At 39.2% G+C, this 284,391-nt stretch overlaps 2 protein-coding genes across 5 annotated transcripts in view; one reads left to right on the top strand and one right to left on the bottom strand.

Annotated features, from left to right (window-relative positions):
- Positions 1 to 1,073, top strand: part of SHISA3 (shisa family member 3) — a 5,163-nt gene extending 4,090 nt beyond the window's left edge. Inside the window, exon 2 of the mRNA XM_004764080.3 lies at positions 1 to 1,073. This exon is cut by the window's left edge and continues 415 nt beyond it. Within this exon, the coding sequence (XP_004764137.1) occupies positions 1 to 25 (25 nt within the window). The 3' untranslated portion in view covers positions 26 to 1,073.
- A 6,106-nt stretch (positions 1,074 to 7,179) lies between these two features.
- ATP8A1 (ATPase phospholipid transporting 8A1) lies at positions 7,180 to 243,497 on the bottom strand. 4 transcript variants are annotated; one of them, XM_004764082.3, is made up of 37 exons: positions 243,135 to 243,497; positions 206,482 to 206,596; positions 205,013 to 205,112; positions 203,963 to 204,061; positions 197,969 to 198,014; positions 181,022 to 181,062; positions 171,169 to 171,242; positions 168,543 to 168,612; positions 167,358 to 167,485; positions 163,122 to 163,233; positions 161,754 to 161,919; positions 160,250 to 160,377; positions 157,292 to 157,369; positions 156,244 to 156,332; positions 150,480 to 150,524; positions 141,945 to 142,017; positions 139,499 to 139,604; positions 137,916 to 137,998; positions 130,369 to 130,418; positions 125,967 to 126,036; positions 119,618 to 119,702; positions 116,630 to 116,769; positions 102,266 to 102,404; positions 98,722 to 98,786; positions 79,918 to 80,090; positions 61,320 to 61,503; positions 61,104 to 61,214; positions 54,355 to 54,429; positions 54,127 to 54,249; positions 50,779 to 50,857; positions 45,233 to 45,294; positions 42,976 to 43,032; positions 41,934 to 42,041; positions 22,144 to 22,232; positions 21,329 to 21,421; positions 13,135 to 13,226; positions 7,180 to 11,946 (listed from the first exon to the last, which is right to left on the bottom strand). In XM_004764082.3, exons 1-37 carry the CDS (start codon positions 243,181 to 243,183, stop codon positions 11,849 to 11,851), a joined length of 3,495 nt encoding a protein of 1,164 aa, XP_004764139.1. In that variant the 5' UTR covers positions 243,184 to 243,497; the 3' UTR covers positions 7,180 to 11,848. The 4 variants fall into 4 exon arrangements, with proteins under 4 accessions (XP_004764139.1, XP_004764138.1, XP_004764140.1 ...); XM_004764081.3 differs by lacking the exon at positions 171,169 to 171,242 and adding an exon at positions 174,614 to 174,687; XM_004764083.3 differs by lacking the exons at positions 150,480 to 150,524; positions 171,169 to 171,242 and adding an exon at positions 174,614 to 174,687 and having other exon boundaries at positions 243,135 to 243,496.
- Between the last annotated feature and the right edge of the window lie 40,894 nt (positions 243,498 to 284,391).

Below are 284,391 nucleotides of genomic sequence, written 5' to 3' on the forward strand. Positions count from 1 at the left end.
CTGTCCGGACTTCAGTTCCAGCTGACAGGCCACAGAGATAAATCCAGCCAGCAGGACAACCGGGAAGACAGGTGGAGGGTTGTCGCCATGGCCACAAGGACTTCTGGGGGATTTCCCTTGAACCCAGCAATGTCCCGGAGGAATGTGCTAGGAAAATACAGCGCCTTCCTAGTCCTACGCTTCCCGGCTCCATCACAGGATGGGTGTGTTACAGAATTGCTTTCTGGCTTGCAAATCATGGTGATTATTACGTTTCAGTTTGCGCTACTTTTATTCAAAATAGGGAGCTGCTCAACTTTAAAGTTGCAAATTGGCTGAAGATGTGTTACTGGACAGCTCAGCTATACTGTTTAGAAAAGGCCTATGTGTTCTTTTTTTCAACCTAAGTTGTTTAGTGAGTCATAATACACATCTATACATCAACAAGCAAAGAAAAACACCTGATGGTAATTATTGAAAGTTCTTTTTAAAAAAAATTAACAAATCAGCAACATGAGGGGACAGCTGAACAACCTATTTATGATTCGGGGAGCAACTTAACCATGAATAACATTAGCATTGTGAGAAAAGTTACTTTTTAAATTAATAACTAAATTTTGTTTAAAATATAAGTGTGGTTTTTTTTTTCCGGAATACAAGATTTCCATAATTGCACAAGGAGTTTAAAGTTTTAAATATTTACCAGGAAATTCATTGTAACACAGATCTTATGTAAAAGCATTTCCCCACCCACCTGAGGGAATATTTATTGCAGACTTTTTGTTCAGCAACATTTAGTGTTTAAATGAAAGTTGGACGGTTGAGTCTTAAAACCTTTATTTGTAAAATGAGTTATGTACAAATGTAAAGATTTGTAACTTAATGTATTTACCACATTGACGGTACTAATTATTTAGTAGTCACACTGAAATTTTTTATGTTAATAACTGTGGAGTTCAGAGCCCAGCTGTTGGTCACAATCACCTAAAGTTGTGTATCTTAAGTGCCGCTGAATTCCATGTCTGATGATGACCCGTTTGGGCATATATCCTGCTGGGTTAGACTAAATAAAATACTTTATGTTTTTTGTGAAAGCCATTTGAAATTTTAGATCAAAGCACTTCATTTTATCTTCTTAATGATACTCTCTGCTATTCAATAAAAGGAAATGTATTTACTTAGCACTTCATATTTTGAAATTAAAAAAAAAAATCCTACACTGGTTTTGAATTCCATTCAGAAGCTCTTTTCTGTATCAAGGTTTGTGAAAAGCAGGGAGGGAAGTGAAATTTTATAGATTTAAACATTGGAACATTTCTACTAAGAGACTGGATTTCTGGCTTCTTGGGACATTCAGAAGATGGGGCACAGAGGGTCCTGGGCTGCCCTGGGGTCAGGCTGGCCCTTTTTAGACCAGGAGCTTGCCATTCACCAGCCTCCTGCCTGGTCTCCCCAATCTGCCCCAGTTGCCTCAATTTTGTAATATACCTGGCCCCTGTGGGTGTTGTTTGGGAACCCAGGTTTAAAGTAATTTGTGCTACCACATGTCACCCTCAAAAGCTCTTTTCATTTTCATTTTTATTTTATTTTTTAAATACAAACCTACATTTATTTATTTATTTTGTATTTTAAGTAAGCTCCAAAGCCCAATGTGGGGCTTGAAATCAGGACCCCGATATTAAGAGTCACATGCTCTACCAACTGAGCCAGCCGGGCGTCCCTCAATAGTCTTTTTAAAATAAGGCTACTTAGAGGTAGAATTCTGATCGAAGAGACTGGTCATGTGTCCTTGCCACTTTGCATTCTAGATGAGGAACAAGTCTGAAGATAACTGCGCCTTTGCCAGTCTGATGGCAGAGGAGCTCTGACTTCAAGTCCTGTTTTTTCCCATGGCTAAGGGAAAAATAGGGAGCTGCTCGATTTTAAAGTTGCAAATTGGCTGAAGATGTGTTACTGGACGGCTCAGCTATCCACACTCACCAAGATAAGTAAGGGATGAAACCAAGAAAGGGAGGGAGAGAGGAGAGAAAGGCAAGAGGAAAGCTTCACAGGAGAAGGATACACATTTCTGAGCTTGCTCGAAGCACTCTCCCATGTCATTAGACTGGTTTTATTCGTGTTTGTTATGTACCTCTCCTTTGATATTTTTAAGGTTAATCTCTACTGGACTCTTGTGAGCCAAATACTATTCTAAATACATATTTTTAAAGATTTATTTATTTGTTTTAGAGAGTGAGAGAACATGGTGGGGAGGGACAGAGGGAGAGGGAGAGTCTTAAGCAGACTCTGTGGGGCTGAGTGCGGAGCTCGATCTCAAGACCCTGAGATCATGACCTGAGCTGAAAACAAGAATTGGATGCTTAACTGACTGCGTCACGCAGGCGTCCAAAACTACTGTAAATATTTACATGCACTGACTCATTTTCTCTCCCAAACAACTGCAAACAGGGAGGTATTTCAATTCCTATCTTACAGACTTGGAGGAATGAAGTAACTTGCCCAAGGTCCCATAGCTTGTCAGTACTGGAGCTGTGTGCAAAACTAGATGCCAACAGCGAGGGGACACCTGCCTTGAGGTTTTGACCTTTCTGTGCATGAAATCCAGTGCGTAGTAAAGCATGAAGCCTAGTTCCTCTCTATACAGGAGTGATTATCGACTCTGTTGGGCCCAATAAGGTCTCCTTAGAACAAATACTTTGTGCCATCCCTTTAGTCGTAAATGAAATTTATAGGTAATATTACCTCCTACAGATATGATTTAAAAAATCAATGCAATGGCTTAATGGTAAATAGAAAGGAGAGAAAAGGAAAATAACTTATTTCAAAATGTCACAGCTCCAATAGACCTAATAAAGGTCTCAGATTTGAACCTCTAAGCAGAATCACCGAGATGTGACAGCTCCAAATCCAGACCGATGTAGGTTTGCAAGACTGACAGCCCAACCATCCTAATTGCATGGCGGCCATTAATGTGATTTCCCCCCCAAACAAGGCAAGGTCTGATCTCCTTTTGATTTTGACAGTAGTTATAAATCTGGAAGATTCAGTGTATATTAAACATTGCAAAAGATACTTTATAGGTAAAATGGGATTAGGTGTTTTCCACCTAAAGGAAAGGTGGGAAATTTCAAAGTCATGGTGACGGCCACCAAGTCTTTGTTGGGTGGACCATCCTATGCATTGTTGGATTCCTTTTAAAACTGAGTCCCAACCACTGAATACCCAAGGCACATCAGCCCCCTAGCCCGGCCACTGTGGTGCCATAGATGGGTGCATACCATTTCACACTGTCCTCTAGAGGGCAGAGCTGTCTCCACTGAAAACCATCTAGTTGGTCAGATTTCTCTAGTGGCCGTACTTTTATTTGCCATCTCTTTGGGAAGCGGTTCCATTAGGCAAAATAATGCTAAGGAATTCAGAAAGTTCACATCTGCACCCCCCTCTTCCTTAGCCAGGTGCTCCAAGCAATCGAGTTAACGGGCAATAAGTTGTTCGAAATTAGGGAAATGTTGTGTCTTCCTTGTAACATGGCACTCAGTGACATGGAATCAAACCGTAGCCCCACCTACTTGTTGACGTAGAGAGCATGTCTTTGGACTTCTCTCTGAAGATATGTATTTCTTAATACTTACAAACCCGGGGTAATTCGGTCATCCTGCTGATTGCCAGAAATTGTCCTCTCGGCAAGCATTTATTAAACACCACCTAAGGAGGCAACGTGCTAGAAGTTGGGAGTACGAAGATGAACAAAATGCAGGTCTGTTTTAAGAAGCCTCTGTGTCCATGGTCTCTGACATGGCTACCAGTCCCAGTGATGAGGGGGTTACAGATGCTCTGTGAGAGAAGTGCGTTATCTTTCCTGCTTTCCAGGAGCTCAGTCCTGTGGAGGAAAATGAACCTGCGAACCAACTCTTAGAATTTCTTCTGGTAAGTGCAATGACAGGGGACATAAGGGCTTCCCTGTAACACATCACTCATCTGCAGGGTTGTGTTGGACCCCAAATTGGACCCGAGTCTCCGGATGAATGGGATGTGAGTGAGAAAGACGGTGTAGATGAGGAAGAGACCAGAGCTGGGAAGGAGGGGAAGACCGTATTAAGCAAAATAAAGAACGAGTGGAATGGCCCAGATGCCCCCACCAGCATAAATAAACAAGGAACAATCTGGAAACTAGACAAAGAATTCAAAAGAGTGAGGGTGGAGAGATGGGCAGGGTCCGTCTCCGAGATCTTGAAAACCATGGTGGTGGGAATACATCAAATGCAAGGAAGCACCTTGAAGGCTTCCATGAGGGAAAGCAAGTTGATCACATCTCCATTTTAGAAAGTTTAGAGAGCAAGGGTCATGTCAAATCATCTGAAATTTCCAAAGAGAGGCTTGCCGCAGCTTGCCAAGACACCAAAATATGGGCAGAAATTTGGCTGATTAATGCTTTATGACTTTTGCAAAGAATTCGAGTCCTAATATCCTAAAATCACAATTATTTTGAAGAACGGAAGTTCAACACTTTGAAAGGTACTTATGCAAAAGACAGCTGCCATTTACTGAGGACCCTGTGTGGCTTTATAAATCCTAACATTTAATCTCCACAAGCCTGAAGTAGGTTGTCATCCCGCCTGTTTTGCAGATGAAGTCAAAGCAGAAAGGTTAAATGCTGTGCCCAAGGCCAGACACTAATAGCAAGATTCGAACCCTGGCAGGCTGTTTTGAAATTCTACATTCTTTATGACATATAACTTACTATACGTTCGCTCCCCCCTACACCCCTTCCCCTGAATGTAATTTCTAGAATTTCTAGAAGGCCTAATTTCTCAGGAAAATACCAGCCAAGCTACTTTTCAGGAAATCTTCTGGGGAAAAAGTGACTAATATCGTACATATCCTATGGATAGAAGGGATTGTAACAGTCAGGAGAGTTTGTGCTACAGAATGAAATGCAGAATAATATAAAGTCTGAATAGAAATATTAGATGACTAATGTTTTCCCCTTTGCACATGAGAAACTCAGGAGCGCAAGTGACCTAGCAAGCAGGATTTCGGAATCATAGCCTCTGGTTTAGTTTTCTGGCTCTGTCGCTTATTGTAAGCTGAGTGACTCTGGGCCACTTTCTTACCTTCACTGTGTCTCAGTTTCCTCATTTGTAAAATGGAGATATTAATGGCACCTTATTGCTTAGGGTTGTCTTGAGAAATAAGTTAGAGTCACTGTCTCCAATCACTCAGATTCTCGTGGAGAGGGAGCTGTGTCGTAAGTTTACAATAAATAATAGAAAGCAGATCATCTACCCTAGAACAGAAACAAAAGGCTAAGTACCGGGGGAGGGCAGATGTAACTGTTGATATTGGAATGCAGGGAACAGGGGAAATGGCCCATGGTTTGACGGACTGAGTCCATGAAAATCCATGGCCCCCTTTGATACCCGGCCAACTTCCCCTTGCTGCCAGGAGTAGAGAGCTCTCCCACCCCAAGGGGTATTCATGACCTATACATTTATTATCTGCTTTAGAAAAACGCATTTAGGGGCGCCTGGGTGGCTCAGTGGGTTAAAACCTCTTCCTTCGGCTCAGGTCATGATCCCCGGCTCCTGGGATAGAGCCCCGCATCGGGCTCTCTGCTCAGCGGGGAACCTGCTTCCTCCTCTCTCTCTCTGCCTGCCTCTCTGCCTACTTATGATCTCTGTCTGTCAAATAAATAAATAAAATTAAAAAAAAAAGTATTCAATAAATTTGCCTTAGAATGATTATTCATTTCAAGCCAACACTTTTAATTGTCCAAATGGGTAGATTGTTCCCTTTTATTTTCTCCACCTATTTACTTATTCCTGTTATTATTATTAGTTACATCATGTAGTGGAGAATTTGCCGTATTGACTTAAATCCATAAGCAATTTTCTAAAATGAGATAAAAAGGTTCCTGAAAGTATATACAATCACAATTATAAATTTGATTCATTTCATTGGGTTGGGATCAATTGACCTCTGCATAACCTAAAGAAACTTCTTTAACGTATGTTCAGGGAAAACAAGAATTTAAAGATGTATTAAACTATTAAGGGAACAAACTGTTGACACATTTCGACATGTATATGGCTATTGCAAAGTTGCAATTAAACATTAGTTACCATTGCAATGAGGCTGACAGAAGATTCTTATTTGAAATGCTAGATACATGGTTCTCATTTGAAATAAAAACAATGGGAAAATGTAATCCAATAATTTTTACTAGCCCATTAGTGAAATTATCCAGGTTAGGAAGGTCTTTCCTCATTAAAATGCTTGGCTCTGTGTTGCCAAAATAGAAGCTGAGGTTAGAGACGCAATAGGCATAAAAAACCAAATGTGCAATGGGGTTGACATACTGAATTTGTGAGAATGCATTTCAAGTGTGCTGCTCCCTTCAGCATTTCAGTAAGATTAGAAACATCTGAAGCCCGGGCGTCAGTAATAAGGGGGAGTGGAGATGAATGTGCAAGTCCTTGGATGTAATCCCCCAGGTAACTCTTCTGTACACCTGGTTCACTGTGGTTTTGCCTGGGAGACCCACACCCAATCAGCATCCCTGGAAAAGACTGTGGGAAAGGATATGGGGCCCCAGACAGCGAGGCACATGCTGCCGCTCGCTCGCAAGGAAAGCCAGCAGCTTCTCAAACTGCTCGCCCAGTGCTGCCTCTCTCTCAACTAATCCCATTCTAGCAGCTTCAGTTGCTTCTCTTTTGCCAAACAATGCTTAGTTTTGACGAGGCCATTAGCCTCATTTCCAAGGTTTCTCGTGCTTTTGGCTCACACGACAATTTTAATATAAATTTTTTTGATTGCTTCCTTCAAATGTTACTGGCTACACTTGTCCACTTTCTCAAGAACTTAAAATTTGGTGGGTTTGGAAAACTTAGGAAAACCATCCGATGGGAAAGGAGGGAGCCAGGAATTAGCTGTTGATTTTCTGGCTGATTTAAATATGTCATGAGGCTTTTCTGATTGAAGAATCAAAATACAGGAATTTCATTTAAAAAAAAAAATGGGGGGGGGGAGGCAAATTAATTAACCAAACTAGACTCCAGGAAGGGCTATGTTCTACATCATGGGGGAGGTCAGCAAAATGTTAAAATGCTAGGATATAGCTTCTTAGACTATAATTATAGTGGCTTTGAAGGTTTCATAAAGCAACCTAGTTTCTAAAACCAGCAATTAAAACTGCAACAATTTCTTTATGTAATGGCACAGTTTATTTCATTTTTAACAACGAGAGGACAAAATGTTTAAAATTTGCAGTTGAAAACATGCACATTCACAAAAGGCCAATGACACATAACACTGCAGAGAACTGAATATTACTCAACCTTAATAACTATTTATAAAACACAGTGCATTGAACATCGAGATCAACAAACCTGAGAAAACTATAATCACAGATTCAACACTGTCCACTCATGCAGCTTCACGATTTCGACAGCAGTTTCAGCAGGAATGGAGTTTCATGGAGCTGAAAATACTATTTTATCTTTAACGCAAACTTCAATTTTTTCCATAGTAGCTGCCTTCTGAGGCTGCCTTTTTTTTTTTTGAACTTAATAAACTTGAAAATGTGAAAAATGAAGCTTGAAGTAGCTAAACAAATGACAGACAGTATTTACTGCATTTATGGCTTCTAGTCTAGAACCATGAAACACAAAAATATTTATTTTTTAATATTCTGCTCACGTTTTTGCAAGAGCAGATTTACGTATGGAAAGTTGCTGTTCATTCAAAGTAAGCATGTATGAAATCTAGCTCTTTTTCCTACTTACAGGAGATTTATTTGCTGAGAAGTTTTGCGAGCTTTATTAAGAAAAGTTCTTAGAGGCAAGCTAAACAAAAGTTGCAATTAAATTTGTTCAAATTTGTTTGTAAAATAATTTACTTATTTAAAAAAAAAAAGTGATGCAGAGAGCCAATTAATTTGTCCACCGAATATTAAATTCCAGGTAGGCCATGATAGAATTTTATAAGGCAGAAATAAACATCAAGATTTACAGCAGTAGCCATGCATTGGCCTAGGCCACTTTAAATATTAATTCATGCAAACCATAAACCTATCAGAAACACAGCTGCTTTCATACAGAAAATAAATCAAGGCGAAAAATGGAAAACATTTATTTCCTTTCCTTCAAAGTTTAAGTTACATTCCATTTTAACAGCCACTGAAGGTTAATTAAAATGCAGCAAAGTATAACAGAGTCTCACAAGTGACTTCAGTTATTTTAATGTGAGAAAAATCAGATTATGATCTCTTAGAGAAGGGTTATAGAAATGTTCATCATTAAAAAGCATTTATTAGGCACCGAGCTGCATGGTATTACATGAATTTACAAAAAGAATTCCACAGATCCGGTCCATGTGATGTGAATGGGGTGGGTGTTTTCTCGATAAATTTTATAAATGGTTATTTATAAGATTATATATAGACTTATTTGATAAAATAAGTTTTAGAACCAAGAACTGTCATAGGGAAACTGCACAAAAATATACATTGATGATCATTTAGCATGGTAATAATTAGGACACTGTTACAAATAATTTAAAAACTACAAATGTACAATCTATTACTTTTAGACTAGCATTCATTTCCTGAAAGAACGTTTCAAATGACAAGTTATCAGTGATGTACAGTGCACACAATGCAGAACAGGTTATCATGTGAGGTTCATATTTGTTATTTAGAATGCTAAACTGCAAAATTAAAATGTAAAACGTAATAATCAGAATAAGTGATGATTTCTGGAATTCACTTTCCCCCTGAACATTAAGAGGAATTACTGACTCCGTTCAATGACTATATAATTCATGTAAATGAATAATATTATTGAATAAGAGTACACGTTCACCTGACTTGATTAGAAAAAGGTTTTCCATTAACTTTGCAACACTGCTGAATCAGGCTCACGTCAGACACCGAATGGGGTGTAGGAGAGTAGGCAGCACATAGATCATTTTAAATTTGCTACATTCCTGAGAAACACCCTTCTCCTGCTAACAATTTCTGCCAAATAGCATCTTTCTGGGTGTGAGCCACCAGTATATTTTTATATGTATATAGAAAACATTTAGAAAGTTCATGCTCAATATCACTGTGTACAATTCAACATTAAAGAAGCAACTCCCAGCTTTTCAATGTTAAATGAATGAGGATTTTTCTGCTGTAAGTAGTATTTTCTGAATTGTAAACATTGTAAAGCAAGACGGTGTTAGCATTTGCCAAAGTCCCTATAAGGGGCTTTTGAATTGAAGAGTATGTGTCCTTTATTTCAGAAAATACAATTTAAAAGTCACTTCAGCTGTTTTAATCTTGGTAAAACTGTTACATTCCTCCCCCTCTTTGGAAGGTTAAAAATTCAGAGGTTTTCTCTAACACTATAAAATCACTGCGACTGCAAGGGTGTGTTTTAAGTTTTACCAAGGAGGTCACTCCCTGCTGCCCAGCATCCTCTCTCACCCAAGAAGCAAAGGAATTGACTTAATAATTAAAAAATAGGACTACGGGACAATAAAGACTTAACTTAGTCATATTTCAGACCACGGTCTCATACATGAATTAACCATGGGTATTCTACTCACGTTGAAGAGCTCCATAGAAACAATCCATGTTTTAAGATAAATATAAAACTTTTTATTATTATTATTATTTTTAAGCCATAAGATTCTGTTCTATTATAGTCATCATATTTTGGTATTGAAATTTGGGAGAAGGATGCCGCTGATGAGGTAGAGGCCAAGGGAAGCATCTCTTGTCTGTAGCTTCGATAAAGTGTTTCTCCAGAGGGATGGACCTCATTCTTGTGATCTGTGTGGTTTGACCCTGACTATCACCACAGGGAGGCCCAGGAAAGTCGCTCCGAACATCCCTTCAGTAGAAAAGAATCTGTGACTTCTGAGTTTTGAAGATGGTCTTAGACCCTTACACCTGTGGTCTTTCTAGGTGTTTCGATTCGCAATTTTCTTAACCTGAACCCCAGATGGGAACAGTCTAGGAAGTGAACTGTGTCAACTCCTTGCCCCCTTTAGAATTATGTATGTTATAACCTCTCTCCTTTCTAGAAAATGGGGGAGGCACACTTGTAACTAAATAACTAAAAATACAGAGAAGGAAATGACATATCACCTAATTTTAAATCTAGATGAAGAAAAATGGTAAAAAAAAATGTGAAAATTTTCAACTTAAGCAGGGACTTGGAAAATCACCTCTCCTTGCAATTCTAGTTGACTTTTTTTAAAAAAAAAGAGTAAGTTCTACCTATTTTGCTGGTAAGTCCACATAAAGGCAAACAGGCTTCTGAATAAAAGGCAAAAAGTTTGCTTCAATCTCTGAAGTGTATCTGAAAACTAGAATTCCTTTTTTTTTTTTTTTTAAATGAAAGCATCATTTTAAAAAGAGCATAGAAAATTGGTTGTGGTTTTTAAACAGCCCCTTCACCATTGATTGTTGGTAGCAAAACAGGCATTTTTCAGGAGATGACTTGGAAATGCTAAAAAAAATTAAACTGAACATACATTTAAAAACATAGTAACAAAATCTACTTGTAATGAAGAGTGTCTCTGACCATAAAGTTATAGGCTTGAGTAAAATAGCTGTTTTTAAAGGGGGGAATATGTACTCCTTATTTGTCCCAATTAGCAGTGTGTGACTAATTTGGGGGAGCTCTTGACAAGCAAGCTGTGAAGTAATTCTCAGGTTTAAGTACAGGGCGGTTACCAGAACACAGGGTGTGCTATGTACGGCAGTGGGCATCTCTAGCAGGAACTGGTAGAAAGAACCCAAACACAGGACAAAAGCTGAGCCTATGTACATTACAAAAGCCCATGCATTTATCCGACAGTGGTATTCCAAACATCTCCACAGAAGCACTGGGGAGCTCACATAAATATCTCAGCATAGTTTTCTTGAGAGAGAAAACATTAAGATAAAATGACAGCACTCAATCTTCTGCAGAAGCCAGATTTTTAGAAAAATCTAAATGATGAGGACGAGGACCCCTCATCAGAAATGACAGAGACATACACATGGTTTAAAAATCAGTATCATAATGACAGAGTCCCATAGCCACATGTGCCTTCCAACGTAAACAAGTAAACAAGACAAACAACAAAGAAGCATTTGTAAGGCCAAAGGTGCAACACCACGGGTTTTAGTAGCAAATGCCTTGAAATACTCATTTTTGCAAATCACTCTTATATTTGAAAAGTCAAGCATGCAGATCTTACAGCATAACTGGAGGTAAACTTTCTCTTAAATTTCTGGGCAAATGGCTACTGAATGATAAATACACTTACTGAACGTCTTTGGCAAACATTTCTCGAGACAATTTTTGACACAAACACTTGTTAATGTCTTGTTTAGAAATTTTGCTCAGGAAGGTGAGTCAGTTTCTTAGAGAAGAGTGCTGGTTTTTTTTTTTTTTTTCCCCAGCATATTTGAAATCTAAGTCTGGATATCAAGAGTCCCTATAAATTATTACCACTTTAGAGTTTTCTCGTGGTTGGTCACCTTATGGTATAGCCAATAAATCCCATTAGTTAGTTATAGCCCCAGAGTAGCGGCCTAAGAGTACTGACCGAGTCTCAGTTTAAGAAAGCATTCTGGCAAGATACAAGGTCATTTTCAATTTCTGCTTACAAAGACTTAGCAAATACTTTAAAAAATCTGAAAGAGATGGTGTTCCAGTAGAGTTGCACAGTGCTTATGTCTAATATACACGAATCTGACGGTCGATCAACGAGATGAGCTCAGATCCACTTTCGCCTTCCGGGACCAGACTGGAATTGGTCAGCAGGTCCGGTAAGACCGGGAACTCCCCTTTCGAGTCCCAGTAGCCCCCGCCTCGCTGCGCCTGTCCCATCACCACTCCTCAGGTCTCTGCTTTGTGGTATCGTATGCTCGAATCACCTCAGACTGTGACACGATTCCGTTCTCATCTTGTGAGAAAGCATACCCATCTGTAAGTTACAGATAAAACAGAAAGGATCATGGTCAGGTCACTGGAAATCTGTTATTCTGAGTGCAAAGGACTCATTTTCTAGCTTAGGGCCCCTCTATGGCCCTCCTGCCTTCAAAAGCAGGCGTGAAGACACTTGGTTTTATGTCTGGAAATGATGCCGATTCAACGGCACCACGAAGAGTGCGCTGACCGCAGGCTGTCAGCTGACATTCTCTGAACTCTGCCCCCCATGAATGAGCAGGTGTTCTCAACACCCCCCCCCCACCCCCGTCGCATCTCAAATCTAAGCCATCCACTTTTTGCTTCCTGGCATTTGTGGGGGGGAGAGGGGTGTCTAGTCTAGCAGGCACATATACTTCCATCCAGACCAGAGGCATGAGATGGAATAATAAAAGTGAGAAGGAGGCAGAGATAAACATCCTCACTGCCAGTACTGGAAAAGTCTTTATCCTTGGGACAACACTGTCCTTGGCTCTCTGCATCTACAGATAAATTCCTTCATGCCCCAGCATGGCTGGGGACAAGCAATGACCCCCACAGGGGTCACATCTTTAGAAAAGCCCTCTTGAAGCATAAAAGGCAAAAGCATTAAACACGAGTATATATAAATGAAAATAAATTACATGTGGAAACAACATGAAACAAAAGATATATTACTAACACAAATACATTTACTACAGGGCTTTATATATTATATTCTTTTTTAGATCCTTGAAATGTTAAGAGGGCCTGATACCTAATAATTTCTTACAACTCGAAATATTCATAAATATTTTTGAAGGGGGGGAATATATGTTTCACAGTGCTGTCCGAAAACTGAAAAAAACCCTTGCAAAGTTATTCAAGTCAAAAAAATAACAATACAGAGGGAGCTTTTAAGAGTTAAGATTTATTTCACTAGCTCTTTTTAAGATTTAAGGAAGCAAGGGGCATGTGGAAATATTATTTCTTCGAGTGAAAGCAGCAAGATTTGAAAATGCTTTGTCTTGTCTGCTGTAAGTGAGATGGCTGTGGTCAAAGGTTTCTCTGAACACCAGTTATTTATGTAATGGGTCAAAAAGAAGCAAAACGGGTAAAAGGTATTAAGTTTAAATAGTTAAATATTCCTGCAGTCAAAATGCAGCTCTCGTAAATGCTAGGCAGAACGGCAGAGAATTTATTTATGAATCCGAACTCAGATACTTACGGAGCAGGTTTTGTTGTAATGATTCTGACCGGTACAAGTTCACATGGTTCTTCTTAAAGACGTTCTTGAGTAGTTGTGCCCTTTCCGTGAGGCTGCCGAGCAGGTGCAAATGTGTGAAATGAATTATCAACTCGGCAGAGACCCCACCGTGCCCACAGGACCACCAGAGTGAGTTCGACTTAAACAAAAGATTGCTTGAGAAGTCTGGAGTCTAGGGTTTCTTTTTACCCCACTTTCTCAGAGGGCAAATGAGATTTAAAGTAGTTAGATGCTCTCAAGGCCAGTTTTTCCCATAGCTAAGGAGAGTTTTGTTCCCAATAATCCAGCCCAAAGATTTCCCCACCCACCCCCAGTTATCTTGAAGTCAAATGGGGATACAGACCCTGTACAATATGGTTAACAGGAAATACAAAGTCGGCCGTCAGGGTTATTAACTTCTAAAATCCTGGTTGACTTACTGAGTGCAGTCTAAGCATAGTATTTTTGGAATCACAGAAATTATTACCATAGATCTTCGTCCTACTTTGCACATATTTTTGTGTAAAATAATAACTTTTTAGCTATGTAAAGAAATCCTCAAAATTACACAAAAAAGAAATTTCATAGACTTTTTCACTAGAAAAGTTCCATTACCATTCCAATATGGTATGAAATGTGTTCCTTAATGTTATTAAAAAAAAAAAAAAAAAGAAAGAAACCAAAACCCTATTTCCAGAAAATACTAGGTAAAATGATATGGAAAAATATTTATTTTTCAATAGACATTTAGAATACTCTCCACAGAAACAAATCCATGTAATTAATTATGTAACTTCTAAAAGCACACTGCAAGAGATAATGCATCTGTTTTTTTCCACTGCACGTAGAATGATGTCTCCCACAGTAGGAAGCCAATTATTTGTCAAATAAATGAATTCAAGCAGTAATTGTGAAATGCACTTTAAACATCACCAGTCCTCCCAATCATGCCATTTCTCTAGTGGTTGATTTCTAGAACTTTGCTTTGATATCAAAGAACATAATAAGCATAAAGAGCTACTAAGTAACCCACATGTGTTACAGCAAATGTTTATGCAATTTTGTTTTAATCACTGGAATGGACTCAGTTGAAAAATTTCCTTCTTGTGTTTTTCCCACTATAAAAGTTTTAGTTAAATTGTTCTAAGTTATGTCAGTTCTGTATTTTGCCAAATTTTTTGAAATCCTGAAATGGAACCATTTTTATCATATACAAGTAATAAAAATAAAAGGATCCTCTGCAGAAGGAACTCGGAATTACACAAACATTCAGGCTTTTGCTGAAGTAAAATATTTAGAAATGTTGACATTTCTACTTATCTTCGACACATATTTTTTAAAGTCTAGGGATGTTAACGGGTGTTTAGTAGACATAGTTCATTGTCACTGAGAATTAGCTATGTTAAGGCAACAAAGCTAATTAATCTAAAACTCCAGTGGTTTTGCAAATAGTCGTAAACCTTGTTTTTGCCAGTGAAATAAACAGATACGGGGAGTGAGAAGGGACCATTTTTAGAGACGCTTTTCTTGCTCTATTCCTAAAATGATCTAACATTGCAGACCTGGGGACCCCAAGGAACTCTAAAATCTGTAACTGCTTTGAGGAAATCGGCAGCTTTAGCAGCAGGTGGTCTGATTTTGTTAGCAGAGCATTGGGATGGGGTGCTGGGAAGTCTCTGGTGTGTACGATGGAAATGACCACAGACATCTAGAGGATGGCAATGTATCATTATGTAGCTTCTTCTTCCCCAGATACATTTTCCAGGTTTCAGGCTGGCCTTGCTACATGCATAATACTTTAATATTGTAGCATTCAATGTTAAGAAGGCGGACGTGAGACTTTTATCTTTCATATTATGAAACTTACATGTATAAGATAATGCAGGTCTGTTTTGTAATGGTTCATATGAGGCTATCCTTTTATTCAGCTGTAACATCTAGGTCATGTCTAGTGTTCAAAAAAAAAAAGCAATAAGAAAGCTTCTTTCTTGGAAAAGGAGCGCAGTACTGGGGACAGAGAAAGGGCTTTGGAGTCTTAACTCTAATTCTGAGTCTGTTACTTATTAGCTGGGTTGCCTCAGGCAAACCTTTCTTGGTCCTCTCACATCCACAGGAGAAGGAAAACCCCTAACCACCCCCACCCTTCCCCTGCCAATGGTGGGATTCAGGGAATTGTATGGCTTCTACCATAGTGACTGACACTTAGGAAGGAAGCACTCAATGAATGCTAGTCCTTCCTGTCTTTACCCCTCCCCCAGCTCGCAAGGAATTGATCATATAAAAAAATCAACGAGATCAGAGATCATCCCCAAACAGGAGATAACTTTGTGAGGATTCTTTCTGATACCTTGGCTTAGAGTCAACATCAGCTCCACACAAGATGTCTTTTGCTGCGTATGAGTTTTAATTTCCAATGCCCCCACTCCATTCCCTGGTATGAAAACTACTAGGTTTCTGTTGTTTTTTCCCTTGAGCTATGCTGAACCTCTTGCTTTAGTGTTCATAGGGCAGAGTCCCTCCTATGAAATAGAAATGCCATTCACAGGAGGGTGCTTAATAAATAATAAGTGATGGTGATTGTATTTCTCTAGCCTTATCCTACCTTTTGGGAACTGCTCATCATTTCAGAATTACATAGTTCTAGGTCCTTGATATTTATAGGTACTGCTGTTACTCTCAAGTCACATTACATAGTATATTGGGAACATGTTAACCTTAATAGACATGTTAGAAGTTCAGTTTTTCTTGAATAGCTTAACACTGGGACAAGAAGGAAAAGACTTTAAAGAACCTTCTCATTAAAACCCCACCATAATCACGACTCTTAGTCAGTAGTGTTGATTTTGTGTGGACTTTCATTTACATACCAAGCTGTGCAAGGTCTAAATTTGTTCAATGCAGTAAAGAAAGTACCACCTAAATACTGTTACCTTATTTCCAAGCCCACTAAAATGTTTCAACTTAGATATTTTGGTAACAGTAAGGTATTGTAATGTTTTAAAATAATAATTTTTTATTATCTAATAATTAAATTAATAATTTAAAATAATTAATTTTAATGTTTTAAAATAATAATTCTATTTAGAAATAATAAGTATAGGTAAAAACCCATTTACTGTCCTAGAACATAGTGTCTAAAGGCATTTTCAGTTATTTTTGAAGAGTGGTAAATTTGCAATTGTTTTGGTGTTGGGTTGGCAAGCTATTCTGGTGGAGTCATTAAAATAGATCTCCAGAAAGTAAGGGTAAAGTTCTATTTAGTAATAGCTGCTGAAGTTTTGCTGGCATATGTCTACAGTGATATATAAAAAATCATGACTCTCTTCCTATTTGCCTATCTGTAAAATGCAGTGTTTCCCAAACGCATGAAAGACATCCAGAGGTAACTGTCTTGTCTCCCATGAGCCCAGTGTCTACAGTTCCTTATTTTAAAGCATTAGGTTTTTGAATTCACTTTTGTTTTTGCTATTGTTTTGTTTTAGAAAAGGTAAGATATTATAATTTATAGATGTAATGCCCTCCCAATGAGATCCAAGAGGACTATATTCCAAAAAATGTGTATTTCTGCTATGAAGTATATGTTTACATTATAGAAAATATAAACACTATGAATGCCTTTATATTTATAGAACAAATGGTTTAGGTTTTTTCCCCAGCAAATGTTTGCTATAAACCTATGGGAAAAAAAATTGAATTTCATAAGTTTTTTTTTTTTTTTTTCATTTTGAAATTGTAAATGCTATGCTCCCTAGTATTGGAGCCTATCCACAAAAACAGGGTTTCATACCATATGAGGTGTTTTCTTTTCTTTTTTTTTTAATTTAAATTCAATTAGCCAACATACAGTACCTCATTAGTTTTAGATGTGGTTTTCAACAATTCATCAGTTGCCTATATACCCAGTGCTGTGATGTGATGAGCACTGGGTGTTATATAAGTTGTTTTCTTAGCCAAAAATAGTAAGCCATCGCTACACAAAGATCAGAAGTAAGGCTTGCATTTATTATCCCAATATTTAGACTTAAACTGATTTCTATCATAACCCAAGGTTCAAAAAGAAAATATACTGTACTTAGGTGACGAAATACATTCTCCCCTCCCCCAATTTCAGTGTAAAATTGGAATAAATGTATCGAATTCACTGGATAATATGGTGAGTGATATACTATTTCTAAGACTTTTAACCAAAATGTTGCAGTTTTGCACATCACTAAACATGAGAAATAAATGGTTGTAAATGCTAGTCTGGACACAGTGCTTACAAGTCCGAATTTCTCTGACACAGTGCTCAGAGGAGATTGAAAAAAATGGGGGACGATCAATTTACAAGACTGCATTGTTCTATGATGAAGTAAACCAGGGTTACTCTGGACATGGCTCATTTGGGAAGTGTAACCTATATAATTCTATGCTCTTGTGTATTGTATTTTTATTTAACTATCCATGGGTCAGTCACCTCTTTACCACCCACTATTCAGCCATCCTTTCAGCCACTCATTCATTCATTCATTCATTCATTCCTCAGTTCATTCTCTGGACCCTTCAATCACTCATTTGACAAATATTTATCAAGTGCTACTGTGTTCCTGGGTCTGTGCTAGGTGTTGGGTTGCAGGTAAGACTAAAAAGGAGGCCTCTCCTTCAAGGTGCTCACATCTAGTATGATGTGTTTGTTTATAAACACACCATAATACAATGCAGTAAGTATAATTATATAAACATAAAGAGCTCAGATAGCAGAATGGGAATTAATGTTATCTCAGAAAAGGTAAGGTGATGCACCTGAGTTGAGGTGGAATTGGACTGCCCCATCTATGGGGGGGGGGATATCAGCTTCTTGACAAGGGAACAGCATGTGCAAAGACTGGGAGGCAGAAAATAACATGATATTTTGGAACTAAAATAAGTCTGATATCACTTGACTACACAGAAATCACAATTACTTCCTCTTTGAAAATATAGATAAGATTAGCTACCTTTTTTGAAATTTTACATCAATCTCATTCTCCAAGTCTCCTAAAATAATCCTGGAAGTGGGGTGCCTGGCTGGCTCAACTGGTAGAGCATGCGACTCTTGATCTTCTTGGGGTTGTGAGTTCGAGCCCCATGCTGGGTATAGAGATTACTTAAAAATAAAGTCTTGAAGGAAAACAATCCTGGCAGTAAAACCAATCTGACAATAAAACCAATCTGACAATTCCCAACTGTTCTAGGATGTCACTGTTTCGCATGAAGGCTTTTCCAATGAGTTGCTGTTTTTCTTCCTTTACAGATCCCTTCTCTTCCCTCCCCCTCCGGCCATCATCCAGCAGGAAGGCACTGTGGTCACCATCCTTCTGGTTGTGGATGGGCAGCAACAGCAACACGGGGTAAGTGTTATACCGTGGGTTTCCATCTGTGGCCTTAAGCTAAGAGCTAACACATTTCTGAGTTCTCGAGAAAAGCTGTACAGCTATTTTAGGCAAATAAGGCAACAGCAGGAAATTTGTCTGATGCACTTGCTATGGAAAAGCTGGTCATTTATGGTGGAATCCACTATATTCCTTTCAGGCTCTCTCTCTCTATCTTTTTAAGTAATCTCTATACCCAAAATGGAATTCGAACTCACAACCTGGAGATCAAGAGCTGCATGTTCTACCTACTGAGACAACCAGGGGCCACTCTCATTCAATCATTCATTTATTGTTATTTTTTAAAATATTACTGTATCTATTTTTTTTTAATTAACATCTACTGTATTATTTGTTTCAAGGGTACAGGTCTATGATTCATCAGTCTTACACAATTCACAGCACTCCCCATAGCACATACCCTCCCCAATGTCCATCACCCAGTCACCCCACACTTCCCACCCCACTCCGCTCCAGCAACCCTCAGCTTGTTTCCTGCAATTAAGGGTCTCTTATGATTAGTCCCCCTCTCTGGTTTCGTCTTGTTTCGTTTATCTCTCCATTCCCCTATGATTCTCTGTCTCATTTCTCAAATTCCTCAGATAAGTGAGATCATATGATACCTGTCTTTCTCTGATTGACTTATTTCGTTTAGCATCATACCCTCTAGTTCCATCCAAGTCATTGCAAATGGCAAGATTTCATTTTTTGATGGCTGCATAATATTCCATTGTGTGTGTGTGTGTGTGTGTGTGTGTCCCACATCTTCTTTATCCAACCATCTGTTGATGGACATCTAGGCTCTTTCCATAGTTTGGCTATTGTGGACATTGCTGCTATAAACATTGGGGTGCACGTGCCCTTTCAGATCACTACGTTTCTATCTTTAGGGTAAATACCCAGTAGTGCGATTGCTGGTCATAGGGTAGCTCTATTTTCAACTTTTTGAGGACCCTCCATACTGTTTTCCAGAGTGTTTATTCATTTACTTTTTAAAGACTTATTTATTTTAGGAACTAGGAGTGAGCGTAGGAGGAGGGGACTCCCCCCTAAGCAGGGAGCCCTGATGCTGGGCTTGATTCCATGACCTTGAGATCATGACCTGAGCCAAAATCAAGAGTGAGATGCTTAATTAACTGAGCCACCCAGGTGCCTGACTTTTTTTTTTTTTTTTTTTTAATTGGTGGGGAATACCTTCATCACAGAATTATTGAATCTTTAGGACCAAGAGGTCACTACACCACAACCTCAGTGTGGGTTTAGGAATCACTGAAGTCACCTATAATATACGAAAAACCAGGAGAACCAAACATCACATGTGGGGCGTAAGTAAGGTTTATGAACATACTTACAAATATAAGGAATTGACTTCTAAGGGTATTAATAGTAATAGTAATAGTTCTTTCCCTAATAGTTGTCAGTAAATAGTTTTATTCACAAGTTTGTAAGCTAGAAACCTAGCACATCCTTTTTATAGCTAGAGTGAAAGAGAGAACAATTGACTGAGGGACACTTGGGCCAGACAATGGACCTGGCGTAGACGTTTCGGTGAAGGGACAGAGATGAGGGGAAGGTAGAGGGAGAAGAATTCTCATAACTTTGAAAGCAGGTGTTATCATTTCCATCCTACACACAGGGGCACCGACAGACAGTGGTTAAGAACTCTGTCAGGCTGGTCGAGGCTGTTTTTGCTGCTGTCTCCAAGGGGCTCCGGAAGGTGCTCTGTGACTTCTGACTGAGAACTTACTCTAAGTCCCAGTTTATTCAACTGGAATGAATGGGGTGACTAACTCGCACAGGACTGTTTCTGGGAGTCCCATACAACAGCGTAGATGGCGGGATACGTGCATCACCTACATGTAGTGAGCGCTCGATGCACAATGGGCTCTGCCCTTTACGGGAGGGGCGCGGACTGGTGTGTGAGTGACCGGTGCCCCCTGGCCTCAGGCAACTGAGGAAGGCTGGAAGCCAAGGTCTCAGCTTGAGTTCCTGGTCTGAGACTCACTGAACTGTGTCAGACCGAGTAACAATAGCAAATTGTGATGACAGTGACAGATACGGGAGCAAAGCATTTCCTCTGGTGTAGACAAAACCTGAGCTCATGGTAGTGTGACTGAAACTGGTATTATCTTCCCAACTGTGTTCTGTCATAGACTGTGTTCAAACACTTTTAATTTCTTTCCCACAATGCTTTGTGAATGTGGTCAATTTGATTAGGTTTCTGACCCTGCTTTTATTGGGGGGAGGGTGGTAGTGAGCTAGGGACTTGGAAGACGTAATTCACCTCATAGGTGACACATGCCCAGGTCAGCTCCGAATACGTGCTAAGTGTTACTGTTGTGCACGGGGCTCTAGATCAAGCTCTGATTTTCACTGTTATTTTATTACGGCTACTGTTTCAAGCTGAAAGACTTTTTTCCTCTTTCATTTGAATAATACAATAATATTTGTGACAACCATTTATTTAAAGCTCATTAAGAACAAGACACCAAGATACCAGCTTTATGGATTATATCTTATTTAATTCTAAAAACTAGCCACAGGAGGTATTATTATCCCCATTTTATAGATAAGAACACCGAGCCTCAAGAGCACTGAGCGACTGGGCTAAGGTCAGTAGCTTCGTGAATGACAGATTGGATTTGAATCCACAACTCTCTGATTCTAGAATAGGTCATCGACCCTGCCAGCTCCATGTTAAGTGATAAACATTTAAGTTTTAGCCCTTATTTCTAACCCTAGTAAAACACAGAGTTCACTTGGGAAAGAACAAAAAAGTATTTTACCTTTTTCCCAGCACAACTGCCCCTGGGTCTTGGGACTTCGCTTCCAGCTCCTGAACTTCGTCTACTAACGTTTTAAAAGCAGTCCTCCTGATCCTGGGGGGAGGGGTGGGGGGATTCGCACGTAAATCTTTGTGTGAAGACATGACACTTTACAAAATCGGGTTGTTATCGTGCTGCTAGGTACAATAGTAACCAGAGAATGGGCAATAATTTTTCAATAGAATTCACAAAATTACAGTAATTTTGAGCATTACATAATTATAGAAACAAGTCTTAAAAGGCATGCTTTAGTTTTACAATATTAAAACTCTCATAGTTGTTAAATAAGCATCATGTAATTAACTTTAATGATATCTTTTTATTTTGTGGGAAGAGGTAACATTTCAAAACTGATAATCTTTGAGAAGAATTTGTAAAGTTTTAGTTTCTTTCATGCTATAGTGCATATAGGCTCTGAAACAGGCAGGCAAAAACCTTTACCCCCCGCCCCCTCAACTCTTGTTCATCAATAAAACAAATACTTGTTTTGAGATAACAAAATTTTCTTCTATCTTGAATGGAATTTTGAAGCTGATTTCTAAGAATGTACTCTCTAATATTAATTGAAACTACTTGCTTTCCTTCTCATTGTCTTCAGACTAATTTCCTAAATCCTCAATCACTCATTTCTTCTTTATTTACATATGCAGAATTAATTAACATTAGTAATTCCTACTTGGTAAACTGTACATTCTCGACCTGATGTTACAACTGGAGAAGTCTGAGGAGTAACATGCATCTGTATTTTGATGTATATAACTGAGTACTATACTTACACCTTGTACACCACATCAAGAAGCAAAGATGCCACCGGGATAAACAACAGGCCCATCCAGAAGACGCCAGAACTAAACAACATGGCAGCCTGAGTAAATGATCAGAAACAACACTGCTTTAATAACCAAGACATACATCATTCATGTTCAGTTTTTATATGATTTTAAGTAAAATAATTAAAACTCACTCTGCAAGAGGATATACAATGACTTTAAATCCAACCTTGTGCACAATTTGGAATTAAAAGCCAAATGTGTTAAAACGTGTCTTTACTACATTTATTTCCCATACCCCCCCCCCCCTTAAGCAGCTAATACAGCAAGGTTTTATCATGTGCCAAATCTTTTCATACTTTCATGTGAGATTTTTATTACTGTGGTCAGTTCACGGAGTAATAAACGTTGACCTTCTCTTACAATTTAGAATATCAAAATCAAGATTTTGGAGCAAGTTTCAAATATACTCTGGCTTCCATTCTCTTATAAAATGTAAAATAAATCCTAACTGTAGACTAAATTTACTATTCCTGGTAAAAAAAATTAACTTAACTTTTGTTAAATATAACATTATATTAAAAAATCATCCACATAAAACATGATACAGTATAATCAAATTAAGATATCTATGATATTAGGCAGAATGATCTTAATTTTTGTTCAAGAATTTACATAACTTGTATCGGTATGTCCTGTTACTGCAAAAGTCAAACCAAGTATGCAGTGCGTAAAACCCAAATAACAGTATATTAAAAATAATTCTATTCATTCATTTGTATTAAATACTAAATCACTATATCAGAATCTTTTAGGTTGTAAAGAAAATGATTCTATGGTTAAAAAATTAATAAATCTATTAGCTGTTTGCAATTAGAACAAAAATCCCTCTGTATGTAATTAGATCCACAGAGTTTAAAAGGAATATGTCATACAATAAAACCAAAAGAAATATCTTGTTTCTCTTTGAGGCTATTTGTTTATCAGAATAAATTTGCAGTGCCTGTTTAAGTGTATAAATGTATTGGTATAACTCCATTAGAAAGCAGCCAACTAATGCAAACACCATTTACACTCTGCTTAAATTCATAAGTATTTTTTTTTAAATGAGGTATGGTTCAGGAATTAAAGATGGCCTAGAGTTTAATTCTTACAGGCAAATACACAGTTACATGTTACAGTCCTAATCAATCAATCCTTATCTAATACAAAGATTATTAATCTTGAGATTACCTATTCATTTTGACTTTCAACTGAGGACCAGAAACTCGCTTAATTTTTTTTTTTTTTCATTAACATGGGCTCATCGACATAGGCGGCTAGCTCAAGGATGCTATGGTCTTATTTCCCCCCATATAGGATTAAAGAACTCTGAAGTATGTTTAAAGTAAAAACATACTACTACAAAAGAATTTCAGAAAATAAATGTGGCCACGTGGATTCAGTGAAATAGCACCTATATTCTAGACACCACCAAGGTGAAAAATATTCACATAAAAGTCACTTTATTTTATAAGCAAAACATGATCTTCAACATGTTTGCTGACATCTTCAATAGTGAAAACCAACAATTACAATGTAATAGGAAATGTCTATCAAATCACTGGGTTTTGTTTAGATTGAAGGAAGCTTTTTAGTGAGGTAACAACTGCAAACACACACACACACACACACACACACCCCATCAAAAAAAAAAAAAACCAAAAAACCCATACCAAAAAAACCCCACAAAAAAACCAGACCACATTTCTTTTTCCTTCTCGGGGGTGGGGGGCAGATAAGATTTTAAGTCCCATAACTGAAAATGCCTCCTTTGCTTGGCGTAATTTTAATCTATTTTAATTTAGGGGCAAAAGAAGAAAGATTTACGCTTGCCTTTGCCACCTTGTATTAGATGTCGCTGGTGGAAAAGGCAAACGTGGTGTGGAGACTCTGGGCTGCTAATTCTGACCATTGTAATGTTAACTATGAATGGGGAACAACGGGCGCCCACTATTCAGTCCACCAGCCTTTGGCTTTACAAATGAACAACATGAATTGAGGGGAAAAAAGTTTTTCTGCATCATATCTGAAAGCCTGTCAGATTTTTTTTTCTTTTGCAGAGTTAATCCAAACCTAAAAGATTTAAAGCCGACATTCGCATTAAAGACAGAGTCTCTTTGTATTTTTTGGAAGAAGAGGGGGGAGAAAAAAAATAAAATCCCACAGAGGTATTTCCTTCCTTTCTGTACAAGAAAGCTCCCCCTCCGTCTGGAGAGACCATTTTTGTCTCTAACTTTTCACATCTCGCCACTCGCAGGCAGGTCAGCTGGGGGGAAAAGCGCCTGATCCCTGCAGACAATGCGGGTAACAGGAGCAGCCTGTTCGGGGCCGGGCTCGGGCTCCCTCCGAGAGCGGTTTGTAAATTGCTCCGAACGTGGGAGACTGGTGGGCCCTGCCAAGTGGCCCCCACGGCCCCCTCCTCGAGGCCCTGTGAAACCAAATGGAATCTGCCACAAAAGTGGCTCCCAGGGGACTTGAGTCGCCGCAGAGCCGGAAGGTGGAGGGCACAGGCCTGCGTGGGGAACAAGAAGCGCTTGTCTCCGCGCAGCAGCGCCGGCTTGCCATCCTGCCGTCGGGCCCGTCTGACCACGCGGGCTTCCAAAGTGAACTCACGCGGGTTGCGGAGGAAAGAGGAGGCACGGTTGGGAAACTTCCGTGTGAACTCGAAGAGCAGGCACATTGGAGAAAACACCAGCGTCTCTGCATTTGAGGCAGGCCAAGCGGCTTGACTGGCTAAGAGGGGCTTCCCTTCTGAACCACGGGAGGCGGTCCCCTCGCACCTAGTTCCCACCCTGGGGAGAAACACTTCCTCCCCATCAGGGCCCCCAAGTTCAGTCTTGTAGGAGGGGGACTTTAAATGTGCTACCTGTCTACCCAGCTTAGGATCCAGGTTCTTTCCTCTACCCTGCCTTTTCAACATTAAATGTCAGACTGGTGGACTATGACTCTTACTCCTCAGACTACCTCCTTGGACCCTGGTTGGAGCAGGACTGATCATAAACAGACCTGAGTAGTCCTGGCACTGCTCTCTCTTCCCAGCTCTCACACTCCTCTGGGGACAGGACGTAACTCTGCTTCCTCAGCTGGAAAGTAGACGAGGACTTAAACCTCATGCTGTTTGTAGAGGAGCTCCTTTTACTACGGACAGTGATTGATAACCTTTCCCTTCTTCACTTAGTTTTCAAATTTCTTCAAATACCTAGATATTTCTTTCTAGTGGTCTTCTCTATTAGCTTCAAGGAAGGACATGTTTGTCACAGTATCAAAATTCAGTGTAAGTCAGCTTGTAAATGTCACAATGTATGTTCATCTCAAGACTGAAACTGACCAAGGTAAGGGACCACTAGTAAGTTGCCATTCATCTCTATTTGTTAATTTAGGAACTGGAGACAAATTATCTTTTTCATAAAAATTATTAGACTGTCGGGGCATAATAATTTAGGAAGGGAAAATTATTCAGAAAACAGTGCTGTAAATCTTGCTTAGTTGTTTTGCAGAGGGGAGGGAGGACAGCAAGATAAATTAATATAAATTCCAGGGAGGTGAAGAGTTCATGTCAATAATAACAAAAAAACCAAGGAGTGATTATTAAGTGTCTAGATAAGGCTTTATAAAAGAGCCTTTTAAGCTTAAGAACAGTAAAACAAAAACAAAAGTTGTAAGAAGAAATGTTTTAAAGAACGGATTCATAAAAATGTCTAAGTTCCCCATGTTCTAAAAGAACATAACTAGAAAGTAAATGATAAACAAGAAACTGGAGAATGAATGACTGCCACAAATATATGAAATTCTGCATTCATACTGGATTATAAAAATAGACCATTTATCTTCATAAGAACAGCTAAGATCCCAATAAATAGGCAGAAGACTAGAGAAGGTATTCACAAAAGCAGCAGCAAGTAATCAATACATGGGAAAGTGTTGCGCCTCTGTGTAGTCATAGAAACACTACAGATTAGATCAGATTGAAACAATTCACTATCACAGCTGGTGTGGGAGAAACAGCTCTTTGTGATAATTTATATTCCTACTGGCGAGATACTCGCCTTTGGGGAAAGTATTTGGCAATGTGCTTCAAAGATATAAACATTCATTCCTGTTAATTTGATAATTTAATTTCTGGAACTATGTGTTGAAATTTGGGACAGCTTTTGCATATAGGTTAGTATCCCATGAAACAGTTCTGTGGTTACTAGTCCTAAGAGCACAAGCCCCCAAAAGCATGTTATGGCCCAAGGCTTAGTAAAGGTATAAAGAAACCACAGCAGCACCCCCTTAAGAGTCACATGGCAAACTAGCATATTTGAGGCTTTGAGAAATTGCTGTAAAGAACCCTACTGAACAGTTATTTACTTATTTACAAATTGTTTTATTTAAGTAATCTCTACATCAAACCATCGAACAGACGACCCTGAGATCAAGAATCATAAGCTCTTCCAACTGAGCCAACCAGGCACCCCTGAAACGTTTTTTATTTTACTTACTTACTTAATAAATTTATTTATTTATTTGAGAGAGAGAGTCAGAGAGAGCTCGAGAGGGGAGCAGGTCAGAGCAAGAAGCTGACTCGCCACAGAGCCGGAAGCCTGATGTGGGACTTGATCCTGGGACTCTGGGACCATGGCCTGAGCTGAAGGCAGTTGCTTAACCAACTGAGCCACTCAGGTACCCTTGAACAGTTTTTTAAATCAAGGTTTCCAAGTGTGTTTATCCACATGAAATGCTTTTGTCACATTCTGCTTACTAACACATCCCCTGGAACTAATTCTGGGGAATGCAAATATTAAATGTGGGTTCTTTTAAATAGGAAAACATCAGTGAAAATGAACAGGACACCATGCAGCTGGTTACAGAGATGTACATCCATATTAGGGTTTATTATCCAAGCTGTTCAAGATGCTGTTCACAGACTATAATTATTAGAAAACGGATTGTCTTAAAGAGCCCTAAATAAAGGGAAAGGTAAAATATCCCAGCGGTCTGTCAGGAGGCTTCTGTTAGCATGTGAACACACTTCCTGGGAAGGTTGGTGGTTTCTATTATCTCTACGGGGATCAATCACAATCTTTTAGCAGTTCTGGGATGCACAACCTATTCCACGGCTTCCTACTATCCTGAGGGTGCAGTACAAAATCCTTAATAGGATTTTAAGACCTTACCTACTTGACTTCTGTTTGCTTCCCAGGAGCCATCTCTTAAGCCAGCCCTCATCTCTAGCTACACATGTGTGTTTCAGTTCTTGGAAAGTGCCCATGCACACTCTTGTCCTTGGGCCCTTCCATCTCTGACCCCCTGTTTAATTCTCCCATTGGATGGAACCTTCTTCCTTAGACTTGGGTGAGCTGACCTTACTCTGGGCTTCCATTTTGATGGCACCTAGCCCCCATTTTCTAGTTGCTTGTCTGTCTTCCTGTTAGACCATACTCTCTAGAAGACGAAGAAATGTATCCTGAGTTCTCACAACCAAAGTGCTTAACCACCAAGCAGGTGCTCAGAAAAAGGGCTGTTTACTAAATAATTCTTACAACCCAGTGTTGGGAGAGATCGAAAGTCAGACACACCAGAGCCTTGGGACTCTGCTCCTGAAATGCGGTGGTGACACTTGGCTTGGTTTTCTTGTGTTCTGGCATGGAGTTATCCCGGGAGCAGTTATAACTACGTGTTTATGTGATCTGGGGAGGTGGGAGACAAGGTTGATCCAGCTCCTTAATCATCCTTTTTCAACATAGGTTGTCTTTTCTGTTAAAAAGGTAGAGGAACAGAGGCACTTGGCTGTCTCAGTCAGTAGAACGTATGACTCTTGACCTTGGGGTTGTGGGTTTTGAGCTCCATGTTGGGTATAGAGATTACTTAAAAATAAAATCTTAAAGCAAACAAAGCTAAGCATGATGCATTAAAAATGAGGTATGTTAAACTATCTCCTCCCCCATCTGAACCAACAGAAATATTTCAGTGAATCAGGGAAAGTATGATACCTGGAAATGACATATTTTGGTGGGGGATGTTGGGAAAGGATACAGAATGGGCAGGAAGAGAAGGAAGGTCTCCCACCAACATTGAAGGCTTTTATTAGATACATGAATACTTTGCAATGCCACTAAAAAAGAAGACTATATCATCTCAGTCTTCCCCATCTCAACAAATACAAACTTCATCCTTCCAGCTGCTCTGGCCAAAAGGCTGACGAGGCTTCCCCCCTTTCCTCCCAAACATCCAATCTTTCACAAACCCAATCTGCTCTACTTAATAACACAATCCACGTCGATGTTCAGAGTAGCATCATTCACAACAGCTAAAAGGTGGAAATATCAATAAACAAATGGAGACATTTAATAGATAAATCTATAGACTACATGCAATGGGGTATCAGCCTAAAAAAATCTGGACGCATGCTACAACAGATGAATCCTGCTAAATGAAACAAGCTAAACGAAGTAAGTAAGACACAAAAGGACATACCGTCTTTGATTCCATGTATCTGCAGTGCCTAGGATAGGCAAATTCAGAGACCAAAGGTAGAACAGTGATTGCGGGGCCGGAGTTGGGGGGCAGTGTTGGGGGAGGAAGGAACAGGGAGTAACGAATGCATATGGAGTTTCGGTTTGGGATGATGGAAAAGTTCTGGACATGGGTGGTGGTCAAGGTTGCAGCACACTGAGTGTACTTAGAATGTCACCAAACTGTAGACTTAAAAGTGTTTAAAAGGATCTGGCAAATTATGTACATACGTGTTTATCAGATAAAACATGTTTAAAAAATTACAAGTATTCCAAGAACAAAAATCCTCTTCCCCCGCAAACCCAGACTCTACCCACTGCACAGCCCTTCCACCCTGGTCTAACTTCCCACCATGTCTTCTCATCTCTGCTCAAGGTCACCTTTCTTTCTTTTTTTTTTTAAATTAAAGATTTTATTTATTTATTTGACAGACAGAGATCACAAGTAGGCAGAGAGGCAGGCAGAGAGAGAGGAGGAAGCAGGCTCCCTGCTGAGCAGAGAGCCCAATGCAGGGCTCGATCCCAGGACCCTGGGACCATGACCTGAGCTGAAGGCAGAGGCTTTCATCCACTAACCCACCTGAGCAACCCACTGAGCCACAGGCGCTCCTCAAGGTCACCTTTCCAGGGATGCCTTCCATGACCACGCCACTTAAAAGTAACACCCACTCCCATATTAGATCTTTCTATGCTCTTCCCTATGCGACAGCTCTTACTACCATGGCCCTTACTACCATCTGGTGGGCCACAGAACAGATTTAGATTTTTGCCCCCCTCCATATATTATATGGAAAAATATAAGCACCTGTGGCCAGCAGTTTTCTCTTTTGTTCACTGCCATATCCCCAGCAACTAGAATAGTCCTTTGACACATAATTGTTGAAAGAATAAATAATTTAATCCAAGTTAAGGGTACAAATGGAGGGTTAAGAAAAAAAACTGGACTAGTGTGTTAACAGTGATTACCTTTGGAAAAGGGGGTAGTGCTACTTCTCTCCTTTTCCCTCTATTTTCCAAAGTGAACTTAATGACTCTAAGCTACTCCCACAAATCAGAATTATGAATTTCACTTTATAAAGCAGGAATATCATCAATTTTCACTGATATGAGAAACATTCAAGAGAGTTATAATAAAGCCACTATTTTCAACCAGACCCTCACCTCTCTTTCCACATTTAGGATTATCTTCCTAGGCTCAGTTACAGTCAAGCAGAGAAGATGTATTTTCTTTTTCTTTTTCCCCAAATGGTTCTTTAATTGGGAAGAAGGGACAATTCAATAGTGATTGTCCCCTTCAGGAACATGGTATGTTTATTTATTCAATTTTTTTTTTTTAATTTCTCTCATTTGTCTCATTTTCTAGCTTTCTTCTCACTACCTCTATATGTAACTGGCTAAAGTCTCTCTTGTTGCTGTGAATGGGACCTTACATTTTCTTTGTGTTGAAGGGCTTATTTTTGAAGATTGAGGGCTTTCCCAAGGGAGTTAACAAGTTTTGGGGAAAAGAAAAAGTCCAAACATGTATTATATATAGCTTATATATCCCATTATGAGCTTTTTTTTGGATTTGGTCAGTAGGGTGTCAGACCCAAGAGTGTAATTGTGCTTTCTGGCCACAGTACCTTTGAAATATCTTGGTAGAGCAACCCTCCCTGCCTATGCGAGTATCCTTATATCACATGACCTCCCACTTCTTTTTTTTAAAACCATTCACCAAGTTATGAGCTCACATAACACCTCGTGCTGCCTCCTCTGTCTCTGTCTATAAGCCTTCTGGTGTCCCCTGGAAGCATCTTCTTCATGAAATCATTTTCATTAAAAAAAAAAAAAAATCGGTGCTCAACTTCAGGTTTTTAGGTACTGTTTCTTTTCATACAAATTTTCTGGGTCTTTCCTTCAGTGACTACCCAAGATGGAAGTAAAAACTTCCCTCCGATAAAACCCAACGACAGAGGAATGCACATGCCAAGTTCTACATTCTGAGATGTTTATCCCTGAGAAAGGTCTCGGATGTCTTACTTTCACTGAAAAAAATTCTCGCAATTTTTCGACTTTCATATATTCATGTCAAAATTGAAAATGTTTTTCATCTCTGACTAACTTATTATTAGCATTGATTTATCATGTCCTCTGACCCAAATGTTTATTCTATGGTCTCAGGTACTTTCTAGAATACTATGTATTCCTTAATGAAAAGTGATCCACCATGGCTTAAAGTAATGATGTTAATGACGTTAGAGTAGATTTCTTTGCTTAACTTTTCAGTTCTAGCTCAAACCTTTCCCTTCCATGGCCACCCCAAACTCCTTCTTTGCTTGAGCTGTTTTCTACTTGGAGAATCCTTCCTGCACTTGCCTTCTTGGACAGCATGAGGAACGGCAGTACCAAGGAACTATCTAAACTCTAGCCCGGGGTTTGAGGGTCCTGTCCTCTACTAGCCCCTGGGCATCCTGATCACAATCATTAGCATCCTTCATTATAATTACCTTTGATCTGTTTTTTTTATCCATACAACACAACCTCCTCAGGACGACTCTCTATTTTTCACCTTATGAACCACAAACATTCAGGATAGGTCTTGATACCTAGGCACTCTGTAAATCTCGGTTGTAGTGAGCTGCCTGGGCTGTTCTACAGGATTAATTATTAGTTTCCCCATAAAAACAGACAGGGCAGAACACCCAGAAAATAACTAAGAAAAAGAGTGTTTCGAATAAACTCCAGCTATGTTTGCAATTATTCCCAGAAGCTCTTGATTACTCAGAGACAAAGAAAAACCTTGGCTTGGCCTACTCCAAATAAACAAACAAAAATTGTAGAAAAGATGCAAACTGTTCCAAAGCCTAGAAAAAAAATAGGCAAATGGGGTAGCAGCTCCTAGCCTTTATGTGCTTTTTGCCTCCCCATGGACGTTTCTGGATGGTGGGGATGCGCAGAAGCAGAAGTGATCACTTTGAGGGACTCGGAACCGATGTTCAATCTAGCTGTCCCTGCCAGGAGAAGTCTTTGTACCTCCACCCTCTGGCAAAGGGAGGAATGAGACAAGATTAAGAAAAATATTCAGAGGAAAGGGACAGAGAGTGAGTGAGCTGGGACCGGAAGCGGTGAGTTAACTTTTTTTTAAAAAGAAAGTTGAATTTTACTACATACCAATATATACTGAGAACTGAACATGCAAAATCATCTTTTCTAAAAGGGAGCCCAGAGTACCAGGATATGTGTGGCTCTGAAATTCTATTTTCGAGGGATCTAGTTCCCAGAATAGTGAAACTAATTAAGAACAGAACTTGTTTTATTTTAATCTTCCTTATTGTGCTTTTTAAAAAAAGTTAAAAGTAGAAAAATGGGGGCAGAAGTAGTAAGCAGATACTCTTTTTATTATAAGAAATGTAATTTTAAAATGTTACGATGTTCTTGGATAAGTTGTATAAGTTGGGGAACACCATCTTAAACTGTTTACTTCTTCTATCATTCCTGCAGGACTTTTTTTTTTAGAATTTTGTGAATGCTCTTTACATCAAAAACCATCTCAGAAAGCAACAATTGTTGGATTACTAGTAATTCAATCTCTGAGATATGCTGACCTATATCTCAGAGTGTAGAAAGTTACTTTTAAAATTTTGAAATTTATTTTCCGGCTTTACTGAGATACAATTGACACATAACATTATGTAGTGTAAGGTATACATGTTGATTTGATATGTTTACAAACTGTAAAATGAGTACCACCAGAGCATCAGTTAATGCCTCCATCCTGTCACATAATAAACATCTCTTTTCGGAAGTCATTTTTAAAACACTCAAAAAATCAAAAAGCACTTTGCTATAAGAAAGACCTATAAAGGCTGTTAAATGGCTTATGTTGAAAAATGACTTTCATGGCAAAAACTTCTAGTTGTTCCCTACTATATTCCTCCTCCCCTTCTTAGATGCAAACACTTGATTTTTGGCTGGACACTTGGTCTGCTAGCTCAGACTATATTCCTCCATCTGTCTTGTTGCAGCTGTATGTGGCCATATTACTAGCTCTTGGCCAATGAGATCTAAGTGGAAATGTGGTGGGCCATGTCTAGGAGAAAGCATCAAAGAGAAAGGGTTAACCTTTCTTCCTCCTTTTCTTATTGGCTGGAATGTTGGTAAAATGGCTAGCGTGGAAGCAGCCACTTTGGATTATGAGGTCAGCAGAGCAGTAAAGAGCAAGAACCTGGTTCTTGAGGACTGTGCAGGTGCCACACCAGCCTTTGACTGTCTGCCATCACCAATGTCTTTTACTTGAGAGAGAAACAAATTGCTATCATTTCGTCTACAACTATTTGATGTTTTTTTTTTAAGCATCAGAAAATATGCCAAAAAATTACTTGGTTCAGATGATATGTGCTGGGGAGCCTGAGTGATAACATGAAACAAAGCAGCTTTGGACCACTCATTGACAATATCTTTATCTTAGTCTAACAGGGAATGCAAGAATTGTGTTCAATTATGAGCTTTACTGAAGCAGATCACACCGTGACATCTGAGGTTTCCTTTATGAGCCTTTCTGAGGGAATCCCTGGCACGTAACTCAGAAACAAGCTGCGCTGGTCTTCTGAGCAAGAATGCTGAGCTTGTGGAGATGATCTGCCCTCTGCCCATCTCATTGACTCCCCATAGCACTTTCTCCCACCCTCTTTGCTCCAGGATTCCTGCCTTGGAGCACAGGCACCTGCTGGTCTCTCAGTCCTGAAATGTTCTTCTTCAAACATGCATCACTTTGAGTCTTAGCTTAATCGTTCCTTCTTCAAAAAGACCTTCCCGGAGTAGCATTCTTGTCCTGCCACATAGCAGAGCACCCTGTTTTCTTCCTATCACTTTGTGAGATGATTATTAGTCTTTCATCCTTTAGTTATCTGTTACCTGATTTAGTGATTGTTTCTCCATCCCGTTCCCTGGTCCCCTCACCCCACCTGCTGATGCGGATCTGGCCTCATGAACCCATTACTTAGACACGGTGTCTGGCACCATTAAGCAGTCAACACATGTTTATGGAATGAATGAATACAAGAATGAATGGTCTCCAGAGAACAGGCAAAGCTCTGTTCTACTAACAGCAGGCTCTGTTCAATTTCCTAGGGCTTGCCCACGGTCGTGGCATTTTGGGTCCACCATATCATCTCTTGTGTTGATGTCACCAACATCCCATCATTAGCAATGAGATCCTTAGGGGCAAGAACAGATTCCATTCCTCTCCATCCTCCATTGCCCAACACAGAGCCTGGCCTACACTGGACACTCAGTATGTTTGCTCTTGTATTGTCATTAAAGATACCTCATCGACAGAAAGTCAGCTGTTACGACGATTCTAAAGATAGCTCTAATTTTAAAATGTCCTGATATGGGGTACCTGGGTGGCTCAGTGGGTTAAAGCCTCTGCCTTCGGCTCAGGTCATGATCTCAGGGTCCTGGGATCGAGCCCCACATCGGGCTCTCTGATCGGCAGGGAGCCTGCCTCCTCTCTCTCTGCCTGTGTCTCTACCTAATTGTCAAATAAATAAATAAAATCTTTTTTTTTTTAAAGATTTTATTTATTTATTTGACAGAGAGAAATCACAAGTAGATGGAGAGGCAGGCAGAGAGAGAGAGAGGGAAGCAGGCTCCCCGCTGAGCAGAGAGCCCGATGCGGGACTCGATCCCAGGACCCTGAGATCATGACCTGAGCCGAAGGCAGCGGCTTAACCCACTGAGCCACCCAGGCGCCCCAAATAAATAAACTCTTAAAAAAAAAAAAGTCCTGATTTGCTATTATAGTTGTTTCTCCACACCTTTCTCTGCTTCATAGTTTTTTTTTTTTTTTTTAAAGATTTTATCTATTTGAGAGAGAGAGAGAAAGAGCAGGAGCAGTGGGGAGTAGCAGGCAGGGGGGAGAGGGAGAAGTAGGGCCCCCAACCCCCAAGTAGGGAGCCCGGCGTGGGGCTTGATCCCAGGACCCTGGAATCATGACCTTAGCTCAAAGCAGAGGCTTAACTGACTGAGCCACCCAGGGGCCCCTGTTTCTTAGTGTTTCCTCACAGCTTCTCCTTACTTGGGCTTGGAAGCGGCTATGCCGCCAGCTGCCTTCAGCACTGTGGAAATCTGGCCTGTCTCATTTACTGCAGGGGCACAAGGCCTGGTGACCAATAGCGTGTTTTGCTGGATGGGTTCCCAACTGCTGGCTACTGAAGAACATGTGACAGACTTCAGGGTCCTTGTTCCCTCCAGGCTACTCGGCTAAGCACAGTCATCTTGGATGAGACTCTACTGTATCATAATACTGCCCCACCCCATCTGCAAGGGCTGGTCTTGTGACCCACAAATGAGCACATGCCATCTAGGTAATTAAAAGCTGATAGATGAATAAAGACTATTTTAACCAGGAAACTCCTCATGTGTAAAGTAATTCATCGTCTTGGCCCAGTGGCCAAGTGGTCAATGGCACAATTTAGGAAAATCGTATCACTAATGTAGTTTATTAATACCTTTCCTACAGGGGTGACACCAAAGAGTTCAACAAAGATTTTTATTGTTTTTCAGAGGGACTTTACAAACCTCAATCAAGAGATCTGAAATTCTGTAAAACACATGCTTGTTCCTTAACTTCAATTTCCTCCGGTAGTTTTATAGATCCCTTAGGCCAGAGAGAGCAGGACCAGATGGTGTTGGGGAGTGCTTTACGCTGCATGTCTGCAAAGCCACGATAAATTTAAAAGTTTTGCCGATACTAAGCTTCTGGTATTCATCGTGATATGAAATGATCCCTGATGTATGTACTTTGCTTTTTAGTTTTTAATCTGGCACACTCATCATAGTGACTACACTATTTTCTTCTGGAAATTAAAACCAAACCAAACCAAACCATACCAAGCCCAGTAACATCATCTAGACAAGTCGGAAAAGCAGGCTAGCATATGTTTATGTAACATAGCACTTCTCCCCAGGGTCTACCTTACCCTATAAATTGTTGCACTGGTGTGAAAAAATACAAGTCAGGTCTGAAGAAAAAAAAAATCCTCCTCTTAAATCACAACCATATTTGTGAGAGGAAGACAGCGACATATTTAAAGTTGCAGCCAAGCCTTTGCACTATTTTCTTTTGCTTTTTCCTCTCCTCTGTAATTTCTTACTGTTGCATGCTCTACCTTTATATAATCCACCGTTCCCCTGCCCTGATGTCAGCATTCCCTCGTAACAGATAATCATGTCCATAATCCCAGTTCCTGGGATACTTGTTAATCATTAGCATCAAATCACTATTCTGGACCGAGATGGAGAATTACTCTAATGGAAACAAAGTGCAAAAGCTATAGGAAGGAATGTTCCCAAACGGCGACACCCTGCCCACCAACTGAGAGCCACCCAGCCTGGCTGTAGCTGGAGTCATCCAAGACGGCATTCAACTCTGAGATATTTGGGGAACCATTTTTGGAACTTTGTGCATGTAGAATGTGCTGAAGGCAGGGGAAAAGAATCGATCTGATGGTGTGAAAAGAACCCACGATCTGTGGGAAGAGCTAGTATAGCTCTTGAGGACGGCTGATGATAGAAATAATACATACAGACAACGGGCTTAGTCTACCAACTGGATGCACCTACTTTGATGGTTGTCACTCATATGAAAAAGGCATCTCACGTCCTTAAGGCTGATGAGGCTGGGAGGAAACGCCTCCGTGGAGAGGGATGAGACAAGGGAGAGAAACATAGAGGGCACAGAGAACAGAGGACAGAGGACAGTGTGTAAGGAGATTGAACGCAGACGCTGCATTCCCGTCTCAGCGCACTCACAAGCCACGAGAACTTGCGAACCGTGTGTAACAACTCTGTGTCCGTGAAATGTACAATTCCCCATGTTGCCGTGAATGCCCATAGTGAAGGCAAGGAATGTGCTATGCTGGCGACTGACGAGGCCCTATTACTATCGGAGTGGAAACTGGGAATTCTCCGATGATAATGGGATGATTGGGTTTTCGATTTCATAAGCATCTTTTTTAATATGATGGGTATTGGTTATCTTAATACTGTGGTCAAGAAGAGGCCAGGATGTGAAGTGAGATGGCATTTCTAATTATGGGTTAGGGGATTAGGTACATGTGGAAAAGGGAGAATTAAAAATCTGCGTGCTTTTGAAAAGAGATGGGAACATGTCCGCACCTGGCTAACTTAGGGAAACTGATCAGGGCTGTGGGTGTCCGGGGGAATAGCAGCTAAATCAGGGACATCAGTGGAGTGCAGAGAAGATGGCTGCCGGAGAGAAAGAAAAAAAAAAAAAAAAAGAAGAAGAAGAATTTCCCACCTGGGGGTATAAAAGAGCCAGGGCCCAAAGAGAAGGTATTTAGATCCTTAGGATGTTAGAGGAAACCAGGAAGCCAGTGGATTTGAGAAGACCTGGGATGAATTCTCTGGGCTACCTGCTATCACTTTGCCTACCACAAAGGTTTATTATTACATGGATTTAAATAAGTCAAGCGGAGAAAGACAATTATCATATGATCTCCCTGATATGAGGAAGTGGTGATGCAACATGGGGGCTTAAGTGGGTAGAAGAAGAATCAATGAAACACGATGGAATTGGGAGGGAGACAAACCATAAGTGACTCTTAATCTCACAAAACAAACTGAGGGTTGCTGGGGGGAGGGAGGTTGGGAGAAGGGGGTGGGATTATGGACATTGGGGAGGGTATGTGTTTTGGTGAGTGCTGTGAAGTGTGTAAACCTGGTGATTCACAGACCTGTACCCCTGGGGATAAAAATATATGTTTATAAAAAATAAAAAATTAAAAAAAAAATAAATAAAACAAGGAATGCCGGAAATCACACACAGCGCCTGCTGCACATGCTGTGTGCACAGTAAATGTCGGTTCCCTTCCTGTCCCCTCTCAGCGTTGCAAGGATTCTCTTCGAACGTGTTGAGAGAAACGGCTCTGTCTTCAGACGGGGCTGCAAAGATGAACTAAGAATGTAAATTGGACAGGACTAGACAATCCTGATCTATGTGTGAACACGAGTCCATCTGAATATAGAAGCATGAGACCTGTACCCGTAAGTTGCCTAATTTGCGTACGGCACCCTGACAGCCCGTGAACTAGAACAAAACAGCCTGTGCCCTCGCGACAATTCAGATGTTCCTCTGGAGGGAGCAGGGTGAAGAGGAGGGCACAGAGATCTGAATCTTAGGTGCTGGAAGGCAGCCTTGGAGGTGCGGATGACAGATTCTGCCAAAGTGTCCCCGCCGGCCACCGGGCACAGAAAGAGGTGGTTAAATGAGCTCAGCCTCCTGTTCTGCTGCTAGACATCATGACCCATTGGCTCTCCAGATGTTTGAAAGATGCACTTTTTGAGCCAAAATCAGCCCCTGTGTCTTCTCTGTGTCTCTGTTTTCTCATCTTTCAACTGGTTATAACAGGTTTTCCATGAAGAGCCAGTGACCTGAGGACAAGCACATCCTGATGAAGTTCATGGACGACATGATGGGGTCTGCCTTGCTTTTTATTCCTCTCACTCCTCCCATCCAGGTGGCCGGCAAATCCCATCTGCTCGACCTTTAAAGTTCGCCTGGCCTACACCAACATCTTCTCTCACCTGGGTACTGGGATAAACTTCCTAAATGGTTTACAACACAGCAGCCCTGGTCCTGCCCCGAAAACCCAAGTCAGATCCCAATACCTCCCTCTACAGTCCCTCCAGTGGCTCCTGATCTGACCAGAAATAAAAGCCACAAGGCTCTGTGGGGAGCATGACTGAAAGTGTTGGCTCTTGGTCCCCAGTGCTTGCTATATTTTTTTCTTTATATACTTCTTTCCGCCTATAGATTTCATGTCATTGTTTTGTCTTCTTCCACTAAAAAAAGGAGGCTGAGAAGTACATGACTTTTTGTCTATTTTATTCACTAATGAATCCACAGTGTCTAGAACAGTGCCTGACACTTTGAAGAACGTCAACAAATTACTGGTAAAGTGTTGACTGAAGGAATGTGTATGAAGTACTTAGAGAAGTTTTGGGGATATGGTGTTTAAGACACACAAGGTATTAATGGTGGCATTATTTCTCCCAGATCTTGGCTGCCTTTTTGAAGAACTTCTCTGTCCTGTTGATGCCACACAGTGTAGCGCCCTCCAAAATACCACTTGAACCAGGATGGGGGAGCTGGGCTGCTCTTTTCAGTCTGACTCCATCTCTCATAATTCTGTACTATCCTGCAGGGCTTTTAGGCAACCAAGACACACATACATATTTAATTAATTGTTTTGATTTAGGAAGAATTACTGTCACATTAGTACAGGATAGAACTGGAGTCCTAGGGTACAGTGTGGGGAATCAGACACCGAGGCCGTGTGGTGGTTGTGACAGAAAGTTACCACACACTACCTCACAAATCCTGTGGAGGAACCTTAAGTCCTGGGGGCTGCTCCGGGCCATGTTTCATTATGTGGATTACATTAAACACATCAGATTGAGGAAGGCTAAGATTTATACTGAGCCCGATATTATTTGTAGTAATATATTACTATAGGTAACTCTCAGTAATATATGTAATATATAATAGTATTTTGCTATGAAAGTTAACAGATGCATAAGTAAATTTTATCCAGGATGGCTGGCCAATTTTATACACACACACACACACACACACACAGATATTGGTAAATAAATGAATTTTTCATATATTTGCATGTTTGTATATATGCATGTATGTATGTACCTGGCTATACTCTTTTTTTTTTTTTTTAAGATTTTATTTATTTGACAGACAGAGATCACAAGTAGGCAGAGAGGCAGGCAGAGAGAGAGGAGGAAGCAGGCTCCCTGCTGAGCAGAGAGCCCGATGCGGGGCTCGATCCCAGGACTCTGGGATCATGACCTGAGCCGAAGGCAGAGGCTTTAACCCACTGAGCCACCCAGGTGCCCCCTGGCTATATACTCTTTTTTAAAATAAAGATTTTACTTATTTCAGAGAAGAAGAGAGGGAGAGAGAGAACGAGCAGGAAGCGGGGCCAACGGGGAGGGACAAGCAGACTTAAACTGTGTGTGGAGCACAATGCGGGGCTTGATCCCAGGACCCTGAGATGGTGATCTAAACTGACATCAAGAGGCAGCTGCTTGACCCACTGAGCCGCTCAGGCACCCCTGTTTCTGGCTATACTCTTGATTGCAAGATAGAATTTTAAGCTTAGAAAAAATGTAAACCTAAGGGTAGTTCCTTCTTTCTGAAAATAGCTGGATTATAGTAGAACTAGTGACTCTCTACATGTAGTAAGAAGGTCCAACATTGAGTATTGCTACAAATATTTCTTGGGATCCATTGCTCCAGGCCCAGGAAACAGCAAATGTGGACTCTCTATCCCGGAGAATCTGAGTGGCATACTTGTTAAGCCCTGTCTTGGGAGTTGTTGAGAGGCTCATTTGCCCATATACACATATATCAAAATGCTTTGTAAGCACTAAGTACTACATAAATTTAAAGTATTTTCTTTGAATAAATTCAACTGACTTACATTTTGGACAAACCAGTCAAGCCTATGGGTAAATTAATCCATTCTTCATATTTTCAATGGAGCCCCAGCTATTTAAACATTATATTCAAAGCATCAGGAGTAATAAAATAACAAGAAAAAGAACCCCTGTTAGCACTTCCCACTGTATATGAAGTGAACAGAAACGTGATCGAGTACTGACATTCATTTCACTTCGAATTAAACACAGCATCACCGCAAGTCCCAAGAGATGATATTAAGTTTTGTGTTTGGGTAATACCAGGAATTCTACAGGCAAGGCTAGAATTATATTTGGTTGGCAAGAAGCCAATCAAACTTCACACTTGTTCTAGAAGTAGGTGGTCAAAAACTCTGTTCTTGTCATCAAAAGCTGTTGGCTTCAGTTGCTTAAACTATCTGAATCTCAATATCTCTCGGGTCCTTCATCTCGAAGACAAAGCATTAAGAAACAAGATAAAATGAGGTCTTGTGAAAATGACATTATGTTGAAATTAACCTGAGGGAAAAGCAGGTTCAATCAGACAGAGCCCGTCAAATGGACACAAAGAATAGAACCAATTTTTCCAAGTGGCATCTTCAGACATATACGGTCTTGGATTTTATTTCTTCAGGGAAAAAGGGCTCAAACCAAGGTAGAGAGGAGGTGCGTTCATAGCTTTCTCTCTGTTTTCCTCAAAATACATGCTGTAAATCTGCTAGAGTTCACAGTACATGTTTCAAAAGCGGCCTTCACTTTTGGTGGAAGGAAATACTTGTTCCTTGATATGTCTGGTTTTGCTGTAATAGTATATAATGCCTCTCTCTAATAAATTTAACCACAAAATTTTTTTCTTAAAGTGTGTCTGCATTCTGCTAATTTATAAAAAGCAGGATGCTGTCAGATAAAATTTCATGAAAATGATCTATAAACCAGACTGTCAAAAGTGAAAGGTACTCAGGCGGTACTTAGGGGCAACAAATCCATGGAAACCACTGGAAAGCTTTCCTGAGGCTGCAGGACAACAGTGTAGGAATGGAGCTCACATTTCCTTGGTTTGCAAGTTACTGTGAGGTCACAGGAAATCCTGAAATGTTTTCCACATTTTCTTTTATACATTTTATGTCAAATTTCCTACAATTGAAATCATAAACCTTCCTACTGCTGGAATCTCTTCTGAAGGAAAGGAGATCTTGTGACACTCCCCCATGAACACCTAATAACTCAATTCCTACCCGTGTAATAAGAAACTGACAGACAGGATTGAAAATGGACTGTGATAAGGCCGCACCGTCAGATGCCCTAACTCGTTCAAAATGAAAACCAAACTGGTATCATTTAAGAAGACTCTCAGAAAGTACATTTAATCCAGTGACAGTAGACTTTTCTTTAGAATAAGAGATAACGGAAGAAATGATAGACTGTCCCAAAGACGTAAGCTTGCCATTTCCCCAGATTGCTTCTCCAAAATGTATCTGTGGATTTACGGTCTAATTTTAAAATGGCATCTTCTGGGTAGAGATTCTTAACATGACTCAAGCCCCCGACGACCATAGTTTATGGTTCTAGCTATGCTTATGAAAGGATAAGTCAGATTTAAGTAAAATGTCCAAGTGTAAAATAGTCCCTCAAGATTTATCACTTGCAACCGTGGAGTTTAAGAATAGCTTTTAAATGGTCAAATACTATTTTGACATAAATCCAAGCTGAACAATTAGGGCTCACTAATGAATACCAATTTTCCAGATTTGTCTGTCATGAGTGATGGGGACACCTTACCTCTCCTGACATATCGGGGGCCATCGGAACGGCAGGCCACAGAGACGAGTAGATGCCAAAAAACACCACCCAGAGTGCGATGCTGCCCCAAATCGCTATGTGGCTGAACTGCGAAGGAAGGGAAAGTGAGACACGAGACTTCCAGGGAGACTGAGTGTACACACACACACACACAGCTTTTGCAAATGCCCTTATTACTTTTTTACTACACCATAAAGTATTCTTTCTAGGAATTTCTGAATAATGATGTGTGTGTGTTTTAACAGGATGTTTCATCGGTGCTAATGCTAGTGTCTTCCCCAACAGCTAAGATGTTTGCGGGGCTGGCATTTCCAACTCTTCCCTCTCAACCTTCTTTGGGGGCCTCTCTCCTCTGATTCTCCTCTTTTTTTTTTTTCAATCTGCTACCATCTTTAACCTCCTTTATTTTTGCTTTGCACACTCTCACCTAAAGTGGCTAGACACCACCTGTGAGAACGCTACCTGGATGTCAGGACTGTCTGATCCACGTCTCGTGGGCCCGTCTTTCCCCTGCGCATCAAACCTTCATTTCCTTTTGTTTCCTGGATCTCTCTACCTGGATGTGAATCTACTTCAGAACTAATGTTCTAAAATGGAACTTGTTTTTATCCTGACTGGATATTTAGAAATGTCCGAGGACAAATCTTTCGCTCATGTTCCCAGTTTTCGAAATCATTTTCCAATGGGTTTTCTATGGAATGTGTCTTGTGACATGCTCTACTAAGTAAGGTTCTTAGTCAAGTTTTGGAAGCCTCTCTCCTTCCTGGGATAGTCACAATAATATAGTAAAGGTTCTGAAAATCTTGTGGTCCATAAACTCATGTGAGGTTTTTTTTCACTTGCTGTTTCCAAACTAGACACACTAGAATTCCTGGTTCCTCTCCCTCCACCCAAGACCCCTCCCAATGAACAATCCACGGAAGAAGGGTACAGGGACACATAAAGGAAGAATGAAGAACGACAATGTCCGTGATAACACGTAAGTGAGACACGCCTCGGTTGTGGTTGGAGATGCTCTTACCCATGTCCAATATGATGTCTCCAATCCAGCTTTCAGACACACAGTTATCACCACAAACTAAAACAGAACGGAAAATGTTATGTTATTTCATAAATGTGTTAATTCAAATGGCTAAAAGGGAGGTTTATAAAGACCAGGCGTCATACAGTGAATGAGACTATGGGACTGGCCGATGACTCAGCTTGCTTTGTATGTCTATCTTGCAATGACACAGGTGCAGGGTGCCTGCCCACGATGGCCGTGACCGGTCAGAAGGGCCCAGAACAGCATCCTACCACCGTCCTCTTCCCCTGCACACTTTCCCAGTCCATCCACGAGGCTTCTGTAGATTCATTTCTGAATGAGGAGTATATGTCTGCAGTAACTTGGATTTTCAAGCTTGCTTCAATTGTATATCATCTGTAATACTTAAAGCCCCTACTTTCCAAATTTTAAGGATAAATCCTAAAAGTAGTATAATAGCTGGATATTTAGAAACCTAAACACTTACTCTGTAACTTGACTTACTTACAACCCTACAGATCAGGACATAAAAGCCTGTTAATACCCTCCAGGATGTATACACCCATTACCATCGCTAATCCTGCTGCTAATTCTGAAGTAAGGGCACTAGGTTTAATGAATGGCCCTGGGTTTTCCAGAGGGTAGGGCCACGGTTAACTGGACTTGCCCTGGAGTCAGACTGTTCGCGGTCAAGGCTCCACCATTTATCAGGTGTTTTGGTTAAGGTACAGGGTGATTGACATCTGTGTCTCAGCTTCTTCATCTGTAATATGGGACTGGTAATGATCTCCTGCCTCAGAGGGCAGGGAGTATAAAACACAAGAGCAGTGCATAGCACTGTAATCTGTTAGTAGCTATTTACAATTAAAAATAAAATTTCAAATACTGTTAGTAGTCAACGGAATTCTGGCCACTTCCGATAGTTGGCAGTGGTGGGAGTGAGAAGCGGGCCTAGCACGGCTGGGCGAGAGGCGCTTGCAGGTCTTGTTGTAGTTCAGGTTTGCAAAGAGCGTTACGGCCTTCCCCATGGGGTCAGAGAGTGAGGCTCAGGGGAGGCTTTCTCAGCAAGATCTCTAAAGGCAATTTAGGATTAATTCTGTAGAAGTTAAACTTTTGTGAGAATGCAAGTACGCATTAACACTCTAAAAAGAAGTTCAAAACTAAGAGATACAGTGCGACATACAATTAATAAACTTAATTTGACATAAAATTAATACTCCTGAGACCAGAGTATTTTAACGTGTCCTAAGAGACGTCGTTGCTCTATACTTGGATTAATTTCTAAACTGACTCTATTGAATACTTATTTCTGTTTTACACTCACGTTGCAGGAGACCCAGTCACCAGCCCTCCAAACATACTTTTCTTTTCTGTTACTACTTCCGTGGGTGGAGTCAACGGAAAGGAGAAGCCCTAGAAAATAACTTGATCCCTCTGTTATTTAATGGCCTCAATGTCCCATCATTCTGTTATTTAAACGCCATATTATGGTTTTTCTCCCAACTAAGTCAGCCATGCTGACAGCCGCTTATTATCTGGAGCAGCTCCCCACCTTCACTCGGGGGGCACGGAGAGGGACACGGAATCAGAGGAAGGAACCCTGGCCTGAGGATTCAGTGTTGAAGGTTGTAGTAAACTTATCAGACACCAACTACGTGACCTCGGGCCTTAGCATCCAAGTAGTGCCTTTTTTCTAAGGGAAAAGTGGTCTTAAGACATTTTTTGGCCCTTTATGGCAGGAACGGGCTTGCACTCATGTGTGTGTCCTCTGTAAGTGTTTGGATAATGACATAACACAGTGGGTGCCATGCCTTGTGTGGATGGAATGTCCCCAAAGAGTAATTCCTCTCCCATTTTAGTTATTGTGAGACTCTAGAATCATTACTGGTTAAACACCCAAGAACAGTATGATAATATTTGCCATAAATTCAGGAAAGCAAAAAAAAAAAAAAAGTATTAACAAGGGCAGTAAAATAAAAATGAAGAAAAAGAGACAAGGAAGAGGAAAAGGGGAAATGGGGGTGTGCTAAGAGGAAGGAGGGAATGGCAACAAGTCCTGTCAAGTCAGTGAGCCTAAGTGACATATTAATAACCTCATATAATCTCTTAATAGTCAAAACATTTTATTTCATTTTTAAAGGGAAGTGCAAACAACGCTATGTTCAGAAATGCACATGGTTAAATTTGACAATAAAATGAGCACATATGAAAGGATTGATTTTATATACAAGCTAGGCAAATGCTCTGTACTCACCGTGTAAACAAAGTTTCCCAACAGCAGATAATCAGAGGTCTTCCCATTTCCAAATACATTACCTGCATGACAAGAAGAGAGGCTCATTAGAAATGGAAACCAAAGAGATCCTTTCAGAATTCTTTCAAAGATAAATCAATTTATAATCGTTGAACAAAAGAAGGAGAACCAAAAAAAAAAAAAGGAAGGAGAACCAAGTGTCACACCATGGAATCAAACGAGGCTAATTAAAGAAAAAATTATAAGAAGTCTCACAAAGTTGCTATAAATGTGGGTCACAAATTAAAAACAATTTCCAATGACCAACATGAAGGAGGAAACCTGACTTGTTAACCAATTCTTAGGATCCATGAGGTGGAAAAAAAAATAAACAAAACTTATTGTTCAAGGAAAGCCAAATTCTACGGGTATTTGAGAAAAGGAAACATCCTGAACCTTAATAAAGAACTTTGCTAACAATATAGATGAGGGTCTCTGGGAGACTTCTTACTTTCTCTCAATGAAGTTGTTGGCATCAGACCAAAAGGGATTCATAAATGCAAATCACGGAAGACTGAAGAGAACTGATATGGTTCCAGGCATATGGCTCATAGAAGGTTTGGCTGAATTAAGGCACATATTTTGAAGTATTTTGTTATCCAGCAATGACTAAGAACTGTGGGTTTACATGAAGGGTGTGGTAGTCAACAAAGAATCATGATGACTGATAAAAAGATAAAAAATTAAAAATAACTGAATAATGAAATCTTTGGTACCACGGAAACATTTAAAACCCATGGCGTATGCAGTACAATATCTTACGCAAATATTCAACAATTCAACAATGTTTATTCAAAATCTCATATGTAAGGACAAACTATGTTAGAATAAAGTATGGGACGAGACAGGCAGAGGGGTACCGGTATGAAGAGAAGGAATAGTCCATTGAGTTTGGGAGACACAGACCAGGCTTAGTTCTGTGACTAGTTGTATCATGTTGGTTTATAACTAACCTCCAAGGGAACTCAGTTTCTTCACTTAAAAGATGGAGTGAAACTACCTACGCCTGGAGGGGTTTTGATATTAAAATGAGATTTCCTATGGAAGACGCCAAGCACAGTGTTCCAGTGCTGGGTGCACATGTGGCAGACACTCCAGGATGTGTCCCTACCCTACTCTAGAGTTTTTGGGTTGAAGTAGGGCTGGTAAGCAGTAATCTAGGAGACTCCTCTGTAGTGGTGGTATTCCCTGATTAAGGATACAGGATTTGATGTGCTATGTCTTTTTTTTTTTTTTTAAGATTTTATTTATTTGAGAGACTGAGTGAGAAGGGGGCGAGGGGCAGAGGGGGAAGGAGAGGAAGAAGGAAAGAATCCCAAGCAGAGTCAGTACAGAGCCCGACATGGGATTTGATCCCATGACCCTGAGATCATGACCTGAGCTGAAACCAAGAGTCAGATACTCAACGGACTGAGTCTCAGGTGCGCCTTGAGGTACTGTGTCTTCTGAACACACTGTTTACAAACTCGTATCTGCCATGAATCTGCAAACTTCTATACAACCAAACTAACATACTCAGAAATCTACATACTCAGAAATCTAACATACTCAGAAATCAAGATGTCTCATGATCACGTCCTGACTTCCATGCTTTTATGCTGGTCCTTTAATCAGTATATATAGGTTATCAAAAATAATCACATTCAGGTCCAGGGAAGCCTTCTGGTCATGACTGGTTTACCATGAAGAAGTCGAAGATTCATTTCAAGGTCACGTAGAGAAAGAAATGAAAGAGCCTACTGTAGGGATTGTCCGAGTCAGCATTTGGATGACTGAGGTAAACCATTCATTCTCATACTTTCTGGTCTCTAGACTCCTTTACACTTAGGAAATTACTGATGATCTCCAAAAACTTTTGTTTATGTTATATCTATCGATATTTACCAAGTTATAAATTAAGGCAGAATATTAAAAAAATATATACTGACTTATCTAAAGATAATAGTAAAAAAACTCCATCCATAGAATATAAAAACGGATTTTATAAGTAGTATTTGCCCCAACAAAAAAGGTTAGTGAGGAAATTGGCCTTGTTTTCTATTTTTATAATCTCTTTAATGTCTTGCTCAAGAGAAGGAAGCTGGATTCTCATATGCTGGTTGAAATATATAAGGGAAATTCAACTTCACAGAGAGACGGAGTTATAACAGAGGAGTGTTTTAATGATCTTTTCTCCTGAGTGTGGCTACTCTTTGAAATTACATCAAAAGTCGACAAGTAGTTTCTTAGAGGTCCGTTTCAGTGTGGAGCCTGAAACTGTACCGTGAAGTTACAGTATTCTATTACACTGAAACCAATGGCTCCCCTTGATGCTTTGGGTGGGCCTTCAACTCATGCAGGATTCTTTCTTTTTTTCTTTCCTTTTTTTTTTTTTTTTAAGATTTTATTTAGTTATTTCTTTGTCAGAGAGAGGGAAAGAGCACAAGCAGGCAGAGTGATAGGCAGAGGCAGAGATAGAAGCAGGCTCCTCACCGAGGAGTGGAACTCGATGCCAGGATCCCGGGATCATGACCTAAGCCTAAGGTAGTGAGTGGCTTAACCAACTGAGCCAACCTGGCAACCCTTAGGCAGGATTCTGTAACCACATGAGAGCAGCTGGTGCAGGTCACAGCTCAAATGGTCCACAGGGCATCCTGCCTGGTGGACCTCACCGGTGTTCAGAAGGGCTTTCTGCTCACTTCCCCTTGTGTCACATAGAATATTCATGAGATACGCATCAGGTTTCAAGATGGAACAGAAGTCTTAGTTTGACAGCTTCTTCGAGGGCATTCTTATGTGACACTGACTTTTGTTGTTGCTTCTTTAATTTGGTGCATGGCAGGGAGGACTATCATGTCCATGAAGGACTGGAACCACTATTTATGCCAAGGCACCAGCAATTTTACCCACTCTTGTTTTTGTATCAGCCGCAAGACAAAAAAGTAATGTCTGGATAGTACTATGCAAATTTTGAAATTTTGACCTCAGGTACTCCAAGAAGGTCATCATGGATATTTCTGAAGGTGTCTACAGGCCATACTTTGGGAACCACTGAAGCGAGTGAATTAATGCATGTTTAGCTCCACCTTATAGACTCAAACATTTCTTGTGTACCCCATCCTTTCAAAAGCCAAAAAAAAAAAAAAAGCAAAACCTCTACTTATTTGAAAATTAAAAACAAGGCAAAGAAAACCCAACAAACCCCTCAACAGTAGAATGTTAAAATGTAATTTACCCACATATCATTCATGTCTTAAGAAGAGAGACCATGTGTGCTCTGGACTGGGCTGGATTTGGGTTCTACAGGCGGCACATTTCATGAACTGCCCCCGCTGAAGGTAGTGAGCTTGGGCAGTTTCCCAGACAAAAGCAAAGAGAGCCCCAGGATCTGCTCTCCAGGAGCTGGAGTCACTTGGGATTTCCTTTCAAACCGTGTCACTGTGAAGGCGTTTTACGCGCTATTTGGCTGGAGAGACTTTTGATATTGAATTTCCTTTTTCCAGTTTAGAATGTTGAAACAGCAAGCAATGGACAGGCCTCATCTTTCATACCTATATTGATTTTTGCAACCTGAAAAGAAGCCTTACCTAGAGAAATTGTCTAAGGTCCCATATGATACCCTAGAGTTTAATATCCCATGGCTTCGAAGAGCGGAAACCATCTAAATGTCCCTCAACAGAGGAATGGATAATGAAAATGTGGAAAATCCACACGAGGGAATATCACTCATCCGTAAGGAGTGAGATACTGATTCATGCTGCAGCAACATGGATGAAGCAAGGCCCCATATGACATGATTCCATTCTTAAGAAATGTCCAGAATAGGCAAATTCACAGACAACAATTACTGGTTTCCAGGGACTTGGGGTGAGAAGCGATGGGGAGTAACTGCTAATGGGCGTGGGGCTTCTTTATGGAGTGATAGAAATGCTCTGGCATTGGATCGCGGTGAATTGGTACAATTCTCTGAATATACTAAAAAACCACTGAATTATATAATTTTAAAAGGGTGAATTTAATGGCATGTGAATTATAGTTAAAAAAAAAAAAAATCCATTGTGGTTCTCCTGGCCTATTGAAGTCAACAGGCTGTGTTTTAATTGGATTTTTCTTACTATTCATTTCCATGGCTTAGAACATGAGAAGTATTTAGTGTACCAGGAGAGAAATTATTAAAGAAATGAGATGAAAATCTCTGATTTGGACACGAAGGGCCCTCCCTCCCTGTAACTCTCACCCCACGCAGGCCCCATGCCCCCATTAACTCAGGGGCGGGTTCCCAAGCGCTGATGACTAGCTAGGCTCTGTTCTAAGTCCTGCAAATACAACACTGAACTACACAGTTCTCTGCTCTTCAGGAGCTTTGATACTGACGGGGAGAGAATAAAAACTGAACAAATGCCTCACACCCTGACAGGTAAAGATAGCCTCAAGAAGATGAAGGGTAATGAGGGGAAGACATGGGAGTAGAGAAGGTGGCTCTCTGGGAGCACAGGCCTCAGGGGGTGAGGGGGAGATCCGGTGGGACTCCCTGGAGGAGGAGGAGGAAGGAAGAAGTGTAGGCAAGTGGCAGGCTGGAGGACGGAGGGGACAGGGGCTGGGGGCTGGAGTGGATGGGACATGGCAACACAGGTGGCGGGATCAACCACGGTGAGGGCTGTGCATTTCATTCTAAACTTGACAGGGAGAGGCACCCGGTCTGATTTACATTTTGCAAAGACCACCTTGTGGAATAGACTATAGGTCGGCAAGAAGGGACAGACAGCACACTCCTCTGGGGGCCATCGTTAACTCACAGCCAGGGGAGGTAAGGGCCAGGACTTCTAAAGGACACATAGATCCTCCGGCAGGGCATGTGCCCTGTGTTTAATTCCTGTAGTTTGGGAGCAGAGGCACAGAGCAGCCGGCTGCCTTCCTCAGGATTTCAGGGGAAGGTCGGCTCAGGGGACCCAGCATCCCAGCAAATCTCTTTTGTCGAGTGGCTACTAGATCATTTTTATGGGCATAGGAAATTCACCGTGCTCCCCTCTCTCAAGACTAACAGAGTAAAATCCACTCCCTCAAAACAAGCTTGCACTCCAAGATGAACCTAAAAACATATTAAAAAACCTCCTTTCAAAATACCGGCTCACGCGTACTTGAAAACATGAGCATTTCTGATCAGGTTCAGTATAAAGAGTTTGGTGCAAGACTTATACGTGTGTTAAATGGACCACATAAAATATTAGCACTATTGTCTTCAAACTATACATCAGCGGAGGGGGGAAAAGGAGTCCTAAAATTTAACTCTCTGCAAGTTTGGAAAACATGAGAAGTGGGAAGAAAGGCTTTGCATATATTAAATCACTTTGCTCCCAAAGGAATAATAAAAATCTTTAGAGTGTGTACAGCTTTTGGATGCATGTATTTTAGGTTAAGGAAAACAGCACAAAATGAAACTGCTATAATTTTTAACCTATATTGACAATGAGTTATTTTTCTAAAAATGTAAAAAGTCATCTCTTAGCATTCATATCCTTTCTACTTACCATACTGAAGGGCTTTTAGTGGAAACCAAAACAGAATAACTGAGTGGAAGAGGCCATTTAAACAATGAACCCAGAAAACCTGAGGGAAAACAAAAATCCATGAGAACCATTTGCGATAAACTAGCTCCGTGAACTCTGACCTTTCTTTTTATCTGTGAGCTAGATTCACAAAACGTGTTTCTGTCGGGCCACCACTGTGAATTAATAGAACTGACAGACACTTTCTGCCTCTTAGACCTTCATGGGTCATTTATTTATTTTTATGTTTCTCAAAATGTTTTTTCAGCTTCACTGAATTTTTTTTTTTTTTTTTTTTTTTTTGCTTTTTAAAGACCAAGTATTAAAAGTTTAAATTTCTGCCTGAAAAAGAAAGTAACAGTTAAAAGAAATGTAGGTAGGTCCTGCAATTCTTTAGGTGGGACTATTTTCATAATTCTCAAAGAACAGACTTTTGAAAAGACTAATTTAGTGAAACCCCTACTTTTTGTTTCCCATGTGCAGTAAAAGTGTACACTTTTCAATGGTAAGAATCTAATACATTCTTTCTCTCTCTCTCTCTCCCCACCTCTCTCCACACACACGTACTACATACCAAAAATAACAGGTATACCATAAGGCATATAATTTCTTAAAGCAACGTTGCTATCACTGAATGAATTTACAAAAGGCTTCCACAATTTTTAACATCCGTCAACATGGAACTTCCTACAATTATAACATCACTGAATAGTTATTCCGTTTCTGTATCTATTGTATTTTAAGAGCAAGGGCGCCTGTATTGCTGGTCTTTTCTTTGTAGCAGGGATGTGAAAGATTAAGTTATCGAAAACCTGTTTAGGATTTGAAGAGCTGCGCCTTTGTCATTTAAAAGTGCTTCTCGCAAGCAAAACTTCCGCTAAATAAAATTGGCATGTATTAATAGTTTGAAGCTGTTCCAACAACAGAAATTAAGTTGCCTGCCTCCCAAAATTTTCCACCGTGATCTCAATCTCCTTTGTTAGTTGGCCGCGCCACACTGGATTGTATGATCTAATTTACGCTCCAATACGTTACACATTTGAACTTGTGTTACTCATTAACCTTTGTCTCTTCTCCTCACTATGTCATTACCACAAGTTTTTATTTGACAGAAAGCACAGGTGGGTGCAAGAAAAATTAGTTCTACTTTTCCATTTTCTTGACCGATACTTATTGTCACATGCTAATCCTTTAACCCCTGTCATGACCTCAGAACCTCCGACCCTTTTTACCATAACAAACGTAATCATCATCATTCAAGGCAACAATACTTCTACACTGGGGACCCACGGCAACTGCTGTGTAGACAACTATGCATTTTGTCACCATTTGTCCCTGAATTTTAAAACACTTAGAAGGGATTTAATCGAAGATTTCTCACTGAAATCATTAGAAAATCCACATGCGCTATGAAAAAATGGTTGGCAACTTATGTATAAATATTCAAAGGATAGAGAAGTTGCATAATCCTTTTGGGCTGATCTGATGACTTTTCAAAACACATGGGCTCCGCAGATAATGAAATACTTTGTAAACAATAAAAGAACAGCAAAGGACGCGAGGAATGCTGCTTACACATCAAAACAACAGGCTGCCTTTTCCTTGGCCCCAAGACTGTCCAAGCTGCCATGTGCAAAGGGTATGAAAAGACGTGACTTTCCAGGAATGGCTCTGGATGATCCTGCGGCGATCACTTTATGTTTCTAAGCAAGACTTCCACGGCCAAGTCTGTGGCTGGGAAGTTAATTCTTGAGAGAGCATTGTGGAGCCTGAGCTATGGTAGACTGGATACTTGTGGCTTTGAGACAACTGTCCAGGTCAGTGAGAATTACTGTGAGGATGCCAGTAGGCCTGGAACTTTCTCAGCTCTCAAATCACCTTTTCAGGAAAACAAGAGCTCACAGTCCATTGTATCTGTCTGGACTGTGTTTCATGATCCCTTGAAAATACCAACCACAGATAACAAAAAACATTACAGCAAAGTGGTGCAATTTAATACAAACTAGACATCATAAATAAGTGTCAGAACATCCCCAAATAAAACCTTAAAAAATAAAAGACAAGAAGCACAGATATTGCATATTGTAACTACTAATTGTTTTAAGAGACCATTAAAAATAGTTTTCAGAATGAATGGTCTGAGATATTTCTCAGTTTTTTTTTTTTTTTAATTTTTTGTTTTTAATTAACCAAGTTCAGTTATTTAAAACAATGCCAACAAGTTGCGGCTGCACCCCTGGGCATGCATGCCTGGTGAGGTCAGGAAGACACCATCTCAGAAGACGAATAACATGGAGGCTATCAACCAGGTGCTGTCATTTACAGCTTTGAGGAGCTGAAGCACCTGTCTGCTTTATTATCTTGGTACACTGAGAAAAAACATCAGCTGAGAGCTTTGAAAATTAATACACATTAAAAATATCCTACATTAACTGTCCTAAATTTGAAGCACTGATTACATCTGATGATTAGAAACACGTTAATAAACATGTGCTCTATTAGATGGGAAAAGTTCGGGGAAGGTGTACTCTGTTGCTTTTATTATAGTTTCAAAATGTCATTTGTTTTGACTGTGATAAAATTAACCATTTTTCTCCGTCTGAACAGAAACCTGAATTACTAAAAAGTGCCCGTGGAAAGACTTCAGAATCTAAACTTGGACGAAAATGAGATGTTTTTGTTGTTGGTGAATAAATACCAGGAGCCCCAAGGCATGACAAACAGTCCACAGTGTGTTACGTAGGATACAAACTCAGAATGTGCTTTTAGATAAAATGTTAGATATTTTATCTTGTATTTAAAATCTGATGGGTTGGAAATACTGAGTGTTATGACTAAATGAGTTACGGACCAGAGAGTATAATGCAATCTAATATTCTAATGAGGTCAAAATGATTTCACAAAACAGAAAATTAATAAAGGAGACGCCCTCCCACCCCACTCCACACCCACTGCTTTATACATGTAAAGACGGGGCTTGTCAGTCCCGCAAGACTGACTCCCGCGAGGAGTGAGCCTTTCCCCACAACACTGCAAAGATAGAAAGTCTGAGGGCCAAAAGGACACTCATGTCTGTCTTTCGGCCTCAATTTACTGCTGACTCGCAAACCCTAGTGAACTGTGATTATGCATTAATTTTATAAGAAAACAAACAAATAAAAACCCGTCTGAGTCCCCCTTGGACGGAACCTTCGACCAGTATGATTTGCCACGGTCAGAGAGCCCTGGAGTATGTTTCCTTGGCTTTGGAAGACCAGATGCCCCATGGAATTAAAACAGTGAAGCGAGTCCCACTGCCCGCCACAGACGTGCTGGGCCAGCGTATCTTACCTTGGTGTTGAAGTCCAGGGCATTCTGAGACGTTTTGTATAATTCAGGATACTTCAACATATTCTCTTTTCTGCATGATCTCTCAAATATTCCGAGAGTTAAGGGAGGCATTGCTGTAAACATCTGAAGGGCACACAATGGTCATTATTCCAAAACAGCCTAATGCAGGCAGAACCTTTATCTCCAAGTGTTTAATAAAGCAGGAAGAATCAAATGCCTGAAACTCACCACATTATAAAGACCGATACACCATCTCTCGAAGAGGATCTGTCCAGAAAAGCCATTAACAAAGGCAAACCAGATCTAGGAAGAAAACAACCCCAAGGTTGTTAGGACACCAAAAAAAAAAAAAACAAAAAAACAAAACAAAACCAAAAAAAACAAACAAACCCATAAATGCATTGCTTAGAATCCCAAAACTCAACCTCTGCATAATGGCAGTATTAGCATAGGATTTTCACAACTTTCTTGGAAATGGCATGTCTCTGTTCTGCTTTCTAATTTGAAGGGATCCTTTCAGAAGGTATTTGTTATTTCAGGCAGAATTAGTTTCAGTCAAAAAAGAATCATATTAATAGGCAATCAATCATACATTTAAAAAAAATGAAATATAACCTCACTTTCTGGAAGGCAGTTTAGGGAATATATTTTGGCATTATAGTTTTAGAGCTTTAATTCCTTTTTAAAAGATTTATCTCTTGATAATTAAAGAGATAAGTATCTCTTGGTAATTAAAGAGATAAACTGTTGTTTTGATTATATGAAATAACACATTTGTTTAGAAAATGAAATTATTTCCTCCAATAATATAGTCATAGTTTTCTTCTGTGTTGGCTGCGTTCATATAGGTCATTTATATACACTCACAAATTTACCTTACTGGAAACCTACTGTATATAGTGTCATGTCCTGACCCTTTCCCTCTTAACATTACATAATATACATTTTATTAAGTGTTTTATATCCCTTAGAACGAAATTATAGATGTATATCCTCTACAGTGTGACTATAACTGGTTTGGGATACTTAGCTTGCTTCCAGTTTTTGGCTTTATACATAATTCAGAACTAAATATTTTTGTACAGAAATCCTATGCATCTCTATTTTCTAAGAATGGATTATTATTATTTTTTCTTGGTAAATAAAAGATTTATTAAGGTATAATCGATATACAAGAGACTGCACACAGTTAACATACAATTTGGTAAGTTTGGACATATGTGTACACTTGTGAAACTGTCACTGTACTGAAGGTAATATACATATCCATCACCTCCAAAAACTTTCTTGTGCCCCCCCCAAAGATAATTATTCGAAGTAGAATTAATGGATTAAAGTTTATAAACCTTTAAAGTGTTTCTTGATAATTACAGTCATCTGGAAGTGAAATTTGAATTTATGTATTAAAAATACTTGGTCACTTGAATTTATGCTTTGATTAGGCATAAATCTTCAAGTAATAAAGCATCATGTTCTTCTGTATTTTGAAATTCTCTTCAAAACAGCAGTCTTAACTTTGGATACAAAATGAAAGGCAATTAAAAAAAATGAAAACAACTTTCTCTAACATGCTTAAGACAAATGCAAAATTAAAGTAAGTATTAGTAAGTCAGGAATACGTAGATTATTTTTAGGAAAGCCGATCTAAATGTAATTAAAAATCAAGTAGATATGGAAGAATAAAAAGTCTAGCCCTGCAATGAGATTACTACGTGAACACATATACAAAACCAAAGCATAACAACAACAAAACCTGTTGGAGGACAGCAGTCTTGATGTGCCAGTCAAGTGAATTTTTGAATCAGAGTTGCAGGGACTTTGCTACACTTCACGTTTCATTTAACCTCATTATGGAAGCATGAATTGCTACAAATTCACCATTTATCAATATGTACCCAGGCTGGCCTCCCTATGAACAGCTTCTGTATCCACATTGATCTTTTTCCTTTTTATCATGGAAAGGAATGATTGAGCATATATAAAAACGAATGTCTGCTTCATGAGATGGAAAAGAAAACAAAGCAGCAATAGCACATGAAAAATAAGTCTGAATTGTGTTCAGGTTGTAACACACATTACCAGCAACAATCACAGAAGCACAGGAATCGGAATCAGATCTGAAATTCTTGCTTGCTTTCCTCCATCTATTTACAGAAAAAAATTGAACATTTGCCCTAGACAAGGAACTAGGCCATTCATTTCTGCATGCTTTAAAAAAACTTGGCATGTTTATAGGAAGTTAAGCTAAGTTTATTCCTTAAGGTGGTGCTGCCGACTTAATTAATTTATTTATTTATTTTAAGCAGAAGAAGATACAAGGTGACAAGAGGGGCTTTAATGCTCTCTGTTGTGTTTTTACTTCATCAAATGTGGATTATGTAAACACGTATTTGTGATACTCCCGGTTGATGGTAATGTTCTCCCTGAAGGGAATTGTGACTTATTGCAGCAACACATGCAAAGAACCTCTTTGAGCTATCTTAGTGTGTGATGGAAATATGTGGAATTTTTCAACACAAAGGTTCAAATTATGGCCTCGCTCATCTATGAAGATGTGGTCTAATCATAGTTGATCTGAAAAAGAGATGCATATCAGATTATCTAATGGATAGGACTTGGTTCAAAGGTTATAGCCATAAATGTATCTGCAGTCACCAATGGTATATACAATGAGAAAGTTATGTTAAATTCGTGTGTGAGTGAACATTTGTAAATGTGAATGGTGTCCTAGCTGTGTCTGTAACATTTGGTGCGGATTCAAATGTCAATATGAGCTTGAAATTTAAGAACCTCCCTCAAATCAAGTAATATTTATAGAAAGCTTAACATTTAAAATAGTTTGCAAATAAATGAATACATTTTCATTCAAAGTTCATTTAAAAATGCCTAATTGAATTGCCTTATGAAAGAAATGCAGGAATTTTTAAGTGGAAATCTATCAACACATTTTTAACTTTTTACTTCTCCTATTGAAAGGTATGTGAACATGTTTTTACAAATTATCTTCCTACATTAAACAATTCTTACTCTAATTTCATTTTTTAAAAGAGGAGACATGACTAGAATATGAACAGAATCCTTCAATACAGTACCCTACAACTTTATACAAATATTTTGACATTCAAGTTTATATATTTTAGAGGAGAAAAAGTTCTTTGACAGTGAAAAAGTCTACAGAAAGGCTGATTTCAAACTAGTCTGATTTGTACTTAAAAGATATATTAGAAACACAACCTGAACTAAATAAAACAACACCTAAATGACTATAAACATATAAAAGCCCCTCCTTTGACTCAACAAGAACTATGGATGCAGAAAGAAAATTCCAGTCTTTCTCGGGAAGTATGGAGATTATTTAAATTCACAAGAAATCCATGTCCCAGGACAATGTGCTCAGAAAGTATCACCTCTTTAACTTTAATCAAAGCTTCTGGAACTTTGAAACACTCCACTGTTTTGGGATCTTACCAGGAAACCTGGATGTGACCAATCATTTGAAAGAAAAGGTCCTATTTTGCTAGGAAAGAGTCAGATATCTCAGAGGGGGAAAAATTCCTTTAGAACAAGCCGGTGATTTCATTGAACACCTTGGGCTACTGCTGGGCGGCCACCACAAGGAAGCATTTTATATGGAACCTGTGAAGTTTGTGTTTGTTTGTTCGGCTGTAATTTATGGCAACAGAGGAGCTAGATAGTGATGTTCCTAGCGCTACAGCAATGGGAAAAGCACTTGTTGCTGATAATCTATGAAACCCAAAGCATTCCAGGCCATTCCTTTATTAGCAAAGAAACTTCAGACCTGCCTCTCTTGGTATTATATTCTGAGTTCCACGTCCCAGCAGAGGCGTGGCAGTCAAAGCTTTGCAGACTTTTCCCTCATGGAGCATTTCTGCATATTAAACAGCAGCTTATGAACAGTCAATGAGTCCTCTGCTCCCACGCCTGATCAGCACAAAAAACTGAAAGGGGAGATTGGAGACTGGCAGTTGTCCACACCAGAGACACCCAGCAAAGTGTTGTCTATTCACTCACGGGAGTGACACGAACCATTAACATCGGCAGAACTTGTTTTAGCAGGCAAATGCTGGGTATCTGGGAATTGATTTAAAAGGTCAATTCCTTTCCAAGACAGTTGAATTATATTCAAAATACATTTCTATAAAGTGCTAAAAGAAAAGTACCTTAAAAAGGAGATTTCCCGTAGAGTTTAGGACTTACTTCCTTTTCCATGTGTAAAGAATTTGATTAGTGCTAAATATCTCATGAAGAGGCTTTAAATTCAAAGCCAAGTGAAATTTAGGGCTAATCTACCACAAATCGCATAACTCTGCATCTGAAACAGGGCGTGCAGTTTTAGTCTTTTCATGTGAGTTTAATATATTTTATTTCTCCCATTAGTACGTAAGTTTCGCCTGCTTCACAGTTGATCGTCAAATAATCTAGGCTTTTAAAAAGCAATGAGTTGTGCACTCATTTCATTTTATAAAATTAAATTTTTGTAAGCAGATTTATTGGTGCCAGTGGCTTTGAACTCCCTGTATCTTCAAAGGTATTTGTAAATAACTGTATAAACTGATATTCTTTTGAATATCAATGTTTGGGGAGAGAAGAAAATATAATTAGGAAAACTAGGACTATAGAGGGGATCGGGAATCAAAAATTATCCTTTTAGAAAAGAATGACAAATTTACACAGACAACAAAGAATGTATCTGTTTTTGGACCTTCTGAGCTATTTTAGAAGTGCATTTTGCTTCAAAACACAGACTATTCCAGACAAAATTCAGCAGTAATGAACAATAAGTTCATAGATTGTTTATGTGTCCAAGTACTTGATTATTTTACCTAATGGGCTGTAGCCTAATTATAGCATTTTTGTGACCAATAAATGAAACTGCCTGCATGCTTTGAAACTAACTTTCAATTTTCCTAGCTTGTCTCTTCAGAACTATGATCAGTCAACATTTTAATAAGGAGATAAGCATTCTGACAGAGGCATAAAGAACGGGAGCTGATCGAAACAGACAGCAACTCCCAACTAACAATTAGCAGCGTAAATGTGAAATTCACCCATATTTTCTTTGTCTATAGTGTTACTTCTCTAGTGTAAAGTATGAGATATTATTTCCATACAGCAAATGGTTAGGTTGTACCCCTCCTGACAGACTTGTAGACACAGCAGATTGGAGGGCAAGGTGGCAGAAACAGACTTGTGTGAGGGAGCCCTGGGCAGGTTTATGAGGGTGTGGGCAGGTCCTCAGGTGGGAGTACAACACGGAGGATTTTCTTAGCAAACTAAGGGGCCCTTATCACTATGCTGTGTACAGCAGCAAAGGAAGCCAGAAACTGGTAACACCTACTAGAGTTTAAGTATTACAATTACAGCTTATGAAGATAAGATGGCTATAGGTTAAAAAAAAAACAAAACAAAAAACGGTAAATAACTTTTCTATCACGTCCTGGTTAAATCATTTAGTTCAGCATATCTGCGAGTTGTTGTGTGCTGTTCAGTGTGGTAACCATGGGTCACAGAGGGCTTTTGGACACTTGAAATGTGATTAGTCCACAGTGAGATGTGCTGTTAGTGTAAAATACACACAGGATTTTAAACAGCATGAAGAATGTAAAATAGTGTATTAATTTTTTATAGTGATTACATATTGAAGTGATAATTTTGAACACACTAAGATAAAGAAAATGTCATTTTAAAATGAACCTGGGCTTTAATTTTTAGTTGTTTTTATACGGTTCTCAGAAAATTTAAAATTACACATAATGGCTTACGTTGTGTTCTATTGGCAAGCTCCTGAAGGAGAGGAACCTCCTGTCATTGCTAAACTAAGCCTGGTGCCTGGCAGGTGTTGTAAAAAGAATGCCTCCTTTTAGAGGGGACATTCCTGACCTGGGTTAAGTTTTAATTTCAATAATAATGTTATAGATGGTAGCAGAAAAGGAATATAGAAATTTGTTGCCATCCAGACATAGGAACTGAATGTTCTGATAATTTTTAGACAAATCCCTCATTATCGGAACTCTTGCTACCTATCAACCAACTCAGAAGCCAAACAGGTACGGATAGCAAGGGATACTTGTATATAACTAAGTTTGAAACAATAAGAACTATGAGATGACCTGTACAAGCAAAACTATGTGTGTACCCTTCCTGATTCTACCCCTTAGAATTACAATCCTCAATTTAATGTCTGTCATTCCCTTACTTTTTTTTTTAAATAGTTTTCCATGTGTGTATCCCTAAATAGTGTAACGCTTTCTCTAGTATGATCTTGAGCTTTATAAAAAATGCTACATAGTTTGTGGTTTTTTTTTTTTCCTTTTAAAGTTTTTTATTTATTGGGTGCCTGGGTGGCTCAGCCGGTTAGGCATCTGTCTTTGGCTCAGGTCATGATCCTGGGGTCCTGGGATCGAGGCCCATGTTGTGGGGGGAGGGGGCGGTCCCTGCTCAGTGAGAGCCTGCTTCTTCCTCTCCTCTCTGTTCATGCTCTTGCTCTCTCTCTCTCAAATAAATAAAATCTTTCATTTACTTATTTGACAGAGAGAGAAAGAGAAAGAGTGTGTGTGCAAGCTGGGGGAGGGACAGAAGCAGACAGAGAAGCAGACAGCCCGCTGAGCAGGGAGCCAGATGTAGAGCTCAATCCCAGGACCCCAGGATCATGACCTGAGCCAAAGGCAGACAGACGCTCAACCGCTCCACTGACTGAACCACCCAGATGCCCCAGTTTGTAGTCTCTTAAAAACTGAAAACATGACTTCATCAATTCTAATTCAACATATCTTACCAAAACAATGCAACATTTTTAGCCAGAAATTGAAACAGTCATTATTCTCTGTGGCCAACAGACTTGAACATGTTTGGAAGTTATAAAAAGTAGGCAAACAAAGGAGTCACTAAACCAATGAAGAAATTTTCTTTAAACATATATGTACCTGACAAGGATTTTAAACTTAACCTGTGATTACCTCAATAATATAGAGGACTATATTCTTGTAGAAGCAGTACAAAATGCACTTGGAGACTCTGTTATAGTTCCAGGCACCATGCACCATCAATAAATTCTTCAAGTACTTGAACTAAAATAAAAGTAGAAAAGAATCCGTCAGGAAAAGAATTAAGTATTTTTCTCTTCATACTGTCAATTGAGACTCATGCTGTGTTCGGCGGAAAGGCTGCTTTACCTGAGCTATGGAGTAATCAGAAGAATTAGCTGCCTGAAGGCCTTCGTTGCCACTGATCCCGACCCCGACGTGCGCCGTCTGAATCATGCTGACGTCGTTGGCTCCATCGCCAATTGCAAGCGTTATGACTTTGACTTGTTTCTTAACCATCTCAACAACTTCAGATTTTTGAAGAGGAGAAACCCTTAAATTAGAACAGATTGTCAGTTACCGCCACGCTGGGGGTAAAAAAAAAAGAATTTTGAAATGTCTTTGTCTTGAAGGACAAAAGAAGCAGAAGATCCAAAAGAAGAGTTTGCAAATGTTCAGTTCTCTGTTAACCTGGTTGCCACTTTAAGGAAAAAGTCTAAGAACCAAACCTCTAGGTTATAGGTAGGAGCCACAAGGACCTGTTAACTGTATTTTCCCAGAATGGTTGTATTAATTTGTTAAAAAATTAACATTGGAGTTTAGAAATTCTAAATCCTATACTGTACCTGGAAGATAAAAGTTTTGAGCCTCTATAAGCAGATCTTAAAGGATGTACTAGATCTACATTTATTTATTTATTTATTTATTTGTTTGTTTATTTTAAAGATTTTATTTATTTATTTGACAGATAGAGATTATAAGTAGGCAGAGAGGCAGGCAGACAGAGAGGAGGAAGCAGGCTCCCTGCGGAGCAGAGAGCCCGATGTGGGGCTCGATTCCAGGACCCTGGGATCATGACCTGAGCCGAAGGCAGGGGCTTTAACCCACTGAGCCACCCAGGTGCCCCTAGATCTACATTTAAAACAACTTTGTGGGGTGCCTGGATGGCTCAGTGGGTTAAAGCCTCTGCCTTTGGCTCAGGTCATGATCCCGGGGTCCTGGAATCGAGCCCCACATCGGGCTCTCTGCTCAGCCTGCTTCCTCCTCTCTCTCTCTGCCTGCCTCTCTGCCAACTTGTGATCTCTGTCTGTCTAATAAATAAATCTTTTTAAAAAAATAAAACAACTTAGAACTCATTAAGAGTATGGAATTGGCTAACCTCTTGACCTGTTCTCAAACACTGTGACGAATTGACCCAAATAAATGCCAAATGCCCGATTGCATAGTCCATGTGCCTCAATTTTCTTCCAAAGGTACTAAGGGCCAAGTGGAATCAAGCAATCTTTTATACAGACATGGAGCAGGAACAGAGGACACCAGCATCTGTACTAAAATCATAGTTGGTATTAATGCTGGATCAGTGTATCACAGACCTTTAAAAGCCACTTCGGAAGTAAACCTCATGACAATGAGGGAAGGAAGGGTTCAAAGACAGCATGCTTCAGCACCATCACTGTATCATCCACAACTACGGGCAAGTAAAAGAGGAAAACTAAAGAGTGAACTGAGTCAGTGAACTATGAAGACAGTAATTAGATATGAAGAAACAACTATCACACACCATGTCAGCGGTCAAGAAAAATAACTCATTAAGTTCTTTATCAAGGTGGAGCAGAACAGGTGTTTAACACATATCTATTGGAACATCTGGTAGGTCATTTATTACTCTGCATCAGAATGGAGAACATTACTCTGAAAGACGCCATCTTGCAGTTTTCCTGAGTATTTCCTTAGGAATAATTCCTAGCACGGACATGCACACAAAGATGCCCTCTTGCCCTTCTGAAAGCCTTCTGTCAGGGCAGCCCAGGTTTCACCGCAGGTCTGAGAATCATTACAGGAAACCATGAGTTTCTTGCAGAGTGAACCAATCTCCTCATCTTTGTATTGCCGATGTTGATCCAGAATAAGTACTCAATAAATGGTTGCTATATGCAAGAATTATGTTTAATTCTTTCTTTGAATTTCCTTCCAGAGTCTGGCAACAGCACAACATGACCCAACTGTGAGCACAGCGAGTGAATGGGTGTGAGTAGCAGCCATTATGGTCTTCTTCATGGTTGGCCTCCATCTTTCTTTGACGCAATTTTCCTTTCATTTTCACATTTTATTTAATTTCTCTTAACAGGCTAATATATTGGTAAGCCCACTGGCTCTAGGCCAATGCGTTAAACATGGACTACAGCTAACATTTAGTAAATGTAAAAAAAGAAAGCTCATCAAGAAATGATCTAAACAGCAAATGGGCAATGGACGTGAAAAGAGAGAAGGATTTGAAAACAATCATCAAATTCCCTTCACAATTTAACAGGCTCACAATGTAAAAAACTGTGAGATCACACCATGGGATCGATGGAGCTAGAAAACAGTGGTATTCCCACCCACCCCACCACCACCACTTTGGCTGAATGTATAATAAAGGAGAAATCTCTGCATGGTGAGCTAATAGTAGTGATTTAAAGAAACATCAGAAAAGAGCTCTGTTTTCTTTCTTCATGGCTATTACAACCAAACTCTATTTTCTCTGCCTGACACTACAATTTTCAATGCCCCCAAATTAAAACTGGCTGAGGACCTTCACCAACCTCGTGAGTGTGGTTAACTCAGGTATTAAAAGTGGAGTATTAATCCCCTTGGCAAGAGCAATGTGTGTGTGTGTGTGTGTGTGTTGCGTGCCATCCTTTAAAGATGATGATACAGTGGGAGACCTCCCCAGAGTCACTGCAACTGTTACTAGCAGGAGCATCTATAAGCTAACAGCAGACAATGGGCTTAGGAGAAGATTCGAGAAATAGCGGAAGCCTTCATACCTGATGTGTTTGATATAGCAGTTGGTTGCTTAAAAAAAGATGTCTGACTTAGGTGGGGATTCATAAAAAGTAAAATATACATACAGAAAACATTTAACTCATAAACATACAAACTTGTGATGTAGAGCTAAGAACCTGCTTTGCACAGGGGTCTGATGTTTGAGATTCTGATTATTTTCTGGCGGCAGAAACCTCAGTCATGAGCCACAGTCCATGGCTGGATCCAGTCAAGAGGAAATCAGAATAGAATGATGCCTCACGGGGGGCGCCTGGGTGGCTCAGTGGGTTAAAGCCTCTGCTTTCGGCTCAGGTCATGATCCCAGGGTCCTGGGATTGAGCCCTACATTGGGTTCTCTGCTCAGTGGGGAGCCTGCTTCCCCCTCTCTCTCTGCCTGCTTCTCTGCCTACTTGTGATCTCTGTCTGTCAAATAAAAATCAAATAAAATCTTAGAAAAAAAAAAAAAAAAGAATGATGCCTCATCTGAGTTTACTGTTCTCCTACCCATTCTAGATGATACAGCTTTTTTTTTTTTTTTTTTTTTTTAACAACTCAAAAGTCTCCCTAGAGCATCATATCTGGTTTTCCTAAAAACAATTTTGACTGATGCTTAGTAAGCACCAAGTCAACTCATGAAAAGTGTCCTTCCAGCTCTGGGCATGATGTACTGTGGGCCCCAATAGCTTGTCTTAGGGCAAGAAGGTATTTGAAGGGAACTCAGGTTAATCAAACTGAAATCAGTGAAAAAGATGTACTGTTGGGGTGCCTGGGTGCCTCAGTGGGTTAAAGCCTCTGCCTTCGGCTCAGGTCATGATCCCAGGGTCCTGGGATGAAGACCCACATCGGGCTCTCTGCTCAGCAGGGAGCCTGCTTCCCTTCCTCTCTCTCTGCCTGCCTCTCTGCCTACTTGTGATCTCTGTCAAATAAATAAATAAAATCTTTAAAAAAAAAACTACTGTTTTTATAGTATCCATTTAAAAACATTTTCCCTTGCTATAAGGAGGTTACAAGATCACAAAAACAAACTCGTAAGACATTAGGAATCAGTGTAGCATAAAGCTACTTGACTTAATTGCCAGTACTTAATAATTTCAGAGGATGTGGAAATCAGAATGGGCCAAAAGAGGGTTCCTTGACAGTTAGAATTTGACTTGACCTTGACAATATGAGGAGAGCTCATGTCAGGCAAAGGGAATAGCATATACTAAATTTCTTCACATTCAAAATGATCTAGAATGTATTCTTTCTACCGTTGTCCTTCTATCTAATAAAAGGTCACTATCTGTATTCACACATTAGAGTTTATTTACTTTCTTGACTTTTGTACACATGCATCTATATTTGTACAATTTCCAGAATGGTCTAGAATGACTTTACTATATGCTAATTCTTCCAAATGTCTATCAAAAAAAGCACATGTCCGTGGCTGTGAATACCTAAAACTTAAGTTTTACAAATGCCAATAGGGACCTAAGGCATAATTCAGAAACATCATAAAAGCACTGCTTCCTGGTCTAGATTTTTTTTTTTTTTTTAACCATGGATCTACATCAGGACTTAAATTATACATAGTTCTCTTCTCCTCTACCGTGGCTCTTTCATCTCTAAGAGAAGTCTGAGGCTCTGTGGAAAAAGCCTACATAACCAGCACACACTGTGAAGGCCAGTTTTCTTCCTGTGACTCCACAAACAGAAGGTGGGACTTTGCAATGAAAACTAGCAATGCACAGAGTGCAGAAATGCTTCTCAGATAGTCAATTGGCTGTAGTTTCTGCACCTGCTTTTCATTAGTTTTCTTATTTGCTCTGTAGTAACTCTCATTGCCCTATGAACGTTAGATCAGAGTACTGGCAATTTTTACCACTTAAGCTATAAGTGGTAAATAAATCAGAATCTCAAACATCAGACCCCTGTGCAAAGCAGGTTCTTAGCTCTACATCACAAGTTTGTATGTTTATGAGTTAAATGTTTTCTGTATGTATATTTTACTTTTTATGAATCCCCACCTAAGTCAGACATCTTTTTTTAAGCAACCAACTGCTATATATTCTATAGGGGAGCCCATCTCAGCTGAGCCTCATTTTGTACTCTTTTCATGGGATCAGCTAAATGAATCACTTTAAAAAAAAAATTATTTACTTATTTGACAGAGAGAGAGAGAGAGAGCACAAGTAGGCAGAGAGGCAGGCAGAGAGAGAGGGGGAAGCAGGTTTTCCGCTGAGCAGAGAGCCCAATGAGGGCTCGATCCCAGGTCCCCGAGATCATGACCTGAGCCGAAGGCAGTCGCTTAAACAACTGAGCCACCAGGCGCCCCCATGAATCACCTTTTTTAATGGAATAAGGATAAAGATGATACATGCAGACACACAATAAAGGATATTTTAGGGGACTTTCTATAGGTATCCAAAAGGAGTACAATAATTTATCTTACTGTATTGTGTTTCTAGATTGGCAACCTAAAAAATATCTCATCCTATACACTAGAAATCATGTTGATAGTATATCCTCTCAAAAACATACTGTAGACTTAAGAGTTACTATAAAGTTGTCATTAGAAGGTGAATCTAGGAAAAAATGTAAAAACATGGAGGATTAGAGTGTTTCTTAACCATCCTGAAGTGTTTTTTATAGTGCGCCTATGTGTCTAGAACCCCCCCACCCCCGTATTTACTAAGTTGAGGGCGTTCCTAGTGACTATTTAGAGGTCAGGATCGTTAGTCGGGGGCTCTGCTGTTTTCCCCTTTGTAACACACTTCCTAAGATTTCTCCTTGCAAATATCAGTTTATTTGTTCCCACCTGAGTCACATTCTGCTAATAAAAGAAAAATCATAAAAAGAGAGAGAGAAAAAAAAAACCCAAGACAAAAACTTTTGAGATCCTGATTCTTCTTCGAGCCAAAATTTGTTAGGCACCTTTGTGAAGTTTTTAATTGAGGAGCATTAAAATTTGGCAAAGAAATCGCTTACATGTACCAAAGTTACATAAATGTGCTAATACTTCTAGAAACTCAGCATCAATTTATTACTAGAATGAAAAGAGCCACTTACATAGCATCCCCAAAACTATTCTTAGCCCATGGTACATAATGAAACATTCAACTACTTCTAGGTAAGAGAACTGTGCTATTCAAATGACTGGTGCGTGAGTTCCTGCCTCATCTCCAAGAGCAGCATCTGTTGATATACTGCGCAGTCAGAGGCATCAAGCGGACCTCATAATCCAGGGACTGAGTTGACAGAAATAAAATACAGATAGCCTTCCACAGGATAAAAAGGGAAAGAAACTTTAAAAAAGATGTCTTTTTGCAATGCATTTTTTAAAAAATATTATCTATTTTAGTTGGTTAGTTAGTTAGTTAACTAGCAAGCTCCATGCCTAGCATGGAGCCTCAGGGGGGCCCTGAACTCACAGACTCTGAAATCAAGACCTGAGCTGAGATTAAGAGTTGGATGCTTGACCAAATGAGCCAACCAAGTGCCCCCCCTGCAATGCATTTTAGAGGCAATTCTTCTGCCCCTGCTTTCTTTCTTTCTTTTTGTCCTCCCTCAGAATTCAGATTGTTACAGGTACACTATTACTGTCTCCAGTGACAAGGGTTCTGATACTAGTTTAAATAAGGACTGATTGTATTGATAGCGTTTATCTGAACATGCGTGCACGTGTGTGTGTGTTCCCAGGCATTCTAAACTTCTAGCTGGAAACTGTACCTTCTCAAAACCCCAAAGAGAAAATTCCTGATAATAGAAACCTTTATTACAGTGTTCACACCAGAGAACAGTTTGTCTACGGTGCTACTCTTCCTTCCTTCCCTTCCCAAATGCCTGAATGCACACCACCAGCTCTGCATTTTTTTTTCTAGCTTAGTTCTGACTCTTCAGTCAGTATAACTCACGATGCTGCTAGGATACCCCACTGCTCCTGAACTTCTTCCCTCCCCTCCCCTTCTCTCCTTCCTTCCCTTTTCCCTCCTTTTTCCTTTCTGTACTTCCTTTCTTTGTGTCTCTGTGTCTTTCTCTCTTACTACATCTAGTTACCAAGAAACTAGCACTAGATTCAGCCCAGGGCAGATGTAAAAAATATAGTGGAATGGAATAAATGGTAATTTTGCAAAAACAAGAAATTCACCTCATGATGTCATTATCCCAACCCTACAACTCTTGCTCATTTTTCCCTGTTTGTTGCTGGAAGTCAGAGTCTGTTTAATCTGCTTTGTATCTAGATTGCAGAGGAAGTACATAAGGGCTATTGGATTCTCTAGGCTTTCTCACAGCGATAGGAAAAACAGATTGAATATTATTAGGTAGGGAAGAAACATACCACTTCTTCAAGGGAAAGTGGGTATACTAAGAATGGGTCAAAGCTAGATGACAAGGGGGCTCTATATGTCAGGATAAGAAAGTCTGAATATCACAGCTAGCCCTAAGCAACAGGGGGTGTTAACGAAAAAGCTTTTGAGCAAAAAATGAGTATGGTAGAAATTGTGCATCAAAAATACTAATTTGGGTTGCCCATCAAAATGTATCTTTTTTATATAGGTAGATAACTATACCTATCTCTACATATGTATCTGAATTGAAAAGAAAATGAAAAGAAAGGCTATATGGGGTCTGTAAGGGGTTTTGAATGACAGTGGGATCAGAGATGACCCTGAGGTTTCCAGTGTGAGTGATGGATAAAATGGCGGTCTAAACATTAATCAAAAAGGTAGGATGATTTATTTTTTTTTTTTTTTTTTTTTTTAAAGATTTTATTTATTTGACAGAGAGAAATCACAAGTAGATGGAGAAGCAGGCAGAGAGAGAGAGAGAGAGAGAGGGAAGCAGGCTCCCTGCTGAGCAGAAAGCCCGATGCGGGACTCGATCCCAGGACCCTGAGATCATGACCTGAGCCGAAGGCAGCGGCTTAACCCACTGAGCCACCCAGGCGCCCAAGGTAGGATGATTTAAAGAGGAAAATTCTCAGGGAAGTTCTAGACCCTCAGAAGTTCAGAAAGCAGTGAGATATCCTAGCAGCATCATTAGTTATGAAGAGTCAGAACTAAGACTGAAGAGTCAGAACTAAGCTTAGAAAAAAAAATGAAGAGCTGGTGATGTGCATTCAGGCATTTACTCACTCATCAAGGGTTTAAATGATCCTTTAGTATGTGATGAAATTTCTATGGAAGAATACAAAGAACAAAAAGGAGAAGAAAGTACAAGATCTTAGGACCTTCCTTCTGCCCCTAAAAGTTATTAATTTAGGGGCGCCTGGGTGGCTCCCCTAGCGGGTTGGGCCTCTGCATTCAGCTCAGGTCATGATCTAGGAGTCACGTGATTGAGTCCCGGCATCGGGCTCTCTGCTCAGTGGGGAGACTGTTTCCCCCCCCCCCTCTGCTTGCCTCTCTGCCTGCTTGTGATTTTTTCTCTGTCAAATAAATAAATAAAATCTTTAAAAAAATTATTAATTTAAGAACATTTATTGAACTACTGTCCCAAGAGTTAATATTATGAACCTATATATAGGATAGTGGTCTCTCTATGGACTCTTGCTCCAAGGAGACATAAGTGGTAGAGAGAGACAGAAATCTCTCCTTCATGGCACAAGGTCCAGCCACCTTTCTCTGTCTAGCGAACCTTGCCTACAGAAATGGTGTGCTCCCACTTGGGAAGCATGACTGCTCAAGGAGGCCTAGAGTGCTTCCCCTATCTAGTTCTGCTATTTTGTGACCTTGCTCTTCGAGTGGCTTCCATCTCTTTCCATTCTTGATATCTGGTTGGAGGGCCCATGGGCACTGGTTCTCTTCCCTTTTCCTGTGACTCTGGGTGAGGAAGGGCTGGAACTTCCTTAGGCTGTAAGGAGACTAGCTTGCCTTTCCTTTTTTCCTTCCTTTCCTCCTTTTTGGGAATTCTCTCCTACTTGGATGGATTTCACCAAAGGCTTTCCTCTCCTCTTAGAAATACCTAGTGCTGGTTACTGACAGAAATGGAAATAAAATCCTGAAGACGCCAGGAGCTAAAGAAGTATGGTCAATTTGAGGGTCACACTTAGTAAAGATCTATGAGAAACCTTTAGGGGAACCATGATGTTGGGAGGGAAATGGCACAGAAGGAAAGAGTGGTGTGTCAGGGGTCATAGATAAACACACAGGCAGGGAGAGCTTTTCAGCTGTACTGTTCACTCCCTGTGTGAGCGCAGGCTGACCAGTGTCAGGGAGGTAAGAGTGGGCTGGATGGAGCAAAGAGACTCCTCTCTCACTGTAACTGAAAACTTTGGTGTAGGCTTCAAGCTTGTGGCAACTCAGACTCCTCCAAACAACAGGCTTGAAAGACTCCCCAATGCCAGGAGTATTCCGCAGTGTCCTAAAACTAAGACCCCAGAAAAATTTCTTCCTCATACCTAGGAACAGAAAAGTTAGAGCTTTCTAGTCAACCTCAGGGCATGAAGCCAGGCTGGGACAGGTGCTGATGACATGGATGTGTTAACAAAACTTTTAATGTTACTTTACTTAAGTAATTCCATCAAAACGTGGCTGCCTCTAACAAGAGCAACACTTGGGCAAAGGAAGAAGGGCTTAGACTGAGCCTTGTCTCCAACTCTATCTCAAGTTAGGATGTAGCTGTCATTAGGGAAGGATTTTACTGTCATTAGGGAAAATGAGGGAAAATATCTCACAGGAAAAACAAGAGAAGATCATGAGTACAAAAGAAATTACAATGACTTATAAGAAAGTAGAACTAGTAAAAACAGATATAACAAGAGTTTTTAAAAGGTCTGATAAAAAATCAAACAAAACAAAACCTTGGCAAGATTTGAGAAGATACCAAAAACATGAAACCAGAACAAGCAGTTATAATGAAGAACAAACTGAAAATAAGTAACATAAAAATATAACTGTTAAAATAAAAAAGCTAATAGAAAACTGAATGGTAATAATAGTGCCTGGAAGTTCAAATATAAAAAAAAACTGTCTCAAAAGATATTAGGAAATTAAATGAAAATGAAATTTATGAGAAAAATGAAAAGAAATGGAGCAATATAGGTGACTATTCATAATAGGAGTTCAATAAGAGAATAAAGAGGGGCAGAATGAAATAGAATAATTTTCTAGAATTAAAGAAAAACATGCTCTTCTATTAAAAAGGATTGCACAGGGCCAAGAATAAATATAATAAAAATATACTTACCTATAGATGCATTATGGTTAAATTAAGAATAAGAAAAATTTCTAAAGGTTTCTAAAGAGAAAAAGCAAAACATTTACAAAAGAAATTCAGATATGACTAACACTGGATGCAGACACAGAATTACTTTAAAATCTTCAGTTCCTGCCTCCTTATGGAGGTGGCCAGGGAAAAAAGACATACTAATACATATAGACATTAAGCAAAAATATGGTTATCAAAGCCCTAGAAATAACCAGACAGAAGATAGACTGTAAAGCTTGCAAACTGAAAGAATATAATTTAGACATAATTCTAAATAAATCTCTATAATTTAGAGATTTAGACAGTGGAAGACAGGAGGAGAAGAAAGAAAAAAAGTATAAATAAATGAAAAACTCAAAATAAGATCAAAGAAATGAGGGCAACATCGTACTAATTATAATAAATATTAATGGTTTAAATTCACTAACTGGAAGAGATTCTCAGGTTAGATTGAAACAAAAAGATTCACCAATATATGGTGTCTAAGAGACATTCTTAATAATAATAGGTAATAACAATAGCCTAACTATGGAAAGGACCTAGATGTTCATCAACAGATGAATGGATAAAGAAGATGTGGTATACACACACACACACACACACACACACACACACACAATGGAATACTATGCAGTCATCAAAAGAAATGAAATCTTGCCATTTGCAACAACATGGATGGAACTAGAGGGTATTACGCTAAGCAAAATAAGTCAATCAAAGAAAAATAATTATATGATCTCCCTGATATGAAGAATTTGAGAGGCAACACAGGGAGCATGGTGGGTAGGGAAGGAAAAAATGACACAAGATGGGATCAGGAGGGAGACAAACCATAAGAGACTCTTAATCTCACAAAGCAAACTGAGGGTTGCCGGGGGGATGGGCGTAGGGGGAGGGTGGTTGGGTTATGGACATTGGGGAGGGTATGTGCTATGGTGAGTGCTGTGAAGTGTGTAAACCTGGTGATTCACAGACCTGCACCCCTGCGGCTAATAATATATGTTAATAAAAAATTAAAAAAATAATAATGGGTAATAGAAACTGTTTTTGCTCATTATGTTTTAAGCTCTCTACTTGTTTTATTTCATTCAGTTCTCAGAAGAACCCTTGAAGAGATAGGTTATTATTATTGTCATTTTGCAAATGAAGAAGACACTGAGGCACAGAAAGGTTATATAACTTACGGCAAAAGAACAAATAAGTGGTGAAGCCAGGATTCAGCCCTAAGCAGTGTGGATTTAGAGACAGTATTCTTTTTTTTTTTTTTTTTTAGAGACAGTATTCTTAACCATTATATTATACAGAAGGATTGAACGTAAGGGTTTAGGAAAAAGAAAAAGACAAGGCACATACGAAACAAAGGAAAGCCAGGTTAGCATTATAAGACAAAATAGAATTCAAGCCATAGGAAAAGCCATGATAGAGAGAATCTTTATGTATGATTTCTCACCAGAAATATTCAATTAGGCCATATAAAAGGAAATTTGATTTCTAAGAGTAACATAGTTTTTAATATACATAATAACCCACTTATTCCTCACAGCTGTATAAGAGCAATGACTGTCAACTCTGTTTCAAGAATGAATAAACTAAAGCTGAAGAAGTTAGACAAAAAATTGCTCAGCTAAGAAGAAGAGGTAAGGCTCAGACTTAGATTCCAGAAAGTCTGGTCCCAGAACCTGAGTACTGAAGTACACAGCATGGCAACCAGACAGAAAATGGTAGATTGCTTAGTAAATGGTATTGGGAGAATCTACTATGTAGAAATGAATTACATCAGATCTCTTCTTCCTAAGATATACAAAAATAATTGTCACATGGATTAAAGACCTATATGGAAAACAGAAAGCTGTGATGTTAACAAAAGAGATGCCTGAGAATATCTTTTTGAGCGGGACACACTTACTAATTAAAAAAGCACCAATCATAAAGGGGACAATGGATGGAATTTGACTGTCTTAAGGTCTATGATGGATCACAGACACCCCCACCATTTACATTTTGTCTAGAGCTGCTTTCATGCTACAATGGCAGAGCTAAGTAGTTAGGACAGAGACTGGATAGCCCAGAAAGCTTAAAATATTTACTATCTGGCCCCTTACAGAGGAAGTTTGCCCACGTTTGCTCCATGGAATACTCCCTTCCCCTTGGAAAATGCTATCTGGGACCACCTCCTCTTTCATGCCTTAATGTAAAGCTTGTTTTATATGCTTTACTTGTCTCTGTTTCTGTTCCTTTGGTAACATCCCTTCTGTTTTCCAAGATCATTTTGCCCTAGGATGCAGTCTCTCCCTTGTCCTACAGCCATTAAACAATCATGGCTTACATCCTACCTGGTATTGACTCTTGGAACTCTAGCCTGGCCCCAAACACCAAGCCTTAAATTTTCCCTAAATGGGGATGGCTCAAATGGGTTTATTAAAAAGAAGGTAATCACTAGAAACCTTATGGGTTCAAGAAGACCCAATTACACTAAAGTAACTCTTTTCCTTTCCCACACAAAATCAGACCAGTAGACAGACAGATTGAAGAAGTGTTGTAGGTTATATATATCATGTCCTTAACAAACCAGAAAATGAACTCCTTTATTCCATCACCATAGAACTACAGAAGAACTATACGTAATCTATTAGGTGGATTTTTTTTTTTTTTGATTGAAAACACATTAGAGTGCTGACTTACTGATTTATGTAAAGCTTCAGGGAGGCCTTGCTGGGAAGCTGCAGAGTCTGTACTTAAAATTGCTGAACAGAAAAGCATCATCACGAATTTGAATGTAGTTATGGAAGATACGTATGCTTATTCCAAGTTAGCAAGAGAGAAAACAGAAAAAGACTGAAATGAATAAGACACCATTTAAGAGAGGCATGATCACGGAAATCAAGGTAACAATTAGTCTTGGGCGGATAGTAATGCTAAAGGGAGCATTTACTTCCCAAACCCCCCTTGTGAGGGGGTTTCTGAGGTGCCGGTCATGTCTGGGTACTTGATACAGGAGTATATTCGCTTTATGAAAATTCACTAAGTGGCACGCTTATACTTTATGTACTTCCCAATAGAGGTTAACTCTGTTATTAGAATTCTATCATCTGCAATTCTAACCGGGGTGTGTGTGTGTGTGGATGGTGGTTTATCTAAAACGATCACATCTAAAACTATAAAATGTTGAAATTACAGAGGAATTCGCAAGTGTTTAGATTTACCAATCTAAATTTTGCTATCAAATATGGACTTCCCTGGTGGGGACGGGTCCCTCTTAAGTAGCTAACAGGCTATACCATGGCCTTGCTGCTCCTTTAACATCATTCAGCAGAGAGAAGGCAGCAAATGAAACAGACAGGGCTGAACAGCTTATTATATTATATGAAAGCAAAATACGGCCATTTTATGGGGTTATAAAATTTATTCAGGATGTCTTCTTTTAGCCACACACGTATGAAAGAAATAGTCTCCCAACATTTCCAAGATTTATTCATGTTTTCTTGGAAGCAAATATGGGATTGACATTCATTAACAGTTTGTAAGTCTTCTCAAAGCCAAACATCTGCTTGGCATCCGACGGTGTTCACAAACTTTTTCTTTAAAGGAATGTCTGTTGAGCATTTATTAGCTTCATTTGTGCTCTATAACTACCCTCTGAGTAGAACGTTTATTTAGAGAAATCCTTAAGGTTTAAGACAATCCCCAAAGATTCGAGAAGTAGATCTGTCTTGACCCTTTACTTAATGCACTTATGCTATGACAGAAAGTATTCGAAGTGTCCCTCTAGACCTCTTCGAGGAGGACTCGTGGATCAGACTGAGGTGAAAAGGTTTTGCCTGGAATGTCACTCCCGAGTGACGACACTCACTGAAGTCAAGTGTTTTTTTATGCACTGTGGGGAAAATGGCCTGAAAGGGGGTTAAACTTTGATTAGAGATGTTGCAAGTAGGGAAAAATGCTTAGTTCAATTTAACTTCTGCTTTTCAGAAGACATGAGTACATAAATTATGTAGGAGAATGGTGATTACTAGACAGTCTAAAAGCTGGAGGCTCTAGGCCAATTTTCAACCAACTGTCACAGAACATAAGTTTCAAGATATGTTTAAACGAAACTGACAACTACAGAAAAAAATGTAAAATTCTTTGAAAGGCTGCGTTATGTGAACTGATGAGGATCTCAGAAACCACATGCGATTGAACACACAGCAATACTTGACTGCAACACTCCCACTCTCTTCTGGAGGAAATATTAAAAGAGGTAGAACAGATGCTTCCCCAAATTAAGCCGATCCAAGCAGTAGATAGATTCCTCCCAGCAGAGAGTGGCCCACAGAAATAGGGTGGGTCCAGAAAGTGAAAGGTCTGGGAGGGGGTCTTCTGGCCCAGAAGCTTTCAAGCTGGAAGGAAATTACCAAGGAAGGGTGCATGTGTGCATGGCCCTTCCACCTTTCTATGCCAGAGAAGCTCTACTCTTAGCTGCTTAGACATCCAGGCTCCAAGGAGGATTTGAATCCCTGCTGTATGCCAAGCTCTTCATTTTATAGGCCACAAAAACCCAAGCCAGAGAAATTCCATTAGGTATCCAAAGTGCCAGAGAGGTAAAAATTTGAACAAGTATTTCATGAATCCTCAGATAAAATACCACTTTGCAGAACAGTTCTTGATTTTAGCTGTGCCCATAAATCTCCACACGTCTTAGAGCAAACTTTTCCCTCTCCTACCTGTCCGAGAGTTTTTTTTTGGGGGGGGGGTTCTGTGAAGCCCCTAAAATGGTGCATTTAATTTTACCGATTTGTGTGTATGTTTTCTTTTCCTTGGGGGGTGGGGCGGGAGGGATGAGCAGCAGTTTTCATGTTCTTCAAAAGCATCTGATCCCGGACGCCTGGGTGACTCAATTGGTTAAGCAGCTGCCTTCGGCTCAGGTCATGATCCCAGCGTCCTGGGATCGAGTCCCACATCAGGTTCCTTGCTCAGCGGGGAGCCTGCTTCTCCCTCTGCCTCTGCTGCCACTCTGCCTGCCTGTGTGCGCGCTCTCTCTCTCTCTCTCTGGCATATAAATAAATAAAATCTTAAAAAAATAAAAAAGCATCTGATCCCACCAAGGATAAGAACTGGTGTACTTGCACAGGGGAAAAGAAGGACCACAAGGAGATTATGTTTATAACCTGGAAAACTTATCAGAAACTCCTCTGACATTAGATGTATTATTTCCTATGAAACTTCTCAGCTGGTCCAGTAAATGGGCACAGAAGTAAAAGAGTGCCTGGGTGGCTCAGTGGGTTAAAGCCTCAGCCTTCGGCTCGGGTCATGATCTCAGGGTCCTGGGATCAAGCCCCACATCGGGCTCTCTGCTCAGCGGGGAGCCTGCATCCTCCACACTCTCTCTGCCTGCCTCTCTGCTTCCTTGTGATCTCTGTCAAGTAAATAAATAAAAAAATAAAAATAAAAATAGAGTACTTGCTGGGCTGATAAAGACAGATGTCATTTTCCTTGTTGGGTTTTCCATCCTTAAAAAAATTAGAAAAAGTTACTTGAGGTATGACATGAAACCTCCCCTTTGTAAACCAAAACCAGGACTCCAAAGCACTGAATAATGTTGGAATGGTGGGGGGGGGGGAATTATTTCTGTCTCTGAATAATCTCTTCAGAAAGTGGTGGGAAGAAAAGTAATGACTATCGACTGAGAACAGCTGTTTTTTTCAATTCAGCCCTAGGCTCTGGAGGGAAAACGTTCATCCCCATAACTATTAGGCAAACACCGAAAACTGCCTTCTGTCCTTTACGCCGATCATGTCAGGGAGGAAAGTGGCTGATGTCATCCTGAAGATGGAACTAATTTCGAGATCCTCATTATCCATTACGGGAAGGCTTTCCCCTCCACTCCCATTCTAGCTGTGGCAAAAGAGAAGCCTGCAGCAGACAGCAGACTTGGAATTATCTTCACGTGAGGACTGACCAAAGGTGGGAAAGCAGTGGCAGGGGAAAACCCCGAAAGTCAGGATGAACACAAAGTTGTGAGACATCACCGTATTTTGAAATAATATTCACTATTTATCTGGAGTGTCTGTTCTACTGGAGGAAAATAGAGAATTTCCTGCGGCTGGGAAGTCTGTAATCCTCTGAGAAGCCTGGAGTGACACTTGCATTTAAAGGTAAAGAAAGATACATGGAGTTGTCCACCTATTCCTCACAAGCGACAGAAGCATTATCATGGAAATTGTACATCAAGGTCAGTAGGGTTAAACGACAAGAAAATGGTCTGTGCCAGCAGTTTAAATGCCAAGAGGCACCGGGCCAAGACGGCGCACAGACATAATTCCAGCACTGGCACTGATGTAATTACGGGCTTAGATGAATTCTCAACCTCAGACCGGAAGATGAACCACAGTCCTTATGGGAAAAGAGAAAGGAGGAAGGTAATTAGAAGAAAAAAGCTGAGGAAGGGTATTTTCCTTAAAACAAAACACCAAACAAAAAACCAAACAATGACAAACCCTAAAACTCTAAAGAAAATCCAGTGTCTACCTAGGGACCTTCAGGTCCTCAAACATGCATAAAACAGGATGGAGGGAGGAAGGGGCCACACACGTCTTTATAGGGCTCAGTTTTCGAGCTGCTCTGCATGTGCGTGGTAGAGTGTGACTCCCTCCCAGGGGCCCGGGCCTGGAGGAGCCCCGGGGTCCATGTGACTTGTGAGCATCCAGAACAAGGACCTCGGGAGGGAATTTCACAAGCGCGCAAACATATTTTTTCTCCCTTGACACTGCTTTCTACTTCTTCTCTCCCTCTGCTATTGTTTAATTTTGTGGTTCCACTTTTGAAGAATGGTGGGAGGTGCCGTGTTAAGCAATGCTCTAAGAATGAGACTCAGCTGCAGTGACTGTGTTAGGAAAACTGGCCTCCCACATCCATCAAAGCAACTGTGAGTCTACTTAAAACAGAAAAAAAAAAAAAAAAGGAGACTTGGAGGAGAGCAGGCAGGAAGCCTTGTGCAGCCTTGTATGTGCAGGGTCTCTGCCCAGCACACAGTAGGTCCAGCTCCGGCGCGGACTCAGGGAATGGATCACTGTATCAAAAGAGCTTTGGATTACAGTTGGTTTACAAACAGGAGCCAGCCCGCATAGCACGACTGTGCTTTGGAGCAAGCTTTTGTTGATCTTCGTGATCCCATTAGTGAAAGTGATTAAACAACCAGATCTGGCACAGTTATCCTGATGGAATTGTGTCAGAGTTGAACATTCCTAAAACTTGGTCAACAGATTAGTAAGGAATCAAGAAAGGTCCCTGGAAAAGCAGATTTTAAAAAGCATGACAATATCAGAGTGTAAATGAGATCGTCAAGGTAATTTCCAATTCTTTCTTCACGAAGGTAATTTCCAATTCTTTCTTCACCATTAAGCAGACAGCCTAATTATTACTGATACTAAATATGTGTGTACAGGGGACCCTGGGTGGCTTAGTCGGTTAAGGGTCTGCCTTCGGCTCAGGTCATGGGATCAAGTCCCGTGTTAGGCTCCCTGCTCAGTAGGGGAGTCTGCTTCCCCTCTGCCCCTCCCGCAATTCGTACTCCCTCCTTCCCGACCCCCATCAAATAAAGCCTTTTAAAAAAAAATGTGTACAACAGGCTCTCCAAGAGCTCTATGGTAACATTTATTAACACATGCTACAGTGAAGAAAAATAAATGACTGAAATAATATGGGTTCCTATAATAAGTAGATTTTAACTCTCTGTGATATAATTTTATAGGTTGAAATGATGCTTTATAAAAGGTACTTATTAAGTTTGGTTGAAATTATATTTCACAAAGTGTGTTCCAATGGAAATTCAGGAAATATCTACAAGGCATGGCTTATAAATGTGGAGACAAATCATATACAGGATATTTCAGTGAATAAGCCCAGACCAAGAAGGTTTAAAAAGCATAACATTCTTTCATCAGTAAATGTATTTTTTAAGATAATAATAAAAGCAAATAGAAAAGTTTTAACAATAATGTTAAAAGAATAAATTCTGGGAAATTCTTCAGAAGCCCTGCTAAGATTTTGTCTCCTGGGCCGGGAGTAAGGGGTGTGGGGGGACGGTGGAAGCAGCTGGAGACACTGCCACCCCAGACCTGGTGGGACCAGCCAGTAAGGCTCTCAGTAAGTGGATGGCAAAGAGGAAAAGCCTTAGGTTTCACAGTCAAGCTGAGTTATGAACACACTTTAAATTTTAGGAAGACAAAGTGGGAACAATTTCCACAAAGATATGGGGAAGATTCTTTGATGAGAAATTCAGGAAGGACTAGAGCTAAATGCATTATGAAAATGTAGTTCTATGGATTAAGCCTTTATAACTCAAAACAGATTCAGATTAGGAAATAGGCAGTATTATCAATTAGAGGAAAGAGGAATGCACGGTCAAGAAATAGTCTTCAGGAAAATGACTCAGCATTTAAGTTACGTCAAGTCCTCCAAGCAGGCTCCAAGACTGATGTGTAGAAAACAGAATTCTTATATGGAAATGAGGAGAATAACGCAACTGGAACATGGGATGGCAAGAAATCTATCGATTCGAATTATGAACAGTAATTCCTAAGCATCAGTAGGACTCATCTAAAAAAACCTGCTACTAAATTCTATTTGAGGTTGTGAATCTTGAGTCTTAAGTGAGTGAGATAATAACCTGAGAGTGACGAATTCTGGATAGAAAAACTTTAAGGAAGTTCACAAATCAAGAATTTAGGATTGAGGTGCTGTTTCCTGAAATCTCACAATATTCAGGAGAACTTACCTGCAGCAAATAACAGCTTTGCACGACAAAGCCAAGTCCAGGAAATACTGTCTTACTCCGAAAGTTAAGGCATACTTGAGGGTTTTCCCATCAATAATAAGAGCAAAATCATTCTCTTTTCGAAGAGCATCACCCAGCGTAGTGCAGTGGCGACTGAGCGTTTCCCTCGTTGCCTGCAAAATCAAACAAAAACACCCGCAGCGTTTACTTCCGTTTGTTCTACTGAGATGCCCTGAGTATGTTCAGCAACTACACTTAGATATTCTTAGTGCTTTTATGTTGTAAACTGCTTTCACATAACTCCACTCATTTCATTCTCCCAAAAGCTCCTGAAAGGCGATTGGACAAATGTTATCGGTGAAAGTAAATTACTCTATTAAAGTCACACATCTGTGTCTACCAGGGTTGGTATTACAAATCACTGATTCCTCTGCGAGTTTGCCCATCATTCTAACCACACAATCACAATCGTGCAAAAATATTTTCAGTAAATTATCTTATTACAAAACAGTAACATTGTCCCAATTTATGAACTAGTCAAAATTGTTTAGCCATGAAACCAGGGGAAATGTTGAAGAATATCATTTAAATAACTTATGGGTGTTTTTTCCAGAATTCCTCAATGCTATTAAAACTTAATTTCCAATCACCAAGAGGGGGGAAACGCAGTGTCTGTAATCTCTCGCCACTTCACTAAATTGGTTTTTATAAACTTTAATCATGACTTCATGATCCTGTATTTTATGTGGGGAGGGGGATGCCTGGCTTGGTAATCTTGATGGATCAAATAGAAGAACCCCTTCCATCAATGCAGAGTTCACTTTCAGGTACAATAAAAACATTCAGCATCAAGGTAAGCTTTGTTCACCTCAACCATACAGAGGGTTTATACTTATCTTTATCTAGAACTGCTTTCCCAGCTCTTCAGAGGCAAAAAGTTGCAAGACATTTAGGTTTTCTCCCCAAGTCCTGTAGACCCTTCCTATAACCTAATGGGGCCAGCTTTCTGTCTTGTAAGAGCCCAAGCACTGTGGATAAATGAACACTGGCTCTGCACAAGGAGACATAAGGAATGATTCCTCTCTTACTAGAGTTTTGTTCTCAATGCTAATATCTGAGTCTGTAGTTATTATGTAATATAGAGATATATATATATATCATATATAATAAAATGTACCTATAGTAAAAATACTTATGTAATATTTTTATTATATTCACGGGAGATATAATTATTGTTTCAACTTAAGAGTGTTACTTCAGTTGCATTCACAAAGAGGGAAGCAAAGGCAGAGGTAATTAAAATTTTTATTGGAGATTTTTGAAGGTGTTTCTACATTCGTATTCAAATGTGGTTCACACTGGGTTTCTGGAATTTCAGGATCTGTTTACCAGAATAATAGAACCATGTTGTACCATAAAGTAAGTCTGCCCAAATTTCCTAATACTGGAACTTCACTTAATGCCTCCCCAGGCCCCCATTACCCACAGTGACACTAAGGACCACCATATAGCAGCTTTCTTTGCAAAATTTTCTGTTTACACTTTACATGGTCGGGGGGAGGAGCGTAGCTTTTTGAATTTATAGGCCTCACCCTCCTATTTCCTGCTAAAGATTTTTGGCCCAAGAGCACTTAAGTAAAGGAGGTGAAAATGTCAGAAAAGTTTTGCACATGAAATCTACGCATGACAATTTACAGTAGGTTTCTCTAGATTGTCTTAAAAACAAATTTGCAAAGGCTAAATGAACAAACAAGTAAATGAATGAACTGGTAAAAAAAGAAACGTAAAATACTTAGCGCCTACCACGTCCCGGGCATGGCTCTAAGGGCTACGCATACACTGAATTTCAGTTAACACTCGCTCGAACCCCACGCGGGAGGCGTCACTGTGAGCCCCATTCTGCAGATGAGAAACAGGAGACACGACGGGAGTTCCTTGCCCACGAACACTTGGCCACTAAGTGGTGAAATGAAACTCAGAATTAAATTTCTGTGCTCACTTGTCTTTCTCCACGTAATCCAGGGAAAGCAAACCCCACTGGAGACAGTACCGGGCATAGCAAAGTATAAACGGAATGCCCACACCAGTCTCTCTGCTGTTTCCCTAGAGTCCTCATCATCATCCTCGGTCTCTGATTTTGTCTTTGCCGCCAACAGAGATTTCTCTTTATAAAACAAATCTAAAACACAAATCACGGCTCTTCTTGTTCTAAAATTTGCCTATGGCTAATCATACGAGAAAGCCCCAGCTCTTTAAAATGACAGTTAGAGCTCTCCACAGTCGAGGCCCAACCGATCTTCATTCATACTTCCCTTCGCAGTCTTGACCCCTTTTTGCTCTCTCTGGCGTCCTCTTCCGTGCGGGGTTAGTCTACCACCTTCTAACACAGCTTACCCACCAAGCCCTCCCAGACACACTCCATGGGCCAGGCATAACTCACTCCAGGCCAGCAAGGCCTTCAGCTCCTCCAAGGAAGAGACCCCATTTCTCCCATTCCTCAGCAACAAACACAGTGCCCAAGATGACAAACGCCCGGGAATTACCAATGTATCCAATGAGAGCACTGATCAATTCTGAGTTCATCCTACTGCTGGCTCTCCAGTTCCCTGTCTGTTCTCACTCCTGATTTGAGAGTGAGAGAATGACTCTGTGCGTGTGCATGTGTGTGTGTGTGTGTGTGTGTGTGTGTGAAACAGACAGAGAGGGAACGAGAAGGAGGAAAGGAGGAGATCTTTCTCTTGCTCCTTAATTTTTGCAAAGAATAATCCGTCCCTCAAAGCAAGGCACTACGCACTGAATTGTCCCTGTGTTTTGTATGCTTTTGTGCACACGACTCCTGAGCTGAAAACCTGAAGGAAAACTGAGATGAAATTCAGGAGAACTTCACTGCTCTTTCAAGATCAGCGGCAGAACAAGACTGAAAGTCAAAGGACCCTTGAACTGGCAAGTTCCAGCATTAAGCTCACCCATGGGATGCGGTCCTGTGAACCCCACTCTCTCTCCTTTTGAAGGTGTTCTCTGACACCTTGAAGTCGGTTGAGAACTCTCTTATTTGTGGCATCAGTACCCCTAGGTTTCCTTGGTGATTATCACAGGTCTTCAGCAAATCAGAAGGTGTCAGGAAATGTAACAGAGGTAAGATTTCAGAAGGGGAGTCGAAAACACTCCCCCTAGAATTCTCTAGCCCGCCCACCCAGAGTGCAAGGTAACAACAAAGCTGCAAACGTTTTCTTATTTTAGTTTATAGCTTTCTTTTGTAAGCAGCTCTGTTGTTGGCTGTGTGTTGCCAGTTACAAGTTACATTTTACTCTTATTCATACCACCAGGAGTATTTTAAAATTATTTTATTTACGAAGGTTTATTGCTTCTCCCCTAAGCCTAGGAGCCATACTTTATGGCCATATTGCATTGAAGCTTATCTCCTGTAGCTAGAAATAAATTTATTACTATATTAGCTGTTACTGTGTTTTCTTTTTGGCTACCGAAGGGGGAAATGTTTAAACATTTAAACTTAGTGACATGTGAAAGTGAAAATATATAAAGGAGAAGCTAAATCAAAAAAAGGATAAAAGACCATAGAGTAGAACAAAATAAAAGCTCTGTATCTCCTTATTCTATAGTCTTATTTGTGGGCTGAAAGAAGGTACGTGTGTGGCTCTAATCAGAGATGGTCTGAACTAAAGGCAATTTGGGGACCCATACAGGCAAGGGGCAAGGCTGGCGTCCAGGTAACTTACCAGGCAGCCATCCAGGTAAGGGAGGGAATGTGGGTGTGTTTGTGCCTTCCCTAACCTGCATCCCATGAGCACATTCCAGTCAATCATTCAACTCAACTCACCCTACCCACAGCCCTGCACCTAGCAAAACGCTCATCAGAAGCTCTCAGCCCCTGGACACCCTGCCACGCCTCCCACCTTGCCAATTCACAACGATGACCAACATTTTCCTCTGTTCTTAAGAAGGGAAGAACCCTTCTTAAGGGTTCTTAAGGGAAAAACCACCCCACCCTGAGGACAGGTTCTGCTCCAGCTCTCAGCTCTTGTACATCCCATGACATCCACACTCTCAGCCATGCCCGGTGGATTCCATTTTCCTACAGGCTATTCCAGACCTTTTCTTCTCTCCCAGATCCCAAATTCTGCCCTTGTCACTTCAGCAAACATGTACTTACTTTACTGAGAAAGTTTATACGGGAAGAATTCCCTCAACGTTCCTCCCTCAATCTCAAAACTTTGCTTCTTTCTTGCTAATCCTTAAGGCAGAGGAGGAATGCTTTTTTTTTTTTACCTCGGTCTCCCCCACTTTTCTCTTGCATCTTCACTCTTCCCATGTCATGCTTTGTTTTTCCCTTTTAAGACAACACACTGACAACAGTGAACAAATACACAAACATGGCTCTTTTTCTCCTGAGTCTTCCAGGTCCAGGGGTCCTACTAGCTTTTGGATTCTCCATATGCTTGTTTATCCTTCTGCAGTGGCATATGATGTATAGTTGTTTATCTGTTTTTATTCTTTTTCCCTTTGGGATTGAGGCCTCTGATGAAGGGATGAAATAAAAGCTTTGTAATGTAACAGCAAGCAAATCATTAATGATCGCAGAGTACCTGTTGGGAAGTTACAGTAGTTCTTGTGTGGCTATTTGAGGACTGTTTTTGCTGATGATAAAACTGTTGCATATCTTGGATGTACTTTCTAAATGTCTTTTTTTTTTTTAAAGATTTTATTTTTAAGTAATCTCTATACCCAATGTAGGGCTTGAGTTTATAACCTCAAGATCAAGAGTTGCATGCTTTGGGGCACCTGGGTGGCTCAGTCAGTTAAGCCTCTGCCTTTGGCTCTGGTCATGGTCTCAGGGTCTTGGGATCAAGCCCTGTATTGGGCTTCCTGGTTGGTGGGAAGTCTGCTTCTCCCTGACCCCCACCAAAATAAATAAATAAAATCTTAAAAAAAAAAAAAAGTTGCATGCTCTGCTGACTGTGCCAGTTAGATACCCCTTGGATGTTCTTAATTAGAACAAAACCCAAAAGGTTAATGTGCTTATCTTCATTTTCTTTTTAAAAGATTTACTTACTTGAGGGAGAGAATTCCAACAGGGGGAGGGGCAGATGGAGAGAGTTTCAAGCAGACTCCCTGCTGAGCGTGGAGCCCGACATGGAGCTCGACCACATGACCCTGAGATCATGACCTGAGCTGAAATCAAGAGTTGGACACCCAGGCACCCCTAATGTGCTTATTATACAGGAAATGGAGAAGTGGTGGTGATGATCTCACACCTCCTTTTGTCTCAACAAATATAAATTGCCCAGTAAAAACAGAAAGCACGGACTATTTAGGGAGAAAGCCAGTGGGCCCAATAAATAAGATTTATTTGGTTTATAAGAAATATGCCTAGAAAAGAAAAAGAAAGATGCTTGGCAGAAAATTAGACCAGCAGAATTCCTCATAAAGATACTTCTGACCAGAAGCCCTTAATGGAGTTCTATTTCAATCTTTAGGAGGTAGCCTGGCAAAACAGGTAACATGTTCATCTAATACCCTGCAGTAAAATAAAATAAACCAACGATCTTTAAGAAATCAGAGGTCTGCAGCTTTATGGCAATCTTTTCCATTGCTTTTACGTGACTTTTACCAAGGAAACCCTTTATAAAAACCACACAGGGCATCCTAGACAATGCAATCTGACACAATTTTATAGTGAAATCAATTGAAAGCCCTGATTTGTTTGGAAAGTATCATAGCAGGCAACATGTCACTTTCGTTTTGGCAAAAACCATGCTTGGTACAGTCTGAAAAACCCAGAGGCCAGATGTGCAAAGAACACGTTAGGTCACAGAAGAACCATGTTTTTGATGGTTGCAAATGTAATGTTGTAGAAAGCACCTGCGTAAAAATGGCCCTTGGCTATTTCTAGCCTTTGGGTTTTTTTTTCCCTGATTCCTCTCAGAGATTTATAGGACAGGTAGTCTTACTTGAGAACATAACTAAAGAACACCCTCATAGAAAATGTGGAAGTATCCCTAAGGAAAGGAAAGTAAAAGCCTTTAGCCTTTGACTAGAAGACTAGCTAGCCAAGTTAACTAGTTAGCCAAGTTAACCAGCAGAGACAAAGTAAAGATTACAGATAAGTAATCCAACATGTAACATCTAACTGTGGTGGTCCCCACCTTGCTCTGCGCTCCGGTGACTTCGGTGAACTGATCTCTTATTTCTCTCTCTCTCCCCCAATGGTACCGACAGCGAGGCTAAGCCCCAATGGAAAAAATTAAAGGAAGGAAGGATACTCATCTATTCCACAGTAGATGTTGGTGTTTGGGCCTGAATACAAACAAGCACTGGGCATTTATATATCTTCCCAGAAACCTGTTAAAATAGGTGCGGGTCAAATGATAAACCTCTGTTTTAAGGAGAATTCTAGTCCCAGGAAGGAAAAAAAAAAAATATATATATATATATCAAGATTCTGAGTCACACCATGACTTTCAGGCGTAGTTATTTAACAATGTATTTCATTGCTCTTGGATTTTTTTTTTTTTTTCCTTCATGAATTCATCACCGGTTAAGTGCAATAAGCAGACACAATCGGGACTAATGATGAATCACTTTGGGGAGACGCACGACTCTCAGCCTGGTCAGATGAACTGAAGTGTATGAAGCCTCTACTTCTGACTTTAGCGTAAGCCCCGCAGGTGTCTGTTTTCACTTACTTTCCATAAAAAGGACAAAATGCAAGGCCACGGATGCCTGCAGGAATCCTGCAGAACAAAGCGGGGGGCTCTGCTAGAACAAGCTGACTCCTTAGAGGCTGAGCCACTGGAAAATCACTCTCCAAAACTTGTCAGCTGATGTGCAAAGTCACCCGCCGATGCAGAGAAAGCCAGCATTGATGTACAACATGCAAACGCACTGCTATGAAAAAGCGGGACTGATTGGGTTAGAAGTCAAGGGTGGCCATGAGGGTTCACAGGACGCTTCTGGGCACTGATCACATTTGAAGCCAGATGAAGAAGCCACATCATAAAGAACTAATGTCCCAGAGGCAAGGAGGCAATAATACGGTATCGGAATGGCCCTGTTCTGCCATTTATGGATATCTTTATTCAGGCAGGTTACTTAACTTCTTGGCATCAAAATTTTTCTCATTTGTAAAACTGGGTTACTATCTCTTGTAGGGTTAGAGTGGGCAAAATAACTCCTTTACTTGTGAGTCAAGTGCCCTGCCCAGCATGTGGCTCAGAACCGACATCTGAGAAAGACTAGTCCTTTACCTTCTTTTGACCTTAGGTTTAACAGAAGTACCAACATCTGATAAAGAAAGATCTCTCAGTGTCAAATACCGTACAACAGTAGTATCATTCAAGGGGTCCCATGGAGAGAATTTTAAATTTCCTTTTGAAATCTCTCATTGGTGGAGTGCCTGGGTGGCTCAGTAGGTTAAGCCTCTGCCTTTGGCTCAGGTCGTGATCTCAGGGTCCTGGGATCAAGCCCCACATGGGCTCTCTGCTCAGTGGGGAGCCTGCTACCCCCCTCCCTCTGCCTGCCTCTCTGCCTACTTGTGATCTCTGCCAAAAAAGAAAAAAAGAAATCTCTCACGGGCAATTTTTTTCAACCCACCTTCTGATTGTTGACACTCAACTCTTCCAGCTACTTCTACTACATACAAAGTATCTGGAAATCTGCCTTTCCCCTCAACTCTAGAAAACTTAGCATTATCTCTTCTCATACAGCATATAGTTGTTGGTACGTGGTGGGAAGACATACATTTATATAACTAGACTAGATTGCTTTTCTTGATCTCTTATTTTCCGTCTCCAAACTGATACAACTCTTGAGTGGAAAAGAACATGAAAGTTACAGACTGGTTTTGTGTTTTTCTCTCTCTCTCTCTTTTTATATAGATGACCACATCAATGTATACGTTAGATTTAAAGCTTCCATAAAGAACATAAAATTATATACATGTAAAGTTACATGGGAAAGCTCTGCCTGATACTAGGTTTAAAATCAGTAATGATACAGAAAACACAGAGGCCATGTTTTGTTGGCATGTTCTTCAAATAATAAACCATAACTTAACTTCACGGATACTGATTTTAATAGCAGAAAAATATTTTTTAATAGCAGAAAAATAAATATTCACTGGGTGTGTGCCTGTGTGTGTGTGAGAGAGAAACAAATCTAATGTGCCAAAGGTCTACCTTTTAAAATCCATAAGTTGGGGCACCTGGGTGGCTCAGTGGGTTAAAGCCTCTGCCTTCGGCTCAGGTCGTGATCCCAGGGTCCTAGGATCGAGTCCCGCATCGGGCTCTCTGCTCAGCAGGGAGCCTGCTTCCTCCTCTCTCTCTCTCTGCCTGCCTCTCTGCCTACTTGTGATCTCTGTCTGTCAAATAAATAAATAAAATCTTAAAAAAAAGATAAAAATAAAACCCATAAGTTAATTAAAAATGTCAAAAAAGAGGATATATATAAGAATTTTAAGCTAACTCATACTTTATTAGCTGTTTTTGAGGTTTGGGGCCACACCTCATCCTCATTTAAGCCAGGAGGTATTTACAAATTTATGGTCCAATAACACTTCATTCCTTCTCTACTTTTACACTCTCCAAATGTTCACACCCGCCAATTACAAATTAACAGAAAATTCCAAGGACATTCTCAATAATACATTATGACCATATCAAGTGCAGACAATGTTAGCAAGTTCTTAAAGAGTGAGTTATGACTCCCGTAATAGCCAAGTGGCTAAGCCACTGGGTATTGTTTTTTGACAATGTGTTACTGACTCAGTAGAACACTGGACATTTCATATACGCCAGCGTAACGTGCATCTCCCCTCTTTCATCGGCTAGAGGAAGCGGCAGTAAGTTGTAAAAAATGCACGTCTGAGAGGAGAGAGACTACATTTATACATAATTGGTCCACTTAGTGTTCATCCCAGCAGGATCCCCAGTCTTCTTGGACACAGTTTTTGACCAATAATTTTTGGAGTTTTTAAACTCCCAGACTATACAAGAACAGAACCTTAAAAAAACATATTCGTATCGAACCAAACTAACAGACGGTAATTTCTCCGAAGTGGATAAGGGCAGACAGAAGGTGAAATCATTAAAAACATATGGTCAAAGAGGTCCTCCAAAACAGCTTAGTGGAAGGCAGCCAAGGGAAAGCATTTAATCAATACATATTGCTAAATATAAGGAAGGGGGGGAAGCCAAAAAGAAATTCCCATGCTTTGGGGATACATAGATCCGGGCTTTCCAGGGTGAGAGTACATATAAAGCACTGTGACTGAGGAAACAGTCCAATCTCCCAGTAGGGTCATGCCATCGGAAAGGTCAAGGGTTATAAAATGGAGGAAGGTAAGAAGAGGAAGTTGTAGGGCAGAATAAATTGCTCTTGGCCCCTGGGCAGAGGTTTGGGATGTGGGATTATGATAGGTTCCATCAGGCAAATAACTCCTCATGAGACCTCTGGTCTCACTTGAGCTACGCTAGAGAGAGAGGCAGCCTTGGGATCTCGGTCCAAGGCTGTGTTTCTGTGTCGGGGTAGGGGCACGTAGCAAAAGAGAAACAAATCCCGAGAAAGGAAGGAAGAGTGAAGTAGGGGATATAATTATATAATTTAAGTAGTTTTGTGGATAAAGTCTTTTACCAAAGCTCTCATGGTAATTATTTTAAACCACCACTGAAAGCCTCCTAAACACTTATTTTGAGCTTGGTATTAAATATTCTCTGGTGGCAGCAGGGACTCCAACGCAGAGAAGGAGGAATTCGAGAGGATCGAGGTCGGCAGACATCCAGTCTGTCAGGCTGCCTTCGATTCTGCCAGGAAGAGGCTGCCCAGAATATACAGCCGATTTTTTTTTTTTTGAAAATAAGCAAATTACCAAATCAACGGTTTGGAGAAAGTAACAACCCTGGGCCTGTGAGAAATTGTTACCTCACAAAGACAGCTGATGTGGGGCCCATTTTTCCTAATAATTTGAATTAATCGGTGTAGGAATGCAGAAGACCCATTATCTGCAGTATTTTCTCAGTGCAAATCCCAAACGCACACCGATTCTATCATTTCATAGGTAACATTCAATAAAATCTTACGTACAATGGTTGTAGCAGTAGAATGAAATGTCGAGTCTTTCCCCAATCCCATAAAGGCAAGACCCCCAAACACCGCCACTTTCCAGGAGGGCATCTCTCTCTCAGCTGCATTTGTAGTCCTGGTCGTGAATGGGACAGGAGGGAGGGACAAAGCTTCCGCCTGTGACTGAGTCTCGGTTGCCCCCGGGAAAGGTACGGTTATTTAAAAAATAAAAAGAAAAATAGATGGTTTTTGGACTTTGAGCGACCTAGGCTGAAGCTCAGGGCTCTGCACTTGCCAGGTGCGTGAACTCGGAGTCTCCATCTGTAAGCGAGACAGTCCCAGCCCCACAGGAGCAGAGACTAATGGACGCGGAAACCCCCCTGGCCCACAGGTTTCCTCCAAATTGTCAAGCTGATGGTTGCCATGACTCATCAGAAGCAATAGGTGGCAGAGATGCCAAAAAGTCACAAGGTATGGCCAGCTCCCCTCAAAAATGTTAACAAGCTCTGGGGAGATGGCACAGAGACTGGTGAGGAATCCTTGCCTGTAATTCTAGGACCCAGGGAGCTCTTGAAGGAGGTTCAGATGTTCAGCCAAGGGGGGAAAAGAAAAGAAAGGAAAAAAAAATAAAGAGAGAGAAGAGACAGATAAAGAATATTCAGGCTTGTGAGTAGGAAAAATTTCTCAAAACAGAATTACTATGAATTTGTGAACTACTTCTCTTAGGGTTTTGCTCCCCCTGCCAAGATGACTGTATTTTGTGTAAGGAAAGGGGCTTATTTCGTTTTTACAAGACCAAACAATTGTGTTTGATGGAACTTTTTCAAACACATACTTCGGCTTTGTGGCAGGCGGTGTCTTAAATCAGAGGAAAAGAGAACAGATTATTTGTTCATATACTATTTTCATTTTTTTGTAACATTTTTTTTTTTTTTAACTAACTTGTTTCTTTCAAATGGAATAAAGTTTGCTTTCTTTGCTGAGAGCTACTTGAAGTAAGCAGTATGCTGGACACTATTAGAACAATCATCCTGCCATGGGACGTTAGAAAAACCTAAATTTGCTTCTGATAGGGATATAGGAACATCTGAAAAGTTACACTGAGATCTTAACATTTTCAGGCTAAAAAGCTCAAACAGCTTTGCTAGTGGTAAAAGAAAATTCACAGTCCTACAGCTCCCATGCTGGCAGTGCAGGCAAATTCAGTGAGGTTGAAAACCTGCCTGAACTATTTTTCAAAGCAATACAAAATGTATTGTATTGGGCTCGTGGGACACATCAAGACAAAACCTGAAGTAGCCCCAAGTCTCCTTTCTCCCCCTCCTTTTCTGGAGTCAAGTCACTAACTTGCTTATTCTGGATTTCTTTCAGAGGCCATTCAACAGCGGCTGGTTCCCCAAACAGTGAAGTTTGTCTGCATAATGCATAGAAGTTGAACTTAAAAGGATACAGATGACAACCTCTCCATTTACATCCTGAATGCCCTGTGAGTTATATTTGAAGCTTACATGGTGTTAGAAAATCAAATTCAGCTAGAAGAAAAAAAAAAGAAAAAAGAAAATGAACAAAACCATAAAGGGCTTCATTTTAACCAGGGTGTTGAAAAATATATACTCTTAGGCTTGTTAGTCTCAAATGCGGTTAACAATTCATTTTCTATAAAATATATCAGTGAAGAAAAACACCGGTATCTATAATCAAACCTGGGCTGGCGTGGGGTCATATTCTCAAATTTAGCAGAGACGTTTAAGTGGTGAGAAGGACAGCTGTTCAAAATCACCTCTTTAAAAAAAAAAAAAAATCACCTCTTACATCAGCTGGCAATGAGGACCACCCTCCTTGGGAATAATAATGCTAAAAGAAATAATGATGATGATTATAATAATGGTCTGTATTTTTAAAAAGCTAACTACAGGCTGGTTATTGTCACTAAGTAGTTAGCAGGTACTGTTTTGTTTAATCCTCACAATGTACCCCAGAGATGGGTGTGATTATTACTTTTGTTTTACAGGAGTAGCGGGCAACTGAGGCCCAGAACAATCTATTCACTTACACCCCAGAATCCAAGGACTTCAATCCGTCCTCCAATGCCTGTTGGCATCAGAGGTCAAGTTAAAGTTTCAAAATGGGCATAACACTATCTGCCGACTAATGTTTTCAGGTGGAAGTGTGATTGTTCCTGTGAAGTCCTCAGTCATAAACATAAGATGGTGTTTTTCTATTGATGATAACAGCAACTCACAGAACGCTGCAGGGATGGTAGTATAAGGACCTATTTTATATTTTTATTTTTTAGCCAGAGGCTTTCATTGAGGTTAAACAAAAACCTTGTTGTTTAACGCTTCAACTGTCCCTGCTCCCCTTCCCCCAGGGGACTTACTTCAAAACAAGTCCTGGAAACCATCTCCAGGTAACAAAGCCCAGATACAAAGGTGGGTCAGGCCAAGTGATCAGTGGGGGTTATGCATATTGTCTCCCTAGCTACCAAGGAGTACGGCCCCCGCCCTTTGGGAGCCTTTTTGGTGCCAATCTTAATCAAGGTGTAATAGGCTGGTTCAAATGTCTACTAGGGTAAATTATAACTCAACGGTCACCTAGCATTGTGTGTGTTACAATCTTATTGGTCACCTGTGTGTGGCCAGGCCCGACCGCATGGCCTTTGCCCTTAAAAGCTAGTCTGTGAAACAGAGAAGGGTCGCCCTCTCTTGGAAGAGGTGCGGCCCCGAACGTTCGGTTAGATTCTTGATGCTTGGAGCGAAATAAAGCTTTGCTTGACCTTCGTTTTATATCAGTCTTGCTCCTTTAATCATGGACCCATTATTGGGGGCGTAACAGTAGGGCTCTCTTTTCACGGGAAGTCAGAAAGCCATATTGTCTTCTGGGATCCATTCCCTACTTCCCATGTATCAGGTGCTGACCTCTAGTAATTAGACTGGATGTCAATGTCTGTTGCAGCAGAGACCACCTAGAAAAACTGCCCGGATGGTCTGAAGGAGAGGTAGGAAGGCTTCTCAGGAGTTAAGCTTGTAAACACTGGAAGCCTTTTGACATTGAGTTTGGGAAATTTATTTCTCCAAGCTCTCTGCATACACATTCATTTAACCATCATTCCTGTTGATTCCATAAATATATAGTAAATATTTTTCTTCTCTGCCCTTTATTTGTGTGTGTGTGTGTGTGTGTGTGTGTGTGTCCTAGGAAAACCAGACAGTAGAAAGGAGGAGGAAAAACAGTAAGAATGGATTTAAGATCTAGCCCTGCCTTCCAGGACAGATTCAACAACTCTCCACATAAGAGACCAAGGTTAAGGACATAGTACGCTATAATATAGAGACTCAGAAAGATTTGTTCTGCTATCCACAGAGTTAATGGCTTAAGAAATTATGGTCTCTTCTACCCACCCTTGACTTGACAGATCAGGATAGTGGAATCAGGATGAAGAGAGATTTCCGTACATTTTGAAAGGCCTTCATTAGACAATGGTTGCTAAAGACAGACTGAGCTTCCCTAGTTCTTAGCCCACATTTTTAGACTTTTCCAGTTTCAGCAGACAGACTTTGAACAGATCATGACAGACTGAAGATATGAAAGAGATGTTAGAAGAATCCCTTGGATCTAGGTCATTTAGTGGAAGGGGTTTCTGAGAAGTTGGTGAGACACTTCCTAGGCATTGCTGAGGAATTCCGGAAGAAGTACACTCTACCCTTCGAGCCAGTAATTTGAAATTCCTGCCTTTGCAGACCCTTCAGGAAATGTCTCCTACCAAGAACATAATCAGAACTAATAAAAGTGGTTCAAGGTAGCACAATAAAAAATAAAACAAAGTATCTGAATGATCAGTTTATTACAAATATCTAATAGATTTTGACCAACTTTAGATGATTTTTTTTTCTTTTTAATTTTAGATGATTCTTAAATCTATGAAATTCTTATTTTCTCAACTCAGAAAAATGTGGTCAAGCTTTCTAAGAAATTCTTTGGCTGACACTGTTGGTAGGTGACTGGGTATCAACACCAATGAGTACTGGGTAGCATGTTAGCAGTGGATGCTGTAGGAAGAAAGCCAGGAATGGGCAGAGGCAGAAATGCTGGTTAGACTTCCATATCAGATCTGTGCCCCAAGACTTTCAAATCCATCTTTTCAACAGTGGTTTGGTTTTATATGTTTATTTAAAGGTTTTTAAAAATGCTGAACAGCCCTTAATTTTTCAAGAAGGATAATTGTATTGAAGCTCAAAATGAGTTAATTTAGAAAGCCAAATAACTTTTTTTTTTTTTTTTGACATGAGCTAGATTATGGGAAGACAAATATTTCTAATGCTGTGATTGCCAGGAGAAAGGTTTTTTCCATTTGGAAATTGAAGAGCCTCAAATATAATATTTTACTTGGACAAGTTCAACATAAAAAAGACAGATTCAGCTTTAAAATGTTAACACTGTTAAGAATATCTTGGTAGAAAATTTGCACAGTTCATAGCAACATGCATCACTTATGTAAAAGATCTACATGTATCTCTTGCTTAGGAAAAAATTAGAAGATGGGGAAATAATATATCTTTTGTAATGAAAATGATCAGTATGCAAAACAACTTGCAAGCTGTTGAAATACTATTTTTCTACAAAATTTTATACCATCCTTTTATGTGCCATGCCCTAGTGTAGCAATACTAGTCCTCTGCCAAGGGTAACATTATCCTCCCTTACAGGCAGCAAAACTGGCTCAGAGAAGTTACCTAATTTTAATTTGCCCAGGGTCCCACATTCAGAATGAGGCAGATCTGCACCGTTTCGTGGGATAATTTGACTACGATCATTAACACTGTCACTTGATGAAACGCAAACCCACAGTCTCTTTTCTATTACATTATTTCCTGAGATACTGCATTCCTACTAAGTTTATCACCTAAACGTTCATTATTTGTTGGTGCCGATGGAATAGTCATCCCATATTTTATCCTAATCAGGACAAGTAGAACACAGAGGATGCTTTTCTTTCCCATGACAATGAAAAATAATGATTTCTCTACAGGCATTCTCGCCCATCGAATGATTTGCTTACAATCTCAGCTGTGGATTTTATGACACGGGATCTGAGGGAGCTATGCAAAGTGATGGTTCCTTTCCTGCTGGGAAGCAAATGAGTGCACCACGGCGGGGCTGACCCCAAACAGCCAGATTTGTAAAGTCACCACTTAACTCCCCGGGAGAAAAACCTTCCCCAGACGGCAGTGAGAGAACCGTGGCTGTCTAGAGTGGGATAAATTAGCGTTAATCCATTCAGTGAGGGTTCACCTATGATCTCCCACACCACATAGTCACTTGAATCGCTAAGGATCTTTCTGACTACTTTACTCTGAAAATACCAGAAAAGATCAACTACTGCTGATTTTTTTTTCTTTTTTAAGAGAGACCCTTAAATTTATCATTACTCAGTGACTTAATTCTCCAATATTTCTGGAGTACTTATCCTGTGGTGGGTAATGTGCTAGGCATTGACAGAATGGTAAACCAAAATATAGACATGCATCCCCACCCCCCCAGCTTTTGCTGAAGCAGACTACTCCCTTGGGAGTCCTACCTGTGTTCGGTCCAGGAGAAACAGGGAATGTTAGGGACCCTTTGGGTGTTTATCACTTATGAGTTACCGTCCCGAAAACTCCAAAGTGAAAATAAATGCTGTGTCTTAATCGTCATGATGTATTACACCGAGTTTTTTGGCATTTCTTTTTTTTCTTTTTCTTGAGATTACTATTTATCTCACTCGATACTTAGAACACATAAAGAACATGTGTATCTAAGTTGGAGAAAAATTATCAAACAGAGGAAAACAGAAGCAGCACTGCTCGCCCACCCTCCACGAGGTGAACACTTACAGACAGACAGAAAGGCTCACGTGTCAGATCAGGCATGTCTTGTCATGTGTTTGCATCAACGTCATAGGTCTTAGCTTTGACTTCTTCCAAGCGTCAGAAGCCCATGTTGCTGACACGGGCCTAAATGTCTATAGGGACTAAGGGAAGGGAATGTTTCCATGGAGGTTTCTGCAATGTTGTGAACAACGACAACCCACTTCTGGATCACTCTAGGGATCACGTGGGATCCGTCTCCCTGACTCCCTCTGACACCGCTTCGCTGGCACTGGTGCTCCCATTCTGTTACCTAACTCTTATGCTCGTCCGCAGCCTGCACCTCAGGCCTCCTGCCCTTCCACATGTGTCTGCGGACAGTTCCTCCTACACATCATACCTCTTTGAACAGGCTGATGAAGTTGCTTCCCTTGCCTGTGGAAGCGAATTCTCAAGCCTGGCCCGGTATTCCACAGTGGAGCTGAGACCTCCTTGCCAGGTTTAACCCCTCTGTCATTTCTTTACCGTTTCCTCGTAAATATTGTTCCATGATTAAAGAGGAATTAGGTAGCTTCGTCTATACGGTCACAGAGCAATTGTTACAGTAAGACTGAGAACAACAAAGTGTAAAAGCATTATGGATAGTATGCTGTAGTTTATGTTCAATAATGAAGTATGTGCACACAGATACACACACGTATCGCTTAGATACAGCAGAGAAATCTCTGGAGGAACACTTGGAAACTGGAACCGGAGACTCTTCCTGGGGAGATAAACAGGGCAGCCTGGCTGTAAGGATGTAGGAATTCACTTTTTAACACTTGTATTTGTCCCTTTCTGTAACTTGAATTTTACCTTCTGTGCCCACATTTATTCAAAGAACACTTAAAAAAATCATAACCTTGTATTCAAGTTCAATGTTTCTCTTTTATGCCCCCAATATACCTTGACCTTGCATAAACTTTCTGCTTCAAGTACTCCTCCCTTACTCAACTACTCACCTCTAACTAAATGCCACTTCCTTTATAAACACTTCCTTAAGCTTCACAGTATTTTCAGAGCAAGATACATAACTAATTTACAGACTTGCTTCATACTATTACTTGTATGCATTTTACTTCCCTTATTATCTGTAAGCTTTTGAAGGGAAGGACTATCCCACTTACCATTTTTCACAGCGTTGTAACTTGAATAAGCCAAAAATGAACAATAGGAAGGGAAGGGTAAGGGACAGAGACAGCAGTGAGCTCAAAGGGGCAGAATCTGCTGAGTGTTTCCTTAGTGGTCCAGTTCTCTGGCCAGCAGAGAACCACTGAATGCATTAACAAAAAGGAAAGTCTTCCAACCACAGGCTGGGATATGTGTGTGTGTGTGTGTTTAGGATTAACTCATGGTTCAAAAAATGTACTTATCAAAGGTGTGAACAACTTTCGATATCAAAATCGTGTGTCATACTTTAGGCTACGCGTTTCTCAAGGGTTTCACAAGAAAGGGAAAAGGATCACAAGGTTTGCTTTGAGGACAAATAATGAAGAGACCGTCATTCCAATTCAAAGGTCAGAAGCGGAATCACTTCTTACATGTAATTTCTGTTCTCCACCCAACTTCTGAACATTTGCCTCTTTACCCTCCCTTCTACGAACTTGGCTCTTCCACTTCACCCACATATCCTTATTTACTTATTTATTAAGATTTTATTTATTTATTTGACAGACGGAGATCACAAGTAGGCAGAGAGGCAGGCAGAGAGAAGGGGGGGAGCAGGCTCCCTGCTGAGCAGCGAGCCCGATGCGGGGCTCCATCCCAGAACCCCGGGGCCAAGACCCAGGCAGAAGGCAGAGGCTTTAACCCTCTGAGCCACCCAGGCGCCCCCGCCCCCCCGCATCCTTAATAACAGGTTCTTCTCTGCTCTGCTCTTTGCATCACCGGGACTATTTTAAACTGTTGTATGGTCACCTCCCCTGTTCTGTCTTCCACCTTAAGTTACAAACAGTCACCTTTATTTTAAAATTCTTACAGGTCATTTGACCTGCATTTTTTTTTTTTTTTGGCTTAACTTCTGTTTTACACTGCACACGTGGAAAATCTTTCCCTCTTCCCCAAATATAATTTCATGTGATCACAGCCATGAAAAAAGGACATCCTAGGAGTTTACATCAAAAAAAAAAAAAAAAAGACTTTCCTGTAAGAAATGGTGAATTCATGCTGTTTGTTTGATAGGTTTCACAGATTTTTTTTTTAAAGAAACAAAATACATATTAAGCCTGGAAGCAAAAGCAGATATTAAATATTTAATATACAAAAATTCCCAGGTAGGGAGTGCCTGGGTGGCTCTGTCAGTTAAGCATCTGCCTTCTGCTCTGGTCATGATCTTGGAGTCCAGGAATGGAGCCCCGCATCAGGTTCCCTGCTCAGCAGGGGTCTGTTTCTCCCTCTCCCTCTGTTCTTCCCCAACCCCTCCACCCCCTGTGCTCTGTCTTAAATGAATAAATAAAATCTAAAAAAAAAAAAAAAAAAAAAAATTCCCAGGTAGATAAGAGCAAATTGCAGTCACTCAGTAACCTCCTGACATAAAGCTTTTGTAAAGCAGTTTTGTCTCACACTGTCAAGCAAATCATTTAGCAACTTGTTTTAGCTGTCACGGACACAAAGCTAGAATCTATTTACTTCAACGTGGCTCAGAAGAGCATACAGTATATACAGTACACAGTATACAGGTTCAGAACAGAACAGTATATGTTATGTTATAGAACAAGAGTGAGAAGTATATTTTAACCTAAGGAAGATCAACTATATCCATAGTTATTTGGATATAGAATAAAATTCTACAAGTTGACTAAGACATTAAACTTTTTTTTTTTTTAAAGATCGTTTTACTTACATCAAGAGAGCCTTCATTGATAACAATCATTCCCATGTTCTTCCTCAGAAGTTTGCAGGAGTGTCCTATATCCAAACAAAGAGTAGATTAATTGATGGCATTCATTTCTCTAGAGAGAAGTAGTGAAGATGTTAAAGTGATAATACTATAAAATCATCTAAATTTTATTTTTAATCTATTTTATTAGATAGAATTAAGGTTTGATCTATTTTATTAGGACTTGATGACAGTCTCCTGTCTCTAGGTTTGCAGGCAGTTAAAGAAATGGTCTTGCTTATTATAGGAGGGGCACAAGGGTAACATTCAGTGTGTTAAGGCTGTCTTGACAAACAAGTAGGGAAAGAGAATGTGCCGATGATTCTCAATATCCTGAAAACTAATAAATTTATAAGGAATGTCCTTCACGATGACCAACATGAGGAGCAAGACATGGGCTGATGGTTGTTTCTGGAGAAGGCACAGGAGGGTTGTCAGGCTATCTTTTGGACCAGCGATCCCACCACCATCTTCCTGCCCTCGGACTGTGGTCATGTCCTCTATGGTTCTGTCCTCTCTTGCTTTGCTGTACTTGCCACAGGGCAAAATCACCTGCTGGTTTAACCAAGTCAGCCTCCTCTGGGACCATCTGCATATAACTGAACATGGCTGGAGAGAAATGCAACTCCGCTGACTGGAGTTTAAAATAGGACCATCGCCTTTGAACTAATATCATCAATACTTAATCCTTTTGCAAGCTCATTTGAGACAGTGGTTTTCAATACCATCTACACACTGACCATTCTGGAACTCAGATCTCCCACTGGGAGCTCTTTCCTAAACTCCAGCCTCTCCCATTCCAGCACCTATGTAACCGCAGACACAGAGGTGCAAAACAGGCGTCTCAGACTCAACAGATCCAAAAACGAGACTCTTGGTCTCCTCCCAGAAAACCTGCTTCTCCTCATTCTGGTTAATGGCAATTCCATCCTTCAGGTGCCATGGCTAGAAATCCCAGGAGTCATGCTGGAATCCTTTCTCTCAAGCCCTACCTCTAACCCATTCGTCTAGCCTGTGGGCTCCATCTTTAAGACAGATACAAATGCCAACCATTTCTCACCACCTTCACTGTGGTCACCCAGGTCCAAGTCACCACTGTGCCTCACCTGGATTAAATACGAGAGCCTCTTTACTGGTCTCCCCGCTTTCACACCTGCTTCCCTTCCAGTCCATTCGCAGCCAGCCGAGTGGCCAGACGGATCATTTTCCCAGGAAAGTCAGTCCAGGTGTCTTTCCTCAGCTCAGAACCATCCATCTCACCCACAGTAAATGCAAAGCCCTTACAAGCTCCTAGGAGGCCTCGTCCAACCTGGGCTCTGGTATGCTGCTGGCCTTTTCTCCTACTCTCTCTCTTAGTCTGGAAAGAAGACAGCTTTCCCTTATCATCCAGACGAGAATCTCCCTCCTTCTCCTCTCAAATGAGGTTTTCTCTCAAATGTCACCATCTCAATGAGTTCTTCCTGACCTCCTGATTTAAAACTGAATACTTCGGGGACGCCTGGATGGCTCAGTGGGTTAAAGCCTCTGCCTTCAGCTCCGGTCATGATCTTGGAGGTCCTGGGATGGAGCCCCGCATCGGGCTCTCTGCTCAGCAGGGAGCCTGTTTCCCCCTCTCTCTCTCTGCCTGCCTTTCTGCCTACTTGTGATCTCCGTCTGTCAAATAAATAAAATCTTAAAAAAACAAAAACAAAAAACTGAATACTTCTGTGAGATGAACCATAACCATTTCGTATATGAATCTCACCTATTTTATTCTAAAAGAAAAGCCCCAAAGATCATGACCCAAGACTCTAAAAGTTAAATGTTCCCAGAAACCACCATCATGTTCTCCGTAGTCATAATGGCCACATGTCCTGAACTATTTTCAGGATGGCTTAATGTTCCTTGGCTATCACTCTTTGCTACCATATAGTCTCCCTCTACCTGCAGTCACATTTTTTTGTTCAGCGTGTTTGTCTTTTTCGGGTCTCCCAAACGCTAAAGCATTCTGTATTCTCATGCATCTTCTTTCCATTTGTCTCTAACACCAGTGATAATTTTTATAATCAAATTAACTATTTGTGTGGCTTTTAGATTTATACTTCTGCTAACTAGTGTCTTTTAAAAATTCTCCTCTCCTACTGGCAATTTACCATAGGTCTGTATTTTATATTTACAGAATGCTGTGATTGCTAAAAATTCTAAAAGGAGCATTAACTACATGTTTCTTTCTTTCTTTTTTTTTTTTTTTTAAAGATTTTATTTATTTATTTGACAGAGAGAGACACAATGATAGAGGGAACACAAGTAGGGGACGTAGGAGAGGGAGAAGCAGGCTTCCCGCAGAGCAGGGAACCCAACGCGGGGCTTGATTCCAGGACCCTGGGATCATGACCTGAGTGGCAGACGCTTAAAGACTGAGCCACCCAGACACCCCAGCTAAATGTTTCTTAATGATTATTTGACAATGACTTTCTAAAAATGTGGTTTCATGCTATAAACACCTCTGAATGGTTTCAACTTTGGGTGAGTTTTGGATGTAACTCGTATCATGAATATCCAGAGGCTGAATCTACATCAGGGTTGCATTGTTCAGGCAACCTACTATTACTGAATGTGGGAGAAAATGAAAAGAGTGACGTTTTCTTACATATTACTGGTACTACAGGTCTCACACCAAATACTACTGTTCTTCTCAATGAGACATCTGTTATGGACTGAATTGTACCCTCCCTGTTTTTACATGTTGGATCCTTAACCCATGATATTTGGAGACTGGGCCTTTAAGATTGTTAGAGTTAAATGAGGTCAGAAGACGGGTTCCTGATCCAATAGCTCTGGTGCCTCGTAAGAAAAGAGAGGGACACCAGGAGCACACATCTACAGAGGGGAGGCTAGCTGAAGACACAGCAGGAAGGTGGCCACTGCAAGCCAGGAAGAGAAACTTCGGGAGAAACCAAACTGACTGACACTTGATCTTGAACCTCCAGCTTCCAGAAGTGTAAGAAAATAAAGTTCTGTTGTTTAATCCACACCAGCTGTGGTATTTTGTTACGGCAGTGTGAGTCACTTAGTAAAACCTCTTTGAGAAAAATGAATTAACGGCAGGATGAATGAAACCTGGCAACCTTCTTATTTCCCATTCCTAGAAATAACCTGTGGTCACATAAACAAGTGCCAGTACACAGGTCTGCCGTAATCTCCATCTCCTCACGTTCACAGGCAACTGCAGAGATGTTATCTACATGTGTCAATTATGGGTGGAAGGGGGGTGCACGGGCAGTGAGACAATGGTGAGGGACGGTTATTTAGTGGTTGCAAGACCCAAGGTCTGGCTGGATACACAACCACAGCAAATGTAAAGGAGCACTGAGGCCATAAGTATCTAGAGAAGCCCAGTAATATTATAAATATGGAAATCTTACAAAACCAAATCTTTCAGATTTTGAAATAGCTCAAACTTATCTTCTAAAATATGTCCAAGTGTGAAAAAAGCACCCCAGTGCCAAGCTTGGATGAGGGGACTTACCAATGTTAATGGCAGTTTCTTGCTTGTCCCCTGTAAGGATCCAGATTTTGATGTCTGCTTTCATGAGAGTTTCTATAGTTTCAGGCACTTGATCTTGTAATTTATCCTCAATGGCTGTAGCTCCAAGTAGTTGAAGATTCTAGGGAAAACGAGTAGAAAAAACTTTAAGAAAAAAAAACGGTTTGGATTAAGAATTGGAGTGTGCATATGTCTTTCAATCAGAGACTAAATGGTAATGCATAGACTTTGATGTAAATTTCAACTATCCCATTGAGTTTTCTCCTAAGGATCCCTGACTTTAATCCAGTACTTCGGCATGAAGCTAAAGAGACCTACGCTACCTTACTCCTCTCTAAGGTAGAGAACGAATTCTTACAAAAACACAACAAATCCAAAGGGACTTAAAGAGGAGCAGACAGCTACTGAAAGATAGCAACAACAAAAACCACGAAGATGACCCCAGCAAAGAAGCAATCCTGCTGACCTGTTTGAAAAAGAGTAAGAATAAATGCTTATTAAAAAAGAAAGAATGCTCAGATCGTTCAATTGTAGCTTGATGGTGTGTCAGAAAAGGTACACTTATCGTACAATTATAAACGCTGAGGGAGAGAGAAATAAATCAGGTGATCGCATCGGTGCCTGTAGGAAAGAACAGGCTGGTATTTTTCATGTTGCTCCCTATCTGTGTAGTGGATGGTCAGAGTCTTGCTAAAGATCGCTTGCGCACTACACGGTTTCTTTCATATAAGACTAGACACCACCGACACATTCTGCAGGAGGCTCTCATCGCTCCCCAAGAAGAAAATTTTTCTGCTCTCATCTTCCTAAATGGAGGAAGAAAGAGAATAACTTTTTGGCTATTAGGGAAACCTGGCTCCCTACACAGATGCAGATGATCGTTCTTGGTCCTTGATACACAGGAATACACCGTGACAAGCTAAGCCACAATCAACGGATTCTTGGATTTTTCCCTGTAACCTAACCACCAACATGACCCACGCCAACATCTATCTTTCTTATCATGTTTTTCTCCCTTCTTGCCTTCACTTTTTATTTAAAACATCAGACAAGGACATGCAAGGGAAATCAAGTGTTAAGGAGTGTCCAGATTGGTAATAACAAAGAAGGCATTCCATTTCCTCTCTTCCTTCGAACACTGAGTTCTCCTTACTATTTACTGAAATGTACGTCTAAAATAAGCCGTAATTTTAGGCATGGAAAATAAATTAAAATAGATGCAAACACACATGAATAAGTGCGAGAGAGTTTATGAATGTATCAGTTAGGAATGCTTTCGACTATGACAGAAAATATCTAACTAACAATAGCTTAAATAAAGATTTGGTTTTCCTTTTGTAAGTAGCATTGGGACAGGCAGTCCCTAGCACTAGATTCACTCTGCACATCTCTCTCAACCTCTCAAGGGGGTGCCACAGCTGTAATTACCACTGCCACGCTCCAAGACAAGAGGAAGGGGATAACGTCAACTGTACCCACCTCCTATTTGAAAACAAAAGTGTTCCTAAAAGTCCTTAGCAGATTTCCAATTATGGTCATATTTGGTTATTTAGATTGACATGGCCATCCTTAACTATTAGTCCTCAGCTTTTCCAGCCTCGATAGTGGGATGGCAAGACAGAAGAGGGATGGGAATGGTGTTAAATCGGCCAGTCAACAGCCTTTACCACAGTGCTTGCATGTGGGCATGCATATGCATGGGTGTTTATGCACACGTGTGTTTATATGTGCACGTATGTTTATGGATACACACGACATGTCCTCTGTTACTTTGCTGGAGATACTTGGCTCATCCTGCAAGGCCAAACTTAAAAGTTACTGGTTCTTTGAAGCTTTACTAAAAGAAATTTTCCCTCTCCAATGCTCTGACAGAACTTTGCTCATCTTTACACATCTTAATGTATCATATTCAGATGAACTGTTTAACCTGACAGTTTTGCTCAAGAGTAGGGACCATGTCTTGTTCATCTTCATGTAACGACTCCACCACACTGACAGTCAGTATTCATTGTTTAAATTAGTGAAAGGGAGGGAATGACCAAAAAAAAAAAAAAAAAATCAACAGAACTCCTAAAGCCAAATGTTATAAAGCATTGCTGCAATCGAGACCATATTCTTTTCAATGTATTCCCAGATAAGTTATATAGCAATTAGGTTCACTTGATGCATAACTTCTTAGTTTATAATACATAAGACAGGAAGGCAAATTGCCTTCTTGAAGGAGATAGTATTTTATTATCTTTAATGGGAAGCAGATTTGAAATCTATCGTAACCTGATGAATAATTATCATCAAGAAGTTCAAGAATGAAAAGGAAGAGCAGTTCAGCAACAACTATGCCAACATCACAATTGCTGTACTTTAATGTTGAGACAAGGATTCTACCCCCATTCTTTAAGCAACTTTTGGGGCTTCTGTAGCTAAATCATCCTGGCCGCCATCCCAGGGAAGATCAGAATATAGCTGTGTTCAAATATCAAATATTCCATAGAAAACATGATAAGATGTTTTAATGGTCACGGGCATAGTTCAGTAACATAAGCTCTCAAAATTTTCAAACCTAAAAATCTTTTTCGCGATGTCTCACAAAACCCTGAGGTAAGTCGACAACGGGAGAGTCAAGAGGGGAACACCTTCATCAGAAATACTTATTTGTGGGGGCGCCTGGGTGGCTCAGTAGGATAAGCCTCTGCCTTCGGCTCAGGTCATGATCTCAGGGTCCTGGGACTGAGCCCCGCATCAGGCACTCTGCTCAGCAGGGAGCCTGCTTCCTCCTCTCTCTCTGCCTGCCTCTCTGCCTACTTGTGATCTCTCTCTCTCTCTCTCTCTGTCAAATAAATAAATAAAATAAAATAAAATAAAATAAAGAAAAAAGAAATACATATTTGTGTATCTTGTAGCTCTGAGGGGAGAAATGAGCTCAGGAAGAATACAGATATACATGCTCATGCACAAATCTAATAAAAATAAACTGACTGCATGGGGGACATCACACTGAAGCCATATTTGAAGGAAGGGTTTCATTTTGCCCAGGTAAAAAGGAAACGTTTTTCAAACCAGGTAAAAATAATATAAAGGATTAAAGAGCTGTTGGGCCAACGATGTGTATGTGGAGAAAAGTCAACAAGCAGGCTAACTTGGGGCGTGTTGGGTCACTACGACAAGAGGAGTTTCTAAAAAGGGTGATGAAACAGTTCTGACTACCTAGCAAAATTGCAGTGGGTCTGTTTTGAAGACTACAAAGGAAAAACTGTTCTCAAGCCTGTTTATCTTCCTTTTATCTTAAGAACTCCTCTGTACAGCACTTACTAATTTTAGTGGAAGGCTCTGCAGCCTCCTTTTCTTTGGCCCTGGTGTCATTTATTGTGAGATTAAGATCTCTAGTGATAGGCTGTTCTGCCCCTGGAAATTAATATCTTTAGCTACGTAATGACCACTAGAAAAAAAATGTGAACTTTGCGTGCTTTTCCTGATCATAACACAGGAGTGTTTAAGCCGTAATCAATTTCATCCCAAACATGTATTACCTTACACAGATGGCCAGTAATGGGCACTATGGGAATTACATATTCAGCAAGTGTTGAAACGTGATAAAATTCCCATGGCATTTATGGAATTTAAAAAAAAAAAAAACAACAAAACCTCAAACACTAATTTTACTTTCAAAATGTTCATTTTGAAATGTTTCAAAAAGTTTCAAAGTTTCAAAAAGTTATAAAGGTTTCAGGTTGCTGACTCTTCGATATAATGTAGATTTAATTATCACTAAAAAATCATGAAATAATATTTATTCGCCTAGGTAAAGCCTTCAAGAATCTTATGTTCTCTCTCAGATGTTCATAATGTATTCAGAATTTTAAAAAAGTCATATAAATGTAAAATTTATACCCTAGCAAAGATAAAAGGCTTCGTGCAGCATATTTAAAAAACTGTATGATAAAATGTATTACGATAGACTTAGAAATTATGTTTTTCCAAGCACATGTATATTTTGCTAAATAAGAGAACCTCAAAATGACTTATTTCCATACTAGCAAGTGTTTGGTTGTACTTAGATTGTTTTGTTATTTTTAAAAAGCCTGCGACAATGTTCCTAAACGATCAGAAGCATAATAATCAAACTCATATCAATTTGGGTTTCAGATTACAACACGGGCTATTTGGCAGATGTTTTTTTAAAGACAAATAAAGAAAGAACATTGGTAAGCCAAGTTTTCCTACTGGAGTAAATATGAGCAACATTTGGTAACCTCTATTTCAATATGAAATAAGACTGTGACCAGGAAGACGAACAAATAGTTCCCTACTAAAGAAAATGTATCAGACTCTGCCAAGTGTTTTACATTTATTAATTCAGCTAATAACTTTGAGGAGGTTGGGTAAATTATCCAAAGCCAAAGAAAGGTACAGCTGAGCTATGGTGTTAAGAACAAAATCTCAGGAATCCACAAATACCCAAAGGCAGCAAATGAGAAGTAAAACATTAAATGTAAGTTAGAATTTTATTCAAATCATTATAAGTTTTTAAATATTTGTTTCTGTTCTTTAGTTTCTCTGAATCGGTTTCAGACTTGGTCCTGAGCCACTCCTGCCGATTGTACCTACTTCCTCATTTCTTTCTTTTTTCTTACTTTCTTTCTTTCTTTTTTTTTTTAAAAAAGATTTTTATTTACTTATTATTATTTTTTTATTTACTTATTTGACAGACAGAAATCACAAGTAGGCAGAGAGGCAGACAAAGAGAGAGGGGGGGAAGCAGGCTCCCTGCTTAGCAGAGAGCCCAATGCAGGGCTTGATCCCAGGACCCTGGGATCATGGCCTGAGCCGAAGGCAGAGGCTTTAACTCACTGAGCCACCCAGGCACCCCTCCTACTTCCCCATTTCTACCTGTGGGCTCCAGAATCACATTTTGGGACTGGTTCCTCTCCGCACATGCAGGCCTGCACTTACTCAACTCACAGAGCCATTCCAAGCAGGTAGTTCTGGGCAAGGTGGTGGGATCCAACCCTGAGTTCCTTCCTCTGGACCATTTATATTTTAGAACCTACCAGGAGACATTCTTCTTTGGATTCCCCCTAGCTTTCTGATCGTACCTCCGTTCCTTTCACTGGTGTCTGTTTCTCCTAGACCCCGGCTGCCTGGCTGGCATCAAGCCCCAAGGAAGTAGCCATGGGACCAGGACCTTAGAGTGGTGGTTGTCAGAGTCACCAGAAGGGCTGATGACACACAGATCAGTAGGCCCCAAACCCAGAATTTCTCCTTAAGTAGGTCTGAGGTGAGACCCAGAGACATGCAATGGTAAGAGTGCAACGGGCCTGAGCCCTGAGCTCTAACAACTGCTTCGGCAGAGCAAGGCTCACAAAATGTTCCTGTAAAGGGACAGATAGTAAATACTTTAGGGTCTGAGGACTAAGCATTCTCTGTTGCAACGACTCGATCTGACGTGGCATGAAAACAGCCAAAGGCTAAGTGTAAACAAGTGGTTGTAGCTGTGTGCCAATAAAACTTTATTTACAGAACCAAGCAATGGGTGGATTTGCCCATTGTGCCTGAGTGTGCAGCCCCCCCCTCTGCAGAATACACAACCGACTGCTCTGGATATTTCCTTGTGCAATTCCTACCCTTCTTCCTTAAGCATGGCCTCAGAATCCTCTGGACCCAGTACTCTCTCCTCGCAATCCCAAACTACAGACAAAATTTCTTAACTGTCTGACAGGGCTACCATCAGAGAAAAACAGTGTTCTCCCCAGATAATAATAATACCCTATGCTACACATGATCTTGAAAGCAAACAAAACATTTTTTTGTGGGTACAAGAGAGACTCACAGGGGAGAGATCTCACTCTCTCTTTTTCAAGAGAACTCTTCTTTACTCTGGGTGGCTCAAAGATCCAGTCCAACACGAGTTAACACTCAACTTTAAATCTTAAATGAAGAATTAAGACTTGGCCAAGGTGGGGAAGGATGGGCCAAGGAATTCCGAACCGAAGAAATCCCATGTGTGGAGACATAAGTATGCAGAAGCATATTGTGCCTGAGAAGTTGCTATTTGGACAATATGGAAATAATACATGAAACGAGGTGTGGCCGTGATTTAAATGATGCTAATCTGGCAGGACTGTTCTGAGGATGAAAGTGGACTCGTCGTCTCAAACTCTTGAGTAGTAAGTTAGGAAAAAGATGAGGCTGGAAAAGCCAGCAGGGAATGGGAATGGAAGGGTCTCTGTGTTTTGTGCAGGATTCCAAAGGTCAAGGTAGGATAAGGCGGAGTTTTAGAAGAGGGACAGGAAAAGATTACTGGTGGCCGAATGGGGATGGATTAGGAAGAGGCCTGAAGACCAGTTATGAGGCTATGGTAGTTACCGTCCTGCTTAGCTTGAAAACGTGGTAACCCTGCACTCAGATGTGCTGGTGGGTATGTGATCCTTAGTCATTTTGTAATGCTGCCTTGCCAAGGTTGCCGGGCTCCTCTCTGTTCTGCATTCCACTGGTCAGCATTCATGCTTGTGGTTTTTCTTCTCAGCGACTTGGAGCACACAACAACGGGGTTTTATTGAAAAAAAAGGAGAACCTCGTACTTCTCTCCTTTCGGTGTAAGTGGGGTACAGGACGCTAGAACTGAGAGCATTAAACCACTGGGATGGCTCATTTGTCTGCTTCTGGAGAAATCAGGCAACCGGTTCATTTTTCCAAGGCCAAGAAGGAGATTTTTAACTTGGTGTTTTCTGAACCACGGAAAATCATACTTGAACTCTCATGCAGCCAAAGGCCTACCAAATAAGGTCAGAATTCACACACCCAGCTGAAAGGAATCAGGATTTGAGAGGCGATTGGGTGTAGCCGGCAAAAACAACGTCCATCTTCCCTGAGAGAGAAGACAGCACTTCCCAGTGTGGAAAGTCTACCCCGAAATGCGCCTAGTAAGAGATCTGTTAGGCCAGAAAGGAGAAGCGTGTGATCAGAGATCAAAGGGAACCTTAAAAACTTTAAATATGCTTCTAAAGACGAGTTAAGGGAAAATCATGAAAAACAAACTTCTGCACCCATTTTTAAAGCAAAATAGAGTGCATAGAACCTTTCTCATTGACTCCGTGGACATGTCCTAACCACACCAGTACCTTTAAGGGCTGATCTGGTGGTTATGTAACCTATGTGCTCGGTTGCACTTTATTTCTCAAGTTTACAACATTTTACATACATTCTTGCTTTCTTCTACGCCAAACCCACAGAATAATGTATTGAATATAATAACTATTGAATATAATTAACATGGGATTTGGAATTAAGGAAGAACTGGGATTTGAATCCCTGTTCTGCCAATTACTCAGTATGTACCCTTCAGCAAGTAGCTTTCCTAAGAATTTCTACATCCACAAGATAAGGCTAATAATACGGACTAAATAGGGTCATTCTGAGAATGAAATTTTATCAGTCATCTCAATTTTTTTTTTTTTTTAGTAGTATTGTAGGAAAAAAGGTTGAGTACTCAACCTAGGACATTGCTGTGTTTTTATAAAACATGTTTGTTCTGTTAATATTAGTAAAGTCTCAGCTTTGCAGAACGCACAAACAGAAATTATAAAAAAGCTAAGGTAAAATATAGATAGAAACAGCAGCTATAACATTTTCCTGCCCACCCCAAAGGATCATCTTGTGTACCCCACTTTATAGACCCTCGAACTAAGCAATCAGGGTAAAGAGCTGTAGAGTTGGAGCTTAGTCAATGCTCAAAAAGTGGCGGATCTTAGTAGATGAGCTGACAGACTGCAAAGATTCTTAAGCAAACAGTAAAACAGGAGACTACTGGAATTTTAAACCACGAAATCACTAGTACATCATGTAAATTTTCATCTAGTGCATTTCATTTTTTAGTACAAATGAAAGTGATATTTGCAGCTACTAAGAATAGAAGTGGTCCCTTTATCTGAAAAAAAGCATTATATTCTGATACAGAAGTTACTGTGAACTTGGCAGTCATAAATGTTCAAGAAAAGTCCTGTTTTCCATTAAGTTTTGTATTTTTCTAGGAATCCTCCAAACCACTCGCTGCCACATGTCGCGAAGGGTGTGAAACTGTTGTGTTTAGTCACACTGAGTGTCATTGTTGATCTATATTATGCCACATCAAAGCAGTCTTAAAAAAAAAACCCAGAAAAGTCAACCACATTTGAGGGAGGAGTAAAGGAAATAATGTAAAAAAAAATCATTACACCTCATTGTCCTATCTTAGGGACTCATTTTGATGCCCGGGCACTAAGTCCTGTCTGGAATAAACATTTTTTAGTTTACAAGTGCCCTGCCTATCTCCACCCACTAAAATTGAAGACAGAGATGTCTCGGTCCCTGTCCCCTGATGCGCCTGAGAGCCCAGAAGAGGGCCTGCCATGTGTCCAGGCATGTGCTATTGGAATCTTTCAAACCACGTGCTTTTCACATTCATGTATTAACTCAGAGCACAAGTCCCTAAAATGGCAGGGTCTACATTTCTACAGAATGCATTCTTGAAAATTATTAGCTCTTTTCCCCAACACATCCCTAAATTAATCCCTAGTGACAACACATGTAATATGAATACCCTCACTGTGTAGAAAGCATGGACTGTATTAGTAATAGGGGCCAGGCTTCCATTAAGCGAGCAGCTACTAAAGAAACTTAGCTTCTGGATAGATTATATCCAGTTGAATATATTATATACATATATATATTTACACACATATGTATATAATATATACAATATATATAATACATATCATATCCAATTGAATCATGTATTTATTCATCAAATATTTATTCAGTAATTAACACAGGGCAGACAGGCAGGCACTGGAAATACAATGATGAATACCATCAAAGCAATCTTTGCTCTCATGAAGCTTCAATCTACTGGAGGCTCTACATTAATCAAAAATTACAAAATGTGTGTGAAACATTGTTCTCTGATTCAAAGGAGAGCTAGATGGTCCATGATACAGTTTTCTGATTACTCTTAAGCACAGAAATGATTTTCCCTGACTCATAATCTATTAAAAATAGTACATCAGATAAGTTGTCATTTTTAAAAAACATATCTTGTAACCTATGTTTCATAACAAGACAAGAGAAAAAAGCTGACTTGATCACCACGGAAATCCTGCTTCAATCACTGCCCCATCTAGAGATGTGTTAGATCACACTCCATTTTCTGTTATTGTTCAAGGTAAGTAATTTGCTTTCATAAACAGTAGATGTGATTAGTTGGTAATTTGTGCAATCCTAAAGATAGAACTGCATTTTTCTATTGATGCAAATAAATACAAAACATTTAAAAAAACCTGTATGGATCATGAAGGCACACCTTCCTATTTCAACTGATGGTTTAATTATAAAATCTTCCCTGATAAGATCAGAGCTGTCTCTACTATTAATTTTCAAAGGAAGCCAGCAGCAGAGTATGACTATGAGGAAAAAAAAAATTGTTTTAGAAACATGTTAGAATAAATGTAAAGTGACAGATCAAAGAACAAGGTGAGAAATTTCAGAGAAACCACTGCTAATGAAGCATAAAGCTTCATAATTATTCTGTTAACTCACCTGTGATTTTTCCTGGTCCAACACATAAATTTATTCTAAATTTTATTTTAAAAATCAGATTTTTAAAAATGCAGACCAACACTATTAAGTGGTTTCATAATCAAAAGTTATGAGTCCAAACACATTGTCTTTCAAATGAATAGGGTAATAGTAGGTAAAGCAGGTCAAGAATATTCTCTGAAAGACTGAGACAGCTAAGTTCTCTGAAGTGGTGAGGAAGCGAAGAGGTGCTACCTTCCATAAAACGCAAAGCGATACCACAGTTCCCCTTCCTAACCTGGGTCAAGACACCTCAAGTACCTGATAGGATTCTAATTAATCCCGTTCGCACTGAACTAGGGAAACCTTCTTGTTCCTGTATGATTTTGTCTTCCAAGGAATAAATGCTGCCTCTTGGCCTACATGTAGTAACAGAAAAAAAGATGTTTCAGGAACATCTTGAAACAACTCATAGTATTAGAATTTTTTTTTAAGTTTTTTGAAAAGTTTACCATCTGAATGCAAGTGTTAGAGCTCAAATCATCCCACCTGATAGCAAAGATGATGCTGTGATTTTATTATTATTAAAGATTTTATTTACTTATTTGTCAGAGAGAGAGCGAGCACGAGCACAAGTAGGCAGAGTGTCAGGAAGAGGCAGAGAGAGGAGCAGGCTCCCCGCTGAGCAAGGAGCCCAATGTGGGACTCGATCCTAGGACCCTGGGGTCATGACCTGAGCCGCAGGCAGCGGCATATCCGACTGAGCCACCCAGGTGCCCCAATGCTGTTATCTTATAGATGGATGGATGAAGTCCTAAATCTTCTCCTCTAACAATGACTGTCAATAGGGAAAACAGTATCCAGAGGACTTCTTCAGACCTCTCTCATTTCCTTCTTTCCTTTTAGTGTCCTGGAGCATGAAGGGAGTAGTTTCTAGTGCTCAGATTGCTGGGAAACAAAAGTGACAAAGCAGTGGGCCAGGGGGCCGATGTCATTATCTTCTTGGATGTTCTTGGTCTGTTTGGATAGTTTTGCAGCTTATGCTAGGAGTTTATAGCACCCAAAGGAATAAGGCTTTAACCAAATTTCAAAAACTGAATTACTTGTTTGAGCAAACACTGGAGAGATAAGATCGAGAGTAAGGTTAGAAAGTATAAACTTCATCATTTGTAATGTTTTCACTTATTTTATAACATATTAAAAATATTCTTTTCAGGAAAAGCCCTACAAATCTTTCAAGTTTTGAATGACTTTAACGTAACACTACCACTAACGTGCCGATGGCATTTTGCATCATTAATTCAAATACATTCAGAAACATCTTGTATAGGGCCACAACGATGATTTGGTCTTTCACTGAAAAGTAAAAAGTATTGAAAATCGATAGTATTCTGAGGGGCGCATTTCCCCCAAATTTCACACACAGATAGAATATTATGTGGTTTTCAAATAGTGCTCAGTGGAACCCCAGAATCGTGAAAAAGCTCCTCACAGACCATGATGAGGGCAAGGTGCTGAGGCTAAGGGAGAGCCAACGTGGGGCTCCTCCCTGCCCCTCCACGCTTTAAACAGGGCAGCTTTGCTTTTATCTATTATATTATACGATGGTTCAGGCAACATTTTGTTTGAGAAATGGGTTTTGTTCTTAAAGAAAAAAAAAAGATCTAAAAATGACTCTCAGGGTTTAAAATTCACTGTCTCCTATGGGAACAAAGTTCAATCTTACAGTCTGCATAAAAAACAGATTCCAATCACATGCAAAATGATTACATAATCAACACATCTCATTTAAAGTAGCCAAAGAAGAAGCCAAAATGGTTGACTCCTAATGCTAAGGCACTGAGTTTAAAACTGGGCAATGCACCAGCAGGATCTGGGCTCTGATGTGTTGAAACTTGCCTCAGTTGGGTAGTTTTAAAGGCAGTCACCCCCAATTCCTATGGAACACTACCGCCCCATCCCCTTGATTTTCACAAAGGAAAATCAGACCAGGGAAGGAGCGATAGCGCCCTGGCTCTCCACTAAAAACCCCAGAGACTTCCAGTGATAGGGGATGGGAAAAGCAGGTTTGTCGGAAAAACCACTCTCGGTGGTAGACTTGTCAGTATCATGTGCCTGTACTTTTCCCTAAAAAGACCTGTGATCTTTTGCATAGTAAAACAAAAACAACCCCTCCTCCCCCCCAAAAAACCCCTCCCTGATCTCCTTTAACTAGTAAACTAAACTTCTGGGTTTCATTTTAAAAGTTACCACCTCTCTGAGGGCTTCCGCTGGACAAGTTTGTGGGTCAGCACTGTGGGTTCCTTTAGATTTCCTTACTTAAGGAATTTGTTCAGAACATGATGCTCAGGGTCTCAGCTGAGTGTTCCTTGTTTGCCTGTGTTTCCTCAATACCTAACATCTATTAGAAGTCTAATTAAAGTTAATGAAATTAATACTTGAATGAAATTATGGTTTTGAAATTAAGGGATGGACACTGAAAACCAGTTCTTTGGAAGCTGGCTGAGCAAGGGAACCAGTCCTTTCACTTTCCAGCTTTCAGTAAAACTTAGAGACCATGGATTATCAGAAAGTAAGACGGAAATAGGTATAAATTACTCTTTTCATTCATTTTAGGAAAGAGGCAGTCAGAGGGAGGCATCTGTATTTGTAAACTAAAAATATACATGCAATACCATGTCCCCAGGCAACTTAAATTTCCATGTGACTCACGATCGCCATCTGCTGGAGAGAGCCTGAACATCTATTTCATTTGAAAGATGGAAGTCACAAGGTTTTAAGTATCAGATATTGTGTGCACACACATACACACATATATCCCAACAACAATAAAAACTGTTAAACCTATAAAATCTAATCTACAAACCTCAGGGCACTTAGAGTAAAAATGTTATTAGGCATATTAAATATTCAGCTCCAGAATTTGACAGTGTGCTTCTTATAGAAACGAAATTTAATGTTTAGAATCCAGTTTCAAGTATTTGGTTGTAACTTACTGTATATTAATTTTACCATATTGCCATTGAAGGTAAAAGCTACATTACCTTCAGGCTGTGTACTTAAGGAGACAGGAGAAAAGTTATTTCCAAATGGTAGCTTTTTTGTTTTTAGTTCTCAAAAGAATTAAGAAAAGTAACAGATTAAAAATCAATATTGTTATTACTGTAGGACACCATGTACCTCTCTGGTGGGAGAGCTTGGAAGAGACTAGAGCCATGGCCTTATAAATCATAAAATATTTTCTTTTGCCACATAATGCCCCAAAGACATACTCATGTATAAATATGTCAGGGAAAAAAGAGAGAGTGAGAGAGAGAGAGTGATTCAGCAAGTTAACTGAGAGCAAGCTGTGTGTGTAATTCTACAATTGGGGGATGAATATCAAGCTGGAGTTTCCATACATGCTATCACACGTCTTCTGAGAAATAAGCAGGATACAAAAATAAGTTCAAATATAACGAAGGTCTGAGAAACCAGCTTCTAAAGTGATCACGGTCTATTGAAGAGACAGGAGAAAAGGTATCTAGAGTCACAGATGGCCACTGTACACAACAGAGAAAACCACCGGCAGCTGGGTGGAGCATTCCCCAGTATCACACAGAGGGGAGGGCATACAGGGAGCAGAGCAAGGAAGGGAGGCATTGGTGGTTGCCAACCATCTTTCAAGAAAGGAAGCACCAGGGAGCATATTGTTTGAAAGAGAGAAAGGAGTAAAAAAAATAAAGTTAGCTTTTACTTACCTGTAGGCAAGATCCAATCAGCTGAAACTAACAGACAAACCCGATTTGGGGCAGTACAAACATGAATATAGTTAAGGAATTCAGCAATTAGGAAGTTGTTTGATGGAAAGGGAAAGGTAAGAAGGAAGATAAGTGGCTAGGAGCATGAACTCTGGAGCCAGGAGGAGGATTCTGGCTCGCCCTCTTTGTACTGTGTCATCTCCACCAAATCACTTAACCTCTCTGTTTCCTTGACGTCTTCGTCTGTGAAACTGGAATGAACAGTACCTAGCTCAAAGCGACGCCATGAGGATCAAAGTAGTTAATAGATCCAAGGGCTCCGAACAGCACCTTGCCACAGTAAGTACAACTATTTATGCTATTTTTAATAAAGGAAACAAGATTTCTTGCTATTTCTTGCAATTTTTAATGAATGTTATTTTTAATTAAGGAAGCAAGATTTTTTGCTATTTATAAAGTATCGATCAGAGTGTATCCATCACTGTTTGGATGAATAGCCTGGTTTCCTTATCTGTAAAATGAGAACATTTTCAGTTTGTGATGCAGATGAGGGAGGAGTGTATATGCACACAGACACACACACACACACACACACACACACACACACACACAATGACTAGCCAGGGATAAGCACCGGGTTGTTCACTTATTAGAGTCACGCAAGCTAATTATATTATTTCCTGTTGCACATGACACACCTTGATCAACTCTATGCACACACACATGCGTATATAACTTGTGTGCACGAGTGAATGGGGGACGGCATGCTTATCTTTGGTGACACAGAAGCAACAGCATACACTGGCAAGAAGATAGTTAGCCTCGCCTAACTTTGACCCAAAGTTATGAAAAGTAGGAAGATCTATACAGCACAATGCCAGAGACTTTGCAGCAAAAGCCTTAACCAGTATTAAGATTTGTTAATGTTCGGACCAGAGGAGATTCAACAGTAAGTGGTCTGTCAAGATATTCTGATCTTTGTTTATGGGCTCCTTGAAAAGACTGAAGTTTTCTGGAAACCAGACTTTCTACATGAGCAAAATGGCCCCTCACGTACCTTTTCAATCAACTCATAACTCTCTTCGAGCTTCAGCAGCCGGTTCTGCACCGACGTGGACGCCCGCTGGTAGACCGTGCGCCACTCCTCGAAGTCGCTCTCCGAAATCTCAGCCACCGCGAAACATAAAGTTCTTAACCCTGATGAAAGGTAGCAGACATCCCCCCAACACCAAATTAGATTTCATTCAGAAGCCCGCCTCTTCCCTTTCTATATGACGAAGTCTTGTTTTGGAAAGACCGATTCAGTTCAAGCAGTATGGCCGACGTCTGGCTCAGTTAGGACACAACCTCAGCGTACAATGCGGATCAAGGCTCACCTTCAATACAGCCTTTGTGCTTTTTCCAGAGTGATTTTTTCCCAACATCCTGATCTTATCAGGTTATTCTTTTGCTAGAAATCTTTCAATAGTTCATCCTCAGGATGGAGTCCAGACCCCAAAGGCTGACTCGCTCCCCATGACCCACGTGTCTTCAAGCTCCATCTCTGCCATTTACCTCCTATATACCTGGGTCTCTGCACATGCTGGTCACATTTTCTCCATTCTGCTCCCTCCAGCTCCCTCCACTGTCTTCCTGGCATCTACTTTTAGACTTGGTTCCTACCATCGTCTCTGAAGCATTCTCTTCTTGCTCAGACCCGAGGCAGAAATCCCCAAATGCTTGTATGGTATGAAGGACAAAGTTTAATACTGTTTTTCTTGTGGATCTCCTGTTATTAGTGCATAGCTCCTGGAGGGAAGGGGCCCTGAATTTTTCATATGTATAACTCTGGGACCGGGCACAGTGGCTGGTTCAGAGGTGCTTATGAAGGAGAGGGACCACAGTGGAGTTTACTTGGAAAACCATCTGCCTCTTACAGGGATATATGGTTGTTTTATTACTGGTCTTTATCACTGCAAGTTTGTAGTATATTTAAGAAACAAAATAGAGGATCATAGGGGAAGAGAGGAAAAAATAAAACAAGACAAAATCAGAGAGGGAGACAAATCATAAGACACTCTTAATTCATAGGAAACAAACAGGGTTGCTGGAGGGGAGAGGAGTAAGGGATGGGGTAACTGTGGTGGACACTAAGGAGGGCACATGATGTGATAAGCACCGCGTATTGTGTAAGACCGATGAATCACTGAACTCTACCTCTGAACTAATAATACATTACACGTTAAGTGAATTTAAATAAAAAACCTGAAATAATAATAAAAAAGTCTAAAAAATCTGAGATACAGTGACAAAACAAAGGAAACCTCAGAAACACCCTGGGAAAACAATCAAATCTGATGTTTGAGGTGACCTACTCCTAGTGCTTGGTGCCTATCAATTTCATAATTCTCTTGGAAGCTACCCTCAGCCAGAAAAAAATGGTGGACTGGAACAAAGAAGAATCAAAAGCATTTAGCAGCCAGGACAAATGTAGTTCATTAGTTCCTGAGAAGACAACACCCTCACTCAAGGTCATTAACTCTCAGAATAACTAGCTAGTGATGTCAAAGCAAATAAAACATGGCCAGGGAACATGTCAGAAATAAGAAGCAGAGAACATAGGACATAAAGTGCCCAGAGGATTGTGTCTTCCAAGAAAGGAGTAGGGCTGTGCATTGCCAGCTCACTGAGAGTAGAACTTAAATCTTTGGGGCCACATCAGGACATGTTTTTCTCTTTTGGAAACTTGGCTGGAGACTTACTCTGGGGTAGTCATGGAGCAAAAGTGCTGTTCAGCCTAGGGCCAGAAAGAATAGGGTGGAGGTGAAGGCCAAGTCAGCCCAGCTCTTAGAGCTGGAATTTCTTCTTATCACAACTAGAGAAGAGAAAGATCCACCCCTACCCCCCCACAGCGGCCCCCTTCCTCAGTAAAGAACTGGAGTCCGAGGCCGGCTGGGCTGCACCTGCCAAGCCCCGCTGAGGATGAACGCGGATGTCTCTGCTCTCTCGTTTTTGGAGAACTGAGGGGAGGTTCTCTAAGTCCTTGCTTTTCAAAGCCTAGTGCTTCTCCTATCTTTTCATAGCTGGGATGAAGAGGAAAAAGCACTTGATCAGAGGTCAGATGGGCTGCCACTGGCAACAGTTCCAGCCCAGGCAGACAAGAGAGAAAATTTAGATGGGAGATTGACTGACAGATTTTTGTTTTTATTTTTTTTAAAGATTTTATTCATTTATTTGTCAGAGAAAGAGAGAGAGTATAAGCAGGGGGAGCAGCAGGCAGAGGGAGAGGGAAAAGCAGGCTTCCCACCGAGCAAGGAGCCTGATGTGGGGCTCATTTCTACAACCCTGACATCATGACCTGAGGCAAAGGAGTAGCCCTGGATGGGAGATTTAGATACAGTTTTGGCTATTTCTGTTAAGTTCAGAGATAAGACTCTACAAATGCTTGGAGTAAGTGACCCTACTGTTTAAGGACGCTCATGTCCTCCCTTCTAATCTACATCATCCCCCTAGACTGCTGAGTTGCACAGATCATATATTTCTGTAGGACAGAGAGACAGGACTCAGCCCGTCTACCATGATTCCCCGGCCTCACACAGAGCCTGTCATTCAGTAAGGGCTTAAGAAGTCTTTTAGAAGATTTTAGAAGTCTTTAAGAAGTCTTGAGATGAAACTGCACTAAATAACTATTTTAATAGTTACATAGGCTTATTTACTTTTTATTCTCTTTCTTACTCAAATTAGAATATCCAGTTTTTTGGTTACTTTTCCTCCTTTACTGCTAGAGAGACAGCGTATTTAAAGTGTGAGAGGTACCCATTCTAAAAACGGAAGAGTCTTATAGACCCTACACCTCCAAAACATGGGGACCAAGTCTCTCAAAATTTTAACATAGGAAAGCAAAACAAAAATAATGGGAACAGCATGTAGGATAACTGGAATTATTGGCATCAATTGCTATCTTGCTCTAGGACTTTCTAAGTAAAATAACAACAATCTTTGAAGACATCAGTAGTAGATGATTTCATTTTATTGTAATCATGCTTTATTGCTACATTACACTCACCTTCTGTAGCAAACTGCTCCAAATGTTTCAGGGTAATTTCTTTGTATTTTGAAGTCTCTGCCAATCTATCATATATTACAGTGTCCTGGAAAACAAACAGAAGGTATCATATACTTAGGAGAAGCATTTTGAGTTTAATAATGGTGTTGGCAACATTATGAGCAGCAAATCAGTATAAAAACAACTGATCACTTTGAACATTAGCTTTAAAGCGCACAATATTTTTTCCCTAATAACACTCTTTCCTTACGGATGCTAGGAAACAAGGTTCGAGTCCTCTATGTTCGTCTTTCTCCTTTGTGAATCAACCCAGAGTTACTCCAGCATTCCACATCTCAGAGTCCACCAGGACTTCCCTTACCTTGCAAGATCTCCCCACCCCTGAAGGTTTTGCAGGACACTGCAGGGTATATGCCCCTTATGAATACACAGGTGCCACAGGTCCCACACTCATAAAGTTTGAGAAACGCTGGCTGAACAAAGCCTACCCTGTGATAATTACATCTTGGAGCCTTTACAATGCTAGTGTGCACAGCAGATCACTAAGAGGCTATATGGTATGAACCCCAAGCTCATTCCCTATGGAACCCGAGCTAGAGATTAGGGCATCTGTACGGGACCGGTGCTCCCACAGTGCAAACTCTGAGAAACATAGGTCCAAATGGTGCAGAGAGGGCTGGTGGGTGTTATAGGGAAAACTTCGAACAGACCTTGAGTCCTGCCCGATAGCTGAATATCTCTGATTGTGTCACTTTAGCCTCTAAAAGCTCAATTCACTTAGTTTGTGAAGTCCAGTTACCGGATTATCTTTAAAGTCCCTTTCAGCTTGAACGTTATGCACCACTTAACGTTTCTCTGATTTTTGCCCCTTTATAAACTGCTTATTGTTCCTTTAGTTATTCCTCGGCTTGGGTTTAATGTTTTAAGAATTTTAGCATTTGGCCTCCATGGTTTTATTAGACTAGGAAAAAATAAATCATTTACCTGCAATTACTTTCTCAGTGGTATTACCCATTTTGGGGTCTCTAGTCTCAAGGCTGAGATTTGGAAGCCGACTAATGGAGTATGATTTAGAACCCTTGAGAGAAACAAGAACTTAGTGACCTCAGAACAGATGGAATATTCCAGGCCCCAATTATGAATTTCTTTTCATTTTTCAGGGGTGGAATGGGAGTGGGGGGCAAAGCAAAAGGAAATGATGATTTCCCCTCATGGCTCCTTTCTAGGAATGAAAGGTGTAACTTATGAACTCTTATTTTTTTTTCCAGAGGCTGATGACATTTTCAATGAAATTAAAATAGGACATTTTAAAACTAAGGAAATCTCAAAAAAAAAATTGAAGTCATGAAAATGAAAGTGATAGGGAGATTAAATTCTGCCATGTAGCCAAATTTTCTAGTGGAAGACACTGATGCTCAAAATAGAATTTTTCATTCTTTATAGTATCAAGGAAAGGAGGAGACAGAAAGTGGCGTTCTACATGAATTAGATGGTATGTTTTTATTTTTTATTTTTTAATTAAAAAAATTTTTAGAGAAGATGGTATTTTTTTATTATTATTATTTTTAAAGACTTTATTTATTTATTTGACAGACAGAGATCACAAGCAGGCAGAGAGAGAGGGAGAAGCAGGCTCCCTGCTGAGCAGAGAGCCCGATGCAGGGCTCGATCCTAGGACCCTGGGATCATGACCTAAGCCGAAGGCAGAGGCTTTAACCCACTGAGCCACCCAGGTACCCCAAGATGGTATGTTTTTAAAGGACAAGTCACAACTGGCCATGCTTACATGTGAGAAATAAATACATACAAATAACCTCTCACCCAAAGTAACACTGATTTATTCAGAGAGCTACATCAAGTAGTTGGTTAGACCTCGGTTAGGACTTGGTTCAGACCAAAAAAGGTTTCTTCAAAGGAACTAAAGCATGTGTATCCCCTAAGATCAGACTCAGAACCTCAAAGAGTCTACACTTGCAGGAAATCCTAACTGATTTTACTTATGGGGCATACCCCCCCTCAGCAAGGTAAGAGCGGAAAATCAGGCACGAGGGGACGTTCCCAGGATGGCTTGGCTCAGCTAGTAAAAAGCCTAGGGCTTCACCAGGGATAATTCATCTTAGGTCAATTTTTACTTGAAAAGTTGTTTTTCTATTCATATTTTAGACTTGTTCTAGTGCTGCTCTGTCCTCACCTCCAGTGTCTTGCACGTGGCAGCTGATCAAAAGACATGTGTCACGTGAGTAAAACACCAGACATAGTCCTCAGTCATCCTAAAGCATATCCTATGTTGCCAAATAAAGGACTATACGATGAAATGCAAGCACCAATAGTAAGAAGGTAGCGAACAGAAAAGAGGTCCGACATCATTATTTAAGCACTGCCGTCTACACTGAATTTTTCTAGGTGATCTTGCTACCAAACAGGCAGCTGCTGCCAAGGACTCTGATCCTGCTGTCAGTTTACCCAACAAGGTGAAACTGACTGCCACATGTAAGGTCCTTTGGCCCCTGTGATCTGGGACATTTGCTAAAATCATCAGACAGCTGTACATGTAAATGCAGACGGACATTTTCTGCGTTTGTGTGCCATTCAGATTTATCCGTACTCTGCCTATGATGCGGTGGGGGAACTGCTGCACATAACTGATTTTGGATGTGGTCTTCCTGATGTGTGGCACAGAATGTTATTTGGGGGGCGCTGACTTAGAAACTGTCAGTCCCTTTAAGGTCCCTAAAGCACTAAGTGTGATAGTCAAGTTTCTAGTTTTTCCTCTGGTCTATAAGAATTGGAGGAGGTTTTTTTATTTTCTTGAATAAATTCAGATTTTATTTGTGAATGTAACTTTTCTTAAATTGGCTACTATTGCAGACATGAACTATGTATTATACACTTTTCCTTTTTTTCATGTGAAAATTAATAAAGCAAGGCAACCTCATTGCAGAAAACCTGGAAAACAAGGAAAAACAAATCATCCATATATATGTACACGACCCAGCCATCACCTGTCTGTGTTATGTTCTAGATGAACTCTTCTGTGCTATCTTCCAATTCACTAACTGAACCCCTGCCCCTTCCACTGTTTAGAGTTTGTTCCAACTTCTGATGTTTTCTTTTAAATGTAGGATTTCTAATTTAGCTTACACATATCCCCATCCCCTTTTATTTTTGATTCAAAATAGTTAAAAAAAAATTTTTTTTTAAATCATGTTGCACTGGGGCGCCTGGGTGGCTCAGTGGGTTAAAGCCTCTGCCTTCGGCTCAGATTTTGATCTCAGGGTTCTGGGATGGAGTCCCGCATCGGACTCTTCTCCCCACACTGGGGGGAATTAGGGAGCCTGCTTCTCCTCCATCCCACTCTGCCTGCCTCTCTGCCTACCTGTCATCTCTGTCAAAAAAAAAAAAAATAATAATAAATAAAATCTTAAAAAAAAAAAATAAACCATGTTGCACTAAGGCATCCTTGGTCAGACTTGTCTACACAACTGATTTCACCCAAAATGAATTCATGAATTCATGTCTGGTGGTTTACGTGCTTGTTCTCTTGGGCATGAAATTTCCTCTTGTGTCTCTTAACTTTGCCCTACTTGTGGACACCCCAATCTAGTGGTTTTATGTACTCCCCCAGCAGAGCTGGCATGAGCTTTTCTGAGTCCCTTCTCAGGATTAGGAAGCTCAGCACTGTCTCAGGCATCAGAGAGGGGAGGCTGGCTTCCATCAACGCTTACAGAAAGCACTCTTTGCCCCCACTGGCTTACAGAAACCAAACTGTAACCACCGCTCCCAGATCCTGACCCTGGGACTCCCACGCTACTCAACGCAAGACCGAGGTTCAATGTCCCACGCTGATTTTCTATTCCTACTTGGGGCCTCAAAGATGTTTATCTTGTTTTAAAGCCTGGCTCTGTATTTCTGCTCTCTTGTTATACTGTATCCAACCCAGTCATGAATTTGGAATAGAGGAGATACATTAAATTTTGAGCAGACTGTGTCAACTTGAATGGAAAGTATTAGTGTTGAGGCCTTACCTGACTCTCACTACTAAAGTCTTCTGTTACGCACGTCCCTGCTGATTCACTCCGCCAGGGAATCAACACTCCTCAGACTCTCCCAATTCCAGTCTCTCGTTTTAGATCCTCTAGCCACACCTTTAGCCCTCCTCTCTTTCCATACAATATTTCCTCCTTACATATCCTCATCAGTCCCCTGCTTTTACCTTCCAGCTACACTTGTTAATTCCTAAATTTCTACCAGCATCCCAGATTCCTTCCCCTGTGAAATCCAAGCATCTCTCCCTCATGGCCCCGATGTAGCTCCTAACCCTCTATCATGGGAGGTGGTGCCCCTTCATCTGCTCAGCAAAGTCCAAATTGGATAATAATCCTCGATCATGGTTTCCCTTGTCACTCAAATGTAATCAATTATTAAGTCCTAAATCTCTGCTTTCTTAATCCTCTCTGCAGTTGTCTTGGTTCAGATCCTTATCAACTCTAAGACTCTACTCAAGAGCATCAATGGGGAAGTCCGGATGCATCACCATTCTGCCTTGAGTCATCTTCCTAAATGGCATCAGAACAGTTCAGAAAAAAACAAAAAACAAAAAACCAAAAAAAAAAAAAAAAAAAAAAAGCAGTTCATTAAAAAGTATAAGCTCTTGCGTATGAAAAAAAAAAACCAAAAACGCATGACCTAACATGTGACCACCTTTCCAGCCTCGCGTGTACTCTTCTTGGCCAAAGAATGTGCAGTTCTCAAATGTACCTTGTTTTACATGTCTCTGCCTTCTTAGTGTTCAACCATGTTTCACAGCCAACTTGTAGTGAGGGGAAACAATGCAATAAGCAAGTTAATGTATGCAAACTATCTCCATGATTATTCACAAAGGAAGTCCAATGTTTTTATTTTTTATTCAGTGCTTTAACTGCCCAAACAAAGGTTCTAGATGGAAGATTACTCAAAACTTAGGAAGGAAGGATGTGACTTGGATGCAAAGCGGACACATAAGTATTTAAAGTGGAAGGCTCTCCTTAGTCCTGTATCACTAAATGCTACCACTGGAATGTGGAAGAGTTTTACAATATACCTCAATATTGTAACCTAAACATCTCTTTATATATAGGTCCCTGACTACGCTTAGTGCCTGACAAGTGTTGGGTCTTAACTTCCTTTCTCCAAAATCCAGTTGAAAGTCTTGTAGGTAAAGTGCACGCAGTGAATAAACACTAGTTGTTTCAATCAACGACAAGAGGAATTCTAAAACTAAACTTACGAGACATCATGAAAAAATTCTACCAAAATTTTTTAAAAGCAAGGCATTCAAAAACTGCATTTCAATGCTTTAAAACCATGGCACTGAAAAACATTTTCAACAAAAATTTCAGTAATAAGCTTTGGTTTCCTAATAAGTACGGTTTCCAAGTTTCATTTAATAAATCAAGGTTGTTGGGGCGCCTGGGTGGCTCAGTGGGTTAAGTCCTCTGTTTTTGGCTCGGGTCGTGATCTCAGGGTCCTGGGATCGAGGCCTGCATCGGGCTCCCTGCTTGGCAGGGAGCCTGCTTCCCCCCCTCTCTCTGTCTGCCTCTCTGCCTACTTGTGATCTCTGTCAAATAAATAAATAAAATCTTTAAAAAAAAAAATCAAGGTTGTTGACTATATTTAAAATTGGAAAGTTCCAGGTTGGTAAGTTACCTGACTCGCCCAAGCAGACTAGGTACCCAGAAAAGATAATTCAGAAGGAAAATAGTAATCATAGGAACAAAAGGAGGCCCTGGTCTGCTGACTCCTTATTTTTCCATGAGTATAAACATATTTTATCTAGGAAAAATCACTATGAATGACATATTACTGTTTCTGTCAATATAGCCTGCCAATCAATATACCAAAGCCAAGCAATAGTTAGAAATTATTTTATAATGAAAACAATGCAAGACAAATAGTAATGGCCATTACAGCAATAAACTGGGATGCATTCCCCCCACTGCCGCTTCTATGGACTTTAAAAAATTACATTCAGACTGGTGTGGATCCCTACATTTCTAATACAATTTCAAAGCATTTTCTGATTTAATTGTCTTCTAATGTATTTTATAATATAAACCTCAAATACTATGTATCAAAATTGAATTATATAAAGAAGCTAGGCCAAATTTTTTTCAAAGCACCAAATTTACCCAGAAGGAATTCCACATTTCACCAGAAGAGGCTGAACACGATTACTATAAAATACCAAGGAAAGTGGATGTCAGCAACTTTATGCTAAACATCTGTGTTACATTTCCATAGCAGAATGCTGAACATATACATTATAAACCACCATAAATCAAAACTGAAAAAGACAAAAATAAAAACTTACAGCTCCTTTGCAGTACAGTCGTAACTTCCCGGATGGAGTGCGAACAATCACAGACATTCTTTTTCTCGCGCTGAAAGAGGTTTTCCATCATGTGTCATCATAGGGAGAATATGCATATATGTGTTTCTCATGCCTCACATATTTTAAAACTCACAGTGAAAAATAAACTTTACCGAATTATGAGCCCTCTCCTTCCACATCTACAAACCATCCCCTGGGTATGTGGTTTGGGTACCTTTACAGGTTACATTCTGTATTGTAAGGCACTAAGGTACCATCTGCTTCCCTAAAGGGATAATTTACAAAAAAGACCCTGGGAAACGTGCAAGAGTTAGGACCCACCAGGGTAGGAGACAGTTCTGGTTCAATATTTTCAGGTTTAAAAAAATCTTCAAGTCAGTATCTCAGAGGAAGTGTATGTTACAGCTTTGAATGCAAACAGAAATAGTCATGCATTTTAAGTATATACCCCAATGCACAGAGAAAGGCAAACACGGGCGCTTTAAAACTGACATCAGCATTCACGGCGGTTATTTTTCAATGATTTCTAGCAAACCCCTGGCAGCATGTAAAAAATCTATTCGTATTACCAAGCTAAGCTGATGAGCACAAGCGTTTGAACACTGTGTTGGCGATATGAAAATGTTAGTCAAACACACAGCATCTGCCAGCGCACTGATAGAGACGGCAAGGAACAGGGAGTAGGACAAACTGGCAGAGCCCTGCCTAGGATATGCCTCATTTGGAACCAAGTGTGCATAGGCATTCTCTCCAGAAATGAGGAAGGGTGTGGAAGGGACTTCTCAAGTGTCTGTATCTATTTGTTTTACCTTGCAACATTTGCTAAAAACGGAGATAAGTCCAATACAAAGTAGCCAAGATACAGCTCCTTGCATACAGCCAGGAGCCTCTTTCTGAGGCATCTAGAATATTCAGTCCTCTGTGTTTCCAACTCTAAACCCCACTGCATTGGTTCCTCTGACTGCATCCCTGCACTTTGGGAATACATTTCATTGGCCCTCTTTGCAACAACATTGTACAGTTTATATTCTGTCTCAGCCCTTCTTGGTGTCTTCCTTAATCCAACTCTAATGAGATGGTCCCAAGCTCTTCAACTTTCCTGCTCTTCCCTTCTCTTGGCAAAACTCCCAAGTCCTGGATAAATGGGAACCCTTTCTGTAGCATCAGAGTGGAGAAAAGTCTCCCTGCCACAGAGCTTAGGAAATTCATGATCCACAGTCACTTGTGTGCTGTCTAGCGACACACCACCTCTAATAAGCTCTCTCTCTCACCATCTGCAGGATTTGGACCACCTTCTCCATTCTCCAAGTCTTTAATGCATCCTCATCCTCCAGCCCCTTGGAATGTTTGCACTTCACCTTGATGGAAGCCTCAGACAAGAAATTCTCATCCTTTCTGCCATTAACACCTACACATTCATGCATTTCCCGGCTGGGCATCATCCCCTCTGCTTCTTCTCCTGATGATGGAGGAAGTATTTCCTTTCCTCCCAGAGACCTTCCTCTCCCACGTGTTGTGAACCCCCGCTCTTCCTCAGTAACCTCACTCCTAAAGTTATGCTGCTCTCCACTGAGAGTACATCATCCCCTTCTAGACGGCGTCTCTCTCATCAGTATTTAAACATATTGGAGTCTCTTGCCTATGAAACTCAGCCCAAACAACCCACCCTCCTGGAGCCACATCCCTTTCACAACTCAACCCCAAGCAACTGCTGTATGCACAGTCTCTGCTTACATCCCCTGTGCGCCCCCTCTGTGTGACACCCCCACAGGCCCCCGTCATTCCCACCTGGCTTCTCTCCTGACCCTCCCAATGAAGGGTTCAACCCATCATACACTTCCCCTCTTCAGCTCACCTAACTTTGCTGTGTTCTCTGACACAGACGACCTCTGTCACCTCGGGGGGAAAAAAAGCATCTTCTCCGGGCTCTGCGTAGCTTCCCTCTCTTTACCCTCCACCGCTCTAACCACAAAACAATCTCCTTTCCTGATTCCCCCCCTTCTATAACTAGAGTTAGTCATAGCAAATCCTCAGTCTTTCTTGTTTCCCTCACTCTGCTCTATATTTTATATTCAGGAGGTCCAACTCATTTTTGTGGCTTTGATTACTGTGGACAGGCCAACAACAACCACACTGAAATCTCAGCCACAGGCTTCTCCCTGTGGTCCGGGTCCTTGCAACCACTGCCTACCTGCGACACCTCCATGTGTGTATCTCACGGGCACTTCAAACAGGACGACTCAATCATCTCATCCTGCACATCTATTCCTCTCCCTGTATGTGCCATCTGTGGAAACTGTCCCTCTACCCACCCAGCTGTTCACATCAGAGACACCAACCCCCCCTTTTCTTCTTTGACCCCCAGTCCATCCCAAAGGCTCCCTGACGTTCTTCCAAGAGGTATCTGGATTCTATCAACTTCGCTTTCTTTGTGCTACCATCATCCTCGTCCAAACCACTAATGTTTTTTCCAGACTCTCTTTGAAGACCTCCGTAGTCACTTTTCTCACTTTCGTCCTCAAGCTCACCCCCATTACTGCATCGTGAAAGACCCTAAACCCTTAACCTTGCTTTATTTTTCTTTGTGGTTCTTCAAGGTATGTGTTAATAAACAAACATACCCAATGATAATTGATATACTACTTAAAATAATTTGAAGGTATAATGCAAGTAGACTTAGGAAAAAGAGCCACTTTGACATGAAAAAAATGGTGGGGGATACATTTTGGAAATACCTATTACAGTTACTCATCAACCTCTCATGCATTTCCCTTATGCCTTCCAGTGCACACAAGTAAGGAAAACAGTGTTTAAATAATACATTAGAAAGACCCTGTTATTTTTTATATTAACCATGGCATGTGGCCACCCCCAACAAGTCAACAACCAAAGTTGGCATTGAAAAGGAAATGCCTTTTAATTTTTTTTTCCAGTAAGCTATGTTTTTTTTTTTAAAAAAATGTTGTGTTTATGTAAATTCCAGTTGGTTAACATACAGTGTAATATCAGTTTTAGGTGTACAATTTAGTGATTCAATACTCCCATACATCGCCCAACGCTCATCACAAGTGCCTTCCTTCATCCCCATCACCTACGTAACCCATGCTCCCACCCACCTCCCCCTGGTAATCCTCAGTTTATTCTCTATACTTAAATCTGTTTCTTCGTTTCCCTCTCTCTTTTTGTCCCCCATGATTGTTTGCGTCGTTTCTTAAATTCCACATAGGAGTGAAATTATATGATATTTGTCTTTCTTTGACTGACTAATTTTGCTTGGGATAATGCTCTTTAGCTACACCCATGTCATTGCAAATGGAGAGAATGCATTTCTTTTTATGGCTGAGTAATATTCTATTTTGTATATCTACCACATTTTCATCCAGTCATCAGTTGAGGGACACTTAGGCCCTTCCCATAATTTGTCTATTGTTGTTAATGCTGCTATAAACATTGGGGTGCATGTGTCCCTTTGAATTAGTATTTTTTGTATCCCTTGGATAAATATTTAGTAGTACAATTGCTAGATCACAGAGTAGTTCTATTTTTAACTTTTTGAGGAACTTTCATACTGTAGGAAATGTCTTTTCTAGTATTTAATCTTGCCATATGGAGGAGAAAGTTCAAGAAGGTAAGTGAACACTTATTTCCTTAAACAGTGAAGTGTTACTTCCTGCCTGTGGCCTGACCTTAAGTGTCCTATTGTTAATGGTGATGCAGTCTTTAAAGACCATCCTGTCTCATCCTGTCTGTTAACGGAGGCCTATTTGCCTCAGGAGTGTATTAGTTTGGAAATGATGTAGTCATGCAAAAATAAAAAGCCAAACTCCTAGACTAGTGCTGATTGTTATTAGAAGGTCTCTATTATTTGGCGTTAAAAAATAAAGTTAAGTAGGATAAGCTCCTTGGTTTCTGCTTTTTCCTACTAAATGGTAACTGGTTTTATACCTGACAGAGAGACAGGTATGGTTTCTGAAATCCCAAAGATAGATAGATAGATAGACTGCTGGGTTCCTAACTCTTGATAGGGATTTGGTACACATAAATCCTGCTGTCTCTAAGTATAACGATGTTTCCAGATCACCAGCCATGAGAATCCTGGTCCTATAACCCACAGTTGTGATGCAGACCTGCTTTGTTCAAAAATATTTTTAATGGTGCCTCCAGGAGTCATTTCTGGCAATACTCTGAAGATAGGTGTTTATGATTTCTTAGCTGTTATGAACAATTATAAGCGATAATGTAGATTTAAATTAATATTTATTCTAAAAAAGTTAAGTTAAAAAAATAAAGCATAACTTTCTAGTTACTTAAAAGGGAAAGAACAAAAATATATAGAAATTTATCTTACGGATAGATACAAATCACAGAGCAGATGTCTTACCTGGTGAATTCCAGAACATTGAGTAATTCGTATCTTTCTTCTTGTCCCAACTATGAAGGAAAGGAATATATGATTACATCATGTTGGAAATATTGTGGGTTTCTTGGAAATAAACCCTATGCATGAAGTTTTAATATAAAAAAAAACACTCATAAAGCATCCCTTCTGAATACATTCTCTTTAAGCGAATTTATTAACTTTCAGGTTAAGAGGGAAGGCTGAACATACACATTTAATTTCTGTCTTTCCCAAAGCTTCACTAAAACGACAGTAAACACTTTAAAAAGAAAGCAGCTTACAATGGCGGGAAAATAAGAAAAGAGACAATAGCACCAGAAATGTGGAAGCTGGAGCACAGATCAGTAGGTAGTAGCTTAGCAGATCCAAGAAGGCTGAATGCCATAGCGGTCATGGGAAAATCTAAGAACCCACCTGATTTGTACCATATGATCCTTAAGTGGTTTAATGATATGAAAAAGTAGATAGCTCTAGAATTGTGAGGTAAGAGAGGGGCCTAAAATGTGGAGAACTGGGTAAGATCCATTTGAAAAGAGCTCTCAGCCCTGGCCCTTCCTTTGGTCTGGAAGAATCTTTTCTCTAGAGTTGACCAGCACAGTTGAAGACATGGCATTGATATATTCATATTAAATGCCAGGCCCCAATATCTTAACCTACTCAGCCAGACCTTTCCAGGCAAAAATCTGGAGATTACTCTCTGGGGAATTCAATAAGCTCAAGAGAAGTCTTAAGGGTACAGACACCATGACTTCCCAAATGAATCTCCCAGACCACCCTACAGTAGAGCTCACTGTAGACAAAAATCCCCCTCAGGCTCTTAACTATCACATCTGCTTTCAAGTTCCTTCTTCTTAACCATGGGAGTACCAAAGATTAACAGACATCTAATGACCCTAACATCGAACAGAGATATCCAAAACCAACAGACAAAAGCAATTTGTAGGAAAAAGATTTCAAAACAAAATTTCCTGTGGACCAAAGATGTTTCAGGTTTGGGTTTCCTGATGGGCCCAAGGGTCTGGTGGGTGGGTCCAGGATGTCTCTGCATATAGTATCAACCCCAGACTGAAGTGGTTTGTCACATGTGTCATTTCCTGCTCTACATTGGAACCAATTACTGTGGCTTCCTGGTAGCATAAAACTTTTTTGCAGGGTTTTACACCCTTGGAAATACTGTTGCATAGGCCAGCATATGCTTCTTAAGCGGACCCATGCAAAAAATGTGTGAAAGAATAAGACTGTTTATAATAATTCTTGTGCTTTTATGAGAAATACTTGTACCCTGATTGATGCTCTTTGGTGGTATGGGAGGAGACTGGCCTTATTATTCTGCATATTGCAATTTGTGTCAAAAACCCAGTAGAGTCTATCAGGCATTCCCATATGCAAGAGCTACAGTGATGTAAATGCTGCTCTTTCCCCCTAAGTAGAAAATGAGAAATTCTGGAGAAGAACATTTGAAAGTTGATATTTTACTTTTGATGAAGTATGCTTTCTTCCAAAACTATATTCACTGCAGATGACTGTTTCAGACCATTTTATATTCTGGTAAAAACTACAGTTTAACTAAAGGCTTATAAATGCTTTGTAATTAAGCACTTTGTTAAATGCTTGTAAAAATTTTTAAATGAAGATTTCAAAAAAGCTATCATTATTTCTCTCAGGGAAGTAATATGACATTAATGAAACAAGAACAGGATACTATTAAAAAGAAATACTGAAAGAACAAAAGCTTCTCGAAACCAAAAACATGGGAGCAGAAATTCAACAAAACAAAACACGAATAGTAAGTTAAGAAAATAAACCTAAAGAAAACTTCCAAAAAGCAGAGCAAAAAGTCTAAGGCATGAAAAGCAGGAGTATAAAAGCTAAAGATTAGTTCAAGAATTCTAAAGAGGGCAAAAAGAGGGAAGGAAAATTGAATCATTCAAGAAAAATTTTCCAGAACTGAATTTTCCAAATGGAAAAAGGCCCACCAGTGCTTAGCACAGTGGGTTAGAAATATTCCCACTAAGGTATACAGTCACAAAATGTCCAAACTCTTGGGAGAAAGGTCCTACAACCTTCTAGAGTGTGGGGGAGTGGGTAGGGGTTAAGTCGCAAAAGATGTGGAATCACAGTAGCTTCTGATTTCTCAATGAGGTGTACTGGAAACCAGAAAATAGTGGAAAAATCAATATTTCTAAGGAAAATAATTTCTATCCTGTAATTCTATATTCATCTGGACTATCAATTAAGTATAATGGTAGGATGGAAAATGTTTAGACTTGAAAGGACTACAAAAGAAATAAGCGAGTTACTCCCCATGTATCTTTTCCCAAAACGCCACTAGAAAATGTATTCCACAGAAGTAAAAGAGTAAACCAAGAACAAGAAAGACATGGGATTTGGAAACAAAAGATCTAACACAGGACAGAAGTAAAGAAAGTTTTCAGGAATATGAGAAAGCAATTCCAGGATGACCACCATGAACAGGATGGGGACACATCAACCAGTGTGTCTCAGAGTCCTAGAGTCAAGAGCTGGACTCACTGAGGGCTATCACTAGTGTGCCCTCTGTTCCCAGAATAACTTTTTAATCTGAAGAAACAAACATGAAATGTCTTCCATCAAAACAGGGAAGTTACCAAGAAAGAAGATTTGAGACACAGGAAAGAGTCCCATACAGAGGAATATCAAAACGGATTCCATGTGCTGTAGAAACAGGCCTTAGAACAAAGTTGGCACAGACCGAAAAGAATGGTGAACTTGTAGAGCCGTGATTGGGCGTGTCTCAAGGTAAGAACTGCCAACTGACAGATCACCTGGTGTGACTTAGTACACTTGGAGTACGTGTACTAAGAATACATGGGAACAATCACTAATAGGTAGAGAGAACATTAAGCATTGAAAAAAAAAGATAAGGGACTTATCTTTAGGAAATAAAGGAAAAATTATTTTCAGGAAATAATTTCTATCAGGAAACACAAAATTAAAGAAGAGAAAAAAATTCTTGAGTACAACAATGTTCAACTGTGAATACTGGTACAGGCATAGTAACAAATACTAAGTCACGAGTTTTTTTAGTGAGAGGCAACTTATATACAATAAGGTACACAGACGTTAAACACACAGTTTGGCAAAAACTATGTCTTTTCCAATGGTATGATGGTGTAACCACCACCGCCATCGAGATGTAGAACATTCCCGTCACCCCATAAATTCCCTGTGCTCTCCTCTGATCCATGTCCTCCCTGACCCTAAGACAACCACTGTTCTGAATTCTACTGCCATGATTGCTTTTGTCTCAAAGAGCACGCACTCCTTTGGGTCTATCTTTGTTGGCTCGACATGATGTTTTTGAGACTTATCCATGTTCTTGATGAATCCACAATTCCTCCCTTTTTATTGTTTGGATAGTCCACTGGAAGTGTATATCACAATTTGTTTACCCCTTCTCTTGCGGTTGGATGTTTGGTTTGTTGCCAGTGTTTGACTACTTTGAATAAAGCTGCTGTGAACATTCCATTAGGTATCTGTTTGTGGACAAAAGCTTTCATATCTCCGGGGTAACAATTGCTGGGTCAGGTGCCTGTTTATCTGCGTTAGAAAACTCTGAGGCTTTCCAAAGGGCTCGTGCCATTTCACACTTCAACTGACAACACATGGGTGCTTCACGAGCTCTCTATTCTCATTAACATTTGGTACGGACCGTGTTTTTAATTTTATGGTGGGTATGTATATAGCACCTCTTTGTGATTTCAATTTGCATTTCACTGATGGCTAATGATTTCTTATTTTCACATGCTCAGTGGCTATTCGTATATCTTCTTTTGTGAAATGTTTGCTCAAGTCTTTTGTGTATTTTAAAAATTAGGTCTGAATACTTGTTTCACTAAAAGCTGTAATGTAATTATAGTAATATATAGTCATATAGTTAATATATATATTCCGGGAAGGGATAGTGAATCAAGAGAGATAAATCCTCACTTAACATAACAGAAGACAAAGTCACTAGATGTGTTCAAATGGAGGAATGAAAACAGCTATCATTCATCACATATGTTTTTGAAAATAGATTTATAAGTGTCTGAAGAAAGAGATAAAGCGGCTGCTTCTGGGGCAGGGAACTTCTATTTTATTATGATCCTTTGATATTATTTTATCTTTGAAGTTATGCACACATCACTGCTTTGATGAAAAAGACACTTAAAAAGAAATAACTTGGGTCAACCGGGAAATTAAAGAAGAATTGAAAAAAATCATGGAAACAAATGACAATGAAAATACAACGGTTCAAAATCTGTGGGACACAACAAAGGCAGTCCTGAGAGGAAAATATATAGCAGTACAAGCCTTTCTCAAGAAACAAGAAAGGTCTCAGGTACACAACCTAACCCTACACCTAAAGGAGCTGGAGAAAGAACAAGAAAGAAACCCTAAGCCAAGCAGGAAAAGAGAAATCATAAAGATCAGAACAGAAATCAATGAAATAGAAAACAAAAAGACAATAGAGCAAATCAACGAAACTAGGAGCTGGTTCTTTGAAAGAATTAATAAAATTGATAAACCCCTGGCCAGACTTATCAAAAAGAAAAGAGAAAGGACCCAAATAAATAAAATCATGAATGAAAGAGGAGAGATCACAACTAACACCAAAGAAATACAAACTATTATAAGAACATACTATGAGCAACTCTACGCCAACAAATTTGACAATCTGGAAGAAATGGATGCATTCCTAGAAACATACAAACTACCACAACTGAACCAAGAAGAAGTAGAAAGCCTGAACAGACCCATAACCAGTAAGGAGATTGAAACAGTCATTAAAAATCTCCAAACAAACAAAAGCCCAGGGCCAGACGGCTTCCTGGGGGAATTCTACCAAACATTTAAAGAAGAACTAATTCCTATTCTCCTGAAACTGTTCCAAAAAATAGAAATGGAAGGAAAACTTCCAAACTCATTTTATGAGGCCAGCATCACCTTGATCCCAAAACCAGACAAGGATCCCATCAAAAAAGAGAGCTATAGACCAATATCCTTGATGAACACAGATGCGAAAATACTCAACAAAATACTAGCCAATAGGATTCAACAGTACATTAAAAGGATTATTCACCACGACCAAGTGGGATTTATTCCAGGGCTGCAAGGTTGGTTCAACATCCGCAAATCAGTCAATGTGATACAACACATCAATAAAAGAAAGAACAAGAACCATATGATACTCTCAATAGATGCTGAAAAAGCATTTGACAAAGTACAGCATCCCTTCCTGATCAAAACTCTTCAAAGTGTAGGGATAGAGGGCACATACCTCAATATCATCAAAGCCATCTATGAAAAACCCACTGCAAATATCATTCTCAATGGAGAAAAACTGAAAGCTTTCCCGCTAAGGTCAGGAACATGGCAGGGATGTCCATTATCACCACTGCTATTCAACATAGTACTAGAGGTCCTAGCCTCAGCAATCAGACAACAAAAGGAAATTAAAGGCACCCAAATCGGCAAAGAAGAAGTTAAATTATCACTCTTCGCAGATGATATGATACTATATGTGGAAAACCCAAAAGACTCCACTCCAAAACTGCTAGAACTTATACAGGAATTCAGTAAAGTGTCAGGATATAAAATCAATGCACAGAAATCAGTTGCATTTCTCTACACCAACAGCAAGACAGAAGAAAGAGAAATTAAGGAGTCCATCCCATTTACAATTGCACCCAAAACCATAAGATACCTAGGAATAAACCTAACCAAAGAGGCACAGAATCTATACTCAGAAAACTATAAAGTACTCATGAAAGAAATTGAGGAAGACACAAAGATATGGAAAAATGTTCCATGCTCCTGGATTGGAAGAATCAATATTGTGAAAATGTCTATGCAATCTACACATTTAATGCAATTCCTATCAAAGTACCATCCATCTTTTTCAAAGAAATGGAACAAATAATTCTAAAATTTATATGGAACCAGAAAAGACCTCAAATGGCCAAAGGGATATTGAAAAAGAAAGCCAACGTTGGTGGCATCACAATTCCAGACTTCAAGCTCTATTACAAAGCTGTCATCATCAAGACAGCATGGTACTGGCACAAAAACAGACACATAGATCAATGGAACAGAATAGAGAGCCCAGAAATAGACCCTCAACTCTATGGTCAACTAATCTTCGACAAAGCAGGAAAGAATGTCCAATGGAAAAAAGACAGCCTCTTCAATAAATGGTGCTGGGAAAATTGGACAGCCACATGCAGAAAAATGAAATTGGACCATTTCCTTACACCACACACAAAAATAGACTCAAAATGGATGAAGGACCTCAATGTGAGAAAGGAATCCATCAAAATCCTTGAGGAGAATACAGGCAGCAAGCTCTTCGACCTCAGCCGCAGCAACATCTTCCTAGGAACAATGCCAAAGGCAAGGGAAGCAAGGGCAAAAATGAACTATTGGGATTTCATCAAGATCAAAAGCTTTTGCACAGCAAAGGAAACAGTTAACAAAATCAAAAGACAACTGACAGAATGGGAGAAGATATTTGCAAACGACCTATCAGATAAAGGACTAGTGTCCAGAATCTATAAAGAATTTAGCAAACTCAACACCCAAAGAACAAATAATCCAATCAAGAAATGGGCAGAGGACATGAACAGACATTTCTGCAAAGAAGACATCCAGATGGCCAACAGACACATGAGAAAGTGCTCCATATCACTCAGCATCAGGGAAATACAAATCAAAACCACAATGAGATATCACCTCACACCAGTCAGAATGGCTAAAATCAACAAGTCAGGAAATGACAGATGCTGGCGAGGATGCGGAGAAAGGGGAACCCTCCTACACTGTTGGTGGGAATGCAAGCTGGTGCAGCCACTCTGGAAAACAGCATGGAGGTTCCTCAAAATGTTGAAAATAGAACTGCCCTATGACCCAGCAATTGCACTATTGGGTATTTACCCTAAAGATACAAACGTAGTGATCCAAAGGGGCACATGCACCCGAATGTTTATAGCAGCAATGTCCACAATAGCCAAACTATGGAAAGAACCTAGATGTCCATCAACAGATGAATGGATCAAGAAGATGTGGTATATATACACAATGGAATACTATGCAGCCATCAAAAGAAATGAAATCTTGCCATTTGCGACAACATGGATGGAACTAGAGCGTATCATGTTTAGTGAAATAAGTCAAGCAGAGAAAGACAACTATCATATGATCTCCCTGATATGAGGAAGTGGTAATGCAACATGGGGGCTTAAGTGGGTAGGAGAAGAATCAATGAAACAAGATGGGATTGGGAGGGAGACAAACCATAAGTGACTCTTAATCTCACAAAACAAACTGAGGGTTGCTGGGGGGAGGGGGGTTAGGAGAAGGGGGGTGGGGTTGTGGACATTGGGGAGGGTATGTGCTATGGTGAGTGCTGTGAAGTGTGTAAACCTGGTGATTCACAGACCTGTACCCCTGGGGATAAAAATATATGTTTATAAAAAATAAAAAATTAAAAAAAAAAAGAAATAACTTACTGAGTCTATAATCACTGAGTCCGGTGTTCTTCCAGTGAAAACAAAATTCAGTTGCTTGGCTGCTCTGACCAATGCTCCTTCATCTGTTTTAGGAAAAAAGGTAAAAGCAAATACATGGTGAGGTAAGATAATTACCCCTCGTAAAACAGAACTACATCACTACATTTTTCTAATGAATGTTAAAAGAATTAAAATTCTGTTTATCCTGGCCCCTGTTGAAATCCATTTGTTTTGAAATCATATGAAGGTGCCAAAGAAACGAGAAGACTCATCTTAAGGATCTGGGACTCGTATGGAACCAGGAGTCATATTTGACTGTTAACAGACCCAAGAAGGGTAATCTAAATGTACCATTGATCCAGAATATTCTATAAAATTTTTTTTCTCAAAATAAATGCACAACATTGTCTTACGTTTTATGCTTTTCCTCCTAAACCACTGAATGTAGAGAAATGCGAATGGAGGATTCAATTTAAATGGATATAAATGCATGAAGCTGTACATTTGGAACTACTTTAACACTATGTGTCAACTCCACTCAAAAAAGAGAGAAATTGGATAAGATTTGTACAAGATTGGAAAAGATTGGACAAGATTGGAAAAGAGAGAAAGGGAAAAAAAAGAGAAAAGAAATGGATATAAATGAACTGATGTTTGTTTTATTATCTATTACTTTCATCACCGTATTATATCAAACTTTCTTGTTGCTGCGGGCAGGGATAAGAAACACTCACATAGGGTCCATCCTAACAATATGAGATATAACATTTCTTCTGCTTTTTAGGAATTTGGTGCATTCTGCAAGGTCACAGGTGCTGGTTTAGAATACAGTTAAAACACTAAAACAAAGGTCTTTAAAGTATGTTCCTTTCCTTCTTTCCTAAAACCTTGAAATCATCAAACTGCCCAAGTTTACACTGAAAATAAGTTTAAAATTAAGCCTCAGCATTAAATATTGATAACCATGCTAATACATATTTTATGGCATCCCTTTCAAATGGTGAACTTTCTTCATCCAAATTATGCAACAAGCTCCCGGATTATCATTTCCAGAAGAGGACAACAAAATTGTTATTTTCAAAGAAGGGAGGAAACTACTATGTGTATAAAAAAGTACTTTTTGTGTGAATTTTATTATTCCAATTTCCATACAATTTATGTCAAATGCTAAAAATTATGTGTGTAAGGTTATATATTTTATTTTTTAAAAAAGATTTTATTTATCTATTTGATAGACAGAGATCACAAGTAGGCAGAGAGGCAGGCAGAGAGAGAGAGGAAGGGAAGCAGGCTCTCAGCTGAGCAGAGAGCCTGATGCGGGGCTTGATCCCAGGTCCCTGGGATTATGACCTGAGGCGAAGGCAGAGGCTTTACCCCACTGAGCCACCCAGGTCCCCAAGGTTATTTATATATATATATTTAATTCTGAAAACTAGGTTTTCTAATTAATAAATACATTTTTGTTATTTAAAAACATAACTTGGTTATTTTACTTTTTCCAAATTAAACTGATTTTTTTCTAGGCAACCTCAAAATTAGAACAATTTTCCACTGGAAAAATACATTATAACTTTTCTTTGTACCTGGAGATGCTGCTTGGTAAATAATCTTATCACCTTCTCGCTCTGGTACTGCTGTGTGACAAACCGCCATCATTGTAAGAAATTCACATATTATAGGTGCAGTTGGCTGTAAGAAAGAAACACACAATTCAACTCTTTTCATTTAAACATTTTGACATTAATGACAGCAAAATTACTTATGTCTATTAAGACTATAGCTGTTCAGCATTCAAGTTGTAAGGTTAGAGACAACAAAGAAGCTGATCTCTGTTATGAGGAAAACATATTTTTAACTAAAATCATTCATTCTTACACTCTTTCATTCATTTTCCCAAACATTTACACAAAACAACTTGGTGTGTCAAATGAAAATAGCACAGTGAAAAAAGGTAGATATGGTCAAATCCTGTTCTCAGAAGACAGGAGAGAAATTCTAAAATGCTCATTTACCTGGATCTAATTCCTGATTAGATTTAAACTTTTGGCATCTGATCTTACTGGGGTTCCACCATTTTGTGCTGAGGTGATGATGGCAGAGGATTCCTCTGTAATGCCTTGTCCTTCTCTCTCCACAAATGATGGCCTTAACCTGATACACGTTTTACTAAATAAAAAGAATTGCTTGAGCAATTGCTATGTATAACGGGATGGATTCTTACAGCCTGAGGAAGCCATAAAAGTGGATCGTTTCTGCAAGGAACTTAGAGTTTATGGGAGAAAAGTAGCCAGATCCTTTTTCTTTCTTTCTTGTGTGTGTGTGTATGCGTGTGTGTGTGTGTGTGTGTGTGTGTGTGTGTAGGCTTCACCCTCTGCATGGAGCCCAGCTTGGGGCTCAAATTCATGACCCCAAGATCAAGATGTGAGCTGAGATCAAGAGTCAGATGCCCAACAGACTGAACCACCCAGGTGCCCCAGAAGCCAATCTTTTAACTTAAACATCTTTTTGTTTGGTTCTGGATGAAGATAAATATCAAATAAAAAATATTCTTTCATGCCCTTGGACCAAAAAACAAAACAAAAAACCAAAAAACATATGAAGTGATTGGGAAGGTAAATCACAACATTATTTGAAAAATCTATTTTCAGGTTAGTACAGTAGACAAAACAGACATGGTCCTTGCTGTGTGAAGCCTAGCTTATGGGAAAGACAGACACAGATAATGAAAAAAGACTCCTATCTATTATTAAATCTATCTATTATAAAATTCACTAGTTTTATGTGTGGAAGTACTACTAGACATATTGAGGGGTGCTTTAATGAGCTTGCTGATACATAAATATTTACTTATAGTGTGAAAGGACTATAAAGGAGAGAATGTGCAAATATCATGTAATGTGACCTGGGCCAGTCTGTGGTTATTCTCAAGATAATTTGAGATTTAAGCTGCGGTTTTAGCCTCATGAAGAACTGAGCCAAGGGTTTTGCATCAAGCAGGGATCACGTAAGACTGAAAAGATCCTATAGAAGGAAGGAATGAGGGTTTTTGAGAAAATAAAAGCCAGTGTGGCCTGAGGAGAAAGAAAAGAGCGGAGTGGATACAAGGAGACTGGCAGGGGGAGGCTGGCAGTGGACTCAGGGAGGGAGAGTGAGAATGAAGTAAAGAAGATATTTCAGATATATTCTAGAAGTTGCGATTGACAAGGGCTTGGCCACTCTATAGAGCTGGAAATGGATGGAAAAGGAGGTATCCAAAGCAGCTCTTAAGTTCCTGGAAAAAGAATTAAAATAGGTGATGGAGCAATCCAAACCAGAGAACGCAGAGGGAAGAAGCGGTCTAGGTCTTGTGGATCCTGAACCTCATATTCTATGGAAGGTTTGCTTAAGAAGAAAGGATCCCAAAAGTACCTGTAAGACACCTTGCTAGAGCTCCACCCCACCGCACAGGTTAGTAAGCCACCTGTGCTCAAGGAGCGTGTTTTGAGGTAATGAGTTTGAGTGTAGGTTTTGATATATTGAGCTTGGGGTGATAATGAGAAAAGGTTCTGGGGTTAAGACTCCAGGAAGCCATACCATTTGATCTGATGGGATTTTTGTGAAGTGTCAGTAACTTCACAAGTACAATGGTCACACTGGGTAGAAATTTCCAGAATTCTTTTTGTATAGATTGGGGACTGGCCAAACAGATAGTTTGAGCTGGTGAATAGTGAGCTATTCTATGCAAACAGAATTCTATTAATTATAGAATTATAATTCTATATTTTAAAATATAGAATTATATCTATATTCTACAGAATATAGAATAGAAGATAGAATATTGATTAACAAGAATTTCAAAACTAAATTCCTAATAGCCATGAATTTGTGTGGGCCAAGTAAAAAGGATTTAAAAGTAACAGATCTGTATAAGTATTAAAAATGATCATGAAACTAAAAAAAAAAAGAAATCACAAACATGGAAGATAATTCAGGGAAATACTCATTAGCTTTCACTCATCAACAAAAAGATAAAGGTTTTATGTTGCTTACGTGATTATTTTGGAGGTTTTCCAGCAATGATGTATCACTAAATGTTTTTTCGTCTCCAAACTGTGAGCTCTGCCTGAAGGGGAAAATGGAGCAAATCTGGTTCATTTATATAAGCCACTGATCTATTCGTCACTTACTTTTTAAATAAATCATTATGCCTGTAAACCTTTAATATATTAAATATAATTTGGTCTGCATTTCTAGATAAGATACCATAGATTTCATAACTGCACCATACATTATTTTCAAGCATTCTAAAATGTGATAGACTTCCGCAGTGTAATAAAAAATAGTATTTTATAGCTCATTCTTCTGCAGTGGAATTACACTGTAATCACATGAATTTTAAAAAGATTTTTTAAAAAGTAACAATACTGCTAAAATACCTAGAAGTGAATTTCTATTTCCATAATTTTTTTCAAGTTTTTAGAACTTGAGAATAAAGTTATAAAAAAAATTGACTCTTTTACTTTAGCCTATGAGAAATTTTTATTTGTAGATACTAACACTACATGATTATCATATGGAACATAAAAATATGAGCAATAAGCTTTATATACATCTTATCAACATCTGTCACTAAGAAATATCTGATATATTTATGTATATAGCACATTTGTCCTGCATATGTAAGAACAAATCATAAAAATGTAGGGGGGTTTTTGGCGTTGGGATTATCTTCAGATGAGCAAACACTTATGTGCTTCACATAAATAAATGGAGTCAGAATTGCCTCTGTATTTCTAGCTATTACAAATCTCACAGCCATGCAACTTAATACCAAAATGTTAAGATTAAAAGGAAGAGCATAGAACACGTAAGTGGGAATGTCAAACCCAAAGGCTATACTTTGCAATGTTCAATGAAAATACATACATCTAAGCTTTTGTGCATAGAAGAAAATTCTAGAATTAATTCACCAAGGAAAGATAATGTGTCCAATACTAAGTAACTGTAGCCCAGAAAGCTTTTGATCATAATTTTTACAGTTACAGAGTATTATCAATGCCAGTGTGACAAATATCAAGAGTTTCGTATCTTTAAAGCCAGCTGTTTGAAAGGAAGAAGAAATCACTAAAGAAAAAAAGAATCTGATATAATTAAACATACACAGTATCAATGAAATATAACTAAAGGAGGAGGTTAGAAGGTTTATAGTAAGATACATCTTTATTTACATGTAGCAGTTTGATCTATTAATTCTGAGAACTGGAATATAGTACATCTTCATTAGAATATAGTAGTTTTGAATTCTCAAAACATCCCTAGGAAACAGAATAAAGACATTATTCCTTTTCCTCTAGTTTTAAAGATGAAGGGAAAAATCCAAGATCTTTTAAATGACTTATCAATGGGAACGCAAAAAAAATGGCATACATTTCTCCTCCAAATACTATCATTTCTTAAACATAGTTTATTGCTGGGGCTCCAGAAAGTCTCCCTATTATTAAAATGTATTCATTAATGGTTCTTAGTTATACATTCCCACTTATTTGTTAGATAAATTGAAATGTCAAAGAATAATCACAGTAACATCTTGCATGTGGAGGTCTATTTTCCTTCCAAAGAATTCCAGACTAAAAGCCTTCACAAATCTGAAGATCTGTTTTATTAATCTCACCAGAAACCCTTTTATCTCATAAATCAGTTACCATAATTGATATAACTTTGAAATGTATTTGTAACAAATAACACTAGATATGCAACTGAAATCTTTATATGGACACATTCCACCCTCCATATATCAATGAAGCTTATACCATGAATAACATTAAATAAGAACTCTTCAGTCAGAAAGTGACTTCTTCTCCAAGATCATAAGAACCATAAACAACTCATCTGCTAATCCACATAGCCTGGGTTGGATAACTCAGGCATGGAGCTCTCAACAACCCTCTCTGAAATCTTCTAAGATGTTCACTTTTAGTCATCGTAAACAGATAAAATTAAGACATTCATGTCATTTCAAAATAAGAACCAACTGTGTTAAAAGGGAAAGTGGTAATTTAAACTTAGTGGACAAAACTATGAATTTGCAAACTGCTCACAAATACAAGTGCAAGCCAACATCAACATTTTGCTTGATTTTTTTCCATAGAAATTTTTAAGTGCACTTATGAACACAAAAGAGACAAAAGAGATGATGGTGTTTTGCAAGAAGGAATGGGATAGGGAGGGTAACATTAAGGTGAGGAGAATGAGGAACAAGTAGTCTGTACAGTATAGATGGTAGTTTCTTGTAGGCTAATTTAAAAACTATGATACAGGGTAAATAATTATTTCCTGACCATACCAAAAAAAAAAAAAAAAAAAAAGAAGAAGAAGAAGAATCCCCATGGCATTAAAAATTAACAGGAAATTTAGAACACATATGGCTTAACCAGTATCACCTATTTTCATATATTACAGTATGGCCCTTGAAGTATTTTTAAACTCAAAATTTATGTCAACAAAAGAATTATTAGAAAATAAGAAAAAAACAGTTGGATCCATCCTTTTCACCTTGAACCAAATAAACTCCAGATGGATGAACAATTTAATAAAAATATTACAGATATGGGAAATTTTAAAAAATAATTTAGGATTATGTGTGATAATTTATGTATCACACACAATCCACATAATCCAGAAAGCAAAACAAATAAGTAAATCTGACTACATATGGCTAAAACATTTCTGCATAGCAAAAACTACTGCAAGCAAAATCAAAAGCCAAACAAAAAACTGGGGAAAACTGTATCCAACTCATACAATGAAGGTTAGTTTCCCCGAAATAGAAAGAACTCATAGAAACCAATATGAAAAAGATCAACAATGTAGCGAAACAACAAGCAGATGAAATACGAGTGCCTTTAAATACAAATTTCAGGGGCGCCTGGCTGGCTCAGTGGGTTAAAGCCTCTGCCTTTGGCTCAGGTCATGATCCCAGGGTCCTGGGATCGAGCCCCACATCAGGCTCTCTGCTCGGCAGGGAGCCTGCTTCCCCCTTTCTCTCTGCTTGCCTCTCCGCCTACTTATGATCTCTCTGTCAAATAAATTAATTAATTAAATAAAAAAAATACAAACTTCAGTTTACCCTACAATGAGAGAAATGAATGCATCAATTTAGCAGAAATAAATCTGACAATTCTGTGCTGTTGTGATTACGGAAAAAGATAAATCATACCATTGCTGAGTATGAAAATTGGCATAACTTCTAATAAGAACAACTGAGCAATTTCCACCAAAATTTAAAATGCAAGTGTATCCCTTTGATCCAGTAATTCTAGTTCTGGGAATTTATACAAGCTATCTACCTGGTGCAAAATGTTGTATGTGTAAATTCATTCTTTGCAGTACATCTTTAAAAAGATTTATTTATTTGAGAGAGAGTGAGAGCATGTACCAGGCAAGAAGAAGGAGGGGCAGGGGGAGATAATCTTGAAGCAGACTCCCTGCTGAGCACAGAGCCCAATGCAGGACTTGATCTCAGGACCCATGAGATCATGATCTCAGCCAAAACCAAGAGTTAGATGCTCAACTGACTGAGACATCCAGGTGTCCCTGCAGTACATTTTTTTTTCTTTTAATAGCAAAAGATTAGAAATAACTCAAGTATGATGCTTTAAAAAACTGTGGTACATCAACATAGCAAATGCTATACAAAAAATAGGAAACTCTTCAGCTGATCTTGGACTGATCTCAAAGATGCCCTGTCAAAAGGAAAGGTGGCACAAAACAGGGCACATAGTATGCTTCCCTTTCTGTATATATGAGAGAGAAAACAAATACATGCATGTATATGTGTAGAACAGATCTGGAAGGATACATCTGAAATTGTTTGTATTGCCTGCCTCCAGGAAGGGACAGGAGGGCTCCAAGGCAGGGAAGGGAGGAAAAACCTTCCCCTCTTTATACCCTTTGAATTTGCAACATGTTAATGCATTATGAACTTAAAAATCACATTTAAATTGAAAATTAAAGACAAGAACAAAATCCATGTCAGCCACCTGTAATAGATGCACAGCCTACACATAAAATAGATGTACATTCTGCACACACACATACTACACACAGGCTCATACTGGAAGATAAACCTAGTAGGGAGGTAAAACACCATTTTCTGAAAGGGTCTGCATCTCATGCTTTTAAATAATGCTATTGGCTGCAAATCAAAATCCCATAAAAGGGAGATTTAATTTTTAGAAATGCCTTTGTTATTCAGAGTCATGTCCCATCAAGTCCAAGAATATAAACAAGTGATTGAATTCAATAATATTTTTGTTAGACATCAGTTTTAACCAAAGTCATAAGACCTGCTTTTCTGTGTGGCTCAAAGTATTTCTGAAGGCAATTACAAAAGAGGAGTTCCAAAAACATTCTGTGAAACGGCTGCATCATTGAAACAAAGAAATTACCTGTCAATGTGACTACTTTGAAGACAAACGTTAATTTGGATGTGTTAGATCTCATTATTATACAGTCACACCTGGAAGGATGTTTTCATGAGTCTAGCTGTTGCAGCAGAAAAAATAAATACCACTCATTCCATACATAATTATAGACCAAGATGAAATGAGAAAATAAGACTAGAAAATAGTACTATCCACTGATACTATGATAATCCTAAAAACCATACTCAATGACTAAGCATGGAACACATTAAGAGAATCCTTTTGGAAAATCATCCTCACTAGCATTAACTTTCAAAAATCCATCAGAACAGTATGGAATCTATATTAAATAGTTAAGAAAAATAAATATGGTATCTGGGATTGGTTTCATAATAATGGTGAGGAAGAGTTATAGATGACATTGGTTTTGAGCATGTACCATGGAAGAGAGTGAAAGGGCAATCTGTCTACTTTTGTTTAGGTTTGAAATTTTCCACAGTAACTATGAGGAAAAGAAAAAGTGGCTATGGAAATATTTAGTTGAAAACAATCACATCTTAAGAATAAACAGATCTTTTCTCCAATGATAGATGTTTCAAAGAAAAGAATCTCTAAGGTTTTATGTTAGGTTACCATAGTTGGCAATAACAAGAAAACCATACCAATTTTCAAGTAAGTAGCTACTGGTTCGGAAATGATCTTATTTCTGTGAACTATTTTATACTAATATATTTAAGTGAATAAAGCTACAGCCATGACCCAACTATCTTTAATGTTAAGAGGGTATGTTTGAAAATACTCGCAAGAGAATATCACAGGTTTGCCTTCAAATTATAAAAAATGTACAATAATCTGCACACATGTAAGTTTTAAATATTATGTGTTTTTTAAACTTAACATTTTTGTGGTGAATATGGTTCAGCAGGGCAGTAAAATGTATTTGGCTATAGGTTTTATATATGGAATTCAATGAACTTTGCATTGAAATATGAAGCTGTTCACAGACAGGCATGAACTTTGATTATGGATTTATATAGTCATCTCTACTCTCTAGTTTATCCCTAAGATGAGCAGAATGATGATGTAGTCAGATGCCAAGAGCATAGGATTCATTTGGGATCTCACTTTTTTTTTCCTTTTTCTCTTTTCAGCATTACACTTTTGATCTTGGTTTCCTTGGGAACATGAAATCAACTGGATGTGGGTTGGGGGAGATGTCAGATTTATTAATGTGCCAAATTCTGTTCCCTGTGCTAACTTTTCTCAAGTCAGTTAAATTGTACCTGCTCTTGCTACCTTAATAAGAAAAGATAAAAAAAAAAAAAGACTGAAATGGTAAGGATATTTTGTACTCTAAAAGCATATATACTTTACAGTTCTTTAAGGTCTGTAGGACACAAAGTGACCAGCACCTACTTTATGACTGGGCTATGTGAGGTTTTATTTCTAGCTTTCATGTTTCCTGTTTGTGTACTTTAGGATAAGTTATTTACTTATCTTCTTTGCCTAAATTTCACCAATTTGAATATGGTCACGTCAATCGCAGCTCTTCAAATATATCATGAGGATTGAGTGAGACAGCGCAGCTAACATTCTCTGTGAGTATACTATGCCTAGACTCTATTCTATGCACTTTAAAAATGGAACTCATTGGGGGGCACCTGGGTGGCCCAGTTGGTTAAGCATCAGACTCTTAGTTTCAGCTCAGGTTGTGATCTCAGGGTTGTCAGGATCACCCCAAGTTGGGCTCTGTGCTCAGCCTGGAGCCTGCTTGAGATTCTCCCTCTCCTTCTGCCTGTGCTACCCCCCCGCCCATGCTCACATGCACACACAATCTCTCAAATAAATAAATCTTAAAAAAAAAAAAAGTAAAAATAAAAACAGAACTTAGTCAATCTTCACAACCTCCCTATGATGTCCACATTGTACTAGAGGAAGACTGGCAGGCAGAGAGATTAGGTAATTTTTCAAGGGCACCAATAGGATCTGGATGTGAACTTGGGTGGTCAGAATCCAAAGTCTGCATCTTTGACCACTGCAGTGGGCCAGGACAGAACAGAAGCTCAAGTGGCATCTGTTGTTTTATCCTTGCAGGACTGTAGGTAACTGTTTGATAGATGAGGAATCTCAGAAGCTCAGCTTTATTTAAAATAAAGCTCACTTTATTATAAAGGTGGTAAATACCTTCCCTATTGTTTATTTTTTAAAATACTAGTATTTAGGGGCACCTGGGTGGCTCAGATGGCTAAGCGTCTGCCTTCGGTCCAGGTCATGATGTCAGGGGTCTTGGGATCAAGTCCCGTGCTCAGCAAGAAGCTTGTTTCTCCCTCTGCCTGCTTCTCCCTCTGCTTGTGCTCTCACTCTCTGATAAATAAATAAAAATCTTTTTTTCCCCCAAGATTTTATTTATTTATTTGACAGAGAGGTCACAAGTAGGCAGAGAGGCAGGCGGGGGGTGGGGTGGGGACGTGGGAAGCAGACTCCCTGCTGAGCAGAGAGCCTGATGCGGGACTCCATCCCAGGACCCTGAGATCATGACCTGAGCTGAAGGCAGAAGCTTAACCCACTGAGCCACCCAGGGGCTCCGAATAAAAATCTTTTAAAAAAATACTAATATTTAAGCAGAATCATATAATTTATGAAAAATCTGGCATTTCTTATTTGGAGTTATCTGGTTTAGAATATCAAACATCAAATTTTCCAGCAGAGTGTTTTACAAAGAGATCTTAGCTAGATAATATGGTATCCTCTCCAAAAGTGATAGAAATCACAAAACAACTCCTATTGAAAGTAGGATATTTTAAACGATCTGAGTAAATAAGCAACAATTTTTTACATTTCCATTCAACCTTTGTAAAAATAGGCTACAGTCAATTTCCTTAAGAATAAGAGTTCTTAGAAAAATTTATATTAATTCTATACTAGTGAATACTATTTATAATCAATAGAATTATATTAATGTTACAGGAAAACAACAAATAAATAGATATAGTCACAAAAGTTTACTAAATTCTTGAAGGATTAACTAAAGGGGAATAGCTACTGCATTAAACTTGAATTACCCACCAGCAGTAAGAAGATTTAGAATATTTTTAAAAACACTAAAAATTATTCAGTTGTGTGTAGGTGTCTGAAACTGGATGACACTCCAAGCAATGAGTTTAAATGTGATGACTCATCAGGTACCACATGAATCAAACAGCTGCCTCTGTCATTATTATGGGTATGAGTTTAGCTGCAAATTGTTATCAAAGCTCCACTGTATTGAAATCAAAGTCAAGTTGAAAAATAGTAAATGATATTATTGGACTCCCATGCATACTGGAAATGTGGTCAAATCATGAACACATGTGCAACCTGAAAATAAAAATATAAGCCCTTCTAAAACCACAATGGATTCTATAGTTACCAGCATTAAAAGAATCTGTTCTCTGAAGTTTTGCTGGTCACCAAATCATGATGAGTTCGAGAAATACCAAAATAAACTTATACTGTTCTAAATGAAAATGTTAAATCCACGGAGGATGGATTTTAAGGGAAAACAAACAAAACCCCTCAAAAGCATGGACATTAAAACTATAAAGTGACATCTCTAATATTCTAAAATTATTTATATTTCAGTTAACTTTGGTCCTTGGTAGCATAGTCTTACAACATTAGTTCTAGGCATTTATTTTTGAAAATGTTCACGTTCGAGACCCCAAATAGATTTGCCAAACTAATGAAAAGGGACATAAAGGAAATTTCTGCGTCTTGGGTAGGATTCAGTAGCGTCTTTTTGTGGCTCGGTAGAAAATATAAATTGCAGCATAAGGTGGCAGTGTTGAGCTAGAAAAGAAAACTTCTCGAGCTCTAGTAAATCTTAGCTAGTTCACAGCCCAGGGACCCCAAGTTGATCATTACAGACTTTATTATGGATACATAATGTAAACTCTCGCAAGCCTAACTGTTAAACTAAATGTCTGTAAAATGACTAAAGGTTATGCAATAGGAAATCAAGGACAGTCACGGAATTTCAAGAAATAAGTTCTTTATAGCACGCTGACTTCACCTGATCTATAATGCCTTTTCCCCCCCAAAACTAGTGAAATGTGTTTATCAAAACAATAAAATGCAAACTCTTTAAAGGAATCCATGAGACAGAAAGGTCCATGCAGCTTACCATTCATCAGGAGAACAGCCATAATCCTCAGGTTCAGGGACATGGCTTCAGAAAGCAAGAGGAAGGGCAGAAAGAGAGGGAAAAAATCATCACAGAAAGGCTGGAAACATAAAAGCATGAGTAAAGGAAGTACTGAAAGATGGATCTTGAAAAAGTTAAGAAAATGAACTTTTAGTTTATTCTGAAAGAATGGCAGTTAGTATAGTAAGTAGAACACAACTTGTGGTAGCTAAGAAGATGTACAAAATATTCTTGAACAGGATAGCCAACTCGCCTCTTGGCTGTGGAATTTATTCATTTGATTCCTAGAATTCAATATTCACTAAGAAATATTTTAACCTAGAGGTTTAAATACATGCTAAAACCAATAGAAAATTAAGTACATATTCTATCATCAGAATAAAGTGTTTTAAGGAAGCGAACATACTAATACTTACAATTATACTAATAAAATTTGCCAAGTACATTTCAGAAACAAATTGACTATCATAAAATAATGGGTCTTTAAACAGGTATATTAAAGTAAAAGTTAATTGCATTTCTATAATTAAATGGAGCCATATTTTAAAAGATGAACCGATCCTCAAAATTTTTCACCTAAACCATAATTCACTCATTAAGCCATTTGTTATTTCAAACAGAAAATACGTTCATTAATCATTTTAATTTCCTCCTTTGGTTCATTTAAGCACCAGGAAAAGTCTGACTGATGTACAGCTTTTGTTTCCAACAGTCACTTGTGTATTCAGTCAAAGGATATATAACAGTGCAGATTTTCTTTTATGTATTTATTACATTTTTCTTTTTACTGTTCACATCTTTTCCAGCTTTGTGGAGATATAATTGATCTATAAACCTGCACAAGATTCAGGGATACAACATGATGATTTGATACACTTACATACGTTGATGTGATTACCTTCACTGTGGGAACTAACCCCTGCATCTGTTACATAATTACCATTGTGTGTGTGTGTGTGCACGCGTGGGGTGGGAAAATTCAAGATCTATTCTCTTAGCAGCCAGAACTCATTTTCTTATCCTTCATTTCTCTCACTATATATGACCATTCAATATTTTCTCTTTAAATTTATTAGCTATCAACTGAGTTTAAAAAAAAAATGTGGAGTTCAATAATGTAAATGTAGAGTGATTCATTGTTTTTGATAGATACAAATTTCACTGAAAACCCACGGAGTCTTCTCACTCCCTCTGTCTCCATCCCATTCCCTCTAACCTTCCACCAAACCCGCTGGGCACGAGCCTCACCATTAGAAGGCACCTCTTTCACCTGCAAAGCAGGAAACTGCTTCCAGTGCGGTATCCACGGTCATTAGTTACAATGAAGGCAGTCCCTTCTACTCACTATTCTCTCTTGCACCAAATGACTTTTGTGGATGCTTGAGAGGAAGGGCTAACCGAACCTCTTGTGGGCTGGAGTCCCAGAAAAAATGATGACCCGCTGCAAAGCTCTGTGGAAACTGGCTGCAGCCCAGCGCTGAAGGCAATCACTTCTGATCAACCTCAAGGCTTGGACTCTAGCCACCCCCAGACTGTACCAGCGGAGGCCAGTGCTACCCAAGCAAAAACACTGTGCTAAGGTTCTGTTGTATTGCACCGATACTGGACGGCAGTCCCTGATCTCACATCAGGAAAGGGGCCAGTACATGTTTAGTAATATAGCTTAAAAGATGCAAAGCTCGAGACTCAGGGTCCCTTCTCCTGGGTTGGGTCTAGCCCTGGCAGATGCTACTCAGAATGTGACGAGCAGTAGGAGACCCACACGCTTGCTACTGCCTCTGTGTGCGTGAGCTTCCCCAGGACTGCTGCTGGGGCAGCTCTGGTGTATATGTACTATCTGGTCATTTGCCTTTGTGTGCATGTCAATACTGCTGTATCTGCCTGGTAAGATCTTCCCTTAATCAAACCCATTCTTACATCTCGGCTCAAGGATCACTTTCTCATGGGCCAGTCCCTGACCTGCCTGATTGGATCAAATCCTCATCATAGACTCACGTGGACCTCTGCTCTGTGTTTTATCTTTGATTACTTAATTAATACCCATTAATCCCCAACTGGACTATAAATTTTGGGGGGGCAGAAACGATGTGAACTTTTGCTGATCATTAAAACCCCATCATTTAACAAAGTGCCACATACACAGAAGGAGATAAAAATATTTGTTGAAGCATATCAACGAACAAATGAATGGCATTTACTCAATTCTTACCCTGGTGGGCAGTCAGATAAATTTGTTGGTTATAATCTAGACCTCGGGGCTAAGTTTTATGGTAATTGTGAGGTTTCTTGTGATGAATCTCTTCTCAGTTTGAAGTACTGATCCTTTCAGCAAACATATTATTAAACAAAATATGGTCATGTTAAACTATTCATAGATTATATTCATATGTACATAGAGATTGCTACATAGAGATTTTTACGGAGGAAAATGTCAATGAAATGTTTTTAACACTGATTAAATGACTAATGCAAAAAAAATCACTCTTTAGTTGGCTTATTAGAATTTTTTTTTTTTTTTACAACTTCAGAGCCTGTACTCTGTAAAGCTCTGCCCAGCTCATCAGCTCATTCTAATAGTAAGATCCAAATTACCAATAAAGATGATACCTAGGATTATAGCCTATTACATTCACTGTACTGAAAGTCCTAGCCATGGAACATATAAGCCTTTTTACCCATTCCTGGTATTCTAGTTACTTTGGTAAAGTTGACTCATTTCTTACAGAAAAGAAGTTACTGAAATGATACTTGAACAAATGTTTAGCAGTAGAATTTCTAGTTTGTAGTGAGTTAAATTTACAGATGACATCAATTTACATTTAATCGAAGAAAGATCTAATGAAACAATCTAGTAAGTTTAAACACAGTAGCATCTCTGACAAGTCTGACAAAACCATCATCACTGCTACATATGTACAAATCTTTATTTTGATGCCCATGATGAATCCAACTTGGGTACTGGTTATGTGAAAATGAAAGAAAAATTACCAAGATTAAATTTTGAAGCATTGTGTTAAGTGTTAAATATTATCGTCTTACAAACTTAAGGAATAATAGGCAAAAATGAAGATACTTCAAGTCCTCTCTTCAGAGCCATAAAAGTCAACCGAACTCACCTCTCAGACCCATAAAAGTCTACCTAGGGTAAAACTAGACTTTATCTTCTTAAGAAATGCTTCACAAGGATCTGTTCTGAAATTGGAACCCCAAAAACATTTGTTAATTTATGAAAATGTGGGATGTTCTCCTTTATCCTGATTTGTCCTGGGAAGATAGAACACCATGCTTTCTTCCGCTAGAGTTGAAGGTACATGTACTTAATAGTTCCCCATATTAAACAAATGTTAACACTGCAACAGAGCAAAAGAGCTTGCAAAACCATGTTATTTCCCCTCTGCATTCCAAGAAGCCAAGAGGGGCCAGAGGAAATTGGCACAGAAAGATGGCTGACGGTAACTACTTTTCTTGCTGAGTTTGGTGGAATTAAGGAACAGTGGTGTGTCTCTTACTGTAAACACCGAAGCATCTGAAGTCTCCTGTATCAACAACTTCCTGTATCAACCGCTCTCTATGATACAATGTTGACATTCCAAATGCCCATCAGGATGCTTGGGTGAGGGGATGTTGATAAAAAAAATCAGGGTTAAAGATCCTAAACACACATACACAACACTACGTGATTATTGGAAGCAGTTTAACAACTCGCTTCACTCAGCAAGTCTTCTGGTATTCTCAAAAACATGAAAGAAACACCCAAGAAAGAAATGTATTTCTCTTTATGTAAGTTAAAATTGGCAAGTAAAAGAATACCCTTTTAAAAAATTCTAGTAAAACATATTTTTACGTTTTTTATATCTAGAATTTTATACCTGGAAAACAACTTTAGAGATTATCTTCTCTCACTATCTTCAGTTTAAGGAATTTGGAATATTTGAAAGGAATTATTGATAGTTCTATGGTAGATTAGTGACAAAGCTAGGACTCGAGGTTATGTCTTATGATTGCTCCCCAGTATTAAGAGATATTATTTGCCCAAGAGAAAAATTGTTTTTCTGGAAACTTAATCTAAATGATGATGGTTCTTAACTCTTAATATTTCTTTAATATTTACCAGTCTCAAAGCAACCCTATCACTTAAGGGTTGTCAATGATAATACCACCAACAGATCCAGAAAGAACACAGCTCTTTAGAACTAGTGTCTGGACATATTTAAGGCTTGTTTCAAGAATAAGAAAAAACTTGACCAAATGCAGGAGACAGGCTAGATCTCATTCTAGCTTTCTGTTCTGGTAAGTTCACAATCAATATTTACTCATTTGAAGAACTTGCTTGTTCAATTGGAAACTGGCAAAGTAAAAATAAATTCACTTATGAATGTAGAATTTTTATAAAACAGTCTTCACGAGTCTGTCAGCAAGAATAATATAACACACTCCAGAATTACAGTCTGTCTTTCCTTCTCTTGCCTGGCGTACCTGTGGGTCAAATATGCATGACGTCGACAAGTGTGTCTGTCTGTCCCCCTCTAGGGCAGCTAACCAAATTACAAGGCTGGTAGCAAGTGGTGGGGAGGAGGAAGGACAGCCTTTTCTAGGGGAGTTGGTAGAACTTCAGATAAAGAGGAAAGAAGCAAAATGGTATCCAGCCCTGGAAACAGTAAGTATGCTTCTTAAATTAACATCCCGTCTTCGCAGAGTGTGAAAAAGCCGTTCAATTAAATGTCTTTTCAGCTTCATTTACACATAGAGTTTGAAGTCAATTTTAGTCACACTCTCTGCTAACCCAAAGAATAGGGTATCTGCCTCCATCTACTTCTCTCTGTAGACCCTTGTATAGGAGTAACCGTTGCTTTTAGAATTTTTTACCAAATGGTTATTTATTTGTAATTTTAACTAAGGCGTTTTCAAAATTCAATACATTATTTTTATACTAGCTTACTGTTTGGAGACAGAGTGTGAGTGGGAAAGAGTGAGTACAAACCAGAAAACCCAAATGAAAGTGCTCTTGCTTAAATGGTTAAGGGATCAGTATTTCCCAGTCTCACTTATAGATAAGGATAGTTGGAAAATTTGTTGATAGGTCATTGTCAAGGTCACTCCAACCAAGGAAAGTTTCATCTTTTGATCACATCCTTTTTGGAAATGTACAGATTAATTTAGTCACTTTATCCTAAAAAGTATTTCAGAAAGAAGGCTTTTGAAGGATTTAGGTAAACATAACTCAAAGAAAGAAATAAGTGGATTCTTAACAAGCGTATTGTAAAGGACATTAGGAGCCTGATAAAAGTTTCAGAGCTTCATGTCCCCACCTCCTTCCCACCATCAGAAATTTAGAGGCAATAAAAGAAAAAGCAAATCAAAGGCGTAACTATCAGAGAAACAATATTTTAACATCGTTGAAAACTGCCCAAGGACACTCTGTACGTTATTTCGACATTGTACTCTAACTTCACGGCAATGTAGCGGGAACGGTGTTTTTACTTCATGACCAGAGCCAGATAGAGACCTTTAGCAAACTCCAAACACGGAATACTACTGGGTAGAACCTCCACCTCATAGGTAATTCCAAACAAGAAACAACTTCAAACTATAACACAAAACATACATGTATGCTAAAGTTAAAACAGGGGCTTTTTATGTCAAAAAAAAATTTCCACTAGTAAGAACTCTCAAAACATGCCAAACTATTAGCACTAATTAAATGTGTGTTTCACATTCTAATTAAAGGGGGGGAACAACTCACCCATAAGCAACTCCAGCTATGGTGCACTTCTTAAACTGCATTACATTACAGGTCAGAGTCCCAGTTTTGTCAGAGAATATGTATTTTACCTTAAAAAAAAAAAAGTTTAAAATTTCTCATTAAAATTTCAGAAGTCTTTATGTCAGTCTCTCACAGAGGGGGAAAAATGCCCCTTAAATAATTCTTTTTATCCATCTTGTTATATTATATGGGCACAAGGAATGCTATTAAGTGATGATTTTCTTTGCATTCATTAAGAAATATGTTTGACTTTTTTTTTTTTTTTTTTAGTATTTTAGCAATGAATCATTTCATGTATGAACCGTATAGACTATCAAGATGCTGGAAAAACTGCAGCCAAACAGAAATCTGAACATGGTCTGAATTTCCACTAGAAATTGCCACTACTGTGACTTAAGATTTATGAAGCACTAAAACATCTACCAGGATTTCTCACCAAAACAATTACAGAATTAGTAAAGGCTTGTGCAATTAACTTCATATAACATCCAGATTGGTACGAAAAAGGTAATTCTGGCAGAAATGCTATTTGAAAAGAAATAGCAAATGACAAGAATACAGAATAAGAATTCTTCCTGAGCTAGTATGTAAATATGGATTACAAAGATATACATATATGTGAATGCAATATGAAGTATAAATCTAAAATTCCTGTTTGATCACTTTCATACTTTGACTTACATAGCATTAGTGATCAAGTTAACTTTTTCTTCCTTTCTGGTCAAAAGCTATGAGCAATTTTAATACTGAGAGTTTATCACTCAAAAATAACCAATACTTTACTACTAACTAGATTATATGCTGAAGGAAATCCCTTTGTGTAATACCTTATCTGAGAGCAAAATAGCTTTTAAATGTTTTTAAAACTTCGTTTACTAAAAATGGTAATTATGTGCTAACATATTTATGCAGATTATCCAAATAATTGGAAAGTAGGAGCTGTCAATTCATATGAAGTTGCCACCTATGGCAGAAGTGACAATGAATCTACGTCCCATTGAACGTATCAACAAGAAATTCAGTTTACCTGGCCAAGTTCCTCATTCAGATTCGACGTTCGAGCCATAGCAGCAGTGTCTGTGGGTTCGTAGTGCATGTCGAGATCCTTTTTTTTTTTTTTTAAATAAAAGAAATTACTAAATGCAATTGGTAACAAGAGAATGACTGAAATTTTCTTTAACTAGTGAGTTATAACATGAAGCCACTCTCATCTCTGGCCATTCTACACCATTTCAGTTGATTTCCCTGAAAAGTCCTCAGTAGAGAATATTATATTTCACAGAAAGGGCAGGACAGCAAGGCAATTAGAGTGGATCTCTGCAATCAGGCAATCTTGAATTTTTTTCATAATTCTACCATTTTCTAGATAGGTGACATGTGGTAAAGATTAAATGAAATAATGTATGTGAAATGCTTCCTAAAGCGTCTGACACAACATAAGTACTTAATGCAGCTAAAATAAGAGCATGAACACTGCTCAAATAATGAAGATTTTTAAACCCCTAGGAAAATTACCTAAGAGATTCTATCTGGTTATACTTTCTTGGCTCTGCTTCCTTCCAGTGCATATACTTGAAAGCAGAAGGAGTGCACTTCTCAAAACCCAAACAAAAATGTACAACTTTTGTACCAATTTGTACTTGTTCTGTACCCAAACAATATGAGGCTTGACTCTTAACGCCTATAAGAATTAGTATTTTCCAGAGTACACCATTTTATTGCCAAGTCAGGGTTAACAGATTTTTACAAGTCAAAGGAAAAGGACGAATCTGGTCTTTCCCACGTCTGCATTTCAGACTGATCTGCTTCAGTTCTGACGTAGGCTGTTGACTGGTAGGAGCCTTGATCTAAGAAGGCTATTAAGCACCTGAGCCATCTTCAAAGAGGAATGAATGGAACGGGGAGTAAGTTGGACTTTCTTGATCATCAGGTCTGATAAGGAACAGAAGGAGATGGGAAGGAGGTGATAGAAGAAAAGGCATGCAGCCGAGTTCTTTGTTTTTGTTTGAAGATTTATTTATTTTAGAGAGAGAGAGAGTGTGTGTGCGTGCTAGTCGGGGGAGAGAGAAAATCTCAGGCAAGACTCCATCCTGAGCATGGAGCCCAGTGCAGGGCTCGATCTCATGATCCTGAGATCACAGCCTGAACCAAAAACCAAGAGTGGGATGCTTAACCAACTGAGTCACCCAGGCACCCTACCTGAGTTCTAATACTTTGCAAGGCTATCATTCAGAAACATGGTTAGACATTTTCCTAAGAGATCAGGTAGAACCAGTATCAAGGGAGGGGGGGGCGGCAGATACTGATCTCATTTCTACAAACGGAATTGCTGGGTGGTAAAAGACCTGTCAGCAATGTTATCGAATCTCTGTACAATAGAAAGGTGGTTGAATAGCATAAGCCTGCTGGCCTCCTCCAATACTCAAATTATGTCATTATTGGAAGCAAATATTACTTTTAAAAATCCAAGTACAAAATAATAAAGTGACTAACTAGTTATTTGATTTTCAAAATGAGTCACCTTATGATTTCTTATTGCAAAGTGGGAAACCTCAATAGGTTTTAATTGTATTTACACAAATGTTACTACATAATTTTTCAGCAACACATTTCCTGCATGAAATAAGCCACACCTGCATCTCATTTTAGATTTCTAAATTCTACTGGGCTTGTACCAATGAATTAGACAATTTGACAGGTGAGGTGGATCACTTACCATGGGAAGGTAGTGAGCAGTGGCAAAAGCATCATCAGTTATATTTCTTAACAATTCTAATATTGTTCCCTTGAAAGACTTTTAAATAATTTAAAAAGATAATGTCAAAAGATAATACCCAAATTTCCCAAAATAAAGAAAAATGAAACTTTCTGGCAGATTAAGTCTGAAGGCTTATTTAATTTACATAAATTCATTAATTTTAACTTTGGTAAAATAAAACTAAGAACAACACATTTTATAAACAAAATATTTAGGGAATAGATCTCTGGCACATTTTTCCAAGATTAAAAAAATTCAAGAATTAAAAAAATTAAGCACAGCTGAATTTGTTTACAGTGGGGGAAAAATAACCTACATGGGTATATAAAACAAGACTGACAGCCTGGTTGTACCTAGCAGTGAACAGTGTTATTTCTAGAGCACTCAATTGTTTAGGAGGCTGTTCGCTATGCTGTGAGATTCCTTTACTCTATATTACCACCGCGAGATGCTGGTAAAGCATGTTTTATCATTCCTGTCTAAAGGCCCAAGAAAATAAGTCTCAAAGAAGTCAAGTGGCTTGGCAAATTTCATAGCACTAGTAATTATAGAACTACAACGATAATCCAGATATTTTAACTCCAAACCTCATGGTCTCCTTTCCCCAAGACTATTATATAATCCCAAATAGGTTTTCTTAACTGGAGACTTAGTTCCCCGGAATGTCTAGTCTATAAACTTGTGTGATTTTAAGATAAAGAGTTTTTGCTATTGATTTTTACATGTCAAATGAATTTGTTATTATCATATTAAAGTCAAAAATACTTTGAAATGCCATCTTGCAGTCAATAAAAGGGAAGGTATCATTAAGATTTTGTTTCTGAGAGATCAAAGGACACTATGAGGGGACTGCCCAGCTGGATCAGTCAGTGGAGCACGCAACTCTTGATCTTGGGGTCATGAGTTCGAGCCCCTCATTGAGTGTAGAGATTACTTAAAAAAAATTAAAATCCTTGGGGATGCCTGGGTGGCTCAGTAGGTTAAAGCCTCTGCTTTTGGCTCAGGTCATGATCCCAGGGTCCTGGGATCAAGTCCCACATCAGGTTCTCTGCTCAGCAGGGAGCCTGCTTTTCCCCCCGCCCCCGCCTGCCTCTTTGACTACTTGTGATCTCTGTCAGATAAATAAATAAAATCTTAAAAAAAAATTAAAATCCTCAAAAGACCCTATCAAAAAAAAAAAGACAAAACATATATTTAGAATGATGAAAAACAGTAATTCATATTTACCCAATTTATGAAGTATGCCTGGGTAAATTTCACCACTTCTAATGTAACCAGTAAGCTGATTGGAATGAGATTGTTGAAAAGGATGATGAAGGTCAAGAAATTCAGTCCAAAATTATTAGCACCACCATCTGTTGGGGGAGGTGGGAAGAAAGTCATTTATAGTTTCAAGTATTTCATTTGTGTTGACCAGAACTTCAGCATAATAGAAGTTTTCCATATTACACAACATCTCTAGATAGTTTGGTAGGAACACTGTGCTGATAGCATATCCTTATTCTCAAATACTCAAGACAGATCAGTACGTTGGTAGTACTATTAAGAACTTCATAATGGTTCTAACGAATGAAAGCACTGCCCAGTGTTTCAAATCCTGTTCCACACAGGAAGTTTAGAGATATCAGGGACAGGATTGTGGGTTTATAAATGTAAAATCTCCACTGGGCAAAATCATTTTTATGTAAATTATTAAAAACGCACCTTTGAATTATAAAGCATGCCTTAAAAGCAATCAGACAAAACAGCAGCAAAACTAATCCAAACAGTAAAAACAATGTAGGGCTGTTCCCTAGGTAAATCACACCCTGCCTCTTTGATAATGAAAATAGAACTGCTATGGCAGACACACTGTGAAGTATATGAAAAAACAAACCGATGGGAGTCATAACAGTTCTGATGTTGAAATCATAAATCAGGGTTAAAAAAAAAAAAAAGTTGGAATAGCCACAAAACTAAAAATCAATAGGATAAAAACTGAAAAAAAAAATCGATTTTGCTACAAGGTTTACTAGAATTTGTTTTCACGCTTCTGGAAATTAAGTATTTATTGGTTAAATACTCATTAAAAGGCAATGCAAACTTATTTTCCAGAAATATTCAGGGATGATACATTAATCCTACAATAGTAAAAGGATAGATGGTCCAAAAAAATCATATTTAACAGGCTTTCCCTAAGACAAGATTACCATTAACATGGAATTTACTGCATTCATGAGTTCAAATGAAAGGATATTCAATTTAAACTTTTTATAAGCATGTGCTCTACTCCTGGTGCATTAAAGATAATCAATCTGCTTTCTTCACCAGGTAATTATCCTACCACTTGTGTTAAAATATTTTTAAAGAATGATTAACATTAATGAAAATGATATTAACATTTTATACTACTCTAGAGTGATCATTTTTAAGGATTCTGAAATTTTGGAGACTCTAGCAACATTTTACTTTCTTTTACCGGAAACTGCATTGAAACATAAAAATTAACATTTTATACTACATTTTATACTATACTAGAGTGATCATTTTTAAGGATTCTGAAATTTTGGAGACTCGAGCAACATTTTACTTTCTTTTACTGGAAAATGCATTGAAACATAAAAATTAAATGCCCAGTTATCTTGCCAACAAGGTTTTCTTTTGAGGAATGATAGGAAATCCCATCAGCATGAAACAAATGCATATTTTAATGAAAGAAAAATATAAATACAACAGGCCCTTTAATGCTTACAATTTAGGTTGAGATACCAGTCCTTTCCAGAATGCCTCCGATTCCAAACGGCAGAGCCCACAGAACAGATAAGAGACATGGCAATTAAGATACAAAATAAAATCAAAATTTGTACATTTGTAATCCGTTCCACATTTGAGAGTTTAAGTGGTGGACTTGTTGAATTCTGTAAAAAGAGACAAGATGAGCAATAAAAAAATGTGTTCACATTGATTGAGTAATGTCTATTTGGTATTTTGATGAAGATGACAAAGTCCGTCACAACTCAAAATCTAGACACGGGTAGACACTTGAAAATTATACAGAAAAAAAAAATCACAGCTGTAATAAGCTGTCAAATGTTAGCCATCTATTTTTTTTGCCCCCGAAGGCCAGTATACCTCAAGCCTTTTTCTAGGATATAAAATAATAATAAGAAGAGAAGGAAATAGGACTCCGTTTAGAGACATAACTTTTGCATTGTGGCGGGGAAGACGAAGAAGGCATTAACTTGACTACTGAAGCGAAGAGGGTAGAGGAGAGGCACTGGCAGCTCAGCTCAGGAAGAGAGGCAGAGAAGGTGGCCTCTGTACTTCTAACCCTAGAAGTTACAAAATATGAAGGTCCCATTTGAAGGACCTCTGGTTTCCAGATTTCTGGTGGTGTTCAGTAATGGTTTTACTGATCACGGCAATGGGCTAAGTAGTCCCGGCTATAAAGAATAACGGAAGTCAGTCTCTTCAGCTGTGGTCAATGACAAAAACGATTATGCTAACCAAGGCATCTACAGAACAGAAAATTAAATCTGTCATAATAGATATAAAACAATAGTCGACAGAATTTATAGAGTGGTGAGGGGTAGAATCATTATGGTTATGGTGGAATCAGTAATGGTGGTTTCTTTCCATTAACAATGGCTTAACATAAAAATGTTAGCAAAAAGGGGTCAACATTTGGCTCACAAATCCATTTCTTAATTTTACAAAAAAATTAAAAGTTATAAAATTTGATCACAGTCTTAAAACAAGATTATAAGATAAATACTTTCATGTAGAGCACATCTCATGTAGAACACAGAATACTTTCATGTAGAACATGTCATTGCACAGACAATAGTATCAACAACCACTGTTATAGTAAATGGAATTAACACAGGAAATAATTAAGAGTTCATGCATTGTTGGTCTCGAATGAAACTTTCCAGTATTGTGCACATGAGCCATTTTATGGCCCTAAACACTGAAGAACAAGATTCTAAATGTACAGAGTAGGGCTCAGGAGTCTGTGACAGATGGTCTGCTATGTTTGGGACTATTGCATAGAGAGCTACAAATAGCGCATTTTCAAGAAAATACATCCACAAGGTTTTTCATAGATAAAAAATCCCACCTGCATCAGCTTGGTGTCATGTCCAGTGTAGACAACTATTCCATGAACCCACTGTGTATTTCTCAACTGGGCGCCTCGAAGAAGAATCTGATCTGCTCCCAGGGGGACAGTGCTATGACAGATGATGTTGACATTAAAAACAACATTTTCTAAAGTGCTTAAGAATTCTACAGCTACTACAGAGTTCCAACGGAGGTTCTGCTATTAAAATAGCCAGCCCTTCTCACATTTACCTTATTTTTAGAAAAAGAAGTAATTTTCCTACCAGTACGAATAATTTGTTTTACACAAGGACAGCTGGAGAGACGCTTTTCAGTTGCTTCTCCTTACCACCAAACCAGCCATTTCCTACAACTTCACAATCCAAGATAGTAGGCAATGTTTTGGGATTCAGAGGCTAATTTTCAAACCTATTTAAGACTTTTCCTGATTTAGCAAGTCTGTTTAGGTTTCTGAGATATTTGGAAGTGGTGAGGTTAGGGGATCTGCTCCCTCTCCCACGCCTAATTATAAATAGCTTTGTGCATAATAAGGGTTCAAAAAATAGACAAGGCAAGGTAAATACACAGATCTCATCATACATTTGCATTGCCATCCCTGGCCTATAAAGATATGTCCTGTATTTAAAATCTCTAGGGTAATTTATTACATTTGAATATCAATTCTCCAAGAACTGTGAATAAGTTTCCAATCAATGGTAAGCATCTAAGTCTTTAACATTCCTCTGAAGTGACAGCATATTGAGGATAGCCATTCCATATAATTTAAACAACATTTTTTCATGAATGAAGGCCACGTTGGGTCTTCTGTGGGTTCTTGGTAAAACTACCCACTATGGTAGGTTGTTTGGTAGACACAACCTCACACAAAGATGTCACAAAAGTACAAGCCATCACAGATGTAGTGGGATTCTTGATGGAAATGTACTATATGAGATGTAATGGCTCAAAGCTTCCTAACACTGGGTCTTCTGGGTAGGAGAAGAATAAATGAAACAGGATGGGATTGGGAGGGAGACAAACCATAAGTGACTCTTAATCTCACAAAACAAACTGAGGGTTGGTGGGGGAGGGGATTTGGGAGAAGGGGGTGGGATTATGGACATTGGGGAGGGTATGTGCTTTGGTGAGTGCTGTGAAGTGTGTAAACCTGGTGATTCACAGACCTGTACCCCTGGGGATAAAAATATATGTTTATAAAAAATAAAAAATTAATTAAAAACAAACAAACAAACAAACAAAAAAAAGAAAAGCAAGAAAGAAATGTCAAATATAAAGAAAAATTCATCAGAAAAATCCCCAAACTTCTGGAAGAAGAAGGCAGCCTCCTAAGAAAAGTCTCCAGAAAACACAGAACTTCTTGGCCAGTAGAGGTAAAGTGAGGTTAAATCTTTCATTTTGGGGGGCTTTTTATGGCCTGGTAGGTGTCTAGAGCCAGTAACGGCTTGGGCCTTAGACCTTCTTTCAGGAACTATGCGAAGGTCACTGGCTCAGGTGAAGTCAATCCAGATGGGTGCGTAATAACCTCACCTGAAGGCCTCTACTTAAACCCCTAGGAAAAAGCATATGCCTATTTAGAAAAAGAACACAGCATCTATAATTCTCATTCCTTCTGCACAACAGCATGCTTCTCAAACCCATCTGGAAGGGAACCCCTCTCATGTATACCTCAAGATTTGGCATGCATTTCAGAGTCGGAAGGGGACCTTGGGCTTAAAGCACATTTCCAAGAAGTTCTTGGGAAGCTGCTAGGCTATGCTCTGAGGTATATAGGTGCCAACTGTTCCTTACGTATACAGTGGAGTCTAATAGGACAGCTGTCCGCTCAGCTTTTATGGTGTGGATTGGAATTAGGTACAAGCTCTTCAAAGCACCCCCCCCCCAAAAATATTACTTTTCAATTATAATGATTCAACAAGAGTTAGTTATTAGATTTCATCAGAGTTGAAAATCAAAAATTCTGGCATTAAACAATGACTCTCATCCTTAATAATGGGATCAAAAAACACTCATTCCAAAGAAAGGGGCTCCAAGAGCTCTGGGTAATCACTATAAACGTCAAATGGGCTATAAATACAAAGGTATGTTTCCATGTTTCATATATTTTAAAGCAATATATAAATTCTATCTGTACCCTAAATCTTGGCACGATCATACCAAGTTTTTTTTTCCACTGCGTGGATCTGCTTGGCATTGATTTTGATGGCGAACTGATAAGAGATGGAAGCTGGCCAGTTAGGAATGTCAGACTATAGAAACATTACTTATATAAAGGGCCAACTCTATTATTAGTCTATAACCATATGTTCACTCTGTGAGGTCACTCTGTGCAAATTTTAGAACAATATATAATTACTTCACATATTACAGGAAAGCTTTTGGCGGATCTGAATGAGGGAGACAGTTTAGGGTGTATTTCAAACGTCCTTTGGAATTCAAGTACTGTAATAATGCAATTACAAAATAATGAAAGCACTGTCCATCTCTCAGGCTGGTGGAATGAACTACTGCGTTTAGCTAGCCACTACATCCACCTGGCAGGTAAGGTGTATTGTAAAGTAAAGGAGGCAGGGGAGGAAGAAGAGGGAAATTGGAAAGACCCACCCTTCCTGCCAAGGGCTGCTCCATTTCTGCTCCCTTTTGCTGCAAGCCTCCTCGGAAAATCTGCCTAAACCTGCTATTTTCAACTCCTCCCCCTACCTCAGATTCGCTTCATCAGGCTCCACTTGTTCTAACCAAGTTCAAGGATTTCTACGGGCTACATCCAACCGTTATTTCTCAGCCTCACCGCACGTGGCCAGCAACAACAAGGACCCACTTTAGTCACTCCCTCTGCCGTGGCACGGTTTCCTCACTATCTCGGCTTCCTTCCTACCAACCTGATTTTGGTCTCTTTTGCTGGTCTTTCCTCTTATCTCATCCTTAATGGTGCAGAGTCTCAGGACAGTCCTTGGGACTCACCTTTCTATCCACGCCCTCACACCCTCAGTGATCTCTTCTACTTCCCCGGCTTTAATTATCTAGGCCTGCAATTCCCACATTCACCTCATGACCCAGGCCTCTATCCCAAACTTAGGCTTACATATCCATCTGCTTCCCCGACACAAACATATGAAGTCCGAAACTGAACGGCTGAGATCCCCTCCCCCCAAGCCCTCTAATGGATTCCCATTTCACCCAGAGTAACACCCCCCAGTAGCCTTCAAAGCCTTGCATGGTCTTTCTTTTCCTACTCTTCCTTGGTGACATCACTCCAACCACACCGGCTTCCCTGAAATTTAATAACTACTCCAGGTACTTTCCCACTTTGAGGTGATAGAATAACTAGTAATTTGCTGGGACTATTCCTTCTGCCTGAAATTCTCTCCCTTCAGATAGATGATTGGCTAACTTCCTCACTTCTCATTCCCCTGGCTCAAATGTTACCTGCTGAATGAGGCTTACTAGAACAGTCCTACCTCCAAGGTATTCCCTCCCAAGGACTCCCAATCTGCCTTGTCCTGTGCTATTTTTTTTTTCCCCAAAGCTTTTATCATGCTCTAACACTGTATAAAATTTTCTTGTGTATCATTTTATTGTTTGTCTGTTTGCCCTTCTCTTACTGCAAGAAAAGTAAGCTCACAAGGGTATATGTATTTATCTCTGTTGTTCGTTGCAGTCTCCTTAATGCCTGTAACTAGCCTAGCCCACTAGATGCTTAATTAATACTGGTTGAATCAATGAAGGAAGAGGCAGGGAACAGAAGGGGGAAGGGAAGAAGAGCAGGAGGTAGGTAATGGCAGAGATAACTAAACATGATAACATGGCCTAGAAAACAGCCTATGAAATGACACAGAGAAGAAGACAAGAAATTATCCAGTATCCTTGAGGGTAGACTCTAAACTCCTTGAGGTACCCACCGATCACAGATAAGGACCCAAGCCATGGAGACTGCACATAGGCCTACAACACAAGTATTCACGCCAGAAGCCTGGCATGTCCCTGAAACCATCCAGCTGTCAGTTTGGCAGGAATCCTGAGGAAGTCTTCAGCGGTGTCATATGCATGGCATTAAGAGCTACGATTTCTGCAAAAAGACTTTTGGTGGAAAGTAATATCGAAATGCTTAAGAAAGAGGTTTTCAGCGTTCAGACTTAGAGTGTGAGAAAAGAGTTATGTACCTAGGCTTGGAAAACACTCAGCAACACACTTGAGACACAGTGAGTTCTGTGTTTTTATGAGGCCCAATTTTACGTACCTATGTCCTTCAAGCCTTAAGTTTCCAACAAAATCATACAGATGTCTGTTTGGACTTTCACACTCGATTCTGCCAGAAATTCTCATCAAACTGTCAATGTCTTTTATATCTGATGTTGCTGGTAAGCCCTGTTTAGAAATTTTTAAATAAGCAAAAGATTAAATGAATCACATGTGGGAGGGAAGGAGAGAGGGAATTCTGATTCATCTAGGCCTTAAGATCCAAGAAATCCTACTATTTTATGAGCAAGTCTCCCCCCTTATACAATACACTTTGCCAGATCATAATTAAGGGGATACCCTCCTCTATGCTTGAACCCAGGAGTAAGGTAGCTTTTGTGAAAGTTGGAAAATGTTATTTGAGACCATAAATTTGTGCACCGAGATACTGTGAAGTCCTCAAAGAACTATTTGCTTCCCAAAATAAAATTAAATTAATATTTAGCAGTATAGTCTGTCTGCTGAATCTCCAAAAAAAAAAAAAAATGCAAACTAAATAGAATCTACAAAGAAGAGCCAGTATGTTTCTGTTCTTTTAGTCCACAGAGAAGGAAAACTCAGAAATAGTTCTTTCCTCTGGCCAACTAGATTCTACTAGCAGGAAGTGGATGGGCCCCTGCTTCCCGGGACACTCTGAGTTTGGGTGCTACGATGACCTATTTTTACCGTATCCCAACCTTCCCCCTGTCATCTTCATCCTTCACCTAGAACCCAAGAGAGTACATTTTTCAAAGTCCCTTTAAATGCCTCTTGCTTTCTGTCAGGGATGGTATGTGAAGCAAATACAGAAATCTAAAACTATTCCCTGAGATTAGCGAGACATTTAGAACAAGCAATGGAAACACTGTCTTTTCAATATGGCAAAGCCAGACTACAATCTGGTCTAGAGGAATAGGGAAAATAAATACGTGCACTCCTGTCAAAGAACTCAGAAGTACTAATATTATTATCAGTGTTGCCTATTACATAAAATATTAAAATATTGCAAAGAGCATCTAGATGATGGACCACAGTTAATCAGGCAAATTAATCTGAGCTTTTCATTATCCTTGAGGTATCATCATGGTGGCTCGATGAGAAAATATTTCCAATTGGAATTACTTCAACTCATAACAATAACAGAAATAAGCTTTTGATTCCATCTAATAAATCAGCAAATAGTACATAAACCTAAATTAGATCTTACCTGCCTAATTTTCAGATTTGTTTCACCATCCAAGTTGGATGTCTCAATGTAGCACATGGCCTGGGGCTCGCTGTTGTTTAAAATTGAAAAGCAAGAACATTTAGCAGGGGGAAGGAAAACATAATAATAACTTATTTAAATGCCTAGACTCACTGAAGCCTTTTGTTCTAAACAAAGCTCTAGCTGTCTAGTTTCTTGGTGATTTTCATTCTAACTGCTAAATGCTGGGAGGCAGAACCCATGCATGACCACCCATGGATCAGCTCTTCAACTAGAAGGATCACAAAAAGCAATCCCCCCCCCCCCCGCCAAATCAGTACTGATTTTCAAGATAATTGAAATGATTAGATCTGTCATAGGATACCTAAATTGCTCATCCATACAGACACAACACAGACTCCATCTGAAATGTAAAGTAGTTTGTGTCCAAATTTTTCTTCAGCTCAAAAATACCAAGAGAGATTTCATGCTTGTAGCCCATGTATAAATTGGTTAAGGAAAGCGTTTGATTAGAGAACTCCAGATTGCTGCTTCTGCAAACCTGCATTTACTACCTTTTAAGAAAAGATGAATAGGATCATACGGATCATAATATTTACATTTTAAGGCTACTTTAAAAAAGTGTACGAACAGATTTTACAATGAAAGTAAATGGACACTTTTCTCCCTCTGTTCCCTTTTTCCTGCTCCTGTTCTATTTCTTAAAGTGATTTCAGAGATTCTCGTGGGGGAAAACACTGAAACTAAAGCCAGCCAACTTGGCCATCTTGCTCCTTGAGCTGAACCTAGAAGATCCCCTTCATGCCCCGCCCCCCAGAGTGTTTTTACGAAGTCTAGTGAGCAGAGGCTGGTGGAAGGGGTCTGTGCGTCTCTGGTCTGTCACAGGGTCTACATCCTGGACTGTTTATGTCCCTCCCCATTCCCCTTCACAAATTGACTTTAGGTGCCCAGCAATTACAAACAGGAGAATTGGCCATCAACTTGTATAACTGGATCCTTGAGTATCAAGGAAAGTGTTCTGAAGTAGTATCAATCTCGTGAACACTTGGTTTTAAAAGAAACCTCACTAACATCATATAAGTAACTATAAATGTCATCTTGGGTGAGTCTATGTCTTCAAAGTTAGAAAGGAAACATGTTGTCAGTTACAAACACCTGGAATCTTCTAATCAACTTTCAATTTGTACATGTGCAAAACAGACTAATTCCAAATTTCAGAAATGGGCATGTAGCTTATTTTTGTGGCCTGCAGATTTGTGAAAATTGCTGAAACATATGGTCATTGATCAAATATTTTACAGATACATTTTAAAGTAACTTTGCAAGTTCTTCAATTTATTCTATGAACATTTTTTTTTTCCTCCTTTAAAGGCTGATACATTTTTCCCAACTGGAGAAGTTACATTTTCATTCTATCACTTCTTCAATATTTTGCCCTTTATTACTGTCACAATAGTAATTTGACTCTGGTAACTGCTGCTAATTTGTAACTTACTTATATATACATTTGAAACATAAATTGTTTTTGAAATTATAAAACATATCTTCTGATAATATAGAAGCACAATGACAAGCAAATGCTAAATGAACGATGCAGATTCTGTATTTTGGCAATAAAATGCATTAAAATATTACTGATCAATATAGCCAAAGCCATTCTCACATTAAAATGAGAAAAGCATTCTATTTTTTTTTTCCCCACAAAACAATTCTTCTGGGACTTTAAATGGCTAGGAAATTAAAAAGTCAAATGGCTGACTTCTGTCTGAAGTGGGGCAAATAAAATGCATCCAAATTCAGAACATTGCTTATCCCTTAAGAAAGCTCTTACTGAAGCAGTTCTTAATAGTGTTATAAAAAAGCAGCAAAAGGTTTTAAGGAATCATGCTAGATAATAAATATTTCAGCAAATTATGATGACATCCCAAACGCAAACTACAGTCAGAGAGGCAAAGCAGGCTTTTTGATTAGTAAGTGGAGAAATGAAACAAGATGCATATCACAATACAGACACCAGTAGACAGCTGGACTTGATCGCAGTAACATGCACTCTGTCACTTGTTACAAGTAGGATAAAAATGGATCCAAAAGCATGCAGTACAAAATGTATGACATCCAGCTTTGTGCAGGGGGTCCTCTGTAAACCCTAAATGAGCCCAAATTACAGTCATGATTGCTGAAGGGGTTCCATAGGACTTACAGAAAATTTCAAATATAAGAATAAGGCAAAATTTCTCAGTAGCTTCATTTCATGGGAAGCTTCACACTGTTCAAAACAGTATCCTGGAGAGGTGTTATGCACAGCCTTAGTATTTAGGCATATTGTTAAATAAGAATATATGTTAATGATGTACAGGAAATTAAAATCTACCTTTACAGTCATGCCTCATAGACTCCTATTGCTAACAATAGGAGCTGACTGGCCCCTCAAGGGACAAACAGCATCCAACACCATATTCATGAAAGGCTTTTAAAATATCAGTGAAACGTCTGTCTCCAAGATGTATAAACATTTTTGTGTTTTAAAGGAAGCAACATTGAGTTCAACCATCTTTGGGTGTAATTGTTGTCTGTTGTAGGGTGAGGATCCACGTACACACATCCTGTACAACTCAGTGGTTCTAACCTTGAGGACAGGCTGATGAGATCTGCTGGGAGATGTTCCCCATTGGTCACTTTCACTATCTCCCCTACTGCCACCTACAGGTCCCAGTTCAAAATAATTAAAACGGAAAAAAAAATGAAAAACAGAAAAAAGAAAAACCAAACAAATGGACAAAAGAGACAGAAAGTTTGAAATTATTATAGAAAATAATACATGTTAATAAAAATGTCTAATGCCAATTTTTTCAAAATTTATTTTGATCAGGTCTAAAGGCACAAGAAAACATGACATAGTCAAGGATTACTTGCTTTTAAGCCCAATTTTCAGTTTTTAATGTAGAAACTTTTGATGGTTTTGAAGTTTATTCACAAGACTCTTTTATCAAATAAAAACATAATTTTATATAGAGAGCTACTTATTTTATAGATTTTCTTTTCTCCAATTTCTCACTCTCACGCCATCTACTCCTACCGAAGAAGGAAAGAATTATGGGAACCATGTTTTAGGCTTTTGAGAAACCAAGTATACTATACTGGTCCTCCCTATGTCGACCCACACACTAAAAAAAAGTATTAGAAATTTTCTAATTTCAAAACATTTTCAAAGTTAACTGCATTAACTTTAACGCAAAGCTATAAAGATGTGGATCTTAGGATGTTAGAAGGCATAACTGCAGCCTTTTGAGTTGTTCAATAATTAACAAAGTCTTGGTGATACATTGTCTTGGGAGGGTAAGTCTTTGAATGAAGGAAAGCTTTTCCAGAGGGTATGAAACAGACACGTCAGGAACCCACGTGGACCTGAATTAACAGCTTGAGTTACTTTTCTCTGTTTTTATACTTTCTAAACTCATATATGTATTTGTTTGTTAGATATTAAAACCTCAGTTTCTTCATTTCAAAGCAAAAACCAATGAGACACACTAACTTTCAACAATGTTCATGCTTTCATTTCAAACTACCTCAAAGGGGGTGCACTATTAGTAATTAATAACTGAAAAATATTTGGAAATTAAAATATTATAAACTGTTGCTTATGCTCATTGTTAAATGGTGCTCACCTGTGGGCGAGAATCACCATGTCCCTCTTCTGATAGCGGCCAGCGTGGCATAATGAGGGTTATCAGATTAGGGATTACGTATCTCAAAATTGACCTACCCATTAGCTACTTAAATGGCAAAAAAATAGGACTTAAGGTCAAGATTCCACTTTCTGTTAAATGATGTCAAAAACATCTACCTATTTCATAAGGCTAATGTAGGTTCACAAGTGTAATGCAATACCTTTGAGAAAACAAAACAAAACAAAAAAACAAACCTGAAGGTGGGTATTTTGGCACTGAGATAGAAATATGTGACTGTAGAGGCTTTGTACTTTGAATTCTATTAAATAACTAAATGCAATGAATCAGATACTCTTTAAAAAAATAATGATCTTTGGAGCAAGTTAATCTCTGTGGATGCTCTATTAAGCTAGAGAAAATACTGGGGCACCTGGCCAGCTGAGTCGGTGGAGTGTAAGACTCTTGATCTTGGGGTTGTGAGTTTGAGCCCCACACTAGATGTAGAGATACTTAAAAATAAAATCTCAAAAAAAAAAAAAAAAAAGAAGATATAGACACCATTTTGATCTACCACATCTATAGTACACACTACAGTAGCTATAAGCCACCAGTGAATGTTTTTAATGTTGGGAAATGACTCCTATAACAATGATCTAAACTTTAAGAAATTTGAGCATGGAGCTTTCTGGGAACTTTCGGGGCTTGATAGGGGCAGCCGAAAAATATTTTTAAAACTTTCAGAATTAAGTAGAAAGTCAGGGGAAATGTAATCAACTATCTTCATACTTCTGAGCATACAAAAAAAAATATTGTCATGGTTCATATACATGATATTCTCCATGGTAAGTTATGTCTCTATGACACACTTAAACAGGAGAACATCCTTACTTTCTTAAATTGCTGGAGTGCTTCACTATCATTTTGAACTTCGTCAGATGAAATTGAGACAGTCATTCATCTACTGCATTTATCAGCCTTTTACTTAGTAGCATAAAGGGCACGTGGTTCTTTTGGCTAGGCATTCTTAAAATTTAGAAGATTACCAAATTTAAATACAAAGGAGAGTCAGAAACTATTAGAGCTTGATCATTTACTCCATCTTTCTCATTTTTTAAAAAGATTTTATTTATTTATTTGCCAGACAGAGATCACAAATAGGCAGAGAAGCAGGCAGAGAGAGAGAGAGAAGAGGCAGTCTCCCTGCTGAGCAGAGAGCCCGATGCGGGGCTCGATCCCAGGACCCCGGGATCATGACCTGAGCCAAAGGCAGAGGCTTTAACCCACTGAGCCATCCAGGTGCCCCAATCTTCCTCATTTTTAAAAGATGTGAAATCAAGGCCTGAGAGATTAACTGTTTTGTTCAAAATCACAAAGCCAGGTTAAGAAAAACCCTGGTTTTCTGTAACCTCCTGAGCAAAGCTTTCTCTAGTACCTGATGTGAACGACAGTAAGTTGACTGTTCAGCTCATTCTCTCACAGGCACGTGTGGTCTGGCACCTCTACTTCAGTTTTAGATAACTCTTATTTGCTCAGTTAAGTTTCACTAACTTGTTATAAATCTAATCACTTTAAATAATGACCTGATTAAACAGATTTTGAAAAAAGGACACTGTCCATATTTATATGTGGATTTTACAAATAAAACTGTCCAAGGAAATGATGATAAACAACCTCTAAGATATTTAAAAAAAACATTTTTCTTAATTTATATTAGGACTACTTTTACAATTTTTAAATCCCAAACCATTTGAAAATCACATTCTTTAAAGGTTAACAGTGCCATATGTTCTGAATACTAATTCATGACTATCTTAAAGATGAATAAAATAGAAATTATCTAAAATTCAGCCGTAGACAGAACTTAAAAAAGCAAAACAATTTTTTTTGTTGTTGTTGTTGGAAGAGTATGTCATTTCAAAGGTATGATGACAAAAAAAAAAAAAAAGAAATCATTCATCCATTTCCTTGTACTAATGCACCATAAAGATCAAGGAAGTTTGGAGGGATATATGAATGCATCATGAAGAAATTTATCATGAACAAGGATTGCAAGATAAAATCAATAGAACCCAATCCATGTATTATATACGAGAAATGACAGGACATGTTAGGAGTTAGTGGTCCACAGAAAAGGATCTGGACATATCCAGAGAGAGTAGACTCTTAACCGTAATTAAAACTTTTGAATTACACAATATAGTACCTATCACTTATTCTATATGGCAAGCATGAAAGAATCCGTTAAGACCAATTGATTTTTTTTTTTTTTAATGTTTCATTCACAATCATGAAAGAGGTTTTAAATTCTTCGTTTATTCCTTATTTCCTTGGAGAAATCACAAGGTCAATGCAGGGTAGAGAAACCATCCTCTACACTGTTTGAGCATCAGTAGGTATCTCTACCTTGATGAGAGAAGTACAGTGTCAGCAGGTATAAACTCTTTGCCTTTTATTATAACTATATCTCCAACATTTACCTGAAAGAAAACTGGGAATTGGTTAATTATCTGCATTGAAAGATTGTTACAAATACACAACCCACTGTACTTAAGCATAGAATACAGTAAAAAAATGGTTACTGGCAAACAAGAACACACGTCTACATAAAATAGCATAAAGTTATTTAGGAGTGAGGGCAAGGATGAGGCAGTCCTTTAAGTTATGAACACTGTATTTTTGTTTAATCAACTAGATGACTTCTCTTAATAAATTCACCTATTTCATCCACTTAATCAACATCTCAACTTCTCATAGTCTCTCTCTATGACATAAAAATAAAAAGGAGGAACTTACCTGGTGTTATTTTTACCCTATTTAAGGAAATCTCAATGCAACCAGAAAAACCAAATTTCATACATATGATTATTACTCCTCATGAGATGACCTTACGAAATAGGTGTTAGTTATAATTTACAATTTAGGGAGGAAGAAAGGAATCTTAGCTTCTGATTTGCCTAACATCACAGTGACAGGAAGATCTTACCCTCAAACCTCTATCTGACTGTCTGCAAAGCCTGATTGTGCATAAGTAAATATAGTAATTGATATTGGTTTTTTTTAAAAGATTATTTATTTATTTATTTGACAGACAAGGAGGCAGAGAGGCAGGCATGCAGAGAGAGAGAGTAGGAGGTAGCCTTCCCACTGAGCAGAGAGCCTGATGCAGGGCTCAATCAAGGACCCTGAGATCATGACCTGAGTGGAAGGCAGAGACTTAACCCACTGAGCCACCCAGGCGTCCCTGTATTTTATAAAAAAAAAAAAAATAAATAAACCAGCCTAATCTTTTCCTGGTTTTGCTACCTGGTAGCATTTTTGTGAGCATGGCCTAAAGACGAAGATGCAATAAGGCCAGAAACTCTTTAGAAGTGATTCAAGAGATAGGCTTGTCCCAGAGCTTTTAAGCAAACAATAGGACTCCAACTAAGAAAGGACTTAACCAAGTTATACTGATAACCGCTGGCACTGTATCACGGAAGTGCCTTCTCTCTTAGTAGCCAAATAAACCTACAAATAAGTTTCAATACTTAATCCAAAGAAGAAAAGCCTTTATTGTTGTTGTTGTTAAAGCCTTTTTGTTCTTTCCTTTCCTTACTTTTTCCTGAATCCCAAAACAACACTTTACTGGGGGGAAGGTCAGAACTGTGTCCTCAGTGGGCATCAAAAAAAAAAAAAAAACCAAAAAAAAACACCACTCTTTCAGAGGCAGCCCACCGGGTCTGCTCTACATATCTGGGGGAAGAACGCTGGGGAAGGTTGGAGGGGGTCTTGTAGTCTATGGTTCGTATGTTGGTTATTCGGGTAGGGAAGCTCGGATTCCAAAGAGATTTTATTTATTTATTTGACAGAGAGAGATCCCAAGCAGGCAGAGGCAGGCAGAGAGAGGGGGAAGCAGGCTCCCTGCTGAACAGAGAGCCCAACCTGGGGCTCCATCCCAGGACCCTGGGACCATGACCTGAGTGGAAAGCAGAGGCTTTAACCCACTGAGCCACCCAGATGCCCCTCCAAAGAGATTTTAGCTGCAATTATTTGAAATTGACAAATTTCCAGGGACCTTGGAATCATACATCTCCTCCCTCAAAACAGGGCAAATTGGGAAATTAAAAAACCACCACCACCACCACCATCCAGCAAGTACAGGGGTAAACTGGACTTTAATGCGTTGGGACAGTCCCCTGACAACACCTGGGATCAAGAAGTGTCAGGCCACTGGAGCGTTTAGAGACTGCCGCCCAGGCAACTTGCTCTTACACGTTCTTTAATCTCCTCTTGTGTGTTCAGGATTGCTCTCTAATTAGACGAGATGCTTCATAAAATTGGGATATTTGTCTACATTATAGTGGAAGAGTTTACTGGTTAGATGTAAAAAAAAAAAAATCCCAAATTGATCCTGCTATTTTCCTAACATCTTTATTCATTCTCAAGACAAAAGCAAGGCTTGTAGTCATTGAGCTGAAGACAAAAACAAGCCATTAGCACCTTATAAGGTTTAATGTCAGGACTCAGTGGCCTGGGAAAGGCTTACAGAGAGCTGAAGTAGTTCTTGCAGGAGTATGAGGAGAGCTGGGAACTTACTTGCTCCTCGCTTATGATGCCTAGGTTTTAGATCACTTCTCGAACATATCCAGGTACCTCTCTTTCTCTTTTCTGTTCTGAGCTCCTAATGTGGCATTCACCTCTTCCCGACTGGTTTGTGCAGAAGAGTAACAGACAGAAGGGAAATTGAGATGGCAAAAATTCCTTGACCACATCTTCTCAGTGGAGAAATGACACAACAAAGCAGTGTTAGTCCCCCAAATACTGAATTAAGGAGGTATTTAGGGTTTCAGGCTACTTGCCTGGAGCTTTCTCGAATCACCACAGGAGCACCTGTAACTGAGGATTATGTAAAAGGGTAGGCTTCTCAAATGGAATAGACTGATTCAAAATCTTTGTCCAGTTGTATGCCCCAGCATATTTATTCTTACTAAGGAATTTTTGGTGATGTAAATTCTTAATCTGAAGAAATACATTTAAGGGTGCAAACTTCATGCACTAAAGCCGAGTTTGAAACTTGCATACAGCCCACCACTCCGTGCCACATTGCGTGGATTCCTCCAAAATTCTCCACCTGCAACTGTCTCCAAAGCCTGGGAATGGTCTCAGCAGCATCTCACCTTGAAGGGCTGGCCTTGGTGGTTAAGGACAATGAAGACAGTAGCTGACTTGTCAAGCTTGGAGAAGCAGTGGCTTATATGGGGTGTTGTAATTGTGATAACCTTCTTGGAAAAGCAGACACTGGCAATTTAACCTTATACAACAGAGGGAAGGCTTTGGGGCAAAACCGGAGGGATAAACCATTCATGTCTGAGAGCTGAAGTAGGCCCATCTGTGAATGGCTGGATGTACCCTGTGCAAATCTGAAGGTCCTCTGAGGACCATTAAAATGCGGCCACAGTAGCCACACATGAGAAAAACAAAGAAAGCAAGTCCTGAACTAAAGCCCATTTGCACTATGGTTTATCATATTACTTTGGCAGGAGGATCAGACTCTTGGTTTTGGTTTATTGATTTTATTTTTAATTGCACAAAATACGACATAAGCTTAAAGAAAAGACTTGCCCCACATTCTGGCTAACCCAACAAGCAAGTCTGCTTTCACGTCTGTCCGCTTAGTGTCCAGGAAACCATTTGTACGTTAGTTGATGTCTTAGTATACATGGCTCTGTTCTTTTCACCTATGATTATATTTTATGACACAGGAACCTTCATATGTCTTGCTAGCTGCTGGTAGTTCACTGCTTGGCAGAGATACTCAATGCATATTTATTGAATGAACAGTATAAAATTTTTCTCTGATGCCACAGTATTTGAAATTATAGCTTTAATGTGTCACAAAATATGCCAGAATGGAGAATGTCATCCTTTAAAAAATGCTTTCCCTATTGTTGAATATCCACATAGGCTAACTTTTCATTTTTACAAATAAAGTTACAGTAGACACTCTCGTACATGTACAGGTTTTCCCCCTTACATTATGACTATTTTTCTTGGGATAAATTCCCAGAATCCCATTTTTATGGTTCTCAGGATGATGACCTAAACTGCTAATTCACATTAGTATGTGAATGAAATAGTTCATAAAGCAAAAATCCTCAAGTAAAGAATAAATATAGCCAATGAGACATCAATATTGTTTAAATTTGCCACTTTCATTACTAGGTGGAATATTATACTGAGTCTGGCTGCTTATTATGTGTCTTCTTGCTAACTGCCAACTTTTATTTCCTATTTATATGACAGCAGTTTCAGTCTTTTGTTATACTTGGTACAACTATTTTCCATATGTTGCCTACTTATTAGCGGTAGTTTCTATTGTATATTTGTTTTAAATTTTATATGTTCAAATTCCAGAGACCGTGAGATCTTCCTCTTCTCCAAATATATATTAAAGTTCTTATTCTGTTTGTAGGTTTTTCAAAAACAATGTTTTAACATTTAACTTAAGCCAGTTGAAATTTATTTTAGCATGGGATGTGAGTTAGATATAAACTGTATTATTTCCTGAAACTACAAATCTGTGATCCCAACATCATTTATTAAATAATTCTTTAATCAATGATTTTCTCTCCTGTATCACATATTAAATGGGTTTTATGTCAGAGCATCCTAGTCCCTTTTCTCTATTTTTGGAGAAAATATTTTTTCATTCTATTTTTACTCTGTTCATCCATGCCTATTTTTGCAATAGATCCACACAATTTTAATAACTTTTGCCCTCCATTTTATTCATCCTTGCACACAGTTCATTTTTCCAAAATAGTCTATTTTCTCAATTGTTTATTTTTGAAATTAAGATAAATAATTTAGTCAACTCTTGAGGAAAAAATAATAATTTCTCTGGGATTATATTATATCACTACTTTGGAACAATTGGTGTTTTTAGTTTTTCTGGGAGTAAGGCATATTTGCCCACTTATGTGAATCTTAAACATCCAACGTTTTGATGTTTTCTTGGCAAAGGTCATGTATGTATTTTAAATTTATTTCTAAGCATCACCATGCAATGAAGAAAGAGATCTCTCACTTGTATTTTTCTAACTTGATATTGCCTGCAAAGAATGCTATTAATCTTTGAATATTTATCTTGAATTCATCATTGAACCAATTTTATTATTCTACTTAATTAAGTATCTAATTCCAATTGTTAAGTAACATAAGCTCATTTTGGTTGGGTGACTTTTGGAGGCACTCTAAATTTTTTCCCTCTGCCTCTCAAAGTGGGATGCCCAGGTAAGGTGTGGCATTGATCTTCAAGACCACTGAGAATCCTAGCAGTATGGGTAATCATGGACTGGTAATAATTTTTGTCTACGAAAAGTTGGAAGAGTTACAATAATCCACTCGGTCTTGAAATAATGAAAAAAAAAAAGACATTAGAAAAATCAGATGTTCTGACAAGAGAGAAATAGAGAGAGAGAACGAATGAGCAGCGAGGAAGGGCAAAGACAAAGGGAGAAGCAGGCTCCCCGCTGGGCGGAGAGCTGGAGGCAGGGCTCCATCCCAGGACCCGGGATCATGACCTGAGCCGAAGGCAGACACCTAACTGACTGAGCCACCCAGGCACTCCCTAACAAATTAATTTAAGAGCGAAGTTTTGGATGCTTATCTCCTGACTTTATGACTGCTTATTTTCTGAACAAGCACTCTGGGTAGATGGTAAGAGACTGTTACATCAGTTTATTAGGATATGTGTTTATGCTAATTACTCAAACAATCCCAGTCACTGAAATACCTTTACCATACAATTCGCCGTACTTGATTATATCCTACCAGTCGTCTACAATGTTTAAATCCACAAAAGCCGAAGAAGAGCATAAAGGAAACCTCTTTTGAGACAGCTTTTTGAGCTTTCTCGTTTTTTACCTTGCTTCTCTGAGAGGAGACTATCACAGAAATAGGGAAAGCACAACCAAGGTATTTTCCTCCTTGTTACTTTTATGTCAAAGATCAGAGAGAGAGAGATCGTAAGTTTCCAAACATACAGAAAGGGAGATGTCAATCTCTATTTTGGCCATTGATTTAAAATCAATAAAAACACAATTAACTGAGAGGGAATCCTATTCCTGCAGGGATACAAGGTAACTATGAACATCACAAGGCAGTATTAAGGGCATAGCCTTTAACCTGCTGGGAAATACTGGAGGGCAAGTATGCTGTCTGTATCACACCTTCATTGTGCCCAGCAATCTCAGGAAACAAAATCCCTCAGGGAGAGTGGACTTGCCTCCAAAAGTCTCACCAAGTTAAAAATATTCGCTTGTGAATGACCAGAGCTAATGGTCTTCCAGGACTTAAGGAGAACTAGTAACAGTGGCTTACCTTTTGAAACTGAGGTCTGAAAAGCACCTAGATAATAACACTTATAAAATTATGACTCAGTTCACTAACCATGGTACACATCCTGTGAGCATATTAACCTCTTGATATTATGAAACTGATTTCCAGCTCATTAGAAAATAATGTTTGCTTAGCAAGCTTCTTTTAAAAAAGGAATTATGAAGGTGTAGCCATAATACAGGAATTTGAAATCAAATTTTCAAATGAAATTTCAGAACTCTGATTTTTTTTTTTTTAAATTTGGACAGCAGATGATTAAAGCAAAAAGTTTCAACACAAAAAAATTCATGGCTAAATGAAATCTATGAAAACAGTACTCAAAATTATCCTATGAAAAACAGAGAGTTCCAAATATTATTTATACAAAAATCACATCTATTAGAGTACACATCTATGCAATTCTTCTAGAACAAAATAAAAATCAATGCATACCTTTTCCCAGTGCACAATTTCCCAAGCACCATTTCTCAAAACTGGAAAGAGAAAAGGTGACATTTTTAATAACATTTTTACTACTTCCCAAAAGCCTGCCTCTGAGGAAATGATCATTTTAAATGGATAGCCTCAAAAAAATTAACTAGCAGCAATTTTTACAGGTTTAAAAATTATTTATGACAGCAAAGATGTATAAAATTATACAAAGAATTAGAAAAACCAGTGCACATTTTAGATCCCACAATGGAACTTTACTAATAGATGGTAATCTCATTGGTGATACCAGGGCTTTCTTCAGTACATAGAACTTACAGGCCACAGCTGGAGGAGAGAGCCACAAAAATGATGTGAAAAGGGAGTGACAAGCTTAAAAACTATTTCAGAAGTCGTAACAGTAGCAATTTTTTTAAAGGATTTACAAGCACAAGAGAAATAGATTTCAAATTGGTTAGCAAGAATTTAACACATAAACAGATAAGGAATCTGCATCTTTATCTTTAGAATAATGTAAAATTGCAGAAGTTTCCATATTTGGTTTACAGAGAAGAAATGAAAGAAGAGAATACTATTAAATTAGGATAGAGGGGTCTTTTATTAGTGTTTTATTACTGTGTCACAGCAGTCAAATTTTTCAGTATACCTTTAGAGCACTTAGTACTTAAGAAAAGGAATAAGTCAAAGTTGGTCCACAAATTAACCAGATGTAAATTTCCTGAAGACAAAGCTAGGATTTGCTCTGTTTAATATTACATACCCTGGAAAGAGCATGGTCCCTGGCACAAAGTAGTTGTACAGTAAATATTTGCAGGATGAATAATTTATAGGTATAAAACATTAGATTCAGTTTCTTTTGATATTAGAAAAGTTGAAGCCTGAGCCCTCTGAAGTAAATCACGATGATAATTATCTCCAAATGTTAAATAGCAAATCTAACATTAATGACACTGGTCTTGTGGTCAGTATTATAAATTATTTTAATGTAAATGCAATCTATTTGTGTTTCAAACTTCTTGAGCACAGGGCTCTGTCTTATTCATCTTCTCATAGAAACTCAATATCAAAACCCCTAGCACAGAAGACACTCCAATGCTTGTTAACCAAATGAATAAGTGCAACAAGGAATATCCTACAGTGTGTTTTGGTGAATAAATTTCATTAAGTTAAAAAATAATAATAATTCCAAGTTGAAGTGCTAACACTAAAATATTTCCAATATAGTATCTATACCTATAACTTTTACTTTAAAGTTTATAGTTTTTACAGTATCATACAGTTATGGGTCAAGGATTGGAACCACAGGCATCTAAAAGTTCTAATACACAAAACTCAAATCCCCACAGCATTTACCACACCGATCTCAGGAATAAACCTGCTCTTTGATGTTGTTTCCTGAGCATGAGAAGGTCAGGGCATGAGAAAAAGAGTAAAAGAGCCTTGGGGTTTAGATGTCGCCTGCCGCTGCTTAGCAGTGGCTTCCTCAAAATTAGTTGTGTTCAAGAATAAAGAATAAATGAGAGCACTCTGTCCTTTAACAGCTTACCCCAGTAGCTACCGTATGGTCAGTACTCAACAAAGACAGCTAGCCAAATGCTGCTCTGTCTGACCCTAACCAAGATGCACTGACACTGTCAATAATGGTGCTAAACTTTGCAGCACTTTATTTTTATTTTTTAGGAAAATCTAATTAGTTTATTTTAGGGTAATTTTTATTTTTTTATTATTATTTATTTATTTAATTTCCCTATTTGCCCTCTTATTTTTTTATTTTTTTAAAGATTTACTTATTTATTTGACAGACAGAGATCACAAGTAGGCAGAGAGGCAGGCGGGGTGGGGGGGGGAGAAGGCCCCCCGCTTGAGCAGATATCCCGATGCAGGGCTCGATCCCAGGACCCTGGGATCATGACCCAAGCCGAAGGCAGGGGCTTTAACCCACTGAGCCACCCAGGCGCCCCTGCCCTTTTATTTTTATCTTATTTTCTCAATGTTCCAAGATTCATTGTTTATGCACCACAACCAGTGCCCCATGCAATATGTGCCCTCCTTAATACCCACCACCAGGCTCACCCCACCCCCCACCCTCCCTTCCATCCAAAACCTTCAGTTTGTTTCTCAGAGTCCACAGTCTTTCATGCTTTGTCTCCCCCTCTGATTCCCCCAATTCACTTTTCCTTTCTTTCTAATGTTGTCCATGTTATTCCTTATGCTCCACAAGTAAGTGAAACTATATGATAATTGACTCTCTCTGCTTGACTTATTTCACTCAGCATAATCTCTTCCAGTCCCGTCCATGTTGATACAAAGGTTGGGTATTCATCCTTTCTGATGGAGGTGTAATACTTCATAGTGTATATCGACCACATCTTCCTTATCCATTCATCCATTGAAGGGCACCTTGGCTCTTTTCCACAGTTATGCGATTGTGGCCATTGCTGCTATGAACATTGGGGTAGAGATGGTCCTTCTTTTCACTACATCTGTATCTTTGGGGTAAATACCCAGTAGGACCTTGCAGCACTATAAATTAGAAAAATTTAAACAGTAGGTAGAGCCCTTCACTGCCATTTATTTTATTTCTGATTCTATCTCATATTAGTACACACACCCCCAACTGAAATACTTAAGTTTTTGAAAACTCAGTTGTCCAATATTTCTACAACTGAGATGTGGCATGAAAACAAAGACATCAGCTTATCTGGAAAGCTCAGCAGGTCCATCAATTCCCACCCATGCCTGGACCAGAGGGGTGGCTGCCTCTTTCCAGGGGCTTACCATTCTATCACTGTGTTCATGGCTTCCTGTGGCTTCATTCCAGGTCTGCTTCCCTTATTTAGGGCAACTGTCTAGCTCACGCTTACGAGGTTTTCTTTTGTTGACTGAGGTATAACAAAATGTACAGTTCTTAAGTCTTGAAAACTGTAAACACTTGTGAATCCACCACTCACAATGAGATATAAAACTCCGAAAAGACCCCTTATGCTCCTTTAAAATCCATCCCTCCATCTTCAGAGGCAAATATAAATTAGTCACCATAGATTAGTCTTGCATTTCATATACATTGACTTATACAAATGCATCTGAGATTCTGTTTGTATGTAAGTGATGAATCACTAAATTCTACATCTGAGACTAATATACTGAATGTTAACTGGAATTTAAAATTCGAGGAAAAAAATACGTGTATTTCTCAAAGTGAAAAAAAAAAGACTTGACTTTTCCCAATTACATTAACATGGTGCTATAGTAAATAGATTTCTAGACTCTGTATTTTACTGATCAATTTGCGTATCTTCACGTCAATATACCCCATCTTGATTATTCTAACTTTATGGTAAGTTTTGAAACTAGGTAAGTTGTCCACTCTGTTCTTTTTATTTTTATTTATTTATTTTATTTTAAAGATTTTATTTATTCATTTGACAGACAGAGATCACAAGTAGGCAGAGAGGCAGGCACAGAGAGAGAGGGAGGAAGCAGGCTCCCTGCTGAGCAGAAAGCCCGACCCCGGGGTTCGATCCCAAGACCCCGGGATCATGACCTGAGCTGAAGGCAGAGGCTTTAACCCACTGAGCCACCCAGATGCCCCTCACTTTGTTCTTTTTAAATACTGTTTGGCTACTCTAAGTTCTTTGCATTTCCATATAAATTTTAGAGTCAAATCATTAATTTTGGGGATTTGAGGATTCCTGGGATTTTGATTTTGAGTGAGTCTTTCAACTCAGGGACAAAACTGTATCACTGCATTTATTTACATCTCCATTAACTTCTCTCAGATACGTTTTGCAGTTTACAGGGTATGGGTCTTTCATTAGATTTACTTACTGATATTTGGTAAACTTTTCTTATACTGTAAGTGGTATTTTTACTCCATTTTGTGCTGGCCATTGGTAATATACAGATATGAATTAAACTTTCATACAATGACCCTGTCATCTTATAAATTTGTTGAATTCATGTATTAGTTTGGGTAGGGTTTTCTTGTTTTTATAATAATATACTTTCTAAGAAACTTAGCTTCCTTTCACTAACGATGCCATACTGTGATCTGCGGTGGTTTTATTATGGTCATATGCCTCACTGTTCATTTCTTTGCTTTTTAAACTCTTCTGCAAAAAAAATTTTTTTTGAAAACCATGAATAATTTTTTAAAGATTTTATTTATTTGTGAGAGAGAGCGTGCAAAGGAGTAGGGGGAATGACACAGAGAGAGAGAGAGAGAGAGAGAGAAGCAGACTCCTCACTGAGCAGGAAGCCCCACGTGGGGCTCGATCCCAGGACCCTGGGACCATGACCTGAGCCAAAGGCAGACTCCTAATGGACTGAGCCACCCAGGCGCCCCAGAAAATCAGGAAAAATTTTTACTACTAAAAATTTCCTGTTGATTTCCTTCCCTAAGCATCTCAAATTCTGCCAAGTTGTATCTCCTCCACCACCGCCATCACCAACACTCCTACTTCAAGCAACCATTGTGTCCCAGCTGGCTTGACCATTAGTTTCCCACATTTACTCTTGATCTTTTTCAAATTGAGTTTCTACAGTATAGCTCCAGTGACTCCACATAATGATTCGATTTATTTATTTATTTATTTATTTGGCAGAGATCACAGGTAGGCAGAGAGGTAGGCAAAGAGAGAGAGAGAGAGGAGGAAGCAGGTTCCCTGCTGAGCAGAGAGCCCGATGCTGGGCTCTCTGATCCCTGGACCCTGGGATCATGACCTGAGCCGAAGGCAGAGGCTTAACCCACTGAGCCACCCAGGCGCTCTCCACATAATGATTTTACATATAATGTACAACTATGTATTACAATGTGTCAGTCCTCACATCCTTACATATATTCCTATACAAGGTTAGGTCACTCCTTGATCAAAACTATTCAACTGTCTCCTCCTGGCTCATGAAGTAAGTCAAAGCACCTCGAAGACCTTTGATTAGCAGCTCCTGCCTACTCTCTGCTATTACCTCCTTCCTCTCCCCCTAAATCCTACCCATAGCTCTGTGTGAAAGCAACATGCTCTTTCCTGTCTCAAAACTGCATGTTTCCACGACTGGAACACTCTTTCCTTCCATCCTCATCTAAGTAACTCCTACTTAAACTCTAGATCTTCAGCTTTCAGGGGACATATTGTGAGGCCCACTCCTTTCCCACTACCCTAAAGTCTAAATAAGCTTATTGCACTTTTTCCTTCAGAGCACTTGAGGCAGTTTTACTATATACTATACAGTCTGGGGCACGAGATAGCCCTTACATAAAGGGCTATGTAAGGACTATCTCGTGCCCCAGACTGTAAGATCTGTGACAATGGGAACATTCTCTATTCTAGTCACTGCTCAATTCCCAGTGTAACAACACCGTGATGCAAAAGGTGCTCAGTGAGTCCTTGCTGGATGGAAAACTGGATCCACTGGTGTGTTTGGGAGATCATATGAAACCGCAAGAATAGTTACACAGACTTACTAAAGATATAACTCTGCCTCCCAGTAGGTCCTATGTTAAGAATACATGCACACAGTGTTGTTTTTTTTTTAAATAGCTATTTAGAAAAACATGTTGGCAATTCCTCAGAAAGTTAAGCACTGAGCTACCATGACCCAGAAAATCCACATCTAAGTATATATCCGAGAGAACTAAAAACATATGTTTACATAATAACACAAATATTTATTGTAGCATTATTCACAATAGCCAAAAGGTAGAAACCACCCAAATGTCCATCAATTCATGAATGGTTAAATAACATGGGGTATATCCAAATGATGGAATATTATTCAGTCATAAAAAAGAATGAAATGCTGATAGGTGCTACAACATGAATGAATCCTTGGGTATGTCAAGTGAAAAGAACTGGACAAAAAAAGGCCACACATTATGTGATCCCATTTGTATAAAATATCCAGAATAGACAAATCCATAGATATAGAATATAGATTAATGGATGTCAGGAGCTTGTGGAAGAGGGGTGTAGGGAATGAATGCTTACATATATGTGTCTCTCTGGGTTGATGAAAATATTCTGGAATCAGCAGTAATGGGTCTATAACTTTGTGACTACACGAAACATTGAAATATATCCTTGAAAATAATGAATTTATGGCATTTGAATTATAACTCAATAAAAACGGTACCTAAAAAGATGCCAATGAACTACTTAAACATTTGCTTAAAACAGACTCAGTTTTGTAAGTTCCTAAAATGGTTCCAGTGGGAGCCGTTGGAAATGTTTATGTAACATCAGATGCACTAACATGAGTATCCTATGATGTCAGTTCCAGTCCACAGCTTCTAGATCTGTAATCCCAACCAGCCCTCCCCAGGCACCTGGGTGGCTCAGTCAGTTAAACTCTGGCCTCTTGTTCTTAGCTCAGGTCACATTCTCGGGGTCCTGGGATCGAGCCTCCTACCTCATGGTCTCTGCGCTCAGCAGGGAGTCTGCTTAAAGATTCTCTCTCTGGGGGCACCTGGGTGGCTCAGTGGGTTAAGCCGCTGCCTTCGGCTCAGGTCATGATCTCAGGATCCTGGGATCGAGTCCCGCATCGGGATCTCTGCTCAGCAGGGAGCCTGCTTCCCCCCCCCCCCTCTCTCTGCCTGCCTATCTGTCTACTGTGAACTCTCTCTGTCAAATAAATAAATAATATCTTAAAAAAAAAAAAAAAAGATTCTCTCTCTGTCCCTGCCCCCACTGATGCTCTCTCTCTAACATAAATAAATCAATCTTCAAAAAAGAAAATAATGAACTAGCCCTCCTTGAAATGCTGCTGCTTTGCAGATGTTTGTTAGTTCACATCTAAAAATAGCCCGAACCACTGTACTGGGTCCCCCTGAACAGGACGGAGGTGTCCTAACAGGCTTGCCAAACTCCGCAGCCCATGCCAGGGAGTCCCTGCTCAGTAACAAAGGTGGAAACCTGGGGTACCTTCTGCAGTACCATAAACAATCCTTCAGATCTGCCTCATGTCTCCATTTTCCCTCCCTGCTGCTCCTTTCCCCTAACATTGCTCCATCACTTTTTTAAAGATTTTATTGACTTATCTGAGAGAGAAAGAGAGAGAGCACGCACAGGTAGCAGAGCAGCAGGCAGAAGGAGAAGCAGGCTGGCGCGCAGGAAACCCCAGGATGCTTACCCAACTGAACCACCCAGGTGCCACCACCACTTCTTCCTGTGCATTTGAACCTACCTACCTCCTTCCCCTAACCGACTTTTCTGCACTTCCCTCTCTCTCAGTTCACCTGCCCTCCTGTATCACCTCTTGGGGATAGAGGCTCTCTGCTTCCACCCAAACGTTTCCTGAAAATTCACTTTTGAAGAGATACAAGGGAAATGGGGCTTGCTGAAAAATTTACATGACAAAGAAATTTTATTTATTTTTTAAAAGATTTTATATATTTATTTGAGAGAGAGGGGGACAGACAGTAACAGTGAGAGAGAGCACAAGCAGGGAGGAGAGAGAGAAGAGGCTCCCACTGTGCAGGGAGCCCAATGCGGGGCTCGATCCCAGGACTCTGAGATTATGACCTGAGCTGAAGGCAGACGCTTAACCGACTGAGCCACCCGGGCGCCCCTCATTCTAGTTTCTTAACATGAGGAATACTAACTGGTGCATCCTCACAAACCTTTCTCTAGACAAACATGAACACAGGGACTTTTGTTTTCTTTCCTCTACAAATTTACTCCTCTACAGCTTGGTTTTCCACTTAACATGTCATAGATGTTCTCAAGACAAAGCAGAGATGACCCATTTTTGAAAAAAAAAAAACAAAACACTATAGGGACCGTCCATTACAATGAGTCAGATAACCGAACAGTTTCATAAAATTCTATAGGACAGACCCACAAAAAGTGTCATCAAGACAGAGGATGTGATCCAGCAGAAAACGGATAGCATGGTGGTCCGAGAAACTTCCAGGCACAGTTTCCAGGGACATACATGTTTCCTGGGACATTTCATCATATCCACCTAGGACACGTATTTCGAATCTCCAAGATATGTTCGATAAATCTCAATTTCAAGGAAGCCTGGGGAAAAGTTTCCAAGGGGTCGTTTACAGCCCCAGTTAGCCAAGGCAGACTATGTAACAGTTTATACCAAGTGAGCCATCAATTGATACAAATACACAACCCTTAATCTAAGCAGAGAAGCTGGTCTTGGGTGCCACCAGGGGGAGTTTCAAACCCTAGACAGCACATTACAAATCACCAGCTGGTCTATCTTGTTCCGCTCTTGGCCCTAGGAAATCCCTGAGATAAGCACATAGCTATTCCAGTCCAGCTGTAAAGAACTGTTTTACACAAAAACTGTTATCAGAACGTATTTGACTATCTTCCGATTAATGGGAATTCTGACTTCCTTTTTTTTTTCCTACCACCTCAAACAACACTGAAATATATTTCTATGGCTGTATTCTATAGGACATGATCCTTAAAGGGGCGTTGCTGGCTCTAGGGCATTTGTGTTTGAACTTTTAACAGATATGACCGGATTCCTTCCCTAAGAATCATCTGCAGTCCATGCTCTCACTAGCCATGTATGAAGTTCCACTGACTATAAGCCCAGACGAGCACACATTGTTATCAGTCACTTCACTTGACTTTTGTCCATTGGATGGATCCTGATTTACTCTGAAGGTTACAGTGGCCTGGACTGATCAAAGTAGAAATTACCTTTATGTCTCTACTCTGAGTTAGAATCCTAGTCAAGTACAGTAACATTTCTTTGAATGTACCAGATTCTCGAAGCTCAGCTGGTAGTCTAGGGACCCCAGCCAGCATCAGCATCACCTGGAGACTCATAAGAACTAAGAAAAGGTTTTTAACCTCCTCTTCCTTTTTTTCTTTTGTTCTTGAAATATAAAACTAGAACCCAGCAATAAAGACTAGAAGTGTGTAACTTCTTCAGACTGGAGGCCAAACCCATTTTAGGACACAGGGAATAATAGAGAATTCTGGTGAAGTTAAAAACCAGCTCACAACATAAAAAAGGTTTCTGTGTACAACATCAAGGCTTGAATAGTGGCCAAGGATAAAAGTCAATCACATAATTCACAGTTGTCTTTACTTCGGAAGTAGTTCCTAAACATCCAACCAAAGAACAATTAACATAAGCCATATCACATGTATTATGCTGGTGACTGAAATAGCAACACAGTTATTTTTAATCCCTGACCTCCTCTGACCCAGCTCCAACCAGCTTAAGAGGAAGCAAGAAATTATGCCACATCCTTTTCGGAGCTTTTAGCTTCCTTGGGCCAAGGTACACTTACTTTATACCTCTAGAGTATCAGAGTTCAAGAGGTGCGCTGTGGAGATGATTGGTGATGCCTGCTTTGGCAGAATTAGGAGAATGGCTTGTCTGTCCTACGGTGCTTGAACAGCTCTTTCTTTTAAATGCAAAAAACTCCTCTTCTGTGGTTCCAGCCAAAACCACCTGCTACGGTTGTCACCCAGTTAATTAGTCTGGCAGTATGCAGAGAAGAACTCAGACTTTAAACAAATACCTCAAATGTCACCTGATTTTACTTAGCAGGATACTACTGAACAGCTTTGTTGTAATGGGTTTCTTTTTGAAATGAAAACATTCTGTTAGAGTCCCTTGGGAGTTCCCTAATCAAAGGCCCTGGAGAAACCGGCAGTCTCTCAGGACGCAATCAGACGTCACACAGGTACAGATAATCACTTCGAGTCTAATACCAGCTTCTCAGGGAGAAGCTGTCACCCCTGCAAATGAAACAGTCCACCCCTGAGGCTATTCCTGAAAGAATCACTGGGCTGCCATTCCTGGGCAAACATGCCTCTTCTTCAAGTTGGTAACAAGAGGCAAGTTCTCCAGAAGGATGATGGGCACTCCTGATGTCACGGAGGACAGAGAAACCACAGCAAAGGTGGTACACTCCAGCTCCTACCTGGCTGTAAGCATTGAAGGGGAGCTGTAGTGCACTGAGGAAGGCCGGGCATAGCTGAGACCCTGGCTTTGAAGGAAAGAAAGCCAGAATACCCATATTAAAGCATCAATTCATTCACTATGTAGACCCTGGCATTCTAAAGACAATTGTAAGGCAGAAACCTCTTTGTGGCAAGCATTGAGGTTGCACAAAACTCTTCTCCATGAATTGGCATATACAAGTCAAGTTAAATAACCATCTGCTTAGAGTCTATCAGCAAAAAAGAAGGATGGAACTTTCTGAATACTGCTCTCGTCCATATTCTATATACGGCTTTTCAATTAGTTGATACTATTTCTATCACCAAATTTATGAGACTTAACAATGCGCCAGCCTGACTAGCAGCATCAGCATCACTGAGACTTTCTTAGGAATAAACTTCTAGCAGGACTCCTGGGTGGCTCAGTTAATTAAGCATCTATCCTTTGGCTCAGGTCATGATCCCAGGGTCCTGGGATTGAGCCCCATGTCTGGCTCCCCACTTAGCGGGGAGTCTGCTTCTCTGTCTCCCTCTGCCCCTGCTCCTGTGTTCTCCTTGCTCTCGCTCAAATAAATAAATAAAATCTTAAAAAAAAAATGAATGAATCCTGGGACCCTAGGGAGGCCTATAGAAACTCTATGGGTGCATCCAAAAAGCTGTTTTTGAACAAGTGACTCATAAAAAAAAAATATGGTGAGAAGACATGATCAGGGCAAAAGAGTCAGCAATCTCCTTTTCTCAAAATGTTTTTCCTCAATCCTGCTCCCAGAGCCATGAATCATTTGCTTTTTTTTTTTTTTTTAAATCACTTAATCGAACAATTCCTTGAAAGAAAGATCTCCCTGCGTTGCGTCAGCAGTAAATAATTCCACTGTTCTCGAAACTGGGCTTTGGTTCCTACAGTTTTGCTACGGCTCCGCAGCTTAGAGCTGGAGCTCCTGTGAAGAATCGTGACTTCTTAAATGCTGGACGCAGTGGGTGTCCCAGTCTAATTTGCCAGCATTTGGTGCTTGACAAAATTCTCTTGCCTTTGCCTGAGTCTAGTTGGATCTGTCTGCTGTGGGTTTTTCTTCGCCTTCCCATCATCACCGCCCTAGCCCCCTCCCTGGTTAATCAAAAGTTAATCTCTCTGCTCCTCACACCTCCCCTCTCCACGCAGCTGTCAAATTCTTCTTCTAAAAGTACAACTAGGAACGTAGCCATACTCTCCACGAATTCTTTCCAACGTCTCTACCCTGGTTTTCAAAAGCATCCAAAAAAGGACCCTAACTTGCCTTCCCACCCCTGCCTCCATTGCTCTGTGATAGGTATCTTATGTTCTGGCCAAAATAGACTATTTGCTGTTCCCACGATACATCTCTGCCTTTCCACCTCCTCCTGGATCACCCACTGCTACCATCCCAATAGCTCTGTTTACGGAAAAGCCCACTCATCCTTCACAAACCTCGAAAATGACATTTTGGAATTCCTGCTGCTCTCGTTTGGCCCCTTCTAGTTGTTCTAGCAACTAGAATTATATGCATCATAGAATTGGTGACCATCTTCCCTCTCTGCGAGATCCTAATTTCATGGAGAACAAGAACACAGCCTGGTTTCTTTTTGCGTATTTCTGTACTGGGTCTTCCGCAGAGTATATGCTCAGTGAGGACTCCCTCAAGTGAGACAGCTAACGCTCGGAGGCCCACCTGATTTTCCTTTCTTACTTTAACAACAGCCCTAAATTTCCTCAGTGCGTGTCTGCTCCTCAGTGGGCAACTTTCATTCATGGGCCAAATGAAAGACAATCTGGGCTTCTCTTTCCCCTCAGATAAATGTGGGCTCTCTCTCCAAAGCTACTGTTGAAAATACCTAACCAGTTCAATTTATGCACCCTAAGATCTTTGCAATTATTTGAAAATATTAACGATCTTATAAGGGGCTGAAACACGATTTAGGCCGTACATGTGCTCAATTTTTAAGCCTCATATTTCAGATCATGCAAACAATATTCCGTAAGAGCTATTTATAGGTAAGACGATGCCCACGTGGCAGAGTGTCTACTCGGGTCTACAGGATGGCTCTGACACGGGGCTACCTCCAGGGAGACACCAAGGCAGTGGCTCGGCTTTTCCAACAAGCAGGAGCCTGGTGTGACCGTAAGTCCCTTAGCATGGAATGAACTCCTCCAGAGGGATTCAGCCTGTGAGTAGATCACTTCACGCTTATCACCAGTCCACCCAGGACAACTGCACACCCTTCCTACAAAGAGCTTTGAGGGGGCACTGGTTTCCGGGGGCAGGAAGGTGATTCTGTGCCCCGCAGGGAAGCAGCCTCCTGGCGGCTATCAGCACCCACCACCTCACTTCCACTTCTGAGAAGGGTGAGGTGGCTCCAAGTCAGGAAGACAGAGCTCAAGATAAGATCTGAGATTTTCAGCTACATGCCTAGTTGCTGTGGTCCTTTTCTCAATTAAAACAGAGAAAAACAACTTTATTAAAAACTGACTCTAATGGCTGCTACAAAATAAAACCAGGTGTGAAACAGACCAACTAATAATTAATGGTGGTCCTTGTTCAACTACAGCATCAAATCAGGTGACTGATGGGTTACCAGGAACCACAGGTTACCTCCCATCTAGTCTCACTGGTGGAATGTATATACATCATCCTTCAGGGAAGAGATCCAAACCCGGGATTTTTTTTTTTTAACTTATTTATTTGACAGAGAGAGATCACAAGTAGGCAGAGAGGCAGGCAGAGAGAGAGGAGGAAGCAGGCTCCCCGCCGAGCGGAGAGCCTGATGTGGGGCTCGATCCCAGGAACATGACCTGAGCTGAAGGCAGAGGCTTTAACCCACTGAGCCACCCAGGTGCCCCCAAACCCGGAATTTTTTTTTTTTAAAGCAAATCTATTCCATTAGGGGGCATTTTTTTTTTAAATTCTAATTTTTAAGATCCTCAATATCTTCTTTAGTCTGCACCTGAGGCCTATCTTTTCCCAGGGCTCTGCACTGTGATTTTATGTGAAACTACCTTCCACTTGAAATACTGGCACACTAGGCACAATAGCTTACTTCAAGGAAAAAAAAAATGTAAATATGGGTTTACAATTGAAAAAGAACTAGCTCAGCCACTATCATAAAATCAGAGATTGTCTTCAATTTACATATTAGAATGATAATAATGAATTTACAATTTGCAAATTCCTGCAGAGCTAAATGTGGCAAAACAACCCAGATGAGGGATAGACTGCCCCCAGTGTGTGTGTAGACACGTGCAGAGAGGTATATCAAATACTTTTAGTTCAAGTATTGAGGAAGAAATCAAAGAAAATGAAGGTTAGTTTAGATGCACAGAAAACCAGGGCATTCTGAACTTGGCAGTGCTCTGGAGCTTTTAGTAACGGAAGTGGTAAGTGGACACAGTACTGTGTTCATAGAAGGCAAAGCGATGATATCACTTCAGCAGCAAAGGTAAAAAAACAGCAAAGCTTCCATTGCATTAGCATTTCATCAGTGTCTGCAAATCAGTCTCGGACACAGTGTTTTGAAACACTGCCTTTTGTCTTGTTTACACCCCAGATAATGAATTTTCAAGAAGGCTCCTTTCTTTTTTTTTAAGATTTTTATTTATTTATTTGAGAGAGAGAGTGAGAGAGCGAGCGAGCATGAGAGGGGAGAAGGTCAGAGGGACAAGCAGACTCCCCATGGAGCTGGGAGCCAGATGCGGGACTCCGGGATCATCACTTAACCAACTGAGCCACCCAGGCGCCCAAGAAGGCTCCTTTCATTTCTAGTCTCTTTTTGCTTTTCTGTATGCATTCGAGTTTCTCCGTGGTAAGAGGTTCGTCCACCCATACAGGCCTCTGGGCTAAGAAGTTTGGGGAGTACAAAGATACACCTATGTAGTCCATGCACACCATCACATAAGAAAAACACGGGGGCCCAGAGAAGCAATCACAGCTCATTGGGAGGAGTGAACCACAATCCTCAAAGGTTCACTCATACTCCCTGGGCTTCTGACCATCAGTTTGCTCTCCCTCAGCAGGGAGGTCCTCAGAGAGCAATATATAGTTTCGCATTGTAAGCCCACTGAACCATCTACCTAGGCAACTTCTCTGTCTCTAGGACAAGAAATGGCTTGTTTCCATAAGTGCTGATGATAGGCTCAAAAGGTAAAGTTTATGAAGTTGTGAGTTAGGTCCCAAATCCATAATTGCATTGATGAAATTGCATAATGATGAAAATGAGGCATCAGATAGTTTACAGTCAAGTGGATGAAAATGTTATAAATGAAATTATGAATTTATATTTTTGAACTCATTAGGGAATGACAAAAAAAAGTCACTCTAGTGCTTCGATGTAAAATGAGGAGATAAATACTAATTTCTCTAAGGAAAGAGGATTAATATTTGAATCTGACAGAAAGGTATCCTCTCACATATTATATGGTCTTGGTAAACATTTATAAAATGAAAATTTAAGTTAAATACTTCAACTGCCTGCCAAAAGATGAATTATCTGTCAAAAAATAGCACCCCCTTCCCACTCCTACATCCATTCTTGTCTCAATTCAGGAAAGCAAATTGAATTTCATTCTGGTCTAACGACAACAGATGGCTTTTGTATTAAGCAATTTCAGTTATCTTACAGCAAACAGTATCCTACTCAAAACATTTCTGTTATCTCCTATTAACTGCAAAACAAAAAGATAACCAACATTCAGCGAGGCAAAGAAAAAAAAATACTATTCCCTCAGAAAATAAACTTAAGTATCAAACTAAAAGTCAGAATTTCTTGGATATAGAATTCTTAAGTTTTCTGTTGATTTTAGGATGGCTTTTACAGCTATTAAGTCCTAATGTTTTATTTTTGACCTGAGTTTTATATACTAGGGAAGCTTTCCCTCTTACTTGCCTGTTCATTTTTAGCCATAGAGCTAATCTGGTTAATCCAGGATAAACTGATGAACAGAGAATGATAATCAAGAAATATTTTCTCTAAATAGAAGAAAAAAGGGAGTATTTGGGGAAGTAGGTAAGTACCTGGAATATTGGGAAAGCCATCAGTACAAGGTATAGTAGCCTAAAATCATTATACCTATGATGGTTGCTCTTCAGTTAAACATTATTGATTTCTTGGGGCAAGGCTCGAGGATTGATAACTGCTAGTCCCTGAAGATAGCTCTTGTAGATAGCTACAAGATACATTATGTATCGAAAAAACAGTTACATATTTTTGGTTCAAAAGCTGTTATTAAATATTCTAAGCAACATGGCAACAAATGCAAATGTATTTTTGCATACTGTCCAAAACACCAGTACCAGTAACATCTGGATTTTTTACCCTTTCAATTCCTTTTGTTGTCTCTTCCCACCCAAATTCCTAGAGTTCCTTTGTTCCCCTGGCTACCAATAGCCTCTTACTCTGTTCTCCAACTTCAATCTGGATGGTCATCCTGTCTCTTTTTGGCTTGTAAACCTTCAAGAGCTACTCAGCATACTCAAGAAAAGTTGGAATCTCCTTCAGTTGGGATTCAGGCCCTGGAAAATTTGACCTTGGCTTTCCTTTTTAATTATGTGTTTGCTTCCCTTTGACATGAATTTCCTTTCTTCATCTGACACTCTGGTAATGGTTCAACAAGGCAATTCAGTAGCCTTCTTCATTTCTGTTCAAGATAGCCTCTCTTCCCTCTTTCTCACTCAATATATGTGTAAGGTCTTCCCATTTGGACGTCTCTACTCATTCGAAGTGTTCCCTAAGATTGAAGATAAACCTCAAATTACCCCCAAATTTTCTCTCCTTTTAGATCCATACAGGACTTAATATAGGAAGCATTATTTGTCACTTTGAAAAATCTAGAGAGACACTGAGATCAGCTAATCCAAATCTTTCATTTTGATCCGTACAAGATCATATCTTATGCTTTCTCACATGTCCCGTAATAAAGAATCTCAGTAAATATTTAGTTAATTTATTAAGTGATACTTAAATAAATGTACCTTTTTGTATAAAAAAATCAGCAGAAAATCCTTTTGGTGGAGGGCATAAGCAGATGATCCCTTTGGAAGAAAGGCAGGGTATTTGGCAGGTCCCATAAAAATTACAGCAGTATAAAAATACTATTTTTAATCACCAGCTAACTTTGGCAGACAAGGCTGATCCTTATCCTATCAAGGAACTTCAGAGAGGGATGAGATTCTCAGATGGGGCAGGCAAGCTCAGGGATGGGATGAGATGTCTACTTCACATGTTCCTGGCTATTGTTTTTTTTACTATTAAGATTTTATTTATTTGTTTGACAGAGATCACAAGTAGGCAGAGAGGGAAGCAGAAAGAGAGAGGGAGAAGCAGGCTCCCTGCTGAGCAGAGAGACCAATACAGGGCTCAATCCTAGGACCTTGCGATCATGACCTGAGCCGAAGGCAGATGCTTTAACCCACTGAGCCGCCCAGATGCCTTTTTTTTTTTTTTCTTTCTTAAATCTAAGAGCATTATGGTCTAGTTATGTTCTTGTGCTAGAGGTCATTTTGGTTTTTTCTGTGTCAAAAAGAGACCCACAACAAAAGAGCCATGTCAAAACGTCATGTGTTTCCCAGAAGTTGGCCAGGTTTTTGTTTATTTCTGAGTATATATCATCTGTATGTACAGTATAACACAAAGTACTTCCAACATGCCTTTTAACAAGTAACACCACATCTGGTTGTTTTCTATCAATCTTACCTAGAGTAACATCTATTGATCACTAACAAAATACAGACATCTTGCAGCACTTAACATGTCAAAACATCTGCTGATTTCATGGTCAGTATTTTAGAACACATTGCTATGAGGCACTTAAATGTATTAAAAATGTTTTCTTTTGAAAGTATTACCACTGTAAATCATTCTAATGTGAATTTAAGTGTCATGCTAATAAATTGTACAAAAAACCAAGTTTATCTGGAACAAGAACTTAAGAGATACACAGTATTTTCAATTTAATTACATTTAATTGAAGTGATTGGTACATATTACTGAATCTGACAGGAGAAATAAAATGTAAAAATCCTACCTTGTGTCTGTTTCTTGTTCACTGCATTATCAGCTTTATGACGTTTCTAAAGTTTAAAAGCAAAAACAGAAACTGTGAAAAAGTGGATGAGATTAATGAAACAAAGTAGCAGCTACAACAAGAAAGGTTTCTTTCAACTTATGTTTCTCAAAAACTTTTGCCTTCAGATCCATATCAATTTTATAAGCATGCTGCGGTAGGGTGATAAGAAGAATTAGAGGGTATGTGGGAATTTTGAAATTAAAAACACGATCTATAGCATCGTCATACAGTTCTCCTCTTCTGGGAGCACAGCTGTGCAGTCCGCGGAAGATCGTACATTATGATACAGGTTAAGATTAAAATTTTAATGTAATGGGAAAGGCTGATTTAGATTTTTACTTAAATAATTCACTTAAAAAAGACTGCCCAAGAGAATTATCTGTAACAACTACCGTTTAATAGTGGCACTGAAATATTGTCAGCTCTTATGAAATTCATTATCTAATTAGGGTGAGTACATCCTCCATAATTTAATGACATGTTGATGTGTCACTGACTAGAAACAAACACATATACCATTTGCATAAAGCCTCTTCCATCCACTGCTTCTCAATGGTCCCTTTTCCCCATCATAAACCACGGAATCACATGATCCTATCTCCTTCCACCCAAAGGCACCCAAAAAATTAAATGCTAAACAGAGGAGTTGGCCTAAGTCTAGATGGGTGAGTCTGAAGAGTCACATAAGCCAAGGTTTTAGAACAGAGAGCAAAAGAAACAAAAGGTCAGAGAAGGGAGAGAATTTGAGCGGCCAGGGGAAGCGATCTCGTCTACAGTTCAACTAGAGGTTTTCCATGGCTTCTGTCTAACCTTACAGCATCAAGTGTAACACACCAGCCTCTGTTGACATTACAGAAAAGTGCTGAGTATAACTAACTATGAACTCAAAAATCCTATCCTTAAAGCTCAAGGTCAGATTTACCTGCATAGACTTGGAATAGTTACTTTTACTTTTACTTGCATAGTTAGGTTGGAATGAATGTGAAACAAAGGAGTGCCTAATTTTTCCATTTGAGAAAAAATATGGTTTTTGGAATCACCGGGCAAATATGGCCATACTCTCCGAGAGGGAAGGCCAGAGTTGTGGATTAGCGCTCCTTCCCAAAGAGCACCACTCAGGAGGACTGTCCTAATAGCTGGCAGTGTGAACTCAGTTCCCACAAACAATCAGCCATTGAACTGCACAAAATGCAAATAGGGCATTCAAAATGCCTCTATGGCAGGCCTGTAGAAAATAATTCTTGCCACATCCAGAAGCAGGGACACACTACAATTCTTTCTCAGAGCAAAACACTCACTAATAAAACTGCAAAAATGTACATTTCATTAAGCAAATTATTGCTCCCAGAAGTAAGCTTATGATTTAGCAGCAAATGTTCTTCAATGAATTTTTAAAGTTTAAATTTGGAGCATCAGTAGAGAATATTTTATAATTGATGAAACTCTCAAATACTTAACTCTTTTTTATTCGTAAAGATCTATGGAAAACTAGAAAGTAACCCAAAATAAATTTTGATTCCAAAATAATGGTTCAAAGCAAATTTAGGTATTTGAAAGAGGTGCAAGTATTTCCAAAACAATGCACACTTGTGACAGAAAAGAGTTAAGACTTCTAACTGATGGAGGCAAAGAAAAGTGAATTAATGAAACATTCCACTTAATCAGGAAACTTAATCATTGTGAAACCCAAGGAGATCCTGAACATTATTTTCCATCTACAGAGAATTCTTGTACAGGTGCATCTCTTTCCTTAGCCTTCCCGCCACAGGATGAATTAGGTCGCTCGTCGGGAAATGCTTGTGTTGAATATATATAAGGATCCATCCAGATAGGCAGATTCTAATCTTACAACTATTTAAAAAAAAAAAAAAAGAATCTCTCAATCCCAAACCAATTATCACTCCTTCTAAAATGGACACTTCAGGAAACAATACAGTTATTCCATGAGTTCAAATATCTCCACTGTCCTAGAGTGAGAATTCATTTCCTATCACTGAGGCCTGGTGAATTACTTGGTCTTATCAATATTTAATTGGCAGTGCACCAATAAAGTGTCCTGTGTAAATAGTGCCATGAACTTTAGAATACTGAGGTATGTAATGTTGACCACTTCCTCCTGGGAACCCTTCCCCCACACTTCTAAGTATTTCTTATCTTATCCTTGCCCCGGTGTTCCACTGTACCTTGGTCCCTTCTTCATCTCCTATCTCGTTATACAGGGATAGAATTCCTCAAGGCTTACTCCCTAGCCCTCTTTGCTTCTTACTCTGTACTCTCTTCCCAGCTCAGCTCATCCAGACCTGCAGTTTCACTTGTAACTGATACATCAATAGATAGCAGCCAAGGCTCTCATCTGAGCTCCAGAGAGTTACATCCTATAGCCTCCTTGACATCTCCCTCTGGCAATCTCAAAGGCATCTCCAGCTAGGTCCACAAGGCAAACTAAGACTTTAACCCCCAAGCCTTCGTCCTTGTTCTCAGACATGGAGCCATACGCCATCAACTTGCACAAACCAGGAACTCGAGAGTCATCCTGGCATCTTCTCCTCTCTCTCACTCCCATCGAATCCTTCTTCATTCACTAATATTTACAGAACACCATGAGCCAGGTCCTGTTACTATTGGTGAGGATATAGTCATGAACAAGAAATAAAACTCTTCTCTCTAGTGGTTGGAGAGAGAACGTGAGTCAAAGAAGTAGGGTATGCAGCATGTTGGATGGTGAAAAGTCTTATCAAATTCTTTTCTTAAAGCAATATTGAATTCATTTCTCTATGTTGCTTTATCTGCAATGCCACCTGATCTAAATCTCCCCATTTTTTAAATACTAGCTACTAAAATATTCCTCTAACTAGTGTATTCACATCCTGTTCTTTCCAACCTGTTTTCTAAATTTATTCGAAAGGACTTTGGATGATGATAATACAGTTAACATTTATTCATCACTTACTAGAACTAGGTACTGTTCTAAGGACTTCAGTGAATTATTTAATTCTTACAAGAGCTAGTGTGTTTACTTGATTAATGTCTGTCTCCCCTACTCGACTGCAAGCTCCAACCTGCCTTCTTTTACTCACTCATCTCTTCCTCATCTTTGGTCTCTGAACACTATGGACTTTCAAAAATTATGTTTGTTTTTCTTTTTTGAAGAATTAAGTTAACAAGTGTATAGTAAAGAAGGCATGTTTTTCATGGTGAATATTATCAATTTAACAACCAATCTTGACCCTTACCATAAGAGTTGGCATCACATGAAAAAATGATCAACATCATTAGCCATCAGGGAAATTCAAATCAAAACCACATTGAGATTCCGCCTTACACCAGTTAGAATGGCCAAAACTGATAAGGCAGGAAACAACGAATGTTGGAGATGATGTGCAGAAAGGGGAACCCTCTTACACAGTTGGTGGGAATGCAAGTTGGTACAGCCGCTTTGGAAAACAGTGTGGAGTTTCCTCAAGAAGTCAAAAATAGAGCTATCCTATGACCCAGCAATTGCACTACTGGATATTTACCCCAAAGATACAGATGTAGTGAAAAGAAGGGGCTCATGTACCCCATGTTCATTGCAGCCAAGTCCACAATAGCCAAACTGCAGAAGGAGTCAAGATGTCCTTCAACAGAAAAATGGATAAAGATGTGGTCTATATATACAACGGAATATTACTCAGCCATTAGAAAGGATGAATATCCCCCTTTCCATCGACATGGATGGGACTGGAGGGGATTATGCTGAGTGAAATAAGTCAAGAGAGAAAGACAATTATCATATGGTTTCACTCATATGTGGAACATAAGGAATAACACAGAGGACATTAGGAGAAGGAAGTGAAAAATGAGGTGGAGGGAATCAGAGGGGAAGACAAATGAGAGATTACGGACTATGGCAAATAAACTGAGGGTTTCAGAGGGGCGGGGGGGGGGATGGGTGAGCCTGGAGATGGGTATTAAGGAGGGCATGTACTGCACGGAGCACTGGGTGTTATAAACAAACAATGAATCATTTATTCTATCTATCTATTTATTTATTTATAGATTTTATTTATTTATTTGACAGAGAGAGAGAGAGAGAGATCACAAGTAGGCAGAGAGGCAGGCAGAGAGAGAAGGGGAAGCAGTCTCCCCGCTGAGCAGAGAGCGTAATATGCGGCTCAATCCCAGGACCCTGAGATCATGACCTGAGCTGAAGGCAGAGGCTTAACTCACTGAGCCACCCAGGGGCCCCTAAGAGTTTGTTTAAAACAACAACAACAACAACAACAAAGTCTAGGATATCACTTTATTTACCATTTGTTTTCATAGAGAGGGGTATTAAAACCATAGCTAGAGAAAAAGAAAGGGAAAAAAGAAAAAGACAGGGAAAAAGAAAAAAGACAGGACCGGCAGCTGAGAGCAGCGATAATAACATGGAGTTCTAGAACCAAACTGCCTTGTTTTGAATTCTCATAGCACCAGTTATTAACTGTGAGACCCTGGGAGAGTTACCTTGCTCCTCTGTGCCTCCTCTCCCTTATCTATAAAATGGGGATAATACCAGCAATCCTTTAGAGAGTGGCTGGAAGACTTAGTAGATGTCAAGGATATAAATCAAGTACAGGGATCCCAGAAACTCAACAGATGTGAGTCATGCCATTGCGGGTGGCCACGATACAGAAAAAGAGCCCTGGAGGAGATGGAATCTGATCCCGACCATTTCTCCGACACGTTTCATGACCTCTCTCAGCCCCAGCTTCCTTACCTTTAAAATGGGATTAATATCCAGCTTATAATGAAGAAAAATATTTGTAAAACCACAGCACAATGTCTAGTAAATAATACGCACTTAACCAAAACTATGTCAAAGAAAGAAAAGAGAGCACATAAGGCGAACAAAGAGACAAATTACAGGAAAGACCAAGCCTTATGGATTGCGAGATCCAAGCGCAATTTAAAGGATGGTCAGTCTGTGTGGAACAATATAGGTAAAAAAGAGGGTCCCTTAAATTTTCTGCTCGTGGTCCCCATCAAGCATGTCATCTCCGATGAAGAGGATGGTGATGTTTTACACAAAAGCACACGGACATACAACCTCTGTCTGTTAGCCACTTGAATGTTTTGGATGATCTAAATGGACACTTGACCCTTTTCAATTTGATTCTCCACAGAAATAATATAAATATTTGTGCAACTTTAAACTGGAGCTTCCTAGAGAATGTCTCAGACCTTCCTCGCCTTACTGTCTGACTTGCCTAAGACTCAACAGAAGGTCATTTCAGATAGGTCGAAGGCTCCACAGAAGGTCATTTCAGATAGGTCAAGTATTTAAAGAGCATAGAAAAAAAAATTGGCTTCCTCAAGAAGGGAGTTAAAATAACAGTAAAAGAGAGGAAAAAGAAAAGTCTGAATTTAGTTGGGGGAACTTATTTTATGAACAGGAAATTGACTTCCCCTTTTCTCAGCTACTAGAGTGTAATAAAAATAGCAAATGTCATTACTTTCTTTCAGTAAGATAAAAGGAAGCTTAGAACTACTAAAGATGAAAAGGAATCAGTGGCATTTAAAGTAAAAAACGTGCATATGAATTAAAAATAAAACCTACGTTATAAGACCCTTTGCATTGAGATAATTTGGACATAATTATGTTTAACTTGAAATAATGTTCAAATTGAACATTGGGCATGAATGAAAATAATGGTCAGATACAGTTTTCTCTCCAAGCCAGTTATTGCATTTAATATAATTTCTTTTGTTACTAAACTACCAAGGCAGAGAACACTCTGCCAAGCATTCTGTCACAGTAATCCTGTAGAATCTAAGAGCAATGGACTCCAGAGCGTATTCTATATGTCTTTAAGTTGAACGGGCATTTTAAACAACTTGTGTTGAGCGTTAAACTTAAAGAGAAACTAATATTTTAAGATATGCATATAAAATTAGTCATATATATTTATGAAAAAATGAAGCACTTACAATATCCTCTATGATCTCTTTGATAGCTGCCACAGCTAAAATAAATAAGAGAGGAACCAGGGTTGTGTAGCGACCTGTTGGGGATACATCAGGTATTTGCTATTTGGGGGAAGAAAAAAAAAAGAAATCCAGTGAGAACTAGTAAGTTGATAATACGTATAAAAACAACTAAGTCTTAGTGCCTCTTAAACTACACTTCGGTGCTTTTACTACTGCGGCCGACTAACACAGAGGGGGGCAGTTTGTGGAAGAGGGTGGGAGCTCGCTTCAGGACAAGCTGTCCTGTGCACGACTAACACCTACAGAGGGGAGTTAGGTAAATACCATATAATCATTAAAAATGATATTCTAAAAACACACCGAATCACCTGGGAAAATATCCACACATTTTCACATGGTTAAAGTAGAATACAAAACATATGTATTCTCTGATCTTCCTTTTTGTAAGCTAAGTCAGTAAACAATATGTGGGAGGAAGGGAGAGACCAGGAAGATAGACACTGTGAGGGTTAAGAGTAGTTGCCTCTGAGTGGCAGAAAAATAGTTGCTTTAATTTTTTTTCTTCAGGCCTCTTTGTTGGGTTTTCTAATGATTTTTACAATGAACGTGTGTTTTTTTAATAAAATGAAACTTTCTTTTCCTGAAGACTACTAACGCAAATACAAGAAGAAACTAGTTTTAAAATGGAAATTCTTATACCTTAAGGTTCGGAACAGTTACTTAAATTAATGTTTAATTAATATTTTAATTGATATTTAATAAAATCAATAAATTAATGTTAATATGGGGGGAAAGTCCCATTCCCCTTTACCATCAAATTTCATTCCTGTCATAGCAAATTTACCGAATGTTTAAAATAAGCTGATAAAAGTGAATCAAATGTCAGGGGAATTCTGACATTGCTTGCAGCAGGACCTGGAAATGTCCACCCAAACCAGCTTGTCTCTCTGTGTTTAGATAAGCTTTGCAAGATTGGTCACCAGCTTAACAAAAACATTTATTAATATCTGAACATTTGACTTTGAGTTAAATTTTATAACGTGACTTTACCTGAAGCAGTGCAATAAAGAGAAAAAATGAGTTAGCAGCTCTTCTGAACTGAGAGTAGAGAAATCTTGGAAGGAATGTGATTATGTTGTATTTTGCAGTGCTAGAAAACAAAATGAAAAGTAGCATAAAACTTAATTACCCCATAATTAGCACCCACATTTACAAAATTCTATCATCATCATACAAAATATTAGATGAACATCTGCCCTTTGTTTCAAATTGGGAGAATATTACAAATGGTCATTAACCTAAATGAAATGAGTGAAAAGAACTGTCAAATTAAATAGTAAGAGTTTCATTTTCTGCACAATATCTTTTGTTCTCTCTTCGGCCAATCATCCTTTTTTAAGATACTAAGAGTAGCTTACAAAGAAGAGCAACTTTAGTTAGGCCAGTCTAAAATAAATAAATTTTAAAACTCTTACAAAAAATTGAATTTGAGTAAGACCAGGAACTTAAACAGAGATGCGTTCGCTGGATAATGTCAGGAAAATGAGAAGTTTTCTAGGGTTCTGTTCAAATTTTCTTCAAGGTCTCTCCAGGAACTAGGCTAGGACTCTACACCAAACATACCAGCTATGTCCACAATCAGTATGATATCATCATTTAGGTCTTGAAAACATCCAGTCTTTTTCTTATTTAAATAGAAGATTACATGAGTTGCTAATTGTGAAGCTGGATGATAGGTACAAGGGGGTTTGTTGTGCTATTTTTAATGCTTTCCACAAAAAGCTTGAAAAAAAAAAAAATAGGAGATTACAGGAATGCATACCACATTCCCAAACCGAGAAAGTTACTCTAGAATGTGAAGTTGTAAATATTAATTTTAAATGGTCATTTCTCAAATCCAGGAATTCTGCCTCTGGAGAAACACTGGGCTAGGATAATGGGTAAGAGGTGTTCATGTTCACTCCAGTCCAGAGGCCACTTAGTGAACAGTAATTGCAACAGCGACACTTTTTATACTATTGTTGGAAGGAAAATGTAACACTCAAGCAATTCTCAGAGTCCTCTTTCTCAACACCATACTCAATTTTACAACTGTCAAAAGCCAACATTTAAAGACTATTAAACAAAAAAGAGTTCTTGGTAAAGAACTGCAAAGACCTCTTCTAAAATGTTAAAACTTGTTGGCCAAAAATAATAACTCATCAGTCTATTAACAGGTTCGAGACAAAGGTATTGATCTATAATCAGCTTTCACTGTTGGGTCACTACATAGAGAATGGGTAGAGTATGGCTGTTTATCCTTTCTGCTCCTTCCAGCTTCCAGATTCTTATTCACATCTCCTTATTGGCTAGAAGTTCGAAAAACCAGCCGAGTCACACCACCTTCAATAAACTCTCAAACTGTAACTGATTAAACTGAACGCTCTCTGTAAGCATTTTTGTTTTGGCCAGAGAGAGGAGATGGCCAGTTGAGTTCGACTGTGATAGCTGGTCCCACAGAGATCTTCGGTAGTTCCTACCTGACATGATTATTGCAGAATTTTGTCAGCTGGGGATGGTTGATGAATATAGTCCGTACTTCCTCCTGGTCAGCCAGTGAAGTCTTCTCCGAGACGTCATCAGTCTTCTCATAACCTTAAAGAGAGACAGTCTTCTTAGTAAGAAATGTTTCATGTTATCATCGAGACAAAAACATACTTCATAACTACTTGAGAGTCTAAAATATGTTAAAAGCTACATGCTTCCCCGATTGATGAGCTCACTTCTTTTATAATAAAAAGAGGAAAATACCCACATCTCCTATTTCTACTAAATTTGAAAGGCAGCATTTAATAGTCATGTAAAAACTGACCATTTCAAACACGGTAACATCACTTTGCAATTTTTACTCATCATTCCCCCATAAATGTTTGACTTCCTTCCTTCCATTATGTGAGAATACATCTGAAAGTGACAAGAAATTTTAAACTAGTTTCCATTACAGTTTTAGACAAGACTAGTAAGAGAGGGTAATTTAAAATACTTTTTTTAAAAACTTAAGTATACACATTTAATACCCCTCTGGTGTTTCTCCCCGACTCCCCCCTTTTTGGTGAAGACAGAAAAAAAGACAAACATTAAGGTTTACATAGGCAACCATTGTGCTATGGTATGATCACAACTCACTGTGATCATCTTATTCTTTCCACTAATGACAATTTATGTTCACAGTGAGTTTTAAATTTCTTGAGACCATTTCAAGTCACCTCAGGATGGTTCTAACAATGCAATAGATTCCAGCAATTTCAATGTGGTAACATCTTGTCACCATATTGAGAACACTTTTTTCAAAACACAAGTTCCAGAAGAACGGGGGAAAAAAATGTAAACTGCTTATTTTTACTATCTAGTGAGAATTAAGTCAGACTAGATTAAATTAGTCTTTACCCCTTTCCTAGAAAGGGCCGCCAACAGTACTCCGTATTAGATACCCATTTTTCTTCTCTTCTTTATCTAGCCACGCCAACCCCTCCCCTAAGACCTGTTGAACTATTGAACATTTCATCTGAAGTGTTCTACAATGCTAAGACAGTGAGCTTTCTCTGTATTGCCACAGCCCTCTGCACTTGCCCTTCTCCCCAGCAAAACACTTATCTGAAGGACTTATTACTGACTGCCTGCTTATGAGTCTGTCTCTCCCTACCAGAATGGGCATTCCCTGAGGCCACAGATGCTGTGTTACTCATCTTCCTAACACCAGTACCAACAAACAGCAGGTACTCAATAAATGTTTGCTGAATATCAAATGACAAAGGAGTGGTTATTTGGCCATTTGGGTTTTTTTTTCCCCCTGAGGGCAAGCAAATTTTTCTCCACCCATTGATAAGAACACTAATGTCAGCCAAGTGCTGGTAACAAACTGTACAAGGAAAACTTGTCTGCAGGGTTTTGTTGCTCTATGAAACCAGAAAATGATTCAGGCTTTCTACAAAGGTAGGGAACATGAGTATGGGGACCAGTGTCATGTGTGCAGGGGAATTCACAGGGGGCAACAAAGGGCAAGGTAAAGACAGGTGAGATGTGCTGAAAAGCACACAGGCCTGATCTCAGGAGAACGCTCACGCTTGTGCTGAAGTCTGGAACACATCCTCTGGTTGGCAGCAAGCCAGCCACTGAGAGCTTTCCAAGTAGAGAGGCTCAGAGTGAGAACGGTCACCCCAGAAGCCACGTGGCTCCAAATTAAGTACTGTCCTATCCATTTTACAGTTTTAGGCACATTAGCAGCTTTGCCTATGGTCACATGGTGAATAGTTCTCTCTCACTATGTCATGTTTTAGATACAAACTTTCCCTCTAGTTTCATAGAATCAAAAAAATTTTTTAAAGATTTTATTTATTTATTTGGCAGACAGAGATCACAAGTAGGCAGAGAGGCTGGCAAGAGGTGGGGGGAAACAGGCTCTCTGCTCAGCAGACTCGGGGCTCGATCCCAGGACCCTGAGATCATGATCTGAGCTGAAGGCAGAGGCTTTAACCCACTGAGCCACCCAGGCGCCCCTAGAATCAAAATTTTTAATCTAGAGTGCTAGAGACTGGATATTTGCGTCTTCTCAAAAGCCATCGGTAAACATGTAATCCCCAAATTGGTGGTATGAGGAGGTGGGGCATTTGGAAGGTGATCAGGTCATGAAGGTGGAGGCCTCATAAATAAAGACCAGTGTCCTTACAAAAGGGAGCGAGAGAGATCGCTTGTCCCTTTCACCATGTGAGGACACGGCGCGAAGACGGTCAGTAACCAGGAAGGGAGCCCTCGCCAGACAGTGAATCTGCTGGTGCCTTGATCTTGGACTTCCCAGGCTCCAGAACCGTGAGTAGTACATCCCTGTCGTCCATACACCACCCAGTCTATGGTATTGTTACAGCAGCTTGAACAGACTAAGATATGGAACACGAGATAGGATATACATTTTAAAAAATTCTTAAAAATCTTTTATGAGATTTTCCTTAATGACAGCACAAAAATCATAATGTCCTGTTTCTGGCACCTCAACCTGACAGAGATCCTCAGGAAAAACCAATTCTCAACTCTGTTCTGAGGCCCTCAGATTGTATTTACTTTATGTGGCTGGACTTTTGAGGCCTGGCCCTTGGAGGTTCTTAGCTGAAGAGTTAGGTGTCACTCCATATCCATTTATATTGGGGTCTCAAAAGCTACCAAAGGTGGCACTGGACATCACTTCTCCCCCTCGCACATTACTTCTTTTCAGGAATATCTATGAAGCAAAGGAATCTCCTGGGACAAAGGGAATGGAATCAACCCCTGAATAGGAGAGTAATTAAAACAATCCCAGTGGACTATGAACGTCCTAACCAAGGTCTGAATAAGAAACCTCTAAAGGAAAAACTCATCAAAGTCAGGAGGGAAGTCTACAGTGACCTGTTCTCATCCAGTAGGGGGGCTGGATGGTTCTAAGCATAGAATATTACGGATGCCACAGGCCTTCTTCCTTCGGGCACTACTGAAGGAAAGCCTTGGAAAGATGGTGCACATGAAGCTGAGCACATGAAGCAGAACCTGTGGGACCCAGGCAGCAGGATACCCTGAGCAGGAATGACACAGGAGGAGGGAGGGAGATCGACACTGAAAGCAGGGGGGCAGGTGCTCAGCCAGTGGGAGCCGGTAGTCACCCCTGCCCTGCTTCCCTCGGGGCTCCAGGGAGCCTGGATCCTCCATCATCAGTAACAAAGACACCCTGTAGGCACCTGAGGCCCACTCCCAGGACACCGAAGGCCGGACATTGCAGGTACCGCCTTGTGTATGACCCCGAATTGCTTTTATTCCTAGTGGTAGGGAGTGGGCTCAGAGTGAGCCGGCATGGCAACCTGAGAAGAAGCTGAGAGAATGCACCTGATCTCATAGGTCCCAGGAATAACCCTTGAAGGTGTCTGGGGAAAAGACTAGCATTCTTACTAATTTGGAATGGGAAAGTTTGTTGACTATTCTGATGAGAGCCTTCAATGGACTCCTGTCTTCTGTTGTAGAAATAGACAGGTTAGTTCTGGACCTATGGGTAACACATCAATCCAAACTCCCTCAACATCTTGTGAACTAACCCACTGGGATATGACAAGTCTAACAGCGTTGGGTTAGCACAGCCTGATGGACCCAGTTCCCCAACAGGGTTAGATGCATCTGTAGAACCGCAATCTTCAGTCTGTTGGGATGCCTTGGCAAGGAGGCCATGATACCGCAAATCTGTTTGACACAGTTCTCTTTCCTTCCACAAAGCTGAGAAGAGTGCTACCAATGTTTAACTCCCAGACTCATCCTTTTCTGACCATATTCATCTCCAGAGTGAAACTGACATTTAACCGCCCAGTGGGATTTGACCATGAAACCCTGCAGGCCTAGGAACAGATCGGCCTCTCTTACAGGTGGCTTTGCTCCTCCCCTGAGTTGAGCTTACAAAGATATAAGGAAGGAAGCCCATTTCCCTCATTTTCAAGTTCTTGGTCATTTCAATATGGCCCCAAGTACAGACATACAAAAGGATGATAGTGATATCAGATCCACACTCCTTTATTTTGAATTCTCCAGGAAAATCACTCAAACATTCAGCCCGGTGTCCTCACTGCTCACTTGGGCATTTGACATCCACCAATAGCATCATTACTCTTCTTAAACTAAAAGTTCTACAAGAGCAAAGAACCTGGAAGACACAGTCATACACCCAACACTGTAGGGAACAGAAGCGAAGCAGGTGTCAATAATGTTTTCTGAATTGCCTTAGCTTCTTTCGGTGTCGCACACTCCAATGTCCATAATGTCTTAAAACCAGCCAGAAGCAACCCAGTCTCCTAAAGTAAACTATTGTGCACTAGCTTTTATTGAAATGAATAAGGGGGAGACTTTTCCTTATTCATGCAAAATAGAATAGACCATGATTCAGTAAGCAGAATTCCAGGTACTGTGAAAATTCTGTATTCAGTGTTTATAATATCCTGTTTGATTATCACTTCCCCAGCAGAAAAACATTTTTGTTTTCTAAAGCACTGTTGTTAACTATTTCAATTAATGATAACATTACTCAGTATTTAAATGATAAAATTACTTAGAACACACAGCAAACCAGGGATTCCCAGGCCAAATTCCACATTCTTAGTTATAAAGTGACCAAATGCTATTTCCAGGCTTCTGAAGGACCAAGATTTTCAATACAAGGAAACAAAGTGACATATCACTTTCAGCTCCTGAATGTGCTACAAGAAGGTATTACACTGTATTATTAAAGAGGGACAGGGAAGCAACATCCTCCTGGTGGCCATAGTTTTCTTTCTCAAGGAAACAGGAGATGCTGACGGGTCCGCATTCTGTTCATGGTCCTGAAGTGAACAAGGTTCCTCTTCTCCTAACAGTGTTTCATCATTAAACACGCTTGGTGGTTATGAGGCAAGCTCTGGCTCTTCCATTGAGTACTTCTGTGACCCTGTGAAAACCGATTCATGCCTGGGGATTGTTTCTCTTCCCTTGTAAAATGAAGAAGGTGAGCTAATGCTCCGAAGTTCTTTCTCAGTTCCCAAATTCTAAGAAATTAGTATTTGCGGCACACCAGGAAGAAAAAGGCCACTACATCCTCTGTTCAAAAGAACAAGGAGATTTGCAAAATTAGAATCTCCCTACTTGAACGAGATTTTTCTCAGCACCAGCTGCATTACCTAATCTGCAGCAGAACCCAGTTGCACAAACGGTGCTCCGAGTATGAAAAGATAAGTGTGTCACCAGCAACTCCCTGGCACCCACCTACTGACCAGCAACGACTGGGTTAATGAGTATGTTGACATACAGTCTCTCTTTCTCTGCCCAGATTCATGATCACATGCTTATATGCACACATTATAATGCAACAAAGAAGAAAAATGCTCAACAACTATTTAACTGAAGGGCTCTGAGTCCTTTTAGTACAATTATAGCAGAAGTATCATCTTTGAAATGTTCTATTTCTTATCACAAATATCATGATCTAATCTGTCAGATTGTTCCTTCACTCATTCAACATATTTCCCCATAAGTGCCTCCTAGGTCCCAGGCAGTTTTTACAAAAAGCTTCAGGAACAGCAGAAAATAACGTGAGGTCCCTTCTCTCAGCAACTTAGTTTCTAGAGGAGAGCAGGATAATTACAGATCATGGGAAGTGTGAAGAAAAGAAAACAAGCGATTGATTGAATAACAGAACTCTCTGTGCTTCAGTTTCATCATCTCTATGGTGGAGTTGATAACAGTGCCTACTTCGAAGGAAGGTCACAAGGCCATGAGGTAGTACATGTAGAAAACAATGCCTCGTGTGGAATAAGAGCTCACAAAATGTTGGCTGGCCTCACTGTGTCATTGCTGTGGCCTCCACCGCCGGTGCAGCTTCATACTGAAGGAAGGGAGGGTCTCTCTGAGGACAGGCTGGGTTGGGGGCTCAGTAAGGAATTAAAGAAGGGACAGTGTAAATCCAGCTGGGGAGGAGCAGAAAGGAAGCCCTCGAGGTAAGAATCGGGTTGGCGTTTCCAGGGACATGAGGATCAGTGATCGTGAACATGGGGAGGGGCATCACATCGGCAGAGGCAGGGCCAGATTGGGAAAACAATAAAGAACTTGAACTGAGGTTCTTTATGCAGTAGAAATCCACTGAAAAGTTTTAGGTGGAAAGATCATCCAGGAAAAAGATGATGGGGTCTGGGTGAGACAGTGGTGACACAGATGAAATGGATGGATACATGACATTTTTTTGGAATTGGTGCTGCTCTGACCCTCATGGCTTCTCCAGGCCAAGCATTACCATTTCCCCGCTGTGTGATGCAACTGTTACCCACTGTCTGAAGTTACTCCAAGCCAAAGCCCAAGACTTGAAAGAAATTTAGGATTTTAAATGCAACAAATGATTAACGACTTAACAGAATGTTCTTTACAGTCAACCAATCCTATCCTTAAAAATCATGCATCTTTTTCTAACATACCCAAGGATACTGAAGACACCTGTTCACTCAAGGAAGGTGTTACAGGATTGTAAGTGGGAGCATAGACCACGGAGTGAGAGATACAGTTCAAGGCCACCAGCTGTGATCTGTGGCTGCCTTAGGCAAATTACTTCATTCTAGCTGCTTACCTGTTTCACAGGTTTTTGTGGGGATTAAATGCAATAATGCATGTGCATAAAGTACGCAGGACAGAGGCTTGCTCCCCATGCACATAAAAAATTCTAGCTATTATTTTTATTACTATGAGGAGAAAGGCAGACTGTGGGGGAAAGGAATAGGCTTTATGGTCAGATCATAACACTGTGCAAATTTTATGTTCTGAGCTCAGTGTCCTCATGCGTAAAATAGTTACTGAAGGGATCAAATGACATTATGTGAGCAACGTAAGCACAATACTTGTCACTCATACAATTCCTGCCAGCCTGTCCTCCAGCTAGATATTATAAAGTAAATCTCCCCTTCAAAATACATGAGATGGAGAAAACAAGTCTTGAAGACACTCTTGCAGGTATTAATATTTTTTAAATTTTGGGATAATATTTAATTAAGGTCGTGACCAGTGGTTACATCTAGACAGTACAATAATGGACTTTATCTTACAATTTTATAAATTAATATAAAATCAGTAAATGTTTTCCCCCTAAATGTCATCTGTGTGGGGGGTTATGCAACAGAAAAGCCGGGGTGGGTAGGTAGGAGGGAGAAGAGAACAAAATACAAAGTCAGTCTGTTGCCTGGTAATATGGTTATAGAACCATTGAGTTTTTGCAGACTCAACTTTATTGCAATTATCCGTAAGGCTAAAGCTGGAATCAGAGTGTCTATTATATTATCTCCTAACATATTCAGGAGAGTCCAGTTGTATATCCTTTTGCTCAGTGGCCTCCAATATTACACATTAAAGAGGTCATAGTAATTGTTTATGGTTTTTGACACAGAATGAGGTCATCAGACAAGACAGTCATGCCTGCAACAGTCATGGAATCTAATAAAACATTAACTGAAAAACTAGCCAGAGACTTTAGAGGCACAAACTACAGATTTTAGGTGTGAAAGACTACTTATTAGGAAATCATGAGTATTACCAAAATTTTAATAGGTTTTGTTTTCTGAAAAAAAAAAATATATATATATATAGCAATTATATATATATATATATATATATATCAATTAGAAGTCCTCATGTAATAGAGTTTTTGGTTTTTGTTTTTGTTTTCGTTTTTGGGGTTTTTTTGGCTCAAGTTTCTGGAACAAAGCAATCTTCAGCTCAATATAATTTATAGTTTGTATTTATTTTGTTTTTACTGGTATCTTACCACATAAATTATTTAATTAGAAATATAAAAGCAGTTACTAGAGCTACAAAAGAGATTTGAAATCCCATATCCTGCATTGTTGGAACAGAACAGTGATTTCAAATGTGCAATTGTGAACTGGACAGCAGCTGCTCAGAGGGTACACAGGGAAGAAACCACCTCGTGGGAAAACAATGAACTGAGTGATGTAAAGGTTAAGACTCACACTACATTTTCAAAGATGGCTCTGAAGAAATCACCTTTAGAAGTATGGAGATTAAATAGAAACTATTCAGCAAGCTATCTCAAATTTCTAGCCCATGACAGCAATAGCCAGAAGGGAAATGAAATTTTCTTTTTTTTAATTTATTTATTTTTTAATTTTAATTTTTTTTTTAAATTTATTTGACAGAGAGAGATCACAAGCAGGCAGAGAGGCAGGCAGAGAGAGAGAAGGAAGCAGGCTCCCTGCTGAGCGGAGAGCCCGATGCGGGGCTCCATCCCAGGACCCTGAGATCATGACCCGAGCCAAAGGCAGAGGCTTTAACCCACTGAGCCATCCAGGCACCCCTGGAAATGAAATTTTCAATTGCATCAATACACCTTCCTAGACTGTGTTGATTTGGGCTTAGTACAGTGTACATCTGCTGCTCATTTCAGCTCGGCATCTGCTTCTCCTGAAAAATCCTTTGGTTTTCTTTGGAGAACTCCCCTTCCCCAATTGTAGGCAGTCTTTAGGGACTAGTACATCAAGATACTAGTCCCTTTTTGACTTAAAGGTAGGCACATGGTCCATGTGTAAACTAACCACAATTTGCATTCTTGACATATGAGAAGGTTGGGCACAGGTAAGACACCTGAACTAATAACCATCTATTATTATTCAAGCTGCCTTGGATCATACTTGACCTTCCTGTAAAGCTTCTCTTTGATTCCGGGAACTACTCTACCTACTTAAAGAGTAAGCTCAGCTTCCTTATTATGGAATTTTAGCAGAAGCATTTCGGTCCTTTGCTTAAAGTTCTCTCCCAATGACCATCTAATATAGGATACTGACACCATGCTGGGTCTAGGCCACCAGTCACTAGCTGACTTTCCTGCTCTGCATGGAATGATGACCTGGAACCATAAAGCAACTACCTTACCCACAAAATGACTAGGCTGCCTAGGACCTTCCCCAACCAGCCCTACTTGCTAGATCAGATCTCCTCTGATGTTAACAGCTGTCCTATCCAAGCCCTGAGTACAGCATGTTCTGGGATAACTAAGGGTTGTCACCCTAAGAAATTTACACAACAGCCAAAATCTTTCTACATCCCTAGCTTCCTCTCTTTTACATTCTTGTTCGTGCAAATGTGAGGGCAGCTCAAACCCTCAAGCCCAAGGAGTTAAAACAAAAGGGTGTTAACAAAGGACATCCAATTACCCCAGGGAGGTAAAACATGGTGATGTGCTTCAAAAAATTGGTTGTTTTCATTCTACAGAAAGGTTAACTTCTTCTTTTAAATAATTCTTCTCAAAATGATGACGGTAAGGAAACTACTTCTCATGGTCAGAGAGCCAGTGAGCACCTCAACCAGGACAATACATGGAAACAGACTGAAGTCCAGCCTGGCTCCACAGCTCTAACACTGATGGATGCATTCATTCATGCAACAGAAAAGGTTGGCCTGACTCCTAACTCTATTTCTCCTCTACCTGCTCTGGTCCACCTCAGTAGTTTTTCTAACCATAAATCTCTCCTATGCTCATGGCCTTGTTAGATGCTACTTTGATGTTAAAGCACCCTTCCCCATTCATTACTCCTTGAAGTGTCACCTACGAAGCTGTTAATAGCTTGTGGTCTTTTGACCATTCCAATAGTAATCTTTTTTGTTTTGTTTTGTTTTTTAAAGATTTTATTTATTTTTTTGACAGAGAGAAATCACAAGTAGATGGAGAGGCAGGCAGAGAGAGAGAGAGAGGGAAGCAGGCTCTCCGCTGAGCAGGGAGCCTGATGTGGGACTCGATCCCAGGACTCTGAGATCATGACCTGAGCCGAAGGCAGCGGCTTAACCCACTGAGCCACCCAGGCGCCCCTCTTTTTTGGTTTTTTAAAGATTTTATTTTTATTTATTTGACAGACAGAGATCACAGGTAGGCAGGCAGGCAGAGAGAGAGAGAGAGAGAGAGAGAGAGGAGGAAGCAGGCTCCCTGCTGAGCAGAGAGTCCGATGCGGGGCTCCATCTCAGGACCCTGGGATCATGACCTCAGCTGAAGGCAGTGGCTTTAACCCACTGAGTCACCCAGGCGCCCCCCAATATTAATCTTTTGACTTGTATACTTATACATAGCAACGGATAATAAGAATAGATATTAGAGATATACTAACTTATGAGACAGGGCAGGCATAAGGGCACATGTAACCGTCAGGTATTTTACTCTAATATGGGGAAGTAACAAAGAACACTCCAGGAAAATCTTTTGCATGTAATAAATGTTTACTAATTTTTCTATTTTAGTATCAGGCATCCAAAAATTCCTAGAAGTTCTGTGCCTATCCTGATACCCACTAGTATATTCTTTAAGGACCTGTCATACAATACATGGTAAATGATATTTTTCTTTAAATGTCTTTGTGGGAACTGACCTAAAAATAAACAAGTGTGAAACCACATAGACAACATTTCTTATCTAGAACAGGAGAAAAATGGCTTAATACTTCCTGAACTCAGGCTGTTGCAGAAAGTCCCAAGAGTAGTACTATGAACCCTAAGTGGCTGGACACTAAAAAAAGTGCTCCTGACATTAGGAAGATAGCCTATCCTTAAGGAAGTATCACATGAAAATCTATGGCTTGCTTAGTATGGAACCTCACACATAGTAAGTATTCAGTTTTCCTGGCCACCAGCCCTGGATATTAACCTAGAAAAATAACATCTTGGGCATGCTAGAAATAATAATGAAAATTTTAATAATTTTAATAATTTAAAAATTTTAAAATATTTAAAATATTTATTAAATTTTAAAATACTTAAAATATTTATTTAAAAATTAGAAAATAAATGTTAATAATAATGAAAATTTAATTACGCTTAACAAGAAAGGAAGAAGAACAATAAAAGATGGAAGGAATTTAATGATCTCTCCTCGAGAACAGCCCATAGATCATTTGGTCAGATAAAAGAAGTAAATGGCATGTTCCCAATATAGATTTAAAAATTGGCAAGGAAACAGACCGGACTAGCAATGAGGGGTTTCAACTGCCAGATATCTATCAGGCATCTCCTCTGAGTCACAATTAGCTAAAAAGCACCAGTGACTTGTCTTGGCATCAAATTGAAAAGATGCAGGAAACAAGAGGAGCAATTGCTACTATGGACTGGCTTCTAATTGATACAAAAGGGATAAAGTAGAAATGAAACCTGTAGAAAACATAACTGCACCAGAGCTTTTAATAGGCAAAAAGAGAAGTATCAGAGCAAGCCAGACATGTATTCTAGAAGGACACACTTCAAGTTACCATCAAGACCCAAAAAGGGCAGAAGTCCAGAAGGCTGTCTAAAGCAACATGCTGGGGCACACGCGTGGCTCACTCAGTTAAGCAACTGCCTACGGCTCAGATCATGATCTCAGGGTCCTAGGATAGAGCCCTGCATTGGGCTCTCTGCTCAGGAAGGAGTCTGCTTCTTCCTCTCCCTCCCTCTGCCCCTCCCCCTACTTATACTCCTGCTTACACACAGGTGCTCTCGCTCTCCAAATAATAAAATAATAATAATAATAAAATAAATAAATAAAATATTTTTTTTCTTTTCTTTTTTTTCTTTTTAAAGATTTTATTTATTTGAGAGAGAGAGTGAGCACAAGCATGAAAGGGGCGAGGGGCAGAGGGAGAAGCCGGCTCCCTGATGAGCAGAAGGCCTGATGTGGGACTTGATCCTGGGACCCTAGGATCATGACCTGAGCCGAAGGCAGTTGCTTAACCAACTGAGCCACAAGGTGCCCCAAATAAAATCTTTTTTTAAAAAAAGGCAACGTGCTGGGGCGCTTGGGTGGCTCAGGTCATGATCCCAGGGTCCTGGGATGGAGCCCCGCATTGGGCTCTCTGTTCAGCAGGGAGCCTTCTTCCTCCTCTCTCTCTCTGCCTGCCTCTCTGCCTACTTGTGATCTCTTGTTTGTCAAATAAATAAATTTTAAAAAATCTTAAAAAAAAAAAAAAAGGCAATGTGCTGACCAACTATGAAAGGTCCCCGTGAAGGGGAAAGGGAGTTGTCTTCAAAGAGACCAGTGCTGCCACACAAGTAAAAGGAGAGAGACAAGATCATGGAAAAGGTTGGAAATTGGCTCACACGTTCAAAAGCGAGTAATAACAGATGCACTGACATCTGAGAATGAAGGAAAGGTGTTTGAAAAAATGTCAGAGATGACGGAGATGTTTCCTCCCAACCATTTGGGAGTACAAGGAATTGCTGGGATAGGTCTGTTGCCTGCAACTGATGGTATCATGTTAAGAGAGAATAAAATAAAAACAGAACTTCTCAACTCCTACTTCACATCATCCTCTTTCAACAGTAATCAACTTAAGACTTTCTTAGAAAAGTTAAAACAAACATTAGTTGGCAGCACGAAAGCACAAATGAAAGGACAGGCTTGCTAAAAAAAAGAAAAGCCAGCACCTATCTGCTCTACATGAACACCTATCTCGTAGCTTATCTATGTCTATATCAATACACACATACAAACAGACACACACATAGATATTTTTAAACCTACAGAACTGTGAGAACCTGTAGAATCGTTAAGTGGATTGTCACTAATCATAGAAGAACCATGGTGAATGAGAGGCTCCAAAAGTTGGAGGTAAGAAACTGCTGTCCCAGTGCTCTGAACAGGAAAAAAAAAAAAAAGGAATCCTGTATGTTAGAAACTGTTTATGAACCTAGTCTACAGAGGTCTTTCAGAGTTCACAAATGTATATAATGAGAACTACAATTCCTAAAGGATTTATGATAAAAATCTGAAAATAACTTAAATTTAAAAACAACATTTCCTTTTAGCATTGAGAATTCTGTTAACACTGAATAGGACTTCACTGTTTTAAAAGTGGTGTTTCTCATAAGATAGGGTGTATGGCCAGAGATTAAAAAAAAAAAAAAAATATTTCCCCTTTGAAAAAGATTTTGGGTATATGTGTTACCTAAGTCTAAACAATACTGTTCTGGCTAGAGATTGGGGTCATGTCAGTCAAAAAGCAGTGTGCATTTTTGCACAGTGCATGCAAAGTGCAGATGATTAAAAGAATGGCTTAAAGGAAGGAGATGATCATCAGGGACCAGCAAGTCTCCACAGACTTTCTTTCCTTTTTAAAAATAGAGCTTTGAGGTGCACCTCAGTGGCTCATTTGGTTAAGTATCTGCCTTCAGCTCAGGTCATTATCTTGGGGTCCTGGGATCAAGCCCTGCATTGGGCTCCCTCCTCCGTGGGGAGTCTGCTTTTCCCTCTCCCTCTCCCTGTTTGTGCATGTACTCTTCCTCTCAAAAACATAAATGGAATCTTAAAAAATAAAAATAGAGTCTTTAGCACTGGATTTCAACAAGGCTTTCAGATAAGCCCTATTCTTTAAAACAGAGACACGATTCCATGATTATGTAACGATCTGAATTCTTAACTAGTTGACCAGCATCCACAGACATGGCTCACACTGGAGGTTTCCTTTGGTACGCCCTGCCTGCAAACCTATCTGAAGGAGCTTACTCTGAGAAACCCTGGCTCCTGCCCCTCTAATCCTCTCCTGACCTATGACCTTGGCCTGGGGCGTCAGGGTTAACACGGGGCACCTGACCAGCTGGGGCAATTTGATTCCCTTCTAGGAATGAGGTCTTGTGGTCCAGAGATAGAGGCAGGCTGACTCAGCACTGAGCAGGGAACTTCAAAGAGAATGAGGCTGGAAAGGGGTCACGGCCCTTGAAGCCATATGCATGCCAAAGGTATGAAGTAGGAAATGAAATAGATTACGGAGGGGAAAAAAAAACCAGGACAATATTGTGCAGAGTGAGTGACCCCAAAGACTGAGTCCCGTGAGTCTCTGCTCTGATACAAAAGGATACCCTGGACAGATAAAATAAATACATAACTTCCACAGGGCTCTGGAGCCAGATTGCCTGGATTCCAACAACAGGGTAAGCACACACAGGGTACCACTAATAAATGTACAGATGACATTAAAGAATCAGAACTCAAGACGGTTTGGGAAGCTTGAATGAATTGAAGGCTCTATATACTAAAACCTACAAACAAGGGCACCTGGGTGGCTCAGTGGGTTAAAGCCTCTGCCATTGGCTCAAGTCATGATCCCAGGGTTCTGGGATCGAGCCCCACATCGGGCTCTCTGCTCAGTGGGGCGCCTGCTTCCTCCTCTCTTTCTTCCTGCCTCTCTGCCTACTTGTGATCTCTGTCTGTCAAATAAATAAATAAAATCTTTAAAAAATAATGAAAAAAATAAAACCTACAAACAAAAACCCCAACCATGCAAATACAACATGGGTAACATCTGGTCCAGCAAAACGTGGATCAAATAAAAGGTTTCATTGCTTTTATTGCTTTCTTAGCAAGAAAGTACTTGCTAAGAATTTGACTTGGCTGAGAATGAAACGAGCTGTTTTACAAGGGGGCATGATTCCCTTCACTGAGAGGTACTCAGGCAGGAACTGGGTAACCAAAGGCTAGGCAGGCAGTGTCGGGACCGTGTTGTACTGTATGAACTCTAAGTTCCCTCCAACACTATGGTTCTACAAGGCTGTCTTTTTGAAAAGATAAAAAAAAAAAAAAAGAGAGAGAGACAATTATGAGGTCATCAGAAAACCACAAATACAGGGCTAATGTACAACAAAGTTTTAATCACTTTAATTATGGGGAAAGGGCTCTTGAATTGATAAAGATCCTTGTAGGCTAGTTAACCCTATGGACTTCGGCAGCAATGCATTCATAGAAGATATAACTGGATTATAGTTCTGAATGAGCCGGCCCTTAAAACACACTACAGAAAAAATACAAGTAAACCACCATGGAAATTATCTGAATTATTACAAGTTTCATTTTTAGAGCTATTTATACATCTTACAATGTAAAAATAGGTGAACACATGACTGGTTCCAACAGACTAGTTCTCATTTTATTTAAGGAAGCAGAAACACTCAAATAACATCATTTTGCTCCTTTATTATTCTCAGGATGTTTCAGAGGAGTTTGACAGACACCTGCTTCTTACCTCCATTGCAACTTTTTAAGAGAGAAATAATAATTCTCCTTTGTTTCTTAACAAGGTCTCAACCACCAAAAACACCTAGTGAGGAGCCTAAGCCTACCTGCTAATGATGGCTTTGGCACAGAAGTCAGTGCAGCATGCACAGCAACATAAATTGCCCACAAGCAAGACCATTTTACACTACAGAACTCAGCCTAGGATAAGACCAGCGGTGACACGCACGTCAGCCTGCTGAAGACCAGCAGTGTGCACAATCTGGTATGAAACCTATAGAACAAGTCCACCAAACAAGGGCTAGAAAAATGGGAAATCCATAAAGGAGCCCCAGAGAACCCCACCACATCCCAACATGACCTTGAGAATGGCTGTGGCCTGGAGTTGGCTTCTTTGCCGTAAGCACTATGGGCAGTATTAAAGAACCCACCAAGACTGCTTAGCCGAGACAGCCTCAGAGATCTAGGAGTCCCTTGCCCAAAAGCAAGTAAGGTATGGCTGGCTTCCTTCAGTACATCAGGATGTGGCTAAAGAAGAAGACAGAAACCTCCACTGAGCAGATTCAACCAGGATGTGTGACTGACAGCTGGTGGGCTGCAAAGACTAGACGATCCAGCACGGTGCTCAGTGACATTAAAGCGATGACACCTACAGATGTGTGAGATTGTCATCAACCCCACCACTTCGCAGGTGGAACAAGAATGGTGCAATGACGGGTTGCACAGATGCTTCGAGAACCTTCTAACACCCGAAATAAAAATCACCCACTGGAAAGGGAGGCTCTCAATTCAACAAAATCAGCCCTTCAGACCTGCTGGGACACCTTGGCCACGGGTGAGCACGATGAAGAAACTCCATGAGATTTTTTTTTTTTTAAAGATTTTATTTATTTATTTGACAGAGATCACAAGTAGACAGAGTGGCAGGTGGGGGGTCGGAGGGTGGTGGGGGAAGCAGACTCCCTGCTGAGCAGAGAGCCTGATGCGGGGCTCCATCCCAGGATCCTGGGATCATGACTTGAGATGAAGGCAGAGGCTTTAACCCACTGAGCCACCCAGGTGGCCCATCCATGAGATTTTAAAACCACTCCAACATGCTAAAATCTCAGCTTCCAAAAACTGAACAGTTTGATCTGATCCCAGTCACTCACCAGCCACAGATTCAAGTAACATTTGCTTAGCACCTACTTTACAGCAAGTGCCTTCGTTTAATTTCTCTATTCTGAAAGATGTTCTGGCAGCTTGGAATACCTCAAGAGCCAAGAGAACATGATGATGACATGGAAGAAAGTTCTTCTCACCTCTGATGGTGGAGTGAAATCAATCCCAAAGAGATTAAATCCATACAGTTCCCAGATGTCTAAAACCCACTGCAACAGCTAAGACACTAATAGTTATGTTTACTGAAGTTCTAAAGATGATACAAAGAAGATGAGGGAAGTAGGAGATGGAAATCCTGATTTTAAAATAAATGTAAATGTGATATTCTAAGAAAACAAAGCAAAATAAAAAATACACACGAATATACCTACTATGCACATGCGGGCCTTCCCACTCTTTTCTAAGATGTGAGGATGTTTTCAGTCCTTCATGCCAGTGTTTTCTATCTCAGTAAATGGCACCATCGTTTTGGGCTCAGGGCCCCAAATTTTATTCATTCTCCACAACTTTCTTTCTTTAATGCTCCACCATACTATCCATGAATAAATCTGCCAAATCTACCTTCAGAACTATATCCTCTTCTTGTCACCTCTGCGGCTGCATGGTAGTCACACCCCTGACACTGCTCCTTGTTTTATCTCCTCTACCCAAGGTGAAATCAGAATCTCTAGGGGTGGGACTCAGAGATCACTGTGGTTACATCTCCTTGGGAAAGTCCAGTGTGCAGCTGGTCTATTCCCTACACAACAGGCAGATGATTTATTGGTGGGTATTAGTACCATTCTGCCAAAGGAAAATGGTGTCTCAGGTTATGTGACTTGCCCAAGGCCACACAGCTTGGAAGAGTCAGAGGTCAGTTATCACTCCAGGCTAAGTGGGAACCCAAATGCCTCATTTCATTTTCACTTAAGTCAACTATTATAAGGCGATAGTTTAAGATGCTGAGGAGAGCAGGGGCAGCTCTAAGAAAGTTATAATCTCAAATTGTGTTGCTGTGCCACTGAAAACAAAAGCACTCTACTTTTTGGGTAGCTATCATGTCAAGTAGTCTGGTACCAAGTAGACTAAAAACATGTGAAACAGAAACAATAAAGATAGTGATTCTAGTTTGAGTCAATAGGATTTTTTAAAAAGGACAATCCCAGCTGCATATATGGAAAAAATGTTTGATACCTGATAAAGAAAACTGTTGTATAGGCCTAAATCTCGGTACTCAGACTTAGTTAAAACTAAAACATGTGAGGAAGTAGTTCACCCACCATAAAGGATAAATTCCACAGGGAAAGTCACTTAATAAGATCAAGGAAGATTCCCCTTGGCATTTGGGAAAATTAAGAGAGTTTTTTTCCTTTGTTTCCTAATCATATTCACTAAGAAGTCAAGAAAAGGCCAAGTCATGTAATGATTCTTCCATTGAACTTTAAACAAAAAGACAAGAATAAGTAGCCATCTGGGGTTAAATTGAGCCAGCAATTCAGAACTTTCCCTCGCCTCCTAGGTTAAATTCTGGCTTTTAAAAAAGATTTCCATCTGTGGAGCACAAGTCACATTATCACCTTAAAAAAAAAAAAGCCAAGTCTAAATGTAGAAACAGTAAGGATAGAAGAGAGCTATAAAAACAACTAAAACAACAACAACAACAAAACCAAATAATCACACAATTGTTGGCTGGACACAATGCACAGGCTCCAAGGCATGTGGAGCTTGGTTTCTAATCTTCAGAGTCTGAAAGAATCACATCCTGCAGCCAGACACTCAGCCCCATGCATGTGGTCACAGAGAAACCCCACAGGCTAATTTGAGTCTCAAAAATGAGTTTCATCTCAGCAACCAGAGAAAGCAGGTAAATTAGGATTTGTGGTAACTTTTCATTTTCTGTACCTTAACCTGTAAAAAACTTCACATCATGATGGGATAAATAAAAAAATACAAAAATATGAATCCAAAAGATTACATGTACCCCAATGTTTATAGCAGCATTACATACAATAGCTAAATTGTGGAAACAGCCCAAGTGTCCACCAGCTGAAGGTGCGTAAAGAAGATGTGGTGTATACACACAATGCAATATTATTCAGCCATAAAAGGGATGGCATTTTGCCATTTGAAACAACAGGGATGGAGTTAGAGAGTGTTATGCTAAGCAAAATAAGTCAGAGAAAGACAAATACCATATGATTTCACTCATATGTGGAATTTAAGAAACAAAACAAACAAGCAAAGGGAAAAAGAAAGAGAGGGGCTCTGAAAAACTATCTGAGGGTTTTGAAGGGACAGGGGGTGGGAGGTTGGGGGATCCAGGAGGTGGGTATTAGAGAGGGCACGGATTGCATGGAGCACTGGGTGTGGTGCAAAATAATGAATACTGTTACGCTGAAAAAATAAAAAATTAAAAAAAAAAGAAAATGTGGTTCATATATATAATGGAATATTACTCAGCCACCAGAAAAGATGAATACCTACCATTTACATTGACATGGATGGAACTGGAAGGTATTTTCCTAAGTGAAATAAGTCACACAGAGAAATACAAAAGGAATAGCACAGAGAACCAGGGGGAAGTGAGGGAAAACTGAATGGGAAGAAATCAGAGTGGGAGAGAAACCATGAGTGATCCTGGACTCTGGGAAACAAAATGAGGATTACAGAAGGGAGGAGGCTGGATGGTTGGAGTAACTCAGTGTTGTGTATTAAGGGCAGCACATGTGGTGAGGAGGGCTGGGTGTTATATGCAGCTAATGAATTATTGAATACTACATCAAAAACTGATTATTTGTTATATGTTGGCTAGTTGAAGATAATAAAAAAAGAAAATATTAAAAAAAAAAAAAGAAAGAAAGAAAGAGAGGGGCAAACCAAGAAACAGACTCTTAACTATAGAGAAAACACTGAGAGTTACCAGAGGGCAGGTGGATGGGGGATGGGTTAAACAGGGGATTAAGGAGCACATTTGTCGTGATGGACACCGTGAGCTATATGGAAGTATTGATTCACTATGTTGTACACCTGAAGCTGATATCGTACTGTAGGTTTACTGACAGAAATTTAAATTAAACAAAATTTCAAAAAAGGAAAAAAAATAATTATAAATGGGAGAAAAACAAACCCCTTAATATAAAGTTGCCACAGAGGTTTCAGAGACTTATCAGATCATTAAGGTGTTTCTTCTGGGCGCAAATGATTACATATATACCTACAAATACAGGCTGAATAAAGCGATTAATTACTACCACATACCGAAAGCAAGTAGGTTAGCCAAGGAACAAGTAATGACACTGCAGAATGTCTCAAATTCATCATGCTCCCAGAGTAGATATAACACCAGCTAAAAATACACTAAATGTGTTTACTCGTCATCTGGTTATACTGAATTAAGTGTTTAGAGTTTTTAAAAAATCTAATTTTATTTTTTTTCAGTGTTCCAAAATTTATTGTTTATGTACCACACCCAGTGCTCCATGCAATACGTGCCTTCCTTAGTATCCACCACCAGGCTCACCCAGCCCCCCCAGCGTCCTCCCCTCCAAAACCCTAAGTTTCTCAGAGTCCACAGTCTCTCATGGTTTGTCTCCCCCTCTGATTTCCCCCAGCTCCCTTCTCTCCGTGTCCCAATGTCCTCCGTGTTATTCCTTATGCTCCACAAGTAAGTGAAACCATATGATAATTGACTCTCTGCTTGACTTATTTCAAGTGTTTAGAATTTTAAAGAAAGTCTTCAAAATCTAATAATCGAGTATCATCTTGGAAACTTTACCATTTTTGAGAAGGGTAAGCAAGAGGAGTATAATTAGACCCATGAGGTAACTGAGTAATAGACAAAAGATTTACCAAAATATCCACTTGCACTTGGTTTCTGGCTGACAACCTAGATGGCTTTATTCACTCTATTCCTCATCCTCTTTGCAAAGAAAAAAATTCAAAAATCGACACCAGTGTTTTCCAGCATTGCTGTACTTGAGAATTACCTGGGAGATACCAAGTATCAGTGCTTGGTCCCTATGCCCAACGGAGCAGACTTACTCCACTGGTCTGGGATAGGTCCAGGTATTGGTATCATTCAGAAGTTCCCAATTTGATTCATGGTGCAACCTGGGCTAAGCACCACTGACGTACACAACAGGGTTATAAAACAATCCACATTACACAAGCTTCCCCCTGTCTGACCACATTGAACACACTTAGCACAAAAGATGGCAGACAGAACCATTCTTCTTTATGTCCTCTCCCTAACCATTATTCGTAACAGTGAAAATAAAGTTACAAAACTTAAGTTCACCCGAGAACACCGATCACAACCATTCTGGCGTTGATGGTGGAATGAACTCAAGCTTAAGGAATAGAGCACCATAGTAATTTGGGTAAAATCTATATACCAGGTCTGATTTATTTCTTTGGTCAGAGATAGGACATGGCCTCAGTTAAAAAATAATAATAATAATAATAAATAAATAAATAAAAGAAAAGAGAAAAAGAAAAAAAGCATAAAGACAAACTAGAAGGGGAACTGGAAAGGGTCAGCCAGTCACAGACATGAGGGTGACAATACAGTGGCAGAGCAAGAGATCCAGGAAAATTGGTCATGAACAATAGGTACACCCAGAATCAAAGAGCCCCAACATGGAGCAACAAGTTTGTCCAGACAGCTGGCCAAGAGCAACAGTGGGGAAAGTGAAAGCAAATGATATTCAGAAACCTTGGCAGGCCTGGCTTGGCATCAGAATTGCTCACAAGTGCAGAGCCCTTCAGTCCAAGCTATGGTCAGGGAGAGGGTCTCCTCTCCCAGAGTAAGGCAGAGCCCCTGTTCAGGAGCTCTAGGGTCCTGTGACACTCAGGGTCAAGAAAATAGTGACGGGGTGATTCATACCACATCCTTAGAGTGCTAAGTCAGAGCTCCTTAAATATCTCTGAGCTTTAAGGTTTGCAGGGCTGAGTTGACACTGAGGTGGGGGAGAGATGAGGGGGAAAGATGGGCTGTAGATGCTGGAAAGGGACTTCTTTTATACCAAGTTGGAGTTCTCTGAGGATCCCAGTTAATTATGGGGATCCAAGCAAATTATAGAAATTAATCTAGATTGGTGTTGAAATAAACCAACTTTCAGATTCACCCTTGCATTCACTGTTTGTTTACTTCCCTCATTAAAACCAATCTTGTATTCTAAGTAGGTCTGGTCCACTAAAGTGGTTTCCTGGTCTATAACAGAAGCTAGCTTTGGCCTACTAAGTAACATTCTCTACCTAAACTGTTACCTAACTAATAAGATCCCATTCAGCACAACCCCAGACCGATCAAGAGCAGTCATCTTCAACAACGGTTCACGCGAAATAATGAACAGAGGCTCGATTTATTTATTTATTTTTTTTTAAAAGATTTTATTTATTTACTTGAGAGAGAGATAGTGAGAGAGAGCATGAACGAGGAGAAGGTCAGAGAGAGAAGCAGACTCCCCATGGAGCTGGGAGTCCGATGCGGGACTCGATCCCGGGACTCCAGGATCATGACCTGAGCCGAAGATAGTCGTCTAACCAACTGAGCCACCCAGGCGTCCCCAGAGGCTCGATTTAAAACAGACATTTCCTTTTGCCCAGTTAGTTGCGTCAGTGACAACAAAGCCAAGTTCTACAGTCCCCTCAGATCAACACAAGTGATGGCAACATTGTATGTAAAAGCATACTACTCGAAGTTGCCATGTACCCACATCACATGTTAACATTTAGCTGCAAACTAATAGGAAGGCAAGGATGGTTTTTGTTTATCAAATTTACTTAAAAAGAGAACTTAAAAAGCAAGCAAACAAACAAACAAAAACGACAGCTCCAAAAGATGCCACGATGTACTTACATAAAATCTCTAAATGGCCACAAGGGCCATGTCAAAAGCAGTATCATTTAAGCACTAACAAGGTTTTATGAGGACATCCGTGACAGCCTGTCATTGTAAGGAAAGAAGCTGAAGGCTTAAATCTCTATTTAAGAGAAAGGCATAGCCACACATATATTTTTAATGCTAGTAAATCCTAACATGTAAACACAAGGTGGAGGGATAATTTACACCTATGCTGTCCAGAACAGCAGTCACTAGCCACGTGTGGCAACTGAGAACATAAAATAATTCTAGTCCAAATTGAGATGTGCTGTAAATATGAAATATACAGTAGTTAGAAACATACTACAAAAAATGAAAGCAAAGTATCTCATTAACTTTTAATATCAGCAATATGGTAAAACTATTTTGGATATATTGAAAGAATATATTATTAAAATTAATTGGAAGAGGAGGTGAACCATGAGAGACTATGGACTCTAAAAAGCAATCTGAGGGGTTTGAAGTGGCAGGGGAGTGGGAGGTTGGGGTACCAGGTGGTGGGTATTATAGAGGGCACAGATTGCATGGAGCACTGGGTGTGGTGAAAAAATAATGAATACTGTTATGCCAAAAAATTAATTTGCCGAGTTTCTTTTCATTTTTTTCAGGTGGCTACCAGAATATTTAAAACTACATATTTTTCTAGCATTTGCAGCCCACATTCTATTTCTCTTGGTGTTGATTTCTGATAGAAATGCCAATTTGATGTGAACAGATTCCATGGAATCATTAGTTAAATTCTGGTTGGTCTAAATTCTGATCTATACTCTCAGCAGATTAGTATCATCTCAGCTATTCTCTACAGGCTCCTGCATAAGATCTTAAAAGTTGTATGTTGGAACCAGAGTCTACAATACTTCAGCAGATAAAAATGAACCAATTTTGCTGAAAAAATAGCATAATTGAAATATATCTGGTTAAGTCTAATTAATTGAAAACCTCATTTAAAAATATTTTGTTTCAGGCACCTGGGTGGCTCAGTTGGTTAAGCAACTGCCTTTGGCTCAGGTCATGATCCTGGGGTCCCAGGATCGAGTCCCCCTTTGAGAATCTGCTTCTTCCTCTGACCCTCCCCCCTCTCATGCGTGCTCTCTCTCTCTCTCTCTCTAATAAATAAAATCTTTAAAAAACAATAAAAATAAAAACACCCTGTTTCATGACACAGTATAATTTTAAAACTTACAAAGATGAAAATTAACTGAAAAACTATGTTAAAGGAAAGAATTCAGACTGGTGGACAGTGTCAAAAATGAAACACTTCACATGTGCTAATAGCCAAACAAGAGCATATAACGAAGAAAGGTTCTATTCACAATATCATCATAAAATTTAAATCGTCTATGAAAAAATAATTAAAGTAGACAGGATTTATTTTAAGAAATCTCTACCCAGCTCAGGAAAGAAATGCCAATAAATGTAGAAAAGAAACTAAGCTTCAATGACTTAATATATGAAAGATGTCAATGCACTCTTTCATTAAATTCATAAACTTAATGTAATCCCAATAAATATTTCCACATATTTTTTTTAAATTTGATTAAGTGATTCATTCATTTGTTCAAGTGGAGAAATGAACATGAAAAACAAACAGAAAAAAAATTTTGATAAAAGAGCAGTGAGAGTAGGATAGCTAAGAGGATAGTTCTTAATTGCAGTAATGGAATTTGATACTAGGGCCAAAAAAGACAGATGAAAATAGAGAGGGGAGGGCAGAGAAAGGGGAGAGAGATTGCTTCCAGAAATGACTCGACTATATAGATCAATTTAATCTATAAAAGAAATACCCCAAAGCAGTACGAGAAGAATATAGTATTAAATATATGATTATTATTTCAGGTGGATTATAGTTTGAGAGAAAATAAAATTAGATCCCTACCTCACATCTCACAACAAAATAAACCCCACAGGAATTATCCATGTAACTGAGTTTACATTGAGCCCTCAAAATTCTGGAAGAAAAATGTAAGTGAAAAATTATCATTACCTTGAAATGAGAAATTTTAGATTAAAGTAGAGATTTTAATGACAAAACTGAAAGATTACACATTATAAAAACTAACTTGGATACAGAGAAGAGTCCAAGATGGCAACATGGGAAGACCTTGAACTCACCTCCCCATGGACACACTGAATCCACACCTACCTATGGAACAATTCCTCCAGAGAAAATGAGAGACGGACAGAACAGCTTCTATGTGACAAATGATAGAGAAACTATATAGAAGGTGGCAGGACGGACAGACACATTGTAACAACTGGGAACCCCACCTCCAACACTGCAAACTGCAGTACTGAGAAACCATAGGCAGATTAATCTGTCCTAGGGTGCAGGAAAGAGTTGCCTTTAAGAGAACCAGTAGATCTACTAAGCACTCATGAGGGGATCTGCTGGAACTCTCTCTAGGTTGGTGGGGCTGGCAACCACCAGCCCTATTTATATTCCCCCACCACCTTGATAGTGTGGACAAGCCCTGGGTCTGGCCACCCCAGCTGGCCTGCTGCCTCAGCAAGCACGAGCCACTAACTTCTTTCAGCCACAGTTTAACAGAGCAACTAGAACATAAAGGAACCAGCCCCAGAAATGTGCTAAACCACAAGGCAGCTGTGTGCAATACTTTCCAGAGTCAGAGGGCCTGGGGAGTGCCACTGTTTATGTTCCCCTCCACCCTGTTAAGGCAGATAGAAGCAGGGTCTGGGCACCCTGGCTGGCCTGTTGCCTCAGCAAACCTGGGTCCCTGGCTGACTAGCCCCAGCATCCCACCAGAGCGGGGTCCGATGCGGTACACCCTGGGACACCCCTGGGCAGCACCCACTACAACTCCAGCCATCTTGCCAAGGACACACAAAGGGGCGAAGCATCCCAGAACACTCCAGGCCCACACAGATCCAGCTCCAGCTCCTCACTAGGACATCAGCTATGTGGAGCACTGCAGGACTCTTCAACCCACACCCACTTCAGCTCCAGCTGTCCCACCAAGGTCCTCCCTATTCAGAGCACCCCGAGACTTTCTAGCCCACACCTGCCTTGGGCTCTAACCATCATGCTAGGGTGCCCTCTGCACAGAAAACCCTTAGACCACCCTGACCCATACCAACTTCAGCTCTAGTTACCCCACCAGAGGAACCCCTGCCCACACCTGCTATAGCTCTAGTCAGCCAACCAAGGCCACCAGGCACACTGAGTCCACAGTGGAGACATCCCCACACAAGGCAGTTCCTTCAGGTTTAGTCCTAACTCATAGAAACAGACACACAAAGTCAAACGAAATAAAGAGACAGAAATATGTTTCAAGTGAAAGAACAAGAAAAAAATCTTAGGAAAAAAAATTAAATGAAAAGGAGCTAAATGGAACACCTGGGTGGCTCAGTGGTTTGAGTGTCTGCTTTTGGCTTGGGTCATGATTCTGGGGTCCTGGGACTGAGCCTTGCATTGGGTTCCCCACTTCTTCTCCCTCTGCCTGCCATTCCCCCTGCTTGTGCTCTCTTTCTCTCTGTCAAACAAATCAATAAAATCTTGGGGGGGGAGAAAAAGGATATAAGCAACCTACCTGATAAAGAGTTCTAATAATGGTCATAAAGATATGACCAGAATGGAGAGAAGTGTGGATGAACTCAGTAAGAACTTTAACCGAGAGAGAAAAAAACATAAAAAGAACCAATCAGAGTTAAAGAATACAATAACTAAAATGAAAAATACACCAGAGGGAATCACGAGTACAGTAGAGGACTCAGAAGAACAGATCCATGATCTGGAAGACAGGGTAATGGGAAGCACACAAACTGAAGAGCAAAAAAAGGTTTTTAAAAATGAGGATAAGTTAAGAGATCTCTGAGACAACATCAAGAGTACTAATATTAACATTATAAGGGTCTCAGGAGGAGGCGAGAAAAGGGCAGAAAACTTACTTGAAGAAATAATGATTGAAAACTTCTCTAAACTGGGAAGGGAAACAGGCCTCTAGGTCCAAGGACGTTCAGAAGGTCCCAAACAAGAAGAACCCAAGGAGGTCCACACCAAGACACACAATAATTAAAATGTCAAAGATCAAAGATAAAGAGAGAATCTTAAAAGCAGCAAGAGAGAGCCAGTTAGTTAGGTAGAAGGGAAACTCCAAGAGTCTATCTGCTGATTTTTTAGCAGAAACTCTGAAGGTCAGAAGAATGTAGCATGATCTATTCAAAATGCTAAAAGGAAAAAAAAAATCCACAACCAAGAATACGCTACACAGCAAGGTTATCTATCATTCAGAATTGAAGGAGAGATGGTTTCCCAGACAAGTAGCAGTTAAAGGTCATCACCACTCAACTGGCCTTAGAAGGAATAGTAAAGGGATTTCTTTAAATGGAAAGGTAAAGGCCATAATTTGAAGAAAATTACAAAAGGGAAAAATTTTGCAAGTAAAAGCAAATACACAGCAAAGGTAGTAGAGCAACCACTTTTAGGGCCAGAATGAAGGCTAGAAGACAAAAGTAGTAAAATCAATTATATCTAGAAGATTAGTTAAGGGGATTCTCAAAATAAAAAAAAAAGATGTAAAATATGATAACATATTTATAACACGTGGAGACAGCAGTAAAAATGGAATTCTTTCTGAATACGTTCAAACTTAAGTAACCATGAACTTAATATACTCTGCTATATACTCAGAATGTTATGGATGAACCTTATGGGAACCAGAAACCAAAACCTATGACAGATACACACACACACACACAAAGAGAAAGGAAGCCAAGCAAAACACTAAAGAGAGCCATCGATCACAAGGCAAGACAGCAAGAGAAGAAAGGAAAGGAGAAAATCTACAAAGATAACCAGAAAACAATTAATAAAATGGCAATAAGTACACATCTATCAATAATTACTTTAAATGTAAATGTCTATATGCTCCCATCAAAAGAAAAAGGGTGATAGAATGGATAAAAAAAATTAGACCTGTATGTATGCTGCTTACGAGAGACTCACTCACTCCAGACCTAAAACACATACAGACTGAAAGTGAAGCGGTGGGAAAGATACTCCATGCAAATGGAAGAAGGAAAAAAAAAAAAAAAATCCAAGGTAGCAATACCTATATCAGACAAAATAGACATTAAAATGAGGATACAAAAGACAAAGAAGGGCATATGTATGGGACGCCTGGGTGGTTGGTTAAACTGCTGCCTTCAGCTCCGGTCATGATCCCAGCGTCCTGGGATCGAGTGCCGCATCGGGCTCCTTGCTCCGCAGGGAGCCTGCTTCTCTCACTATGCCTGCCTGTGTGTACTCTCTCTCTCTCTGACAATAAATAAAATCTTAAAAAAAAAAAAAAAGGGCATATGTAATGACACAGGAAACAGTCAAACAAGAGGCTATAACAATTATAAGTATCTATGTACCCAAAACAGGAACACCTAAATACATAAAGCAAATACTGACAGGCATAAAGGGAGAAATAAAGGGAGAATTGACAGTTGTACAATAATAGTAGGGGACTTTAATTGTCCCTTGATATCTATGGATATATCATCCAGACAGAAAATCAATAAGGAAACAATGGCTTTGAGTGATACACTAGACAAGATGGATTTAACAAATATATATATTTTTTATATATATATATCTCCATATATATAATATATATGTTAAGTCCATATATATCATTCATATTCTCATATATATATATACATATATAAAACATTTCATTCACAAACAGAATATACATTCTTTTCAAGTGCACATGGAACATTCTCCAAGATAGATAACATGTTAGGCCACAAAACAGGTCTCAATAAACTGAAATCATATCAAGTATCTTTTCTGACTGCAACCACATAAAACTGGAAATCAATTACAAGAAAAAAAAATGAGAAAAGAATGCAAACAAGTGGAGGATAAATAACATGTTTCTAAATACCCAATATGTCAATGAAGAAATTGAATAGAAAATAAAAAATAAAAAAAAAATACATGGAGACAAATGAAAACACAACAGTCTCAAATCTTTGGAATTCAGCAAAAGCAGTCGTAAGAGGGAAGTTTATAATCATACAGCCTTACTTCAAGATACAAGAAAAATCTCAAATAAACTATCTAGCTTTATACCTAAAGAAATGAGAAAAAGAACAACTAAAGCCCAAAGTTAAAGGAAAGGAAATAATAAAAATCAGAGTGGAAATAAGTAAGTTTTTCTACATTTTTATTCTCTATTTCAATGAAACCAAGAGATGGTTCTTTCAAATGATAAACAAAATTGATAAACCTTTAGGCAGACTGATCAAGAGAGGGCTCAAATAAAATCAGAAATGAAAGAAAATAACCAAATTCACTGAAATACAAAGAATAAGAGGCTACTACAAAAAGTTATATGCCAACAAATTGGACAACCTAAAAGAAGTGGGTAAATTCCTAAAAAACATATAATATTCCAAAACTGAATCAGGAAGAAATAGAAAATCTGAACTGACTTATTACTAACAATGAAATTGAATTGGTAATCAAAAATCTCTCGACAAAACTCTAGGACCTAAAGTATTCACAGGTGAATTCTACCAAACATTCAAAGAAGAGTTAACACCTATTTTCAAACAATTCCAAAAAAGAAAGAAAGGAAAGGTTCCAAATTCATTCTTCAAGGCCTGCATTTCCTTTACACGCAAACCAAAGACACTACAAAAAATGAGAACTGCAGGCCAATATCCTTGATGAACAAAGATGCAAAAACCCTCAACAAAATATTCGCAAACCACATTCAATAATACATTAAAAGAATCATTTGCCATGATCAAGTGACGTTTATCCCAGGCATGCAAGAATGGTTCAATATTCATAAATCAATCAGCACGATGCATCACTTTAACAAGACGAAGGATAAAACCCGTATCATCTCAAAAGATGCAGAAAAAGCATCTGACAAAATTCAACATCCATTGATGATAAAAACTCTTTACAAAGTGGTTTAGAAGGAAAATACCTTAATATAATAAAGGCCATATATGACAAACCCACAGCTAACATCATACTCAATGGGGAAAAGTCGAAGTAGTCTCCTCTAAGATCAGGAAAATCTGCTTTTGAGCCAATATGGATGAAACTACAGGGTATTATGCTAAGTAAAAAAAGTCCAAGACAAATAACATATGATTTCATTTAAATGTAGAATCTAATGAACAAATGAACAAAGAAACAAAAAACAGAAACACACTCACAAAGAACAAACTCATAGTTGTCAAGGGGTTGGGGTGAGGGGTGCAGTGGGAGAATGGGCAAAATGGGTGAAGGTAAGTGGGAGATTCAGGCTTCTGGTTATGGAATAAATGAATCACAGGGATGAAAGATACAGCATAGGGAATATTGTTGTCTGTCAATTGTGTTAGTAACAGAACTGTATGGTGACAGACGGTAGCTACACTTGTGGTGAGCAGAGTATAACATACAGAGAAGTTGAACCAGTATGATGCACATCTGAAACTAATTTAACATTGTATGTAAACTATCCTTCAAAAAAATTTAATTTAAAAATTAGTATTTAATTTATGAAAATTAGTATATACACGAGACAACATAGAAGTTAAAAGGTAAACTATAAACAGAATTTAACATATCAGAAACTTAAAATTCAATACAAATCAAACTTCATAAAGGAACATACATAAACTATTTGGAAAATATTAAAAATCATTAAACTTACCAAAAAATATATTCAACCTAATAACTGGAAACAAGCAATGTAAACTTAGAGATGCATTTTTTGCATTGTACATTTAAAAGGACGAAAAAAGATGGCAATCCAATGTTGAAGAAGAGATATAGAAATAGGTCCTCTTGTTCACTTTCAGTGGTTGTATAAATTAGTATAAATAGTCTTTCCAGCAATTCTGAAATATGTATCACAGCCATTTAAAAGGTATATACTTTTGATCCAGAAATCCCTTTTCTAGGGGCCTTTTACAAAGAAATAATCAGAAAAGTATACAGATAGCTCTAAAAATGCTTATCCAAGAATCATTTTTTAAAACTTTGAAATAATTTACATGCCATAAATGTCACATAAGATTCCTTAAAATTATATACTAACATAAAAATATGAGCTTTCATAATATTAATGATCTATGTATTCAACAAACTGTATTGAGCCCCTACTAAGTTCCAGGCTCGACTCTAGGCAGAAGCTATAAACAGTGGCAGCAAAAATTCCATCCTTCATGCAGTTTACAAAAATCTGTATCGGATAGAAGGATGTCCATGAAATGCTAAGTGGAAAAAAAAAACATTTAAAATTCTATAGAGTATGAACTCATGTCACTTAATAAACTTATTTCTCATCTCCTAGAAAATAGTTGGAAAGGATATATGCTAAAATGTTAACATCCATTTGGATGGCATAGTTTGGGGTGATTGTTATTGTCTTTTTGACACCTTTTGCAATATGCGTTTTTTTCCAATGAGAATGTTACACTTCTGCAATCAAGAGAACAAAGTTCAGAGTTAGCCATTTTTCTGACAGACAAACATGGAGGGCCACTATGTCCGGCAAAGCTGTGAGTGTGGAGGACAGCAGTAAACAGATCACTGTTCACACTGTTTTTTGTTTTTGTAAATTGCTCCCATTGTGGTGTTCAGGTTCCAGGAGGGTGTCTTGTAGGTGTGACTGTGAGGCATCTCTAGATCGTATTACCTCTTAGATCACAAGATTCATTTATTCATTCAATAGTATCTGAGCTTCTACTACATTGCAGGCAATGTTCTCAGTGGGGGCCATGTATCAAACAGACAAAAATCCCTGTATTTAGTTTAGGGAGTTTACAATCCACAGAATAATAACTTTGAAAGATGTGGGCTCCAGTTACTAATGAAGAATGAAACTGTTGCCTTCATAATATTTACATTCTAATGAAACTCTGTGACTAGAAACCCAAACAACAAACATTTCACTGACTTCTGAAGTATACTCTGATCATGCAAACTTCTGTGGTTGTAAAGTAGGCTCATGATTCAATTCTCACTGGTTTTGAAATAATATAGTGAAAACGTGAATGATAGTCTATAGATTAGAAAATCCTAAAACAGTTTGGTTCTGCCACACTTCTTATCTCCAGAATTACACTAAGTGAAATGACATGTATTGGGGATTCTCAAATATTAACTACACAACGTATCACTATGTTCATAAACCCTCTCTCTCACAATGCCATGTCAGTTATAAATCCTTAACCCAATCTCCAGATTTCCTTGGGGATCTCCTTCATTCACACCTTTCTGTCCCGTCACCAAAATTAGCTGGCACACAGCCGGTGAATAAAACATGCTTGTTAAAGGAACAAATAATCTTGGTCATCTTTTACCTGGAAAAATGAAACTACCTCCCCGCAATTTCCCTTTAACAGTTCTTACAGAAACTACCTGAATGTTCCTTTTGTTATCTTGTAAGTAAATAAAATATAACATTCTGTAAAATTACAAACATTTTAAAGTTGTCATCTATACAGACTGGTTTAGAAAAGTAATACCTGAAACAACTAAATTTATTATTTAGCACATATTTTACACAATCAAATGAAGGTCTTATATTTCAGCATTATAATATTCAGCAGAAGAAAATGTAAACTTTGGGACATGTATGTGTACATTTCCTTAGTTTTGAACTATTTAATGCTTACTATTTTGTAAATTATAAGTTCTAGAACATTCCTTTATTGCAAGCAAGAGCCTTTAACAATCTGAATACCTGATGGCGATGGTGTCTGTTAGCTGCCCATCCAACAGCCATTCTTTCTTTTTCCCTAATAAACCATTGAGTAATGTGCCCAGCTAGAAAATTCCATTTCCCAGCTTCCCTTGCAGATGGAAGCCAAAGTAAAATTAGGATGAGTCTTTGTGTGGTACTTCCAGGAAAATCCTTTGGTCTTTCATCTTTCTAGGTTTGTTTTTGGTTTTGTTTTTTGTTTTTGTGTGTGTGTGTGTGTGTGTGTGTGTGTGTTATCTTTCCCTATCTGGAGCTTTTCCATGATAACTGGAAGTCCAGCAACCATCTTATGACTTCATGGAAGATGTTGAAGCAAAGGCACAGAGACAATGTCCCTTCTGACTTCATGAATTGAGCATGAATGAGTATTGACCTATACTGCCTACCTCCATACTAGGGTGAAAAAACTGTGTGTAATCCACTGTAATTTCAGTCTCTCTTTTTAGCACTCCTAATGTTGTACTGAGAAATCCATTTGGTTCAGCCAGGGTAAAAATGAAGAAATTCAGAATTCTTAGCTTTCTGCTTTATCCTGTTTTGCTTTCTGGAAAATATATCTACTATCAGGGTTTCAACTATTACTTCTGAACTAAAGATTGCCCTTTGATTTTGCCCACATCGAACCTCCAAGTTTAAGTATCATCAAAACACGTCCTTTTGGATATCCCACAATTCCTACGTCTTATTGTATTGACCCTCCTTCTCAATTTCCTTATCTTTTCATAGATTTTTCCCAATCAGTTTTAAGACTAAAGCAGAGTTCCTCAAAATGTGTTTCATCTATACCAGAACATCCTAACAGTTTCATTAAGAATGTAGATTCCTAGTCCTAAATGAAGGAAATCTTTATGAGTAACTCAGGAAATGACAGTTTTAATGAGATACCTGAAATCTTACAAACATTAAAATTTAAAATTACCCCTTGAGAACCTCCTTTCATTTTATCCATTTGTCTCCTGTCCTATATTGCTATGTCCTATGGTATGACCTTTGTAACTTCTTTTCCTACTAATCTCCCCTACACTCTTCCTTTAACCCTCCTGACTCTCTTGCCTTGGGGATCTCTGCTGTGACTGTTTCCTCTGCCTGGAACACTCTTTCCCTAGATCTTCACAAGGCTAACTCTTCCATTTCCTCCACGTCTTTTTTCAGTGAAGGCCAACCTAACCAATCTATTTGAAGTTGGAATCCATCCACCAACCTTAACACACTACCTTCTTGTTATATTTCCCATAGTACGTACTGCATAATGAATCCTGTATTTGTTAATGTATTGTGTTTGGTCTCTTGCCTCACTAAAATGTAAGGACTTCCAGAGCTGGGCTTTTTCTATTCTATTCACTGATGCATCCCAAGTACTAGGAATAGTACTTATAGGAGCTCAAGGGATACTGCTCACCTGAGTTTATGTTTTACTTAGAAATAATCTGTGATTCCTCCCTTCCCATCTTCACTGCTCCACTCCAAAACTACTCCTGCCCTTTGTTATTACTAGACTTTTTCTTTTCTTTTTCTTTTTTTTTTCTCCTTAATGACAGAGTCTATCTACAGTGCCATTCTGTCCAAAACATCCAACAGGCTTCCAGAATGTATCTTTCTAAGATACTTCTTTGTGGATGTCATTCCCCTATGATGATTTGGCTCCTAACTGGGCCAGTTATATACTATGCACTGGCATCATGCTTGAATGAGAAATGGATTACAAACTCTAAGATCTTCAAATACTTGATTCTATATCCAAATGACTCATCTTGGCATTTGAAATGGCCTATAATCTAGCAGGAATCTACCTATCCAAATTTATATTCTATTCCTTCCAAGTTTCCCTCTGCTCCTGGCCAATTTCCTTAAGATCTCTCAAATAAGCCATGTTTAACATTTACTATTTTTTTTCAATTGGTTACTCTCTACCTTCAGTACTCTCCCAACTACTAAAAAAAAAAAAAAAAAAAGAAGAAGAAGAAGAAGAAGAAAAGAAAAAAACAAAAGACAATATCCTTTGGATATTGTGTGCTACTCACACCTGAAGACCAGAGCCATCTAGCATTATCTGAGCCCCAGAACTATTGATTTAGAATCTATACCTAACAAGATCCCCAGATAAGTCCTATGCACCTTAAAGTTTGGGAAGCACTCATCCCAAATTATTTCTCAGTAAAGTGTTCCTGAGCAGGCCTCATGCTCTAAGTCCTGACCTCCAATGGGAACTATGTCATCCATAGCAAACACAATGTTCTATTAATAATATCCTCTCCTAGATTATTTATTCCTTATTTCATGTAAGTTCTTTAGACCCCATTTGGATGTAAATAACTTGCACACAGGACAGCCACACATCTGGCCAATTTGGCTGCAGGGAACAGAAACCTATTCAAGTCACTTCAAGGGAAAAAAGAGCTAATTCTGACAGTACTTGGGAACAGGGACTAGCCAACTCAGGGTGGGGGGGGTTTCCAAGGTCGGTCTACCTCTTCTCAGTATCTCTGCACCATTCTCTCCATCCAGTGCATTCTCTCTTCACCATAGTTCCTGTTTCCTCATGTCAGCAATCACGTGACCCATTAGAGCCGGCTCCTCTCTTCTCTACTACCCTATTCACCTATGCCCCTTTCTGCTTCAATTTTCCCCTCCCACTCTAAGCTTAACTCTTTGCACAAGACAGAGGATCACCACAGAGAAGCTTTCTGAGCCAAACCACAAGGTTACAAGTGTCTGTGCCTCTATGGAGTGTCTGCCCCTGAGTCGAGCCCATCCTACTCCCTCATCAGCCGAGCCAAAGGGGTTGCAGTTCAGAACAAGGCCCTGCAGGCAGCAGGAGCTATCCAAGCAGAATATTCCTTAAGAAAGAAAAGTGTGGGCAGGGTGGGCAGTGAGCCACATCTGCAGCTCACAAAGTCATTATTTATGTTGTCTTCACCGTAGTCCTGAGCAAAATACTGAGCACATAATAAACTGAAATCAACCAATATGGGAGGCAAGGGTCATTCACCAAGCTCTACTATGGCCCTGACACTGTGCTGGATGCACAGAGAATACAAAGATTAAATAAAAACAGTCCTTATTTTCCCAGAGCACTACATCCAAAACGTGTCACTGAACTAGCTACTTGACCTTGGGCAAGTACTTCACCCACCTGGGCCCACAGTTCCTTCAACTATTAGATGAGACCACCTTCCCTTACCTGCAGGGGTGTGGGAAGATTCCATAAGGCAGGCTTTTAGGAAAATGTTTTGAAAAATACACGGGACAATCAAACACAATACTGTAGCCTTTTAATACTAAAAAAGTCCTCTCCTATGTCACAGGTTTTGCATTGTTTTCTGGTGTTTTCTCTCGTCCTCATTTCTCACAATATAGGATTCATCCATGACTGTTCTGTGAAAAAACAATCCCAAATATTACTACTATATTTTCATCACCCGTATGGCTTACTCAGGTAGTGATTAGGAATAGTCTATCCATTTCACTCAGAGTTACAAAACAAAAAAGAATGAGTTGTTTACTGTGTACATTTCAAAAATAACACTATCATTTATTCACCTTTTACCTGAAACTGTAATGTCTTATATACTTTTTTCATTACAGTACAAAGAAGAAATATGTACTAAATTCCTGTGTAGGCCACAGGTCAGTTGTGACTTGTGGAGACACCTACTCACAGCAGTTTCATTTAGTCGCTGTAATCAGTAAACCATAGATATTAGAACTCAATGCCCCCGTATTTTTACATCAAGACTCTAAGGAGGAAAAACAATAAAATGGCCTGTCACAAGCCCGGGAGTTCTATTCTCCTAAGTGCTGTACCTTTTTACTAAAACCACTTTCCCACCTGCCTCACATTAAAGGATGGGGTGGGGGGGAGGCCGCAGACCAGGGATGATGGCAAGATAGGTTCTTTCTCGAAAACATGTTATTCCACTCTGCAGGATTCAAGTGCTGGTTTGTGGGACAGCAAAACAAGAAAACAAATATCTAGATATATACACTCTTGGCTTTGCCATAAGCAACATCAAGAAATAATTTCCGAGTGACCATCACTTGCCAGCAAGAATGCTGAGGGCTCCTCAGAGAAGCCGAAGAGGGTGCCTCGGCCCCTCCAAAGCTTACTTACTATACCCTTGGACATCTGTTGCTCAGCGCTGACAGGTGTAGCCATTCAACAGCTGGCCCTGGGTAGAGCAAAGGAGACAGCTTCCACCTTGCTAAAAAGTCAGCTCAGCTGGCCAAAGTGAGGATCTCAGGTAAAAGGAAAAAAAAAAAAAAAAAAAAAAAAAAACAGAAACAAAACCGAAATCTCCGATGGAAGCTGGGTGAGACTCCACTGCAGGGAGAATTGCAGAGACTGTAATGCACAGAACCCGCTGAGCACCCAGCCCCAATTAAGGCTTCTCACGCTCTAAGAGGCAAGGGGCTGTGGATCAAAGGCTCCTGCATCTGGGAAAGATACTCCGCTCCTCCGGGAGCCCTGGTGTGGGGACTGCAAAGAGGTGGGTGCTGGAGGCGGGGGAGGCGGGCTGGGGATCTGTTCACTAGGGTGAAGGAGGCGAGCGGAGACCCGGAGGCTTGTGCGCCAGTGGGAAGGGCGGTGGGCAGGACGAGAGCGCTCGGTGACAGGAACCGAATGGTCACGCTGCGGTGTAAAGCAAGCTTCGGGGCTCCGGTCGAGGACATTAATTCCGGGGATCTAGAGCAGGAAAGGGGTCTGCCAGTGCACTGGAGGCGACGCAGAGAGAAGGGTCCGCCGCGGACCAGGCGCGACCGCCAGACTTACCTAGGGGAAGAGGTGGGACCGCACATCTTTTCCCTAATACACACACGGCCCGACCCCAAGCTGGCCCCGGGCCACCCCCGTGCGCGCTGCGCGCACAGCCCCGCGCTGCGGCGGCCACTCACCCTCCGCGCGGGAGCGGATTTCCGACACTGTCCTCCGCATGGTGGGCATCGCGGCGACCGCTGCAGGTGGAGCCTCAGCCGGGACTCTGCACCTGTCACCGCGCCGCGCAGGCTGGAGACCAGGCTGCGCCGCGCCGAGTGCTCAGCCGCCGCGCGGGCCCCGTCGCCCACCCAGGGCAGCGCCGCCGCTGGACGGCCCCCGCGCGCCGGGGCAGGAGGAAGAGGCTTCGAAGGTGGCGGCGACCGCAGAGCTAGGCGAGCTTCCCAGCAGCCGCGGAGGGGGCGGCTCGGCGAGGGGAGGAGCTGGGGTGCCGGCGCCGGGGGAGGGGTCGCCGGGGCGCGCGCTTACTCGCTCCCGCGGCAGCGCGGCGGCGGAGTCGGGAGAGGGGCGGGGAGAGACCCGGGAGAACCTCCTCCTCCCCGCCCCGCTCCGGCCGTACCATTCCTGAGGGGGCAGGGTGGGCAGCTCCCAGCCTCGTCTTCCCGGCTGGGCGCCCTCGCTTCGCCTGGCGGCTGCGGCTCGGCCTGTCCTTCGTCAACACCACTCTGACTCTCCTAAATCTTGACCAGAGGGGAAGGGGTGCTTCGGGGCGTGCATCTCCCCGTGTCCCCTCCCGCTACCCTCTGGCTTGTAATAACAATGGAGTTGCCCGCGGTCTGGAAAGCTGTGTTGGGTCTGAGTCGGCGGGCGAGGGGCAAGAGGGGTTGGGACGCCAAGGGTTAAGTGCCAGCCCCGGCAATGGAAGGGAAGCGCGAGTTTGCCGCCTGGGTGGAATTCTAGCCTCTCCGGGCGGCCACAGGCTCCCGCCGCCTGAGCTGCACTTGCTCCCTCGTCTGGCCCACGAGCAACAGGCTCTGAGGCCGGGCTCACCCCGGAGCTACTGCTCCTCCTGCCGCTGGTGCCTGGGTGCGTCTGGAACCCCTGCGAGTGGGCCGGTGCGTCCCGCCAGTGCGTGCTCCGTAGCCCGACAAAGCTCGGGAATTGCAATAAATTCAACTATTGGGCCAGGTGGTTCAAAAATCACTTTTGGTTTGGTTTGTTTCGGGTTTTTGCTTTTACTCAAACCTGCAGGAAGTTGGGTGCAGTGGTTTTACCTGAAATATATTAGGAAATGTCCTAATTTAAAAATCCATAAATATAGACTAGATTTTAATTTCCTTCGTATCCTAGAGATCGTCACAACTTCATTACCTCTTATTTTTTATACCGAGGTCTATGCTAACAAGTATGGAGACCACTGTGGTAGAGGTATATATACATTTGCTGATCTTATCGAGTTGGGATGTGAGGTTTTATGTAGATTCTGGTGAGCTGCTGAAATGGCAAGAAGGAATAAATTAAGTTAGAAGCACATTGCTTCTTCCCTCATCTTGTGCTCTTGGGCCAGCTCCCAGCGGAAGAGAGAGCTTACCTGGAGGCCTTGCACGTGAGCTGCTTTCAGATCCTGCAAGGAGAGATCTGAGGAAGTTTGACCACAGAGATAAGGGATTATTCCCAAACCTCAAGAAAAAGTGAAATCTACTAGTAGCATCTTATCTTCCTTTGTGGTATTTCCTTTGCCTCCTGCAGGTAACATTTGCTAATCAGGGCCCGGCCTTACAGGAATACTCTCTCGCCAGGCGATCAATGCATATTTATGAAGAGCCCACTCCACTTGGCTCTGAGTCAGAGGCTGGGATTAGAACAAAGAAGTATTTCCAGGATTCGTAGAACAACAGCAAGGGTAGAGCCGGGCTCAAGAGAACTGTGTTCTAGGGATGGTCATGATTTGCTCGTTATGTTCTTATAAAAACAAACAAACAAACAAACAAACAAGAAATGAGCGTGCAGTCTTCTTAGGACAATTGTCACTGGCCATTTTTATTTCTTCCAGGTCCAGGACTTCCTGTATAAAGCAGGCATCCTCTAACTTGATAAATAGGAGACTGGAACAAAATTAAAAGGGTAAGTACAACACGGAGACAGTAAACAACAACAACAACAACAGAAAAACATCTTTAAAAGTTAGTGAATAGAAACTAGAGATAATGCTGAGCTTTTATGACTAACATTTTAGGTGTAATTTTATACATAGCCCGTGCCAGTTTTTATTCAAAACCAGTGCAGAGCAGCATGCCAGTATTCGATTTATGAACAGTCACCTTTGTAATTCCTAACAAACCCTCAAATGAAGCTTAGTTCTGCTTATTTACAGATAATAATTAACTGAAGGGAGTTCCAGAGATTACCTCTGTTTTCCAGACAGCAATCCAGTTTATATGTTTCTCTGTGTTTGTGTGTCCCATTACCAACCCATCAGTGAAAATGACAACATAAGCCACTTGTACAGGAAATGACAACTGCCTTTCATACAGAGACGATCATTGCATGATATAGACTGTATCTTGCTGTGTGTTGACTCCCAGATTATTTTATCACTATATCTATAATGGTAAGAGTATCCCAACAAACTCATTTCTGGAAAAAACCACTCATTCCTGATTGCTAGAAATCACACACATTTTTATGAGGTCAGAAACCTGATTGACAAAGAATATTGCACTAATCTACATCGGCTTGATTTCAAAGCCATCTCAGATAATTTCATCTTCGGTTGGTGAGCAAAGTGCAGTGTGCCAGTCCCTGGCATGGGACTCTGGTTCCAGCACCATGACCTTGTCACAGAATCTGTAGTACAATTCAGATGTCAGCAAGATCATTTCAAAGCTTTCAGGTCCTATAACTACACTACTGGTAGATTTAGAAGGAAGAGGGTTATTCAAGGACATCTTCTCCAAGGACCAGGTTTTATCAACCTCCACAAGATATACATTAAATGCATAAAATGTGTGAGGTGCCAAGCCAGAGTGCTAGGTGACAAAGACACCTAAATCACATGTGAGAGCAATGTAACAAATGTAACTAGCAATGTAATGTAACAAAGGCTGATACTTAATGTCCAGTAGCCCACAGACATTGAGAAAAGGAGAGAGTCCAAGAGCTGAGGTGATCAACATGATTGAACTGGGTCTTAAAGTCAGGGTTAAGGCTGTAGAAATGAAACAGAGACATTGTTTCAGGTAGGAATGCTTAGTGTATAGTAAATACTCAACAGTGATTATTTAGTGGATGTTTAAGGGAAACAATGATCAAAAAACCTGAGAGATCAGTTTGACTATGACAAAGCTTCTCTGTGGAAATCTGTACGCTTTGAATGGGTAACTTATATGCTATGTGAATTAGAGCTAAATAAAGATGTTAAAAATATGTCTTTGCCATTGTCAGCCAAAAAATTACCAAGTCCAGAAATTCAAAAAGAGATGTTAGAGGATATTCCTACCTTGGTGGGTTTTCACTTACCTGATGTTGCCTGAGTTGGTTGTTGTTTGGGGCCACCAAGGATTAAGACTTTGGTCTCCTTTGGGAGGAACTCATAGTCATATAGGTGAGAGACGAATGCTGATTTGCTGATTTATAATACAGCCAAAAATGCTTTGTGAACTTGTGGCCTGAAGGTGTTCTCATGCCTGAGAACCCGGCATCCAGTTAGGACTGAGGTGTGGAAAACCCATTTCTACACTGCCATAAATTACAGATGCTGAATAGTGCTGGCCACTATACTCTAAATTCTTCTGCAGATGCACAAAATAACTGGAATCATTAATGTTAAATTATCGATAATTACAATTTTAGTTGAAAATTGAGGTTAAAATATGACATAACATTCTATTAAATTGCAAAGCTACCTGGTTATTGTAACAAAAGATGCTTATTACCTTTGGTGCATAGTTGGTATTACACTGATTCAGCAGATAGGGTAGGGTTAACATATTATATTATTAGATTTGTAAGGCATATTTCCCAAGTCTTCCTATCTTAATTGCTCTCTTTCTGTCACCATCCCTTACATGCATATCCCTCCAATAAACCAGAAAATTCTTTAGGCTCTGTTTCCAAAGTATATCTTAATTCTATCCACTTCCCTTCATCTTTGCCACTCTTGTATACCATGATCTCTCACCTATAATAACCTCCTCACGGATCTGTCTGCTTTTATTTTTGCCACCCATTCAAATTCTAGGTGCCATAGTTATTATTTTCAAACACAAACTGGTTTATAGTATTTCTCAAGACTCTTCAGTGGCTTCCTATAGCACTGGAAATGAAACTCATACTCTTCATGATTTTTCTCCTTGCCTTCCTCCCAGATTCATCTTCTGCCCCCTCATTTGGTCACTGGGCTCGGATTATCCCATACCCAACCCCAACTTAGATTGCCCTGTTTCCCAGAGTGCTGGCCCGCACCACCTTGTCTTATTCCGTCCTTCTCCTAGCACTTATCTCTATCTGAAGTTTTCTTATTTGCTTGTTTACATGTTTATGAGAAATAGGTCTTGCTACATTTGTCTCAATTCCAATTAGTGTCTGTCGTATGGCACAGTATCGATACATATTTGTAGAATGAAAGAATGAATTGAAAATTGTGTGTACTGCGAATGATCTGGTTCCCTAAGATTGGACAGTGGACATCAGTAGCAGAATAGGTAGCATTCTATTTGAAATGATAACGAAATATGTCCTTTATCAACATGTATACTTGAATATATTACTTTGTTAGAATTATTTACATGAAATAATTTAGAGCATATTTGTCACGAAGTACTTGAGATTAGAAAAATCTTATGAATACCATATTGACTTTTGTCAAAATTAAGTGATGAAATTTTTAAAACAAACCAATTTCAACTAAAAGCTCTAAATCTGTTGTCATTGAATAATTCAGGCACTTACTCTTACTCAATGATAAAATCAATACTTTCTCTCATGCCTATGATTCATTTCTCATGGCTGTATCATCATTTTCTGTTCCAACACCTTAGCAAGGTTTTAATTCAAAATTATAATGTTTTTAAACATTATTATCATCTTCATATACTTGGAATCTCCAATAAAAAAAAGTATAATGATATTTTCTTCACAGTAATTGAAAATACTCTACTCTTGTTTAAATGAAACTAGAATTTTAAAATGTGGATTTGTATTATATGAAAGGACTTAAAAAAAATTTTTTTAAAGATTTTATTTATTTAGTTGACAGAGATCACAAGTAGGGAGAGAGGCAGGTGTGGGGGGCAGGGAGTAGGCTTCCTGCTGAGCAGAGAGCCCGATGTGGGGCTCGATCCCAGGACCCTGAGATCATGACCTGAGAAGGCAGAGGTTTAACCCACTGAGACACCCAGTCACCCCATATGAAAGGACTTTTAATAGAAAATTTAAAAACTATCGTCTAGGCTATTTAAAATAGCATTCAGTTCACAGACAATCTTTTAGGAAAAATGTTACTGAATATTTTACTCAGAAAGTAAATGAACAGTTAAGGGAAAACAGTCTTAGGGTTGAGATCTAAAATTCATACCTATTAGTTCAAACTCATAAGAGACTAATTAAATGGTAAGATTTTTACTTTAAACGATTCTTTCCTATCATAGCCAGGAATTGTAAATTAGTACCTAATCAGAAGTACAATCCCCCCCACCAAAATTAACCAACAACATTTTAGTAGTACTGATCCTCTGTAAAATATTATTGTAATATACTCTGTGAACTTTATAGTAGTACATTTATCATGGTATTGTCATGGATTTTGAGATTTTAAAAAGCAGATTTATTGAGATATAATTGACATACAATAAACTTCATCTACTCAAATTTAAATATGAGAAGTTTGGGCATAGGTATCCCCTGTGAAGCCATCACCTCATTTAAGATAATGAACATGTGTCTATCACTTCCAAAAGTTTCCTCTTGCCCCTTGGTATGGTTGTTCTATATAACTTGAGATACCTTTTCTCCATGCATGCAATACAACTTATTGAGTGCCCACCAGGTTCTAGACACTGAGCTGGGTATTGGAGATTGAGTTAAAACAAATAGGTTCCAGGCCCTTCCAGAACTCATGACATTGATCAAATAATGATGTAAATAAATATAAAATCAGAACTATATAGCACAGTCTAAGGAAAGATAGTCTACACCTGCATATAGTGATTGTACTACAAAGTATTTCTGGGCTTTCACATTATATTTAGAACTCTTTAAGTTTGTTTATATGTGTTTTTGTCATTGATCTAAAGATGTACAAAAATTGTGTTTCTACTGGATGCTATGGCTTTTATCTTGAAAAAAGTATAATGTTTGTTATATGGAAAAGATAGCCAGTGAAGAAAAGAAATTTTATTATAATTCATTTCTTTGATGTTGCCCAGAAAGCCAATATTGGAAACCAAAAGAAACATCCAAGGAAATCTCACTTTTTTTTCTTGCCATGTTAACTAGATACTGTTTCAGGAAGGAAAGATGGCAGTACTATGGAAAAATGTACTGAAAGAGATGAAAATCTCAGAATTATCATTAAAATTTGAGTATAACAGTAAATGAGATAATTATCATTACCAATATAATTTTATAATTCCATGACTTTTAATTGAGAAAGAATGCCAAGCCTAAAAAAAAAGTTTCCTGATGGATTGAAATAAGCCATAACTTTCAAATATGAAATATTTGCCACTTGCATTTTGCCCTCTTGGATGATATAGCCTCTGCGCAAGTTCATAATTCATTGCAGTGTTTAGCAGATTTATTGGAAAATCACAGTGGGTTTTTTTTTTTTTCCTCTGATCCGAAAAACCAGAAACAACATCTGCTGGAAAGAGGAATTATTTATTACTCTAATTTCTTGCCAACATTGAACTCTGAGGAAATCCACTAAACGGAGAAAGCGAGCCAATCCAGGATTACAGTTTAGTAATCCCCTGAAGAAAAAATGGGGGAACACTATGAAGAAAAGATACAAAGAAGGTAAGCTCTCTGTAGATTCAAGGTTTGTGGGGCTGGAGACACTGGAGGTAGGAGCACAGTGAACTAGGGGTAAGTAGGAGAGCAGACGCTCGGACCTTTTGTATAGGTGGGCTTGCGTATGACAGACTTCGAATGTGGGCTCCCCTTCCCTGCCTGTACTGTCTTGTCTTTTCTTTTTTCCCCCCATTTGGTTTTACTCTGAAAACTGACCTCAGCCTGCTACATTGGAACCTCTTTCCTCCTCCAGCATCCATGCTGTTCCGTCTCCCTCTGGCTCTCATGCTCTCAGAAGCCAGGTACCCTCTAACTGAGGCTGCTTCAATCTGCTGCCTGCGTAGCCCCTTGGTTTTCAGTTGACAAGATTACTGACTCCTACTTAACTTTTCTCCCCAGCAACTTTACAGAAAATTCACTTATATAAAATCAAATGCAGCCATTTAAATGTACAAGGTGGTGAGTGTGACAAATGTATAGGCCCATGTATCTACCATGACAGTCAAGATCAGCAGAATCCCAATGCCCACTGGCTTAATCTTGCTCCTACCTCTGGCTCCTCTTGGCTTCTCACTGGTTCTTGATTTATAATGAGAGTGCAGGAGGCAAAGGGAAACTTATAGTTTGGGAAATACTGAGAAATAAATTTGAGTAAGTACAGGAACCAAATGAGGGGGCACTGCAGACCCACAAAGGTGATGGAACGCATGCATAAAGTGAAGGGGAGGCAGCACAGACTTGGGGACATGATAGACTAGTGTTTTGAAAAGATTCTTGTGATAACAGAATGTGGGACGTGAATTAGAAGCAGAGATACCAATTTTAGAGATGCCAAAGATCTGCTCAATTAGCAGAGGAAAAGTGATTTTTTTTTTTTAAGAAAAGCTTGAATATAACGAGACATTTTTAGTAATACTTACGGGACTATAGAGAGTAAAGGACATGTTTGCCTGAAAAAAAATAGATAATCTTCTCTGTATAGTTATAGACATAGAGAACGGCTATATTTGAACTTTTTAGATACCGAGTTGATTTCTTATTGAATCAATTTCTGACATTTGAAGAAGGGAGATTGCCTTTGCTACTTTCTTTGGAAGATGCTATGTGAATGTTATATTTGAGCATTTGTTTAATTAATGGAAGTGTTTCATTTATCTTTTAATGCTACTTATTGATTTCAAGAGACTTGTTGCAAGAATGCTCATTAGTATTTAGAATGCTCATTAGTATTTATTAATATGTTAAAAAATGTACCTCTATATGTCATTTAAAAAAAGGTTTAATTGCACATAATAGAAAACCCCAAAATAGCAGTGGTTTATACAAGGCTGAAGTTTACATCTTTTTTTTTTTTAAGATTTTATTTATTTATTTAACAGACAGATATCACAAGAAGGCAGAGAGGCAGGCAGAGAGAGAGAGAGAGGGAAGCCACCTCCCTGCTGAGCAGAGAGCCTGATGTGGGGCTCAATCCCAGGACTCTGGGATCATGACCTGAGCTGAAGGCAGAGGCTTCAGCTGACCCCCAGACCCACCCAGGCACCCCGAGATTGAAGTTCATTTCTTGGCACATGAAAGAAGTCTGATGATAGGCTGTCTACTATCATCAGATATCTGGCATCTTCCCTTTCTGTTCTGCCATGCTAACAAGTGGTTTCCATCCTCAAGGTCATCTCAGGGTCCTGGGTAGCTTCTGTTGTGCCAGCCATAACATCCACATTGAAAAATGAGGAATAGAATAAGGATACAAAGGGACCCGAGCGTGCTTTAAGCATCCGTTACTGAAATCTTACCTGAAAGTTATGCTCATATCTTATTGGCTAGAACTTAGTCACATGGCCATGACTGAACACGAGGCTGAAATTCAGTTTTTTATTCAGTTGGCAACGCACCTGGAAAAAACTTGGCATTCTGTTACCAATGAGGAAGGAGAGAATGGAGTTGAGGGTAGGCAGCTAACATTCTCTGCCACACTTACAATTAAATCTCAGAAATCATTCTCAAGGTTGCATTATTAAAATCCTGCAGTTCTTGATGGACATCATAATGAAACTATGTTTTGTTCAAATTGTTTTTAAGTACTTATAAGAAAGAAGGAAAAGAACTTGCTTCATTTTAGAAACAGTCTTAATGAAACGGATTTTTAATTGTTGGGACGTAACAGAAAATTTACTGAATGATAATTGAAAATAATATTGAATTGAGTACAGTAGAAGAGAGGGAAATTAATTTAATGAGGTAATAACTTAGTTATTACAGTGACTTCCTGGTTAAAAACAAATAGAATCGTAGAGGTGAAAAAGAGAGCAATGCGTAGAGTAGAAATGTAGATCTTCTGTTTCAGTTTTTTTCTGTGTTTAAACAGAAAAGGGAAAGATCAAAGAATTAGAGGTTTCTGAAGAGACACATTACCTAGTGTCATCTTGGGAACTTCAGTCTGTTAGCTGTATGCAGACTGTACTTTGAGGGGAAGGACCCACACCCTGTTAGGAAGCTATGGTGGTCCTCTCATCAATAGGAGTTTTCTGGGTTCTTGATGATGGCTTTGGATCCTGAAAAGACCACGTTTATTTTTTTAAATTAAAAAAAAATTTTTTTTAACTTTTATTTTTTTTGAATCAATACTTAATATACCAAATATATATGTTAAAAATATAGTCTTTCCTTGAGCTTAAAATTTAATTTGATCATTTTATTCTATTTAAAAATCTGGCACATTTTTGGAATTTTAGGGATGTGGTTGATTAATGTTTGATTCCATTCATAACTAAAGCTCCCTTACACATTTTAAACTACACTTAATGAAATTGAATTTTATTTTCTTTCTAAGTTGCTTAGTCACTTGTGAGAGCCTTTCCAGTATTTAAGTAACTATTTTAATAGGATAAATGTAACCTATAAAAATAACTCTTGGGTTTTCTTAAATTTTCTAAAACTGATGGATTTCAGCATAAAATCTTTGCTATAAATCAGTTTTCTAGCACAATCAATTTAATTTGGAATCACAAGCATGACTTGTTTTGTAACGGGTCACATTTTCTCGATTATTTCTAAACTTTACTAAGAAATAGGTTTGACTTACTTGACTTATAGGTTTGATTTACTTAAGCATATATGTAAACACACACACACACACACTCACACACACATACACAATTCTCCAAGTTTAAAGCTACTAATTCTCTTGGAAACAATTATGTCATTCAAATAGTTTTGGGGTTAACATTATAAGCACTTCTATAGATTACATTTTAAATTAGCTGAAGCTGAATATTAACCAGAGATATCCTCTGGAACATCTGAGCTCTGGAACTACAGATGCCCTTAAAATTCATCTTAGCATCTTTGGCTGTCAGTGAGCCTCAGTCCTCCAGATTCAAGTCGTCTGTTAACTTCATCCTTCTCTTCATATATGGAGTTTACATTTGGTCCATTTGATTGGTTTCAGCTAATCTATTCCTGTATTGTTCTACTTTAAATTATTTTCATATTTTTTCCTGATAGAATTAATGTGTATCATTCTTAATCATATTGGATTGGGTTTTATTTCTCTTTCAAGGATTTTTCTAATTGGTTCCTTTTATTCATTTATTTTTTAAGATTTTATTTATTTATTTGAGAGAGAGAGAGGCAGAGATAGCAAGAGAGAGTACAAGTGGAGAGGAGAGGTTAGAAGCAGGCTCCCCGCTGAGCGAGGAGCATGGGACTCCATCCCAGCACCCTGAGATCAGGACCTGAGCCAAAGGCATTTGCTTAACCAACTGAGCCAATCAGGCACCCCTGATTGGTTTCTTTTGGTTTTAAGGCCTGTTTACAGTCTAGGAACCTTGAATGAGGGTGGTGCAATTAGAATGGAAGCAAAGGAAGAAATGGAGACGTGTCCTAAAAGGAGAATGAGAGTACACATTAAGATTAGGGATGGAGTCTTAGAAAACACCCAGCAAAGATCCCAGCGGTAAGGTGGAGACAGGTGGTTCCAAATGCTCACTCCATAAGCCTCTGCCCCTACAAATCCCCTGCATTCTTGTGGTTAGATGCTGATATGCTTTCCTACTGACCCCCATGAGAACTCACTATCTAGAATATTTATCTAGACTTAAGTTATGGAAAAGCTGTAACTCCAGAGTTTCTCCTGGGCCTTTTGGTAGCCATAATTCGGCAAGCAAGGACAGATAACTGTTGTTTGAAGCAATGGATTTTTGTTCCTCATCCACAGGCCCCGATCTGTGTTTGGGAAACTGGAGGACGAACATGAGAGCAGTAGTTGGAATGCACTTCAATAATGACAAGTGCCATCTTCTTGCTGAAAGAGGGACTGTGCGAAGATTACTTAATTTAAGAGGGCGCGCTCTCTTCTTCAGCATGAACCTATTCTGTGTTGTCTCAGAAAATCACTCTTTGTTCTTAGGGTGGATGTGTGAGAGAGAGAGAAAGAGAGAGATGTGCAAATCTGATACAGTTTTGAATTTGTAAATGAGCAGGAAGAATGATGAGGCATGTTGTTGCCTCGAACCAGTGGAAGGACGCCCTACTGGGGGGGGGTCCTCGAAGCCCCACTATTCATCCATCTACAACCCTCCCTGTTTATGTCATTCTGGACTGACTTATTCAGTATTTGGGAAGTAAGCTACTGAGTCCAGTGTATTACACTGGTTGCAAGAGAATGGGAGTTTTCTTAAGTAGAAATAGAAGTTGACAATGAAGGTTTAAGCGTTTGTGAGAGAAAAGAAGGGACAGCAGGACAAGGAAGCAAGTCTAGAAACTACAGTATTCTCTCAAAGAGCTTCCCTATGAGTGGATTAAGCTGGGTTTCTTTTTTTTTCCCCTTTCCCCTTAGACTGTGGAAGCATATCTTCATGTTTTATCTTATAAATTTTAAATGTAACTTTGATGTTTGAGATTTGTAGAAAGCTGTTAAAATATAACAAAGATATTTTTACCATATTTGCTTTACCCTTCTCTATTGTTTTTTTTTTCTTTAAAAAGATTTTATTTTATTTTTGTATTCCTTTATTTTATTAACATACAATGCATTATTTGTTTCAGGGGTACACGTCTGTGAATCATCAGTCTTACACATTTCACAGCACTCACCATAGCACATGCCCTCCCGAGGGCCCATCACCCGGCCACCTTATTCCTTTTACCCTCCTCCCCTCCGGCAACTCTCAAGTTTGTTTCCTGAGATTAAGAGTCTCTTATGGTGTGTCTCCCTCCTCTGGCCCATCTTGTTTCTTTTTTCCAATAGTTTTAGAGTAATTTACTGACATGATACCCCTTTCTCCTAAGTAATTCAGAGTGTGGTTTCTTAAAGCAAGTGTATTCTTTTACGTAACTACAACACAATGATTAAAATCAAGAGTTTGATATTAAAATGATACTGGTCTCTAGTCTCTAGACCTTTTCCATATTGGAACATTGGGGTCCCAGTAATGTTTACTCCCCAGAGTGTTACCTTCAGTGGTCATGTTGCTTCTGTCTTCTGTAATCTGGACCAGTTCTTCAGTCTTTGTATTTCATGGATCTTCATGACCTTGACATTTTCGAAGAGTACAGGCCAGTTGTTTTCTGCAATATCTTTCTGTCTAGATATGTCTGAAGTCTCCTTGTGGTTTTGACAGGATTATTGCAGAAGTGAGGCTGTGTTCTTCTCTGCACATCTTATCAGGAGATGCAAGATGTGGGCACCCCAGTACTGTGGAATGTTAACTTTGACTCCCTGGTTAAGGTAGAGTTTCCTGCATTGCTCCACTGTAAGCTTACTCTTTATCCTTTTGTAATTAGTAGTTATCTGTTGGGGAGACTAGTTTTCCAGTTTTAAAAACATTCTTAAAAATTGTGAAGTATAATTCTACTCCACATATTTGGAAAGAAAGTTTTGTTTCTTTTTCTTTTTCTCCCACATCCACTCCTTAGTTGTCTGCTTGCCTGCTCTCAGCTGTGCCACTGGGACACAGCCTTGCATCTCTGGTCTGAGCCTGTCCACACTGCCTTAGCAGAGTGTTGAGGGGTGGAAGAGAGTCCACAATGCCCATCACTCCCTCATCTCTTCAATTCCCAGAACACAGCTGTAAAAATGACATGAGATGTACTTTGTTAAGAGTTTGGGGAGTTTCTGAAAGGGATACTATCAAATGGAAAATAAGGGACATTCCTGTTTTGCTCTATGACATTTAAGAAAACTTTTACTGCTGATAGTTTTCTGAATACCTTTCTTAGAAAAGACACTGAGGCAATGTGTTCTGTAGACCTTACATATTCCTCCTTTTCCTTTATGTAGGAAGCTTAGTTCCTGCCCAAGATCAAAGTCACTGAACTTAAAAAGTACCATACCGTACTCCCGTACCTAAAAGTTAATAATAATAGGTTATTATTATTACACATCCAGTAAAGGCTCAGAATTCTTTCACTTTGAGCAATTCTTTGCAGATAAATTGAATATAAAGCCAGGGAAACTGTGCTTATAATAGAAAAACTCTCCATGTTAGCATAATGAACAGTCACAGTGAAAGGAAACATTTTACTCTGACCTATATGCTACCTTGTTGCTTCTGGTTTGCCTTTACAGATTAGATAGTGAGAAAACTCATAGGGTGAAACATGGATATTTCCTTTTCAATGTCTGTTTCCATAACAGATGAGATAAGATGTTGAGGGAGTGTGTGTGTATGAGAAATGAGATGCCACTTTCCTTGAGAGGTAATAAAAGGAGTAGCATGCTTATTGAAATTTCCATTCTGCCAAAAACCTGATCCAGTGGATATTTCATTCTAAATAATGGGAGGATCTCACATTCTCTCGATTTCATTTTAGATTGTTTTTTTGCCATCGGGAAAGAGATAGGGAGACTTCTGTTTTTGTTTTTGTTTTCTCTTACCACAACACAGTATGTGTTGGAACTACTGGCAATCAGAGCATTGAAACAGTGAGTGAATTGTTTGGATTGGTTACCTTGAAGAGGCCTAAAGAATTTGGCAGACATCCAAAAGCCAGAGACATTGCAGGAGTTAAGGGTAAAATTGATCTGCCTTCCAGCTTTCTGTCCAAACGACTGCCCCTTCTGTTGCAGCTTTGGCGACTGATCTCTCTTTTTTGGAACACTGAGGTTTTGAAAGCCCTGACAAATACTCAGTAAAAGCTTCCAGCCAAGGTCAAGGAAGCTGCTTCCTTCCTTCCAGACACAGGCACCTAGGCTGCTGGCGTAGGCATGGAAAGTGCATCTTGGAGGAATGCAGCCTGTTCCCCCTTAAGCTCTGTTCTCTTCTTTCCTCTTAGTGCATTCAACTGTCTGAGCTTCTGACTCACAGCAGATACTGTTGCTGCCCGAGGGTAGTAGTTATTTGGGCTATCCTGGAATGCCCTTGCACTGAGAAAATTAGAAGCTGGGGGAATCAATGAATTTTCCCACTGTGTGCATTTCCCACTAGCTCTTCCTGCCTCTGATTCTGCCATTTTAGAGGGAACAGCCTCCCCACTTTGCAGGCTACCAGTTTGTCTGTCGAATCAGTTGGGGGCATTGAATGCATCCGGAAGAGATGCTTCTAGAGCAGGGAGAATAAAGAAGGATAGAGTGTTTTCTTTTTCTGATCCCTCAGAGAATGAGATATTCCACATAAGTCTGGATAACTGAAACTTCTGCCTTTAACATTAAAATTTGTTTTTAACTTTGAGAAGCACTATAGCATAGTGGCTAAGCACATAGACTCCGAGGCAGCTTAGCTGTGCTTAAATCCTGACTCTACCACTTTCTAGCTTTGTAAATTTCAGGACTGTACTTAACCTCTCTTGCCTCATTTTCCTCCTCCATAAAGTAGGGGCAATAATAGACTGTAAAGTTATTGGTTTTGTTTGTTTGTTTGTTTTTAGAGAGAGAAAGCACACGCTTGCCTGCACCAAGTTCAAAGAGGGGCAGAGAGGGAGAGAGAGGAAAAAGGGCGAGACTCCATGCTGAGCCCAGAGCCCTGACTTGGGGCACAGTTCCGCAACCCTGAGATCATGACCTGAGCTGAAACCCAGAGAGTCAGGTGCTCAACCAATTGAGCCACCCAGGGGCCCCCAAACTCTGCACAGTTACTGTAAGAATTAAAGAGGATTAGATGAATTAATATATGTAAAGCATTAAAACAGTGCTAAATATGTTGAGTCCTAGGAGAGTTATTATTAATTCAACCATTCATATGCAAATCTTGCTAGTCATTGTACCTACCTTTTTGTTTTATTTTATAAAATACATTGAATGTTGAGTACCTGGTGCTTTCCTATCCTGAGAAATTAACATAGTCATGCCTTCAGGTCATGCTATGATGATGTCGATGGTGAAATGATAGCTAATATTGTATAATGAGCAGGTTTCATGCATATTGCTGGTAATCCCTACAGTAAACCTCTAAGACAAGTACACTTATAAATAGGTTAAGAGGATTTCAGTACTTGCCCAGTTTCACACCACCAGACATAAAGATCTGAGATGCAAATCTGGAGGCTGAGTGACTTCAGAGCTGGTGCCCTTGGACCCCTCACCACGCTTCCTGGTGCCTTGGCCTTCTGGTCCAGGTGCTGGGGATTCTCAAACTTGGGCATGCATTAGAATCTCCTGGAGGCCTTGTGTTAGAAGGCCTGATTGCTGGCCTCCCTGCCCAAGCTTAGATGCGGTAGTCTTGGCGTGGAGTGAGTACTTGGTGCTAGGTTGCTAGGTGCTGTTGATGCTGCTGTTCCAGAGATTACGCTTTGAAAACTGCTATCCTGCATGGAATGATGCCAGATTGTTATTAATTCCCATTATTATTATATTTTTTAAGATTTTTATTTGTTTGACTGAGAAAGATGCAGGGAGAGAGGGAACCCAAGCAGGGGGAGTGGGAGAGGGGAAAACAGGCTTCCTGCTGAGCAGGGAGCCCAATGAGGGTCTCCATCCAGAACCCCAGGATCATGACCTGAGCGGAAGGCAGAAGCTTAACAACTGAACCACCCAGGCACCCTTCCCATTATTTTTTTACGGTCCCATTACCGTTAGCTGCCACTTGAAGCTAGCTGTGTGTACTCTTGCTCTCAAGCCCTATTATATACACATTAAGCTGTTCTAAAACTCTCAGCGGCTCACATCCAATGGCCTTGAATGTGTGGATTTTATGGCAGCACCTGGCATTTGGAGGTTCCTTTTCTTTCACCGCTCAGCTCCCTAGAGCATCTGGTTCATTAACTCTGCTGGGAGCTTGACCGACTTCTTTGCATATTGCTTCTTTTTATTTCACTGTAAGAAAAGTGTTGACGAACGAAGCTCAGTAGATTTAAATTTTCCATCACGTGCCACCTTTCTCTTCTTCACGTTGAGGGCTATTCTCTGATACAGTGTTGCATAGTCAAGCATATTGCAGACTTGGGTCTGCCTCCTCAACTCAGGAGGCTTCTCGCTCCAAGGACCTGGGGTTTTTACGTGTACCTTTTTGTTTTCTCTCTGTTTCTTTGAGTCTGATATGGGGCTTGATCCCAGGACCCTGGGATCATGACTTGAGCTGAAGGGAGCTGCTTAATGACTGAACCATCCAGACACCCCTAGTTTTAGCTTCTATCCATATAGTTCTAATCCTGTGTAACCCATGGAATGGTCACAGAATTAAAGCAAGATTTTGTTCTTGGTAGAACTTTTTTTTCTCTTTGATAACAAGTAGATCCTTGATCTCCGGGCTCCTTTTACTGACCTTAACAGCATAAGAGGTAGGAAGCTCACAAGTCTGGCCTCCTCTGAAGTGGTGGGTTCCTCACGCTGCTGAAGTATAGATAACTTGGAGTGCACTTCTATGAGTCATAATAGGAAGCAAAGTTGGCTCACTTTTCCCCTGATGGCATGTTTATTTTTTGCATTCCTTTTTTTTGGGCTATTTAGTAGTAAACTGAAGTAAACACAACCTTAGCTATAGCCCAAGTCCTCATTTTAGACCATACTTTGTGCTCTGGATAATTCATGTTCCCTCATATTTACTTTCACTTTGTAAGCCCATATTTAAATTTCTATATTATGAAATACTTTTAATATAGGCCCCTTCTACTTTGCTGTATGGCAGTCATCTTCCAACCTCCCTCCCCCACACCCATGCCCACCTCTGGACCTCATGCTGAAAGGGAACAAGAATATTTGTTTTCTTAAGCCCCTACAAATTGAGATTTCCATTACTTTTAACTGAATGCATTCCTTAATTGATTTTTCTCATATAATCAGAATTCTGTAAGGTAGGACTCTTCTAGAGTTGGTTAATTCAGTGGCTCAAAAAGTCAACAGAAGCCAAGGACCTTTCCATCCTTTCTGTTCTTCCATTCTCCTCATGACAGATTACCTCGTGGTTGCTTCATGACTGCAGCAGCACCAGCCATCACATACTTTCATATCAATATTAAGAGGAAGGGAAAAAAGAAATCTTTCTATCTTGGGTCTCTTTTTAGGAAAAGGAAAACATTTCCCCCAAAGTCCCTCAGCAGACTTCTCCCTGTGTCTCACTGGGTCCCATGCTATGCCAAACAAAATGTTTGCCAAGAGGGATAAAACAACTATGACTGGTTCCAGTCAATCTAGAGTCACCTGCTGGGGAGGGTGGTGGGCCTTATCTTCCCTGAAGAAAATAGCTACATGGAGAGCAACTAATAAAATCGAGGTTCTGTTAGAAGGAGAAGAGGAATTGCTGGTATAGCAACTGACAATGTCTACCACTGAAGTAGGATTGGTCTCTTTGGCCTGAGTCACATTCATGGATTCTTGGACTGCTTAAGAGAGAGTGGTCCTTAGGGAGATTTTGGATATTCTGATATACAGGAACCAAAATTAGTTTTTATTTGGGTAAGTTAATTTAATTGGGAAATAAGTATTATATAATAATAAGAATAATACAGGATGATGAACTTCAGCCTAAGAGAGATAAATGTGTAGTTAAAAAAGGAATTTTGTTTTTATTTTTAAATATTTTATTTAATTATTTGAGAGAGAGAGTGAGAGAGAGCACAAGAGGGAAGAAGGTCAAGAGGGAGAAGCAGACTCCCCGAGGAGCTGGGAGCCCGATGCGGGACTCGATCCCCAGACTCTGGGATCACGACCTGAGCGGAAGGCAGTGGTTTAACCAACTGAGCCACCCAGATGCCCCATGGAATTTTTTGTTTTGTTTTGTTTTGTTTTTGTTTTTAAAATAATATTAAATATATGCTATGAGACAGCCCATATGGAGGACTTACTTTCACTTTGCCTTTGAATAACTTGAGCTGTCTGGAGAATAATTCCATTCTAAGGCAGGTGCATTGCTACAAATATCTGAAAATGAGTAGCTAAGAATGAAAGTAGGCTAGTGTGACTTCCTAGTTATTATTTATTTTTGAGGTGAAGGTTTGAGATGATTCTTAATTTTGCAGATGCTGCTCAGTCCTCAGAGAGCAGGAGCTCACAAGCTTGAGGGGTTTGTTTTGATGAGTGGAATCTGGCAACCTCAAAACCATAAGGACTGCCTGGCTTCAAAAAAAACAAAAACAAAAACAACACAGAGAGGGACCCTGTTGTGATTAGAAGATAATTTTTACAAAATATTTACACATGAGTAGAACTAGGTAAATAGAACATGAATAAAGCAGGTAGACCTATCAGAGCAAAATTACAAATCAGACAATAATAAATGATGTATGTTTATTTTGGAGACATCAACTGGAAAAAAATAGGCATGGTCCATCCAGCTATCACTCAAGACAGAATTAATAATTAATTTTTGCCATATAAAGAGATGATTTTTTCCATCATTACTGGTTTGTGGTGGCAGTCTGTGTAACTTCCTTCAAGAGCTTCATTGGCATATTCAGTATAAGATGTGTCCTTTCCCATTCCTATGTACCTCTAGAACTTCGGAATGCTTTGTCCTTTCCAAAACTCATTTTTTTATTTTTCAGTTCTTGTCAGATGGCCAGGCAGCTACAAAATGATTTAATATTCTACAACAGCACAACTCTTAAAGGGATATTTACCTATTTTTTGCTTCACATTTTATAATTTCATTTTATAAATTTTAGTATGAGCTTGTAATTTTAATCCATAACAGTGAAAGAGCAAATCAGATTTGATTTTGTCACAGAGTATTTGGGCAGGATAAGGTCTTTTCATTTGCCCCGTTTATAGATAAACCACAGTTACTTTAAGTATCTAAGGCCTTCTATGAGGCACCCTACTCCCTGACAACCTAATGGCAGGACATCCTAATTCTTTTCTAATCCTATATATATATCTACATACACACATATAATCCTAAATATGTATATATATATATATATATATATACACATGTACATATACATGTGTGTGTATATATATGACTCTGTGTGTGTGTGTGTGTGTGTGAGACTTAGGGCAAGATACTTAGTCTCTCTGTGTCTCAGTTTCCTTACCTATAAAATGGGAGCTTACAATATTATTTATTTCTCACAGTAGTTATGGAGATTAGATTAGTTAATGTATGTGAAATCCTTAGAACAGTACCTGACCCAATAGGTACTCAGTAAATACTAAGTACTATTATCCCAATAATTATTTAGAAAACATATTAAAAATACAATTCTCCAATACTGGCAAAAACTATTAGATGGCTGGCGTCTGTCAAAGATCTTTATGTAGAAAATATAGAACATAAGAAAATGTTTTATATTAGATATTTTATATAGGTTAAATGTAATACCTGAAAATGGAGAAATGTTATGTTCATAGATTTCAAGATTCCCATATCATAATGAGGCAAAATCCCCTAAATAAAATGATAAATTAATTCATTTTCAGGCAAAATACTAATTAGGTTTGTCTTTCTTTCTTTCTTTTTTTTTTAATGGAATCTGATGAACTGATCCAAAAACTTACTGGAATAGTAAAGATGCAAAAATAACCAAGATGAAGAACAAAACTGGAGGAATTGCCTTACGAGGTATCAATATTCCTCATAAAGCTGTAGTAATTAAGCAGTGTGCTATTGGCCAGGGGTAAACTAAAAGGCTAGTGGTATAGAAAAGGGAATTTAGGAGACACTAACAAAAATAGAAAATTACATCGAAAAAAAAGAAAAGGTGCCGGACTGGCCCAGTCAGAAGACCAGGTGACTCTTGATCTCAAGGTCGTGAGTTCAAGCTCCATGTTGAGGGTAGAGGTTACTTAAATAAATAAACATTAAAAAATAAAAAATTTTAAAAACGACATTACAAATCAATGCATGAAGGATAAATAAATAATTGGCTATCTGCATTTACAAATTAAAACATTTCTGTATTCAAACTCTATAAGAAAGAGTAAAGGTAAATAAAAGATCTAAGTATAAATGCAGAAAGAACTGAAAGTATGCAGCTCAAGGTCACGATTATGAGATGGAGTGTGGGCAGGAGAGTAAAATGGAACTGGAAAAGTTAAAGTGGACTTTAGTTATGTCGGGGTGGATTTCTTTTTCTAAAGACTGGGTCACACCCATGTATAGCTGGAGCATAGATGTTTGCTCCCTTAGTCATTAAATTTTTGTGTTTTGAAAATTTCACAAGATCAAAGTGTAGAAAAAGAAAATGACAGCTCTGCAATTAATGAAGATGTTTTATTTTTAGGAGTGAATTTTTTTTAGGACACTCACACAAAAAGATTGAGAGTACCCTACACATATCATGTCAACATTTATATCGGAAAAGGCAGGGCCACCATGGTGGGATCTACAAATAGACAGAGCAGAGGATCTGGACTGGGGTCAAAATAGAAGCGTTGGTCTTGTTAAAGGAATTCATGCAAATGCTATCGTCAAATTGTATGCTTTCATTTATTCAATCGATTGAACACATATTTATTGAGTACCTAACATATATTAGACACTAGGCTAAGCCCTGAGGTTTCAACAGTACAGGATAAGAGCCTTACTCTGAAGATTAATCTCCCGTGGGAAAGGCATTCTTCTTTTTTTTTTTTTTTAAAGATTTTATTTATTTATTGGACAGACAGAGATCACAAGTAGGCAGAGAGGTAGGCAGAGAGAGAGGAGGAAGCAGGCTCTCCACAGAGCAGAGAGCCAGATATGAGGCTCGATCCCAGGACCCTGGGATCATGACCTGAGCTGAAGGCAGAGGCTTTAACCCACTGAGCCACCCAGGTGCCCCGGGAAAGGCATTCTTTAAAATAAAGATTATTTAGATACATATATCATGACAAAATTTGATCTTACTACAAAAGAAAACTAGTTATTCTTGTGTGTGATTTAGTATTTTCTATATTGATCATCAAATTAATTGAAGAAAACACTTTATATTTGAAATTATTTCTTTGGCAGTTATCAATTTATTGCCTCTATTCTCCAGTTGCACCCATCATAATCCTGTATACAATTATGAGTAAAAGGTGCTGCATGTTTTCTGAGATGGGTTGTGACTAGCCTAAAAGGAGGACAATAATTTTCCCAATACTTTGTTCTAGAGTTAAAACAAAGTCTCTGTAGTAGATTGAAAAATGGCCCCCCAAAGATATCTAGGTCCTAATCCCTGGAACCCGAGAATGTAATCTTATTTGGAAATAGGCTCTTTGCAGATGTAATCAAATTAAACTGAGATTATCCCAGATTGGAGTGGGCCCTAAATACAGTCCCTATAAGAAAAGGGACATTTACACAGGAATTTCTCAAAACTCTCAGAAACTATACAACACGTGCTGATTCAACAACACACTCCTAAATAATCATAAGGAAGTCTCAGAGGAAATGACAAAAGTGTATTGAACTAAATGCAAGTGAAGTTGCAGTATATAAAAACGTGGTGGGGGGCATGGCTACTTTGGGGAGATTTATAGCACTGATAGCACACTTTAGAAGTGAGGAAAAAATCTCAATAAGCTGAAGTCCTACCTAAAGAACCTAGAAAAAGAAGAGCAAAATAAACCCAAATCAAACAGAAGGAAGGAAACAATATGAGATGTAATTAGTAGACCAAGATGGGCACCTGGGTGGATCAGCAGTTCATGATCTCGGGGTGGAGCTCTGCGCCGGACATGGAGCTTGTTTAAGATTCTCTCTCTTCCTCTCCCTCTGCCCCTCCCACCCCTCATACCCCCTGTACTCTCAATTTAAAAAAAAAAAAAAAAAAAAAGAAGGAAAGACAAGTAGAGAAAATCAATGAAACAAAGAGCTTGAGCTTTGAAAAGATCAATAAGATTGATAACCCTCCAGCAAGACTCAAAGTTAAAAGGAGGGGACAGAACCAGTATCAGGAAGGAAGAGGGTATCACTACAGACCAGGCAGATATCAAAATGACAGTAGACTACTCTAAACAATTGTACACACAGACATTTGACAACTCAGATGAAATGGACCAATTCTAAAAAAACACAAACCACCACACTCATCCAATATGAAATAATTTGAATTGTCCTATTACTGTTAAATAAATTGAATTTGTAATGAAAAACATTCCCCCCAAAGAAAACTTGAAGCCCAGATGGTTGCACCAGAGTATTCCACTAACTGTTTAAAGAAGAATTAATACGAATTTTACATAATCTTTTCTAGAAAGTAGAACAGAGGGAGCACTTCTCAATTCATTTTGAAGCTGGTGTTACCCTGATACCAAAATTAGGCAAAGACCAAACAAAGAAAGGAAATCATTTATAGTATTCTTCATGTATATAAATGTAGAAATCCTTAATAAAATATTAACCAGTAGAATTCATCAATATATAAAGAGAATTACATTCCACGGTCAAGTGGCGCTTATTCCAGGATATAACCAATGAATTTTTTTAAGGATTTGAAAATAGAATAATTTCAAACTAAATATGAAAAATTTTACATTTATGGAAAGTTTTTGTATTTATTTCCTTTCTTTAAGCACAGAATGTGTTCAATAATGCCATAAAATACTCCATGCTGTTTAGTTATTGTGTGAGCCGCATGCACCCAGGAATATAATTTATGGTATTGATTCTGTTTTCTTTTCCTCATTGTAAGATTTCACCTAAGAAAGACTTAATAGCAATTTTTTGTGTGATTTTTTTTCACAAATAACATTTATAAAAGAAATATAACTATATTATTTTCAAAACGAAAATGTAAAATCACTGCATTGCTTTGTTAGTGATATGTACATATTGGCTTTTTAAAAGATCATTTCTTAGTAACTGATTACACTTAAAAATATAGCTTTAGTCAAATCATTGACTCCACTGAACACCAAGTAATCAAACTTTGCCAGTTTTAAAAGGCCATTAAATCAAAGCAGTCTTTTTACTCCTCCCTCTTGGAAACAAGTTATAAAAATGGAAGGACATACAATGTACTTTGGCTAATGTGAAATTAATAAATCACTAGAAAATTATTTTTAATATTCTGCAGAGAGTCTTATTGTAATTAAGATCAAAGCAGCTTCATGGCTTCTTAGCTTGTAATGGCCCAGTACCACGCTTTGACTTTATTTTTCTGTTTCTGTAAAGACTTTATTTCTAGAAGTTTCTCTATTCCTTGTGGTGAGGGTATTTACTTAGAATACATCCCAATGAATTAACCAGATAAAGACACAGTTTACACAGCTGAATATTATCAATTTTTCAGTGGTAGAAAGCATCGATGAAAATAGAATAACTAAATCAAGAATGACAGAAGTGACAATGAAAAACAAATTAAAAAATTACATACATCAAGGCCAGGGCTACTCATTGTAAATTTTTTCTGGATTTGAGTACAATACTGGTAGGCAAGAGCACATAATAGTTTAATGTGCTTACTGTTCTTTTGTATAAAATTATTGGCATTCATAGTCATGGGACCACTGTAGTTTTTATTTTTATGAAGGCCAAGTAGCAAGCACATTTGTGACATGAAAGATTTGTATTCAAGTCCCTTTACCTAAAAGCAACCTAGTGCACAGAGCTTATTAATATATCCTCAACTGATATATAAATGATCAAACTAATCTTGATTTACCAACTAAATAGAATATGAAATCTCAACAAGCAAAATGTATTAATTTTTACATTGGGCTTTATATACTTCTACCCTGCTTCTGAAAGATACAAAGAGGAAATTACAGCTTTTGTGGTTTCTTTAGGCTTTAGTATAATGCAGTTGGTCCTAAACTGCTGATCAGGAAGTAAACTTTAAGATTTCTTTTGTGTTGGTTTACCTGTGGCTACCTTGTAAGAAGAACATGCTTTTTTATTCTTATTTATACTTTCAGATGTTGATCCATCCCCTTCCTTCCTTGATTTGGTCTTTTCACTTAAAAAGGTATCTTTCATGATGATGGTTGAATTGTTAGACTCATGCATTCATTTGCTCCTTTGTCTTATTATAGACTTTTTCCAGAAAATGTCATTATGAGATTCCTGGCAATCTCAATCATAATCCAATTATGATTGGATTGGCAAGTTAATTCAGGCAAATATGAAAATATATGTCAATAGAAAATTGGAAAAATTCAATGGATATAATGACACCTAATAGTAAGGGTGTGGGAAAAATGAAGTCATGTCCACTTTGGTTGAAGTCTAAGTTGGTTTGATGACTTTGGAGAGCAATTTGGGAATATTTTGTAAAGTTGAAGATGCATCTACCTTGCCAAGATACTTCTCTACCCTAGAACAACCCAGGCACTTGTACACAGGGAGATTCTTTGAGCAAGTTTGTAATATAGGAAATAATCCACTTAGCAGTGAATAAACACATAAGCCATGGATTATTCAAACAATTAGTATGCAAGATTTATAATGAATGGTCCAGGCCTACATGAGTAGAGAGTTAATTTCAAAAATTCAAAGGTGAGTAAAAAAAAAAAATCAGTTGTAAAGGATACTTAAAGTATAATTTATATAAAATTTAGAAATAGTACTATTTATGGGTTCTATATACCTAATAAAAGTAGAAAACCATCATGAAAATAATACACACCAACATTAGGATAGTGGTTACTGCTGGGGAAGAAAATGGCAGATTGAGGGTATAAAGGTACCTATAACATTTCATTTTTAGAAAGCAAAGTGAGAGAACTAAAGTAAAGAAAGCAAACTATTAACATATATTAAACTTGGTATTTAACTTGGTATTTTAGCATTGTTTCACTTATAGGTGTCTTTCACATTGTCTTTTGAACTCTTATGTTTAAGTGGTTTCCCATAGTCATGAAGAAAAATATTTTCTAATTCTCCACTGTAAAGGGCTGACTTCAACCAGGTGAATGTGCTTCCATAGAAGTATCATCAAAGTATGGGAATTAAAGAGGTTTTCTCTTAAACTGGCCAAGGAAGTGGCAAGAGGAATAATTTGTCAAGGAATGACTTTTGAAAGTTGACCAAGATACATTGTTATTTTCGTGGGAAATTATTCTGATTCAGTCCTCTTTTTTTTTTTTTAAAGATTTTATTTATTTATTTGACAGAGATCATAAGCAGTCAGAGATGCAGGCAGAGAGAGGGGGGGAAGCAGGCTCCCTGCTGAGCAGAGAGCCCGATGTGGGGCTGGATCCCAGGACCCTGAGATCATGACCTGAGCCGAAAGCAGAGGCTTAACCCGCTGAGCCACCCAGGCGCCCCAATACAGTCCTCTTTTAAAAAATCTTGAGGAGGGGTACCTGGGTGGCTCAGTCGTTAAGCACCCGCCTTCAGCTCAGGTCATGATCCCAGGGTCCCTGGGATAGAGCCCTAAGTCAAGCTCCATGATGGGCAGGGACCCTGCTTCTCCTTCTCCCTCTCCCTCTGCTTATGCTCCCTCTCCCTCCTCTCTTGCCGTCTCTCTCCCAGTCAAATAAATAAGTAAATAAATAAATAAAATCTTAAAAAAAAATTCTTGAGGACTTAACTTCTCCAGTGCCCGTATTTTCTTAGTAATAAAAAATAATGGTGGGACACCTGGGTGGCTCAGTCGGTTAAGCCACTGCCTTCGGCTCAGGTCATAATCCCAGGATCCTGGGATCGAGTTCCACAAGGAGCCTGCTTCTCTCTCTGCCTCTCCCTGCTTGTGCACTTGTGCTTGCTTGCTCTCTCTTTCTGAGACAAATAAATAAACAAAAATCTTAAAAAAAAATAATGATACTATTGCATAACATTTAATAAGCATTTACTGTATTCAGGTTCTGCTAAATTATTTATTTTCTCATCAAATTCTCACAGGGTCTCTGTGATGCAGGTATTATTATAAACCACTTTGAAAGATGGACTAAATATTTTCTCTATTCACAAAGCAAAGCTAGTGCCTTACTAGCAAGAGTAACTGTTAGAATCATTTACTTGGTGAGAAAAACAAGTTAATAAGTAAATTAATGAAATATTTAAGGTAATGGAGATGGTCCTTCCAGCATCCCTCGACTCTCATTTTATAGTGGACTGCCCCATCAGTTGCTAGTGATAATTAACCTTGGGAAGAGTAAACTTACGTACTACTAACTTTAACAGACTCTGGCCATCCCTTTTAAATATTCTATTTAACGGTCTTTTTATTTCATTGTTAGTACCTCAAAAACTAATTTATTGAATGTGTAAACATGAGTTTATACTAATAGGCATCTGTCTGAATGGAAAAGATGTGCCTATGTCTAAATTTTCCTCCAGCTCAGAAAATTGTGTGTGTGTATAGTTAGATTGATTAGATACTAATTCTACTTCTGAGAAATAATGATCTTTTTATTAAGAAATAGAAATTGTGCATTTGTGCATTTAAAAAGAGCTTCACGTTGAGAAACAGTAGGTAGAGTTTTTATATATTAAAATCAAAGCAGGAAAAAATGCCCCAAATATTATTCAAGTGTATTTATTTTTCTCAGAAATAGGGAAAAGTTGAGGACAGGATCAGATATGGGATCAGACTGTAGAAACTTAATTTCTGAAGTTATTTGAGAAGGAGGCTAATTTTTATTTTAGAATTAATTATAGTTGAATTTATTGAGCCATCAAATGCTCTAATAAGCGCCTGTTGTTTTTCAAGAACTGAACTATCGTCTTTACAAGTAGGATTTCATTTAGCCCTGGCAACCTTGTATGCTCATTTTGCAAATGAGAAAACAAGATATGGGAGGGTAGGTAAAAAGCTCAAGGTTTGCATAGCTTGAGAATGGCAGAGTCATGATTCAACCTAGAGTAGAATTTGAATCCACATAATCATTTCTCTGCTTTTTCACTTCCTTCAAGCTGTTAAGGGGACTCAATGTAAAAACCTCCATAACTAGTTTTAGGACAAGCAGGTGAATCTGAGTTCTGAAACCTGCAACACCTTTTTATGGCAAGCTGAGCACGTACTTATTATTATTTTTTAATGAGAAGCAGTCACAATTAAGGATATTAACCTAAAGGACCTCAATAAAGATCAGGGTAGAGTTTAATGGAAAAAAAAATTTGTTCTCTTTGGAAGACATGCTAAGGAACGACGAGTGGCTTTTCTTTTTATCCATGAAAAGAATAGAAGTAAAGTATTCTGGATTATTTTTCAGGCAGAGAAACTAAAAGAATGCAAGACAGAGAAGCAGGATTCCGAATATTATATATTGCTTAGTATTACAAAAGCAATACATGCACGTGGTAGAAAACAAGAAAATATTGACAAAGAAAAGAAAAAGTTAAAAATCTATAACTATCACTGAGTGATAAATACCATCATTACCTTGGTGTATACAACTGTCTATTCTTTAAAAATCAAATCATGCTGTTCAACCTGTTTGGTTACCTGATTATAACTTTTTTAAAGGTTAAAAGCATTTATTTTCATTCCTTAGGGCATAAAAAGGGCATAGAAATGTCAATACAGTAAATATATACCTCTGAGGGTTTTGACTACCTTTCTATAAAATGTATAACAGAGTATTATTTTCTTCTGTTCTCTATTCAAGGTGGTTCATGACACTTGTGATCTAGCTCTCGAGACCAGCTACTGGGTGAATGTCGGGACTCTCAAGAACTGAACTGGCCTCTGTGTCAACCATATGCTTCTTCTTCCAGGTTAGAAGGCTAATCCAGAGCCAAAGTTGAAACAGACATAACCGTCATTTGTGAAAGGTAGAAGAGATCCTACAGAATGAGTGTTTATCTTACACATAGGGAAAGTGAGGACTCCCGAATATGTCCAAGGCCATACAGCTGGGTGTTGCTGAGAGCCCCTAACTGAAATCCAGCTGTGCTAACTCAGTCCATGGCTCTGACGTCCACTGCATATTGATATTGTCTCTCACTCAGGATTCCGTCTCATGAGATTGCAGAATAGAGCACTGTGTTCTAGCTCTATTTGGGGCAATGTTTCCAAGCTCCACACTCAGGGCCCTGCATAAAGAGGGCCTTGGAAACATCTCCACCATTAAGAAATTCCATGAAGCTTAGTAATTGTTCCCATTACCCTTTAAATATCCTTTCTACCAATGGAAGAACAGAATGCCCATTCATTGATCTTGGGATTTAAAACAGCCATTGGAAAGATTTTTAATTTGGTTTTCAAAGTCCTGCTACTGGGCTATGAGGCAGGGTGGAAGTTTAAGGTAGAGGGATAAATGTAGAGCAGAAGCTGGCCAGGGAATAGCCAAAGGTTTAATTTCACCAACACGAAGGCTTTTCTTTACCTTCCTTTATCAATTGTCATTGTCCTCTTCATCGTCAGACTAAAATTTTTTTTTTTTAGATCTAACCTATTTTATGCTTACTGTAGTCAGATACTGAGCTCAGTGCTTTTATTGTCTCCTTTCATCTTCTAAATTGTTATGTTTTTCCCATTGTACAGATTAGCAAACTAAGGCTCAAGAGATCTTGAGAACTTCCTAGCTAGTAATCATGCTAGGATTTTTTGGGTCTCTGGAGCCAAACTGTGTACAGTCTATTATTTAATTCCTCTGACAAGAATCCATGAGGAGTCGAGGCCCCCAATCCCAAATCAGAGTACAGAGTAGGCTTGGAATTGATCTGGACAGTGGTATGAAAAAGGAGGCTCCAAGCTAGGGCATATGAGGCCTATGGCAATGAGTTTTCTGTGTCCAGTACTAAAGATTTTGATTTGTCTAACCATCCCAGAGGTTATGCCTCAGGGGTGGGGTAAGGAGAATCCAATATAATCAGGCTGTCTTCTTTTGTTTTACATATGACATCTACTTCCAGAGAAGAATCAGAGGTGGAACTGAGTCAGTGCAGTTAACGTGCTGTAATTCCATTCTTGGCAAGTGAGAGGTTTATGTGTATTTAGGATCAGGGCAGGGATGGGAAGGGTGAGGATCTTCCAACGGAAGGAAAACAATGTGAAAATCACAATAGGGTGTTGAAGAAGCACACTCAAGGTCATAAAGGTCACCCTGAAGGGTGGTCGACCAGCTTTCTCTCTGTACTGTTGCTGGGGGAGTATGCACATTTTTCGATTAGAATATATACAGTCTCAGTTCTCAGAATATGGTCTCCAGGCCAGCAGCACCAGAATTACCTAGTAAGTGTTGGAAATGCATGTTCTCGGGCTTCATGTCAGACTTACTGAATTGGAAAACTTGGAGTGGGGACAGGTCTTAGAGATCCAGGTGACCAGTGTGGCTAACGTTTGAGACCCACTGACCAGCAGCATTACAATATTTAATTGTCACAGCAGCCATATGGGTTTAGTATTATTATCTTTGTTCTACAGAAAAGAAATCCAAGAAATGTCCAGTTAATGCTGGATGTCATGCCTATCTAGTAAATAGCAAAACCGAGATTAAAATTCACTCTTATGTGGTTGTAGAGTTTAGGTGCCGCACTGCTTCTGGGTAATTTTAGCTGTTAATTGAATTTCATCTTTGAGTTAATCCGTTTGGACATTTTCTTCGGAGGTGATTATACTTTCATATCATATCATATCATATATATTTATGTTGCCACTAACTTAGCATTTCAGTGATATAATAGGAACTATGTTCTATATGAAATTCCCTGGAAACATTGCCAGATCAATTAACTTTCCTTCCTTTCCCCTTTAGCTGTTTTTCATCCACAATTTATTTTGAAAATCTCGATGCTAGGACAGTTAAAAGAATAATCCAATAAGCAATCCTACATTCTTTGCTAGAGTTATCAGTTGACATTTTTCCAAATATAACTCTCGACCTGTGTATATGCATCCATGTGCATATATGTTTTGAAAATAAGTTGCAGATGTTATAACAATTCACTTCTAAATTATTTAGTATGTGTCTCCCTGTAGAACTTTCCTTACACACCTTAGTACTACTAGTACACCGAATAGATTCAACTGTTGCTCATAAAATAAATATACAGTCCATATTCTAACTTCTTCAATTATTAAAGAAAAAGTCCCTTATAGTTTTTTTTTTTTTGAAAGACTGATTTATTTATTTTCAAGAGAGAGAGAGCAAGCTTGTGCAAGTGTGGTGGGGAAGGGCAGAAGGAGAGAGAGAGAGAGAGACAGTCTTACGCAGACTCTGTGCTGAGCACAAGCCCATAATGACTCGGGGCTGGATCCCACTACCCTGAGATCACCATCTGAGCTAAAACCAAGAATCAGGTGCTAAGCCTACTGCACAACCCAGTTGCTGCCCCTTGCAGTTTTTTTTTGTTTTGTTTTTGTTTTTGAATTCAAGATTTAACAGAAATCTTGCAATGCATTTTGCTGTCATCTTTTTAATCTCCTTCCTCTACAATAGTTCCTCTGTTCTTTTTGGTTGCTTTCATGCCCTTGACATTTTTGGACTGTGGGCTCCTTGTCTAAGAATGTCCCCCTTCCCATTTTTGTACTTCCTGTTGCATCATGTTAGGAGGCACATGATGTCTGTTCGTGGCATTCTAGATTATGAACAATTTGGTTATTTAGTTACTTGATATCTGCTTAGATCTCTGTAGCATAAAGGGACTGCTTCCTCCTACAAATGAAAATTGATATGTGAGATGATGCTCTGAAACCTGCTCTTCAACTTTTCACTGGGTGGTGTTAACCTCAGTATCACAGAGGGGTTGTAAAAGCATGATTTTTCTAATTCTCTTATTTCTGCATTATTAACTGGCATTCTTCTCCATCATTTCCCCTCTTTTTCTCTCCCCTTTATTTTTAACATATTATGTATGTGCATATCAATGTAGGTATGAATGTGAATATTATGTACGTGTATGTATTATCACCATTTACTTTGATTACATTTTTTAAAAGATTTTTTTAAATTTTTATTTATTTATTTGTTAGAGAGAGAGAAAGAGAGAGAGATCACAAGCAGGCAGAGAGCAGGCAGAGAGAGGGAGAAGCAGGCTCCCTGCTGAGCAGAGAGCCCGATGAGGGGCTGGATCCCCAGGGCCCTGAGATCATGACCTGAGCTGAAGGCCGAGGCTTACCCAACTGAGCCACCCAGGTGCCCCTGATTACATTATTCTTAACATTATCTTTAAGTCTAAGGTTGATCTATTATCATTTCTATTATTTTTTGAAGCATAAATACATCATAATTTTTAATGAATGATACTAAATGTATGGTCACTGAGTTTGTACCTAGATAGAAGAAATAGAAGAGATTTGATGATTTATGTAGCCAATGGGATGGGTCAGCCCCTTACTCTTGTAGTCTCTGTAACTCTTTAGGACTTTGTTGACATATTTGGGGCAGAGTGGAGGGAGGAAGAATGGCCAGAGAGAATCCTTTAGATTTGATTTTCTGGGGTGCCTGGGTGGCTCAGTGGGTTAAGCCTCTGCCTTAGGCTCAGGTCATGATCTCAGGGTCCTGGGATCGAGCCCCACATCAGGCCCTCTGCTCAGGAGGGAGCCTGCTTCCCTTCGTCTCTCTCTGCCTGCCTCTCTGCCTATTGTGATCTCTGTCAAATAAATAAATAAAATCTTAAAAAAAAAAAAAAAAAGATCTGATTCCCACCCCCCCAAATTTCTGTATTTGTAGGCTATTTTTAAAGAGAAATCTGCTTTAAATTGGGGTCAAAGATTGGTTCTCTGGTGCATTTTTATATCTTTGTGAGTTCAGTGGTCTTCAACAAGTTATATATATATATATATATATATATATATATATATGACTATGGCATATGTTATATTATTATGCTCTCTCTCTTTTTATATATATAAAAGTATATATTCAGTTGTTGTGAGAAGAGGATCTCTATATTTTCTTTGGTATTATGAGTCATCTTCAGGTTTTATTATTGCTAAGGGGAAAAGAAATGACTAAGATCCAGAGAACCTTATGTTTCTTGAATAAAAGTTATAAAATAGGTCACAATGTTTGGAAACAACTTGTAGAATTCATGAAAAATATAAGCATGATGAATTGTGAGAAAATAAAATTTGATTTGTGCTAGAGTGAGTGAATTGGGTTAAAGGTAGTAAGTTATATTTGTCATCCCAAAGAGACTACAAACATTTTTTGAAAAGTAGTCTTATTTTAGATAAAAATGCCAGGTTAAAATTAAATTATTTTTAAAAAATGACCATTTAGGTTTGAGAATATTATACATACTTTAAAAAGCATGATAGAAAAAGAAAAAAAAAAAAAAAAAACAGAAAAATGGGATTATCTTTAAAATGGAGATTAAGAAAAAGTAAAGTAGCTGAATATAATGATTTTCTAGCCATGTTCCTTCTGGTTTTCTTGAAAATTGTACCTCTCAGTGCTGGGAAAGCTCAAAGAAAGCCTAAGTCAGTGGTTGAGTAAGTGGGTTGGATGTTAGAAGTACATTTGCAAAACTTCAGAACAAATCTTCTGTTGCTTTATTTTTTTGTTTCATTTTTATTTTTTAGAAGACTTTATTTATCTATTTGACAGAGAACAAGAGAGAGAGAGTGCAAGCATGGGAAGCTGCAGAGAGAAAAGAAAAAGCAGACTCTCCGCTGAGCAGGGAGCCCAATGAAGGGCTCAATCCCAGGACCCTGAGATCATGACCTGAGCCGAAGGCAGATGCTTAACTGACTGAGCCACACAGGTGCCCCTCTTCTATTGCTTTAAATAAAGCTTCCAGAATTCTATTTCTTTAACTTTTCTCCTGATTCTTCCATTCAAGACTGTATACGCACAGGATAACCATGTAGGGGGAGGAAATTTCTCAGATTTTTTGGAGAAAAGAATTTGAGGTAAAATATCTCAAAATTTCAAGTGCAAACAGGGCTGCCATGGATGTTGGACAGACTGTCCCTGTCTCTACTGGGGTTCCTGGCCAGGAGGAGAGAAGGGTCATGCTCTGACTGACAAGCTATGCACCTTGACAGAGATCAAGAGACTTCGGTCTGGAAGAAAGAGTGCCTTTCTGTAATATGCACAAAGGATGCCTATGGGCTAGGTTAAACCTGGCCACAATATTGGTGAAATTTAGAAATAATTATCTCTCTCTCTCTCTCTCTCCTTTTTAAAAATAATTCTCTTTTAAGTGCTGTTCTAGATGACTGTGTCAGAAGGAGACGTATGAAGGGGAAAGTAAAGGTCTAAAGGCTATACTCCTTGATTAAAATGACAGGTAGTGATTATCATTTTTTATCTTTCCTTATCTCTCTGGAAGAGGAAAGTGATCTTTCAAATTCCTTTATGATGAAAAGCAGTGATTATGTTTAAAAAAATATTTCTGGTGTTCAGAGTGAGCAAAACATTATTAATGGAATCTTAGTTTGGGGTATGTCTACTTTCATTTTTAGTTCCCAAATAATTAGAATTTCAGAAGAAAATCATTTAAAAATACTGTTTATGGAAGTTTTTAAACTACTTTAAGATTTTTTATTCTTTATATTCATTTTCTGTAATTATATTAAGATATCTTCTAAAAATCAGTGGCTTTTGAGGAACCATAAAATCTTGCCCACAAAAGGTTATGGGATTTAAAAAAAAAAAAAAAGAAGCATTTATTGCCCTTTTCTTCCTCATTCAGTTTGTCAACCTTAAAAGTAAAACAGCCAGTTTTTTCATCAGCAAACTGTGTTTATTCAGGAACAGCACAGGAGTTACAATTTGGGCCAAGCATAGAGAAATCTTAGGCAAGTCTGGAGAATAAAGGAAAGGGATGTAATTTTATAGAGGAGAGTGGGTAGTCTGAAAGTGCTGTTATAAACAAAAAGTCCATTGGACTAAACTGGGAGTTGAAAGTGTAGTGGCTTCCCATTGGCTGAGTTATGGAGATTTCTTATTGGTTGGGCTGTTGTCAGACAAGAGGGAAAATCTTCCTTCTTCCTGCTGCAGTAGTAAAGCTTTTTCCTTTTGGGAATGTAAGTTGTGCCTGTTCAATTGGGCCTGTGATTGATGACAAGTGGTGATATATGAGAGGGCACCCTTTTGGCCTCCTGATTCCACTTTAAATAAGGTGTCTTTAGTTTCACACATTACTATTTGTTTGTTACACATGTGGCTGATTCTCACTATAACTTAATGGAAGGAGGCAAGGCAAAGCAACAATTAAATAGTCTATATCTTTATCACACTCTCATATTTTAACAATTAAGCAATTTTTGTATAAATTAATATTGCTATTACTGTTACTCTCTAGTGATTTCCAATGTTTAGCAATCTTTGAATTGCACTGAAGTTAGTTGTCTTTGTACCTTTTAAGGAGAAGAAACGGTGGTGGTATACTGAAAATTGTCATTCCACATTTTTTTTTCTTTTGAGACATACCTGTTGAACTTTAAAAAAAAAAATGTGTATGTGATTTGTGATGACGTGGATGGAACTAGAGGGTATTATGCTTAGCAAAGTAAGTCAATCAGAGAAAGACAATTATCATATGATCTCTCTGATATGAGGAAGTAGAGATGCAATGTGGGGGGTTTGGGGGGTAGGAAAAGAATAAATGAAACAAGATGGAATCGGGAGGGAAACAAACCACAAGAGACTCTCAGTCTCACAAAACAAACTGAGGGTTGCTGGGGGGAGGGTATGTGCTATGGTGAGTGCTGTGAAGTGTGTAAACCTGGTGATTCACAGACCTGTACCCCTGGGGCTAATAATACATTATATGTTTATAAAAAATATTAAAAAATTAAAACAATTTATATGTGAGTGGCAATATTTGTAGGTATAGGGCATTTATAGCTAATCAAGTTCCCTCAATCTTCTGAATTCTTTGTATTCTCCGGTAACTGTGTCTGATCCATTTTGTCCGTCACCGCCACCAAATGCCTCAGTACCACACCAGATGGACCAGATGGCTTGTTTCTCTTTACTCTGAATATGCTACTCTGGAGGCATGCCTAAATTCTATCATTCTTTCTATTTTCCCATGGTTCATATACCTGAAGCGAGTGTTAGATTAACGAATAGTCACTGTTTGAAATTAGTTTTTCAGCAAGCAATTTCTCTCTAGAACTCAAGCATGGAAAGACAAGGAAATAGCTACAACAGCTCCTTCTCTTCTCACACGGTCCAGCTGGGGCATGTTTTTCCTGGTTTCAACAAAATATTCAATATATTTTAATCTGGGCCAATTACCAGATTTGCGATGGCACCATAGAGCTCTACAATTGATTTTTGAAAGTGGCTATATTTTTAATTTTTGTCTTATAACATAGGAGGATAAGTTAATTCTCTAGAGTACACTATAAAATAAAGCAGTGATTTCACTGTTTTGTTTTAATGAGTCAGCAGAGAGGCTATGACTGGGGAACTTTTATGGATCACAGGATTTACAATTTGGAGAGCTAAAAGAAGAGATAAAGAAACAACTAACTGATGTTCTGGAGGTATTGTGAAGTGTTGCTGACCTACGATAATGACTCCCATGTTAAAGTCCTTTAATTATGCATTGATTTTTCCATAGTAGTAGAGTTTGTATTGTCTGCATTCCCTTCTGATACTTTTGGGAGTACAGAATAATGATATGTTTCGATCTTTGTAATATTCAGTAGGATAAATAGGAAGCCTAAAGTGTGAGTGACTTAAAAGGAGGCAGAGATTTATTTCTCTTTCTCATAAACAGGAAGCAGAAGTAGACAATCCAAAACTAATAAGGAAAGTCCACAAACATGAGGGCCTCAGGTTGCTTCCATCAGGTGTCTCTGCCATCTTAACATATAGCTTGTAACTCACAGTCCAAGATGGCTGCTCTTAGTCAGCATGATAAGGAAGGATACCTCAACTCAAGTGTTTTCATAGACTTGAGTTTTCATAGACCATTTTTAGTTAATCCTTTTGGCCAGGATCTAGTTACATTGCCATGTCTGGCTATAAGGAAGACTGTGAAATGTAAATTTCATTCTGGAAAGCCCTGTTCCCAGTTTAAACTTAATGGTTCTATAAAGGAGTAGAGGAAAATGAATATTGGGGTACAACTAGCAATCTCTGCCATACCTTTTAATTGTTTGCTTTAGAGGCTTTATGTATGAATTATTTTCCAGGGGCAGTTGTTAAATTCTTAAGAACTTGACCTGTTTTCTGGAATAGTTCAATGCATTTTGTTAATGATACTGTTTTAAATTATAAGAGAGGGAGACTCTGATCTTTCTTAAATGGTGTAGGAATGGGGCACAGATCTATACCCTGTTTCTCATCCATCAGCTCTGGCATATAGATATACCCAAACCTTTACAGCTGTTTTGCTAAATTTTGATCAGTGAGCAAAACTTATTAATTTTTGTAGCTGATTATGTATGTAGATATGCTATGTTGTCATTTAGAACACTGAACTGAGTAGGTACCCAGAGGCTGTATATAGCAGGTACAGAAATCAAGGGCAGTATGGGAGGTTTCTGTATAGGAGATGAAGGCTCTCCCTTGTAGATTTGCTATCATGAACATGGGGCTTCCATTTTCTATCTTCACTCCCACATTCTAGCCAACAGGAAGGGAATTAGCAGAGGAGAAGAGCACACGCCTTCCCTTTACTGGCAGAATCTGAAATTTGCACACATTACACAGATAGATCTACCTATCTCCCACTCAGACTTTTATATTGATTAAATCTGATAACCTCTAAGTCTTTTAGCCTTTAACATTATTATTTTTCATTATAAAAGCAGCATACCTATTTTGAAATGTATTAATCTCTAAATGTAGGTAAAGATAAGTATTTAAGTGTTTCATGGTATAAATTATTGTCTGCCTTTTGAATGGTATCTTTAGATTGTGTTATCAGAACTGGGACAAACAGATTTTATAAATATTGCCAATTTACTTTAAAAAATTAAAAATTTATGTTATTAGCTCCTATATATTGAGAGTGTTTATTGAAAACTTACTAGCATTAAGTTTTCTCATACAGTTTTAAGAAATATGTAAAATATCTTTATTCTAAGTGAAGATAAATATTTATCATCTATTCCTAGCTTTTTCCATTTTTTTTTTCTTAAGGAATCATATTAGGTATTTATATTTAAGTAATGCTAATATTTCATCCATGTGCTAAGTCTTCTGAATTCTTATTGAAGAATTTAATAAGAACTTAATTTTTATTTTTCTTATTAAAGGAGATATATAATATATAGTTCGATTTATTGATCATGAACATTGTGATTTTCTTTTTACTATTTCTAAGTATACAAGATGTTTACTATCCTGACATTCAGAATTGCATAAATACATTTATTTTCTTCTATTTTTTTTTCAATTTAGTTTGGTGTATGGAATGAGGTCAGTCTCTAAACCTATATATTTTCCCCAAATAGCTGGTAGTGAATCTCTGCTGTTTATTAAAGAATCTTTTTCATTTGCATTGATTTGTAATATCTTAAATATTATAGAAATATGCAAAACATAACATGTATTTTCAACCTATCTCTTCTGGGTTATTAGTACCAGAAATGTTTTTGTGGCAGAATGTGTGTACGTGATGAGAAATTTTGTTGTAGTGTTTGGATGTCCTTACAGCAGTTATTACCATTTTGAGCTGAGAGACCTATAAAAGCATTTTTTTTTTTTAATGTGAATTTAGAAAGTGCTTTTCCACATGAATGTCCTGCAGGCACTTCAAACTCAATATATCCAGAAGAAACCCATTACTGGTAGCCCAAACACTGCTCTCTTTTTTCTAATGGTTCCTAACACAGTTAATGGCTTAGCTTTCACCCAGACTCCCTTGCTACACAGCCCGGCGCCATTTTTTACTTTTCTCTCTGAATTTCACCCTCCATACTATTTCCTGGTGTTTTCTAACTCTGGAAAACTAGAATCATTTTTTCCCTTTGGCTGCCACTGCTTCTTCTCTCAGGGCTTGGCCACCTCTCCGCTGGACACTGAGAACAGCTTCAGGTTCTTGCCTGAAGCCTCCCATGTGTCTGCTTTTGGCCCAGGTACCAGGATCTCTCTAGATTACAGATACAAGCAGATTACTCCCTCTGCTCTTAATCTATGAATGGCTTCCTGTTGTCTTTAGAATAGAGTTCAGACTCGTTACTGGGCTATTCAAAGCTGAACAAAAGATGGGTCTCCTTCTAACTTTACTTTTCCAGCTCCCTTCATTCCTGGCCACCCACAAGTGTTGTGTTTCTGTCACCTTGGTAAATGGCTCACCTTTACATTGAAATATTTAAATATCCTTTTCTATTGGATTATTTGGTAATAGCCACATGGTGGGCTCTTTTGTCCATAAACACCTCACTCTGTTTTCATAATTCACACTTTTTTTTCTATTTAACAAAAATAATTAATTTTAAAAGTCCAGTGCTAACAAATGATCACTTAAGGGCAAGATGTGATTGAGAAAGACCCCTCATCAGACCCCGGTAACCACCATTTTACTCTCAGCTTTTATGAGTTCAATCTTCTTTTAGATTCCACACATAAGTGAGAGTATACAGTATTTGTCTTTCTCTGTCTGGCTTATTTCTTTATATATATATATATATATATATATATATATATATATATATATAATTTCAATTTATTTATTTTCAGAAAAACAGTATTCATTATTTTTTCACCACACCCAGTGCTCCATGCAATCCGTGCCCTCTATAATACCCACCACCTTGTATCCCAACCTCCCACCCCACTGCCACTTCACACTTTAATTCCCAGAGCAAATATCACTGGTTCTGGAAAGCTCTCCTTATCTATCTAGTCCAACTTAATTGCCCTATACTCTGTGCTCCTATTGAATTCGTGTACACATTCATCACAGCTCAGATTACTTTCTCAATTATTTAAGATGCAGTATATCTGGTGAGACTGTGTATTTCAGAGGGGCTGAGGTCGCCCATCTGTCTTTGTATGCACAGAACATGATCTCGCAGCAGATTTTCTTAGTTCTGAGAGAATAACTTCAGCATTCCCTCTTAGTTGTGTAACTAAGATAGGAGTTTGTACCAAAGCATGGACAGTGTCTAACCCCTGCCCCCCACCCCCCAGCTCTCTAGGACCTTCAACATGCAGAACTCATCCTTGGGGAAGATTTACGTATGTTTGCAGAGAGGCAAAGTATACCCCAGAAAACATGTTCAGGAACCATCTTCTTTCCTTCCAAGATTTAGTGGGGTAACTTTTTAGATGGCTTGAGAAGGTTCTGATGGATTTTATAGCCCTCAGTCACTAAAGCCTATGAAGGACCCAAAGGGGAGCTTACTGTGAAGGAAGGTGATCCTCATTAGTGACCCAGGTTCACCATGATTGTCCCTATTTGTAGGGTTTGATTGTTTCTGACACAGCTTGAGTTGGGGCTGGAAAATGACCTGACATTCTGGCTTGGCTCCTGCCCCCATCCATGGTGGGCTTCTGAGTACAAATTAAAGGAGCTAAAACCTTGGGAACCCAAGCAGAAGGTAGCATTGCTGCTTCTGGTAAGGATCTTGCCCAGGCAGATGACTTCAGTACCTGAGGCCAGAGGCCAGGATGCATTTTCAATTTCATTTGCAACAGAAGAAATGAAAATAATAGATTGACGCTCACAGTGTTCTGATCCAACTCTCCAATTTTATCTTGTGGACTTCAAGTGCTCCTCCCTAAACTAACAACCTCCCCTCTCCTCAAGATTTCTGTTGGAGAAAGAGCTCAGGTAATTCAGGCATGGAGTGATTGGGTTATTGAAAGAGTAACCGTATTTGTTCTCTGAGCTGGTTAGGCAGGTTATCCAGGTGGCACTTGGTTGTGTCTCTCTCATGACAAGGTAAATATCTGCCAAGTGGATCTCCTTGGTGATAAGACCAGTTATTTGAACTTTGTAAATATTTGTATTTAATTGCTTCACCCCTATGTTTATGTTAATGTTTGTAAGTCCAGTCCTCACAGGTCACATTTTAAAGTTCTGTATAAAAAGTTATTTTTGATTTTGCAAATGTTCTTGTGGAAGATACAGACTGCCTGGAAGCAGAGCTGCCCCTCTTCCTTGGGGTCTCAAGCTGTAGGTAGGACCGTGTGTCGTCATTAAAACCCAGAGATATGCAGTGTCATTACATTTTTTAAAACTGGTTTTGTTAGGGCACCTGGGTGGCTCAGCGGGTTAAGTCTCTGCCTTTGGCTCCGGTCATGATCTCAGGGTCCTGGGATTGAGCCCCTCATAGGGCTCTCTGCTCAGCCAGGAGCCTGCTTCCCCTCCCCCCTGCCTGCCTCTCTGCCTACTTACGATCTCTCTCTCAGTCAAATAAATAAAATCTTTAAAAATAAATAAATAAATAAATAAATAATGATTTTGTCTATGTAGGTTGGCACCGAAGAGGATTGTACCACAAAATCAGTCTCCAGTTTTCAGTTGACGAGGTCTGCAGATTTGCTTGGTTTTGCTCTCTTAATACAGAATTTGGTTACCTTTCATTGCAATTTAAAATATCATTTTTCTTATTTAGAGTGGAAGTTTCTAAGTGCACCCTCCTCTTGGAGAATGTTTATGCTGACCATCTATAATTTAGAATATATAAATGCGCTCCCTGGGACTTGTGCTGACTCAGCATTTTCCCCCAAACTCTTGAAAGAAACTTTTGTGCCAGATCTCTATGGTTCATATTGTTAGTTCCACTCCCTATTTTTGTCTGTTTATGGGAAAGGGGGTTGCTTGAGTTTTACTTTTCCTGTACGAAACCATGTGTTCTATATTCCAATGGGAAATACATATAATGTGCAGTAGTTTTAGCTGAAATGTGTAAGAATTTTTGTTAAAGAAAATATAGAAGTGCTTTTTAAGGAAAACAGTGTCTATCTATCTATATACCTACATATGTATGTATATATACATAATGCATCTATCTACCTATTTTTATCTATCGACCAACTATGTAATTAGTGGTGAGCTAAATGTTTCACCGTAGGCTCTCCAGGAGAGAATAATGTCTAGTTTCTAACTTTTGCCAATTTTGGCAGCATAAATAACTCCACCATGGTTCATTTCAATATGATGACCCTGAACCCAGAACTGGGAAGTAATGCACAACAGAACACTGTAGAATTTCTGTAACATTTTCACCATTAAGATACAATAAATGTAAATAACTTCAAGATCATACATAATGGTAAGCTAGAGTAAAATAAGGAAGTGGTCAGTTTTGATTATTTATTACCTTCATTTTAATGCAATTTATTTAATCATAAGTTTATGTAACTTGATTTTTAATAATGATTGTGTTTAAGAA

This window comes from Mustela putorius, unplaced genomic scaffold, assembly GCF_011764305.1.
Source record: "Mustela putorius furo isolate JIRA1106 unplaced genomic scaffold, ASM1176430v1.1 tig00000083_pilon_pilon_pilon, whole genome shotgun sequence".
NCBI classification, from domain to species: domain Eukaryota; kingdom Metazoa; phylum Chordata; class Mammalia; order Carnivora; family Mustelidae; genus Mustela; species Mustela putorius.

What these genes read in the sequence shown, in the direction of transcription:
- ATP8A1 (XM_004764082.3), bottom strand. Translation starts at nt 243,183, where the DNA reads ATGCCCACCATGCGGAGGACAGTGTCGGAAATCCGCTCCCGCGCGGAG. An exon ending in TGAATGAGGAACTTGGCCAG is followed by an intron (nt 156,333 to 157,291) that starts GTAAACTGAATT and finishes TTTTTTTTTAAG; the next exon opens with GTAAAATACATATTCTCTGA. An exon ending in CCCCCGATATGTCAGGAGAG is followed by an intron (nt 22,233 to 41,933) that starts GTAAGGTGTCCC and finishes TCATTTACTCAG; the next exon opens with GCTGCCATGTTGTTTAGTTC.